The sequence below is a fragment of the Parasteatoda tepidariorum genome, chromosome 6 (assembly GCF_982258835.1).
Source record: "Parasteatoda tepidariorum strain Cologne lab strain chromosome 6, Ptep-v5.0, whole genome shotgun sequence".
Classification (NCBI taxonomy): domain Eukaryota; kingdom Metazoa; phylum Arthropoda; class Arachnida; order Araneae; family Theridiidae; genus Parasteatoda; species Parasteatoda tepidariorum.
In genome coordinates, this window is record NC_141760.1 from 38306069 (window position 1) to 38594426 (window position 288358).

At 28.5% G+C, this 288358-nt stretch overlaps 1 protein-coding gene and 1 long non-coding RNA gene across 6 annotated transcripts; both read left to right on the forward strand.

The window, feature by feature from the left end:
* The first annotated feature begins 35291 nt into the window (after positions 1-35291).
* On the forward strand, positions 35292-217205 carry LOC122269938 (uncharacterized). Of its 5 annotated transcripts, XR_011636430.2 has the most exons (5): positions 35295-36073; positions 87935-88136; positions 90011-90116; positions 152851-152906; positions 216860-217205. It is a non-coding gene; the product is annotated as an uncharacterized LOC122269938 (long non-coding RNA). The 5 variants fall into 5 exon arrangements; XR_006225499.3 differs by lacking the exons at positions 152851-152906; positions 216860-217205 and adding an exon at positions 156327-160129 and having other exon boundaries at positions 35310-36073; XR_006225498.3 differs by lacking the exon at positions 152851-152906 and having other exon boundaries at positions 35311-36073; positions 216860-217203.
* LOC147807787 (uncharacterized) lies at positions 64737-67676 on the forward strand. Its single transcript, XM_087165679.1, has 2 exons — positions 64737-67458; positions 67579-67676. Exon 1 carries the CDS (start codon positions 66044-66046, stop codon positions 67391-67393), a length of 1350 nt encoding a protein of 449 aa, XP_087021805.1. The 5' UTR covers positions 64737-66043; the 3' UTR covers positions 67394-67458; positions 67579-67676.
* Positions 217206-288358: the final 71153 nt, after the last annotated feature.

The window sequence follows — 288358 nt, forward strand, 5'->3', positions numbered from 1 at the left end:
TACGGAAAAATGGAACAATGCATCCAAATGTCAGCAGGCAACTTGAAGAAAGGTGCCAGTACGGGATATGTCCACTGTGGATTGGATGCAACATTCTACACGTCGTATCATACTTTGCACAACATTATCCAGCAGCTGTCGAGGCAATTTATCCCATTCCTCTGTCAGTGCACGGATGAGGGTGTTCTTGTTTGTCGGAGGATAGTTTCGACCAGCAAATTGCCTCCTCAAAGCATCCCAAACATTTTCAATGGGGTTTAGATTTGGAGAACGTGATGGCCATGCGGGGCGTTGAATACCCTCGCTGTCAAGACAATCCTGAGCAGCGAGTGTTCGATGACATGTTGCGTTGTCGTCCATAAAAACAAATTTATCACCGACAGCACCACGGAAAAGACGAACATGAGGAAGTAGAACTTCATCAATGTATCGTTGGCCCGTCATAGTCCCATTCGCAACCACGTGTAGGCGCGTGCGGCCATTGATCCTGATGCCGACCCACACCATGACACTGCATGTCGGATATCGGCCCTTTCCTGGATATTTTCTGGACGATAACCAGTACCACTCTCGCGCCAGATCAGTTGGAGTCTACAATCCGATGACAGACTGAACCTACTCTCATCTGAGAATAGTACGTATGACCAGTCCTGTTCAGTCCGATTGTGATGCTCACGACTCCATTGCAAACGGACGGTACGGTGCTGCCTGGTCAATGGGACTCACAACAGGTATGCGGGGGTATAATCCTCCTCCCCTCAAACATCTGGCAACAGTTTTTCGGGAGATCTGCTTTCATGTGGCAGCAAGAAACTGATTTGCCACCTGCTGAGCTGTGGTGCGCCTGTTCCTTTTTGCTGATAGGACAATGTATCTGTCTTCTGCAGGTGTCGTACTTCTAACACGACCTCCCCCGTGCCGCCTACTACACATTCCAGTAGTTTTAAATGATTTCCACAGCCGTGAAACAACGCTGTGAGCGATGTCGAACTCCCTGGCAACATCTGTTATTTTTCGCCCTTCTTCGATCTTTCTAATAATTCGGCCACGCTTAAAATAATCTAAGTGATATCGGGGACACATGCCGAAAATTTCAAGTTCGTCAACTAAATCTTTCCTGTAAAACTTTGACTTGAAACAACAACTCTCCACACGCGTCAAAACCTTTAAAGCTCTTATCAGCGCTATCACGTGATTAACAGACGTGGGAAAAAAATTTGCATACGCATACCTCTTCTTACTATAACCCGCACTCATTCTAATTTTCTACATTTTGCTTCCTTTCATTTTGTGGTTGCTATGGATGATAGTGTTATCCGTCCTTAGCAATTGTCCAGCAGTGTATATGGTGATTGTTTCATTTTCTACTTAAGGAATCAGTAACTTTCCTTTATTTATTTTGCGTTTTAATGCCTGACTTATTTTTTTATTTATTTCATTTACCGTTGATTTTACACTTGCGGCTTGCACCGACCTCTGTGCTGACGTAAAATATCCTCAGTGGTAGATAGATCAGTCCCCTTGCCGTCAGGCTGATCGTGGGAGGTTCTCGTGGTTTCCTCTCCATGTAAAGCAAATACAGGTTAGTTCCATCTAAATGTTCTCCTCTAAGACAATTTTCTCCCGATACATCAGGAGTTCCCTTGTCTTCTGGATTGGGTTAGAAATTACAAAGCTACGGAGTAAAACATTGTTTGTCGTGAATTCAAAATTTGATCAGAAGTACAACGACGGATATAAAATTACCTAGGATTTTAAAATACTAAAATTGTATGGAAGGACGTTTGAAAATCACAACTACAAACGAAATGGACACACGGTTTCAGATAAATTTTGAAATACTAATTTCTTGACGCACACCGATTCCGATACCCCTCAGTTGATGAATGAGTTTGTAAAAATTAATTAAACATTAAAGAATGTGCTGTAAAATCTGAAATTGAACCACTTACAGCTTTATTTGTATCTTTGACCTTTGCTGAACTTAGCGAAAAGATCATTTTTAAAGCATCTCTCTTGAACAGACTGTTGAAATTTTAAAATGATTTTTAGGATGCGAGGCTAAAATTGCTTCGTATAGTGGATGTTCAAATTTTAGAACCATGCCACCAATGGTTCTTTGGAATAACATTCCGCGACAAGAGCAGACAAAAATACTGAGTGAACGCAAAAAATGAAAGATAAATTTTCAAACAAAAATTATGTTTGAAACCCTTTATTTGTATTATAAATAATTTTATCATAAGTTTAAAAATTTCAGAGTTTAAGCACAAATCTCGCAATTTTAAATTTAACTCTTTATAAATAGTTTCACACAGAAATTCAAGTGATAACTCGAGTTGTTTGATTAGCTATTTCTCTGGTTGGTTTACTTTCTTGCCTAGTTAAAAGTAATAAAACAATTAATTAAGAAAGTAATAAAAAATTTTTACTTACGATATAGTTATTGTTTATTTGGCTTTATAAAACACTTTATGAGGTAGCAATATTTGCGAAAAAGTTTGAATAGGGTTGAAAGTAAATCTTAATCTAATGTGGGTTCAAAAATATAACAGATTTGAGAAAAAATAAAGTGATAAGTCACATTTTTCCTAATGTCATATTTTTACACCTAACTGTAGTACTTGGTATTGTTTACGCGTTTTACTCGTTCCTAGGTTTCTCACTATACTACCTCAAATACATACAAAAGTTTATTGATTGCATGAAAATCAGTGTTTTCTCGGCAGCTGTAACAACTAGTTTTTCTTCTTATCATTTCAAAAACTTCATACCTCAAAAAAGCGTTTTATTAATACCATTTTATTTTGAATAATTGAACAGTTATTTGGAATACATAAACATTATTTTGAGTTTTGGATCAGCATTTAGAATGTATTTTGGATGCTTAAAACATGTAATTTTAAAATTTTATTTTGCTGCTTTTGAAAAGCGTGTAATCTTTTAATTATATCATTGAAGAAAATATCTATTATTCTTGAAATAAAAATCCGAATTTCACTAAAATCCTTAAGTCTGTATCTTCTTATACGTGATCTGAACGAATAGCTTAAATTGTAGTTAAATTTAAAACTAATAATTTCAACTTTCATTCCACCAGGCAAATAAAAATATCTCTGTTCAATGTAAATTGAAGTATATCGTCTAACAATTTAAACAGTGTTAAGAAATAAAATACTTTGAAAAATTTTAAGTTAATAGGAAAAAAAGACTTTTCTTTCATGTAAACAAAAGCAATAGAAAGGACTTTTCATTTCGCACAGAGCTTGTTAAGTTTTCATATCATATCACTACGACCCTGTTCCCATAAGAGCCTTGTTATCTGTTTTCCTCTTCTTTGAACGAGAAGATATCTTAAAAAAGATCTTGAGAAATATTTTGAGTTAGGAATCAATATTTTTCAGACCTATACAAACAAATTTTTTGTTTATTTTGAGTATATTTTTAGTCCTACTGGAAGTATAAAAAGCGTGATTTAATAAATGATGTTGTCATTGGAAAAAACTTAAACTCGCAAGAATTGAAGAGCATGGTTTTATTTTTAGATCACTTTTTACTGAATTTTTCGTACAGCGGACTCTTGACTTGGCATTTTAAATTGTTAATTGATTAAAATTTGTAAATTATGCAATTTTGAAAAAAAAAAATTCTTCATAAAAATATTTAAGTTAAAGACTTTGATCTCTGTGAAAAAAAATCAGTAGAAATGGTAATATTTCAATTTTCGATCCATTTTGTCTCAAAAAAATAATGACGGTTTAAAAAAATATTTAAAAATTAAAACTGCCAGAAATAAGCTGTTAGTTGTGTCCTGCTTGCAAGAAACTATGCTCTTTAAATTTCAAAATTAGTTAAGTTGGCAGCAGATGGCATGACTGAGTGAAAAAAATATGACTCAAAGTTTTCTTTAGCACTTTTTCATCTGAAATATTTACGCAATTACCTAATAAGCTAGAAAAACGAATAAAAAAGGTGAGTAAGCCCCCAACTCCAAGAACTATTATCAGAAAAAGAAAAATCCCACAAGTTGTTCTCTAATGAAAAAACAATCGGGTAAATTTCTTTTATACGAAACAAAAGTCAAGATAAAGACTTATAAATATCTAAAAATGCCAGACTCGAATTTGGAATTTACGTCTCAAATAAGTAAACTGTATGGATTTCTGCTTTAAACTATGTGCTACATTGTTTTTTTTTCTTCTTTGTTTTTTGAATTTAAGTTCCATTCCTAAAACAAATTCACGGTTTCAGGTTGGTTGCCAGTCTAGAGACTTTTAACATGGTTAGAATTAATTTATAACTATTTTTACCATTTATAAGTGAGCATAAGAAATCTTAATTAATTAAGTTAAGAAGTTAATGTTAAACTACAGTCCTTTGAAAATACCTCTTTTCTTCAAATAATTTGAATACCTTCTTTTTATAGATTAGGATTACTTTCACCATAATCAGAGAATCCAATAGATAGATTTCTTAACGGTTGAATAACGTTATCATGAAAAATTCAGGTTAGTGATGGACCTACTCCAGGATGTTTGTTATTCAACTTATGTTCAAGGTTATTTAATTGCAGGAAAGTGTGTGTTTATAGTGAAATTTTTTTCGGATAGTATTTAGTAAAGGTTTACTTTTGTATGGGATTTGAAAGTTTTCTATGAGAAATTAAGACGGGAATTAACCTCAATCTGCGATATTATGATAGGAGGTAAACTCATATTTAAAACAAAAATCATGGTAGCATATACGAGACGTTTTAGAAAAGTAACGATACAATGATGCAAATGTCTTGAAAATTTTTAAAAAAATTAAATGTTTATTACAAATTACTTATTGGTGTATGTCTAATTTTGATACATAGTTGCCATACGCCTTTGATAAAGCATTTAAGTCTGAACACAAGCTTTCGTATTCCCAAGTGATAGAAATTCCCCACTTGATGAAGGAAACATATTCCAAGTTCAGATTTTATCACATCATAGCCGTGTAAGATGTTTTTCTTTCTGGTAAAGGAATAAGTGAAATTCAATATTTGCAAAGTCTGGGCTGTATTTCGGATAATTTAAAATTTTACATTTGAAACGTTTGAGTGGTGTTTGGGTTTGAGGTGCTGTGTGAGGAGGAGTGTTATCATCCAACAAGAAAACTCTGTTTGTCTGGAAACCCCTGCGTTTGTTTACAATTGTATGCTTCTTGCGTACCTTTTTCATGACCCTTTACAAATGTACTTTTTTAAAAGGAGAAATTGTTTCACGGAAAGCACTTTATAACTGGTGGGATTCTGAATTAACGCAGACACTTCAAAGATGTGCTGCACAAAAAAAGTATCACCATAAAAGTAACGAATAACCCCCGAGGGAAAAACGACAAGTCGAAGGTTGCGTCCATGTTGCCAATGGCCTCACAGAAACTTTTCTTTTGCTGCTATCTTAGAAGCATCTTAAATTTCCAAAAAAGCTTCGTATTTTTTAGAAGCTAATCAGAAGAAATTAGTAACTTGAGGTCCGACATTTGTCACCATGACATTTGGTAGCCAAAAACTTAATTCCGAGGCTCTCAATCCTGGGTATCATTGATTTTTTAGATCATCATCTTGACTTTTGTTCATTCTAAACCAAATTTAGCAATTTCTTTTCTCATTACATAGCAAATAGTATCATTTTTGTTTTTTGTCAAATAGTTTTGGGAATGGTTGGGGAACCGGATTTGTTAATTTTTCGAATTTTTAAAACTTTCTTGACGAATATCATAGGTATTAGATAAATATGCATACAATTAATAATACAACGCCCACTGAAGGAGTGATTAAATCAAATGCAATGTAGAGCGTAAAGTTTTTACATGGTCTTTATGAGTTGCTCAAAGGTCTGTAACTTTCACGGAAGTGAAATGGCGTTTGCGAACTCAACCTGGATTTTATCTATTTGATTTCGGAAAAAAGTGCAAGAAGCTTTTCGGTTACTACTGTGGATAGAAATTTTTTTTTCTTCTCTTGGACAAGATCTTAAATAAGACATTTCAGTGGGAGTAAAATGGTAATTTTAAATACATATGACGTAATTGAATGTTTGCGACCATTGAATTTTACTCGTGTCACATACCAAGTATTAAAAGTCAATGAAATAAGTCTGTAAGCATGAACACTCTGCTGGATTTCCCTTAAGAAACAAGGTGATTTTTAAAATTAAATTTCAAAACAAGTTATTAACAGGCTGGCGATTTTGACAAGAAAAACTAGAAAGTAATGTTTTTTGTTGCTTGTTAGACCATTCCAATTGAACTGTTTGGATAGGTCTCTGTTATTTTCATCCTCAGGCTACACTTAGCTGCTACTGATAATGGGGGTTATTTTTAAAACATTGTTTCACAGTTTTACTAGCCATCAGCGACGTCTGTTGTTGAGTCTTGGAACTATTTCTGTTTTTGTGCATACTATCTTATCCATTTCTGCCTTTTCTAATTTTTTTTAATAGATTTCTATATTCATCGTTCATTTAAGAACATCCGGTAGAAAAAAAAATACCGCAGAAGGCATATGAGTTAGAATGCATGGAAGTATAAAGCGGAGATTTTTTAAAATATTTCATATATTTTTGAAATTTCGCTAAATTAATTATTTTAAATTTTCTCTGTACCTTGTTTTAGCGTATGTATTAAATGCTCGAAAATAACCAGATGATGAAAATCTTTTAATGTTGCAAAAGAGAAAAAAATTGTGGGAAGTCTTCAAAAGCAATAAATAAATGTAATAAGTAAGGTGAATACATTATGCAAAGTCTCAACCATGTAATTTTCTTATGCAAGAATATCTTTATCATCACAACATCATGTTAGTTGGTGAAAATGAGTTAAAATACCTATCTAGTCAGGAACACGAATTTGCACATATATTTTTATTGCCAAATGCAATAACCGGGAGGTATAGGCAATAAATAAAACAATCATTAAAAGTAACTACATAGAGTTTTGTTGGAATATTTAAACATTAAACCATTACTGCACTCTTTAAATATGGTTTGTTTAATATCACGTTTATAATTTTAAAATAATATTTCTATTTTTTTATCCTCAAACATGTTTAATCTGAAATGTTATTTTACTATACTGAAGCCTTCTAAATGTTCTTAAATAAATAAAGTTCTTGGCGTAAAAATAAACAAACATTTTAAACATAATTCACATAGGTATTAAATGCGTGCAATTCATTTGAAGAAGAAGCAAACTACGCTTCTTCTAATTTAAAAAGATCAATCAACTAAAAATTCAGATCACTAAAGACCGAAAAAAAAATACGCACACAATCGAACGATTTACATAAATTACCCTTACGTTTCCTAAAAAAAAAATCGATTTTATGAAATAAATTAGATTTTCCTTTCAAGGACTTAAGTCCTTGCTTCTTTGATAGGGTTTCAAAGAGTTAAGTTGTCAATCTCTTTACAAGTATTTACCGTTTTTATGCTTCGTTGGACAAAGCATAGCAGTGATTTCTTTCCACAGTTGGTGATGATTAAATAAAAAAAGTATTTTTATAATTTAAATTTTATCCTCGTCTTATATCCTCGTAGTTTTAAGTTTAAAGACGTAGTTACTTATTCAAAATCAGTTCGTGCACTGAATAATATTTTAATTTTGATCTAAAATATTTCTTTTTCATATTTTGGGCAATGGTACAGTTTTTGAAATGGAAATCACGTATTTATTAAGAAAGTTATTCGTTTTAGAGCTGTAGTTGATTCACAGTTGAAGCTTGTTGCTTAATTTATCTTCATGTTTCCTGTTTTCACATGGTTTTACTGTGCATATTTTATATAAGTAAAAATAGTTTTTTTTAAAAAAAGCAGTTAGATTCAGAAAAAAAAATAGTTTAACTAATTTTCCTTACATTTTTTACGTTAAATGTCTCCTTCATTTGACAAACAGTTTGAGCCATGTGCCTAATGGGGTTTAATAGGATTTCTATTCAATCTCATACTTATTGATAGCAAAGCAGTATGTACAAATTTCGTTGGACTGTCATTTTTATTGACGATATAGTAAATGAAGCTTTTTATGATAGATTATAATTTATTTAATTTTTCATTCCGGAATATTTTAAATCACATTATATACGAGTCATATAATACATATAGAGTTATCGAAATGTTAGTTGATCTTGAAGTAATGAGGCTGTTTTTTTTTATTGAACAGTGATAAAATTTTGGATGACTATAAATACTGCACAAAAGTATCCAAAATTTTGTAATGCAGCATTTCCCATTTTAATAGCATTTCTGAGCTCATTTAAGAATGTATCCAACATCAGTCTTGTTAATTATATTTATCAGCCAAAAATAAATAAAAATAAATAGCTTTGAAGTGATTTTAGACTGATACAAACAAATTCCAAACATTGCTAATGTACTTACGCGTCATCAAGCACATATTTCTCATTGATTTAAGTTAAATATTAATTTTTTTTAAAAATAAAGTTAATAATTTAAGAAACAGTTAAGATTTCTTCCCTTTCTCACCATTTTTTTTATATCAGGAATCGATAAGAGAATTATAAAATTTTTAAGGAATCGATAATTAAAACAGTTTGGTGCCTCCGGGTCCAGTCCTTATAGAGAAGTCTTCTCCAGAACAATCTGCTATTGATAACTGCTTTTCAATTTTTAGTTTTGAGAAATTAAATTTAATTTTGTAAAATTGAATATTTTGCTTGCGAAAGGGTTGTAGGCGATAGTGTGCAAGGAGAAACAAATTCAAGTATAATTACCAAACTGTAATGACATTTCAGGTATATATATATATATATATATATATATATATAATTCAAATTTTCGAATGCCGTAGATGTTAGTTGAAACTGGAAACAGATTTATTACCCATAACGAAATAGTTAGATAAAAGATTTAGTTTTGAGAGTATACAGAAGTTATATTATTTAAGGTGATAGAATATCTTCTAATTAAAAAATATCGTTTATGCTGCATCTAAACATCTAAACGTAAGTAATTCAATATTTGTGAATATTATTGTGCAGGCTCATTTTAATGGACAATGTTGATAGAGAATCTGGGAGTAGACGTAAGAATGATAACCTAACGTGACACTGTTGTTTTAGTAATTAAATTATCCTTCCTCCTTTTTCTCGAATAACGAATACAATTTTGTTGACTTTAATTAAATTCTATACGAACAAAAGGTTTTAGTCAAGATGCAGGGCTTCTAAATTTTTAATATAATTTTATGACCCCAACAGCATCTCAGAATTTATAAGTGATCGTCAATCAATGTCAAGAAAATATGGAGGAAAAGGAATGTGCCTTTGAAAAGACTATATTAAACAAGACAGATTGCTAACCTATTTATTTTTCCTCGGGAGATCCTATCTCATAAAATGTGAATGTGTTCTTAAGAAGTAAAAATTAGTAAGTAGTTATGATTTCCAGTTGCATATTTTAGTATGTTAACTAGGTGTTTTTTTACATTTCTTTTAGATGTGAAGTTTCTTATCTTGAATGTTTCTTATCTTCAATGCTTTAAAAATCGGCAAACGCTATGTCTTTTAGTAATACAAACAGGATTTTATCTATATTGCGTCGAGGCTATTTAAATATTATTTTAATGTAAGAAAGACAAATTTTTAAATAAATTTCTGTGGCTATTTGGCTAACTTTATCACCAAATATTTATTTCTTTTTAAGAAGATGTTGGCAAAAACTATTTTCAATCCAAAAATAATGCATGCTAAAAAATAGACTTTCTGTCAATAATAGTTTGATGCAGATAGAATGTTTTTAGTAAGTATAAAGAAAACTCAGTTGATAGAGCTGGAGGAGGTGAATCAGGTTCGAATCCCAGTGGTGGCTGGTTGGTATGAATTCTGCTCCCGCCTCGCACTGACCACAGTGATGATTTAAAATATCCTCAGTGGTAAGAGGATCATGGGTGAGAATCCCCTTGTCTTCGGGCTAACCAGGGGGGATTTCCCGGTTTTCTTCTCCATGTAACGTAAAGGCAGGTTAGTTCAATCAAAAAATCCTCATTAGAGGCTAGTTTGTCTCAATGCTTGATACAGGGGTTGACTTGTCATCTGAGTTAGGTACAGTATTACAAGACTATGGAGTTTAACAACGATAGTTGTAAGCTCGGAATTGGATCTGCTGTTGAACATCGGTTATAAAATAAAATAGGCTTCGGGATAGTTGATAATGAGAAGAATCAAAAGAAAACATGGTTATCAGAAAAAATCATTTGTAACTGGATGTTCATCTGGTAATCAGGCACTCATTAAGGCAAATGCGTAGAAAAAGAACTTGCAAACGTGATACAAAGGGCATGCGTTTCGTATTAGCTGTTGGTATAGAGTATGGAATTTAAAAGTGACAGTCACCGGTTGAAACTTTTCATGACTATTTGCTTACTTTTACAATAAAATATAAAAGGAAATATTTATCTTAAAATGCATTGTTAACAGCATATAATTGTAGCAATAGTACTTCATGTAAAAAAAATATACATAATTTTCTCCATAAAGTTAAATTATTTTAGAATAAGGATTTTTTTTAACAATTAATGAAAGTAAACTAGGAAAACAAAACGTTGGCCTCTTTTTTTTTTAAAAAAAAGAGCTTTCACCAGGAAATGATCCATCCACCGCGGAACCATCTAAGAATCACCATTCTAGTTGCAATTACAGATTTACGATTCCCTTGTTTGAATCAGGTCTAGTAAAGCAAAAAAATACATAAAATGAGTGTATTAAATGTTTCTTTACCTAACGTCTGGAGAAACTTGCTTCTGCAGGTAAAAAGATGTAAAGTATGGATCAAAATCTCCTGCTTGTAGTTGCTTTAATATTGAAAGTATTTATATTCAAAACGAAACAAAATGGTAACAAATAAAATCTGTGTAAATCATTACAGATTTTATCCGCTTAACAAGAAATTGCGCCTTATGATAGATTAAAATATAATTTCATACTAAATTGCAGCAGTTTTAAGCAATGAAATTTTTTTGCAAAAAAAATTACAGAAATCTCCTACTTTTTTATTTATTTTCTTTTCTATCCATATCTCATACATTTTTGTGTTTCAAAATTATTTATAAAAACGCAATTATTTTAAAGCTCTACTAGAAGCGTTACTTACTTACAAATTATTAAAACGCCCTTCCTTTATTTAAAAGATTTTTATAAACACCGACTTGCGTAAACTCGATTTTATAAAATAAATCCTTACAAAACGTTAAGGTGTTTTTGAGGTCAGTTTGAAGTTGTAATGAGGTATAAAGTTTGATTTTAGGTTCATTTGAGATTGAACTCAAAAATAACTTTAAAAGATCAGCCTTCAAAGATTTATGATAAGGATGTATGGAACTGTTTTATTCACTCTTGAGGTTGATATAAATCCTCCTTAAAGCAACAAGCTTAGAGATGTTGTTTCTTTTTGAGGTGTACCAGGAAATGTTTTCTACACATAAAGTGAATAAGTACATTTGAGTACATTTCATCCGATTTTAGTTAAAACTATCGGGGTATTTAATGAGATAAGGGAAATTCTTATTTATACTTAAACTTCTTTGAGGGTTTATCTAATCAATTATGTTTCATCATACACTTAGGAAGGTTGTTTTCAAGTTGTAAACTAAGCAAAGTCATTTATTTACAACCTCTAAGGTGTAGAATAAAACGCCTTTGATTGTATAAACAAAATTACTTAAGGTGTAAAAAAAACACATTGGAAGTTAATATCTTACAAGCTTCCCCAGGTTGTACGTCTGAGAGGTGTAAAAAATACACCTGAGTATTAAAATGAGGTAATGTTTTGCATCGAAATTACCTCACCATTATACCTTTGTTTCAACCTCATTTACACCTGAAAATCAACCTCATGCATACCTCAGAAACACCCTATTTTTGCAATACATTCATATACATATCCTCCAAAGCAATCAGCACGTTAAAGAGTAATGAATTGAAATAGTTTATCAATCTTTCATTACTTATTAAATCTAATTATTTTGTTTAGTTTATCTCAAGAATACCAAACTATGTAATGAATATTTTATGAATAACTTTCGAATATTTTTATTCCAATGTATCTGTTAAAGCTTTGTGTATGCAGATAGCGTTCCAACCATCTTATTTAAAAAGTAAAACTAGAACAATACTTACATAACTTAACTTACTCAATACTTTATTTTATCAAATAATTGCATACATTTCAAAACAAATAAACATTTTATGATAAAGGCCAACAAATGTAAATCTTTTATTACTCCAACGAAATCCTCTTTACAAACCCATTAAAATGGTCGGATATATTTAAGGCGACAAATTATTACCCTTTAATTTTACAAATGGAGTTAAGAGTTTAATTTTTATCACTCCTTTTCCATAAACATGTAAAACATGTGTAATTAAAGAAGGTAGTAAATATATATCTTCTTCCCACGAGGCAATAAAACGTGGGAAATTTCGCTATTTCTTAAAAGTTTCTACTTCGAAGATAATGAGACTACAAACTGTTACGAAATAAGATGCAATAAAAACTGCGAGAGAAATTCATTTATTTCTCAAGCCATGGAAGGAAATTTGGATACTAAAATCTTACTTCAATTACATCATAGCTGTTATTACCGAAAAGTTCTTATAAAATTTAAGTTATGTAAGAACGTAGAAAATGTTTAATTTTCAATTGAGAGTTTATAATTAAATTGAAATTTCATCTTCTTCTGTTCATTTGCAATAACTGTTTTAAAAACACAGAAATTACATAAATTTAAATCTTTTTATTTACATTTTGGATCCTTCAAAGTTATATTTGAGAGTGAAATATTTACTGCAAACTAATATAAAGTTAAATTCTGTGTCATCTCAATCACCTACATTTATAATATCACTTTTCGATATTAAGTTATTTCAGTATTCATCACCATAATTGGATATCCGCAAGTGACGTCATCATAGGTAAGGCGTGATGTTTGTTGATTCAGAAGCCAATCCGGGTCGACGCTCATTGTTTACTTCTCTTCCGTGTATCAAATTAAATCTGATTTAAATCATAAGGTTGGACATAATCGCTTCACTTCTTATCTATTTGAAAGTACCCAATTGGATACTTGCAACCCAAAAAGAAGATCACAGATACCCAAATATGTGACGTATGAAGTTATGACGTTTTATATGCAAAATGGCGTGTTAGGTTTGAGATATGTTTCTCCACATAAGTAAAAATGTTCATTCAAGTGAAGTTAATTACATACAGCTCCGTCTCGCACAATGAATTTATTGAAATATAATTCTTCCTCATCTACTTTTTAACTTAACTTAGATTCATTATTTGTTTATGTATTTTATTGTAAATCTGATATATTTTTCATTTTGTGAACCTGGCAACTTCGATGCATAATTACTTTGTTTATGTTTTACATGGCTTCATGCCTTGCTTTGTGTTAAGTAAGAAATATATACTGAACGAATTGGTATCTTAGTGAAAGAATCTTTGTGTTAGAATATAAAATGTATCACTTAACTGAAATGATACTTAATGGGCTTGGCTTACTAGAAATGGAATGGAAAGAGCAGTTGTTAACGTAAGCAAATACCACGCTTTAACAACCTATCAGGATCTAGATACCCACACGACCTCCCTTGCTTGTATCCCATTAGAGTAATTTACACATATTAACACTAATAAATCAAATTACAACCATATATATTAAAGACAAAAATAGCCATTACAACGTTCAATATTTATTTTTACATCGATATTCTACACACGTTTTTGCGTATCAAGCTGAAAATATGATTAGTACTGTTCGAGTACTATTAATTTTAATGCTTTACATTCGTCTAACTTTCCTTTGAGTTTTGCCTTGAATAAGTAGTTTTTTCCACACAAACTTTTTATTGACAAGATTTTTTTTATGTCACTAGTAGCTTGAAAATTTCGAAGACGTATAGACAAGAGATATTTTATGTTGAAAACGAGAGATATTTTTGATAAATGATCATAAAATAAGGTAAACTTTACTTATATACTAGCAGCTCTAATTGAGGCTTTCAATCCTAGTTTTCATTTTAGTGACTTTCAATTAAAAATCAGTTATTTTAAACCAATTTCACTTTCTCTATCATCAATCATGTTGACGAAGACTTCGTAATAATTACAAATATTGCTTTTATTAAAGATGGTACGTTAAATATTTGCCAAATTTCATTTGTCTGAAGATAGGTTTTTCTAAATTTAAATCAAGGCAGTAAACCTTTGCATATTGGTTGTTTTATATAGTTTTTGCATAGACTCTTTTTCCCATTTCGTCTCCTTTTACCACCGTCGATGGAATTTGAATTGTTACTAATATTCCCAAAATATTCAAAAACTAAGAAAACAATTTTAAAGTAAATCAAATTTTCTTATTTGCCGATCGGCCTGCGTAAGATTCAGGGTACTGGCGTTGCAGCAGAAAGGTTCTGGATTCAAATATCGGGCAACGCAAGGATGTTCTTTCATTCTCTGTACCATCTGTACTTACTATAGGTCTAACGTCGGCCCACCTAATACGGTGCAATTGAAAGAGAGGCCAACAAATCTACCATTCAGATGCCCGTGTAACAAAAGGTCATTCTCCAAGAGGGCATTGGAAAAAAAAGGTTATGCTTTTGTTTGCCATCCCCTATTGATATCTGAACTATTGCTGAGATATTTTTGCCATTTGGTCTGTAAATGTGGATATCAGAGACACTAATATCGACAATCTTGTAAGTTGAAGATTATTTTTCTTTTTGATTAGCATATAGCACGGCCTCTCTAATTTTTAAATTTCGTAATTATTTTAAATTTAACATGCTACTGCATAGGGTTAGAAAAAAGTATGCTCTTAGGCTTAGAGAGATTTTCATTTTTCCACCTAGTCGGTAATTTTAAACAATGACTTCAAATGTTTAATATAGTAGAGCACAGAAGTTTTGATAAAATGTGTTTTTATAATTTAATTTTCATCGATATAATCAGATTAAGAAAAAAATAATTCATAATTGTTAATGTTGTTAAGCATTTGAATTTTACTCTCTGAGAGTCTCGTTTCCTTTAGAATTTTCAGCTGCAGGCTTTCTAGCTGGAGGAAATATGATTTCCCAGTGCTATTTAATGGGTAAGTAGTTCATAGCTGTATAATTTTAGTTTAACTTTGGCCAAAGACTCAATGGTAAAAGGAAATTATTCTCTCAATCGTACTTTCAGCGCTTGAACGCTAAATTTACTGCAATTGGATTTAGGAATTACAGAATGGTAAGAAATCAATCTAACAGATTAATTCGCATATTTCAATTGTTATGAATTAGGTGAAACTTTAGTGTACTAATTTAAATTTTGATATGATATTATGAGTGATATTAACCCTTTGCACTCGGTCTCCCTCTTCAGTGCCTTTTTTTAATTATCCACCATTCTAAACATTAAAATTTGTATATCTTGCAGGTTAGTAACTTTTTCTTTTGTTATCTCAGGGTATAACATTTAACGCGTATAAATATATATGTCGTGTTACATTCGGTTATCTTGTTACATCCGTACATCCGTATATCAAAAACTAATTGTTAACCATTTAATTTTATTTTTCAATTATAATTTCATGTTTTTTTATGAAATAAATAGGAATTTTTATAATTTAATTCTTTAAAGAGTATATATATTATTACGATATTTCTAATTGCATCAAAACTTATTTCTCTTTTATTGTAGCTTAATTAAGTCAATTTTTAGTTTTATTCAACTATATATTTAACAGTTTTTTACTTATACTTGAAATAGAGATATAAGATTCGATGTATTTCCGTCCCACCATGTTTCTGGAACATCTGTTCGGGAAACGATATTTATTCTTCCGGTCAAACTGTGTGAAAATCTCCAATTAAAAGTTTGAGGATTAACTATGACCAGGATTGGTTAAAATTATTTTAGTCTGATAGGATCTTCACTCATAATCTGAGCTAATCGGGAAGTAAATTTTAAGGGGGTGGATTTTTGAATAATAGTAAAAAGTAATTCCGGGAGTGGAAAATGGTTAGAATACAGTTGAGAGATAGTTAAGTTGTTGAAATCTAAAAGTTGAAAAGATTGTAGATATGGAGTGTATTAATAAAGAACAAATAAGAAGTTAAGAATTTGAATGAATATGAAAGTTAATAAAACATATTTTACGTGATGATCTTGAAAGGTAAAGTAACTAAAGATATTGGAAGATATAGAAAAAAAATTTCTATTTAATTTTGTTGTATATTTTCTCATTAAAAATAATAATTCATTTTTAGTATATGTAACTTGATGTTAATGCCTTTACTTTCCAATTAATTCTTTTAAGATTTAAAACAAAGGTAAGTTAGTTTATAAATTTGTGATTTCTGATCTATGTCTAATCACGTGTGTATTCTTTTATTTTAACCACCTATCCACGGCTACAATACCTGAAATCTTCATCCAAATACAATAAATTTATCAGACCGAGTATTATTGATTCGTTGTGTAATGTAACAAGTACTATAGTCACGAAATTTTACTAATATACTTCAATCGAGTCCTTTATATATTTTGCCAAGTTCTTTGACATTAAAAGAGAATTCAATGGCTGGGACAACTTGAGAGAATGGAGCAAAACAGATGCACTAAGAAGATATTCAATGGGCAGTGCCAGGGCCAAAGAAACAGAGGAAGACCGGCCAAGAGATGGTTAGACGAGGCGGAGAAAGACCTTAAGATTCTAAAAGTTCGAAGCTGTAAACGAAAAGCTAGAGACAGGCGACTTTGGAGAAAAATTGTTAGTGAGGCCATGGTCCAACATATGTGGTAATGCAGGAAGTTAGTTAGTTTTTTTTGATATTAAATGACCTCTCCCTTTATAGTGAAGTTTCTTTCAAAAACTCCTTATTTCGTTGAACTGATTTTGTGTGATTTCTTGGAATGTCATCCTAAAGATGTGTACTGAATAAAAATAGCTACAATCTAATACTGATTCATTGGTATAATGACTTCTGACTGTTAATTGTTTTTCCTAATACTTGAAATTATAAATATAATGTCTGTTTTTTTTTTTTTTAAATTTAATAATATCCCATTGAAGTTATTCTACCAAACTTTTCATCCAAGTGAAATACTTAACTCACATCATATTAATACTACGCTAATTACATGAAATTTTAAAAATTACATTTATTTTTAACAATCAATTGTGTAAAATACAAAAGCAATACATTTTAAAAAATTCTGATACTTCTCAAGCAATTGTGCTTAAAATATTCATTCTATCAAGTAAAAAGCGGTAAATTAGTAAAATTTGATAAAACAGACTTTTTTATGCTTTTCTATCTCAAGTAATATTTGTTCTTTTAATTAAATCATTTTAATAAGCAAAGCTAAAGAAGTTAAACAAAATCTATCCATATATCCTTTGGGTAAAAAATTTACTAAAAGTTTTAAATCTTTGGGCATTTTATCCATGTTTTGAAAAAGAGTAAAAGAATGCATCGTAATTTAATAAAAGTAATTTTCAACAATTCACATTGTTTAACACTGCCATTTGACATTTTTAAGTTATTTCGTTTTATCTTCAGGCACGAAACTACCAAATTATGTTCTAATCAATCACTCAAAACGAAACAGCTGGTCTTTTTGCTTTTGATACTTAACTACATTCAGTTCGAAAAGAAAAAAAAGAATGTAAGAGCTGATGTTTTCTCACAGCGTAAAAAAGAAACTGCATTTTTTTTCAAGCGTTATTATACCTTTCGTGATAATATTTCTAACTACAGAAGTTAAAGTATGCGGGTACAAGGGACAATATAACAAAAAAGAGCAAAATTTCCAGATTTGTATCAGCACGAACAGAATATAAAAGAAACTTGTAAAAATAAATGAAAGAACTGAATCTTTTCGAAAGAAAATATCATTTTGAAAAAGAAAGTAAAAGCGTGAAAAAAACTGGGCATGATTTCTTTTTTGTTCTGGAAAAAAAGAGGAAAAGAAAAAACGTTACTAAATGTTAAGCCTAATAGCAGGTAGTTTTATTTTGCATTGTTTATATTTTTTCAATATTCGCAATCATTATTATTACTAAAATTAGATATCTTTATATTTTTAAGAATAAACATTTGTAAACAAAATGTGTACAAGGGGAGTTATTTTACATTTGTAAACCAAGCCTCACTTATCTGAATCTTTGCTTCATAACAAATTTCCGATTCTTGCAATTCTAGAACGATTTTCATACTTAATTTTTATGTCACATGTTAGCCTATTTGTAATTAGTAATTTTGGCAATTTTTCTCAAAATTGCCAAGTACAACACAAAAGGAACTTTTACCTTACAAACAATTCTCCAAAAATACGGAAATTGTATTTACAAAAGTATATTTATAATCAGGAGATACTTGTAATGCGAAAATAAGTATTAAGGCTATAAGAATTGAAGATTTCATACTTCCTTTGTATTTTTGCATTTTCTTTGTTAAAGGGTGCTACGTTAATATATCCGTATATTTCTTATGTTATAAAGATTAATTTAAGAAAAAACTGTAGCCTGAATGGGAGTTCAAAACATTTCTATCAGTACAATTACGCGTTTAATTATTTTCAAAATAAATTATCTTTTCATTTCAAAGAAGTATTTTCTAAAATCCTTATAATCTTTTTTAAAGCTACAATAAAATTAATGCAAATTATTGCTATAAAAAATAACCGAATTTGGCATTTTGTCAAATTTCAGAAAATGTTTCTTAAAAAAGCACTTAGCATAAAGGGTAAAGGTAATTTTTGTATGAACTAATACTCATAAAATTACATCAACCTACCAACAACAACTCACTCGATCAAGCACTAATTATTTCTTAAGCCTTTTATTTTAACAGTGATCGAAATGTACCGCATTTCTATAAGCTTCATACATGTATATATATATATATATATATATATATATATATATATATATATATATATATATATATATATATATATATATATATATATATATATATATATATATATATATATATGCCGCTTATATAACTGGATTCCGTTTCCATCCTCCAAAAAATATCAAGGAAGCTAGAAATTTTCTAAATACTTTTTCATTGGGGACACAGCTTGATTGTTATTTACGTGTAAAAAAAAGCACTAATTAAGAACGTAATTCTGAGAAGATCGGAAAAATTACATATTTTTCTGTTCAATCCTGTCCCGCATTGGACTGATCGTAAAGACGCGGTTCCCAGTAAAACATCGAAGTCTAGCATCCCTGGCTTCAGTCAGTAAGCGGATGGGTGACCACTTTAATCAGCCTATGAAGGGGCAGATGGTTTGATGTATTGGTCCTCGTTAAACTGTTCTACCGTAAAGTGCTCGACTTCGCGTTCAGTTCTTTGGGCTACCAGAGCCGAGGAGCCATCCCCTCTGCATAGGATCACAATTGTGATGGCATTTCTTCAGATCATCCTCAGGGATGTTTCACAGACAGTCATCAATAGCCCATTGTGCAGCTCTAGTGCGTCTTGAATAAAATGCCTATCTACCACCCTATGTAATCCTTAATGCATTGTGTTTGCATTTTCATTTCTTTTTAATTTAGTGTTTGATGAATTTATTTCATTTTCAAAATGTAGGAAAGGTACATTAAGTTCTTAAAAAAATTTTCTTTCACAAAAGTAAATATTTTAAAATGAAATAGTGTAGTCTAACGATTTGGAAGAATTAAATGTGAAAACACGAAATTTGATTGCTTTATAAATGAAAACGAGGAAAGGTCGGTATGTTCTGAGCACTTTTAATACGACAATGCTCTTCAGAACAATGCACGAAAAAGACAATGTGGCTGGTTCTGACTTAAGGTTTCTGGCTCCCCGGATCCTCAGGAAGAAAGTAATAATTCTCAGAAATCATTGTGCAACAAAATAAAACGAAATTGTTATTGTTTTAAGAACTTACAACACTGTGACATACTTTACAGCACTTCATCGCGACTTGAAAAGGTATAATAATATACAAACAAAACAAACAACGTTTTCTAAGTTTGGACGCTTTATTTATCAATTTAAAAAAAAATCTTATTGTGCCTTTTAAATTTTCTATTTCCTTCCACTCTCTGGTAGAATGTAATGAAAATTCATTGAAATTCGAGAATAACTTCAATTTTGGAAAGAATTTTCTCCTTGAATAACGAGACATATGCGTCTTCGGCGAAGCGTAGTTGCTATATTGTGACATTTTTTTTCTCCACTTTCTTTCAACGAGAACATTTTATTCTTTTTTTCTCTTTGCACGTATCGAATTTCAGTCATGAATATTTTCCATTTTAAGTTCCTTTCTGCTTCCATTTCAGAAACACATTTTCCACTCGGTTGAAGTTTTAACGGGTTCTTTTATTTCAGATATTTACAGAAGGTACATCAAAAAGGAAAGCATATCTCATCTGAAAAAGAACTTTATGGTAGTTATTTATATCTTTTCTTACCGATATCCTTTGTTGTCTTTATTCACTTTTTTTTGTTCTAACAACAACTGATTAATTTAATTGCTTTAGCTATTTAAAAATGAATCTTTTACGCTTTTTAAAATTTCTATGAAAACGTGGTTAAATAACAAAACAGTTAAATAACCATAAACAAGGTTTATATTTAAACTTTAACTGTAAGAAGAACCGTATATTAACTGCTTTCACCTCATACGTTTAAACAACCAGAATTTTATTGCCCAAACTAGACCAGCCCAATGAAGCTATTTAATTCCCTGCTGATGAGTACATTAGTCGAGAGGGATAATCAGTCAATCTCGTGATCATCAGAAGGTTCGAATCCCAGTGTTGACACCACAATATTTCCTCCATTCCCTTTAACAAATGAAAAATTTTCAGTGTCCTGCACTCCATAATTTGTGTTTCTGGCTGTTAAGAATACAATACTCTTATGCACGTATAGATGGCACCACCGTAAAGCTGCTGAACTATATCCAATGTCCATTTAAATTTCTTTCTTACGGTTTTGGAACCATGCTAGTTGTAAAGGATTAAAAAAGCGTAAAAGTAAAAAATGTTTCTTACTCTAAACTTTACGGTTAATCTGATGGACTCATTGTTGCCGGTTGTTTTACCATAGTTTTAAAATAGCAACTCTAACAGTGTAACTCATCAGTGTCTTTTCATTTCAGATATTTTTGGAAGGTGTACTAAAAAGGATAGTGCGGTGTAACTGAAAAGGAATTTCGAGATAATTATATTACGTCTTACCAATATGTTTTACTGCCGATATTTAATTTTTAAATTACTCTCTCCTCATGAAAAAGTAATGTGTCACAAAAAATAAATAATATGTCGCAATTTGGCACAATATTAAGGGCAAATTTTAAGAATATAACTTTTCAATATGCTTTAAAAATTCTTAGAACGATTCTGAAATGAGTCAATTGATTTATCTCAACCAATTTATCTCACATTTCGCGCATTGTCATGCAATTTTATATTCTTTAAAATGATGCAAAGAATTGTTTACCTTACAATTCGAAGAACACACAAAGTGCAATTAACATTAAGGGGTTAAAGGTTTAGACAGCTTTCCTGACCAAAACATTTGGGACGATATTTCCCAGATTGTCCCCATCCTCTACATATCATGGGTCGAAAATCCGTATCCGTCAAAAAAAGCATGTTTTTTCAGATAAAGTGAATTTTTGTGTTTGATTTCGTTACTTAAAATATCGTTTGAACTATATTTAATTAACATATTTGAGATCAACCTTTTGCGTCCTAGAGCGTAAAGATCTGATCATTAGGTCGAAAGTTATTCAAGATGGAGCTTTTTTTATTCCATACATTGTACAATTTCAATTTATTCAAATTATTTAATATAATAGAATTTGAGTATTATAGATTTTTAGTATTATTCACTCGTGCACTTACATGGCAAACAATTGTTTTTGATAAAGTTTTAATTTGTCTTTCAGATTTACTTAATATTTAAGCAGTTTATTTATACGCTGCGCTGTTCAATTACTTATGTAAGTAAAAGTTATTTAACTAAATGATGGAAAAAAACTATGTTTTGGAGACGGGAATTAGGGTTTTGTGTCCTATTAATAGATTTTAATAAGTGGAAATAAGATATTATTTGATACTTTTAGAGCACCATTACTCTAAGTAGAAATTATAAGCAGAATTTAGTCACAAAAACATATTTTCTTTCTATTGAAATAAAATATGTACTTTCAAGATAACAAACTACTTTTACTATTTTTTCTTCTTTCGCTAAGAACATAAAACGATATATATCAACCATAGAAAAGTTTATATGGTCAGATAATATCACCGATTTAATGTATCGTAAAACGTGATGTGATTTCCGGTAAACAACTTCTATATTTAATGTTTAATTTGCTCAGAAATGCGTATTGTCTACCATATTTTTGTTGAACTCTAAATATCTTAGGTCTTTTTATCTGCAAACTAATTATTCGGCTCATTTACTACGGATTGAAAAATGTATATTTTTATACTTTCTTTATTTCTTTACTATTTTTCTGTTATTTATCTGTCTTTATTTGCTTAAAATGATGAAATATTCAATAGAGCTGGATATTGAACGTGTTTTGGTATGATCCGATTTTTTGATTAAATTTAAAATATTTATAAATGTTTAGTAAGATAGGATTTAATATTTCAGATTTATTGACTTTCATTAGCAATTTTAATTTTTAAAATATTGCACAACTTCTGTCTATAAATAGAATACTTAAATTTCTTTCAGAAATAGTATGAAATTGTAGAAATAGTATGAATATATTAAGAAATAGTTTAAATTCATTTCAAATATTCAGTTTCAAAACAAATAAAATATAGGCAAAATAGTTGTAGTATAGTTGCTTGTCCTTAAGGCATGTAGTTCATCTTGATGCTTTCTGTTATCTAATTGACTATGTAGTATTTGATTTTGATTACAAGAAAAGTAAAAAGTGCGTTCGTACTTTTATTTAAGCATAGTTATTTTAAAATATCATTCTTATATCTAACAGTTTAAAAATAAATGTTTAATTACTTGTAACAAAATAAATAAAGGAAAGTCTTACTTTTTCTATTATCAATTATTTACTATAATTCTTCTCCGCAGTTATGTTATGGATTGAAAGCATGTATAACAGAAAAATCTTAAATTTTAAGTTGCCTATTTATATCCAGTTTTAGTATTTTTTTATCAAGAGAAAATCATAACTTAGAAATCAAGAATAACCAAGGAGCAATTTCTAGAACGAAAGAGATAGAGACATATTCTATCTATTGTTTTTGATTATATGTAGTATTTAAAATTTGACATCATTTTCTACGTCTGTTTTTACGTGTAACGCAATTTTTCTCTTCTTCATCTCCATTCATCATTCTTTCATCTATGAATATTTACTGAAAAATTTTATATTTTAAATCATCAATTATAAACACAATCAGCTTTTATGTAATGATCTATGACGATGTGTCTTACACAGGATGTTCAGTAATCATTACCCTTAATCTATAATTTTAGAAAGAAGTGTCAAAAATATAATGAAAAAAGTACAATTAATAGGTGCCGCAAATTAATATTTAAACATGTGAAAACACATTCCAAATTTAACAAAAACTACGGAATGGAAAAAAATGTCAGCACCAGTTTAATTGCTTTTAAAATTGGGTGTGCTATTGATAATCACCCTTCAACTCTTCACTTAAGAAACAGGATTTGTTTATTTTCAGCCCGACTTTGCTCGCTAATAGTAATTCATAATTCAGTAGTAATTAATAAGTAGTAATTCATTTGACCTCTCAAAAGAGCATTTATTTAAATAATAATTTATAACACGAGATCTAACTAGCAAGTGAAAGAAAAAAAACTTTTTGAACAACACAATACCGTCATGCAGAATTGCTTCAGCAACAGGAGAAACTTAAATCATTTGCAGTTGTAATTTAATATTAATTCCTTTCTTTTAAACCTTTTCTCCCTTTTATTTTCCTTTTTAATTTATTTCCATTTTGAGACTTGACAAAATATCACCAAATCATTAAATACCGATAAAGCACAAATTTGGGCATATTATTTCGATGACATTTTTCGACTACAATCAATAGAAAATATCAAACTAACGTTTCTATGTCTATTCATAATTAGTTAATACTAGTGGGCAGCATTTGTTATATTTCCCAGAGGAAATTTTTTCTTCCGCCCAGAAGTGAGCAGCACAAAAACTACAAATTTCGGTCATGGAACCGATGTTGTGTTCGACAACATCAACAGTTGAATCTTGAATGACAACACGTCGTCTACGCATTCTTTCACCACTCCGTCTTTCATAGCTGTCATCAATGCTCTCTTCCAATCTTCAAGCACGCTTCCTTTGATTAAACTTCAAAAGCGTAACAGCACGACTGAGACTCATTTTTCAATGAGTAACCAATAAAAATAATAAAACAAATAAATTCGTGATATAAATCCAAAATCGTCAAATAAATTCGTAATATATAAATTCGTGAAAAAAAGCGATTTCGACGAAATACTAATATAGAGATCTATCGACAAAGACTACTCACTTCTGCCTAACTAAATAGTATGAGATTGCCGCAGCTGATAGGTTGAATTTCGGAAGAGATCACATTTGGTGAGAATGCTCTCTCTGGTTATTTCAGTTTTCGTTTTTAAAGCGGTATATGTTGATCCATTTCAGGTGGATTTGGCATGTGACACTTTTAGCGGCACTCATTGGTCGATTTTCTACTATTGCCATTCGGGGAGTTGTAATGAGGCTTTTTTTGTCGCCGTGTTAGAGAAATGTATCTATAGATGTTACAAGTTGTTAAAAAAAAGAAGTTACATTCAAATTTTCAATTTATTTACTAAACATACACATCATGTAATATCTGCATCTGTATTTACTATCTGTATCTATATGTAATATATATAAAATTTACTACATACCAATTCGATTTTTAAAAATTACTTATTATATTTTAATGTAAAACTTCAAAATGGAATATTTAATTTCACAATTATAATAGTATTTAATTATACAATTTTATGTTTAAATTATCATAAATTATACAATTTTATGTTTAAATTATCATAAATTCTGCAGCATTTTATAAGGTTGAACTTAATTATTTAAATTCGAGGAAATTTTTTCCATAATAAAGCTTTGTTATATATATATAATTCTAAAATATTTACTTATAAAGAATTTGTACAAGCAATGAAATTTTGTAAAAAGTACTACTTTGCACAGCGTTGTTATTATAATTTAAAGAATAATACAGATTTTATAAAAAAAGTTTTTTCATTAATTTACAACTTCTTTAAACTTTATCTGAATCTGATTTTAATGCTTAGAATATTAATTTTAGAAGAATTCACATGAATTTAATTTGTCCGAAATTTTAGAAAATAAAGAAATAAAGCTAATATTTAGAGCTTTCTAATATAATAAATAAAATCTCTTAATTAAATATATATTCGAAAAATTATATGTATGAAATTAAGTAAGAACAAAATTGGAAAATGGAGCTGCAGATAATTAGATGTAATTGTTTTGTTTTGAACAAATTTAATTAGGTTTCTGCAGTATTTTTCAGTTTGGAATCTCAAGATAAGAAAATAACTTTTCATTGCATAATTATCCAGACATAAGTGTTTGAATAAATGAAATATTTAAATGTTAATTAGGATGAGAGTTTTGCAATTCAGTGAGTCAAATCGCGATTGCTTGTATTTAAACATAAAACGTTACAGATTCTAAATTAAATTAAAAAGATTTCTATGTATATAATAAGTATATAACATTTTTAAACGATATTTAGGTTTTTTAAAAAATGTTGAAGGAATTGAGGTGCTATTCCTTTCAAATTAATTTTTATACTTGGTTACTTGATATAAGATTCTGCAAACAAATCAAATACATATTTTAGATTGTAATTGTTAAATTGTGTCAATTCTGTAAAATTAAAATTAAATAATAAAAGTTTATGATTAAAATATTAAACTAGGAAGAAAAACATGCAGAACTTTTACGTTGTTGTTATTTTCTCTTAAAATTTTTAACCCAGTATGTCTATTAATAGAACAAAGACAGGAACGCTCATTTCAAAATTTCCTTCCCTCATTCTCTTTTCTCCATATATTACCATCAGACAGACATCAGAATACTAGAAATTCTTTTCAAAATGGACTGCCATTAAGTATTTCTTTTGTTGAAAAGACAGCCATTTTCTGGAACTTCACGTCGAAAATTCACTTTTATGTGTAAGGGTCATTTTATCTATAATAGGTATACATAACAAGATGCAAGTCAAACAATGCATCTGAGATTGCCTGTAACAGAAACCTTTGACGCGAACAAAAGAACATCTGACAAAAGAGCATATCGAACAAAAAGAAATGATAGTTTTGTTACGCTATTCCAGATGAAAATGATAGGCCTTCGATTTTGTTGAACAGTAATTTTTTCTGTCTGATTTGCTTATATATTTTGTACTGAACGTTACTACTTTCACAATTTCTTTTTAAAGTTCTGAAACAAAAGATGAAATAGTTACTCATGAATTAGTTTGAATTAAATACACAGAGAGAAAATTCTTGTCAAAATTCAGTATATATTTATATATATATATATATATATATATATATATATATATATATATATATATATATATATATATATATATATATATATATATATATATATATATATATATATATATATATATATATATATATATATATATATATATATATATATATATATATATATATATATATATATATATATATATATATATATATATATATATGTTACACATCATTTCGGAAAAAAATATCCGGTTCTTAAACTATACTGTTGAAAAGGTTTCTTTCATATGGTAATGTTTGACCATAAATTCTGGTTTTTAAAGTTATAGTTCTTATTTTATTGCCAGACAGTTAGTAAGAAATACAAAATCGAAAAGTAAATTTACCCGAGAAAGAGTTTTTATATCAGGCTCTAAAATATCATCATAAATTTATCAAATTTTGCTACATGTCCCAAATTTTATCACAAGTTTTATAATGAAAAAAATTATATTGTTAATTTTAACAAAATCATAGCAAAATACTTGCATACAATTTACCGAAATTATTGGTGCTCCCATGGAGCAAGAAAACTGTAAATTTCGCATAATTATAATATATTAGATCATCCTTTTTCTGCAATTAATGTATTATTGCTCCCAAGCTAGTCCATTAATATATTTTTGCTCATAAAATGTACTGAATTAATTTTAAAACAGTTTTCATTGACATGAAATATTTTTAGAATTATTATATTGACGTGTGTGTGAGTGGCCGTAAGGTGAAATTCATCACCTTGGCGAAGTAGAGCTTCTGAGTTATATCCTCCCACATGGAGGAAAATGTAAACACATAGGTATATATATATATGTTATTCTGTTTAGATCTTTTTTTATTATTTGAGGGCCTTCTAAAAGCTTCCATTATCTCATTTTATGTTCATTTTTTAATTGTATCTATGTTCATGCGTTTTTTGCAGTTATTTTGTTCCATGCATGTATGACATGTCATTAGTCACCTCGATCCTTTTACTTTCTAGGTGAGATTGTTATGGTTTTAATTTGGTAAGTTGTTGTTATTTTTGCAAGTTGAGTTATCCTGAGATTAAGTAACTGCATAACTCCGGGTCAAATTACTCGATTTAATCTGTCTGGTGCTATAACCTACCCAAAGTAGCAAAATTATTTTCAATAATGAATCTAAACAAGGAATCACGTGTTCACCTATTAGTACGGTCACCATAAAATAAAATTGTTATAAATGTCAGATGAGGTAATAAAGTGTTAAATAATGCTTAATATTAATTCGACATTGACAAACATATAATTCGAACAAATACATAAAAGGAATATATTTTATGGCCCAAATTCTAGGAAATATTACTCATATTAAAACATATTAAGTGATAATATGTGAAAGCACGCTGCAGAATGTTCTTTGATGAAACTTTTGTTAAAATGTTGTCAAGATATTAAATTGCAATTTTCTTTAAATCCAAGAGCTTTATTTTATAATTTCAATGCATGTTTCATGAAGCTTTTAATAATTATAACGGTATTAAAATGATAATAAGCTACAATAAAATGGAAATTTAGATCCTGCAATTGTAATAAAATTCTGATATAGAACTGAAATTTAAGCATTATGCTTTGGATATTATACTACTACACTGGCGGACAAAATTAAGAGATGGAAGACATTTTCCCAAATATCTCACAAAATACTGAATATAAATAAATGAAATTTGGTATGGATATAGCCTATTCTATGATAATAAAGTATGCAAAACAAAAATGAAAGACAAGACCTATTGCCAATAAATCCAATGTAGTCTGAACTTAAGGATAAACGATGACAATAAAAGTGAGACTTGTACAGTGTGTGTTGCCTCTAGTATGGTGTATGGTCACCCCTGACAGACAGACAGCATGCACAACGAGTATGCATGCTGTTAATAAGGGAGTTAAGGAGGACTTCTGGAAGACCCTCCCATTCTTCCACCAGAGCAATTTTTAACTCCAGAATGGTTCTGTGGGGAGGTTGACGCAGCGCAATAGCTCTCCCAAGAGCATCCCAAGCATGTTCAATTGGATTTGGCTGGCCAATCTATTCTTTGAATATCCTCGCTTTCCAGATACTCATCAACTATGAGAGCCCTGTGTGGTCGCGCATTGACGTCCATAAAAATGAACTCAGGGCCAACAGCGTCCATGAAAAGACGCGCATAGTACCTCATGCCTGTACCTCTGAGCATTCACGGAACCATTGTCAAACACATGGAGTGGTGTGTGGGTATCTTGCATGATCCCTGCCCAAATCATGAATGTGCGAAAATGCTTTCCATCTCTTAATTTTGTCCACCAGTGTATATTACTACTTGTTAAACTACTTCTGAAACAAAAACAATACTGTCTAAACATTACTGCAGTAAAGTTCTTAACTTCTTTTTTTTATAAAAAAATATCTTTATTATTTTTTTTTGTTTAATCAAAAGATAAGAAAACAAGTATTCAAGCAAATATTTTCATTTTATATATATTTCGAATTTTGAAAAGTACTATTCATGGCTCTCTTATAATAATGTATTAACAAAAAAATACTTTTGCTAATATCTACAAAAGTGAACATAATAGTTATAACACAGAAGTTATAAATCAAGAAATGCTCAACATGACATGATCAGCAGTTTAATGTTTAATATTTTATACGATGATACTGTAATTTAAGATACTCTGAATATAATTTTATAAGGTAAAAATAACTATGATTATTTATTTAAACGAAATGGTTTGGTTGAAAGATTTTTTATGCTTGATTAGTTATAAATATTTTGCTGCTCTTAAATTCTGTGGTTAATAAACTGCTTTTTATTTAGATTATTTTTATTCATAAACACATGAGTTATAATCTACAATACTACAACAATATGTAGAGTTAATGATTTTACGAATCTTTATTTAATTCTCAAATTTCCGTTACCTAATTTTATTTTTCGTCTGAATTCGGAATTCTAAGAATCTATGTAGCACAATTTAGTTTTTTTTCTCTCTTTTTTATTAAGGAAAATTATCTTCCTGACCTAGAATTGTGATATTTTATTTTATTGTTGCATTAAGGTGATTACATAGTTTATGCACATAATTACTTTTATTATAGTAATATTTCTATAAATGTAGAATGTATAGAAACAAGCACAAAACTTAAAAAGTATACTTTCTAAGAAAGTTATGCACCATGAAAGATTTTTTTGCTTTCTAATTTACTGTTTTTCTAATTTTCTGATTTTCGCATTTGCCTTATTTTTTGACAAACGTCAGCACTCTCTAACTCTCGTTCTGGGCAACATTTCATTAATACAAAATTTCACGATGATATGATATAGGGTGAACTGTTTTCTTTTCCTACGTTTCCTTAAAGTCAAATTTAAAAAGAAAGTGCTAGTTTGTTGAGTTTACGTAAACTACGTATCACGAGGTAGGGTGCAAACTATTCTTTAAAATATGAGATGTTTAGCTCAAGCTAGTCCTTTAAATGAAACTTTATTTGTTTCTCGTGATTTTTTAAATCGCGGGTCTAATTTCGCTTAATATTCTATAGCTGGCAAATTTACCTTTAACTAGATTTATTTCACGTAACAAGACATGTTATGTCCCTACCTGGAAAAAATTCCATCTTAAAAATACGATAAAAAGTACTTGCCTCCTGATTCTTAAAATCTACTTCACAATAAAATGCTATATCATAAATTTAATGACATCATTTCAGTGATTTTACAGTAAATATTATTGCTTAAAAATTAATGTATATCAGAATTTTTTCCCATAAAACTACACGGTAAAAATAAATTTTACGCTTAAAAAAACTGGTACCTTGAGTGCCAGTCCCTTCAATCGTTATTTGATTCGGAATTTTTTTACAGTGTAGGATTACTTTCATATAAAATTTGTATACGTGCTAATATTGTTTGTGTTATATCGTGTTATAATAAATGAGACGATGGAAATTAAAATACCTCAAAAATTTATCATATCACGATCATGTCATTTATAGCGTGATTCAACGATCATGTTATTTATTACAATGTTGCATGTATGTGTAAGTGTTAGAGCCTATTAAGTGTTTTTCAAAGATTCTTAACTTGTTAATTACTCACTATATTTTGTCAGACAGCACTGAAAATTTTTTTTGTCAAATCTTCCACAATATGGTGAAATTTGCATCGTTTCTGGCTCTATGGGGCACGCCAAAAAGTTTGATAATTTTTATTGAATGGCTTTGGTATTGAATTTGGTATTCTTAACAGTAAAATATGGTTTAATTATTTGGTAAATGTGGAAACATTTGCAAATTTTATAATGAAACCTTAAAAATATTATTTTTCCATTGTATAATCAACTATATATTTTATTTGTCATGAGGGAACTGCGTGGTATTTTTTTTATTATTCAAAACGAAACTTTATACCATTTTATGGGGATAAACGCCAATTTCAAATAATTTATGATGCCCTCTAAAACGCAGTTGGTTTTTCCATCTCGTTTGATAACTTCAGAATACAAGACCAATACTGCTCAAATCACTTTCCGATACAGTAAAAGCACTTGTCTCGACTAGTAGAACATTTAAAAATTCTCAAAAATAACTCCAAGCACTTACGGCAAGTATCGCTTTATATCAATTTGCAATAGCTTAATATTTAGTGCACCGTATTAAATTGTTTTAATTTAACAAAAAGTGAAAAATAACAGGATTGGTGCAAAGCCATTGAGCGTGATTTCAAAAAGCAAAATCGTGAGCTGTATGAAACTTTATTTATTTATTATTTTTTTTATTTTTACTTTGTGTTATTTTAATTTAATAAGATTGTTTTGCTTTTGATTTTGTATCTCCGAAGGAATCATTCATTATGCTGACTAAAAATGTTTATGAAATGCATTTTAGGGTTACTCCCTTTTTTTATTCTTTGAAATAAAAGGATTTCAAGAAATTTTTTTCATTTAACGACCTATTTCGTTTCATTCTGCCTTAACTTCTCCCTCTAATACATATGTACTTTAGTTTTTTGCTATATTGAAACCGAACTTTTAAAGTTAAAAATAATTAATTTTATTTTTGTGTAGTAGGGAGGGGGATAACGTTAAGAAGAGTTAAAATATAAAAAACTGAAGATGGTTTAAAATCGCTTGCATCTGTTCTAATAATAATTGAATAAAATATTTGAGAACTGACTAATAAAAAATGGGAGAGAAATTTTTTGAGAAAATTATTAAAAATTTTTTCCCCCTAAACTTTAATTTAAAATCTTATACATTTCAATTTCTTCTATCTGCGATCAAACTAACTAGGGATTTTTTTGACGATTCACTCTCAGAGTATGTTATTATTAAAAATAAACCAACATCAATAAAAAATGAAATTTCCTCAAAAGTTATTGAAAAAAAGTACAATTTGACAAAAGCACAATTTGACAAAAGTACAATTTGACAAAAGTACAATTGAAAAAAAGTACAATCAATACTTTCAGTTTTTTTTTTTTTTTTTTGCATTTATCAATTTATATTATTTTGTCAAAGGCACCTGCAGAAATTTTTTCAGAAGGAGGAGGAGGAGGAGGGAAATCTAATAAAAAAAAAGAAGAAAAATTTCTAAAAATATGTCTCTTGTCCACATTATATCAAAAATTTAACACAATTTTGTCTAAAATAAGATTAAAATAAAAGTTCTTTGAAAACAGCATCACTTCACCCTATGACAAATTTTAGTTCGGCTAATTTAGTTTACCCAGGATTTGAATTCTGACGTCGAAAGCAATTCCTGCCTCTTTCTGAGTCACGTGAGTTTCGTTTTAAGCTAATTTTAAGTTATGATTTTAAAAATTTCTGGTCAATTATAAACATCCCGAATTGATTTTCAACAGTTTTAAGTTACAGACTATTCAAAATAATCAAAATTACGCAATATCCCTACACATGCAGGTTCTTCATTCACTATAGTCATTTAGAAAATGTTAATAACATTACACTTTATGAAAGCAGTATTTTAGTTAAGTAAGTACCAAGAAGTGTATAATGCAGATATATTTAGCTTTAATAAAATTAATGGTCCAAGTTTGTTGAATAACATAACCCTTTCTACGCATATCTCACCCTTAATAAATATGCCGGCTACCATGGATATTTCGAAAGGATATTCGTAATTTTACTCCCCGAGCAGAAAATTCTAACAGAGAATTTAACCCCTGGAGGCTGAAAGATAGTAGTATCTTTCCGTGAATTACCTGAACAGAGAATATATGCGAGTATAATACATAATATACTGCTCTAAACATTTCTTCTTAGAAATTTACTTCGCATTTAAAGTTCAAACTATTTCCCATTACTTACAAAGTGTCTTACTGTTTCGGTGGGAAAACTTTTAGCGAATGAATATAATGTACTGTATTTAGACGTATTTTAAAACTTGTAATATTTATCTTAAAATATTGATTCTCTGCCTGTTTACATAACTTCTATATTTTGAAATATATTTAGAGGCCGTCATTTCTCCAGTGTTACAAGCATTGTGCATTTTATTAAATTCAAAAATAATTTGCTAAATAATGAAAAAGTAATATTTTATAAGTTAAAACTATTGTTTTACAGAGCTTAATAAATAAATTTTACAACCATGTGACATAGAATCTGAACATTTTCTTCTTAATTTTTTAAAAGTTATGCTTACAGATTCATCTACACGGAGAAAAAAGTCTGGAAAATTACCGCACTGCATAGTAAGCTTTTTTTTTTTTTTTTTTCCAGGTGAAAAGGAGAAATCATAATTCTGGTTAAAAAAAACAAAATATACGGTATTTAAATCATTCATTTAATATTATTTTCGTTCATATGGTATCGGCTTGTCGGAAATACTGGTTTTAGTTTTTACAACCACACGTTTAATAAACAATAAAAAACTGAAAAGTTAATTTAATGGAATAAATGGTTTTTATCCCATGTTTTCAGCATTCATAATGAAATTTCCATGTTTTATCATACATCAAAAAAAGATATATTTTATTTTTAATTTTACCATGGAGATTCGGTGAAAATTACTGAGCCTTTTGGTGCTTTTGGTAAAAGCCTGAATCACGGTAAATGTTACCATATTCTGGTAAATGTGATAATATATTCTCATTTGCGTCGAAAATAATTAAAACAGAAAAATAAAATTTAAAAAAAAATAACATTTTCCATTTTTTTCTTAATTTACGTACTGTTTATTATTAATATCAATAACAGTTTTAACTAAGTTGACTTACATCCCAATTCAATAAGACAATGACTTTTAATAAAACTTTGACAGTTCCAGATATTAAACTAAAAGTGTAAAGATTTTTCAAGAAGGTAGAGTTATAAAGTGGAATTCAGTTGGCTCAGAAGCTAAATATTCTATCAAATATAATCTATGCTTTGTAAAAATTTTCTGCAACAGGATGCAACTTCTTTACAGTTATTCTGTAATTGGAATGTGAACTGAGCAAGCAAGTGCATACGTTCTGCTGTGTGCAAGCAAATCAGCATTAAAACTTTTTAACATATTCTTTGTATGCAACATACTCAAGTTTTGTAGATTGATAACTAACACCCGGAATATTTCTATATGCACAGTCATCATCAATATATAAGCAAGCCACTTGTTCTGAATCAAAATTTTGAGCACCTTCCATAAAGTTAAATGTTGTTTTTCAACACTTCGGCTTATTTGGTCGCATTATGTTAAGTTTGAGCATGGCATAAAACCATTTACTCGGTTAAATTTGCCTCTTACTTTCGCATTAATAAGTGTGTGATATTAAAACTATAATTTTGAAATCAGAACTTTCAGTAAACCTTTATCATATGGACTGAAAATTACAGAATGAATGGTTTAAATATCGAATATTATGTATTTTGATTTTTAACAGTGACATTTTAACAGTATTATTACCTTACAGTACCGTAATTTCGCAAATTTTCTTCCACTGTGTGTTTGTTTCTTTTGGGTTCATAGGGACTAGAGAAGAGATTAACATATGGATAACAGTGTGGTCAGAACGGAACGAGGAATGTATGCGGGCGTTGGTACCGCTGTGAGCAAATTTTCTGTGGCATGTTCTAGCTCTGCAAACTCTCTACACGCTCATTACTTGAGAACTTTTTCAATATTCTGTAAAAACTTTTTAAATAATTTTTTTTTAAAAAAAATGACCTTTTATTTTAGCAGACCTGTGTGATATTCATGATTATTTGCAAGACTCTTAGATACAAAGAAAGTGATTTATTACATTTAAATTCATTGCCAAATTACCTAAATTGAAATATTTATTTCAAAACATATGTAAAATATTAAAGTTTGAAAATAATGGTATTTAAGGAAAATATATATATATATATATATATATATATATATATATATATATATATATATATATATATATATATATATATATATATATATATATATATATATATATATATATATATAAAATTCGTAATCGAAAATAATTGCCTGTGATGAAACAAATGTTAAATCAAAAATCTTTTGTTATGTCTCAATTTCAGTTTTATTTTAAGTAAGGAAAATATTTTCAAGTTTCTGTTTCATACCTGTTATATGAAGCAGGAACTTGAAAATATTTAAAAAGAAATGTTTACAACTCAATAATAACAACACAAGATTGAATAGAAAAATATTTTTTAACCAACTGGTGAGGAAAAAAGAATTATTAATAAGTGTGACACCACCGTCTAAGAGAATAATTCTGTAATACCTGTTGTATTATTGAGTTGTAAACATTACTTTTTAAATTTTGGAAACTTTTCACTGTTTTGCAAAAACATTTTAAGTTACAATTTTAAAAAAAATGGTCTCTTATTTTAGCAAATCTGAATAATATTCATGATTATTTACAAAACACTTAAATGCAAGAAAATTAGTTATTAAATTTAAATTGACTGCACGCAAATTGCCAAAATTAAAATACTTTTCCAAAACTTATCTAAATTATTAAAGTTTGAAAATAATGGTATTTAAGAAAGTATACATTGTATATTATATACAATTCAGAATAGAAAATTATTCTCTGTGACGAAACAAATGTTGCATCAAAAATCTCTTTTGTTGTGTCTTACCTGTCACAATTTCAGTTTTATTTTAAATGTGGAGTATATTTTCGAGTTTCTGTTTCATGCAACAGATATTACAGAAATATTCTCTTAGACAGATGTGACACGTTTATTATCTTTCTTTTTTCCCCACCAGTTGTTCCAAAAATATTTTTCCATTCAATCTTGTGTTGTTACATTATTTGTTTAATGAAATTCTGAAAGGAAACAAGATTATGCCAAAAAAATATCGAAATAAGAGGAGAAAAACATATTTTTGAATTGGGTGTGCTGTTTTAAATTTTCGACAGTGAATGATTACTTATTGACAAAGAATTATTTGCAATTTTGCTGTTACAAGGAAGTTTGTACTATTTTTTTTTCTATTTTGATGTCTAATTTTATTTTTCTTTATTTTATTTTTGTATGTAGATTTATTAAGTAAAATCGTTTTTTTTTACAAAACAAAAGGGGTTTTTCTTGTTATGTGAATTGCACTAAAATCATAGAGTAAGGAAATTCACTCATTTACAACATTTAACCTGTTTACAACATTTTTCTAAGACTAATGAAACTTGAATCTAGAGGAATTAATTTCAAGCAATAATAAGATCAATATGACGGAGGTTTTGTTTCTCCGTCAGTTGCCGCCAATAGTCGTATAGTAGAATTCATGATTGTTCATTTAGGACATTAATTAATGAATTAAATAATTAAGTTTCCAGGAAATATTGTTCAAATCGTTGAATGTAAATTTAGATTTTATTAAGCATAATTGGTGATTTAGACAATGGCCATTTCTTCATCAAAAAATAAGAAATCCCTTAAAGGGATGAAATCAGAATACTCTCTATTGAGAGATCATACAGCCAGAATATCATTTCTGACGGTTAGAAAATTGAGATTGGGGAGGCCCCAAAGGGCTCCCAGCCTCCACAAATTTGAAATTAAAAGTGAATATAATTATTCCCAACGGACGTAGAAAGTATGGGTAGGAGATCCATAATTTGGCGATTTATCATAATATATCATAGCCAAAACAAAGCCAACTAGCATATCAACAAGGGTTTAAAAGAACACTTTGGCGATCACGAGTCGCCAGCAAATTTATGAGAATTATTACAACCATGCAACCGAAACATTTAGCCGTTGGAAATTTAGAATAAAAAGTTATAAATAGACTTTTGTTTTCGATTAGAGGCGACAGTGAATTTATAAGTCTTTATTAGTAATGGAATAAAAAAAAGTTTCCGTTACATTGATCTAGAAGAGAAGAAATAAATATTTATGTTCGTTTAAAAAGATTAAGTTTTTGATTTATTTTAAATGCAATTCTTCTATTAATAAAAATAAGCTTAAGTAATGAAAGATATTTTAAAAGCATAGAAAATAAATATGTAATTCCAATTGTGGCATCACAATCAATAACATCATTTTTTTAAAGATTTTTTTTTTAATGGCGGGCACTTGGAGCTATTGTCCATTGGCCACAAAAAGTGCCAGAACTGCTAATTCTCTTTTCGTTACCCAGTGGGCACCTGCGGCGAAGCCACGGCGGTGGAACAGCGTCGCCCACGTCACACTACCACAACCCGTTTATAGGGCGGGTCACATTCACACACAAAGGAGAAAGGACATAGAACACAGATAAAGGGAAAGAAACATCCATGCCTTGCCCGGGATTCGAACCCAGAACCTTTCTGATGCAAGGACAGTTCCCTGCCCCCTACACAGACTGGTCGGCTTTTTTTAAAGATTATAACGCACTTAAAAATTTTTACATATCCGAGAAACTGCACTGAAAAGAAAGTATTGTCCAAACTACCAAAATACCAATGATAAAATTTACAGTGCTTCTGGCGTTATGTAAAACACCTACTAGCTGCAATCTACTCAATCTACAATCAATTATCTTTCTGATTTTTTAATTGCCATTTTAAAATTTTCAATTGTTAATTAATTTTTAATAAATAGGAGAGATTGAGTATTGTTCTTCCATAATAAATTCAAATAGCCTGTCTCTAGCATGCTTTAAAATATTATGCTACTGGAACAATAAGTTTACGTTTTGAAAGAATAATAATTTTAATTTAAAAAATCGATTATCTAAAGCATTGTATAAGCTTATTGCACTGTTTACAGCATTGGGTGATATTATTATACAATAGTTATTTCTGATTTTGTTTGAAATACCTTCTTTTACCTCACAAGAGTTTATTTTAAAAAATGATAATTATTCTCGTGATTTAAAAAGAGATTTATTTAGAATTTTTTCAAATTTTTATATTAATGTATCGTTATGGTTTTGAAAAATTAAAAACCTAATGAACAATATGTCTTTTTTATATTTTTCAATTAATAAGAAAAATTAGATAGCGAACTAAATATGCACAGCCTTCTTTCATCATTAATAATAACTATATAAATTAGAATTTCTAATTAATTTTTGAATGATATGCTTACTTAAATATATATTTTTTAAGGATTTCCATGTATACTGTATGGAGCGAAAAATTCCGATATACCACACTTTCTACATTAAAAATTATCGTAATATTTTTTGAATCACTCTAATAAATAAATATTATTATAACAATTACAGTAAAAATGGATGACGCAAATAAAGTGCTAGTAATTTTTATATAAATGCATTTAATTATACATTACAGTATATTTAATTATTAATTACAGTATATTTAATTATTAATCACAGTATATTTAATTCAATTATATTCAAATATATTATCCAATTAATTTTAAAAATAAAAAGAATATACCTGATTGCGAAAAATAACCTATAATATCTCACTCAAAATTAAATAAAAAACATTTTGACCAAACACATTATTAGTATCTTAAAATGCATTAAAAGGGATTTTTTTTTTAATTTTGTAAATCAAATTAAAAGTACTTTTCTTTAAAATTAGAATTGTGATTAAGGAAAACTAATACTCAAATTATATAAATTGAAAACAAAAAAAGAAATTAATTAATTGTTTTATAAAATAAATTCTAATTTGTATGTTGTCAGACTATCATTGACGTTTATGAAAGAAATCGAACAGTACAAAAATACATCATAATTAGCGTTATAAAAAGCTTAGTAAATAAGTTAAATTAGTTTAAGTAAGATATGTATTTAAATATTTATAGCTAGAAAACATAAATTTTTAATTCAAATTCAAATGTTTATTAAAAAAAATTTAAAAACAATATTTTGACTGAATCTCCTTCAATCTATTACAAGGTAAATACATTAATTATGAATCGTATTAAAATGTAGGTTACTATAAAATATATATAGTTTAGTTTCTCTATGTATTTATCACTTTGGCTGTATACACAAATACTATACAGCATAACATGACAAAATAAAAAAAAACATAATAACATTAGCTTCTTTTGAAAAGTCATTCTGTAAAAATGTAATTTTAATATATTTTTTAGAATATTTTTTCTTAATTATATAGTGAACAAAGACTATTTAGTATAATTAACATTAAAGAAACTTATCCTTTCATTTCAATGAGAATAAAAATTCATAATATTTGTTCCTTCAAGTTAAAAATAAATAAATTGGAATTTGCTACTCACATAGTTCACATTGTCTGTTTACTGTAATTTGAGACAGATAAAGTCAGTCTTACCGTTATAATTAAATCAGAAATGAAAAAAAAAATATATTCGTTAAAATTTAACTAATCTACATTGATGTTAGATAATGTGCTGTACAGCAAAATATGCAGATCTTTAATAGAATTAAGGATAAAAGATGCAAAGAGTAAAAATTTAGAAAGTTTAAAGAACAGATACAATCTTCACAAAATTGCTAAAAAAAAGTTTTTTTTAGAAAGTATTTCAAAACTATCGAAAATAAAATTTAAGTATAGTGATATATTTCCTAAAAATATTTACAAGAAGTAAGTGGCAAGAAGTAAGATTTACACAAGTAAAAGAAATATAAATATTATAAAAAATATATTGCTTGAAAAAAGTATGTATTTTATGCTTTCTTGTGTTTCTGTATTTTGCGTAGAAGCCAAGAACTATTATTATTATACTTATATCCAAAAGTACTCATATAGAAAAACATGAATCCTTATTTTGTTTCAAAATCTCATATATATATATATATATATATATATATATATATATATATATATATATATATATACACAGTGGTGGACACTTTTTGAAAGTTTCATGTTTTTTCAACTTTGTGTGCTTGTAAAATAGATTAATTTTCACTTAAATACAAACGCTTACAAATCAAATTGAAGGTAATTTAATGTAGAATTTAATAAAAAATATAGTATTACAATATCTATATTACAAAAAAAGTCATGCAACTAATAGTAAGATCTATCTTAGATTTGTATTTTTTTAAAGTGATACTTACGCAATTAATACTTAGTAGGATAACCCTTATTTTTTAAGACAGCTTCACAGCGTCTTTTCATCGAGTGAACGAGTGTTTGGAGTTCAGCTTTCGTAACCACATGGTGCCAAGAATCAATTATATCTTCAATAAGTTGTCTTTTATTGGATGGACGTTTTTTTCGTACAAGAATTTTCAAACGTCGCCACAAAGTTTCAACTGGATTGAGATCAGGGCTGTTTCCTGGTCATGGTAATATATCTATGCCTTCATTTTGAAACCATGCTTTGCATACTTTTGCTGTGTGGCATGGCGCTGAATCCTGCTGAAAAATAAATAGTGCGTTGTTTGGGAAGACATCCTTGATAGAAGGTATCAATTTTGGTTTCAGGACAGTTTCGATGTATTATTTGGCATTCAGGATGCCATCAATCACTTGAATTCGGCCCACACCATCTGCAGACATACATGCCCAAATCTTGACATTTGTTGAGTTTTTTGCAGGATGAAGTGCGTCATCTACTCTACGTCTCACGTATTTTCTACCATCACTACCAAAGAGCGATATTTTACTCTCATCGCTCCAGATTACTTGCTTCCATTGATTTTCTGACCATTTAATGTGTTCTTTTGCCCACTTAACTCGTTTTTCACGTTACTTTTGATTTAAATATGGTTTTTTCCTTGGAATACTAGCTTGTAGTCCAAATCCTGATAACCTTCATCTTATTGTTCTTGAACTTACTGCAATACCGGCTGCATTCATTTCACATCTAATAGCATCTGATGAAATTTTTCTTTCTTGTAGGCATAGCCGTATAATTTTTCTATCGGCAGTAGCACTTGTGCATTTTTTCCGGCCTGATTTGGCTTTATTTTCCACTGATTTCGTTTTCTCATAACGTAAATGGAACTTTTGTTCACCAGAACTTCCCCAACAACGCACCATTTATTTTTCAGCAGGATCCAGCCCCATGCCACACAGCAAAAGTATGCAAAGCATGGTTTCAAAATAAAGGCATGGATATATTACCATGGCCAGGAAACTGCCCTGATCTCAATCCAATTGAAAATTTGTGGCGACGTTTGAAAATTCTTGTACGAAAAAAGCATCCATCCAATAAAAGATAACTTATTGAAGCTATAATTGATTCTTGGCACCATGTGGTTACGAAAGATAAACTCCAAACACTCGTTCACTCGATGAAAAGACGCTGTGAAGCTGTCTGAAAAATAAAGGTTATCCCACTAAGTATTGATTGTGTAAGTATCACTTTAAAAAATTGCAAATCTAAGATAGATCTTAATATTAGTAGCATAGATTTGTTTTAATGTAGATATTGTAATACTGTATTTATTATTAAATTCTGCATTAAATTACCTACAATTTGATATATAAACGTTTGTATTTATGTGAAAATTAATATATTCTACAAGCACACAAAGTTGAAAAACATGAAAGTTTCAAAAAGTGTCCACACTTTTGGCCACCACTATATATATATATATATATATATATATATATATATATATATATATATATATATATATATATATATGTATATATATATATATATATATATATATATATATATATATATATATATATATATATATATATATATATGTATATATATATATATATATATATATATATATATATATATATATATATATATATATATATATGTATATATATATATATATATATATATATATATATATATATATATATATATATATATATATATACATTTGTAGAATCATGTAAAATTTCTATTGTCTGGCACTATATGTGTAACTTAATAAAGCCAATAAAAATATTTTCTTCTTATTTTAACTTTAAGTTTAGCTTGAGGATTCACTTTGTACTGAATTTGGTTTTTAAATTTTTTCTATTTTTTTTCTCTCTCTTTACACCTATCTCCAAGATGAATATTAAAAACTTTTCTTTCGAAGAAAAATCTAGTTTATTTTACTCTTTAAATGTCTGATATGTGTTATTCCAGTTCTAATTGTCATTACCCAGTATTTTCTACATTGATGTTTTTTAAGGTCAAGTGCTACGTCCCGGAATACATTTATCTTGTATTCTGATTCCTAGCGTTTTTCTTAATCGATTGAAATCTTATTTTAAAATATTGAATAAACATTAAATATTAATAAAAAATTAATATCTAACAAATATTTTGAACCTTCATTATTTGACTGTTGACATTCGCCGGTAAAAGTTAAAATTCTACAGATTTTTGTCTTTGAAAGTAACATACATAATTTACATTCAAACATTCCTCTAGAATTTTTAAAAATAATGATAAATGGAAACCAAATATTGAATAGTTTGTATGTAAGAATTGATAATACAAGATCTTCTTCTGTTAAAATGTTTTTAAATAAACTAGTGTTTTAAAGCGTTCTGTTTCAAGTGCCATATAATTTCTGTACCTGAGAAAAATTAGTTTGTATAGAAATAAAACAAATAATGCCATATTTCTTAAGCTACCAAATGGCGCATTTTTTAAACATTTTACTTATTATTGAATTTAAACCAAATATGCTTATTTGTGATAAAAAGGTAATGGCCTGTTAAATATATATTAATTGTCTAGTTCAATTATTAGTTTAATATTTCGTAGAGTTTATTTAGTCCAGTGATATTACTGGTTTTTTAAGCTTTGCAACTTGAATTTAGCTATTTGATTTATCTGATTTATTTTTTGAATAAAAAATGTATGCAAATACTTTTAAATTAATTATATTGTTAATTTCATTCTTTGGTCTTTTTGGGGGTCTATAATCGTTTTCTCTCGTAGGAACAAAGTATGGTGGAAAAAGTACTTTTTCATATGTATATGCTGGCAGAATTAATGAGAAATGATTTTTTTATAAATGGTTAGTTCATTGCATGAATCAATTCTCAAAATTCAATTTCATTATTTTCCAAAGGAGTTAGAAAGTTATATCAACCATTAATTATAGATACAATATAGAGAAATAGCATCGTATTTTATATTTGGCAACTGAAATAAATTATATGATATAAGCATCCCGTTGGTTTATTGAATGGTAGACACAAATTGTATATACTATTCAAAGTGAAAAAAATCTTGATTAATCATATGTTAGAATAATTATCAATTTTTGAATTATTATTACGATTATAAAAGCGGGTAACGTGTATAAGACATCTTCGAAAAATACTGGGTGTCGATGGGAGAACATTAATTATAGTAGTTCGAAAAATGTACTGTCGAAACGTTTGAAGCACCTTGAAATACTATCCATGTGGTATCAAATGGCCATAAGCAATGTTGTCTAACAAAATCAGAAAAACTGCAGTTGTAAATTTGAAGGCAACAACAGTGGATCAAAGATTTGAGAAAATCTTGGAGAATACTTTTATCGAGCAAAATATTTTAATGATTATATATGCTGATGAATTTAAAGAATGTTTTTTTTTCTAATTGGTGTGTTGAGTGTTGCAAGTTATTTTATTTATTTTGTGTGTTGCAACATATTTTGTGTATCATTATTGAAAATAGAGAAAATGTATACTCTTATAATTGTTTCATAAAGTAAAATATAAAAAAAAAAAAAAAAAACTAGAGAAATTTTCTCTGAAAATCCTTATAATGGATATAAATCTAGATGAATTGTATTAATATAATTCCAAAAATAATTGGATAATAAATTCTTACATAATGTCTGAGGCACCCAATAATCATTTTTATTTTTCCATCATCGAGTCCCGTGAACAAAAGCTCGTTAAAGATGCTAAGCGCTATTTAAAAATATATCCATGAAATTAATATCCATTGGGAAAATTTTTATTATTCTAAATTTTTCATGGTATCTCACTCTTTAATAAGATCATCATCATCGTCTACATTAATTTCAACACCATAATCCCAAATGAAGTGATGGAATAATCATAAAAATTCAAGGAAGCATAAATATTATTAAAAATCATCACAAGGTTAGCAGATAATAAGTTTGAAACTTTTGGAAGTTTATTGTTTTCCGGGCAGATTTTTTCCCTTTTATTTTCAGCAGCTTTCATTTTTAACGCTTTACATAATACTAATTTGAAATATTCTTATGATCTTTTCGTGACTAACTTATTTCTAATTATTGTCTTGCCGGTGCTTTTATTATAAATACACTATAAATCGGTCCCATCAGTTTTGATGTTGAAGTAAACTAAATACAGTTTTGAGAACAGATGATAGTTGTCGTACGAAAAATTATATAACATTGACAAAACAGCAACCGTTTGAAAGAGTTAGTGAGAATATGTTCCCAAAAATGTGCTTGTTTTTAAAACGTAATGTTTTTTTAATGAAGCTATGAATTAATTAGAATGAGCATAAAAATATGTGCTGTATGTGTTGTCAGTAAACAAGTTAACAAAAAAATTATAAATAATTAAATAAAATTTTAATAGTGAAAAAGTAAATAAAAAATGCGGCTACACGCAAAGGGAAAATATTAGTTTATCTCAAAACCGAAAATAATTGCAACTACGTACCAAAATATTTTACATGTTATGCATAATAAGGAACGAAAAGAATTTTATGATGTTTTTAAAAACACATATGGAAAGAATTGAAAACAAAATCAGCCCATCGGACGACAAGGGATTAAACCACAAATGAAGCAGTTTTTGCAATACATAACTTAAAATGTTGTGAGTTTTATTAAAGTCTATTCAGGAAATAAAGAAAATAAAACGACAAATGGGTAACTAGTGATCGCATTTTTTTAATTAATCGTCATTATAATCCCCTGCTCTCTTTCGATTGATTAACTCAATGTCGCAACTTTATTTTAAAAATCTCAGGCAGACTTTATAAGACGGAAATTAAGGCATTTATGCAATTCAGAATTTAGAAAAAAACATATTTCTTATAAGTACCTTTAAAAAAATTTTGTATGTTAAAATACTTATACTAATTTTTTTAACGTTCCAATAATTTACTTTGTTATATACTAGAATAACTGTGTATGTAACCTACGATGATTTTTCTGTTATAAATTCGTGTAAGTATAAATGGAGCGTTATTAAGGAAATCAAAATGGGCAAGAATCATGTAATCAGAAAACTTAAAAGCATCTCTTTTAGATTCATTTATTTCATATAAAATGAAGCTGAAATATTAGAGTAGCCTAACTGAAAAAAGAACACTCGTAAACGTAATAGCAAAACAATAGTACTAATTCCAGAATTCATTTAAGCTTACAGGCTTAGACGGGGTGCACTGCATATTACGAGTAACAAATTAACCAACTCGATAAGTTAACGGCAAAAATGTAAATCACATATTCTTCAAAATACATTCGAATGATAACAATAGTGTAAACATTTAATCAAAATAAACTAAGCTAATAGTCAAATCCATAAACATTTATTTCCTTTAAAAATTTTAATTTAATTTATTTATTATTTAAAACTCTTAACATTATTCTAATTTAAGCTCGCTTAATTAAGTGTTTTAAATTTCTTAAAATTGTTGCTTATTTAATTGCTAATTAAACTCCATTAGACTAAAGAATTTTATTAGAAATAAGCTCAAACTTATTTTTTGGAACGATAGCACTCTGAAGGTTCAATTTGCATTATTAAGAGTTGTTAAAAGGTATTGGATTTGTTTTTTGTTTTGACTTTATATAACATACTCTAAATTTAGCGATACATCTTAAGTATACTTATAGTTGTAGAAATCAAGCAAAAAGAAAATAGTTATTAAAACGCATTTAATGAAGAAAAATTTTTATAAAAATTTTATAAATTATCTTCCACGAAATATTATAAGAAAATAAATATATATTTAGATTAAATATTCAGTATGGTTCACTAATTAGTGAAAATCATATTTTAAGCTTTAAAAATATACGTTATTATAATGAAATTGCTTCACATGGTAGCGTTCCTCAATTTAAAACGTAAAAAAAAGTTGCACCAAAGGATAATTTAATGAAATGTTTCCGCACTGTACGTTTTAAAAAGCTTTTAAACTATATTTTATTAAGTTTAGGATCAAAAATGAAACAATATTATTAATTTTTAATGCAATAATGATTCATTAATAATAGTGTAAAGCCATTTTATTTCTTAAAATAATCTGTAAAATGAAAACACAAAATCTTTAATGGTTTAAATATTTTTATTCTTTATTTTCTATTGAAATTCTTTATTAATAAGTCTGATTTATATTTACCTGCAACTTGGGAGGAAAATGGATTGAATTTAGTTTGCGAAAAATATTGCATGAAGAACTTTATAATTACTATTAATGAGATTTTTAATTTTTTTTCTAAGCATTATATGAGAGCAATGTTTATGGGTTATGTTATTAAAGTAAATTTATGCATGAATTAAACTAACATTTATTTCGCTTGAGAATGAGTTCAAAAATTTTTATTTTATTTTAAACTAATAACTGATTTCATATTATGTTTATCTCAGAAGACAATATCAGAAGAGATAATCAGAAGAGATGCAGTAAATATGCATCTTCGTTCAAGAGACGAAAATTATTTAATCTGAACTTAAATATCGATGTGTTTCTTTATTTATGTCTTAGAGTGTTTCTTGAAAATATATATACAAAGTAAAGCATTTGAAGAACACAAATTATTTCATTAGAATTATTTTATTGTGTGCTATAGTCTGACTATGCATTCAGAGGTATTACTACACAACTCGTGGTTCAATTTCAATTTGTAGCTCTAAATGTGGTTCAATTTATTTCAAGGTTAGCATGATTAAACCTAATGGTTATTTGAAGACTCGTCTTGGCATTAGTTAATAATTATGTCTTATTTAAACAAAACATTACACCAAAAATAAATTAACTGTACTTTTAGTAAAAAGCGTGAAATTCATTTAAGAAGTAAATACATTAAGAAAGATGTATGGTCAGAGCAACTAGAATAAAGTAACTATTACCAAGATTTTGGTTTAATTGTAACATCAAAAAGCTTTGTAATATTGCTTGGTACGTGCTTTGTTAATGATTTTGATTAAAATAACTATAAATTATAATTTTGTAAAAATATGATAAAAGTTGGCCAATGTAGTAAAATTTGGTAATTTTACAATAATACGTTAGAGCATGGCATAAAGTGTGACTGAACAATATTTTATTTTCCCTCCACACTATAATTTAAGGGTTGTTGGGCACTTAATGAAATATTAAAAGCTAATAACCAATCCTTAAATAAAGATAATTAACGTTTTTGCTGCAATAAACGCAAGAAATATTTAAAAATTATTTTAAAAAAATATTAATTAAAAAATGTAGCTTGAAAGCGTTGAGAAAATTAATTAAAGAAATATATTTAAGGGTTACAAAGATGTATTGTAAGAAACAATTTTTCTTTCTTAAAATTAATTAATTATTCAAAATTCATTACTTTTTAATATGTTCACATAAACTAAATTAAAATTCCTTTATTCCTGAACACATAAATCAATTTTTTAAAAATTAAACAGTATTTTTCTTAAAAACAAATATGCACCCGATTTTTTTTAAAACTTTAAATGCGATTTAGCAGAAATTTTTGATTAGAATTTGCTTTTAAATTTAGATGATTTTTAAGGTTAAATAGTTATTTTAAAAGTTTAAATGATAATTTAATTTTTTTCATAGTGGAACTCTCCTCCTTTATTGAAATGTAAGTATTACTGCAAAATTTGCATATTAAATTTTACTGTGATACAAAGAATAATTATCTCAAGCAGTTTCACAGCATCTTTCTTTATTGGCGACATGAGACTCATTATCATTAAGAAGAACACATTTGAGAGCGAATAGTTTCGCCAGTTTTATTGCCAAGAGGCAAGAACTCAAGCGTTTATTTCCTTATTTAATTGCGCCATTTAAACGCAGTTATGGTACTCAATGACAAAAAACAAGTTTGTAATCCAAACAATGCATAAGAAATGTGAAATAAATGTTTCCAGCGCGAGGAACTTTAACAAAGAAGCATTTAATAAAAGTACTTTAAGCTTTTTTGTTAGTTTAGAGAATATCTAATGCAAAAGCACAGTTAAATTTATTGCTGCATAAAATATGTGATAGATTTTTTATTTACAACTAAGCATAAAACATATCTTGTTCATCGGAAAATCCAATAACTTTTGTTTATTTTTACTTTTTACATTATTTTTCTTTAAATTAACCTTTTTTTAATCAAAGAATATATTAAACCTCTGAGAAATTAACGAAACATAGATCATTTACTAAATAGGTAGAGACGGGCATACATTTATCCAAAATTTTATTCTTATTTGCCGAAGCTAAGTAAAGTTAGCTAATCCAGAGGAAATTCATAAAAATTATATATATATATATATATATATATATATATATATATATATATATATATATATATATATATATATATATATATATATATATATATATATATATATATATATATATATATATATAATAAATAAATAAATAAATACAAGAAAACATCATGAAAGTTAAGAAAAACAGTAAGTTTCAACAATAGTTTTGTGGATATATTTACTAAACATTTATTTATTTTTTGTTAATTTGTATTATTTTTCCATGTGCAAATCCATTTCGGGTAAATCCATGGTTAAAATTATTTACTAAAAAATTCCTTTACTAAATAATTTCCTTAGTTAATCTATACAATTTTTCCAAGTGCAGATCCATTTCGGGCAAATCCGTGGGCAAGATTGTTTGCTAAAAATTACTTTATTAATTTATACAATTTTTCCATGTGCAACTACTAAATTTTTTCTTTATAATTTTTCCATAAGCAAATCCATTTCGGGCAAATCCGTGTTAAAATTATGTATTAATTTCTTTTTCTTTGATAATTTATATAATTTTTCCATGTGCTAATCCATTTCGTGCAAATCCGTGGCTAAAATTATTTGCAAAACAGGCAATTTATGTTTCTCTTTTCTATTTTATATTTTTTCTTAAATAAACATCTATTTTCGAAAACTATTTATGGTCAATTTTTAAAATTATCCAGTATAATATTATCTTGCGCACATCCATTTCGGGCCCATCCTTGGTAACTAAAAAATCAATGCACAGAATAACAATCACTTCAGCTGTGCAGTAAGAACGGCACTTTAAAACCCTCTATTTACACTCCCAATTTGCGCTTTTGTTTTCATAATTTGTAATCTGGCAATCGTTCTGCGAAAACATTTTTAAATCATTCTTGAAAAATTTCCAGTCCATCATGCCGTCATTTTGTCCCTGCCGTCCATGTAAGTAGATCTCATTTCGCTACTCGCTTTATAGTCCATTTTTTTATACTGTTTTTTCTTTTATTTTATTTTCTGTTTTTACATGTTATTTTTACTTATTTTTACTTTTTGTGTTCTATTTTATTTGTTGTAATTTTTGTAAAAATTTTTTTTGAGTGCTCCTTACACTATTGTATTATAATATTTTGCTTTGGCTTTATTAATACAATATCAGAAAGCACTCTGTTTTGCTGATATAATCGTGTGGGCTGATGAAAAGATTATATCTCTATTTTTTAAATAAAATTTCTTATATTTTTTTTAAAACTGTTGTGTGTTATTTTTTTACTTATTGCTTCCCCCCCCCCTTTTTTTTCATTTGTCTATAATTTTTCTTTGTTTTACCTTCATTTTGAACACACACACACACACACACACATATATATATATATATATATATATATATATGTAGTGTAATTTATAGAAAAAAGTTCTTAATTTTCTAAAACCAACGAGATTTCCCCCCATTATTGCAATTTTCCCAACGAGGCTTGCTTTTGTTACGACAAAAATAGAACTATTTATGAAAAATATAATTAAAACTTTCGTTCACTTTAACTACTGTTCCCCTAAAACACATAGTTTTCAAAATGCCATTTTCTTTTCAAATTTAACTATACTTTATAGTAAATATGAAAAGTTATATAAAGTAAGAAAGATAAAGATAATTTTGGAATTACACTTAAAGATAACAAAAAAGGATGAATTAGGAATGGATATTTAGAAGAACTGTAAAATCATTTGCTTCATCGTTTGTGATGTGCAAAAATTACTTTAGAAAAACAATCGTATTCATAATTTTTAAAATAAATTTTAACTGTTCTCTAGTTTAGAAGGTTAAGAAAATGAGTCTGTCTCATAATTTCAAAAATATAAAATAAACCTAAGTTATTTGTACCAGATAATGCGGTTGTAAAACTAGTTGTATCAAAATTGTAAAAACTATTTCCAAATGTTGGACACCACCAGTAATAGCTAAGAGTAAGCGAAAATCATAAGAGCTTGTTTTATAATATTCTTTTTTTTAAAAAAACAATTATAAAATAATTGATTTTATTTTCAATGGCCGCGAAATCTTTCAATTTTTTCATGGATGAAGGATGCATTTTTATTAGTGAGATTATTCAATAAATAAATCAAAAGTATTGAATTGGGTTTTGATTACTAATAAATTATGACATACTTCATTAAAAACTGGACGAGAATAATTCTGCCGCAGAGTTTCCGAGCATTCATTTTATTTAATTTATAAAGAGGCAGTCTATTTTATCTATTTTTAGAAATGACGGCCCTCCCGTTCATTCATTGGAGTAAAGCACCATCGTTACATCGCACTGTGCTTCATTTTATAAATTTAATCATCTTATGCTTTTTGAATTAACGTTTAACAGTAAAAATTCTTCCCGTTTCATGCTTTCTTCGATATAATTAAAGAAAACGCAAAATGAAATTGTTTATAATGTTGAGGGAGAAGTTTTATGAAAAACTATTATATGTAAGATGACACAAATTTTACATTATTGCTCTACGCCTTGAGGAACTTAATGTAATTGTAACAATTAATATAGTTAACGGAAGTTTTAATATCAATGTATTTAAATAAATTAAGAAACACGAATATTTAAAAATGTAAAAACAGCTGAGAACTGTTTGTTTATTGACCTAGTAGGAATTTTTTTTATACTTAACATCAGATTAAAATATCGTTCAAAAATGAAATTTCTCTCGTTTTTTGTCATTTAACAGTTACCTGCTGTCACTAAACTCTTTAAATATGAGTTAGAGTACAACTAAAAAAATAGAAAATGAAAAGTGAAAATACAAGAAAATCTATTTGAAAGACAATTTAAATGCGAAATAGAAATATTTAGACTTTCATTTTTCCTATGTTGCCAGCATGTCTAGCAAAATCGTTTTTATGTTTCTAGCAAAAAATAATTTAGTGTTAAGAATGTGAAAATATTAAAGAAAATAATATTGTTTACTGTTACTAAAGGCTTAGATTACAAAAAGAAAAACATAGCTTGATATTATATATTTTTTTCAGTGCATTTTTCTTTTATAAGTCATTCATAGAGATTATAATGCGTCATTCATCAATGTCAACAGTATTGAAAAGCGTAAGACATTAGTTTGACAACTATTGATTATTAAAGAGGCTTTGCTTTGATTTCTTCTTTAGAATTAATATTACGTATGATACATATAACTGAATCCTGAACGAAATATTTGTTCTTTTAACGTAATCTGTACACAATCTATAGTAACGTAATAAATAATGTATTCTCATTTAAAAATGATATAAATGAAATCTGAAATGAATTAATCGTATGACATTTATTTGAAATATTATAATTTTGGACATAACATCTGAACATAGATTAAGTATATTCAAGTAAAAACTAAATGGGAAATTATATTTCAAAATGAAAGAGACTATTTTATATCATACAAACTTTTTATCCTCTTATTCTTTATTGTATAAATGATATTATTTACTCGTACTTTTATAACCGTCATTGATCAGCCGACTAGGGCTTACCACTACCAATGTTCAACTTTGTAGCCTTGTAATTTTGGACCCAATCCAGATGATAAGGGGACTCCTGGATCAAGTGTTGGGAGACATTTGCCTTCATGGAGGAGTTTTTAATGGAACTAACCGGTATTTCCGTTGCATGGGGTGGAAAGTTACGAAAACCTCCCATAGTTAGCCTGATGGCAAGGGGACTCTAACCCTATTTCCATCAGCAACTGGGGATATTTTACGCCATCACAGTGGTCAGTACAAGCCGGATGCGGAATTCGTAATGATCAGCCATTGCTGGGATTCGAACCTGGTTCACCTAGCCTTCAGGAGGTAGAGCGAGCGCTCTACCTCCTGAGTCATCACGGCTGTGCTTAAATGATTATTCAGAGTAATCTAATACCTACTAAATATAGAAATCTTTCTGAACTCGGTTGATTTTCCTACTATGGAACTTACTGAATTCTGCTGTAAAGTAATTCAACACTAAGTACGTTTTCCTTTCATCGTTATTTTTTCATCAGGAGAGTAAAACAGTATTAAATGAAAAGTATCTAGGAAACTGAGATACTATAAACTTACTTTTCTAATTGCAATACAGCTTTCCCTGAGTTTGGCTGCATTGTTGAAATTAATTCAGCACTTAGCGCGTTTTCTTTTCATTTTTTCAGGAAAATAATATAGTACTTAATGAAAAGTTTCTAGCAAACTGGGATACTTCGTTACTGGATAAGTTTATGGAATGCCAGTTTTATTATGCTATTTTTGTATGTAGTGCAGTTTTAATTTCTTTTTCAAATAGCAGTCAAAGCTATTTATTTTTATATCAAATGTAGCTAATAATAAGAAAGAGTTGAGATGCATTATGATTGGTTTTGATAAGTTCCTGTTGCCTCAATATCTTTCCACACAGAACTTTAAGTATTAATTTGGAAAACATAAATAAAAAAGTATGTGTTTTATCAATTAAAAATTGAGAGCCTCAAATTTTTCTCGAATTAAATGAAACCGTCCAAAAGGCATTACTATTCTTAAGGTCAGTAATATTATAGTTTTATTATTCTAACGATGGTTTTATTTTTTTGAGTTTAAAACTCTCTCGCTCTCTCTTCAATCTCTCTCTTGCTCTCTCTTTGTGTTAATAATTTTAAAAGATGGTCCTCAACATGCGTGCTCAAGATACTCAAATAAATATTGCCCTATGTAGCAAAATGTTAATTACAAATGCTTACTACGTACATTACAAATGCTTACTAACTGCGTCACAAATGCATCAGCAGAGGCATTTTCAAGGCAGGTTAATTAGTTGTCTGATGCAGCATTTAATGTAATTTAGCGAGAATTTTAATGTATTTTATTGAGAAATTTTATGTCTTAACCGAAGGATTAAAAATGCGAAAAATAATTCCGACCTATTTCATTTTCAATTTAAAAAATAAAAGCGGTGCAAAATTTATTTAATAACTAATACGAATCTCTATACATTTTTATACATAAAACATAATTTTATTACTGAAACAAACAAAAGATAAATTCATCCTCGAAATTATTTAGCAAATCAAAAGATCTTGATATCTGTAGATTCGTATTATTTTAAGGACAAAAATATTTAAGTTGTGGAATTTTTTTCGTATTTACTCATTTTAGGTAACTTTATTTCGGTGAATTTTTTTCGTATTTCCTGTTATTCATTAGAGATAAATATATTAACTAATAAGTAAAAAACTCTTCTGGTTAGGTACTGCTGATTACAAAAGGCTATTTTGTCTGCTGTTGGGTATGAACAATTTATAAGTGATAGAAACGTTTTTATATTTTCAATTTTTCCACTTTTTAAGGAATACTGGAATGCAAAGGATGTAAATGATTTGAAAATATATTTTGAAACGAGTCAGTTTCTACAGGATATTTAAAATATGATTGTAATGTAAAATTGTTTTGCAAATACTTCATAAATATATATTCTACATCTTTTTGGTTGTGGTAAAAGTAAAACACATCAGCTTACAAAGGTTTTTATAATTAAACGTGAGTTAAAGAACTAAATTTGCATGTTTTATTAAAATAATTATTGGCTTTGGAAAGGAATATATATATATAGCAAGAGTATTGATGATTATGAAACACTCGAACTCACAACGGACATGGATATCAAATAACTGAAATAACCAGCAACTTCGTCAGTTATTTTTATCAGCATCAAGAAGCGCTTGGTGCTGGACATCAAAAAATTTTCATAAAAGTTTTTGAATTGTTTTTTATTGTATTATGCAACGCTTGAACTTAGAAGAGCTGGACAGGGAATGATTATAATAAAAACTATGAATTGCATTTTTACATAATTATACAGCAATTGAACATGTTGGAACTGGACCTTGCACGATTGTATCGGAATCTTTAAAAAAATTTAGAAACACTTGAGTAAACAGAAGCAGGGCATTGAATTGCTGTAATAAAACTACGTCCTTTACAGTTTGTTGATCCATGACTAGTAAACATTAAATAACTTAAACTCACTAATGACCTGCTTTGTACTAAAATTTTAATACTTTATTGAACGCTGCATTTTTTTGCTGTATTCCACGAGAAAAAAACCACACAAGATAAAATCATATCATCATTTGAATTAAAAACATAAACAGTCTAAAAATTTGGCCCTAATGCAGTACACGATACTTATTGCCAAAACATTAGCTATGAAATTTAAAGTGCATATAAATCATTCTTTTGAGACAGTAAATCTATACTGAAGCATATGCAGTGTTTATTGATTAACAGTTATCTACACATTGCTTGTCAACTGAAAAGTTTATACAGCATAAGAACATGTACTGATTTTTCGTGATTTACGTTTGCTTTTGAAACAAACTTAACGATAACGATTACGTTTTAAAGAAATATATACAACTACAAAAGATATTTTCATGTCTGTTTCCACTTATTTATTTAAATTACAGCATTTGCAATATAATGTCAAACTTTTTTCATTGTTTATAATTTCGTTTATTTAGGGTGAATTTCGTATTTTCAATAACACTTTTGGAGTAAAATATTATGTTATTATACGTATACATTTTAATGTAAAATATTACATTGTAACTGTTACAGTAACATTTATTTAAGTAATGATGATCTAGTGATTTATCTGTAATTACAGTGTATCAAATTTTTGCTCCATTACATTCTCCAGTAAAAATGGATTTTACGGTAAAAAGTACATGTACTTTGATTGCTGGTACTCTCTACCGTAATTTAATTTGGAATGTGCTACAGTGTAGTGAGAATCTTTGTTTTGAAAGCAACATTATCATATTTTTATCCGCTTTTTTAATTTAAAAACTTTGTGTTATTAAACAAAAAGTTTAAAGCATTATATTTTTAATTAAGTAAACACAGTTCTATTTGGTGTTAACCATAGATAAAGTGACATAAGGAACAATGCCATGCATATATAACGAGAAAATTTTGTATCCATGAATATCAGCACTGAAAATTACAAGAAACTCTCACCAGTTCATTCCAGATAGTAAGTACAAACTACTTGGCTTGATTTTTCTTGAAATTTCTATGTAAACCCTCTATTTAGTGTGAACGCGATCTAATCAATTCAATGCAATCTAAATTTGAAGATCTAATCAATATTATCTGAAAATTCTGTTGACAGGATTTGGAGATTCGTATTAGAGAAAGGTTGCTATCCTTTGACTGGCTCCGTTGGGTCAACTTCGTTTGCAAGCGCTACCAATTGACTGATTAAAGGGTCTTATAAAGTTAGGAAATCGCTATATTGAAAGTGAGATATTTCTCGTTCGAGCAAAGTTCCTGTATGAAAAAATATTTTCTTATCATCCTTCCATTTTCATAACCGTAAGACGTAATATAGTTAATTCTAAAAATGTTTACATTTTTGTGCGAAATCGGTATTTTTTAGCCATGTATACAATGATTGCATACTGGGTTTTAACCGAATTCACAGATAGATAACATCATTAAATACCGACCACTAATGAATGGGCTAATTGCCCAACCATGAAGGTTACACAGTTCTCAAATTTTATGAGTTGTTCAATAAAATGCCATTTTTATAAAATTTATTAAAAATATATTTTTTCCAAAGAGTATTATATGTATCTACCAATAATGGTAGGTGTAGTTTGAAATATTTTTTTTCTGATTTGCACAAGACTTATTCTAATTTGATCAGAAATAAAATAGCTTAAATCATACATAGAATCTTGTTGGCTTAACTAAAGTGAACGGTTTACATCATTGAGTCATTAGCACTTATTTTGATTTTGGTAAACTTCAAAGTCTTATTTTATAAATGTCCTAACTGTAAAATTGATAAATTGAAGTTTCTAGGGAATATTTTATTAAATGACCCATTGATAACAATCTTTCTTATATGTGCCAAAGTTATCCTTTTTCATTTTTTTAAACATTATTTATGCTTGGAATCTATAATAATATCTAGTAATAATAATAATGTTATATATTAGCAAATTCTTTGCTAGTAAAAATATAGTTCAATCATCACAGAACTCTTTTTTTTTTTTTAAGTTTTATAACTTTTCCATCCTATAGAGTTCATAAATAATGCTCCATATCTCTCAATACAAAGTTATAATCTTCTATTATACTTTTAAATTTGCCAATAGATCTTCATGCACTTTTTTTTATTACACAAATTAAATTTGCTTTTCTTATTGTAGACATATTTTAGAAGAAAAATGCTATTTTAAAGCAGTAAACTTGATAACTTTTGCTTGGAGTTTCAAACGAAGCATAATTTGTCTTCATCAGTAAAATTTATTTCACTTTGAAATCTACTCAGACAATGAATCTTTTCTTAGCGTTTTTTAAACTATATTATACATTTTATAACCTAAGCACATCACTTAATTTAAATAAATGACTTTTAACAGCTTTTTTGACTTTCAGAAAAAAAAGCTGTTATGGATAATAATTTAAAGTAATATGTGATAGTGGTTTCTACTCTACTCCTCCGATTAGCGTTAAATTATCTCTATCTTTCGTGCAAAGCGTCAACAATATTTGACTGAAAGAAATTTTTTTACTGATTTTAGATTCGTTTATGTTGAGATTGTCTATGAAAATTAAACATACTATGTATTTTTACTGTTGTATACATTACACTAGGGAAAAATTGTTTCATTTATACAAGTACTTGATCTTATCAAATTCGGGTGTGGGAATCTCAAATTTTAACTTTGTTTTGCTCCCAAAGCTACAGATATTTTTAGATGATTTTTTAAAGCTTATTTTTTTCGATATTTACAAGTTTAAAACCGTGATATATACCAAGAGGTCACGTAAAAGATGCAACAAACTTCTTTGGGAGTTAGTAGGGCATATCATCAGGATTAAAATGAAATAGGAACTTACCCAAAACTGTCGTTGTACGCGGCTTAGGGTGCTTCACTTTTTATGACCTTGTTCAAAAGCACTCGAAAAACACTTCATAATGGGGAAACACTTCTGAGGACGTAAGACAACAATTCCAATCACGGGTTCCTATCTAATTTCAACCCTAATTATGTGCCTTCACTCATCTAAAATTGTGTTGCGACATTTGTGCGACCCCCTGTTAAGCATAAAGTTTTTATACTTGTACACTTCGACAAAAAGTAAACTAAAAATTTTATTAAGAAAAGATGAGAGGGAAAATGATTGCAGATTGGAAATCTGCGAAGCGAAAATGTCAAAGTAACGTTAAAAAATAGCATGCAACAGAAGAAAAAAAATGCCCCAGTGTTATTTTACTTATGGAGGAATTTCTAACATTAAGTGTATATATAGTGACTAAGACTAGATCTTTGATTTGCCCGAAACATTCCAATTCAATATTTTAGAATCTCAAAATATGAATAAAGGATATATATTTTATATCTATTCAGTTTTGGTAATAAAAGATGTTCTAATAAGCGTATCATTAATAATATTATATAAATAAATTCCGTCGATTTATTGAAGTACATTATTGACTTGGAACTAATTTATCACAGACTTCATCACAAATCATAATACTTTAATTTGAACCACATTTTCTCCAATATTAATTTTTATTGAGTATTAATTTAGTTGTCAGTATAAATTTTTTTGCCATTACTGATGTTTCCGTTATCTTTGAGCAAAAGTATCAAGTTCTCTTTTTGACTTACTTTAAAAAATTAAAGTTTTATGGTTTAATTTAGTACACAATTAGGGTTTCAGAAATATTTAAGCAATAGTGGAGGTCAATAAAATGAGTATTATTAAATAAAACGAAATTATTTAGAACCAGTATCTTAAAACAGAGAAAACAGTTTTAAATGTTTTTAAATTAGGTTTAGTCGTTTGCGTCGAACTAGAGCTACACTCATGAGCTATTGGCGACCGTCTAGGATTAAACTTCAATAATCATCCGAGGACAATAGTGAAACATGCCTGTTCTAAGCTATCGATTCTTAGATTGGAGAGCAATGCATGTCAGTAATGGCTTAGCCTCAACAAGTCAACCATGTGTAGCCTTGGTAACATCAGAAATTTAGATCAGAAGATATCTCGGTATCACGAACTGCCACCACATGTCAGATCAGACACACGGATTGATCAAACAAACCTAATTCCAAGGCAGAGTTTGGTAGATACTAAATTTATAAAATTGACAGCAAGTTGCAAATTATAGTAATAGTTATAATTTGGTAGAAAAAAGGCAATTTTTTGTTTACTGATTTATTGTTTCACCGAAGGATTACACAGCATAGTAGTTCAATTTGCTTCGTTTTGAATTAGAAATTCGAGTTTTAATGTTTAAGGAACAAATAATAATGGAACAAATTAAAGAGCAAATGAATTAGAGAAATTCAGCAACTCTTATATAGTTTTTCTTTTTGATTTTTTTTTTTTGCTGTATGAAGTGTTTATCAAAAGTCGCTACCAAAAGTCACTTTTCCATAAATATTTTGTAAACATTATAAGTTAGCCTAAAAATATTTGATTTATCCAATATTTAAAATGAATTAAAATTATAAGATAAAAATGCATGGAGATAATTTTCGTTATTCTGTATCATACACTGAGAAAAAATTTATGGTTATGACTAACAGAATATAATAAAATCTTCCATGTTTCTGGCTCTAAGGGAATACCGAAAACCTCGGTAATATAACCGAAGTTTGGTAATTACTTCGGAAAAATTAACAGCAAAATAACTTTTCATAATATGAGTTAAAATTTGGAAATGAAAAAAATTTGGCAATTTCATCACGGTACAGCTTGACATAAAACAATTTGTTTGACTAATTTTAGGAGAACTTTTTCTCTGTGTAGGAGCTAGACTTCTGAGAGTAGAACCAGCGAGTAGCAACTATTTTCAGGCATGTGGATAAGTAATGACAAGACATTAATTTCATAGGAGCTGCAGGAGCTTCATTGTTGGAGCTACAGAGTTTTGTATCGAGAGCTTTAGTAGTCATTAGGAGCTGGGGACATCCCTATGGGTGTTAAACCATCATCCTATAATTTTGATCTGGTACCCAGCTACTTCCCACTTGCCCCGACAAGCTAACTCTATTCCCAGGTGACGGCTATGATACTTGACTCCAAAAAATCGTTAAGGTATTTCAAAGGCTCTTATGTTATATCTTAGCAGAAATAGAGCAACCTTATTTTATTGTATTTTCTGCAAAAAATCTTTGCAGTAAATTATGTTTTATTTGTTTTTATGAAATGTGGATGACTTATTTTTCGAATGATCGTCGTGAACTAGTAAACTTGAATATTTTTGTTTCGGAAAATTTTATATTTCTATCACGAGCAATAATAAGAAAAAAATATAGTTTATGTAGTAATATAGTAAAAAATATAGTTTTCATAAGTAAAAAATATAGTTTATTAGAATTTCGCTTCTAATTTATTTAAAGATTGTCTGAAAAGTTTCTCTTTGCATTTAGCGGAATAATAAAAAAAAAATAATTGCATACTAACAAATATATATATATATATATATATCCAAGTATTATGATACGGCTAAAAGTTTTGCCTAATATTCTGCAACATCAGATTTGTTATGTCTTAAACTTTATGCTTCGATAGATGAACGGAAAAAATATTCATTAGAAAAAATATACATTACATTAAAATAAAACACTGTGAAAACGGATGCAAAAATGTTCTTCCTTTCTTAAGAATCCGAAATGTTTTTCAAAATAACTAAGAAGTAACAGTCTTCGCCAAGTTTCTTCAATAATATTAGACTTAATGCAGCATACTATGTAACTCAATCCTTTAGGAACAGTGATTCGAACAGGTCATAATAGAGAAGCAACCTCAGCCGGGCGGGCAGTTTTAACCCTGATGATATATCCTAATTCCCCTAGACACAACATTTACTTGCTTATTGTTTGTCACAAAATGCCCCCGCCCCCGTTAAATATAACGTTTTTAAGCTGTGTGTATTTCGACAAGAAGGGACTAAGAATGTCATTTAAGAAAATTATAGTTGGAGAGAGAAATCGATTGCAGATTTGAAATTACTGGTGTGAAAATATCCTAAATACTCTCATGTACACGAAGAAAAATGTTACTCAGTGTTATCATAAATTATTTGCAACTCATAGTTCGTATTCCAATTCAAACATTTTATTACGGAACATTTTATGCATTGCATAAAAAATAGATAATGAGATAGTTTATGATTTGAAAAAGAACAATGAACTTTCTAACGAGTATTCAATTTGTTTCAACTGTTAACCTATTACCTATATTACCTATTTAAGTATAGATTTCCTATTTAAGTATGGTTTCTTATATTTCAAAAATAAAGAATTAACTCTGAAATAGCAGCTCAGAAAAGGGAAGCGTTAATTGTCTAAGCGCGCAGTGGTATAAATGACGGGAAGTTATGCCATCCATCTTAAACTATGGTATTTATATAGGGAATTCCCTTTGGCGTTGTAAATTTGTTTTAGCACACAGACAAAGTTCATAAATCATTCGCATTTCTGTCTAAGAGAAGCGAAGAAACCATTGTTCAACAATTAGAATAGTATTCTTCAGAAGCTTAAGATTGTCAAGAGGAAGACAAAAGTTTTCTTGTTGAATGTTATGACAGAAGACAAAGTTGTCGGCGAACAAACTGATAAATTGCTAACTAAGTCTTTAACAATTAGACCATGAAACACGGTGCTAGATCTTTTAGAAAAGAAGGTTATAAGAAATGGCAAAATTGGAAAAAAATATCTTATTTTTTAAAAGGGGCATGGTTGTTTTTGGGTGAAATTCATCTTATTCTGAAAGGTTAAGTAAAAGATAACGTTAAATTTCATTTAGAAACGAAACCTTTTAAGAGAATACATAATTAGCAAGTCATGAAACGTAATAAATAAGTAAAATAATAAAAATGCTTTCTGAAGATTTTGATTTTAAAGGAAATAGCATAGTATAAAATTAATGTTAAGACTACACGATAAACAAATAAAAAATTAAAAAAAATCTTAATTTTCGTTGTTGTTAATTTACGTCGCACTAGAGCTGCACAATGGGCTATTGGCGATGGTCTGGGAAACATCTCGGAGGTTGATCCGAAGACATGCCATCACAATTTTGATCCTCTGCGGAGGGGATGGCACCCCCACTTCGGTAGCCCGACGACCTGCGCGCGAAGTCGAGCACTTTACGGTAGCACAGTTCAACGAGGACCAATACCGCACACCCTCGGTCCCTACGCATAATGATCCAAGTGGTCACCCACCTGCACACTGACCGCAGCCAGTGATGCTTGACTTCGGTGATCTGCTGATCGGGTCTTAACGATCAGTCCACTGCGGGACCTTAATTTTTAGAAAGAGTAGAGTAAATATTTTTTTGGAAACATAAAAGGAGTCTAATAATTCGATAACCAATTACTGATTTTGAAAAGAGAATCACCGTCCTCTTGACGACAAAATTCAAAAAATTTTTAAGTGTATATTAGAATACGAAGAAAAGTCTAAGGTAAAAATACATTATGAGTAAGTTAATTACAAGATATTTTTAAAATAAATCATTTTCATGGTAATATTCAAAACGTATGGAAAATTACGGATTAATCAAAAAAGAAAAGAAGAAAAAAAATATATTATCACTTTATCAGCTCATAAGAAAAAATTTTGTCTTTTTTCCGAATTCTTTTAATTTTTTTTTAAATAATTTTCTTTATCTCTTTTTTCATTATTCTGTTTTTTCCCCATGATTTCTCTACATTATGAACTTATTTTATGAGTTCTATATACTTGCAGCTCATACGCAATAAATAAAACTCATTGATTTTCTTAATTTTAAAGTTTCTTTGTTCTCTCTGTTTATATATATATATATATATATATACAGGGTGATTCTAAGAAGATGGGAAAAATTTTAGGAAGTGATAGTACACACCCAGACAAACAATTTTTATCAAAGAATGCATGGTCGAAAGCAAAACCCAAAACCGCTAGAGGGCGTCAAAGTTTATGTTCCTATATGAGGCATAAACACACAAAGAACGATGAAGTTAAGTTATAAAAGCAAATTTAATGGCATGTGATTACAATAAGTGTTCAAAACAGTGGCCGGTAGCGGCTATGCTGGTACAACGGCGAAGAAAAGATAGGAGTCAGAATTTTAATAGCGGTAACACCCAAAATTTGATATCGTAATTCTTACATCTTTCGTTGTTATTTAAAATGTATATATTATACAAAACAATAGAGCCCAAAACGATTTTTTTATTTAATTTATTTTACAAGATATTAACAATTAAATTTTAAAGCTCTTTTTAATTAAAAAATAAATATCTAAGGATAGAATGAATGGATTTTAAAAACTTTATATCATTTTACGCGGAAATGATTTAAGTTTTTGATAAAATAATTATAATACAACAAATGTTTAAAAAATTTAATTTTTATTGCAAAATTAAGCTGTAAAATGAAAAACAAAAATGTTGTTAATGTCGTACAAAGTTCAAACAAAACCCTTTTTAAAGTAAATTTTATTCTGAACAAAATGGCTTTTCAAAAAAAAAAATGGATCGCAATTCCATAAAAAGTCAAAGCTATTTTTGCGAAACGCTGCACCGCGGCGCGCTCTGCCACTCCACTCCGCTGATCGCCCAATTGCGCTGTATCAGTTAATTTAGAGGGAATTTAAAAACCTCAACTAAAGTTTCACAAAATAACAAGCATTATATTAAATAATAAACACATAATTTACAATTTTAGGTGAATAATCTTATGAATAATTAGTTATTTATAATTTATTTACATAATTTTTTGAGTTCAAACTTGGAACTAGAAGAATATATTTTACATTTGAGAGTTTCAAAATTTTCAATATTCTTAAAACAAAAGCTTGGATCTTTCGTCAAAATCACACTCTTCATCAGAACAATTCGATGCCACATTTTCGTTATTTTCTAAAATTAACAAAACATTTTAATTATTAGAATTATCAAATTTGAAATTAATATTTTAAATTATTTACAAATTTACGAATAGAATTACTTTTTTCATTAATAACTATTACGGGTATATTTTTCTGAAAAATTGTCCGACGACAAGAATCACATATGAATTGATTTATTAAATTTGAAAATACCGAACTCCAATTTTTTGTCAGAAGCTTAACATTTTTGTAGATCCTTCTATGATTTAATTTGTTCAGCGGGTTGCAGCAATAGTTCACCATTTCTTGATTTTATCTGTAAGTTTATTATTAAATTTCGTGATAAATATACAAATCAAATTCTTAGAATTAATGTATTTCTTAGAAATGTAATTTTATGTTTAAAAAAAACAATACGTATTAATGAAGTTGATATTACTAAGTTAAATAACAATTGAAACTTACCTTATTTGATAATTATTATCCCGTAGATCAGCATTCCGAATTACCTTAACAAACGCTCGTTACAATTCGAGTATAAACATGAAAAAACTCGCAGCGCATGAGGTAATCAGCGCTGACAACAGAGCGAGCAGCGGTGCAGCTCTTCGCGAAAAAAGCTATAACTTTTTATGGAATTGCGATCCATTTTTTTTTCTTCAGAATAAAATTTACTATAAAATGGGCTTTGTTTGGACTTTGTACGACATTAACAACATTTTTGTTTTTCATTTTACAACTTAATTTTACAATAAAAATTAAATTTTTTAAACATTTGTTTTATTATAATCATTTTATCAAAAACTTCAATTCTTTCCACGTAAAATGAGGTACATTTTTTTAAAATCCATTCATTCTATCCTTAGATACTTATTTTTTAGTTAAAAAGAGCTTTAAAATTTAATTGTTAATATCTTGTAAAATAAACTAAATAAATAGAAATTGTTTTGGGCTATTGTTTTGTATAATATATACTTTTTAAAAAACAACAAGAATTGTAAAAATTATGATATCAAATTTTGAGTGTTACCGCTACTAAAATTTGGACTCTTAAGGCGAACTTTCCCTGCAGCGGCCGAAAGCTTGGCGACAAATAACGTAGCGCAGTAACTCGCAATAGGAATGGAGCTTTCTCGTTTGCATGAAAAAACTTTCCAAATGCGCCAGCACCTTTGCGCTTTGTTTTCGACCATGCATTCTTTGATAAAAATTGTTTGTCTGGGTATGTACTATCACTTCCTAAAATTTTTCTCTTCTTTTTAGAATAACCCTGTATATATATATATATATATATATATATATATATATATATATATATATATATATATATATATATATATATATATATATATATATATATATATATATATATATATATATATATATATATATATATATATATATATATATATATATATATATATATATGTAATACAAAAATTAAATACTTTTGTATTAATAAAAGCATTAAAACTTCATTCCTTTTCATTAAATATCTTTAGTAAAGGATAAGGGTAGAAATTCTATTTTGGGACTTCAAGGCTAAAAACATGCCAATGAATAATAATTAGATTAATACTTCAAAAGAGAAGTTATTTTAAGATCTTTCACTTCCATATAAGGAAAGATTAAACGATTTGCTTTGAGTAATAAATAAATTTGATGAGGCGTAAGAATACAGAAAAAACCATATGGCTGGACTTTTTACTCTTTTTAATCATCCTATAAAATGCAGACCGCAAGATTTTGCGTGGCTTTTTGTTGTTTGTTTTGCTGAAATAAAATCCGTCAGCTTAGACGGGATATCTGTTCCCCCTCTCCCGCTTTGGAGAGGGGTTAAACTGCTATTTCACCATCGCAACTTAATAAAAGAAGATTATGCACAACTGGACTCTTCAATCATGTTGTTCTCAATACTAATTTACTAAAAAATCATTAGAAGCCTCGCAGGATGTTTGCTTTGTGCAGGAAACCCCTTAAAAGAAAATTTTTGTGCAATGCTATTGCGAACTATACCTAAACTGAATGCTACTTCGTCAAAAATCTTGGATGAGTTTTTCACCCCCTTGTCAAAGCTTCATTGGATCGGAAGAAATCGCCTAACGCCGTCTGAAGGATTCCTCACCCACCCGGGAGAAAAATTGCTTCATCGGTGATTCTACGGTACCTATTGGAGACAGACCGTTCGCTTTTGCTGAATGACAGCCATGAAAACGTTTGTGTTTACAATGCCTGTTAGTGCCCTCAGAAACAATGAAGTGTGCGATTAGTGTTTTAAAAAGTCCTAATCAAGTGTGCGAAAGTCCTAATCAAGATGTTGTGAGAAAAAAAAAATAAAAAAAAAAAAAAAAAGAAGAAAAGAAAAATGTGCGCGTTTGTTATATGTGCGCGTTTTTTATTCGAAAAATTAGAGGAGCTTTTGCTCCTATGGAAAATTCCTTTATAGGAAAAAGATTTTTTTTTTTCCTCCTTCGAAGTGTGATAAAAGTGCTTATTTTTTTTTTAAGTAACAAAAATGAATCCAGTGAACATCAGTATATTTTTTTTTTCCCTCGATAATGAATAAGTTTTACTTCATATTTTAGTAATCTAATTTTTTTATTTTATTACGAATCTTTGGAAGAGTGAAGTATGAAGTGCATTCTTGTGTTTATATTGTTTTTTTTTATTTTTATGATATAGTTTTTTTATGATATAGTGCATTTATACTGCTTTTAAAATGTTTTTAAAAGAAATAGATGTGGTTCAAACGTCAATTAAAGTAACGAAGGCAAACAAAATTAAGTTATTATTTAAACTTTTGTTTCCAAATGATTTGTCTAGATTAAACCGTAACAAAATTCTTAATTTTTCAGAATTTTCTTTTGAAGCTATCACTAATGAATTTGCAACCAAACTGAAAGAAATTTGTGACACTTTTAATTTTTCGGATTTAATCAAAATTTCAGACATTCTAAATATTTCCAGTGAAGGAAATAAGGAGGAAATTGCCAAGCATATTTTAAATTGTTTATGTGATTTTAATCACTTAAAAAATTCGATCGTAATTGAAAACCCCTCCGAAGATGAGGAGGAAACTATTCAGTTTGAGAGTAAACACACTCAAACTGATTTTGAACCACATTTACCAACTAAAACTTGTGTAAATCAATTTACACAAGTTAATTTAAATTCTATATGTACAAAAATTAGTGTTGATGAAGATATGGTGTCCGATAGTCAAAATTCTAGTAATAATATAAATAGGGAAAATGAAACAAAATTAATAGTTAGTTTTTCAGATATTGAAGCAGTTACCCCTATGTTTAATGGAAATCGCTATGATAACATAAATTCTTGGTTTGAAAATTTTGAAACTCATGCTAATTTATTTAAATTGTCTGATATGCAAAAATTTTTATTTGCAAAAAGATGCATGAAAGGTAACGCATTGACTTTAATTAGAAGTGAAACTCAGTTAAATTCGTATGAAAAATTAAAAAATCTTTTGCTTGAAGAATTTGGACTTAGTTGCAATAGTGCAGAAGTACATGCAATGTTGCAAAAAAGAAAACAAAGGTATAATGAAACTCTTCAAGAATATTTCCTAAAAATGAGAGAAATAGCTACTCAAAGTGATATTGATGACTTAGCTCTAATCACTTATATAATTCAAGGAATACCAGACCAAACAAATAATAAAACAATTCTTTATGGAGCCAGTAATCTTTTTGAATTTAAACAAAAACTTAAACTTTATGAAAAAATTAAAAGTGACTTAGAAAAATATAAATTTCAAGCTAATAAGGGACCATATGTTAGGAAGTTAGAAAACCCGAAATATGACATTAAGTGCTTTAAGTGTAATGCACCAGGACATAAAGCCCCGGCTTGTCCTAAAAATAAAAATGTAACCCCGAATGTGACAAAACCCAAAATACATCATACTACACAGGAGAACCCATTGAATCAATGTAAATATTGCTCAAAGAAAGGACTTTTGAATCAATTTCACATGGGCTCCACGTGTGTAAACAACCCTAGTAATGTGGTTGATGTGAACGTTCAAAATATGACAAGTAATCAATAGCAATTACTAATATCCGGATATATAGTTGAAAACGAGTACGTAAGTGGATATATAGTAGAAAATAGGTACCTAAATGGATATATAGTTGAAAATGAGTACGAAAATGGATATATAGTTGAAAATGAGTACGAAAATGGATATATAGTTGAAAATGAGTACGAAAATGGATATATAGTAGAAAATAGGTACCTAAATAGATATAAAGTGGAAAATGGATATAAAGTGAAAAATGAATACGTAAAGGGACGTCCAAAACAAAATAAAAATGAAAAAGTAAAAGAGATATTATTGAATGTTGATACCGGGTCAACATTAAATGTAATACCAAAAGATTTGGTGTTAAAATTGAATATTCCTATTAAAAAATGTGAGGAATTAAAGGTTACCCAAACGAAAGGACAACTAACACTTAACAAAATTTGTGAGTTTCCCCTTAAATTAGGCAAAATTGTTAAGTCAGTTAAGTTTTTTGTAATTGATACTGATTTACCATATGCTTTACTTGGGTTGCAGGCTTGCAAAGAGTTTTGTTTGTTTATTGATTGTGTCGGGCCAGTTGTTACTCAATTTGGTAAGAGATTGATCACCTCTGCTAATTCTAACAATGACAACTTATCTTTGCACATTAGACAGCAAAATTCTCAAAATGTTAAGGGTAAAAATGTTGGAAAAATAAAAGTTGAAGATGTTTCAGTAAAAGTAAACATTGAAAAAAATAATGTAAAGGGTAACAAAAATAAAAGGAAAAGGACAAATAGGAAAAAGAAAAAATGTCCAAAAATTTCAAATGGTTCGACGATAGATCTAGGTAATGGGTGCACACATTATCAGGTTAATATCGACGAAAAAATAAAAAATGATAGCAAAATAGAAAATGTGGACTTAAAAGAAATTTTAAAAAGTTATGATGATATTTTTGCGAAACACAAACACGACGTAGGAGAAATTCGAATGGAACCGCAAAGAGTCAGGTTAACCTCAGATTTACCTATATCTCTAAGGCCGTACAAAACATCCCCAAAGCAACAACAAGAAATTGATTTACAAATAGAGGAATTGTTAAAAAATAACATTATAAAAGAAAGTTCATCCCCTTATGCTGCCCCAGTAACTTTAGTTTTTAAAAAAGATGAAAATAAAAAGAGTCGTTTATGTATCGACTATAGAAAACTAAATCAAATTACAAAAACAGATTCTGAACCTCTACCTTTAATACAAACTTTAATAGAAAAATTGTCTAATAGTAGTTATTATTCTAAAATAGATTTATCACAGGGATATCATCATGTTCGTATTCATCCTGATGACACTGAGAAATTAGCATTCGCTACTCACAATGGTCTATTTGAATACTTAAGATTACCTTTTGGCTGGAAGAATGCCCCAAGCATTTTTCAACGTACAGTTCGTAGAATTTTAAATAAACATAAAATTAAATTTGCTACAAACTACTTTGATGATATCATTATATTTTCTAATTCTTATGATGAACATTTAACCCATCTTAAAAAGATTTTTGATATTTGTAAACAGGAAAACTTAAAATTAAAACTTTCAAAATGTTCATTTTTGCAAAAACAAATAGAATTTTTAGGATATGAAATTAAAAATGGAATTGTATCACCCGATAACCATAATATCGAAGTGATTAAAAAATTAGTGCCCCCTAAAAATGTAAAATCATTACAAAGATTTCTCGGATCAATAAATGTTTACAATAAATTTATTGATAATTATGCGAGTATTCGACATCCTTTAAATAACTTGTTAAAGAAAGATGTAAAATGGGTGTGGTCAGAAAAATGTCAACAATCTTTTGAACTTTTAAAAAATGCTATTAGTTGTAAACCAATTTTGAAAATTTTTAACCCTAATCATGAATGTCATCTTTTTGTTGATGCATCATTAGTTGGAATTGGATGTGTGCTAAAACAGACAGATGAATGTGGTGTATTGCATCCTGTAGCTTTTCATTCTCGTTCATTAAGGGACTATAAAAAAAACTATGCAATTACAGAACTTGAATGTCTTGCTATTGTAGATTCTTTAAATAAATTCCATCATTACCTTTTTGGACAAAAATTCACCATACATACAGACCATGCTGCTTTAGTTTGGCTAAGAAATGTTAAAAATTTAAAAGGAAGATTATTTAGATGGTCATTATTGTTAAGTATGTATGAATATGATATTAAATACACAAAAGGCTCTGCTAATTTTGAAGCAGATTGGCTGTCGAGAGATGCAACACATTCAATTGTCCAAAGTAATAGTAAAAATAATAATGTTCATGTTTCACATTTATTGAATTTGAGTGAAATAGTGGAAGCTCAAAGGAAAGATAACTTACAAGGTAAATTTATTGATATCAATAATGTTTTGTGTGTACGTAAGAAAAATTTTACTAAAATAGTTGTTCCATTTTCGTTAAGATTAAAACTTCTGCAAAATGCTCATGATAAATTTAATCATCCAGGAGTACAGAAAATGATTAACTTAATAACCCCTGTTTTTTATTGGAACAACATAACTTCAGATATAACAAAATTTTGTAAACATTGTCATACGTGCCAATTAAATAAAAAACCGCGACAAAAAAGATTTGGATTATTACAATCCTTACCCCCTGTTAATCAGTCTTTTGACTTACTAGCAATAGATAGTGTTGGTGGATTGAATTACTATAATTCAACAAAAAAATATTTAACTTTAATTATTGACCACCTTACACGCTACATGTGGGCTTTTGCATCAAAATCCATTAGCTCAGAAACTTATACAAATTTTTTGCATCAAATTTTTCAAAATCAAATCCCTAAATCCTTGTTAAGTGATCGAAACGCTGCTTTTACTTCTTCTCATTTTAAAAAGTTTTTGAAACATAATAAAATTCAACAATTATTGACAACTGCACATCATCCGCAGTCTAATGGCAAGGTTGAACGCCTTGGTCAAACAATAATTACCCGTTTAAAATGTAAAATTAATCAAAAACCTACTAAAACTCCCTGGCCTGTTTTGTTGAAAGATATAGTTAATACTTATAACTTAACTCCCCATTCTGTAACAAAGTTTCCACCTGCATACCTCATGCATGGTAGACTCCCCTACGAAAATCCCTTAAATGAAAAAGTCTATCCACCTGTTGAAGAAGCTAAAAAAATAGCAATTCAAAGAACTAGAGAATATCATGAAAGAAATAAAATTTATTATGATTCTAGATTTTTAGATATAGACTTTGAAAATGATGAATTAGTTCTGTTTGAAAAATTTACTTATCCTAATACGAGGAAGTTGTCACCTCCTTTTAGTGGACCGTATAAAATTCTTCAAAAAATTTCAGAAGTTAATTACAAAATAAATAAAAAGAATAATTTAAGTAAACAAAATTTTGAAATAGTACATGTTTCAAAGCTTAGGAAATATCACAGCCCACAAATGTTAAAATTAAATCATGAATAGTCACCAAAAGAAATTTTTACTTTCTTCAAGGGAAGAAGTAATCCCTATATTTTTGAGAGATCCGAATCGCGTTTTGTGGAGATGTTTACCTCAGCATCAGTTAGGAGTGAGGGCGAAGTTACATGAATTTTTTTTTTCTCAACACAGTGAGAAAAAACTATTTAAACTATTTTTGTTTTATCCAGTCTGAATCTCTCAATTACACAGTGCTTCATGAAATTCTGTTTTCCTCCATTTTAACGGGGAATACAGAATTTCATCAAGTAAAAAACCCCATTAACCATACAGAATCTTAAATTCTGATTAAATGACACTTAGTTGTCCATCTCTTTCACATAAAAATTGTGAATATTTTTTTTTTAACCATACAGAATCGTAAATTCTGATTAAATGACAATTGTTGTCCAGGTCGTTTTGCATAAAAATTTTGTATATTTTTGTGTGAAAAATTTTGAAAAGTTTTTTAGAATAGTTATATAATATGTTTAATTTTTCTTTCTGTTTAGTTCACTAAATAGATAAATTGTATTATTATGTTTTTATTATTGTTGTTGCTGTAAATAATTTTTTTCACATAGTGGAAAAAGGTTATTTATAGTAGGAAAGAGGACAGTCATACCAATATTAAGTTTATGTATTCATAGTATTCTAAATTTTTTTTTGGCTTACCAAAATTTTTTTTGGGGGGGATGTAATACAAAAATTAAATACTTTTGTATTAATAAAAGCATTAAAACTTCATTCCTTTTCATTAAATATCTTTAGTAAAGGATAAGGGTAGAAATTCTATTTTGGGACTTCAAGGCTAAAAACATGCCAATGAATAATAATTAGATTAATACTTCAAAAGAGAAGTTATTTTAAGATCTTTCACTTCCATATAAGGAAAGATTAAACGATTTGCTTTGAGTAATAAATAAATTTGATGAGGCGTAAGAATACAGAAAAAACCATATGGCTGGACTTTTTACTCTTTTTAATCATCCTATAAAATGCAGACCGCAAGATTTTGCGTGGCTTTTTGTTGTTTGTTTTGCTGAAATAAAATCCGTCAGCTTAGACGGGATATCTGTTCCCCCTCTCCCGCTTTGGAGAGGGGTTAAACTGCTATTTCACTATCGCAACTTAATAAAAGAAGATTATGCACAACTGGACTCTTCAATCATGTTGTTCTCAATACTAATTTACTAAAAAATCATTATATATATATATATATATATATATATATATATATATATATATATATATATATATATATATATATATATATATATATATATATATATATATATATAGATATGTCACGGCGAGAGCCCGAAATCGGTGGTTGTTGACTTTCACCGGTGAATGTCGACAAACACCACATACGTCGGTGAAAGATCGAATATTTCATTACATTCTTGTACGTTCGGACCCTCACCGGTGTATGTCGACAATCACAGATATGCTTTGGTGAATGCCCGAAATATTTATTACATTCAATTTGATATAAATTTACTCGTGTATATAATTACATTTATTTGATATTTTAACCCTACATTTATGTTTTTTTAAGGTTAAGTGCCACTGCCCAGTATACCCTACACTGATGTTTTTTTAAGGTTAAGTGCCACTGCCCGGTATACCCTAAACTGATGTTTTTTTAAGGTTAAGGGCCACTGCCCGGTATTCATTTGCCCGGTATACCCTACACTGATGTTTTTTTAAGGTTTAGTGCCACTACCCGGTATACATTTGCCCGGTATACCCTACACTGATGTTTTGTTAAGGTTAAAAGCCATTGCCCGGTATATATTTGCCCGATACTCCAAACACAGATGTTTCTTCTAATCTATCGTCAGTAAGTATTAAAATATAGAATAAATATAAATATATCAAATAATTATATCAAATAAATATAATAATATTAACGAATAAATTGATATAAAATTGGATATAACAAATATTTCGGATATTCACCAAAGCGACTATGTGATTGTTGACATTCACCAGTGAGAGTCAGAATAAAGTGTATTTAGCAAATATTTCGGACATACACCAAGCGACTGCGTGAATGTTGACATTCTCCAGATATCGGTGTTTCACCGTAACATATATATATATATATATATATATATATATATATATATATATATATATATATATATATATATATTATTGAATTTAGTCAAATACAAAAAAAAATGACTTAATAAAGTTAACGTTTCCTAAACAATGAATATTTTTTTCTTCACTAAGTCTAAATAAACTAACTAACTGACTTTTTTTTTATTAACACTAGTACAAACTATACCTTACCTTAAACAATCTTCATTGGTTTTAGTACACGTAACTAACTCTTATCTAATAATGCGAGAGCCAATTTATCATCCATACATGGATGCCCCATCGAGTTTCCTCTTCTATGTTTTCTGCGTTCAAACATATGCTTCTTTCTTCAGAGTATTTCATGTCATAAGAAAAGACATTTTTTCTTCTTCAAAAAACGGGAAAAAAACTGGAATTCAAAAACAGTTTTGCTTTCATTCAGTTGAGTAAAACTTCCCCAAAGAATTTCAACAAGATTTCTTTTCAACTTTCCTCTGCTTCTGATTCAGCAGAGTTTTTAACACAAAAAAAAGAAGGAAAATCAAATGTATGTAGTAAAAAATCGTTAGCAGATATTCTTTTACAGCTTTCAGTATTCTAGAATAAAATAGATCAATCATTTTTAGAAGTTTAACTTTTTCTGTAGGTTTTTTTAAACAAAAAATTGGATTTAATAAAAGTACTTTATTCCAAATTTGAAATCACTCAAGTTAAGCAAATCCTAACTATTTTCAAAAAGTTTTTTTCTGTTTGATTATTTACCATAAATTTGAGTCTTTCGACACATTCACTGTGCTGTGATAGATCAGTCTATACAGCACTGAGACACTAGGAATTAGGGTTTGATCCTCAGTGGAGGCTTAAAGCTCAACCAGCTTCAGATAAAATGGCGTTATTTTGTCTATGAAGTAAATGCAGTTGGTGCGCGATCCTGACGACATCAAAATTTAAATTGAAGTTCAAATTTTGGAGCCTTAATTTCTACGTACACTTACAGCAAAATGGGTTTTGCGGAATTGCGTTTGGACATTGTTTTAGAATGCATGCGTATAAAACAGTTAGAATAGGTACTATGAAATTAGTACATTACACTACGTTGGAAATGTTCTATAAATTAATGAGTTTCATTTATTTTAATTGATATAACCATATCAACTCTATAAATTATATAATTTTAATTATATCAATTCTATAAATTATACTATTTTAATTATACCAATTCTATAAATTATACAATTTTAATTATATTAATTCTATAAATTATATCATTTCAATTATATCAATTCTATGAATTTACCAATTATCAATCATCAATCTAGCAATTTGGAACACATACCTAATGTAACCAAGTGCGAAAATTACACGCTTACCCCAACTTTACTGAAAAAAATTCCGCGTCAAATGGCGGTATAAAGTATGGGCACTTTTGTTCTATCATAAGTAAAATCCATTTTATCATAAAATTATTTTTTACACCAATATATTACACCGTAATATTTATAGTAATCCTTATTTAATTAGAGTGATTCAATGATTTTACGGTAATTATTGCTGTCAAAAATTACAATATATTAGAATTATGTAGTATGGATTAGAGTGATTTCACGGTATAAGAGACCGGAACTTTCTGAAGCCGGTACTGTTTTGCAATCACCTGAAAATAGAAATTGCTTGTTGGAGCAATAGAAAGTCACTGGGAGAGCAACATATTAGCAGTAATCAAAGACAGTTACATTGTTGAATAATCATCAATGCTGCTCCACTGTTAGAAATGTCTCGTGAAGGTAGTTGAACAGCAATTTTTTAAATATTATTTTACTCTATTCAATTAAAACATTCAATTAACCATAAATAAGATGGTATTCAAACTACTAAATGAGAAAAATAACATTTATTAACCGTTTTTACCTAATACGATTGAACAAATAGAATTGTATTGCACTAAATTGGTCCAATAAATAAAGCCACTTATAAATAAAGTTCTAATAAAGCCACTTAGTTCACTGTAGCTGGGTACATGATATACTCGAAAGGGCTAATCAGTCAAACTCATGACCGACAGAACGGGGTCGAGTCCCAGCGTTGGCACCAAATTATTGCTTACAATGCATGAAGTGTTTCCAGTGTACTGCACTCCCCGATTTGTGAACCTGGACTATTGGAATATGATACTCTCATTTACACATGGATGGTTGCTCCCTAAAACTGCTAAATTATCTCAAATCTCCAGTTGAATTTATTTTTTACGGTTTTGAAACCGTGCCAGATATATAAATGGTTCTTATCTATATAATTGTATATAGTTTTGTGTTCATGGTTCATTAACCATACTAATGCTTTCAAAACCATAGCTATAAAAAATGTTCTTTGCTGTATTCTTTAAGGCTTATTCGATGGATAGACTGCTGTCGGTTATTCTACCATAATATTAGTATGAAAATTCTAACTGTGTCTAATGATAGTGAATTTATCCTTATATTCAAACATATTAACAATTTTATTTAATTAAAGCAGAAATGAAGACAAAATAAGAAAATTATTCGTTTACTATCCTTACAATATTTCATAAAATTATACCTCAACCAAAAATTGTACTAAGAAATACGGTAACGGAAATTAAGTAAATATCTTAGTGAATAAATTTTCCGATTCAGAAATTGGGCCATGTCTCTCAAATCTTTAAGCAAAAGCATTAAACGATAAACTGCAGGTGCTTGTGACAAGTATTTATCTCAAACAATTAGATACACGAAGATGAGAAAAGATATCAAAAAGAAAATATCTTTATTAATAATGATCACAGAATGCTGTAAAGAATGGGGGACATTTAAACAATTATAGCGAAAAATCATACCTAAAATGAAATATGGTTTTATTAACTGAACTTATTCTACTTTAATGTTAATTCATTGAAGTATCTATTAAAAATTTAAGGAATCTTTATTACATTATACTCTAACAAATAAATGGATAGTAGTTATTGTTGATATTATTTAAAAGAGAATAATTTATTTAGTGTATAACTTTCAAAATTAGATAAATTTTAAGATTAACTTTTAAGATTAGATAACTTCTAAGAATTAAATGCTTACCTAATGTTAGCAATTTGTTCTTTTAAAAAAAACTAAAATGTTTTGGAAAATTGTTTTAATAGTTGAATGATTTTTGCTGAGTATTGAAGCATATTATTTGGAATGATTAAATTTAGAATGTTTCCCTTATTGCACAAGTGTTATAGAATATATTTGAAAAAAAATATTGTAGTAAAAATCAAATTTCAAAATCTAAACAAAACTGAAGTAAAATAAAATAAAACAACTTACAAATGTTTCATTTGGGAAATTATAAAAGGGCATTTTACAGAAATTAGAAAAAAAAATTGAATGGCTTTTAAAACATTTAAACCTTTCAATAGTTGAGTTTTTCTTTCTTTAATATAGTAATTCACGGGACAAGTGCCTTAAAATGATTTTTCACACAATGTTCTGTTTTCCTATTTCGGTAACAGGTTTTTTTTGGGGGGGAAATGCAGTTAATCAGAAGTTATGTTTTGCCACTTGTCAGATAAACCATTTTGACAAGATTAAGAAACAAAAACTTCCAATATGTACGAAATTGTTCCAAAATACATAAAATGCTTCTATACAAATTGTATTATTACTAAAATAAAAAAAAATTCATTTTAAATTCAATATTCTAACGAGGTATCTATATTCTATATCTATATTCTATATTCTATATCTAAACTAATGAAGTAAAGTCTAAAAAAAGGCAAAGTTTAAAAATGAAACATAATAATTTTGCACATTAACTATAGCGGTATAGTGGTTCATTTATTTGAAGAAATTGATAAATTTACAGTAACATGATTATTCAGAAAACAATTTACATAAAAAAGATGATGCAAGGGAAAACAATATATCAGACTCCGTTGTTTACAAAACAATTGAGATTCTTTGGATCCCGGTACTCGCGGTGCAGTGGAGAAATTTAAGGAAAACAATTTTCAATTTTCTTGATTTAGGGATTCCATTTAATTTCTTCATTTCAATTTGATGCGCAGACTTTGAAGATGCTGCAGTTTCGGGTATCTCATAAACTTCAATCGGATGATGAAAATGATATTCACCCTGTGGCTAAAAAAAATCATTAACGAGAATTTAATATGATCGCACTCTCACTATAATAAATTCTCGATCCAATTAAGGTAAGAAGTTCCGGCATTCAGGTGTCGGTATTTTTTACCGTAAAATCCGTTTTTATCGGAACATGTTATGGGGCCAAAAAATTATCATCTGTTATTTTTACAGTAATAATTACTGTAAAATCACTGAATCAATCTTATTAAACAATATATTACTGAAACAAAGACGGTAAGATTTTTTACGGTACAAAAGGATTTCATGGTGATGCACCTTAAGTACCGGTATTTTATAACGTAGTTTTACCGTATACCGTAGTTTGATCGTGTACCGTTGATAGAACTTTATACCGTAGTTAGCTCATCTCTCGGTTGCAGTTAATTAAAAATTAGAGAAACCCCGAACCTTCTCTATTTCATTTACGGAGAGATTTGACCTTCGTCGCGATAGTCCCCCCAAGAGAGGAAGCTCTGACACCCAGCAAACACGCTCAGTCAAGATCCAACGAAGAACCATCTGTGGCATCTGTAGCATAGGTAGGATTAATATTAAAATTTAAAATCAATTACCGAAAGGTTTCCTGATAACAATGGTTTCTTAAAATTTTGAGTAATCGTAATATAAGTATAACAATCATTTTCACATCACTTGATAAATAAGATTGAGGCGTACAAAGAATTACCTCCATAATTATGGCAGTAGTTCGCTGAGAGTCACAGGATTCAAACTTTCTCACAAAACAGGTTAGCGAGGAGCAGTTCGAGAAGTTGAAACAGGTGGAGTAAAAATGTTAAATGGGCTGAGGTTGAAAATGAAACAGTAAAATATATTGGGATTAAAAACTTGTGTTAAGGTTAAGAGGTAATAAAGTAAAATATCAGAGTATTATAGTCAGTGTTTAAAAGATCTTCAAAAGTGGCCACGCTCAGGTTGGGCAAATCACTGGATAGAGATTTTGTAGTTGGCTTATAAAAGTAAAAATCGATGAAATGTACACTAAATATTAAAACCAGCTGAAGTTTCAGTTAATTAAAGTAAAATCGATGTAAGGAAATCAATGAATTAATTTGAAATAGAAGGGCCAACTCGGGGGAAATAAATGATTGGAACTTTATATATTATTACATTAGTTAATAGAAAGTAGTTGTAGTATGGTATACTACATATTAATTAAAATCATTTGTTAATTCTAATTTCCTTATCTAATCATTCATCTAATTTAATAATCATTGGTTAATTGTTAATTTGTTAATAATGTAATTATGTGACAGCTCGAAGGTAATATGCAAATTTTATTTAATTGTATGGTTTTTAATTTCTTCTTTTTACACTTGTAATTAATCTTATTTATTTGTCAGTATTCAATAATTCCTTGCAATATTTTCATGTAATCTTTAAATTTTAAGCCTCAAGTATATTTTTGTAACCTTGGGAAAGTAATCTTTCTCTGTAATTATGTTCTTCCTTTAAAAGAAGATTCCTCCTTTTGTTGCTTCGCTGACAGCAAGATGTATGTCCAGTCAGCAAACCCCTTTGTTGGATTGAGAAGGAGTGACCTCAAGTCCGTTTTTCCACGTTTCGGCTTGCATCAAATGCAAAGCGCCCCTTTTGATGTTATGATGGCGCCAAGAATGTTCCAGAACATTCCACATAATTCTTTTCCAGGTGTGTCACCTCTTTTGACAACCCTGCTTCATGTTTGGCACGGAGCATAACAATTAACTTCGCCAGTTGGCCAATATTTGCAGCTCTGTGATTTGCCCCTCTGATCCTTCTCCGTCCAACCAATGCGATATTCGTAAAATTATAATTTTTTTGGCGAGGTTTTTCTTGCCTATCTTCATAACGAAGAAACAGTCAGTTGTTGCTTTTTTTCCCTGGGGGGAATACATGTAGTATGGTAAACTACATATTAATTAAAATCATTTGTTAATTATAATTTCATTATCTAATCATTCATCTAATTTAATAATCATTGGTTAATTGTTAATTTGTTAATAATGTAATTATGTGACAGCTTAATGGTAATATGCAAATTTTATTTAATTGTATGGTTTTTAATTTCTTCTTTTTACATTTGTAATTAATCTTATTTATTTGTCAGTATTAAATAATTCCTTGCAATATTTTCATGTAATCTTTAAATTTTAAGCCTCAAGTATATTTTTGTAACCTTGGGAAAGTAATCTTTCTCTGTAATTATGTTCTTCCTTTAAAGGAAGATTCCTCCTTTTGTTGCTTCGCTGACAGCAAGATGTATGTCCAGTCAGCAAACCCCTTTGTTGGATTGAGAAGGAGTGACCCCAAGTCCGTTTTCCCACGTTTCGGCTTACATCAATTGCAAAGCGCCCCTTTTGATCTTACGATGGCGCCAAGAAGGTTCCAGAACATTCCACATAATTCTTTTCCCCCACTGTGTCACCACTTTTGACAACCCTGCTTCATGTTTGGCACGGAGCATAACAATTAACTTCGCCAGTTGGCCAATATTTGCAGCTCTGTGATTTGCCCCTCTGATCCTTCTCCGTCCAACCAATGCGATATTCGTAAAATTTTAATTTTTTTGGCGAGGTTTTTCTCGCCTATCTTCATAACGAAGAAACAGTCAGTTGTTGCTTTTTTCCCTCGTTGAAGTGTTTGTTTGTTTTTCGGCTTAGGCCGAGTTTTCCTTGTTGGCATGTTTGCCAGTATTTTAGTAGTTCAAATTTGTTAAATTTTTAATAAATTCTTGCTTAGCATCCTTCACTATGGGTCTGTTGAGTAATTTTACTGTATAAGTTGTTTTCTCCACCTTTTTTTTCAGCATGTTCCACTGTCGCTCTTACCTGAAATTTTGTACCCACTTCCAATGTACCCCACTATCTTTTTTTTCGGCCTTTACATAATTACTTTCTAAATTGCATTTAATCTTAAGTTGACTTAATGTTAGTCACCCCCTTTTTTTCTCCTTCTTTTACTTAGCCACACCACAGTAGTATATGATAGTTTTGAGTATGATGGTTTTACAAAGTGTTGTAGCACACACACACACACTGTATATATATATATATATATATATATAGCAGCAGTTCGACGACGGTTATAAAATAAAATTATATGCGACAGAACCGCGGTGGATCGGGAGATAAATCGTTCACCTTCCAATGAGGTAAACTGGGTGCGTATCCGATACATTGAAGTGCGTTGAAGACAAACACAATTCACGAATGGTCTGGATGCACTTGGACATTGTTTAAGCATTTTACATTATTGGTGTTTAAAGTCAATTTTGGTGTTAGAGTATTTTATTTAGAGCTTAGATAGATCACATTAAATATTTGAACCTTTTCCCAAATTAATAAAAAATTTAAACAATTTATTTATATTACCACTACTGCTTTAAGGATTTTACAAAACTGTAATGGAAACACATCTACTTAGGAACAGTTTAGTAAACGTCATTTTTTTTTATTTTAGCGCATCTATCTAAAATCATGTAATTTGCTGACATGTTTTTGCACTTTTTAAGACTCCGTTTTCATGACACTTATTTTGATATGTAATAAAATTTTATTTTAAGAAAATATTTGCATAAATGTATTACATTGTACGTATTTAAAAATTAATTAAATTGTCAGTGGTTTCTTAGTATTATTAACATAAGTGCTTTCACTTATAATTGCTAACTTATATATGCATTTTCATGATTTTCAAAGACTTTTAAAATTCCTTAAATGAGTTTTCTATGAAAAAAGATTATTTGCTTTTACAAATTCATACGTTAAATTTTGATTGATTCAATTTGTAAAATTTGCAAACTATATTTTCTAGGGCAGTTTAATATTCATAACAACTAATTTATTTTCCTTTTGTAAATATATTTCCCGATTTTTCTAAACATCTATTATGAACAAATATTAATTTGAAACTATATTAAAATTTGAACATCTTAATTTGCATTGTTTATTTGTGATATATGTTTTTTTTTCTCTTTTAATTTCTAATAACTGATTTTTTTTTCTTCATATTTTAATAATACTTAGCAAACTAGACGATATATTTTTCAATATCAATTATGAAGAAAGGTTATTGATTCTTACATGTATAAAAGCTAAAAAATATTAATTAATTTGATTTACTATAGTGTTCTAAACGAATGGTTTTAAGCATAATTTTTCCTTGTGTATTTATTTTTAAATATCTAATTTATGTTCATTTTAATGAGATTCTCAAAATATTTCACGATTACTTTTTAAACGTCTATTTTTAACAAGGAAAAATCTGAAAAAAAAATGAATTTGTGACATCACCGTAGCTTATCACCTAACACACATGGAAGTATGATTGCTACTTCATTATCCAGTACTTAACACCATGAAAAGAGGACAAAAGAGGATTCATTAGTGAGATGAGGGTAATTCTCTTAATGGCTCTGAAAAGCTCATTAGGTGGTTTTGAGTCTTCTGATAGAAACACAGAAAAGAAATTTTTAGAGGTGAAACGGAAAAGACAAAGTAATTCTTACAACAATCAAGCGAAAATGTCTGGATTGTAGTTAAAATTAAAAGTATTTACCGGACATATTTAGGAGCAAAGCTCACTAGGTACATAAAATGCGTACTAATTAGTTGCTGAAGAAATGTTAAGTTTTGCAGATAAGTTAGATGATGTTATGAATGTTTATTTTACATTTTCGTATATTTTTCACTTTGGATGAAAATAAGTCATCTCAAATGTAATTCGTTCGTCACTTTAAATCCCATGAATATGAACACTCCCTTTTAAATATTATGTTTAAAAATTTGGAGCATTTGGAGAAAAAGTAAAATTTTAAATTCCTGAAACCTTGACATGCTACTACGTTGAACAAAATTATTATATTTCTTTAACTGGATTACTAGTAAAACATTTTAGCATATCCTCATGCCAAAGTGGGGGGCACTACGTCTCCCCAAACTGCTATAGTGAGTCGCCATGCGTAACTATTGGATCTAGTGTTTTATTACATAAATATTCTTTTACACGTAGAAAGTAGCCAAGACCAATTTTGTTATTCAATAATATAAAAATTTATAATTTCAGTAAGATCGCATACTCTTAAAAGTCAATAAAGATATTTTTGCAATACAGTATAAAGTAAGAATCATTAATTTAAAATTCACTAATTCCTAAGAAAAATAGTTTGTAAATCAAACATTCCCGAAGCAAGGAGGGAATATGAAGATGGAATTGAAATAGACTTAAGAGAATTGAAGACAGCAGAAATTATACATTATAAAATTAGAAATTATAGTTTTCAGTGATATAAAAATTAAAATACTATTATCCTTATCACGCAATTAAAAATAAAAATACATGTTACTCGGAAAATTTTTGTTTCTGTGTATGAATATCAGCGGTGAAAATTTCAACAAAATTTTTCCAGCTTATTCAAAATTGTAAACAAACTTCTCGTCATATTCTACTTGGCGTTTATTGATATTCAAATCACGTGAAGGGTTTGCATTGGTATTTTAGGAATTGAAAATAATTCTCAAATAATGTAAAAACAGGTAAGTTTGGTGTAAGATTATTTGGCGTTTCCAGGAAGAGTTCTTTTACACAATTGTTTGGGTTGTTCAGCAATATATTCGGTCAGAAATTTCGCTTGTGATTTTCCTGTATGTTAAAATTCGCACGAAAAAAAACTTATTTTAACATTATGGAGACTGCAGCAAAAATAAATGCATTATGAGTTTTTATTTCGAATGGAAAGGCTGAGAAATAAGAAAAGACCTAATCAATGATTAAAAATAAATGAGGAAGTAAAATACAATTAGTAAAATAACCTTAAATGCAAATGCTTTCGTTGCCTAAGAAGCTTTCTAGCACTCCAGTAAAGAGCATTGTCAGAAAAGACGTAAAATGATACACATCAACAGAGTTGGTGTCTATTCATTGGATCTGCCGAATTACAAAGGGGGAAGACAGAATTTGAAAAGATTCCATGCAATGTAGAGTCCTGTGGTATATTTTAAAGTACCGATATTATTCCTTTTAGAGTGAATGTAAAAAATATTAGTTTGAGCAATCAATATTATTTGTTTAAATAAGCATGTGACTTAAAAGTATCTCTAATTCATGATGATATGAAAACGTATTTATTTGCCACGAAGTTATTTAAATGTTATTGCAAACTCATTTTAAAACTTTGCAGAATTATAAAATTTCACTGCTCTGCAAATAATTGTTTTAATAAATTAACAAGAATTTAACACTGTATCAAAGATAATTGCGATTAAATATTAAAATATGTTATTTAAGAAATATTAAGAATATATTTGTTTAGTTTAATAAATTATGCAACTTTATTGTATTTTTAAGCATTTCAAAGCAGAAGTTATATTTCAGATGTTTATTTGATTATTTTGTTTATAATCAATTATGTGCTTATTTTTATTTTAGTATACGGGAAATATATTTTAATGCACTCTTATTTATTAATTAAAACATTTAATTTATTTTTTCGATTTTGACACTTCAATGTGTATTTTGGAAAAAAAATAACTTATTTAAGAATTTTTTAAGGAAACATTTTATTTGTTTAATAACAAATAAAAAAAAGAACATTGAAGAAACTTGTATGAAAATATCAAGCATTAATGGTGATCAGTGATGGTAAATTAGGAAATAAATATTAATCCTTTGAAACTCAGGAATTTGACTTTTATTTAATTTAATTTTTTAATTTGAACATTTAAATGAAAAAAAGCTTTTTTTGTTATAGTACGTAGGAATGTGACGTAATGACAAAAAGAATTTATATAGAAACAAAAATATGCATTTTAAATATGTCAAATAGAATTGATTTTAGTTGTTTGTGCGTGGGATTCAAATAAACGTAATCATTTTAGCCGTCAATAATATCAAATAAATATAATCAAATTTAGGAAACATATATTTAATAGAAAACGCAAATAGAGACTGCTGTAAACATATTGATTTTGTTAAAAAAATGTATTAAATATAAAAAAATGCACTCATTAAAGTTTCTTATATAACACGAAAATACTTGATATTTTTTAACTTTTCAGGACATATAATTTATTTATGTCCATAAATTTACAATTTCTGTTTCCAGCATATTACCTCTTTATTTATTTTGATTATTTAGCATGCATTTTAACTCAATAATTGTCAAACAGAACAGGAAAAAGCAAAGCACTCCCTGAAAGCAATCTCCTCATATGAAAATAATTGAATGAATGCAGGCAATATAACTCAATGAATCACTTGAAATTTTGAAACAGAAACATTGAAACGTCAACGTCCAAAAATAGAGCAATACGTTTTAAACTAATAGTTTGTTTTTAAAATCTTAAAAACAAAATTTTTAATTCGATGCTTAACAGTGGGCAGTAATATCTTTTTAAAAGCTTGTGAAAAACGCAATCGTGTCATAAAAATCAGATAGAATTTTGGTAAATTATATTACAGACAAGAGAAATATTTACCAATAATATCAAGTTTCTGAAATTCATAAAAAAATCATGGTAGCGGGACCAAGCTAAATCGACATTTTAAATGCATGAAGAGTAATATTATTCATAATGTAGTAAGGAAAGTAATATTATTTTAAATGCATGAAAAGTACTTTATTTACTCATTGAATGCAAATTTAGGTCTATGATCCATTTTTGGAACGTAGGCAGATAAACGGTTAACTTAGGATTCATCGATAATAATATTTCTTAAAATAAAAATAGTTTGTCAATCAAACGCATACCAAATAGCGAATATTAATATGAGTTAGGACTATGAGCAACAAAACCGAAATTTATCGAAGTTTAATTTTATAATTTTTTTTTAAATACAGCTGATGGATTCATGTAAATCTTCCTATGGAAACATAAATACCTATATCGTACAACTAAAACTTTACATGGTCCTATACAATTTAAATGATCAATTTGTCAAATCAATCCGACAAGAAGATTAAATTTAATTGGCGAACAAACTAAACTCAGCGGCGACAGCCCATAGAGGGCCAAGGCCTACTGTGCCCATGTCAATTTTCTTGACCTTGGGCTCTGGGGTGCAGGAGCAGATGTTCCGGTCAGGTGGTCAGCCGAACGCAGAACCCCCAGTGTTTAGTTCCCAAGCATGCTTGGTACTGGTGGTATTTATCGACCCACTGAAGGGATGAAAGGCTGAGTCAACCCTGCCCGAGGATCGAACCAGGGACATGTGGCACGACAGCGCGAAAAACTACCGTTCAGCCACCGGGCATCACTTGGTGAACCGGAAATCACTTGAGTCAACCAATCATTGAAGAGCATTGAGACGTGTTTGCCATTAAATAGGTTACAATCAGTTTGTTAACTGAACTCGATAAGAGGATTGCAATTACTTGGCAAATTATAGGCAAATGATCTTGAAACTTGCTTTCTCATAAGAACTGGGATCGATAGATAAGCCTCGTTAGGCTTCGATGTTTGCCATCTTGGATCGAAAATTGAAAAAAGTTCATATATTGAGAAATAAAACTGATAATTAAGTAAACTCACTCATTGTGCGCAGCTGGGGTCTTCTGCCATTGATTGTATTGTTTCTAACACAAATGAAATCAAAATTTACCTTCATTTTCCAAACTTTAGAGAGCATTCAAAAACGAGAACAGCACATCCTCGAGTAAAATGCATTTGACCTGGTGTAAACTTTGTCAATTAATTGTGTTAAGGGTTTAACTGCACCATTCAAATTATGTACGAACGCTGAGTCGGTATTAACTTGAAATAACACAATTTTTTTTTAAAACTCCAAATCCAGATAAGTATTAAAATACAGTTTTTACAGTACACTAAACTAAAACTTAATGGCACGACAGCCTATAGAGGGCCAAGGCCTACTGAGCTAATCTCAGTTTTCTTGACCTTGGACTCTGGGGTGCGGGAGCAGATGTTCCGGTCAGGTGGTCAGCCGAATGCGGAACTCCCAGTGTTTAGTTCCCAAGCATGCTTGGTACTAATTTATCGACCCATTGAAGGGATGAAAAGCTGAGTCAACTTTGTCCGGGACGAGGATCGAACCAGGGACCTTTGGCACGACAGCGCGAAGCGCTACCGCTCAGCCACCGGCCGTCTTTTACAGTGCACTAATCATATTATTTTTCAAAGTGATTATGGAAATTGGACATTAAAATCATTAACTAATCATTTTTAAATTTGTTTTAATAGTTAAACTTATATTAAGGTTTGTTAGAGAATACAGTGAATTTTTTTATAATTTTTCTGTGCAATTAATTCTGTTAAATTGATAGTTTCACTTGTTACATAGCTCTGTTACTTCTTATATTGATTTGGGTTTCATAATGTGCTAGCTATTTTCGAAATAAATACTAAATTAATAAAAGTTTATTATATAAATCTAGCCATGAATGTAATATTTTTATACAAATTGAAACTAGAATACATTACGTCTAATATTTTAAATTGGTTGGTTAATATTTGTTTGAAATATGAAAATATTCAAAATAAAAAAAGATTGAGATCTTTTAAAAACTTCCTGTTTCTAAGTAGCATAATAAATTTCACTTAAATGCATGATTTTTTTTTTCTTGCATAAAATAGATTTTGATTAATTTGCAAAGATTTATAATATTTTGACGCATAAATGTGTACTAGATTTTTAATATGATTGTGCATATAACTCTCTAAGTTCTGTTTTCGGTTTAGTTATTCATTGATTTAGAATCTTAACTTTTCAGAAAGTAACATGAAAACTAAAGTTTCTAAAGGAAACCAATACTTTCTTTCTTACAAAGTTGGTTGGCTTATTTTTCTTTGCAATGCATTAATGAAAGAAGCAACATTGTTCGACTGCATGAAAATAGAAAAAAAAATCTCAGAATAAATACAATGACTAAATCTAGTTACGAGTTTCAGCAAAAGGTAATTTAAGAGTTAAAAGTGTGCTGAGAATTACTGTGCATTTGATGAAAAAAAAAGGTTTTTAGGTTTTCATACCCCAATAAGCAAGGAGAACTAAATTATTTTTACTGCTTTTAAAAATTTATGCTACTAAATAATTAAAGTTTAAATAAATACAGCTCTAGCAGCAAATCTATGTTACATATTATAAGTTTTTCCTTCAAGATGTCTTATTCATAATGAAACATTTTTCCGCATATGACGTTAAAAAATTATTTTTATAAAAATCAAATATTACATGCGTCAAAATGTGAACAGTGGAAAAGGAACATGCAACCGTATCAATTGGAAAAGCTTTAGAGTTATTACCAGGCACAAGGGAGTAAAATATATGACTTATCAAGTGAATGTGGTACAAGAGTGGTTTTTGACTTAACTTTTCCTCTGCTTTAAATTAAAGTAGTCAGTTTAATTTAGGGCTCATCATAAAAAGATGTCAGAAAATAGTTTATGGCTCTCTTTTTCTTAGTGCAAATCTGTTTTTAGCGAATCTGTAGCGTACTAGAATTTTAATAAACAACAGTTTTATTCTAGGCTTACTTGCACAGTCAATGAAACAATAATAGTTTCGATAGTGAAAATGTTAAAGTCATGTGAAAATATTTTTATAGCCTGGGTAAGGTAATACTCGCGTCACAGCAGATAAAAGTGGCGAAATTTCTGATATAATGCTAATTTAAACCATAGAAATAAGTAAAGTGAAGAGTAATTTAATGACAAATACTACAAACATAAAAACATTAACTGCATATCATATAAGTAAAATGTAAAGTAATTTGTGAAATAAATTTAGTTTGAAGTATTTGGCAAACAAAAATTAACTAAATATTAATAAGTTTAATAGTTAATTTTTTACTCTTACAGCCATACATATTGTTATATACCTGCTTCTTCTTCTTCAGCACGACAGCCCCTTACAGGCTTCGGCTGCCTCAACAACACGTAGCCTCCAACGCCTCCTGTCCAAGGCGACTTTTTTCCAGTAGTTTATCTTCAATAGTTTTAGATCTTTAGCAGTGTCATCTAGCCGTCTAGTTGGAGGTCTTCCTCTAGCCCGAGATCCCGAAGGATTTTTAGTTATATGCCTGCAGCAACTCCATACTCGTATGTTTATTTTTTCTATGTATAGTGAGCAGAATAAAAAAATGGACCACCCTTTGCAACTTTTGATCTAATATCGGAATTTTTACGATCTAGGGCTCATTCTTAAAAATTCGAGGGGTGGCTTCAAGTATGCTAATTAGTTTATGCAGATGATATATTAACGAAATTAAAGAAAAAATCAACTTTTTCTGAATAAATATACCTATTTTATGACGGGTTTCGATTTCTGATCCCTAAAACATAAGGGGCAGCAGGAATATTTTTTATTTCCAATGCAGCAGGCGATACGGACATTATCCTAACGCCGTACGGAGATTAAAATAAAACAAAAATACAAATACAGAAGGAGATGAAATATACAAAATACAAAAACAAAAGCAAAACATCAAACACAAAAATTAATTCAAGAACTTAAATTGAACAAAAGTTCTCTGGCCTCCCAGTATCGGGAGTAGATGCAGTTCTTTGTGAGAACTGAACAGTTGAGAAGATGTCATGCATTCATCGTCGCACCACTGCGGCAGAGGGGGCAGGCAGGATTATCCACTATTTTAAGACGGAAACGATGGTCGTATAAGCAATCGTGCTTGGTAGCAAGACGAAAGGCAGCTACAGCACTGCTTCTTGGGCAATCGGGGAGATTAAAGATGTCATTTCCCCACGATTTTTCTTTTGTTTGTCTTTTAGCAATGATATATGTGTTGTCTTAATTGCATGATTAATCATTAATGAAGTGGACTTATAGCTAACCAAGTTATGATAGCAGGAATATAGTCCCAATAATTTGGTCAGGAGAGCGGTTCAAAGTTTGGACCCCTTAATGTTAATATAACTTCAGGCTTATTTCGCCATATCTCAAGAAACTTTTATGTGAATTCAAAAAATTTTAATACACAATTATAGATTTCATATATCCATGGATAATTTCCAGCAAAAACTAACTTTTAATAAATATTTATTATTTTTTATTCACTTAATTAATATTACTCGAGAAACTTTTGAATTTTAAGGTACATTATTTTTTCATCATTTCAAAGGATATAATTTTACATGGCAATAAGTAATATTTGAGAAAAATCGACCAATTAGTTCCTGAGAAGTAAAAATTTTAAAATACGACTTTTTAAAAAAAAATCGATTTCTCAGGACTTATTCGTCCGATTTCACTTTTAAAATTTTGCCTTCAATAATATTCTTCAAAATGACCTGAAAAAGTATTTACTTCAAAATTTAAATTTTCACGACTAATATTAGATAAAATTTTAAAAAAATGATGAATATTTAAGTTAATTTTAGCATGGAATTATCTTATAATAAAGGCATTTTATAACTGTGTTTAAAATGTTTCAAATTCGCTTAAAAAGTATTCAAAAAGGAAAATTAACATTAAGTGGTTCAAACTTTGGACCATATTTCTCAGATCGCGGCTTCCCCTTATATCACTAATGAACGCGGCTACCCCTTATAAAAGGATCAGAAATCCGAATCGGTTTTGTGTTTAATTCTGTAACTTAAAGCACTAATTAATAAGCATATAACTAGCACTAATTAATAAGCATATAACTAGCACTAATTAATAAGCATGTTTGAGATAACCCCATCGAAACCATAAAAATTGAGTTCTAGAGCATCGGCATCCGATCATTAGATCAAAAGTTATTTAAGGTATTCCTTGTTTTTATTTTGTGCATGGCACATTATTAAATTATTTTGTTTCTTTGAAATTACTCAGTGGTACTAGAAAGTAACTATCAATTTGTTTTACAGCAAAAATTTACTCAATCAATAATAAATGATTAAATGACTAAATGTGTGTGCCATTGGTAATGTAATTTATGTGTCATGGGGTTTTAATTTTTTTATATTCCTTATAGGCCAATTCCTAAGAAGTGAAAACGGAAATAATTATGAGAAATATATCATTATCATGAGAAAGATATAAACTTTTTGTGAAATTTGTGCCTTTTCCCAACATATGAAGTAGGTCCTTTCTTTCAATCTTGATTTAGCTGAGTAAAAAGGAGACTAATGAGAAAAAATATGAATGGTGCGATTTATTCATAAAAATTATTGTTTTCAATGTAATTTTTAATTTCATAAAATGACACTGGATTCACATTTATAGGTCTAATAGTTTAGATTTTATAAGAGGTTTTGATTTAATTACTAGTTAAATATTTCCAATCTGAAAAATGAGATATTACTCCTTTCTTATATTTCTACACTTAATTGAATGAAGCTATAACCAAAGTAACAAAAAAACAAAAGGATATGATATAAGTGAATAAAATATAAGAATAGAAGTTAATAAAGCATTGTTAGAAATTTCTCGGGAAAATGGTAATATAGCAATTTATTTAATTGTTATTTTACCATATTCAAACAAAAACAGGCAAATAATTTAAAAGGAAATGGTAATTAAAATCATATTATAGCCGAGATGACTAATCAGCCAGTCTCATGATCAACAGAGCTAGGGTTCGAGTCCCCGTTGACACAACAATATTTCCTCCATTCCTTACAACACATGAAAACTTTCCAGTGTCCTGCATTCTCCAATGTCCCTTACCTAACGGAAAGCCTAGCATTTATGCACAGGAAACTTTTTTCATGGTTTTGAAACCATGCTAGTTGTAAAAGGTTAAAACGTATTGTTATGTATTTATGGCTTTATAATCATACTAGTTTAGTTGTAAACAGTTTCAAACCTGTAAAGGTAAAAATTACCCTGAACTAAACGTTGCAGTCAATTGTCTGCTGATTATTTTACTCCAAATTTGGAATTGAAATTGTAAACAGCGTGATTATACATTTTACATTAAGATTATACATGACAGTAAACATTCTAAAAAGCTAAGTGTTTATGCGCACTTTGAGTGTCTTTCAATCACAGACCAAAAATTATAATTTTATTAAGTAGCACAAGTTTAGATTTTTTTGCTCATAAATTATTGATTCTTGCAATCTTTATAAATCTATGAATGATTTCTTTATTTAAAACAATTAGATTTTAACATAGAAAGATCAGCTTTTTTCTATCCCGAATCAATTTAACTAGGTCCGTTGAGTATTTGGATGCTGAACTTATTAGGTAAAAACTGGTAATTGTTTGATATATTATATGGTTTAAGTGCAATATACATATTTGAAATTCCGTTGAGTACTTGGATGCTGAACTTATTAGGTAAAAACTGGTAATTGTTTGAAATATTATATGGTTTAAGTGCAATATACATATTTGAAATTTGATCTATTTTGATCTCTTCCTTGAGGTGAGCATTTGCCTCCAGAGCATATATGGCAGCGTTACTTTTAAAAAGTAGCGAGTAAAAGTACAAGTATTTTTAAAAAAAGTAACGAGTAAAAAGTAAAAAGTTCTTATTTTAAAAAGTAACGAGTAAAAAGTACAAGTAAAAGTACAAGTACTAAACAAAAAAGTAACGATTTAAAAATACATTTCTAGGAAATCGAAAATTCAAACTAATCTAAAATTTTATTGAATAATATTCTTATGTTCTTTAATGTTTTTGCAAAATTTTTGTTATTTATTTAATTAGTTTTAATTCTGAAAGTTATGGACATTCATTTATTTTTAAATTCGGAAGAATATTACAATTTTATAATATAATCGTATAATATAATTTTAAAATCAGACATAATTTTAATATCAAACTTCTTATGGATTTGCACGAAAAAGAAATTTTATCTATTGATTTTAATTTTTAGTTTATTATTTTTATTACAAACATAAACAAAGCAAACACGGGGTTTCAGATAGCTTTGTGATCTTTGAGCTAGTGAAAAATAATTGAATGTGCAATATAAGTTGAAACAGAACAGTCTACAGTTTTATTTGTCACAATGGCTAATGCTGAAATCATTTTCCGAACATTTCTGCCCAAGGAATAATTAAAATTTGTAAACGAATTTTAGTATCAGCGGCTAAATTAATACCTTCAAGTTTTCAAGAGTTAAAATAGTAATTATAATAGTTTTCAATAGCACAAATAGTTCTGAAGTTCTTAGAGATTTGACTGGGCGTTGTTCGACAAGGTCGGGCATAAACATAATTTTAGTAAAAAATGTACTAGGTAAAAATGAATTTAGTAAAAAATGTATTAAGACAAAAATGTTCAGAATGCTCAAAAATGTTCACAAAATTAGTGAGTTAAAAAAGAAAATTGAAAAACGTAATAACAAAATCCAAAATTTTTTATTTAAAATGTATTAAATAAATGCATAAAACTCGGAAATGAATGAAAATAACTTGCTAATTAATATTTTTATTCTCGCATTATACGTATTCACGTATAATATTTTTATTCACCTATTTTTATTCAAGTAGTATTTAAACGCGAAGCTAGCTGTGAATGCATATATATTGCACACTGACTTTATAAATTAAAAAAAACGTAAGCATTTTTTTTTAATTTAAATTTTTTTTCTTTTTTTTTTAAAAAAGCCTGCCGAGTTTTAGGAAAAAGTAACGATTTCATTCGACATTTCCGTTACAAATACTTGTACTTTTTCCCCAAAAAAGTAATGAAAGTACAGGTAAAAGTACTAAATTTAAAAAGTAACGAAGTGCAAGTAAAAGTACGTACTTTTTACTTGTACCGGCGGTACAAGTAACGAAAGTAAAAGTACTGCCATATATGCTCCAGAGTGACTTCATTAGGGAGAAGGGTTCAGGAAGAGGTGAAGTATAAAGTTGCTAGTGACTAGTAAGATAATGGTTCATAGGTGCTTTTTACTTTGAATCGAATGAAACCAGGCCTAACTCTGTCGGACAAGTCTATATCATAATATGTTCATATGCTATATCAAAGTCTTGAATTTTCTGAAAAAAGGTCAAAGGTAGCATAATTTGTTATAAGTGTAAGCAGGGGTGTACAACAATGCTACACAGTGATGTATTGTTTCTTATGCAACTTTTACACTAAATCAAATGATGCTAGATTATAGGACATAATAATTATATAGTAATAATTATAAGGATTTTTGAATTCTACTAATTAGGAATTTTGAGGAAGTTGTAAGATTCAAGAATTTTGCTTATTAATTTGCTTGATATTGCTATCTGGAAAAATGAAGTAACGTTTTTTAGCCTATTTAATTAAAAAACGCGTAAGAGAAACAATACTTCATTCGTATGGGTAGTAATTTCAGAGATTGTAATAATTTAGATGGATAGTAATTCAGTCCAACCCTCTCGGTAAATTCAGAACGACAGCTGGAGATCACCCCCCGAGGCTTAGCTTCTATTTAAATATGTATATTCGTATATGACTTTAATCAAAATTTTCAAACATTTTTCAAAATTTCCTTAATTATATTCATGTTGGGTATTGTTAATGCTGAAACGAGGTCAACTAGATGTTATATCAAAGTTTAAAAGTTTTCATTCGTGCAATATCAGTATTATGCTAAATACTTATTCAGCAATATATACTTTGATATAGGATAAAAAAAAATCCTATTTTACACTGAAAGTACAAATGCTTTTTAGAAACGTAACCTTAAACTATGCATTGCGCATTCAGTTATGGACATTAAGACTTTAACTGATTAAAAAAAATTTTTATCTAATTGCCCTCCCAATTACAATTATTAAAAAATATTTTGTATTAAATAGTAAAAGATTTTATTAACTGTGAAAACGATTTACAGACGCATGAAATACCTGCGTACCTTTTATTTTGATATAATTTTTTTAAAAAATTCATAATTTAGAGAAAAATTAAAGATATAAGCTTTAAAATGTTAAAAAAGAAAGTTATCTTTAAAAGTAAAGTTATCTCAGAGCAAATGAATTTTTCGATCCACCTTAATTGCAGTTATCGTTAAGTTGTTTAATTAGCGCAATTTAAAGAAATGGTTTTTGAAGGATGTTCTTCTCAAATAAAGAAATAAAAACACGACTCAGTTATCTACTTTTTTCATAACAGACATGAAAAAAATGGTTATTTCATAATTGAAGAAGGAGATACTTAAAAAAATCTAAAAATATGATGATTATTTCTAAAATAGCTTCTTAGAAACAATTAAATTATTTTTTTTATCAAAGCATTTGAATGTAGAACGAAATATTAAGAATAAATTTGTAACGATATTTTTATAATTGTTTTAAATAGCCCCATTATACAAGAATAAAAATAACTGTGGGCCACATACAACTGATAGTTTAGCCTTGTGAGATACTGCAAGCGAATAGGAATAAAAGTAATTAATTTCAGAAATTTTTATAAGAATGAATAAAAGCATAGTTAACTATTCAATTAGTTTTTTGGAAAAACATTTTTTTATTGCTTTACGAGGTATTATATTGTCTTTTTGTATTTAACTTTAATGGTTATGGATGCTTTTTAAACCTCTTAATTTTATTTTTTAATGAAAAAAGAGAAATACGAAAAAAGCGTGGTTTCATTACTTGGTTAATCTCTAAGGTTTTTCTAAATTAAGGTGCATTTATACATAGGACATTTTCATAATAAATGTCTTTTTTTACTCCTCGTAAAATAATTTTAAATACTGAAACTTCCAATAATAAGACAAAACATTATGAGTTAAAGAAGTCATTATACATTGAATGGAGAAAAATAATTAACTTTATTTCAAGTGTCCTCTAATTTTAAAACAAATAAATAAATAAATGAAGTGGAAATATATTAAGGTAGCTCAATAATTTGATTTTTTAATTTACTTTGCACATATATTATTTTTTGTTGAATTTTCAGATTTTTCGAAATTTTTATAGCCTTATGAAACACGAATTTTTTTACAAAATCATCAAGTTAAAAAAAATTTAAAAAATACGTTGTAAATATAAAAAGTGTGCTTGAGTGCTCAAAAGTGGCGAAACAATTGAAACAATAGATAGTTTATTTTTAACTAGATTTCAACACTAATGATACATGTCTATTTACGTCTAATTAAAAATGAATTCAATGTTGTACATACTCTTAGTTTCATATAATTTTATTGACTGCTAAAGAATATGCATTTTTATGACCATTTTCTGCAATACTATTTTAAAATTAAAAGGTTAATACGGAATAGAAGGAAAAAATATTCTTCCTTAGAAACACCAAAGAAAAAAGAAGGGGAAAGAAATGACCTAGGTGTCATGGACGAACATTGTTTATTGCATTCCAGCTTTCTGGTTTAACATCATCTACTTAACACTAACTCTCCATTTGCTTTGATTAACTTATCAGTGTAGAGAGGGAAACATAGTTAATATGTTTATCTCTGAGGGCTAAGATACAGAGAGCTTACAGTGATGCATTCTGCCGTTTCATATTTTATCTAATGTTCTTTCATGTTCAGTAGACTATATCTAAGACGGAATCAATCTGGGCAAAAGGAAATATCTATTTGTAAATTGAGATTTTTATGCATTAAAACAGTTAACTAATTTAATGAAAAAATTATTTTAGGTAGAATAGTTAAAAAAATTTCGATTTGAGTGTTTGATTCAACTGTTGCAATGTATATATATATATATATATATATATATATATATATATATATATATATATATATATATATATATATATATATATATATATATATATAATTTCTTTTTAACAAGCAAATACAACTTTATTGGGAACAAAAACACATAAATGCAAAGAATATATATTCGTCGTCAAGAGGAAAATCCTGTCAAGGCGACAAAGAAAAGTAATACAATAAGTTTAAAATAGAAATTAAAGAAAAAGAAAAAAAAGGGGGGGTGATATTACAATCATAAATTATTTTACTCATCATAAGACGTCATATATAGTTGAACAGTGTAATAATAGAAAACAAAAAAAATGAGTGAAACTATATAAAAAAATAACAAAGGTAACATAAGAAATTCATTTGGATTGGCAAGACTGGTATAAAAAATCAAATGCTTCCTTTAAAGTGAAAAATAGAGATCTAAATCGTCAATGTTCATCACAAATTGAAATAAAGCACGCTTAAAAGAAGAATATATTTGTATGTTTTGCAACTGAAATGGCAATTTATTATACAATTAGGTGCTAAGTAAAAAAACTGTTTTCGTGAAATTTCTTTTGTAAAGTGGGGATTCTCATATATTTCAGTTGGTCTCCTTTCAGACACATTAGTTTTTAATTTGCATATTAATTTATTGTTGTGTAAATGGAGTAAAATACGAAAAAATACATTATGGCGAAATGGTAATAGGTTAATTCTCGTATATATATTGGTAGTAGTTATACTTGAATTATTTATATTTAGAGAATTAATAATCTTGAAGCATTTATTCTGAACTGAGATTAAAGGAAGTAAATTAGTTTTATATTCACCGCCATACATTATTGCACCATAATTAATTAAAGAATAAAACCAGGAGTAATAGAGTGCTTTCACAAAATTAAAATGAATTTTATTCTTAAGGTGATAAAATTTAACTAAAACAAAACGCAATTTTTTAACTATTTTTTATTTTACTTGTTATATTTTATATTCCTAAAAAGAGATCCGCATTAGAAGTTTTTTTTCTCTTTTTATCGGCAATGCATTTTTCATGTTGCATATTATGTATTACTGTAGAGGAGTATTTCAACAATTATTTCTTAAACATAAAAAAAACCATCGTAATATATTTGAATGTGCTTTGAAAGAAATCTTTTTTTAGTCACAAGTGTCCCCATTTTTCTTATACCTGAAATATTGGGTTGTTCGGTAAGTAATTTCGTTTTTTGGAGGGAAAATGAAAGAAAATTTTCGTATAATGAATAAATATTTTATTAAATTATATTTTGACCATTCTGGTCCAACACCTTTTGCCACCTTTCAGGTAGTATCATGATTCCACGCTCATAAAATCTTTGGTCTCTACTGGCAAAAAACTGATTCAGGTGATTTTTGACCTCTTCATTTGAAGTAAAGATTTTACAGTTCAAAACAATTTGTAGTGACCGGAACAAATAATAATCCGAAGGCAACAGATCTGGAGAATATGGTGGGTGTTGCAGTTTATCCCATTAAGGATGTAAAAGCTTTTGGCGAGTGATCAAACTTGTATGAGGTCTCGCCACTATGCCTTTTCTATTGATTAATTCTGGCCTTTTCTGTTGTATTGCATCATTCAGTTTGTCCAACTGACGACAGTAGACTTCCAAATTAATTATTGTGTTATACGGTAAAAGCTCAAAAACAAAGCATCACCTTTTTTGATGGATATTGGCTTTCGAAATGCTTTGAGCTGGTTCATCTTTTTTGCTCCATGATCTCTTGCATTTTACACTGTTATAGACAACCCATTATTCGTCCTCAGTAATGATGCACTTCAAAAATGGATCATTTTCGTGACGTTTGAGAAGCAAACCACAGACGTCAACGCGACGACATAAATTTCTCTCCGTGAGAACATGGGTAACCCATATATCGAGCTTCGAGGTTGAACCCAGGATTTCAAGTAGTCATAAACAATTGAATTCAATAAATTCAACCTCTCCCCGATCTCACGTGTTGTTATTTGCCGATTTGCATCAACTAATGCCTTTATTGTGTCTTTATCAGTTTCAGCGGGCCTTCAAGATTGTGGTGCATCTTTGACACCAAAATTGCCGGATCGAAATTTTGCAAACCAATTCTGGCACTGGCGTACTGTCAACACATCTTCTCCGCACACATCGGTTAATTTCTTTCTGGAGATAACAGCATTTTTACATTTTCTATTGTGAAGAAGTAAAATATGACGAAAATGGTGCTTATTGCTCTCCATATTTAAAAGGGCACCAACCAAAAACTATACTGATTATAATTTATTGAACTTTTCCACACACAAGCCTTGCTATATCAGCTCTCAAAACATATAATGATAATGCGGCTTAAGTGCAAAGTTGAGTTCTGAAAAATACAATTAAATCCTCTGTCGTAAAAACGAAATCACTTTCCAAACAACCCGATACAATTGATCATCAATCGAGAATTGATATTATTCAATCGGATCACTTTCTTTAGATGACCATAAGACTGTTCTTAAAATTATATAACAAAAAAATATGTTTTGATTTTTTTGTGATACTAATTTTATGACAGTTTCTAATACATTTTCTTTGCTTATTATTAACATAATTTAAAACAGTTGCTGTGTTGTCGGCTAAGCTCTCCCATCATCATTTAAGAATAACACAACACCAAATAATTCATATTGATAAGTTAAGTAACTTGCCAAGATGCAAAATTTTTATTAATGTAGAAATAAAATATAAAAATTCATGTAAGATCTCTTTCTTTAACTTTCTGCTTTTTTTGAAGATTTTAAATTTTTCTCTCGAAACGGATTCCCGTTTTATGTAGTGCAAGTATTAAAGTTTGTTTATCAAGCTTTGAATGTTAAGGTACTATTTATTATCTAAAAGTGATTGTCATTTAGACTTTAAAAGAACATGATGTATATAAAAAAAACTTCAAGAAATGTCTTTTCAGTTTCAGTCTCACCCTTTCTTAAAACAATAAAACAACTCGAATATAATAAAAAAATTTACCTCTTCTATCTTCCAATTAAATTAACACCTAAGAGATTATGAAATTTAATTAATGTCAGTAAATACATTTAAAATGACCGTTCGATATGTATTAGATAGAAGACAGTATTTATATTTTGATACTGATACCAAAAAGGGATTATTTGAACTTGAATTAAATAAAAAATATATTTAAGAAAAGGCAAGAATTTATGTAGGGATTGTCTGGAAATTTTGTTTAATTGATGAACATTAAAAAATTTAAATATATTTATTAGTGTTTATACCTATATTTTAAATTTGTCTAACTTTTTCCAACTTAAATATTTTGTTTTATTTTATGTTAGAGAATTATTTCCAAATTAGTTCAATTATTTATACAAATGTTTAGAAATAATGTTTCTGGATTAGGTAAGGTTTGAAAAGCACTTATAAAATCTAAATTTAATTAACAAGAAAATATTATTTATTTTATGCCGCTAAATTACATTAAGTACCCATTTGTTTTTATACTATATTTTAAAACATGAGGGATACAACTTAATTATGAAAGTCGACATCATGCTAGATTTACATATACATAATGAATTCACATTTTAAGTGAAAGTGGGCACTTGCCTTTACTTACATTGCATCTTTTAGAGTTTTTTTAAAGCGTTAATTCACACGTCTAAGAATGTTATTTTTGAATTAAACTTCTTTCTCCCAATGTCAGTCGTAAATATTTAAATGCACAAAACCTTTTAATAACGTATGTATGACTTTAAAATTTTACTTTAAGAAAGTCTGGAAATCTGAAAATATTAATATTTCTTAGATAGTAGCTTTCTATGCATTGGAAAATTAATAATGTGAGAAATGTATTTCATTATTTTGCTATGTTTTTAAGAAATTAATAAGATTACTATATAAAAAGAGAAATAAAACGAAGTTTCTTTTTATATCGATTAGTAGTATAAACTAGTTGAGTAGTTTTCTCACAGAACTAAAAAGATATTAAGTAGTTTTTGGAAAGCTTTCAAACTTTCAAAATACTTCTGAGTAAAAATAAATATATTTTTTTGCTTTTAAATTTTGACGCATTTTTAATAGAAGTTCAGAAAAATTATGTTTCACAAGATGAATTAATTACTTCAATCGAAGTTCTGATATTGTAAATACCAAGATTAAAAAGATGTAAGTTACGAAAAATTTTAAAATATGTTTTTTTCTCTTCTATATGGAATTTTTTCGAGAGTTTCGAAAAAACTTAATAAGATAAATATAAAAACAGTTGTTGTGAGAAATAGATGGGCATAAACCATAGAAAAGACTCAAATCTGTTCCTCGCTACTATAATAGAAACTGAAATAGATTACATTAGATTTTGGTTTTTTCAGTATTGAAAAAATTACAATGCGAAAATTCCAAATCAAATTACAGTACAAAGCACCGGAACTTCGGGAGCATCATCCGTTATAATCTCTCTTACCGTAAAATATGATACCATAATTTTTGTAGTAATATAAATTGTATTCGAGTCATTATTAATTTCAAGGTAATTATTACTCCAAAAACTATTGTATATCAGATTTCTATCCTGCAACATGTTTTGTTAAAATAGGATTTTACGGTAAGAAGTAACGGCACCCAAAATCTGTAACTTTTTACCGTAATTTTATCGGGGATTTGTTAATAGTGTAATATTTAACGCAAAGTGCAATAAAAATAAAACCAAGTTTTGAATTATTAAATATGTTTACTCAATAAAATATTTCCAAGCATATTTTTTTAAAAACAAGAGATTTTTTTTGAAAAAAATCCGACAATGAATTTACCTTTGAAGTTCGATAAATTTATTTCAAAAGAAATATGTGTTATATGTGTTTCATATCAAAAATATTAACTTATTTCCTGATAGAAATGTCGAATATTTCATATAAACTTTGACTTAAAACAACAATACAAATGAGCTACAGAGAATTTCCTCGGTATATTACTTTTTTGCAATGACACTAGTAATAAAACTTAGTGAGTCTTAAAAAGTGTTTGTATTAATTTTCGTTGAGGGAACAGTATCAATTTTGCTTTTACAATAAATAAAAACGCATATAAAGCACGCATACCTTAATAAATATATAAATTAGCATAGCCTTATTAAAAAAAGCCTTTTTTTAATTGAAACTGTTTTCGAATTAGCTTTCTAATTTGGAAACTACACGCAGCTTAATTTTATCGTAATGAGATATTGCGAAAAAACAGAATAGGAAAGTATTCAGAAAAAAGACAATAATGCAAAGTTCTTAAATCCCTCGATACCTTTAACTGGCATTAATTTACCTATCGAACACTTGTTTGACGTAAGTACCTAATTAACTAGGGATCAAAAATATGTCCCTAATTAAATTTCCGTCAGTTTTGGTTATATGACTTACATGTATTTTTTTACTGTTCAACATTTATAATAAAAGCCTATACCTGTCTTGGAATTCCGATTTAATATATTCCAGCTTTAGAAAGAGCTCTCTTTTTGTTTACATTTTATTGATTGACTATTTTTATTAGTTTATATCCAATTTTGTGCTAAATCTCATTTACACAGTTCTGTGATCAACTGAAGAAAAACTCTTAATAAGAAATCTTTTTTTTATTTAGCTTTACTACTTTATCTGGATATTATTTGTAAATCTCTAAAATGCTTTTTCTAGGGAACTTAATTTATTTCTGATGAATAAATAGTTCAATCTAAAAAATGAATTTGAGTTTAGTGTTTAATTAACAAACATATTATATCTTAGAAATGATTATTTATTAAAATAATTTATAAGCGATTGTGTGAGTGCGTAATATGGTGTTATGGAATTTTTTAGTAATTTAGGATTAAAATATATTTATCTTTAAATGAATGTTATGTAAAAAATTAAGGTCAAAATGATTTCGATTATTTTCAACACACAAGAGGATCTATTTTTTAATCTCTGTAGTTTATTATCATTTCTCTATTTAAATTCTCTGCGCCAGACAAATAAACGAATAAAAATTCACATAACATTGAAAAATATTTTTCCTTCAATGTTTAAGTGAAGAAAAAATCTCAGATAATATATTTACTTCCTTGTAATTGAAGTGTTTTATACTGCCCTTTGGATATATTGAATCTATGTAATATATTAAAAAAAATATAACAAAAAATGTTCAGCAACAGTTTTTTTTTATGCACCAATATAAATTATTATTTTAGCCTTACTAGTTTTACCTCTAACCCTCAGAGGAAAGAAAAAAAAAGAGATATCATATAGAAATATAATTAATTTATGTAATAATGTAATACTTATGTAATACTTTAAACTGCTTAACATTATAAAATAAGTTACCTAGAAAATATCTCAGTAACGTATAGGATGTTCTTTATTATCTGTCCTTATTACAATTTTTTGACTCTTTGTCAACAATGAAGCTCAAACTCAAAGTTGTGAAAAACCCGAGAAATGTTGAGTAAAACCCACGGAATGCAATAAATCACAAATAAGGAAGATGGTTCTGGAGATATCAAAATTTGCTTGATTATCAGAGATTATTTAGTTTCTTTCACGCTTTAGTAACGATAATGTGAATACCTTATTAATTATAACAACGATTTAATACAGCAAGGGTAGATAGTTGCAAAACACCCTGCGCGTTCAGATGTATATTCATAGCATCGTACTATTCATAGCAAAACAATTAGAATTCTATTAAATTATTAATTGCAATTTTAATTAGTAAGTATTTAGCAATGGCAGTCATTTCATCATTTTGAAAATAAAATTATTTAAAAGTCTCAAACGTTCCTTTTTAAACTTTATATCAAATGTTAATGCAAGAATATTTTTAACACGTAACTGCAAATAAATTTAAGTATTTTATTTACACCATTTAAGATGATTCAAGATACTGGTATTAATTTATTATTGCGAAATAATGTGCATTCACCATTTCCTAAAAAAATCTCTAAATACGGATTTCTAATATTCTTTACCATCTAAATAGAAGGCATTATTACAGACGTAGAATCAAAAACGTAAACTGAGAAAAAAGAATGGTCGAAAATGCCAGAAGTTTTAGAAGTGCTAAAATGTTTTGGGAACCAGAATTTTAGTTAAACTGTTGCCACATGAACGGAAAAATTACCAAATGGTGGTTTAAATATACAGTACATTTTGGTTGTTTTAACCAGAATTATGTTTATTTATGTATTTATTTTTTTAACAGAAATGTTATTACGACAGCTTGAAAAAAAAATCTTACAAAACTACTGTACTCTTTTGTGATGACAGTTTTGATAAAAAAATGAACCTAAAGCCAATAATACCTGAATTCTGATTAATAAAATCAAAATACACGGTATTTAATCGATGCATTTAATAATTTTTTTGCTCTTATCATAAGAGTTTCCCCAAAGATTATTGGTTTCAAAGTTATAGTTCTTATTACCATTCATTTAATAAAAATATGGAAAAAAAGATAAATTTACCAAATAAATGATTTTTATTACATGCTCTAAGACATTAAGAAATCGCCAAATTTTACAACATTTGTCAAATTTTCTCACGTATTATAAAACCATATTTTATTGTTAATTTTACGAATATCATTTCCAAAGAGCTTCGCTAAAAATTACGGATACTTTTAGTGTTTCCTTTATGCCGGAAACACGGTAAATTTTACAATATTCTTATTGTTCTGATTGTCCTTTTTTCAGTAAAACATTCTGGTTAATTTAACTGAATTATTTTCTTCATGTAGCATCTTATATTTGCAGAAAACTAAATTTATCACCATAAATAACTACCATAGTATTTAAAATACTAATTGTAATTTATCTTCTATGTATATCTTAAATGCGCAGTTTAATGTGCAGTTTTTTAGTTGTTTCAAATAAAATTTGAGATACTTAATTAACTTCATCATTGTGACATTGAATGCATTTATAGTTTAAATAAAATTTCATTTCAAATATTTCATTTTATGTAACATCATACAAGAAGACAAAGTTATGGAAGGCTGAGCAATTGCATAGTTCATTACATTTATAGTTAACTGACAGTATAATCACCAACAACTCACATAATCTATAAAATAGTTATAGTTCAAATCATTATTCTCTCTTAAGATCATTAATGATCCAATAAGCTACCAAATGCGTTTGATACATAATTAGAATTATCGTAACTAAGTCAAATATATTAAATTTGCAGATTTACATGATTGATTTTTTAAAACAGATTATTTATTTATGCTCATTTTCTTATTTAATTTATTATTTTATGCTCATTGAATTTATGTCCCTAAATACTTTTTGTATTTTGTATTCGTTGAAATTGTACTAGTCTAAATTATTTCATCGTATTTTAATGATAGGCTTAGACTTATATTTATAAAAAATAATTTGAAAGACATATATTTGTAAAAGTTTTTTTTTTATCTTATGAATTTACGATAAGACTATGCAGAAAATAAATATTGTTTACATAAATAAATTTTAAATTTATTTAAATATTCTTAAGATTAATGAGATAACTGAAGAACTTTTATATTAAGGTTATGCTTTACGTTAGAAAAACTAATTTTCTATTTTTAAAAAGTAGTTTTTTTATCACGTTTCCTTCAGCCAAAAGTTATTATTGTCATTAAAGAAAGTATTGTTATAAGAAAAATTTACATTTAAATTGCTAAATTTCTAATCAATATAAAAAAAAACTGGATGAGTTAAATTGAAAAAATAAAAATTTAAATACTGATTCTTGTATTTATACGTTTCTCTCAGTACTGGATGCAGCACTGCTTAAAATATTTTTTAACATAAAATACACTTTTTCCGTTAAATTCTATACATTTATTTGCACAAATTTATTTATTTAATTACAGTGGTACGACGATTTCCCTGAAAAACTTACGTACATTAGACTTTTACTCCGTACATTTTTACGGTAAATGTATACGGTAAGATTGGACTTTATTGTAAAAAGTATCAGCTCTTTGAGTTCCTTTTATTATTTACCGTAATTTATTACGGGATTTTTTACACTAGCTCTTTATTCGAAGTATAGCATATTTTTTTCAATATTTGTTTTGTCTGAAAAGTATATTGCTATTAATTTTACTATTAAACTAAAAATAATAAGTTCAAGTAGATTACTCAAATTCATGTCGAACAATGTTTGGAACTTCAAACACTTAAATTAAAATTCATTTAATTCAAACATAGATTAAAGATTTCTTGGAGTTAAAGAGATTTGAGAGTTTGAGAGAATTTAAAAGAGGAATTGAATTGAGAATTTGAGAGAAGAGAATTGAGAATTTGAGAGAGAAGAATTGAGAATTTGAGAGAAGAAATTTGACAATTGTAATTCTTTATTTGCAGCTTCTTCTTATATGTTGCAGCTTCTTTATTGTTTTGGACATTAGTACCATAATTGATCATTAGCTTCAGGCACTGTTGACCATTAGATATATATATATATATATATATATATATATATATATATATATATATATATATATATATATATATAGAAACAAATTACAATAACTGACTATCAGGAATTAAAACTTTCTATTATAGGTTTAAAAGAAAATGTTTGTTTGTTAATAAATAAATATTGGTAATTTGACAATGATATTAGGCAGTTGCTACATACTTGCGCAATTTCTTTTTCTTTTCTCGAAGAAATTGCCCGTTGAATAAGCTGATAATTTTATACTTATTCTAAATTTTGCCCGAAGAAATTTTTTGGGCTCAAAATGAAAAAAAAATTAACCAACTATAAAAATATTTCTAAAAAATAAGTGCAAGTGGCACACATATTTTCTCTTTTAATTATGTGTATTACAAGCCAGAGTATTTTCTTCGGTTGCTTATTGAATAAATGAAACCGATTACAATTTGTGCATTATATTTTTTTCCATCGTTTTTAATGCCAACTAGAAGTTAAAGCAACTGAAGCTGAATATTCGAGAAAGCGAACTTAGTGATCTATCTTTTGCACTTCATTCTTCGGGCCATAGAGAGTTTAACATAATGTTTTAAATTTGAAAGTATTTGTATTTTTATTTTTTGAAAACAATTAATTAAATAACGTTGCAACAGACAAAACAAAATAATAATTTTTTCTCTAGAGATTTACTATTAGCAATTCTTTCCGATATACACTGTAATGCCGAAATTCTATGGGATCTATACATGAATATAAATATTAAATTAGGAGTATTACATTTATTTTAAGCAATTAAAATTACTTGATTTGATACTCGAGCTGTAATAGAGCATATCAATTTTTTGTGGTTTCTTATTACACTTAGACAAAAGTAGCATGGCAGCTATTAACTTTTCCGAATTGAGTCAGGATGATACGTCTTTTGTCTGACAAGAGAGCCCCATAATAGTAAAAGAACAACTTAACTCAAAACCTCTCGGATAAGTGGCAGTATCTACCATATCTGGGGCCAAATACACAAATTTGATATATATATATATATATATATATATATATATATATATATATATATATATATATATATCTGAAGGGGAATCAATTTTTTTCTGGATACCTGAACCCATCGTACTAGTCAGCGATCAACTACAAGACTTTCGATTCCACATATTATAAAAGCTCGTATATCGCATGTACGAAATTCGGACTCATAAGATCGGAGTTCGATTCTCTAACTACTATGCCACATCGGTCCACATAAATATTTTTGAAGAGTTCAGTAAATGTTTCGTTTCAGAAAAATGTGCATTTTCTTTCAAGTGGAACGTTTTGGTGAGCTTTTTCAATTTTACTTCAGATTGTCATGTATTTTAGGCTATAAGTATGATTAGGCTATAAGGATGAGTATATTTAGAACTATAAGTAGAGTATATTTAATTTGATAGCAATAAAATAAAATTGTATTAATGGATTGATTTTTCGTTGTATGAGCATAAGCATAACAATCTTATGTCCTGGTTTAATTATTTATCATTTCTTTTGATTAAAAAAACAAACATCGGATTAGTTTTTTTTCTATTTTTTTTCTTATATTTATTCAAATTACAATTAATTAGCATTTCATTGGTTCACTAATTAACTAATTTTATTGAAGACATACTTTGAAGACACGTGGACTTATGCTCTTTCACTGAACCTTTCAAATAATGACAACAGTAACAATGTTGTATTTCATATTTTTTGAAATTAGCTTGGATTAAAATTAAAGGTATTAATATAAATTATATATTTTTGCTCGTTTAAATTAGTATTAGTAATTTTACGCCGCGAGAGTTAGACAAAATACTTTCATACGGATTTATTTATTAAGAGCGTAAAAATTGCCTACAATAAAATTTTAGAAACAAATGCAATCATAAGCATGATTGCAATGTAATGTAAAATTTTTCTTAAAAAACATGTTGTTCAGAAGTTTATGATGTACTTTCAGTAATTTGCTAATTCGTGATAAAAATTCTAGTTTAATTACAGCCTGTATATTAATGGCATTTCTAGTAAAAATATTGCTCATTAATTGGTAAGATATTTAATAAATAAATGGCACTACTGAATAAGAAATTAAAATTTAATTAACTACTTTTAGTGCTAGTTGAAAAAACAAATACTTTTTGAGAGGAAGGCAGCAAACAATAAATTTCTATTGTGCTTTGTTTTTTAAATTTTTTTAATTGATATGCAAAATTTACGTAATTTTGGGGACACGCCGTAAATAGGGGTCGTAGGGAACAGGTCGTAGGGATATGCACTGCATACAATCAACTTACCCATCGGGATGACACGACAGAAATCTGGTTAATTGTTAGCAAAAAATGTTTTCCTTTGCATATTTTTTTTTCGCTAAATGCATGTGCTTTGAACTTCCTATTTAAGCAATATAGCACTCTCAACGAAAAGTAGATTAGAACATAATGTTAAAACATTTTTATTACTTAATTCAAGTCAAGAAAATATATCCGATAAAGCTTTTGAACGATAGTTTACGAAATTCTAAGTTTTCAAACAACAGTTTTCCTTTAATATTTCTTTAATGTTAAATACCAACAACAAGAATGGAATAGCGCTGAATTGCATTTTCAAGTGTTATACTTTGTTTTATACCACATACTAATGTGAATACAATATGTATCCACAAATATATGAAATAGTGAGAGAGAAAAAATTGAATCAGTTATATCGGTATTTATTTTACTATAATGAGCATAAATTATTCTTAAAGTGGATTAATGCTAACAATAAATATATTTTAAGTCAATACATTAGCTTCTGCAGAGTCTTCTAAAACATGAGTTTACAATTACAAATGCAAAAGAATAAGTTTCTGTTAATTTTAAATTTAGTGTTTATGGCTCGAAACATCTAAGGTATAGAACAATGGAAAAGATAAATTTATCTTTGCGAAAACTTGATTTAATGACGCATATATTACTCAATAATTTTATTTTAATATTTTCATATTTCCTATTATAGCGTATAAAAGTTTCTTAAATCAGATTACAATAATATAAATAAAGGATTTCGGAAAACAGATATGAAATTAATTTTTGATGCAAATACTTCCTAGAAAGATTCAATTACTTGAAAAATGAATCATATTTTATCCCTTTTAGTTCAAACAAGTATACTTGAGCAGCATCTGCATTGAAATTTCTTGATATAATTTTCAAAAATACATATTTAAATTTTATGAAAGAGATAATTTCTCTTAGCATAGCCCCAAATTTGCAAAATAAGGGAGTTAAAAACCACAGATTCTATTGTCTTTAAGAATTACCAGGAGATCAAATAAAAATATTTATGACTTTAAGATGAAAAATTTAAACTCGGGAAATAAAGTTTCGCAAAAGTTTATAATTATATTTTAAAATACATAATTCTTTTTATCTAAATTAGAGTTTCATTATACATGGTTATTCAATGACTAAATTATTAACTTGTTAGAATTAATAGCAGCTTCAAACTAAAGCAATGAACAAATAATCAGGGATAAAGTGAAAAGTCATTCGATAATGTAAGAAAATAATAATTATGATTTTGAGATTCTTCAGTAATTTTAACGAGGTGCTGTTGCTTAGAAACAATATAAATTTAAAAATGAAAATAGTTTGAAAGCCTGAAGAACGTATTCCGTATTTAAATATATTTGAGATATGTTGTAGTCAAATATAATAAATCGTTTTTAAGCAGTTTTTTGTAAAAAAATATAATAATTTTGGGGACTTCAATGTAAATACTGTTGCAAAATCTTCATGGTTCCAAAAGCAAACTGTATTTTTCTACAAACAGTATATCTGTAGTTTTTTTTGTTAATTTTTTTACGTAACTTTTATATTTACGATAATTAGAAAAAATATTTTTTTATCATAACAGCTACTTTATCCTGCAGCTATTATAATAAATGCCTGTGATAAAATCTAGATGTTTGTGATATTAGTTTTATTCACGTGAAAAAAATATTTAATTAACGTGGAATGTTGTGCTAAAAATTACACAAAGATAAATCTTTTGGGCAAAACCTTTACCAAGTCATATTTTATATATAAAGATATATAAATAAAATAATGCCATATGAAAAGAATTATTATGTTCCACACATAAAAGAAAATTATGATCAAAAGCATTTCATCAAAAAATTGCATTACTGAATAATAAATTATAATTTTACTTTTTAAGTAACTAATATTGAGGTTATTTCAAAAATGAAAGTTAGAATCATGAGGAGAGGAAATTTGGAAATATTTCGAAAGGAATGATTTTACGCTGTTGGAATTTTCATTCTAACATTATAGTAAAATAACCGGTAACAACATAAGCGACAATAACCTGTCCTTCCAATTTACCGTAAAATTTACGTAAAGGAACATTTTTTTAGCTTAACGGCTTTAAAACTGTTTACAGCTAGTATGGTTAAAAAACTATGAATACAAAACTATGCGGGTTTTTAACCATTTACAACCAACATGGTTTCAAAACGTGAAAAAGGAATATTACTGGATACTTGGAGATAGTTTACCCCTTTTATAGTACTGTTATCTGTGCGGGAAGGAGAATATCATATTCTAATAATTCAAGATCACAAGCTGGGGAGTGCTGGAGACTGAAAACTCTTCATTTGTTAAAGGGAATTTAAGAAATATTCTGGTTTCAACGTTGGGACTCGAACCCCTGTTCTTTTGAAAAAGAGATTGTAAGATTATCCTTCTCGGTTATGATATGTACTTAGCTGCAAATAACTAGGTGACTTCATTAGGTGGACCATTTGGCGGGATAAAATTCTGATTGTTTAATTGAATTGCGGAAATTTTTTCTTCACGACCCATATATATGAGACAATGATATGATATATGAACTTTCCGACTGCAGTGGACATGATTTGAATTTGGAATGTTTCATTGAATTTTTTAAGTATACTTTATTAAATTTTCATTAATAAATTAAAAATATTTTCCCCAAAATTTGCAATTGTTTTTTAAAGAGCGGAAGTTTCATTATAACACATAAAGGAAATACAGTAATGACTTTATATGTTACTTTAAATAAAGTTAGGCTTAACGGAAAAAAATTACTTGGTCACTCTAGGAGCATGCATGCGTGGGGGCTGACTTTCCCCTCTTTTTGCTGCTCCTGAAGAATTTAATAGAATTTTGAAATGGTTTTAAGGTAAACAAAACTGATATTGAATTTCATACAGTAGCATTTTCGAAATATTAAATTAAAACTTATAAAAATGTTACAGTAAAATGTTTACTATTTTATGTTTAGCACATATAATTTTTTTGATATAACTTAAGATTTTTCTCATGCGATCTAGATTTGTTTTAAATATTTAATAAACAGATATGTAATCGAAAGACTAAAAATCTTTTGGTGTTAAATTAAAGAATAAGCTATGTCAGAGAAATGTATTTTTATTTATATTTTATTGCTTTGTTTCTAAACGCTTCTGTTATAAATGTTATTCTTGCTAAGATAATAATGCTAAGATAATTTATGCTAAGATAATAAAAAATTCGTTTAATGTGAAATGCGTGCAGATAAGATTTTTCTTCAAGTTGTTTGTTAAGCATTATGTTACACGTTTAGCGCTGTTTTTTATGTTTGAAACAAATAAAATATCTGAAACAATTATTTTTATTTAAAACCAAATTCATGTATTTTCTAATATTTATTTTTCGAAGTTTCAAATAACTAACATTCTGTGAAATGTTATAAAAATGTCATTTTCTATTAAATCATATTTTATTTATTTAACACAATAACCATAATTGATAAATCACAACGAGTGAAATGTAGCAAAAATTTGAAATATTTAAAATTTGAAATATTTAAAATTTGAAAAAGTTAAAAATATCTAAACTTATTGCTTCTACAAAATAAAAGAAATTTTGAATATTTAAATAAGGTTAAACAAATACAAATGTTGTCGAAATAAATGGAATTGAAAAATAATAAGATTTGGAACATTAACACAGATAATTAAATTAAATATTTATCTTGAAACCGAACATAAATATTTAAATAAGAATATGAAAAATTATTAACTCGACAGAAAAGACAAATCAGTTCTTATATTCATGGCAATACAGTAAATATATTAAAGGAAATTTTCACCCATACATTAAAGAATGTTGAATTGAAAACATGTTTGAAATCACAGAAATGTTAATCAAAAATATCGCTCAATTAAATATGCCAATGTAAATACTTAATTAATTAATCACTCAAATTAATCATTTTTTTCTTGTAAATGACAAAATCTGTCCAGAGTTTTTAAAGCAAGTAATTTAATTATTCATTTCAGCAAGCAATAAGTTATTACTTTTTTTCAAGTAGTAACTTTTCTAAATCTTTCGATAATATAGATGCATCAAAAATGTTTACTTGTGACAAATTATTCAGACAAGGTTTTTAACTCTGATAAATATTTTAATTACTTGCTGTTAAGAAGTGGAATTGATTAGTAGAAATTGGTGTTTTTAGAATGATTTATTAAATGAATGATGGTTGGATTCAAATGATGGTTTGGAAGGTAGGATTTACTTTAAAGTAAAATGATATTTTTAAAAAAAATATGAAGCATATATGTCAAACATAAATGTACAAGGAAATTAGAAACTGATTTTTTTATATTATCTATACATTAAATACTTATGCATAAGCATAAAATAACTGTATATATGCATATTTAAGAATTTAGGGAGCTCAAATTTTAACTATTTTTCATTCAAAATAAAAGTATGTCTGAATTTTTTTATTTATCTGAAATGAAAATGATCCAAAAAATGCTTTTTTCTTAGGTTAATCAAATTTAGTCCATCTTTTGGCTAAAGGTTTGTCATATCATTGTTATAAAAATATTTCAATGCATTCGAAATCATTTATAATAGTTTCTTTTAATGCAATAATACGTATTTAAAAGGTTATTTTGAATGGTACAGGCATATTTTATAATAGTTTATTTCAATTTATAGCAGAAATAATTTATAAGTTCTTAATATTGCAAAAAATGAATAGCAAATTGATAATTATTTATTATATTCAATTTAAACATCATGGAAATATAATCAATTTATCCAATTCATTTTCTTTGATATTGATTTTTATCAGATTTAAATAAAAGTTCTTTACGAAAGATCTTTAGATCAAAATATTTGTTATGCAATTTACTATTAGTTTACATTTTCTGCCTTTTGTTCAAAAAAAGAAAAGAAAAACGAATAAAAATATATATTAAAAAATTCCACATAGCAATGTTTATTTGATATAAAAGCTCATGAAACTTCTTCTCAAAGTTTCAATAATTAATTTGCTTGCATTTCATGAGAAAAATACATCAATTAATTTCAAAATGTGACTAGCTTAATTTATATATTTTTAATAATTTATATAGAGCTTAATATTACTGCAAATATTATTTACTTGCAATTAGTATTATTTGCATTAAAGTTAAGACGTTTTGAGTGCTTCCAAGCACATGTAAAAAGCTTAAGACTGCATGAAAATACAATAATGCAGAGTCATTTTGTATGTTTCAAATGATAACGCTATAAATATCATGCAATTGTTACTGAAGTAGAAAAAAATACTGAAATGAATACTACTTATTTAGAAATACAGATTGTTTACACTATGGACTTAAGTGAGAAGAGTTAGAATGATTTATATAATATATTTTTACCCTTTAAGGAGAACTGAAGACAAGAAAATTTTTTTTGAATCATTGTTTATTATGTAGACTTTATTTTAAAGAAGCATAATGAATTAGTTAGTTAGAAATTTAAAGGAAAAAACATAGTTCTAACTCAAGAAGGCTTTTAATATTGGAAATATAGTTTAGTGAAATGAAATAAATTGTAGAAAAGAGTTTCTAATGAAATTTTAATTAGAAAAATAACAATAAATAGTAATATCAGGATAAGCTTTTAAGAGCCATTAAATTCCATGTTTTTCAATTTTAAGTAATCCAACAAGCAATATTCTGACAAATAATCACTCTTTCAATTTTCAGTAATTTTGGATTTAATATTATTTTGTTTGTATTTATACATGCTACACTAAAACTATATTTAGTTTAAATAAAAAAGTTAACACATGAAGAAAAATTTAAAAAAAAAATGCTTTTAAAACAAAATGTTTTTAAAGCAAAATGAGTTTTATTAATCTTTCTACTTTGTATACTTGTCTAAAACTGTTGCTACCTGAATTCACACTTGTAAAATACAAAGCAAAATTTAACTTTGACAAAAATAAATATGTTCATAAATCAGTGCCCATTACTTCTATTAAAATGTATAGTGAGCGCCCAATTGATTACTTTAAAACAATCACAACTGAAAATAATGTGAGTTGTAAGAGAAATCAAGCAATTGACGTTTATTGTGCTAAAAATCTCGTAAGAAAATTACTGAAATTAAAGCTGCCTTATTAAAGAACTCCAATTTTGTCATGGAATATTAGGAAAAAAAAGAATGATAAAATATTGACAAATGAAATTAAAATATTTTAAAACGATTTAGAAAAATTTAACAAGAATGGGAATAAATAAACTCTTTTATAAAAAAGAATAAAATATCTCATAATTTTTCACTTCACGATCTAATTTTAAGATGTTTATTTTTTTAATAATTATAAATAATGTTCTTTTGAAACTACTCAGAATCAAATGAAAGAAATGAATGTTAATATGCACCTTGATATTATATAATGAACCCTGACTATGAGTATTTTTTTAATATATTCGCTTTGAATGTTTTAATTATTGGTGGGTACTGTAAATTTAGTAGGAGAGATTATGTGAACCAAAGTTGACATATATGAAATATAATACTACTGAAAAGTTGCTGCAGGTTTGAAAAAAGAAAATCTGAAACTGTTCTAACAAATCAATAATTTCAGCAAAGTACTAAGTTCCAAATAATGAAAATGAAAACAATTTAATTTTTCACTTTGAAAATACTTTTTGTAAGTGATTCTTAAATTTTAATTTTATTAGGTATTGCTTATATAGTAGGAGAAATTCTTTATGAGAGATAATCCCCCCCCCCACCGAGATTGGCTAAGGATAAATAAATTGGCACAAATAAATAAACAAAATTTAAAAAAAATAAAGAAAAAATCTTAACTTATTTTATCAATTTTCATAATTTTAAAACTAAGTCAAATTGTTAATATGTTTCTCCTATATATGCTTCAATATTTTAACTGTGGGAAATAGTCTATCTTGATCAATCAATTGTCTTTCTTGCTTTTTTTTAGATGTTTTTGCAGCTCGTACTATTCTGCAATACTTTTTAATGACTATTTAAACGATTTTTTTACTCTTGCGTGACTCGAGGCCATATGCCGTGTATGCGCGAATTGCTTGGTCTCTTACATTGTAGTAGAGTTGTTGCCACACGACGTGGCAAGTACTCAGCATATAGGCTCTCAAGACGGGGTCAGCACAACTTAGTACTTATTGCTTATTCCATTTTATTTTATATTGGACTGTTTTATAGAAGGAAAATAATTTTAACCAATGTAAAAGTTGTAGTTATTTTTATGGTTATTTCTGCTTATAAGGAATATTTTACTGCTAAAGACTACGGTCTGTTGTACGAAACGTTCGGCATATGTGTGACGTCCAAAACTTAAAATAAAAATACACAGCTACAAATCCAAAATATGTATCTCTTTATGAAGCATGACTTCTGAAAAAACATGCTTGGAAAAATTGGGTAGAGGTTGAGCAAAATTAAATGTGTAAATTGGTGTCACGTTTAAATTGGTAATATAAATTAATTCATTTTTTATGCATTACAGCAACTCTATTACCACAAACTGCTGTCAAAAAAACTTTAACTCTGCATAAAATAAATTATTTTCAAATCATGAGCAACAATTAAATACGACTGTGTGTTAAAATTGCCCGATACATAGAATATGCAGCACAGAGCATGATCCACATAGTAAACTTTAATTATTTTTAGCGATAATATGTTTTATTATATTCACAAGACCTTGTTGCTTATATTAATTCAATCAAAATATTGTTTTAAAGATATAGGCGCGATTTAACATCAAGAGAGTTGTCAAAGACCGACCATCTAGATTCCGAAGTTTTCTCGTGTTATGCACAATTATTATTATCACTTCTATTATTATTATCATTTTTATTATTATTATATTTGTCCTTCTGCTATATAAAAAAATCTTCTGAATTTTATTAGGAATACCTACCATTGAGGAAAACATGTTAATGATCATATTGTAAAGATAATATATTGACTGTTGATCTCATTTATTCGAGAAATATAGGTGGAATTTAAGGTTGGATATTTCGTTAAAAAATTTCATTGTGAAAAATAACTCTAATGTTTACCTATATTTTCTTTATTTACACAATCCTGCAGAATTCATGACTTTAATTTTTAATTTTACGCATCATGGAAACATTTATAATGTATTCAATAGTTGTGAAACTTTTTAAATATTGTATACAATTATTTTATTATTAGTCTGAATTATAAGAGTTCATATATCTACTTATATTCCATATGCGTTTTATACCTCCATAATCTTAAACATGGGCCTTTGAGCAATAAATTCAAATTAGTTAATTCGAAACACTATTTAAGGCTATAACAAATTTCGGGAGCTAAATTTATACATAACAAAGAGCTTTAATTCAAGCATTTCTCGGAAAAATCCCTCCATCCTTTAGCTTTTAGAGCGACTACTATACAAACTTTTGGGGCAGAGAATAAAGTTACGAGTTCTGTTTCTAAATTACTAAGGTAATTTAAATATTTATTTTGCCTTCAACGGGTGGAATTTAGTTTGTTAACTAAAGTTTAGATTTATTAAATTCATTTGAACATGTTGTAACAATTTATATGAGTATTGATAAAATGATTGCATAGTTAAATAGAAATAGATGTTCGCATTTAATTAAGAATTTGCAAACATATGAATTCGACATTAATTTACATATTTTCTTGTGAATAAATAGAGACAGTAGTTATTACAAAAGAACAGAAATGAATGCGGGATTATGAGTGCAATAATATTGTTGCAGAAGTAGGACAAAATCAGCAGCCTACAATAATAAAATTAATACACTTATCTCATGTCTCTCCAGAAGTTCGTGAAATTTGTACAGTGGGTGACAGAAGAAATTTTAGCAACCGATCCTAAAAATCATTCAAGAATTTTGATTAGATTAATCAGGAAAGATGTCCGAATTTTTTTACCAATTTAGAGCAGTCATTGATACAAATTAAGTTGCGGGCAATTCTGCTTTATAAAATATTTTAAAGCTAATATCAGTGATGTTTGCTAGCTTATAACTTTCATCAATAAAAACAGAAATTTATGACATTTAAACTCAATGATATTCGTTGCATAAATGAACTATGTCAGCAAAAAAAGAAAAAAAGTTGTTTCTGCGCTATCTGAAAGAGCATATTTATTTTGTTCAGAGTTATGATGTAATGATTGCGAATTTAAATTTCAAGGTATGTTCACGATTATCATATGATAACATTTAATTAAATAATTTGCAAATATGCGAATTATATATTAATTTAAATTTTCTCTTAGTCTCATAATAGTTGCTTCTTATCAATAAATGGAGATAGTAATTGTTACATAAGAACAGCAACGATAGAGAAATTATAAATGCAATATTATTATTGCAGATACATTGTACAATCTCTAATCTGAAATACTAAAATTGATATATTGTGTATGTCTCTTTGAGCCAGTTAGAGATGGCTTCCTGAAATTTGGACAGTGAGTAAAAAGGACTACTTTAGTTACTGATCTTATGATAACTCAAAAATTTTCTATTATTATAAAAATTTTGATTATAATAAAAATTTTAAAAACTTTCTAACGTTTGAAAAATAGAATTTTTTGATTGGTTTGGAACAGCTATTGATATAAAGTGAATTACAGATGATTCTGCTGTATCATATTACAAAGATAACATAAATGAGCTTCTAGTCTTTAATAAATAGTTAATTTATTGCACGTTCTTTAATATTTAGTTATTTTTAATTCGTTATGTCATCCGAACTCAATGATTATAGTAAACGTGGGGGCATAAGTAGTAAACCTCAACAAACAAGCATTTTCAAAGCTATATGAAACCACGCGTTTAGTATATTTATAGTTATGACTTAAAAAGATGTATATATGAAATTGAGTACTACAATATATATATATATATATATATATATATATATATATATATATATATATATATATATATATATATATATATATATATATATATATATATATATATATATATATATATGTATCCTAGCCATTAATTTTCTATATAAATATATTTATCATTAATTTCAAAAAAACAATTTTATATTAATCAAAAAACTTCTTTTACCTAAGCTTTTCATTATATTAATTATAATTATATACTGTTCTGAATATGTTGTTCTTTTCAGTTGCTATTATTTTTGCATTTTTCAATAATTGTGCGTTGTGCAATAAATGGAAATATGATTTTAATTATGTGCTTGTGTATTTTTTAATGGCAAAATTGTCACTGTCCTGTTTATAATTAAGAAACATCAAATAACACCAAAAATATTGATTTTTTAAATGTAATTTTAAATACTTAAGTTGCTTAATATAATACATATTTTCTAGAATTACAAAATAAATAGTCTCATTGAAGTTTTGCATGCTGTTCTGATGTTCGCTCGCTTAAAATAGACAAATAAATAGACAAATAAAAATATTTTTTTCGTAAGTACACTTACAGGAGAATCTGCTAAAACGCAAATTTTTTTTATTTCACTATTAACTCCAAAGATGTTCCCTGCAGGACAATATGTACATTATTATTCAAAAAAATGTTGGATCACCCTACAATTTTCACTTAATTGTAAACATTTTTGGGATTATATTTTATTTCTATGCCGGTATTAATTTTCCTCTTTATCCAGCAGTAATTCGAATAAAAGTACACTTATTTCATCCCGAGTTTTTTTTTTTTATTTCGATTGAAAATCATTGTCATTCAATTTTACAAAAGTTTCGAAGAAAATGTTTGTATCGAATACACGATCCTCAATATGCATGCAAAGCAATTTTTTTATTGTTATACTTGCATATGAGAACTTTTGAGCTTATTACAAATCATGCTTTATAAGTCCTATTTAAGTTCAAGAACAGATTGCTCAAATTAGAGAAAAATATTACAAAAAGACGTCTATTGCAACGTGGAGGTAGATAGTTCGAATCCTACCATGTCCCAGGCTGTATGTGTGTGGTACCTTTCTCTATCTTGGGCGATATGCATATTGATTTGACGAGGCTACATTAGCCGAGCTTTTTAATGAGCACACAAGCCTGCATGTGTGTGCGTAACAATAAATAAATAAGTATAAATAAATAGATGCTTCTTAGGTTAAAGTAGGATTAGAATCTGCTACCTATACGCTTCGATTTTAGGATGTTGGGGCAGCCCTGATGTAGTAATTATATCTATCCTAAGTAGTATTTATTTCAAAACAATTAAGCTACTGAATTGAACATTCGTACAATGCGCAAATACATACTTTTAATTTTAAATATTGGTAGATATTAACTAACAGCTTACATATCAAAAGAAAAAAAACTCTAGCACGAAAAACAAAGTTTGCTATACTGTTGAGGTTACTGACTTAAGCTAAAAATTACCTAATTTTGCCACATTTACTACCAAACAGCAGGGTAATAAAAACCATATATTATTGTTATATCAAATAAAAAGTCAGTACCAAAATACTTTGGTAAAAATTACCTGGTTTTTTGGTGCTCCCATGGAACCAGAAATGCGGTCCATATTCTGGTCTAACAATTAAAAAGAATTAACAACAAGCAAATGAAGTGCAATTATTTATATTGTGTTATCATCTTGATTGGATTTATCTAGTTATAGAACTGTGATAAACTTTAAAAAAATCACTTTAATGGTATGTAAGGAGTACGTGCATGTAAAAGTTTACTTTTAAAAAGAATAATCACTATAATTACATAATCTTCGTGAATAATGTCATATTGTCACATTGTGCGCATGCGAAATGTGTTCATCAATAAAGATATCACTAGACAGTATTTGTATATTGTTGTTCTGGAATATTCTCTAACAGTACTATATATTTGTTTGAATTATTATGCCAATTAAATCGCAATGAATCTCAAATCTAATGTATTCGTAAAAAGAGCATTTTATTAATGCAAAAAGTTGAAATTCACAAAGACTATACAAACTACAATTTTTAGACATGATATGACAAGATAATACAAGATTTAGACATGATAATAAAAGATTTATTCATAATATTAATAATTATACATAATTATACATTGTCATAACTCTACAAGAAATTATCCGATTGACATGAAATTTGAATATGATGTACATTATTTTGTACTTAAACGATGGTAAAAGAATAATGGCGCAGAAATGAATATAAAGCTTAAAGTAGGATATGGAACAAAAAAAAGGCTTTATTTGACATATAGTGGCGTTACACATGATTGCCTGAAGAAGCGTAAGTACAACTGGCAGATATTCCCTGGTATGGGATATGCCCTTCCCTTACTGTAATTGTTGCTTGCTATCGTCTCTCCATGCTAAGCACTAGATTATCCAGGAGTTCTTGGGGTAAACGCCTCCATTCCTCCTATAAAGCATCTTTCAGCTGATGGGTGTTACCAGGAGGATACTGTCGTGTCGCAAGACGTCTCCCTAATGCATCCCACACATGCTCTATGGGATTTAGATCTGGAGAGTAAGATCGCCAATCCATTCGTGTGATATCTTCACTTTCCAGTAGCTCTTGAACATTAGCAGTACGGTGTGGCTGGGCATTGTCATCCATAAAAATGAAGTCTGGTTCAATGTCCCCTCGGAACAGACTGCAGTAGCGGTCTCCAGTTACAGAACCTCGGTCGAAGATCTGAAGCTCAGTCTGCCCATTCAACATAATGCCACCCCAGACGACAACTCCAGGACCACCGTAACGATCTCATTCCGTGATGTTATTGGGATGAAATCGAGCTCCAACCTCTCTCCAGATCAACTGACGTTGAGAATCGCTTGTAGCACTAAAACGACTCTCATCTGTGAAGAGGACGCGACTCCATTGATGAGGTCTCCAGGTTTGAGGTTCTCTGCACCACTCTAAACGGTGCCGCCGATGGCTAACTTTTAAAGGTATGCAGCGTTCAGGACGTCTAGCAAATAAGCCACCTTTGTGGAGGCGTCTGGCCACTGTAAATCTTGAGACTTGTCGTCCTGTGGCTGAGCACAGTTGCTGAGATATGGCGCTCGCTAACTGAAAACGGTTTCTTTTCGTCTGGAGGACAATGTAACGGTCATCTCTTGGCGTTGTTTTCCTTGGACGGCCACCACCAACTTTCCGAGCAGCTGTACCAGTAGTTTTAAGGTTATTCCAAGCACGAGAAACAACACTTTTGTTGATCCCGAACTCTTCGGCGACACTGGACACATTACGCCCCTCCTCAAGCTTCCCAATCATTCTTCCTCGAGTAAAGTCGTCTAAATGATTTCTTGAAGACATGTTTCACAAAACAAATCGCTTGCACATGCAGCGACTGTCTTTAACTACGGTACTCTTCATCTTTTTATCACAGCTTTGACCTGCGCGCGCCGACCCACAATGTTTAAGTACACTTACATCACCCACGACGTTTTATTTCTAAAATTTGCATGCAAATAATCTTTCTACTGAATTACGTGCATATTATATTGATATTTCATGGCTATCTTATACTTTGTTGGGGAGCTGTGACCAAAAAACCACTTGCTGCTTAAGTTTTGCGCACCAGTGTATTACTTCCAGGTACATTTACGTATGTTTTTAAATGCCGTGCCAAAAATAATGCTTATAGGTTACAGGGATGTTTCTTTTTGTCAGTCTATTATCTCTTTAAAGAACAGTTATTCTCGCTGAGTATCTCTATTTCTTTCTCTCTATAATTTCTTCTGTTTCTATTTAAAAAATATGAAACCATAATTAGTTGTAAAAAAGGAATTGAAAAAACTTTCATAAAGGTTTTAAGTTTTCAAATTGATGATATCAATCACAATTTTCACAAACACATTTAAACAATGTGTTCAAAAAAAACTTTTTATAGAATATTGCATCTATTATTTTTGCCTAAACCTGTTAGAGACAAAAAGAAGAAAAAGCTAGATTCACAAGCAAGCACACGTTAAGTTAAACGTAAATAATACCATGATGAGACTATTCATACATGAAAAAGATGGTTCAAAGAATCTATAGTTTTTCAAAAGATTAAATGATTTTATAAGCTGAGATGATGGGTGTTATTATTTATAGGAATGCCGCTTTCCTTTCACTTTATTGGAAAAAAAAGAAATTTTTGAAACATTTCCAGATGGAAGCATTTTTGTTTCAGTATACATGGCATCAAAGATTGCATTGCTGAAAGTCAACCATTTTTTAGAGCCATTCTTGCGTCTAACGATCACATCAAATTTTTACCATCAGCTGAGATTTATAGCGATCAATTTCAGCATCTCGGAAAACAATGGCACCGAATTTCAATATTTCAATGGATCTTTTTTTACGGGATGATACCGATCACATCTCGTATTTTCTCTGAGAGTTTTCAATATTCTAATAACTTTCCATCAATGTAAAAATTTATGTTTCAAATAAAAAAGGTGTGTTTAGAAAACACTTGAATAGATTTATCGAGCCAAAAGGGCATTTTTCAAACGAGATTAAAATAACATTGAAGGTTTACGAAATGAATAATATATGTATTTTTAAATCAGTATGCCAAAAGCTTTTTGTTTTAATTTGTAATATTTTTATAAAGTTTTCCATATACAAGACAGATGTCCCAGCAATATTATTGACCTTAAGTAAAGAATTAATAATTAGAGATCATTTTTTCCTGTTCCATAAGATTTTTTTAACGCATCTCAGGTGCTAATTTAAAATCTGTAGACAGTTTCTCGTTCAAAGTTACAGTTTTACAAGTCAGAAGTTTTGATCTTATTTACAAGTTATCTTATATCCAAGTAACAAGTTCATATCTTATTTACAAGTTATCTTATATCCAAGTTACTAGTTTATATCTTATTTTTGTCAATATGTACAAAATTAAAAACGCTATAGATTACTGATGTTAGCGTAATTGTTGCGGCAAACTTCAAGAGTAACTATGGCATATCCAATATTCCCTATAGTTTGAATAGAAGAGCCGTACAAGGTAATAACTCTTTAATGTTAATATTACTTTTTGCATATTACGATATATGTCAAAAACTTTTTTAGGCGAATTAAAAAATATTATTGACATTAAGTAAAGAATTAATAATTAGGGATCATTTTTTCCTGTTCCATACGATTTTTTTAACGCATCTCAGGTGCTTATTTCAAATCTGTTGATAGTTTCTCGTTCAAAGTTACAGTTTTACAAGTCAAAAGTTTTGATCTTATTTACAAGTTATCTTATATCCAAGTAACAAGTTCATATCTTATTTACAAGTTATCTTATATCCAAGTTACTAGTTTATATCTTATTTTTGTCAATATGTACAAAATTAAAAAAGTTATAGATTACTGATGTTAGCGTAATTGTTGCGGCAAACTTCAAGAGTAACTATGGCATATCCAATATTCCCTATAGTTTGGATGGAAGAGCCTTACAAAGTAATAACTCTTTAATGTTAATATTACTTTTTGCATATTACGATATATCTCAAAAACTTTTTTAGGCGAATTAAAAAATACCTTACAATTCCTACTTTTCTCGACTAATATTAAATATCATAATAAAAATAAATAAATACTAAAGTGTCATTGTGTTAAAAACTTTTCGATTCGCTTGAAAATTTTTAGAGATATTTTGCAGTATGTTAAAAAAGGACCTACACTTTAGACCGTTCTCCCGAGAAAATTATTGAGAACATAATTCCCTGAACTTTTACACCCTAAAACTTTTCTTCGAAGAAAGTACGTTTTTGTGTATGAATATTTCAAATATAGTCTACTCTAATTGATTGGCATTTTTAATGTCCCCTTTTTAAACCATTAATATTATTTCCTAAAACGTGAACACCCGATTATTCAATAAAAAAATTATTTAGGATTGTCTGCTTCTTATTGTGCACATTGTACAAAGAACTGTTAGATATAATTGGTTCTTCGAAAGGAAAGATACATGCGAATCAAAGTAAGAAACAAGTGAAATATTTAACATACTAAACCAAAATTAATAAAATATAGCTCAATATCTTAATAAAACATATTTTATTGGTCGAGCATTTTTTCTGAATAATAAGAATAACACGATTAGTAAGTAAACCTTTTATCGATCCACTGTTTTTTTTTCCTGTTTCTCTTGCATTTAATAAAATAGCTAAACATTAATGAGTTACCAAAGTTATTGTTGGTTTCTAGAAATTTCAAAAATGGCTGTTCTAATTAATATACAAAGTGTCTTTGACAAGATTATTGAAGAAATGTCAGGAAAGAAAAGTATTTTGGTTGCAGGAATTTATTCGTTAGTTAGGTAACTGGAAGTTAATTTCATACCCCGGTCACTGAGTCAATTAATGATCTTCAATCAGTGTCAAGAAAATGTGTTTGGATAGAAACGTCTGTTTTAAAAAGATGAATGTACACATATTTTATTAAAAAATGAGAAGAAATGTCAAAATGTCCAATCCGGGTATTTTAACAACATGCATTCACCTTCCTAATTAGTTATAATTTGAAAAACTTTCGCATTTTCTATATGTTTACATAAATAATCCCTTTTAATTTATCCAAAGTCATAAAGAGACAAAATGGGTCCATTTCCGACTTTTACTGTATATAATAATCATAGTTATACACAATTATGATTTGTAAATATTTGTATTGATTTACTTGTTAAATTTTCCGTGTTACTGAAAACCTCCTTAAACTTGATAGGGTAAAGAAAAGTATGTGAATGGAAATTTCAATTACCCCGGGAGGACCCGTGTCTCCTGAATGAAAGTTGAGACTCAAGAGGCCATCAATATACTGTAATATATTTCTGGGGAAAATTATTAAATAACAATTTATTTATTATTTTATCATATTTAAACAAAACAGTCGAATAACCATTAATAAAATGGTAATCAACTGCTGACTTTGAGAAAAACCTTTTATTTACTGTTTTCATCCAATACGATTAAGCAACCAGAATTTTATGGCACCTACTATGTCCACCTAATAAAGCCACTTAGTTCCTTGGCACGGCGTTCCGATTGTAGTGGAGAGGGCTAATCCACCAGTCTCATACCAATAAAACTGGGGTTCGATCCCGGCGTCTACATCACAAAATTCCCTCCCATTCCTTTCAACACAGGAACAGTTTCCTGTGTCCTGCCCTCTCCAATGCCCATTACTGAATGAAAAGCCTAGTTCTAATCTCCAGTTAAATTTATATTTCGCTTTCGAAACTTTGTTAGCTGTAAATAATAAAAAAAAAATCCTTTTAGTTTGGTATCCACGATTTAATAACAATACTAACTGTAAACGGTCTCAAAACCGTAAAGGTTACAAATATTCTTTACTGTAAATTTTACGGTAAAATGGATAGGAAAACTGCTGTCGGTAATTTTACCATAACTTTAGAAAGAAAATTCTATCAGTGTACGCTGTTGTAATCTTTTGTAAAAATCTAAAATTTTTAAGTCTCAGACGTTGAATATTTATTGCATAACTATTTAAAGCTTTTTACCAATCGTTTTTGTAATAAAATTCAATAAAACATGAACATGATAATATTTTCTTCTATGATTTTTTATAAATAAATTATATTATACCTGTAGTAATTGTATTAATGCAGCCATGAATACATACATAATATTTGCTTGCATTTTGTTTTCTCGGTGATAATAATTACATGCAAAAATTATATGTTCTATGGGGATAAACTACTAAGCTCAAAGCGTTTTAGTTCAATAATTCTCGATTTCTTGATTAAAACTACCTTTTGAGGAAGCTTTTAGTTCTTAATTTGGTGATTCCAGACAAAAGCTGTTTAATATCGGAGCTTGAAGTTCATGATTCAAGTATGGATTGAAGACACGTTTGCTGAATTTGATAATTAATTTTTGTCAAAGCAAGGCCTTTGATTTCCATACACAGTTGGGTTACGTCTTCAGTACACGGTTAATAGATCACGTTTAATAAATTTTTTCTGTTAGATAGAAATGCAGCTCTTGAACTTATTGCAACAAAAATTTCATGAACACTGTAAAAACAAGTAGAAATTTAGTTTAGAAGAAAGAAAAAAATTTTAGAAAATTAGATAAATAGAAATTTAGAAAATTAGATAAAAAAGTCTCTTGAGGGAAGGAGAAATGCAAAAATTCCTTTTAATTATTCAAAAAAGGCAGATAAGGAAGGAAAACAAGGCTACTAATAAAAAAGGTATGAAAAAATGTCTTGTTTTTTATGAATCAGAACTTATTCACTGATAGAATTTTCATTCTAAAATAATGCTAAGATAACTAAATAAATGGCAGCTATCTGTCCTTCCAATTAACCGTAAAGTTTACGATAAAGGATATTTTTTAACCTTTGCAGATTTTCAGCCATTTACAACTTGCAAGGTTTCAAAACAGTAAAAAAGTAATTTAACAGGACATTGGAGATAGCTCAGCAGTTTTATGGTGCTGCCTTCCATGTGTATGAACGAATATTGTATCCTTATAGCCCAGGTTCACAAATTGTGTACTGTTGGACACTGGAAACTTATTATGACCCGAACGGAATATTGTGGTATCACCACTGAAACTCGAACATATGTTCTGTCGATCATGAGATTGACAAATTTGCCCTCTCTGCTATAATAGGTACTGATAGGTTAAGTGAGTTCGGCTATAATAGGTTAAGTGAACCTTGTTGGTGCGACAAAATTCTGGTTGCTTAACCGTATTAGGTGAAGTCAGTTAAACGGTTTTTCTCATAGTTAACTGTCTGAAGTCCATCTTATTAATGTTTATTTAACTGTTTTGTTTGAATATAGTAAAATAACAATAAATTGTTAATGGAAAACTTGCTTCTTAATGGAAAACTAAATATAATTCTAATTATTCATAAAAACAATGAAAATAGTGGAATAGGAATTATAAATAATAGTAGCAAGTTCTAAATAACGAAAGTACTATGGTCTAAATAAAACAATAAAACAATTTAATATGTATTAGGCTGAGTAGAATGATACTTTATACAATACATTTATACTTTTCGTAACAAAATTATACAAAGTATTCAAATAGCTACAGTCATATGTGAAAGTAACACATTATACTTTGTATAAACATAACACATTTAGTTTTCTCCTTTGTCCTCGACTTATGTTTCCTTTGGGGGATTATTATTGCTTACTCATGTGAGTCTTAAGACGCGTTCTCGTTAAAAGAATTGTAGGTGACTACACAATCCATGAATGATTACATGAAGCCCTCTATCCAATTGTTATCAATGTATTATTTATATAAAGATAAAGCGATGGGATAGTTTCATTTATGGTAAGTTGTTTGGATTTCTTATAGTGTATCACAGCGATTCTCAACCTGTGGGGCGCGCCCCCCTAGGGGGGCGCGAGCACACCAGAGGAGTGGCGCGAGAATATTCAAGAGAAAATATTATTTAAAAAAAATTGATTAACTGGATGAAATGAAAACGCACATTTACATAGAAAACAAAATACATTTTGACATATTTAATAACTTATTAAAGTGAAACAACTTATTAAATCAAAATTTAAGGTGGGGAGCCAAGGGTGGCTGGGCCTTAAGGATTCTTTTATAATTTTCTGATTAAGTCTGTGTATCTGAATTTTTTCTGTAACATCTTACACCTATCTCTAATATATATCACGTATACTTTTAATTGTAAAATAAAATTATAGTACAATTTTAAAATTTTAGCTTCTGCACCTAAGGTTTCGCAAAGGTTCCAAAGGTGAGCCATGTTTTGAAATCACTTTCTCACTTACTCAAATTATCTTTAGAAAAAACACTTGGACTGGCAAACTTCTTTTAAAATGGCACTTTAAGTGTCTTGCTGGTAGGAACAAGTTTCCCGACTTTAAAAAAGATATTTGTTTTCAGAGTGTATAATTTGTTTATTGATTTTACTTTGATAGTTCTTGTGTGAAGTCACTAGCGATTCTTTTGAGTTCACTCATTAGAATTAATCAAGAATTATTGAGTTAATTTTTTCAGAAGGATTAGCCAACAAGTAAGAGTTAAATAACCATACTAGAGTTAACTAACTAAACCAATAACTAATCTAAAAATACCCAAATTTGCAAGAAAATACCAGAATCGACCACAAAAACACTCATAACTACCACAAAAATAAAAAAAATACCTGAAAAAGGACTTCAAAATGCAAACAAAACAAAAAACTTGAAACAAAATATCGCAAAGTCTACTAAAGTGCAGAGATCGTCCAAATATTATAAAAATTAAAAAAATACCAAAGTTCCACATTTGCTTAAAATGAAATAAATCAATTGGCATTTAATTCAAGCATTCCTTTTTGAGAAATAATATGCTACGTAATGATTTATAATTAACTCTTTTATAGATTTCACGTTTGCTTCCGAAGGTAGCCCGAGTGTCGCGCCACTTGGGAACATACATAAGGTCTCTCTTACCATTTGCACGACATAAAACTATTAATCTGATAGATTAATTCGAATTAAAGTAATGTGGTTAAAGAAAAGGAAATAAACTTTCAGAAAACATATTATAACTCAAAGTTCTAAGAATTTAAACACATTTTCCTCTCACCTGGAAATTAGAACGACAACTGCAAATAATTAAATCACTTCATACAATGGAGGTCATTCAAGTATACATCTTCCAATTCAGCCTCGTACACCTCAGATACAAGATTTACAATGCAGAAGGGTCATCTTATGATTCAAAATAAATTTCATTTTACTGGGGGGGGGGCTACGTTAGGAGCACTGGCCACCTTTGGCTTCCCCACCTTACTTAATCAAACATACTAAATTTTTAAAAAAAAATTTTAATTTTTAGTGACTTCCTTGGGTCTGTCCTGCAGAGCAAAGTTTTTTGAGGTGACGCTTAATATTAGAAATAGCCACTCTCAGTCCTGTTTCTATATTTAGCCGTGATCTATATTTTGTCTTCAAAGAAGCCACAGCAGAAAATCCAGTTTCACAAAGGTAGGATATTGAAAACGGTAATAGAATGCGAAATGCCCTTTGTTTCAGTGCAGAAAAATCCTCCTGCCAAAATTCAAATAGTGATTTATTTCTAAATTGCATTTCAGTTTCGCCACTTGTCGTGAAGTCTATGAATTTTTCTTCCTCATCAATTGAGAGTCCTTCGGGAGTCTTATGAAATGGATTCCTAACCCAGTCATAACTTGCTAGCAGTTTGTCATGAGCAGGAAAATGTTTTTTAAAATTCTTTGCCAGCATGGCTAAATGATTTTCAATGGTTACAAAAGTAACTTTTATATATTCTTCTTCAGCCTTATAAGTTTTAGTACAATTATCCACATTTGCAAACATTGTTAGGTTTTTTCGCTTTAAATTTCTGCCCCACAATTCTAATTTTCTACAAAAAGCATTAACTTCATCACTCGTATCCAACATATGTGTATTTGCTCCTTGGAGTTTAAGATTCAAGTTATTTAATTCCTCGAATATGACGACCAAGTATCTCAATTTCATCACAAATAAACAATAGTGTAAATTCTCGGTTTCCGGTCTGTTATCTTCTAAGAAAATGACGATTTCTTCTCTTAATTCATGAGCACGTTGAAAAAATTTCTTACGTGATATGATAAACATCTTGCCTCACATTTAAATAGTAACTCTGAATGTACTGAACCCATGTCATTACAAAGAGCAGAAAAGATTCTCGATCTCAGGGTTCTCATTTTTATATAATTTGAAATGGTTACAACCGCAGTTAATACAATATTTAAACCAGGACGTATTTCTTTCAAACCCAAAGCTTTTCTGTGGATCATGCAATGTGTCCAGACGCATTGAGGTGATTTTTGTTTTACTAGTGCTTGTATACTTTCGAACCTTCCGGATATTGAACAAGCATATTCCGATGCATATTCTAGTGCATATTCCGATGCAATTTTCGCATTCTGTGTTTGCATCATTGATAACATCATTTAAAATAGCAAATAATGCTAGCACTGTTTTGAGTTCTATTGATTTGCAGAAAAAGTAGTTCTACTACTGACATATTATCACAAAATCAAAATAGGCAATGAAATGAGCATCTTTATTAATATCTCTTGCTTCAAAGTTTATTGAAAACATTTTGTCACGCAACATCGAGAAAAGCTGACACTACATTCTCAGCTGTATCACCAATTTGACGAGCAACAGTATCATTTGAAAGAGGTATGGACTGTAATTGCTTTGAAAAATTAACTCCAAACATAGTTTCTACAATCTCAATTGCTGCTGATTTTTACTTTACTTTTGTTTTGGTAGTTAGTTAAAAATAATTTAAAGACAGAATTCGAAATACTCAACATACATTATTGTTGTATACATTTTACTGCAAGTGGGGGGCGCGATGAAAATTATGATTGAAAACTGGGCCGCGAATACTGAAAGGTTGAGAAACGCTGGTGTATCACATTAAAAAATCTTCGCTAAGATTAAGCTGTAAATAATTATTGTGCATTTGCTTGTACTGGTTTTGAGTGAAGTAATTTTCAAAGATCGTAATTATTAAATGAACGCATTTTAAACATAACATATTTTAACTATACAAAATTCATATTTAAGAGTAAATTAAAAAAAGAAGTTTGCACGTAATTCTAAAGCTCATTAAACGCTAAACTTACTCTCACTGAGTTTATTGATAAAAATCAAATAAATAAATAGCTGTAATTACTGTAGAACATTTGCTTTTACTAGTTTTGAGAGAAATAATTTCCAAAGACTATCATAATTATTATATGAATGCATTTTAAACATGACATATTTCAACTATAGAAAATATCATATTAACGATTAAATTAAAAAGGGAGGTTACCTAATGCTTATTAAACGCTTAACTTATTTTCGTTGAGTTTATCAATAAAAATCAAATAAATACATATTGAATTAACTTCCGTCTCTTCTTAAAGAATTAGCCAGGTTCTTTTACTTTTTAAATCAAGTTTTTTTTTCCAAGCTGTCGCAAAATTCAATTCGATAATTTTGTATTTCTTCATTAAGCTTATTTCTAAACTCTACGTGATTATGAAGATTTCAAATTGTTTATAAATTTTGAAGTTTTCTACATCACTCATAATGTGAATAATATTTTAAATTAACCCCTCCTATGTGTTAATAAACAGCAAACTTATTCATTTTCATTCCATTCTACAGATATAATCGAATTTGATTCAAAGTTTTTAATTCTTTTTTATAATGCCATGACCATTTATTAAAAAAATTTGTTATGATGCTTCTTTTTCAAATATTATTTTAAGTATTTTGAATTTTCATTGCTGCTTCTTTTGAATGTTAACGTTTCAAATACATTTATTGCTGCCGTATTCAAACTGCCGTTTACTCAACTTGTGTTTCAAATTGAAGCGATTTCATTTGCTTGTAATTAGGATTGAAATGTTAAAATTGCCTATCATTTTTTGCTTGTGCATAGCTTCCAGACCTAAAAAAGACTGATTATGAATTCTTAATTTTGATTTTATATTTATTATTAGTGTGAAGTTATTGGTAACATTGGTTTTTAAATTGTACGAATATTCAAAATTTATAACCAAAATTTTTTTTTCGTGTTATCAAAAGTAAAATTATTTATTATACATGTTGTCAGCGAAAAAAATTTAAATATATACTAAATGAACATTGTTTAAGAAAATCAATTGATGCTATTGATACATTTAATTATTGCAAAAATATTCAATTTATAAAGGTGCGTTCAACTAGGTAATACTAGGTAAAATTAGGCAAATATAAACTTTATAATGCCCGAAGAATCCTAAACAAATAAGGTATATCTTATTATTTCCGTTATTCTTTTCTTCTTCATCATCTTTTCGTACTATTAGCTATTTTTATAGGTTATTGCAATTTCACATCAATATTAGTTTATTACAATTTTACTTCTTTAGTATGTAATAAAATCAATACAAGAATTGGGAAATCGTAATTAATGTAATATAGAATAACCCAATGCCATCAAGAGTTATTAATCTAACATAAATTGAAGATAAATTTTATTTTATGGAATCTCTCGATTCCACTGTTAAATACATCTCAGGTATGGATCCAACTACTTAATTAACTTCATTCAATAAAAGACCAAATCAAAAATAAATATATTCCAAGCGGATAATCTAATTAATCATTTCAATAAGCATGCATTGCTTCTGCTTAATTAAAAGCCATCTTCTACTCATTTCGATGTTGAGCGATGCAGGATACATCTTTTCCGCAACTATTTAAGGGATTTGGTTAAAAAAGTAGTCAGAAAATAGAAAAGGCTATTGCGAGTGTCACGAAGCAGTTATTTATATGAAATATAAATTGATAATAAAAAAATTGATAATATATTAATATTTTTTAAAAAGAAATTGCGCTGAAGAACGTAAAATTTTATAGTTGAATCTGGTAAAGATTCAACATTGTGAAATTGTGAAGCATTAAGAAAAATATAAAGTGGAGCGTCAAATTAAATAATTTAAAAAATAAGTTGTTACAAATTTAACAATTGGAAGCAGAAATAACTGTCCCTTATCCACTTAGTATGGTAACGTTTAAAATTACAATGACATATTAATATTAAAAATCGAAATTAGAAACATTTCTCAGAAAAAAGAATTCTTTAAGTTTAAGAGAACTATAAGAAGACAACATGAACTATTTAAAACCAATATTAGAAAAATAAGAAAAATCTAATAATAAAAATCATTTTAACAGTTCTGCAGTTTTTTCTTCCTGTTTTTCTCCTTCTTGATTTAAGTTATACACAGTAAAACATTCCGGACCAAATAACGGTTAAAAAGTACCGGAACTTGGTATTTTGGGTATATCATCCATGAAATCCATTTTGCAGTAAAATCCATTTTCAAAGTAAAATATTATGCTGTAAAAATTACAATATTATTGTTAAAATTATGGTTTGATTGGTTGACTATTGATGGTCTCCTTTATTTTTTACATGTTTGTTTTGCTACCAATGTGAATATCAAAATTGCTACATTTTTAAAAAAAATAAATTTTTCTTTCATATTGGCATACCATATTTAATATAGTTTAGAATTTAAATTGTAATTTCATACACATAGCTATAACACTAACTACGTTTTAAAAATTAAATTAGTATTTCAAATCTGCGAAGCATATTTACTATATTTTAAAAATTGAGTTAGTATATAATTTAAATTTTCGTTCTTTAAAAAATTGGAAATAAGTGTTTTACTCCTTTTTTGTTGTAATAAATTTATATTCCTAAGTTTCAATTTGATAAAATATTTTTTTATTCAGAATTTGGAGCTTCTTAATATCATTTTCATAAATTTCATTCATAAATAAATGTAATATTTTATTGTATTTATCTTGCAATTGTGTATTTTTCATATTAAGATATCTGCAACTTATTTTATTTTAAACATCATGTATTTATCTATATTATTAATGCTGGATTAAAGCAAAATATTGTGAGCCATGTTTAACCAATTATAATATTCTTAATATCACCTATTATAATATTTTTAATACCCACACCAATCTCCTTGACAATATTTACATTATTATTTTCATAAAACAATGATTGTTACTTCTTACAGTTTTTTAAATGAGGTACATAGCCTATGAATCATATCCCAGTTTTCGAAAAATTAAAAATGATAGTGAAAAAGAAGTTCGCCAAAGATTTAAGTATCTATGAATTACATTTTTATTATGATAAAAGATCAAACAAACCTGTATTCCTGGATTTTTGATAACTTTTTTTTAACAAAATTTCGTTATTTTCTTAAAAAAAAATCTTGTTAAAAAGCTGCTTGATGATTCTTTGAAATATAGGGTCGCTATCTTAAAACAATTATAAATATTTAAATATTTGCAGAAAGACTAAGAAAAAAGGGATAAGTATGCTGCTACTTTCTTAGTTTCGCATTGTATGCTTTGCAACTTTCCTCAGTAAGCTTTAAAATGTTTTTTTCTTATGATTAAAAAACTTTTTTTTTTCTTTGAAAACGATAAGAATGATAAATAGTTTGGTACAAAAAAATATAAAGTTTAAAAAATGTATCTAGAAGCTTGAAAAAAATGTAATTTCACGATAAGCTTGCCATTTATCATTTTTTGTTTTAAAGTGATACTTCCTTCCTCTTAAATAAAAAAAGAAAACTAAGATTTCGTTGTGCAGCCTTTTTTTCTACTTTTATAGTGACGTTATAAAGGGCAAGAGCTGCAGAACTGCAAAACTTGTCGATGTGACAACTTACATTTTAAGCTCGAAACATATTTATTTTATTTTTTGCAAGTAATCTTCGAAGTTCATAATTTTAATCAATAATTAATCGCGATATATTTAATTTTTCTCTTGAGCTTAGGAAAAAAACTGCTTACGTTTACACTATCTTTTTTTTCACTGAACAAAAATGTGATGAAGAACGAAGCTCATGAAAAAAAAATAGACTGTTAACTACAATGCAGTTTTATTTCATATTAAGAAATTTTAATATTTATGCACATTTAAATTTACTTTTTTATGAACAAAATATTTAGTTTCATTTACTCTTATTAGTGTCGTTTATTCAATTCAGTGTTTTTTATTCCATTTATTGTTAATAGTTAATGAATATGTCGTAGACATGCTTAGAAAATTTTATTGTCTTTTATTGAAATGCTTTAAGAATTAAAGTACATACATATTCGACTTATAAAAATTACCAAAATGGATTTTTAAGTAAAAAAAGATAAAATCTTAATCATTTAAAAATATAAAATTACATTCGTGAAACATAATAACTAATTTTTTTTAAATATTAATAATATTTTAAAATCTTAATCATTTAAAAAAATAAAATTACATTCGTGAAACATAATAACTAATTTTTTTTTAAATATTAATAATATTTTAAAGTTATTCAATATAAAAATTTAAATGAAATTCTGATATACCTTAATTGTTTCTTTCTCCACTAAAACATTAAAAAGCAAATTTTTTTAAAATGTTGCTAATTCATGAAACAAATTAATAAAATTTCAAAACTGTTTAATTGTGGTACATTTTAAAACGCAAAATTTATCGTATGATAATCTTTTTTGAAATATTCTATAGAAATTAGAGAAATTTGAGTAAAAAATGTGTTTTATTCTTTTAAAAGAAATCTACTTACATTAAATACTTTTAACTCTTTAAAAGTACATAATTTTTGAGTAGTTACTTAGATACAAAATTCTTTATAAGGATAAAAATGCATTTAAAAAGTCATATATAGCTTACTGATACTGTTATTAATAATCACTAGTTCTAAAGCTACGGTTTTAATTAAGATAAAAAAGTCGGCTTCGGTATTATTTGTCATTTAATCATACAACGAAAAGAATATAATAAAGATCATATGAAGATATTCTAAAAAACATCAAATACAAATTAATATTATAAAAATTATTAAATAAAAACTTTTGTTTTTCGTGATTTTGATCAGTGTTCTCTTTTATAGAACGGAAAAGCCTGTATTTTTCACTATTATTAATTTTAAGGTAATGCCAAAATTGTATAATTTCTCTTCCATATTTCTTCTCTCCAATTATCCAATATTTAGAACTGCTTGAAATTTGAATAGAAATATTGCTGCTTGTTTAATTTTAACACTAGTAAGACTGGACATCAATGTACATCTGGAAGGACGGAAGGTGCAATTTGACCTTATCTTGATATTTTGACATTACATGTCATATTTTAATTGATATTATAAGGTATAATAATTACGCTCCTATGAGGTTAATAAACAAATATAATTGAATAAACACTTAATAGGATCATATTATGAAAAGTCATGAAAATTCAGAGCTTTTAGTTAATTACTATTGAAATTATTGAAAAACAAATAATGAAAAGAGCCAAAGTGGATTAATTTTCTTCTGGCGATAATTTACTTAAAAAACGCATAAAAATAGCTTGAAATTCTCTTTCATCATTTTCTAAAAGAAATATTAAAATTAAAATTTTAATTTTAGAAATTTTTATTTCGTTTTATGTAATACTAATCACAGAAACTAAAGAAGGCAAATTAAAGTGTAAATATCTTTATTTACATTAAGTCAAAAAGTATTTTTGAAACATTAGCTATTTAAAAAAGAAAATAAAACTAATTTTTTAAGTTTTAACTTATTTTTAAGAAGAACTATACTTACAGAAGAGTTTTAAGTTTTTGCATTAGTTTCGACACAAAAGTATAATGTATTTTTTAACCCCTTTTATGTCTGCTTTTCTTTCGAATTTTTGACCCATTTTTTTTATTGCTGAAAATTAATATATGTTTCTTCCTAAATTCATAAATGCAAAATATTTTTTTCAGAAATCAGGTTTTTCTCGACCTACTAGTGGTGTCTTACGAGATTTCCAGTTTAATACACAATGATCCACGAATTTCCAGTTTTCCTTACAATGCATCCATGATTTATCTTAAATAAAAAGCAAAAAAAAAAGTGAAAGCATGTTTATTAACTTTAAGGTGCTTAAGATAAATATATGCATAAAATAATTACTAAAATAAGGTAAAAAAATATTATGGAAAATAATTTTGGGCATCAGAGCGTGAAAAACACATTTATTTCAAAATTACCATAACTATTTCAGCATACAACGGTAACACTAATAAAAGCGAAACTGCATGAAGTGCGAAAAGATTTTGATTTCAATTCAGGGCGGGAAAATATGAAGAAAGTGGGACATGGAGAAAAGTGGGTCACATCTCTTAGCAATATTCAGAAATACGAAAATAATCAAAGGATTTAAAGAGACGTGCAGCGACAAATTTAATTTCAATGATGCAATTTTTCTCTTCGTCGTATGTCATGCGACGCCTACCCTATGGCAGAAATACGTCAAACGTGTGCGACGCTGACGGAAAAGGGGTTAAAGACGTTTTAGAAATATATTCTAGTCTTTAAATTGCAATTAAATTTTAGTGAAACTTAAATACGACCGTGTTATACGTTATAAAAACATAACAATAAAATCTTTATTTTTGCACATATTTTAGCTTTACTAAACTTTTCTAGGGATGAACTTAAGCATGTTTTGTGTATCTGAGTGTATTTGAACCTAGTTCAAATTTATTGCCTATAACCATCAACAATGATGTATGTAGAGAGTTAAGAAAAGTTACTGTAATGGGAATTTTATGCATTTCAAATGTATCCCAAGTGTGAAATCATTTAAAAGGACAAAGTTTTGAAACTGCCACAGTTTTTCAAAGCTAAGGTTTATACGATAAGACCTGAATAACGGCCTTCTAAGAAGTGTGTCCACTTTTCTATAAATAAATGAAACTGTAGTTTAACACCATCCCTTTTTTAATAGATTTTGTACTGCAAAATGTACTGTTGTATGCTTTTTTCTTGATGTGATTAGGGTTTTTTTCCTGATAAATCCGAGAATCTGATATTAATCTTTTTACTAAACTCATACAGAAATAAAATCCCAAACGCATTACGATATTTTTTGGCTATATTTTTGCTATAAATATGATTAGATACTTGCTTAGATAGTATTGTCAAGAAAAATGAAACTATTTTTTGGAGCTAAACAAATATGCATTTTTTCTAAGTCCTTTAATTAATCTCTTTCTGTAATTGTTATTTTTAATTTTAATTAAAATTTATTAATTAGATTAACTTTCAAAAATATACATTTCTCCGAAAGAATGAGAAAGCACTTCAAACATTTTTTTTGTATCACATGTTTGAAAGGATTCTGAATAAAATTGTTGCAATTTTTTTTTTAAATTTCTACCTTTAAAGCTATGAAACTTTGTATTTTGTTAATTAGATAATGTAGCATAGCATAAAATGTTTTCTGTATATTTCATATTTAAGGTGCTTAATTATTAAACAAAAATAAATCATGGTTTTCAGATTTATATACTTCAATCATATTAGCTAAATTGAAATAATTTATAATTATAATTTAAAGTGCTTTGCATTATAGTGTATAATTATAAATTAAAGTGGGTAAATAATTTTCAAAATTGCTTTGTTTATTAAAAGGATTCTAAGTAATATTTTTGAAAAATTTTTTATAAAAATTTGATGATTAAGGTGATAAAGTTTTGTACTTTATTAATTTGATAATGCAGAATAATACAAAATGTTTTCTGGATATTTCATATTGAAGGCGCTTAATCATTAAATGAAAGAAAATCATAATTTTCTGATAAGTCAATTATATTTGCTAATTTGAAATATCTTATAAATATTATTTAATGTTTTTTGCTCAAAAGAATAATGTACAAAAGGATATATAAAATATATCCATAGAAAGTTTTACAATATTTTTTCTAGTTTCTCGTTTCAGTACTTTTCAGAAACGTCTCAAAATATCAAAGCACTTGGAGGCACTAATGTTTCAGTAATATCTCATGTCAGTATAGTGCATTATACGTACAAGTTTCCTATCTTAAACAGAATTGTCTTTAGAGTATAAAAGCTTCAGGCATAGCATATCGATCAGTCTCTGCTTTACTATTCATCATTTTTAGCCGAATGCTTCTTATCAAATGCATTTTCCGCTTTCTAGCTTACAAAAACATATCGCTCAAAAATCTTATATAAATACATTTTTTTTAAATGGAAGTGTATTTTTTGAAGAAAATATTCCAATTCTGAATTGAAAATTCTAAGCCAGCTTAAGCAGCTTTTATTGAGTTTAACTGAATATTTGTGAAAATAAAATATTTGGACTGGAAATTGAATGCTTAGTGTTCCAGCAAAAGCGTGGAAAGAAGTTTTTATTGTTATAGTTGAAGGTCATGTCAGAAATGTTTAAACTCATATTTTGTACCGATGTTTCCTTCTATCTCAATAATGATTAATGCTTCCGTCATATTTATACAAATTACTTGTTCATTCTAGGATATATGTTCTGTTAACTGTTTGTTTGTCTACATGCATATTTTTTGTCCGTTTACAATAATCTCATTAATAGTGGATTTTATAAAATTAATTTCTTGAGAAATCTTCACACATTATGAATTTTTCGATATTACATTGTTTTTCTTGGATACACAGCTTTATTTCCCTCTACTTTGATGCCAATTTGACTTTGATGATTTCTCTTACTCTTGACTACTTGATGTCAACTTTGATCGCTTTGACTTTGATGTCCTTTTACCACCGTCATAAATACTCAGTTTTGATTCTAAAATGCCTCTGGTGAATGTGGTATAATTTTTCATTACATAGTGTTTTTAGAAATAATTTAAAGCATTTATTCTAGAATATCAGAGTGCGTATTATAATTCTAGAAAGAAACAAATAATTATAAGGAGTGTTTGACTGGAGATTATAACACCAAAAAAAAAACAATACACTATGCAAAACTATACCATATATTTGTAATATTATTTGATTGATTAAGCTACACAAAAGAAAGTAATTGAAGCATATCCTTTTACATACTTATTAGACAACTTTTTTTTTAATTTGGAGTTGAATATGGAGCTTAATATGCTTTAGAAGAAATTTTTTTTACTATTATGTATTCTTTTATGTGACCAAATTACAGTTTCAAAACTAACTATTTAAGCATTTTTTATACCGATGATGGTCGTTTTAATTCAGTATATTTAATAAATAAAATATTTTATAGAAACTTTTTGTAGCCAAAAATTCTAAAAAAATGAGAGATGAAATATAATATATTCCAATGTCAAAATATTGCTTGAAAATACTAAAAATGCAATTCTGTTTGAAAATAGAAATTGGAAATTACATAAATTATACTCACGAGTAATATAGTGCTTTTGATTAGAGAGGGGCTTAGCCTAAGAAATAATTTCCAAATGAGTTAAATTTTCTATCATCAGCAAAACTATTTCCTGCCATTCTTCTTATCTAAATGAAATACTAATGTGATTATATGAACAAATAATAATGAAGCTGAAATTCACATTCTCAGAAAATAGAGCTTTCACTTTTGATGATTATGCAATCCTTGAGCTCTTTTTCGTTTTTTTTTATTATTATTATCATTTTGTAATAAAATCTAGTGGTTTATTAGAAGCGTGAACGCCTTGTCGATGTGACGAAAATGTGGTATGTGACGAAATAACTATAACTATGTGACGAAAACGTTTCTTTGACTCGATATCTCAACTCGTAGTGCATTTTGGGCGAATGACTTAATAACTAGAATGTCGAAACTAGAATGAAGACAGGAAGATTGAAAATTTGGTGACGATGTACGTTGAACGGTGATCAAGGCGTTGGCCTCGTGTCAGAAGGATCAATGGTTTGAATCCCGCTTTTAGCATTGTTGTATACTGTTTCTGTGTTCTATCTGTTATTCTAGTGTTGTTTGGTGACATAAATCCTCCTTTATAAAGGCCACGAAAAAATTATAATTAAAAGAGTTCGACACATTTGGCACCAAGACTTTCTTCTTTGGAAAGAAGTAGAATAACGAAATATTTCTTTACTTTTTGATAAAATTTGTTTCTTTTAAAAAGTAACGATAGTTATTTTGTTACTTTGACGACATTTTTGTTCTGAGTATATACCAGGAAAAGGTTTGGTTTCAAAAATGAAGAAACTTTCCTGATATAAAAGTATCCATTTTTACAGTGTAGATTATTTTAATTTAACCTATTTAAAGCTTTAGTCTTAAATAGGGGCTTTACAAGTATAAATACCTTACTCTAAATATTCTTGACTTTAATTCAAGTGTTCTGTAATTATTCGATTCATATTGGTGATAACTCTGTTCGAATTCATGAAGAACTTTTTTTCCAGGTCCTTACATCCTTTTTCCTTATTTAACGCTGAAATGGGTATCGTCAAAGGAACATTCTCTGCCATGTCAGAAAGCATACAAAAAGCAACTTAATAAGCTGCCTTTTTTTCCGACTTATCCTTCTTTTGAATATTTCATAAAGGGGACACTCGCGCATAAAATCATTTAGGCAGATTTTTTTTAACGTGCTGATTATTTGACCAAAAGCATTCGCTTTTTTGTGATTGGATACATTTTAATTTATAATTGCCATTCAGATGAAAACTTGAATCATCTGAATATTAAATGAAACTTCACCTAACATAGAACGGAATATTAATATAAGAATTCCACCAACATTCGTAGTTTTTATTTTTTTTACCTGCATCCATTGTTCTAAAATTCATTGTTCAATTGAACTTATTTTTTTTATAAATAGCGTATTTTTAAAAAAGATAAATTTGCTCGTCTCAAGTGCGCTAAAATAAATTATTTTGTTTTAAGACAAGGGGGATTTGGCACAAAATTAAAGTTTTTAAATTAAATATTTCTCCAAATGTGCACTGAGAAAAAAGTGCACATTTGTATACTACAACCAGTATATGCCAAAAGTTATCGAGTTTATGGCTCTAGGGGAACAACAAAATGCTCGTTAGTTTTATCAGAAGCTGTTGACTGATGACTTTGATTACAAAATATGGGTTTATATGTCATAAATTTGGCAAGTGTAGTAGCATTTGGTAGTTTTAAGATGATATCTTAAGTGATCGTGATTGGCATAAAAACAATAAATTATATTGAACTTCATTTTTCTTATTGTACATCTTACTGAATGTGCGGCAATGAGGACTATGATTTTTTTAAACCAGGATTATGTGGAAACCCGTTGTCATATGAAAGGAAAATGTCGAAATGTATATATATATATATTCCTTTTTTTTATCAGAATTGTCATTCTTAAACATTACCGTAATTTTAGAAATTTGTTTTTCTCTGTATGCCCTTGAAATATTAGCTTCTGCATTCATGGGCACTATTGTTTTTATTTAAATAAAAAAATAAATAATGTAAATCATTACAACATCAGCCTATTGTTCGCCAGATTTGGTTAAGCAACGGATTAATAGAAGGGAAAACAATTTCAACAAAGTCTGATTTGGAGTAAAACAATTATTAAAACAATTTCAATACATTTTATTTTATCTTATAAATTTCTTTTTTCTTAAGGAAAATGACTTCCCTGAAAGTATAACTATCTGATTATTTGATATAAATATAGAAAATGATTTTCAATGAAAAGGTCATAATAACTGCTCTTTTCAAGGAAAAATAATGACATCCGAATGCCATTCAAAAGGAAACTATGATAATTTATCTTCAACTGTATTCTGGGACACGATGTTCAAATCCTAATTCAAATGCCGCCAAAATAATGCGAACACAACAAGGTTCAATTGTTCTGAAGAACTAAAGAAAAGCTCGTTAATGGAGTATATTGAAGAGGAATAATAGTGATCCGCTTGCCTGCTAACATTTTATTGTCGTAACGTAGACTAAGGAAATATATTACTGCATTAGCAAATCAAATAGGAAACGAAAATATGAATGTCGCACACAACATACTAATCATTTTAATATAACGTTAAGGCATTTATAAATAAATATAAATCCAATTTATTAGCAAATTTAATGTATTATTGCTTTATTATAGGTATTTAAATTACACTAGTGATTTAAAATTACTTTTGACGCTTGCTTGATTTGATTTACATTGACAATTAGCATTTGACCCAAATGAGAGTTCTTCTTTTTTTTATATATTTTTTTCTGACGCTCTAATTACAAACAGAAATGTATTTTAGTACTTTTTAATTGAGAAATAGTTACTTAAAAAAGCAATTGCTAACAATCGAACATGTAGCAATTAAAAAAAACAGTGTTAGCTTATAAGAATTATATTTGAAGTAAAATATAAAATCCATAAAAGTAGTTTGATTTTTTTTCTCATATTTAAAACTTTATCAATTGAATAAATATTTAATTTCTATTATACTCAAATATCGAGATTTACAAACATTAAAGCTTTTCGAAGTGGACACGTAAAAGGATTTTCAACATTTACCAGAGTTAATGGCTTTGAGTTGAGAATATTCGGGATTTTTTCAGTTTGATTGCCTGACTGGAATGTGAAAAGCTACTCTTTAAGTTAAGTTTTATGAATTTTTAATTTGACGCTTAGGTGATTATTTAGCTCGTTTAAATACGCGTGTATGTATGAAATTATTCTAATAAAAATGTAATCATCTTCTAATGAGGTCGCAAGCTCGTTTCTTGTATAGGATTCCCTACTTACACTCTTTTAATGAAACTTCATGTACAGTTGACTAGATTTATCGTAGTACTTTCTCTAACGTTTAAGAATACAAAAAATGCAAATTTAAATTGCGAAATTATATTAATGATGACGCATGATTTCTGATAAAGTGGTTTAATCTGTTTTTTTGTAATCTTCAATTTTAATGAAATTCGGAATATTCGACTATTTTTAAGGTTGCAGATTATAAAAATAAAAATAAATTGAGAGGGCAAAGTGATATTTGAGGTGTTCCAATGTTTGTCAGGCTGATATTGAGAAGGTTAACATGATTTCATGACAAGTAAATAGTTGGTGTTCGATTTTTAAAGTATTGAAAACTATGCAAAAATTCTGCAGCAAATTATGGTAAAAAGTACTGGCACTCAGAGTGCCGATACTTTTATCGTAAACTCTGTTTTAACCAAAACATGTTGCGGAACAAAAAAAAATGTAAAACGTAATTTTTTCCGGTAATTATTACCATTGAATAACACAATCACTCTCATTAATTAAATACTTCTGTAAAAATTACGGTACAGTATTTTACAATGAAAATGAATTTTATGATAAAATGAATTTTACGGATGACGCACCCAAAGGGCCCGTACTTTATACCCCGTAATTTGATGCGAAATGTTTTACAGTGTAGTTAAATATCATTGCGGAGAAAAATATTATGATATTAAATGTTCTATTTTTAAAACTAATAAAGTTACAGGGTTAAATCAAGATTAAACAATTTGGAAACAGCAATTTACTGCTTGTCAGAAATATTTCAAAAAATAAAACTTTATATATTTCGGTTGCTTGAATTGATATTCTTTTGAAGAAAGCATTAAAAACTCTGTAAAATAAAATTTTCGCATTATATGTTAGAGATCTTCCTTAGTTAGTTGCATCTTAATTCTTCTTTATGAATGAAAGGTATCAAAAATTAAACGTTTCAGTGGGTTATGTAGTTTATACACAGTATTTGAAAACCAATTCGATACTTTTCAAAGTGTATACTTGACTTAAGTAGAGGTTTCTAATAATTTGCCTTAGGGCAATCGGCAGCTTTGAAACTCTGCCAACTTATTGGTTTGTGGTACCGTATAGTATTTTCGGCTACTTGGATCTGATTGTTCCATTCCCTTTAAGGACTTGCCTTATTATTTCTCTCAATTGATAAACCTCATACAGTGATTAACAAATAGAAAGTAATCTTCAATCAATCGAGTATAATTTCGCGAGACTCAGTTAATATAAAATATTTTAGTGGAACATTACTTCACACAAAATTGAATATTTATATCTAAAATAGCTATAGACAAAATGAGAATAGATAAGAGTAATTTTAATCATATTTGAGTCATACTTAAATTGCAAGTAATCATTCAATTATATTAAAATTGTCATATCCGAATCCTATTCGTCTAATGAAAATTTGAACCATGACATTGAAACTTAAATTAGATGTATGCTTGTTTCTTATTTTAATTCAAACAAACCTTTAATAATCTATATCCATTTAAGCTAATATGCCTTTAGTTATGTGATTTAATTAATATTTGATATACCAGCATTAATATATTAATATTCAATGCACTATAACAATTAAGTACATGCTAGGCAACATGAGATTTTCACAATATTTATGTACTTTAACTTATTTATTCCAAAGACTAAAAACACAATATTTTTACAATCTATGAAGTAGAAAAGGATTTTAAAAGGAAGCTAAATTAAAACAAGCTAAATATATATATATATATATATATATATATATATATATATATATATATATATATATATATATATATATATATATATATATATGTATATATATATATATATATATATATATATATATATATATATATATATATATATAAAGTTCAAAATGAAGAATAAAACAAAGAAAAATAATAGACATATGAAAAAAAGGGGTGGGAAATAATAAGTAAAAAAAATAACAAACAACATTTTATTTAAAAAAAAAAAATGGATTGTTAATAAAAAAAACCGGAAAAAAAGCCGGAAAAAAAAGATATAATCTTTTCTTCAGTCCACACGATTTTATTAATGTTTTTAATGTTTTTTCTTTTTATTTTATTTTATGATCTGTTTTTACATGTTATTTTTACTTTTTATGATGTATTTTTATGTAGTTATTTTATAAAAAAATTTTTTTTTGAGTGCTCCTCACACTATTGTATTAATAAATTTTGCTTTGGCTTTATTGATACAATATCAGAAAGCACTCTGTTTTGCGGATATAATCGTGTGGGCTGAAGAAAAGATTATATCTTTTTTTTCCGGCTTTTTTTCCGTTTTTTTTTATTAACAATCCATTTTTTTTTTTAAATAAAATGTTGTTTGTTATTTTTTTTACTTATTATTTCCCACCCCCTTTATTTCATATGTCTATTATTTTTCTTTGTTTTATTCTTCATTTTGAACTTATCTAATGAGTGCTGTTTACTTGCAGCTTAAGCGCAATAAATGATACTTATTGTTTTTCTTAACTTTCTTAGTGTTCTCTTGTATTTATTTATATATATATATACATATATATATATATATATATATATATATATATATATATATATATATATATATATATATATATATATATATATATATATATATATATATATATATATATATATATATATATATATATATATATATATATATATATATATATATATATATATATATAATTTATATCCTTTGTATAATTTATTTATATTCCTGACATTATTGATACAGAACTCAGAAAAATATTATTTTCATTACTAGCAATAATATATTATTGTATCTTTTGTAGATTTTATTAGCGCAGTGCCATATTTTCTATAGACAAGCATAAACTTTGTATAGACTTCGTTTTGCATATTTTAATTTTTATTTCTGCATCAATTTAATATAGTTTCAAGATCTAGGCATTTATTTTATGGGCATTTTATTTTTAAATTTAGCAAAACAAGTTCGTAATTTTTTTCTGACCTGTTTCGTAATAAGATCAAAAATGTATGTTTGTATATAAGTATGTCTTATTCAGTTTCTATTAAAAATAGAAACTTTTGAAAAGTTCGAAACCGAGCAAATTTTGTAAGAGAAATAAGATTTCTAAAGTGTGTGATGAATGATATAAGCCTTTTTGAAAAACAAATTGAAGATAAGAAACTTCGCAAATTGTATTGAGTTTTCCTTCCTTCCGGCTCGAAACAAATTGAAATTTTTATTTGAAAACTCAATAACTCTCAATAGAAACAATATTATAAGTATCCAATTTACAAAAGACAATTGGAGTAAAAAAACAATATAATATAGTGTTTGAAAGTTATGTTTAATATTTTCCTAAGAACACAATATTTTTACAATCTATGAAGTAGAAAAGGATTTTAAAGAAAGCTAAATTAACGCATGCACGCTTTATTATATATATATATATATATATATATATATATATATATATATATATATATATATATATATATATATATATATATATATATATATATATATATATATATATATATATATAATATATTCATATATATAATATTTTCATATATATAATTTGTATACTTTGTATAATTTATTTATATTCCTGACATTATTTACACAAATAAGAGAAATTAACATAAAAAATAACATTTAAGACGTGCGTTTTATGAATGCTTTCATGATAAATATGCTTTTTATTAATTGCTTTCAGTTATTTAAACTAATCATAGATTAAATAATTTCGAATTATAAACAGCAACAGTTTTTGATTCTTTCTAAAATAAATATTTCAAAACATCGCACTGAAAATTTTAACTAAAATTGCTATATAGTTATATGAAGATAAATTTACTTACAGATAAATAATAACATTTATTTTGCAAAAATAAAATAACTGATTAAATTTAAATTGAACACTTAAACATTTGAAAATATTTACATTAAGGAAACAAAATATTTTAACTTTTTTTTGTTCTTCCATAAAAGTATCTTTAAATAAAAGAATGTCATAAGTAAATTTTCATTCGTATACTACATGTTCCAGAGATTTGACCGAATGTGTATTTGTTTTAACCGTAGTACTTGAACAAATATTCATTAACTAATGAACGATTAGCAGACAATGACATACATGGATGATAAGAATAAAAAAATTAAAAAAACCGCCAAAAGTTAATACAACTCACTCAGTCTTGAAATCTAGAATTTTCTCTAGTTAAAATTTAACATGGTTTTTCGAAGCTCGCCAAGGGAAATAAAAAAAAGTCATAGGTAAAGTGACTCACACTTGAAGCCAAGCTATAATTTCAAACTATGTATATTATCTTACCCATACAGAGCTATTTAGGCTTTTGAATGGATAAATAACTAAAATATTCAAAAATCCTTATTTTTTTTATTTTAAAAATCACCAATTTGGTCGTATTTTTTCAGCTATATGAGAATTATCAAAATCAGTACATTCTTATTCCTTTTTTTCTGTAGATTCTTATAATCTCTGATAATACAGCACTTTTTTTAAAGTTTTAATGTATTTATAGATCAAAATCACGTATATTTAAACTTTAATATTCAAAGATTAGAACACAAAAAAAGTTACTAAAATTGTGGCTTCTCTCCATATTGACGTTTTGCTCCACTTTGAGAATAAAGAAAGGCGATGTCTAAAAACAAGCTAAACTTAAAACTCAACAGTAATGAGCAACTGTTACCTACTCAGAGCTTTTTTGAAACGAGTATATTATTCGTAAATAAGCATCATTTCATATGACTATAGAACCTTCAAAACACTGTCTTAAATTAACAATATCTCAGCATAACACTAATAGTTTCAGATTGTTTTTTTTTTTACCTAAAAATTTCATATTTTAAAACAGCTCACCTCCAAAAAACGTGCTAACTTTTAAATAAAAGCAGCGTCATCAGGTATATTACAAAATTTAATGACTGGTATTGTAATTAGAATCAAGTAATATACAAAAAAAAATTTATACTGTAAAAATAAATTACGTTTAATTAAATATATAACATCGTCATACTTGTTTCCAAGATTTGTAATTATGTCGAAAGTTAGATTTCAGAAACTATTAGAGTAATTTTACTCTTAAAATAAATTAAATCATAAGTTCTAGAAAAAATTCACAAATTAGAACTGCTTGTTTCGGGATTTCGGACTGCTTAATGGTTAAATATTTTATTTTTTTCGCTTCGCTTCCATTATATTGCATTCAAATTAAACTTTTTTTCCAAACATTCAGAAATCCAAACGCATTAGATATAAAATAACATTAGCATATAAATTACAAAAAAACTTAGAATAGCGTATAAAAAATAATGTAATGATGTGAAAGCTTTGTCATGTTCTTATTTTCTTTCCTTTTTTTCAGAAAATTATTATATATTTTTGAAATGACAATAAAGCGTATAACTATTTTTAAAAAGTCAACAAATGAAAGTAAATTGAATCTCGAAAATACCAAAAAATTATGCGATACCAAAATAGAAAACAGAAAAGAATTATTTTTGTGATACGTTTACTTGATGTTAAAAATCGGCTAACCAGAACAAACATTATGTGAAGGAAAAATTTAAAAAAAATAAATGTTTCTCAAACAGAGGCAAAAACTAACAAAAAATTGTAAAGCGCAACGAAAACGAAATAGCAAATTCAACTTTTCTTTCGAAACATAAAAAGCTAATTTACCAAATGTATTCAGGTTTATCCTTTTTGAAAATAGAATAACTATAAATCAAATTTTTTTAACTCATTTTTTGTGACTTCGTGAGCACCATGATTTATAAAATAACATTTTATGAATGGATTTCGACATAATTTCATTTTTACATGTCTTTTTTTAATAAACATTTTCTGCATCTTTTGCTGATACGTTACAAATTAGCGACATACCATTTTAACAGGAAATTATTCCTCAAAAGAAAAAAAAAGAACATCTTTCTTTTTTTTCAGTAGAGCAAAAAACTTTAAGTTTTAAATTAAATTTATTTATGTTTAGTTAAAAGCTAGTAATTTTGTCAAATGTATTTGATACATTAGAAATGTGTTTGATATATTATTTTCCATCTCTACCATTAATTGCAAGAGTAAGAACTTGATAGGAAATAATCTAAAACAAGAATGTATACATATGGAAACAAATTATGCGATTTGTAGTGGTATTTATTTATAAAATAGGGAAAACAAGAAATGCATGCCTTTATTTTTCCGAGACTGACTAAATTTCGTTTCGATTACATATTGTGAAAGCAGTTTCCTTTTTAATTATTTTCCGCCGCCGGGATTTTGTAACAGATTTCAAGATTGATTAAGAAAACTGCCAGTGGAGGCAATACCGGACAATGGTACTAAACCAGCAGTGCGAGCCATTTTGAACTCTGTCGGGTTACTACGTTGGCTAATCTGGCTGTAATAAATGATAATTCATGTGCCTTGGTAAATAGGATAAAAAAATCACATTAATAAAAGCACGAACGATGTATTTGCCCGGTGTTCCCTACACTGATATTTTTAGAGCTAATTGCCCTTACCCAGGGCACATTTAGAAGTTATTTCTCATAATCAGATATTTAGCTCTAATAAATATTTATATTAAGCTTAGAGTCACTGTCATATTTTTAAGCTTGCCTGATGCACGTCGCATTGAAGTTTTTATTTATTTATTTATATTTAAAGTTAAGAGCCTTGCTGTTTTATTAGCTGGTTCCCTATTTTTCCTGTACATTACTGTTTTGTGCGAAGAACTGACGTTCAGGTAGCCATTAAATAAATAATAAATAATTATTTGGTATTGATAATCGGTAATTTCTGTTAATGCTCAAACTGTTTTTTTTTTCAATTTGAATTGCGTGTTGTCACGTCACATTTACACTTAGTGTTATGTGACAATATAATACCTAATTTTACTTAATGCTTTAATTTTTCTTTAAACGTTATTCCTCTTTTCAATTTAGCAATGTTTTCTTAACTTTCTTGTTGACCTTTCTCATGGTCATTGCGGTCATCGCACTTCCTGTGGGGAAAGTCAACCAACCCCTCTATTCCCGCCTTTCTTTTTCTTCTTTTAATTTTAGGGGGGCTAACTAACCAATCTCTTTCCTTTAAACTTCAAACTCTCCGCCTCTTTAAATTTAATTGGCCATAATTTTTCTGGTCCTATACCAGGTAAAGAATTTTTTAAGTCACTTTGAATGCATTCTCTCTCTCGAGCCTTCGGGCAAGTTACATTTTTTCTCCGAGATGCAGACTTCGGTCCGTATCAAGGGAGTTTATGTTTTACATCTTTTTCTCAGCCAGCCTATAATTTAAATTAAATCTGTGAAATTAATTTCTGTAATTTTAATAGCTTAATTTTTACCCGTAGTTTTTTTTTTATATTAAAGACCCTCTCGAATTTAAGCTTTCTAGCTATGAATATCTTTTCTATAGTTAAATTTCTCGTTTTATTTATTTTAATCTTATGCATGACACCTCCTATTTCTTTATTCTCTTGTCATCCATTTCTAATAAATGGCATTCCTAATGTTAATTGTGCTATCCTATTTTCCACTAAATATAATGTGAGTTGTTTTGAAATAAATGCTCACGGTCGTTAAAATTTATGTGTTCATCTCTTCATTTGCTGTTCTCGTCAAATTCTACTGTATGTGGTGGGTGATTTTGTAATTCTGTTTTGGGCATGCCTTCCTTTTTTACATTGGAAACATCAGCTTATTCCATTTATCTTAAATGTTAAATTGTATCTGGATATAGCATGACTTTATCGTTTTTATCTTTAATATCCAACTTATTTTAGTTTCGCCCTTTTTCCAAATTTGGTGATACCAATTTCACCCATTTTGTTCAAACCTCACACTCTGTGCCCTTTGAACCTATTGGGTTATTGTTATACCACGATAGCATTGTACTACCACTTTCATTAACGATCACATTCCCCTTAATTTAATTTAATCACCCTTTTATATATTTCGGCCTTAATTTGTTTTATCATGACATTTCAATCATTTACCTATTTTTAATCATGACTATATCCAGAGATACATCCAATTATGCAGCCCAGCCATTTTAATAATTATACATAAATAACTTTACTTTGTTCGCACCAATTCAATTTTTTTTAATTTAACTGTTACACACATACACACACACACACACACACACACACACACACACACACATATATATATATATATATATATATATATATATATATATATATATATATATATATATATATATATATATATATATATATATATATATATATATATATGCAAAAAATGCTTGTTTAAAGGTTGTTCAGTTAGTATAGATTTTACGTTTTTAAAAAGTTCAGTGACTGTAATATGATAGGATTACAAACCTTTTGATGTGAAACAAAATATAGAAGTTTTGATAGAAAAATAAGCAACACCTCACATAAAATAGAAGTAGATGTAAATATTTTTAAAAGTATGAATCAATCAAAAATGGTCAATACGATAGATATAAAATAATACTAAAATTTCACCATGTGGAAACATTGTGGAGCGAAAACTATAAAAATTTGGGAATTCTCTAAATATTTCCTAATACATTTTTTACAACATATATCTAAACAAATTGAATTAAAATCACCTTCAAAAGAGTTTTCTTCTTGTATCCTGATATATTTGTTCTTGTTTCAATGCAAAAATGATTGATTTCGTCACATTCATAGCTTTAAACAGAAACAATAAAACTTTATAGAAATTTAAAAACAGCAATCGATATTTACTGTTTAGACATCAGAGATTTCAATGACGCTAATGTTCTGCTAAGCTATGCTAGAAGACCATAAAATAATCTATTTTCTTGATTCTAAAATCAGATAAAAGAACAATGTCATTTTAAAACTATTATGTATAATTTTTTTTTACAGGAAGCATTAGATAATAATTATTTCAGAGAACAAAATACTTGAAAAGGATATTTATAGATGATTAAATTGCATTTTTACTACAATCTTATACATAACTGATCCATAAAATTTAAAGTATACTTTATGTTTGAATTTCTCTTACTGGTTATCATGGTTTTGATTTATATCCTTTTGTACAGTAATAAATAAAAATTTTCGTATTGAAATGTGATTTGAATTATATGTTTCTGGATGTGGTTTTTAATCATGTTGTCCGAAACTTTTTATAAATTTCCGTAATAACAAATATTTATGTCTTGCTTTTTTTATATTTTATAGGAGAATCTATTACTTTGTGACAAAAATCTGTTGATGCTTTCCATTTTAGCTTTTTTCTCTGAATGCAAAACTGGTCTAAATAAATCTGTTTTATTGTCATGCTTTGCAGCGAAATAAAATATAATCTGATTTTAAAATACGCAAGTTTTTGGAAAATTACATTTTTTCTTTGATAATAATAAAAGATAATCTAAGCATTTTACTTTAAATTTTTAAATAATAAATATTTTAATCCCTAAGGGTAGCAAAAAAACATTTATGTAAATAAAATCTATTATTACTGATTTTACTAAGTTTATGTAAATTTATTTTTTATTACTTTTCTTTTTCTTTTTATTATCTATGCAGTTTTTTCCTGAAAAAAATTTGATTCTTCTTCCGTTTTTCTATTAATGTTAGTCAAAAATGATTATTCAAAGGAAATTTGTTTTCTTTTCAAAATAGAGTTTTTTCCTTATTTTAATTTCTATTGGAGGCTTTGTATAAACCACTTCAGTTTATCAAATTCAGTAAATTATTGAAGATGTTGTTTCATATTGATTATAAAAAAATGCTATTTTTATAAATTCATTCTACTTAAAAATTTCTATCTTAATTAAATATAACACAATTCTCTTGATATCTTTTGTTCGTGAAAATCAAAGCAATAAAAATAATTCTTTTGAAGAAAAGGATTATAAAGAAGTAGTAAAAAAGAGAAAAATGATGTCAATTCCAAAAGTTTATGCTTAGAAAATCAGTTTAAGACATATTGAATTATTTTAAGAACAAGAAAGATTTTTTAAATAAGTTTCTGAAGTTCAGATATTTTTACGGAACATGTAGTATTATGGGGAATTTTTTTTAATAAACTGTTTCAATAATTTTTTTTATGTTTACTGTACAAGTAAAAAGTTTTTCCAAAAAAATTAACATACTTACCGATTATTAAAATAGTTTTATGACTTTTTGAATAATCTTTTTTTTATATAAAATATTTTTATATATGTTTTAATAATAATTGTTTGTGAGAGTATAGTAATAATAGTTTTTAGTAAGAATAATCTAATATGTTTCTGTGTTCATCAAATATTTTGCGTTTTTAATTATTATAAAGTATAAATGTTTTTTACTTATTTCAGTAATAACTTTCCAAAATGTTCCTCATTGGTTTTAAGAATCGGGTGAAGAAATATACGTAAGATTTTTATTTCTTTTTCAATATAGATATTTATAACAAAATTCGGGAAGCAATTTATGTATAACATATTTTTTTATATCATAATGGATCTGCATATAATATAGTCAACCGAAACTCATAATCACATAGTAAAACCATCAATATGCAAAGAAGTAGCAATCAGCATTTGTTAATATTCACATAAAAAGTCACATCGGTATTCAACTGAGAATTATTTTTTCAACCTTCGTTAAATAACATTTATAAATGATATTTGTTTATTTTTACTGTTTAATATTGCTCTATGTTATTATTATGTTTTTTCATTTAAATTTAGAAAGTAAACTAGAAGTTTTTTAGAAGTTCCTTTAGAAGTTCCTTAATTATATTATAAAGCAATATGCTAAAACAACACATTTTACTATATTGCTTTATTATACAACTTCTTATGGCAAAACTACGATTTGTTTATAGAGAAGAAATTTTTATATAGTGAATAAATACTAAATGTTATTTGCTTTCATAAATTTTATCTTAGATTCGAACCCAGTTCACTTCATCAGAAAACGTGCACTCTATCCCCTGAGTCACCACGGCGCTGCTTTGATAAGTTGTAAATCAAACTGTTCATAATAGATCTCTTATTTGCAAGGAAACAATCTTGCAAAGTAACATATTAAATTAGATTTGTATTTACCGAAAAACTATATTTAAACAGCCCATATTAAAGAAGCAATAGAGCGAACAAATTGGGAATTTTTATTTTTTTAACTTTTTGAAAAGATCGAAGATCTTAAAAATGATTTAATGTTAAAATATGTGAGACAAATTTTCTAAAAATACACAAATTTGTCCAAAAGTGATCAAAGAATGTCTTTAAATGAGATTTGCTTTTACCGAAACACAATATTTCCACAGTATACATTAAGGAAGCAATAGAGTGGGCACTTTGCGATTTTTTTTAAAATTTTCTTACAAGAGCGAATATCTTGAAACTTGGTTTAATATAAAAATATGCACCTCAAATTTTCTGAAAATGCCCATATTTGTTCAAAGAGCTTAAAGAATGTCTTGAAATGAAATTTGTTTCAACAAAACATATTTCTAAAGTCAATATTAAAAGAGCAATAGAGCGGGGTTTTTTGTGAATTTTTAAAAAAATTTTGAAATGAGCGAATCTCTGAAAACAATATGCTAAATTGTCCGAACGTAATTTGTCCAAAATTCTCCAAGAATGTCTTTAAATAAGATTTTTTTACCAAAATATTATATTTTCCCAGTTCATATTAAAGGAACAACAGAGCTGACAATTTGCGATTTTTTTTAAAATTTTTTAAAAAGAGTGAATCTCTTAAAACTAGTTACAGTTTAAAATATGTGTGTCAAATTTTTTGAAAATACCCATATTTGTCCAAAAGTGCTCAAATAATGTCATTAAATGAGATTTGTCTTTACCAAAACATGATATTTCCACAGTATACATTAAAGAAGCAATAGAGAGGACAATTTGGGATTTTTTTAACATTTTCTTATAAGAGCGAATCTCTTAAAACGGGTTTCATATAAAAATATGTACGTCAAACTTCTAAAAATGCCCATATTTCTCCAAAGTGCTCAAATAATGTCTTTAAATGAGATTCGTTTCACCAAAACATATTTCCACAGCAATAAAGGGGACATTTGATGAATTTTTTTAAATTTTTTGAAAAGAACGAATCTCTTTAAATTGGTTTCAGTTAAAAATATGTGAGTCAAAATTTCTGAAAATACCCATATTTGTCCAAAATTGCTGACAGAATGTCTTTAAATTATATTTTTTTAAACCAAAATAAGATATTTCCCCAGTCCATATTAAAAAAGCGATATAGCGGACAGTTTGTGAATTTTTTTGAATTTTTTTAGCATAGCGAATCTCTTAAAACTCTTTTCAGTTTAAAATATGTGAGTTAAATTTTCTGAAAACACCCATATTTGTCCAAAAGTACTCAAAGACTGTCTTTGAATGAGATTTTTTTTACCAAAATATGATATTTGCCCTGCCCATATTAAACAAACAACAGAGGGGACAGTTTGTGATTTTTCAAAAAAAAATTTTGAAGGAAACGAAACTTTTGAAATTGATTTCAGTTCAAAATATGTGAGTAAAATTTTCTGAAAATTCCCATATTTCTCCACAAGTGCTCAAAAAATGTCTTTAAATGAGATTTTTTTTTATCAAAACATGATATTTCCACAGTCCATATTAAAGAAGCAATAGAGGGAACATTTTAAGTATTTTTTCAAATTTTTTTGTAAAAGCGAAACTCTTGAAACTGGTTTCATGCCTAAACATATGCGTAAAATTTTTCTGAAAATGCCTATATTTGTCAAAAAGTGCTCAAAGAATACTTTTAAAAGAGATTTTATTTTATAAAAACATGATTTGACCACAGTCCATATTAAAGAAGCAATAGAGCGGACACTTTGCGAATTTTTTTAAATTTATTTTAAAAGAGTGCAATTTTCAAAACTGGTTTCATGCTAAAATGTGTGCGACAATGTGTTCTGGGTTCGAATCCTGGGCAAGGCATGGATGTTTCTTTCTCTCTATCTGTGTTCGATGTCCATTCTCCTTTCCGCCCTATAAGCGGGTTGTGGTAGTGTGACGTGGGCGACGCTGCTCCACCGCCGTGGCTTCGCCACAGGTGCCCACTGGGTAACGAAAAGAGAGTTAGCAGTTCTGGCACTTTCTGTGGCCAATGGACAATAGATCCAAGTGCCCACCATTAAAAGAAAAAAAAATCAAAAAATTCCCATATTTGTCCAAAAGTGCTCAATAAATGTCTTCAAATGAGATTTATTTTTTACCAAAGCATGTTATTTCCACAGTATACTTTAAAGAAGGAATAGCGCGGGCGCTTTGTGAATTTTTAACTTTTTTTTAATAACAGAGAATCTCTGAAATCTAGTTTCACGTCAAACTTATTAAAAATATCATTAACTATTAAAAATGTCAATAATTTTTTTCCTCCGAAATATGATATTTCCCCAGTCCATATTAAAGAAAAAAAAGTAGCTTCCACCATACTTTAATTAGTAACACTAAAATCTATAAAAACAGTAATACATTAAAAATTTCAGTGCAGTAAGCAGAGAATCAGTAAAGTACATAAGAATCAGTAAAGTGACTTTTGTGATACAGTATGAAGCAAGAATCGTCTGTTTAGGATATATATATACAATGTTTTTTTTAAAAATAATATTAGTTTGTAAACCAAACATACGCGTAGTACAGAGAATATGAATTTAAATTAGGCTCAACAATACCGAAACAGATAGACGGTAAGTATTATAAAATAATTTAAAACTGTTCATCTATAATTAAAAACTAAAATGTAATTAGCCTTACTACACAACTAAAGAGCTGCATGCATATTTAACGGCAAACTTTTGTTTCAGTAGACATTGTGTAGCGGCAGCGATAGCTCTCTCTAAATCTTACTGGATGCAAACTGTTCACAAAATCTTTGGGTGTTGATGTTTGTGCTTTTAGAAGCCAAAAAAGAAGAAGAAAAAAATAGTTCATTTATTGAGTGAATCTTTTTTCCACTAAGTTAAATCTTTTCCCTCTCTGGGTATTTAGATACTAACTACACTCTTTAAATTTTATATAAAAGCTCAATTTGTGATTAATTGAAAATTAAGTGTTCCTTTTACCCAATTTTTTGAGTAGTTCACAGTCAAATTTGAAGAGACATTACACAACAATTTTAACAATGTGGCTCCATGTGCCCGCAGTTCTGTTGAACAACTGTGAAGCTCAAAAATGGTTATTAGATCTTAGTACTTTACTTAGTACTTACTTTAGTTTTAAGAAAATCCACTAAATTGTTTCAAGTGACCAAAAAAAAAAAGTTGCTAATATGAATCACCTTGGAGATGTTACAAAAGCAGTGCTTAGAAGATAGTGAAAAATACATAAAAAATATTTATTTTTCCTAATAGTTTACGCTTTTACTCTCAGTAAAACAAAAACAACAGTATGCAGTTTGCTCTGGGTCGAAGGTTACGACGGCGAAACTGCACGAATTAGTCTTTTAATTACTAACCAACCCACTGTATATCCAGATATGGCCTTTTGGACTGTGACAAACAAAAATGGTTTTTTTTTCTATCTAGGGAAAAATATACAAATTACGAGGTCATATTGGAGATAAAAAGTTTACTTGCAGATCTCGAGAATTTGTTCTAAAAGAATGACATCAAAATATTGGAATGAATAAATCGCTCATAAAGGAGATTATGTTGATAAACAAAATCAAATTTTTTTATCTATTTTTTTGTAAAAAAAACATATTTGAAAAAAATATGTTAAAAAAAATATTAGTAATAAAATAAATGCTTTCAAAATATGTAAAAAATATATCAGTAGTGAGACTGGGGTCTTATAGTCGATATGGTTTGTTCATCTTATTTTTCTTATTAAATTTTGGAGGTTAGAAGAATTGGATAAGAATTTTATCTAGCATTTATTTCTAAAGCTGAACTCCCGATACTTAATTGAAATTGGATACTATCAATAATATAATCCCTAATTTGCCTATAAATGTAAGCTTTAATCAAGTTTCAAATCTTTTACTTTTTTAAAAATAAAACGGAAATGTTAAAAGAAAAATATTTCAAAAGACATCCAATTTTCACATTTGTTCAAACATACTTAAAAGTAAATTTCTTAAAGTCAACATGCCGATGATCAAAAACTATCGAAAAATTATCTTCTTTTGGCTTGCCAAATGAGTAAATCAATAAAAAAAAATATTTTCATAGAAAGGATTTAGATATCTTTGATTTAAAAATAATGAGAAGCTGAACACACTTGATTAACATTGACACGAAAAAGGAAACACAGAAGTAAAATATGTGATTTTGAGATTGCAAGAGTCTAACAATATTGATTTTGATCTCAACTTTTTACATCTAAAGTTCATTATTCCTATAAAAAATTTGGAACCAGATTCTAATTTTAGTATAACCAATAAAGTTCCTTTTTCGTTTCTTAGATTCTTTTAATGTCACTTCTTTTATTTAAATGTAACAAAGCAATTCGAGTAGACAGTCTTAAAAAAAGGAAGTATTGGATTTCTTTAGAAAACTATAATTTCATGCTACTTTTCGATAATCTAATTTTTTGAGTCTCTGAAAATCTAGATTCAAGAAGTTTATTGCTTAACAATTGCATGTAATGGAGAGTATGGGACTTCGGAACATTTTGCGTTGGTGATTAGGTTGAGAACGTAAAAGAATAGAAAAGTACTGAAATATTTTTTACTAGATATACAAATAATGAATTATATTACTATAGTGAATAAATATTACACTAGTGAATTATATTTGTAATATACTGAACTATCTTGTACCAAATGTTACAAAGTTTAAAGATTAATGACTCAAAATATTAACCTTAAATATGCTAAATAATTAATGCCAACTGTTATTGTTAATTAATATTGCTAAGTTATGAAAAACAATGCAAAAAATGTATTTTCACAGGATAAATATACCATTTTTTTTATACAATTTTGAAATTCTGTCAACAGAAATACAGGGTGAGAGAATAAGTAAGTCCAGAAATATGATTCTAACAGTTTAGTCAAGAGAGCGTTGGAAAATTTGATAGTTAACTAAATTTTGCTTTTTTTTCATATTCTGTTACATCACGTGTAATTTTAAGCGAATTAAAAAGATTGGGATCATATTTTTAAGGCTTATTTATCTAAAGGCATTGCCATGTAACGAAATCATTAGTAATTTCTTATTATTTTATGAAGTGATGTGCGAAAAATATTGAAAAGTTTGAATTTATAGGAAATAACATACATCTTAAAATCATTTTAAGCAGTGCACTTTAAAAGTCAAAGTGCAAACTTTGAATGAAATTGGTTATATAGCTTCTGAGTTACAACAGTTTGAAGAAAAATAGCATATTTGAATTTTCCTTTTTCCTTATATTTCGATAAAAAAATCATTATTGTGGACACAGATGTGTTGTTTCCCTTTCAAAGTTTCCGATACAAGATAAGTTAAAAACAAAGTTGTTATTAAGTAATCCAAAACTTTGACCTCTATTATGGCTAACCAATTGCGTTCGTATTTCGATATTATGTTTTCCTCCCATATTCTGATGATTGAATTTTTACTGATATAGATAAAGGGTATGTTTATACAGATAAAATAAGTAGTTCCATATTTTTAAATAAATTAATCGTAGGCTTAAACTTGTTCGCATATTTAAGATAAACCATTCAAATCATTATAATTAACCTTTCTGACATGAAATTCTAACATTTAATAGCATAACATTTTGTATAGTATACGTTATCCAGATTTATTCCTCATCGTCGCATCGCACAGTAAAAAATTTTTTCATCCGTTTAGCATTATACATTATTGCGATTAATACAGATTTTTCTAACGATTTCAAAGATAAAATCTATGTATTTTGCCAGCTTACAGCTCATGAAAAATGAGTTTCATTCGGAATTTATGGCTCACATTTATTTTTTATTTATCTTCCGTTTCCTACATTAGGTTAGAAAAAACACGCATATTCAAGACTTGTGGATTTGGTGCAACTTAAAAAAGTATTTTGAAGAGCATGTAAAACGCCCATCTCTTCTGTTGATTCTCAAACTATTAAGGGTTGAATCTATTAAATTAAATCCTATATTGGATGACAATTCATCAAGAATATTACAATTTGATGGAAATTTTACATAGTACGGATGAATAAAAATATGTATTGAAAACTTTTATTTTCGTAATTATTAACGTGTTTTTCTTCATTTTGATAAATCTATTATAAATGTAAAGTCACCGGAAAGGTAAAAAAATTCCGGTATTATACTAAGGGAAAATTCAGTGCTGTATTTTTTAGTAGGGCAAAACAAAAGTAATTTTTGTGCTGTGGTTTTATTTCATAAAAAAAATAATTAAAATAAGATGCGTCATTAATAACAATTTATGAGAATTGCAATTATGTTTGTGATGAATATCAACCTTATTGAAATTGTTTTGCCAATGTTATAAATTTAAATATATGTCAAATCAGCTAAAAAAATATTTGGAAAATTTAAATATTCGATTGAAGATTTTTATTTTATACCCAAGTGTATAACGATTTGTTTTTGCGATCTATTTAAAATTTTCCCATTTTGTAATCAGCAGTAAAAATAATTTTAAAATACATAAGAAGATGAAAATATTTTGAGTCTTACATTAATAATATAATTTTCTGAATCTTTTTTCCAAAAATATATTTTAAAAATGACATGGCGTAATTCATGTAACATTTAAGTTCTCAAAAGAAAATTATTTGCAAAAAAAAAAGGTTCAAATGTAAAATTCAACAAACTATTTTATTTCTTTAAACTGAAGTTATAACTTCGGAAAAAAGATATCATAACCACTTTAATGGTGGAGAAGATATTCTTATTCGTTTTAAAGGAGTGAAAGAAAACTTTAAGGTTTTGTTTAAATATCTAATTATATATATATATTTTTTTTTGCATTCAGATATTTCGAATTTATAACTTAAATATAGTTTCTCTCATTCTTCTCATAAAGTTAACACCGCGTAATTAGCAATTAAGGGCTTAAATGGCCACTTTGTTATTTGAGTCTCATTTTTGCTAAGAGATTTTTTAAAAAGAGGTTCGTAAATAATATTAAATTACTATTCCCCATTTCTAAGTGAATAATTTTTTTTAAAAAATGAGTCCTAATTAAGAGAAGTTTCTTTCTTATTTATTTTTTAAATGACGCAAGTTTTAGAATTAGTGTTCATCATCTGAGATAAAGAGAAATAATAGTTAGAAGATAATTTCTTGTGATTTAAGCCCTTTTAATTACTTTACTTACGCTTATCTTATAAAAATCCACAGAAAAATAAATTATTTTAACTTCAAAGAAGCTTTTTTCCATAAATCTTTTAGCATGGTGGCAATGATTTTATTTCATTCTTGACATTAGTTTCTTACAATTGAGAAATCTCTGCCAAACTAAGAACATCAAAATATGATCGAAAATTATTCAGCACATTTCTTACTTACTCTTCGTATTTTGGATTTCATAGTCGCTCAAGAACGCGTTGCGGAAAGTTATACACCGAAGAGCTATTACATTATGACCACTCTCCATCTATAACAATGGGCTCGCCCAGGTTTTCATGCTTTCTCGCCCAGGAACAATGTTTTCATGGGGCACATTAGGTCCCATAATCCTCATAGAAAAAGCCCAGACGTCTGTAAGCTACTTCATAGTTGCAGACCAGGTTCACCCATTCATGGCAACAGTTTTTCCTGCGGGGGATGGTGTTTACCAACAGGATAATGCACCATGTCATAAGGGTCGAATTGTTGAGGAACATTCCAGTGACTTTAAAGTCATGTCTTGACCCCCAAATTCGCCTGACCTTAATCCAATAGAACATTTGTGGTCCTACTTGGAAAATCAAATTCATGCTACCACGCCACCCCCTCGCAATGTGAGGGAATTGCAGGACCAGTTGGTGAGCGCTTGGTGCCAGATACCTCAAACTACCTATCAGCACCTTGTGGAATCAATGCCACGGCGAGTGCTAGCAGTTTAGAGGGCTAAAGGTGGTCCTACTGGCTATTATCAGGGGGGTCATGATGTAATTGCTCTTCGGTGTATATATAAAATTAAAAAAAAACATGCCCTTTTTTAATCAGTTGTTATTCTACTTAAGAAATGAACGTTATTTGAATAAATTTCATAATGAATTGGATTAAATATTGAGGCCAGGTAGGTAGGTAAGTAGGTATTTTATTAACGTTGCACTAGAGATGCACAATGGGCTATTGGCGGTGGTCTGAGAAACATCCCTGAGGATGATCCGAGGACCTGCCGTCGCAGTTTTGATAATCTGCAGAGGTGACTGCTGCCCTGTTTTGTTAGCCAAACGACCTACACACGAAGTCGAGCACCTTAAGGTAGAACACTTTAACGAGGACCGATACAGCGCACCATAGATCCCTACGCCAGGCTGATCAAAGTGATCACCTACCCGCACCCAGACCGTAGCCAGTGATTCTTGACTTCGGTATTCTACTGGGAACCGCGTCTTTGCGATCAATCCACAGTGGGGCAAATATTGAGGGCAAGAGTTATAGTTTGGCGGTATTGCAAAATAACACTTGAACTAAACAGATTGTTATATTTAAACTAAATATACAGATAACGGTTGAACGAAAATAATCTTAGAGGGCTATTGCCTCCATTTCCTAAGTATTTTTCTATAGGAATATTTTAATCAAACAAAGCATATAGCTTTTTTCCCAGGGTTAGTACACATCTTCATTTCAATGCGAGTAATAGCTAAGAAAATCAGTAATGAACTTACGTAGGCTTTTCTCTGGCTCCTTTAAGTGAAAATTTGTTCCTTATAGTTACTTAGAGTGTGTTTGTTTTTATTTACTTTGCAATTTAAGGTATGAGTAATTGATATTCATTATTTAAATAAATGATTCCTTTTGCAGATTGCCTAATCCTTATTTTGAAGTTTATAAATCCAAACCAGCCTAAACATAAAAAATATTGCTTATTCTGGGTTAAAAGTTTTTGTATTTCATTGTGAGATTTTACTAATGAGTTTGCATATTTTAGTTAGATGTATCTCTGCCCCATCTAAGTTGAAATTCTGTTAGAAAATTTCTGATTGTTCTTTTTTTATTTAATTTATTTCGCAACTTTTACTAAATAAAAAATCTCGTTTACGTAATTCCTGTTAAAGATACACTTCACAAATTGTCAAATCTATACTTTCAGAATTTACTTCGATTTTTTTTATAGTTCCGAATTCCTATTCATACTTCCGACCATATCTATAACTTAGTTTATCCATGGTTAGTACACTTGAATATCAGTAGAGAAAAACTGCTTACCCCTATTTTTTACCAGAATGACGCCAATATCGCCAACTGTGGCATTTGTTTTGGCATTTGTTAACTAAGTTTTGACACATTAATGACGAAGACAACCAGTTCTTCCTGAAAGTTCAAATGCACGTGGGAAAAAACGGTTCCGACAAAACCGGTTCCTAATGGTAACGTGGGCATGACGAGAAGAAACGATTCATATCCTCGCGTTTACAATAGAAAATCTAAGACGATTATAATTTAGAAGATGACTGCAATACTAATGAAGAAGTATTGATTGGGGTGGAATTATGAATACAAAAAGTATTCCTGTCAAACGCGATTTAAATTTTTTTTCCAACATAAAGTAATAGTAAATGTACTTTTTAAGTTTAAAATTTTTAGGGGGAGTAAATAACTATTTATGAAAGGCAGTATTTTTTTATTTTATGAATTAAAGGGAATTTCGGGACATTTAAATTTGCTTTTCTTAGAATTTAGTTTTTCCGCCTGATTGTCAGATTGCTTTTCGGGAGATAATATAAAATATTTATTACTGAAATAGTGCATTTTTGTCAGATTTCGCGCTCTTATAGAATAAAAATCCGGTACTTGGAAAAATTTTTTAGGGTGTATATTTTTCATTTTTCATTAAATTTGTTCACTGTTCACAATTTTAAGTAAAAAAAAGTATTCCCATTTGCGCTTGAGTTAAAGATTTCTTAAGAAAAAATATCTGAATCATGTGGTATGGATAAAACTGACTTAGTGAAGCAGTTTTGGGTAAGGAAAAGAATCTAAATTCCGTGTCATTTAGTTTTACTTCAGGCGAAATGGATATTATACATCAAATGGATAAAGTGAAATAAAATAGGAAGTGCGTTAAATTACTCTTACCTAGGAGATTCGGAAGTAATGATTTTTATTCAAATATTCTCCCTTCTTTTCCACCTATTTTTTTGCAATTCAATTCTTTCTAAATTTATTTTCGGTTATTTAGAAAACTTTAAGAAAAATCTAAAGTTTTCCAGGTTTTTGAAGAAGAAAAAAATTATTTAAATTATAGATTTCTTTTAAAACTGTTCCATTTCTTATGTATTATTATTATTAATTGTCTTTTTTGGTGAACTTAATATAGATTGAGCAAGCCTCGTTTTTTAAGTTCATTACATCATAACAAAGATTTACTGTATTCAGTGTCATAGGTTGTTGCTCAAATAAAACTCATGGTAATCAAAATTTACAGTAATTAAGTATTTTTTTTGGTACACACACTTCTCGAGTGGGGCATAGCCTATCAACAACCACTATAACTATATTAAGGGGTCCTAAAGTTTTTGCAGCTTAAAATAATTAGACTATATTTTACAGATTGCAAATGTTCTCTAGATTTTGAGGTACAAAAAATCTAATCTGTCCATCAAAAAGTAGGCTTACTCATTGAAAGTGCATTTTTGTGCCAGATTTTTTAACGTGAAATATCGTTCGCATTAATAAGTATAGATTAGGTTTGGCTCTCGAACAACTAAATTTAAGTTCTACGCAAGTTCTACGCAAGTATTGTTAAAATTACCAGAACACGTCCAAAATTTTCCATGTTACATGCTTAATGGGAACATCGAAACGCTTGGTAATTTTCGCTTAAGCTTCTATGTAATGATTTCAATCAAAATAACCATAAATTATGGTACAATATCTGACAAAATTTGCTAAATATAGTAAAAATTTGCTAATTTTATCATGATATCTTTGAACATGGAATGAAAACAATTTATTCGTTTAAATTTAACTTCAGGTCATGTAATTTTTACTAAATGTGTGATAGCCAGCAATGTGTTTATCAGAGCTTCCGGTAAACCATTACCATATCAATCAAAAAAATTATCAAATGAATGGTTCAAAATACCGAATATTTTTGTTGTGCTTACCAGAATTATGTCTTTTCTTACCAGAAATGCCTTACCGTACAGTACGGTAATTCTACCAGATTTTTTCTGAGCAATATTTGAAAATCTGTTGATTACTGAAAAACATTTATATAGTTTCAATGACCTTTAAAGCCTAATAAAATTGTAATTTATAATGGAAATAAAATTACCTTGTCACACAAGAATTCTTAAGTAATAAGCAACATCCCAATAAGAACAATGTTTTATTCTTTATTTATTAACTTTTATTGCATAGATTACCTGTAAGAATGAAAGAACCAAATAAAATTCAATTACGGGATAGCTTCTCAAACAAAGGTTTTTATAAAAATTTGAATATAATAAGATTTAATTTCTTCTTCCAAGAGTTAGTGAAAAATTTCTTAGTTTTTTAAGTAAGTTTGCTTTAGAGTTAGTTATAATTTATTTAAAAACTATTAATCTAATACTATGTAATTGAGAGAAATCTTCGATTTCTCTCACATTTCATGAAATTAAACAATTAAATTGAAAATAAAAAAAAAAATTAAAAAAAATGCGTTGACAGAAAGATTCAGAGTTCAAAAGCTGACAGCTATTTAGTACTTCAAAATGTAATATTCGAGGAAATTCTGGAAATGAATTTTAAATATGGAATACATTCGCTTAAATTTATGATAAAGTTTAAAGGAAATGCTGAAAATGTTCAAAGAATACTGCGGATCAAAGTGAAATGCCATTTCGAGAATGAAAGTAGAAATGTTGACCTTTTTAGAGAAAATTCTGAAAACCTTTTTCAAAAATCTGTTTTAAAAGTTATTCATTCCAACTATTAGCTTACATTTACTTGTATATTTCTAAAATTTCCAAATGGAGAATGAATTAAATAAAGTCTCTAAAGAACATTAAGTCTCTAAATCAACATTATTACACTGTCAAAACTTCCCTATAAAATTACGGTAAAAAATACCAGCTGTAGGGATACCAGTCATTTTACAGTAAAATCCATTTTTATTGCAAAACTTCGGAAAAATCTGATATACAGTTATTTTTACTATAATATTTGTTGTTGAATTGTAATTAAATTAATGTCGAAGTATGACATTTTAAGGTATAAATGGATTTTTCAGATGCTGCGTGAGGTTGACAGTACTTTTAACCAAAATTTGATTTGGGAATTTTTTACTCAGTATTATAAAGAAAATTATTTTCTATATTTAAGACAAAAAAATGAATGCTCCTCTGAATACGACAGATTTTAAATAGACAAAGAAAAGTCTCAGCAATAAAAATTATCTTTTCTCTGCTATTTCTAATAACAGTGGTTTTTAAATAAATACGCATAGTAAAAGATTCCAGATCAAAGTACGGTAAAAAGTACCGGCACTCATTGTGTCGGTACTTTTTACGGTGAAATCCATTTTTACTGAAACATGTTACGGAACAAAAAATCTGATATACTGTAATTTTTATAGAAATAATTACCGTAATATCACTCTAATTAAGTAATAATTGTAAAATTCACGGTAATGTACATATTTTATGGTAAAAATGGATTTTATATATGATGCATTTGAAGTACCAGTATTTAATACCTTTGTTTGATCCGGAATTTTTTTAAAGTGCAACACATTTTTCCAGAATCTTTTGGAAATGGTAACAAATATAAATACTATAATATTAAAACTCTAATTATAATGAATGCAACAACTCAGTCATATTTTTTAATTTCAACTTTCATCCACGAAGTGATGCTATAACCTTTCCGTGGACCGGGATAGCCTGGTTGGTAGGGCGCTGAAACCATGTCAGAGAGTTTGTGGGTTCAAACCCCGCCGGCCGTAGACTCCCCGTATAGTAAAGTGTCTGATGCACGTTAAATCTGTCGAGTCGCAAAAGTCCTCCATATTACCATAACAAATCAATACCTCTGGGGGTACTGGAATGGAGATCGATCGTTCTCTGATTCAGGTCAAAATTACGATCTGTGGATGAATGAGTGAATGTATGAGTGGATCCGCCCGCCCTATAAACGGGTGTGGCGTATGGTGGGGCAGAAGTCTAATTCTTGGCCATAGATGGCACCACTCAAAAACAAGAAACGCACACTCTGCCTTAAATTTGCTCGGTTTCACCAATCAGACTTGCCCGTGTGACAAGTTGCATTAGAAACAACAACAACAATAACCGTTTCGTAGTTAATAATTTAGCCAGAGATATCCAGATAATACTTTATGTATTGAAGTTTCAGGAGTTTTTAAAAAAATAACTTAGATAAAAATATCGATCTTACTCACGCTTAAATCTTTCAACATGTACTTTAAATTTTATTGTAATATTTTGCTCACTTTCAGCTGAGTTTGAAGTTTAAAAAATAAATAATCTCAAATGATTTAAGCTTTTTTTCCCTACTAACTATATGTAACTAAAAAGGGATATAAAATCAGATCACGTATTTGTAAGTATTACTGTTCCCCTTATTCTGTAAAGAAGCTTACAACTAGGATTACTTCCACTATCACGCCTAACATTGCAAAAGGGTTAAAGGATTTGGATTACAGCGAACATTTGAAGCAACTATTTACGGATCTTTCAAGGATGAGTTAAGAATCAAAATAGAACAGATTGAGCTATTTAACACTTAATCTTCAAAATTGACAAAAATGATAAGTTATGTGTTTAGTTTTATTATAATTTTGCATTCATGTACTTTCGGTAATACATTCAAATATTTAGAAGCATATTTGAGTTCATAAATATTTTCTACAGAAATATTTTTTTTTCAAATTTAACTGCTATTTATTCTTTTTTGTGCTAGGTAAATATACTTTATTCATTCTCAGAGGCTTCTTACATGTGAGTGAGTTTTACATATGTATTTTTTTTTCAAATTGTTTCACTTGCAATATGTAAGTAAATACTGAGATTATTTGTAATTGTTCCATATTAATCAATATACGGAACAATAACTTATAAATACGGAATATACGGAATCAATATACGGAACAAAATATAGTCGATATAGTCGATACGGAACAAAATATAGTCGAGTATGATTCTTATAGTCGAATATACAAGTCAATATACGAAACAAAAATTTATAAATTGAAATTAATATTGTAACTTGAAAAAAAAAGAATTTTTTTTTCTTCAGTTATTAGAACTGCATGAAAAGATTGCAGACCCCTCATATTAAGTTGGCTTTAATAATAAAATGAAGATTTTATCGATGTGTCTGTCTGCGAGTCTCTCTTATAACACCAGAATCGTTTATGCTAGCATTCTGAAGTTTAAACAGAGTTCGTGTTCCCGATCCTAAGATCGCTCGAAAATAATAATTTGAACGTTTGAGGGAAACTTTGCAAAAAGGAAATTCTTTAATTGGTCTAAAATCAGCCAGTGATAAGAAACAGCATATGATTACGTATTTTAATACATTTTAAAGATAACATTAATGATGTTATCTCTCTAATAGCTCTCATTTAAAAGAAGTTTATTGTGCATTCCTCAATACTTAATTCATTTTTTTTATTTGTTACGTTAGATCAACTGAATGATGAACATGAATGTAATTGCATACGTAGACTACGCCAGAAAGTTTAGTGTTTCTGAAACTATCTAAAAACACGCTTTGATTGTTCTAAAGCATAATTTTGTTTATAATTATGCTTTAAAAGGTATTTTAATAAAACTTAATAAATCAAAGTCAATGGTATTTAAAAGAATAAATAAAGTGCAAAAAACAAAAAAAGTAATGGAGAAATATTTTAATTCGCTTGTACGAATCGTTTAAAATTGCCTCACTATTGACGCCACACTAATAATATCAATAATATGCACTAATTGAAAAAATAAGTTATTTAATAAAATGCAAAAATAATCGATAAACGGTGCATAGAAGAAATGGACATTTCACCAAACAAATATTGAAATCAATGATGTTTAATTAATTTTGGTAATAGTTACGAATTGAAGTTAAAAGATAAGCTATGTTTTAAAATCTAAAAAGCAACATTAATGGAGAAATAGTTCTAATTCATTGAGGAAAAGCTAAAAATCGTCAAAGACGTTATGCTTAATTAAATTAGGTAATGGTTAATAATTGAAATTAAAAAAAAATCTACGTACTCTAAAGCAAAAATAATGGAGAAATAACACTAATTCGCTTGGGAAAGACGTAATAAATCGACATGCTGCTATTGGCGCCAATGACGCTTAGTTTTGATAATCGGTACTACTGTGATATGGTAATTGGTGCAATTTCAGCCGGTACCAAATATACTAATATAGGTACAATCAGTATAGTTGGACCTATTAAAATTTAATCAAAACTGTTCAGATTTGATAAGGATACCAAGGGATGTGGCTTTTTGACGGCCATGGGATGTTATAAGAGCTGCAAAAAACTGTGTGTTTGTGATAAATTTTGACAAACATGAGTTCATTTGCGGCGTGGTGTGATCTAGTGGTATAATTTGGTGGTATAAACCTGGTGGTATGATCCAGTTTACTCACATGAAGTCAGGCATTTTTAGGGAATCTGCATAAAAGTAATGAATGTTATAAATATATTGCTTACCTGAATATTCAATCATCCCTAATTTAAAGGCATTTATCTGCAACATTTATTAATGGGATACCTGTAAGTGACGTAGTGAGGGTATCTCGATCCTGGTTGGCTGTTGAAACGTTAACAATTGTTAAGTACATTCTATTTCTTGTAAGGCGAGCCATGCAAGTGGCAATTTTCTCAAGTGAGGCATTTTATATTCATACACAGATACATGGCCTTTTGCATGGACATTTTATTTGAAAATTCAGCAAGCAGGGTTATGAAACTGTTGGTGAATAAAGTAATGGCTCATAAGAAAATCCATAAAATTTAAGGCATAAAACAAAGGTACGAAAAAAATCAGTGGTAAATACCGTTTTTGCAATAAAAAACAAGTTTTCTCCATAAAAACCTACGAATAAAATTCGCAATCATAGTAGTTTTCTACCATGGCATAACAAGTTTTTTATGTAAAAATTAAGAAGAATATCCATAGTCGCACCGGTATTTTGACATATAAAATTAACTTTTCTCTGTAAAATATTCTAAGTAGAACTGTATTTGCAATGGTATTTCGCAAAATAAGGACAAGTTTTCTCCATAAAAATTACTAAGAATATCCGTTGTCAGAATGGTTTTTTATCAAACCAAAAAGTTTTTTTCTGTAAATGATACGCAGAAAATTCGTAGTCACGAAAGGGTTTAAACATACAAAACAAACTTTAACCCGTAAAGTCTGCAAGCACAATTTGCTTCTTACCTTATAGGAACTCGCTTTATCTGTGAAAGTTACGAAGAAAATGTGAGCTCAGGTAAGGATATTTTATGTCAGTTCTGCGGTCTTAGTACCAGGGGAGCAGAATTGAAAAGCCTAGCTACTGCTGTGATTCAAACCTGGATCCTTTGTTTAAAAATCCGATTTTCGAAATAATATTTTAATGTAAAAATGTTTAAAACTATAGTGGCAAACCCTTTTAAAAAACAAGCGCCGAAGCCTTTGTATTTAAAGAAAGAATATAATCTGGAAGAGTATCAATTTGACAAGGAAGTTGAATCGTAGCTTTATTTATATGAAGTTCAATACAATAAAATAATTGTTAAAAAGTAAAAGAAAGTATCGAAAATAACTATTAAATGATTTGAGAAAAGGTAAAGTTATTGTGCGGAAAGTAAACAGCATGGCATAAACTAGAATTTGAATTGATGATTTCAATCCTTTTATAATTTGTGTAAGCGACAGTAAAAACAGTTTTGACAAACAAATATGCATAGGAAAGCCAACGAAAGATTAAAAAAACGCAAAGACAACGAAAGATGAAGAAAAGCCAACGACGAAGTTTAGTGTAGGCTTTATTCAAAACTCATTTAAATAACATAACTTTCATCAACTTTTAAATTGTGATTTTTAATACAACTATAATATTTTATTTTCACAGAGCTGTATTATTAAAATATAGTGTTATCTTTAATATGTTTTTTCATATAACTAAGCAAATATACATTCATTTTTTTCTATATGTAACTATTCATCATTAAATTAAGCAACATTCAAATTTTATGTATTACAACTTCATGAGTTCTCAGATTTAGAACACACGTTTTTTATTGTTAACTTCCGAAACTTTCTGAATGTCATTTGATTTCTTTAAATCTACGTAGCATTTATCAGTTATAATATTTTAACTTCTACTGTATAAAATATGTTAAATCATTTATATTTTTATCAATTCTTAATGGTTTTACTTCTCTTAACGATCTAAGTTAGCTTATTCAAATTTACTTCTGTCAAATGAAGTTCTAGAGACTGTCAAATCTTTATTTCAATAAGAAAACTATTTATTCCAATGGAATAGTTTATTTTTTAGACTATAATGAACTCTGACAAAATTGTGTCATACAGTTAACGATAAAAACCATCAAAGATATTTTTATAAGTTTTCCGTGTCTGAAATTTTCAGAAATTTTGGAACAGAGTAAAACTATCCGTTGTCGAAATTACTTTTGGCATAAATAACTTCAGAATTCTAGCTTTAAAAAACGTAAAGCTCCTTTATATGTACCATTATCCTGAGGTTGTCAAAGTAAATGTTCTTTTTCGTGAACTTCCTGAGTCTTAAAGCATCGGTTAAAATATATCAAATAACGTATGTCTGCCAATTTTATTCTTTAGTAGTTTTGACAACTTTTGGAGATTTTTTTTGAGCCTCCAAATATTCTTTCCCTCAGACTTGTCCAATCTATATCAAAATCTATGAAATGCAGCAGCTCATAGTAAATAACGTAGGTAATTTGTATATTTTTGAAGACCTGTTAAATGTTAACGACTTGTTTTTGTCAATGTTTTTTTCTGGTTTTAAAACTTTAAATATAGTAGACAAATAAAATTGGTCAGTATAATTTTTCTTATATTGCTATGGATTTAAGAAAGAATATTTGATGTTAAATAGAATTTTCATGACGTGCTCATTTTACGAAATTTATATTTATTAATTACTCCTGATAAAGAATATTTCGTTTCTTGAAGTGTAACCTTATACAGTTTTTTTTATAAAAATCAGCTGCACATTTAGTTTTTAATTAATTATGCACATTTTAGATGCATGTTTTAGTTATACTTCTGAGAAATAGTACAAGTCATGGAAAATATTGAAGAACTTTTTCACACATACTTCATTGAAGATATGAAGACAATTTTGTCTTGCATTTTTGCAATAGAAAGCAAAATGCTTCATAGAAATATGCTTCAAATTCTAATTTGTACAAATGCAAATATTAAGGCGAAAGTGTTCATTGATTTCGATTATTTGTCGTTATTTTGCAATAATGTAATTAAAACTATCGAGAACATAGTATTGCAGAATCACATAAAAATTCACTGATTAACATCGATGATGTTGTTTATTTTGCAACGTGATACTTTTTTTTACTTTTTATGATACTTAGAAAATACGTTTTGATTAATACGTAATTTTACGCAGCTTGTCACACATTTTTACTGTGCTGATCTTTACGTATAAAAGATTTGTTGAGCTGAAAGATCTCCTATTTAAATTCCTATTACGAATCACAAAAAAAATAATATCATATTGCTCGTACAGCTAAATCTTGTAAATAGTGTAATGCAGTGTTTTCAATTGTTTCAAAACACTGCATTTGATGACACGAAATACTTTATTTTGTTGAAACTAATTACTTTTATTACATTACTCTGACTGTCAAACAAGTTTTATGTATGAACCGAAAATGTTTATGTGAATCACATGAGCAATCCATCCCTAACACTCAATCATAAACTCCAATTTAACAAAACTGCGAATTAATAAAAATGCATAAACTCTAATGTAATAAAACTCTAACTAACAACGAAGTAGAAGAAACAACCAAGTTTAAACTCAAATGCAACCGAACTCTCACTTATAATCACACATAAGCTTCAACCTAAGCAATAAACAAAGTAGATTTACCTAAATAAACAACATCAAATAACAGTATTAAGTAATATAATTAATTTCAGGAATGTACCGAAATTAATTTCTTGCAAAAATAAATAACTTTATTAAAAGAAGTAATCTTAAGAACAGGACAAAAAGTGAAGAATTTAAATGACAGAATTTTTTTTCTCAAAATTAATCTAGGTTTTTTATAATTATTTTCAATGTAATGAATATATATCTGATGAATATAATGAATGATATATATATATATATATATATATATATATATATATATATATATATATATATATATATATATATATATATATATATATATATATATATATATATATATATATAAAGAGAGAGAGAGATTAATGCGTAGTGTACGTCTATTTTCTCTTTTTGGCACGAAATTTTTCAGTACTAATGGCATACATTAATATAAACTTTAATAATGTAAAACTAGATAATTATTTTCCTTAAGGAAATTATACAAATTCTAAGAAAAACCTGCAGTTTCACTTTTCAAGAGATTGTTGTAATATTCTTTGAAGGTATCTAAAGTTAATAAATCAAAATTCAAATCATGCAACGTATCTAACACTGTTGCAGAATCTTCTGCATCTTTTTTTCTCCCTTTACATTTGTGATCATAGATTGCGTGATACGTTTTAGGCAATCAATCATGTGCTTTTTTTGAAATACTTTGATTGCAGTTTTTTTTATGTCAAACTCAATACCAGAAGCAGTTTCCGGGAATTGAAGCTTAAATATTCACAAAAGAAGAAAAAATTTCGCAAAATATATAGAATTAATTTGATATAATGACATGTTTGTTTTGATTGGCATTATTATTTCTTTCTAATTTTACATATCGTAGTAAGTATTTGTTTCATAACGTATTTACATGGAATTAGTTTCTTAATTTCTGTTTATTATAGTTTTTATAATTATCTTTGGAAGCTATGTAACAAAAATTTTATTGATTAAGTGAAATATCTAAATATATTGAATATTTCTTGAAAAAATGGTCAAAACATAATTTGATTTTCATTTTTGTTTGATTTTCATGCACTACCAATGCATATTAGTACAATATTTAATGTAATACTTATTACAATATTTAATAATTATAATTTTTCAGCGTTTTCAGAACCATTATTTTATCTCTTGTTAAGTGATTTAAAAATAGAGGCATTGAAAAGAATGTTCCAAAACTTACGTTTTTTGAATTTAAAATAACACATAAGAGAATCAGGTGTACTTTATACTATAAGAAAACCAAAGCAATGTGAATGAAGCTCAATTAAAGGTAAGAAAATGCACTGTAAGAATTCCGGAATGAAATTACAGTATGAAATACCGGCACTTTGAATGCTTCATCCGTAAAATCCATTTTTAACGTAAATACTATACCGTAATTTTTACATGAATATTTTAAATTAGACTTATACAGTGATTTTATGGTAATTATTACTGCAAAAATTACGATAGATCAGATTTTTTTTCCGCAACATGTTTCGGTAAAAATGGATTTTACAGTAAAATGTACCGGAACTTTTTACCGTAATTAGAATCGAAATTTATTTACAGTGTCGGCATATAAAAAATTTAGTTCCATAAGCAAGCACCTCCCCTAGTGTCTTGACTCAAAATGATAGTAAGAAAAAATGGAGTAACACAATATTATTTCTCATTACATGAATTCTAAAAATCGCTAGAATCAATTTATGTTTAAACAAGAAAATAATGGAGAATAACGTGTTTACCTTTCTTATACATTTTTACTTCATTGTGATTAATTTCCAACTATTGTTTATCGGAAATCGTTTTTAGTTTTACTCCTGTTTCTAAATTATTCACTCAATCTCCGTAAAAAATAGCTGTCTTAAGCAGATTAGTTTACAGTGTCTCTAAAAAAATGTTCTCTGAGTAATTTTCTCGATGAAGCTCTCTTTTACTTTAAATCTATCGCTGTTAATCGTAAATTTCCATCTAATAAAAATCAATTACGCAATCTAACAGACTTTCTAATTAGAACTGTAGCAATTTGGTTGTTTTACTTAATTATCCAAAAGTCTGTCCCCAGTTTGCTGATATTTTGATTAAAATTGAGTTTAAATTCGATTCTCCGCATGTAAACAAACTGAATTTTACCAACCCTGAGGTATCTATTACTGATATTAATAGCTGGAGTATTTATACCATTTCTTGTAGGCGCGATCTTGTGTATGTTGGGTATGCTAAACGTACACTTAAATTTCAGCTTAAGGAACGTAAAAAAAATGCTCCGAAATTGCAATATTAAATGATCTTTTGATATTTCATCGTCCTGTGTTGTTAGAATTCAACTAAAAGGCTTACATTTTCTTCCGGTTAAATCAATTAACAATGTTACCCACCTACCAACCTTGACACGTGGAAATTATTCCATGTTTTGAAAATTTCTAATGATTGAATTAATAATTTCTAGTATCCATTTATTTTCCAGTGTTTGGAAATTTATGTAATTTAATTTCTATTTGTTCCTTTCCTCTGCCGGATAGATATTTTTTTTCCTTATTGAGAAGTGTTTCTTTAGTTACTTTTCTATTGCCAATTTGTGTTCAGAAACAAAGGTAGGATCTTGCTTATAAAACTGAACTCACATACTTTAATTAACATTAATTTCACAATTCTTATTTCTGTATTATGAAAATAGCAAATCGTTCCTTTCCATTCCACTTTTTTTTCATTCCTTAAAAAAAAATAACGGAACACTGGAAAAAGTATTTGAATTTAGTGCAATTTTATTTTATTAAAGATTCTTTTATATAAGACTCTGATTCTGGCACCTCAAATTTAATTGCCTAAAAAGGTGCCGATATTTTCCTTTTCCCCCTTTTTAAATGTACAGTAGATGTTCTTAGATGTTATTAACAGCCATTTTGAAAAAGAGTAAAATTAATCTGAATAATTTAAAATTTAATGAGAATTTCAAATTAGTTATGGTTAAAAAAAGCTAAATTTTCAAAGTTGGTTGTTTTTTTTTTCCAAAATAGCAGTCAAATCTGAAAAATCTTTTCCATAACTTTTATTTGCTTGAATTAAAAGAAATTAAACGATTATTATCTTAATTTAAAAAAGTATACTTTTTTAATTTGAAATATAAATTTTGCATCAATTGTGTTTTTTTCCACAAAAATTTTAAATTGACTGATATTTACAAGGATATACACAGTAAGAAAATGCAAAGACAACATTACTAATTATAATAATAAATATTAATGTCATTTTTCAATTTTATTCCATAAAATCATCGAATAATTACTTTCAGACTGTCAATATTTTGACTAAGTAAATACATTTTTGTCTTAGTTTACTTATTAAATATTTACTTTCTTCATATTATGGAAGTCCTAAAATTGAGTTTTAATTTAAATATCTGCCTTCAGTATTTATCTTTAAAATCATCGATAAATTTATTAAATAAACTACTTTTTAATTACTTAAATGATTTTAACTTTTTATCAGGATTCCATAAATAAAGTAAAATGCATATTCTGAGTTTAAATTCGTATTTCGATATTTTTCTCAAATTAATTATTCTATAGATCATAAAGATAAGATAAATCGTAAACCAAATATTTTGTTTCAGAACATAATATTAAAGATGTTCTTATTAAAATCTCATAGCTTGAATTCTATAAAAGAGAAAGCTTTAAAAACATTCTGGTTTTAAAATAAATACTTATTGTTCTAAAAAAAATGATTCGAATAATTATTCTGTTAAGAATAAATAGATTTTCGAATAAATAATGTTTTCGTTTGTAAGCAAATTTTTTCTACCCACAAAATATAATTGCTATAAAATTTTTCTTAAGAAAATGCCTCAGCTTGAAATAATTTATTTTCAAAAAAGAAACACATTTGCTTTGTGGATAATATTGCCAGATTTAAGATTTCATATTTTATAAGCTGGGAGTATATTTATTTTGTTTGAAAGAGGGAAATTAAAGAGCTACATGATAATTTAATGCTGTCTAAACTTGCAATTCATGCAAGTTTAGAAATGCAATTCATGTTATAAATTAAAATACGGTAAAAATAGATTTTACTGTAAAATGAATTGTACGAATGCTGTATTAAGGGTGCCAGTTTTTTTTACCGGAATTTGATCCGAATTTTTTTAAAGTGTAATACACATTTTGAAAATGTTCGAAGGCAATAAATAAATACTTGTCAGCGGATAATATATTTTTAACTGGACTTGCTACTTATGTAGGTACCATATATGCTAATGGCGTATTGCCGTATTATATTTACTTGTAATGGCGTATAGCCGTATTATCTTTACTTGTTAAGATCATTTATAGACTTATTTCCTAAGATAATTTAATACTCGTATATTCATTTTATGAATCAAACCATCTTAACACTACAAAATTGTCCTTGTAATTCGATCTCCATTTTAATAATAATGAGAGTTTCATTGGCATACAGTGGAGGAGGGGCAACACGAAAAGCAAAAACTGTGTCACGTTAAACTCATTTAATATTTTCTTCTAGGCAGGGGAATAATGAACCACTGAGAAAATTGCTTGAGTCTTTTCAGGAAGAAAAGTGAACAACATGATGCATTGTTAAATTTTACATTATGAAAATTTTTTTTAAACATATGAAATTGTACCTGTTTGCTTTATTTCATAGATGTATAGTATTAGATTTAAAGGTTTTTTTGTATAGGTTTTTTTTCTTCGGTTGGAAAATAAACCACCAATTTGTGACCTTATTTTAAAATTGTGATTGAAAAGAGCAATTATCTTGGTACAAGAAAATTAGTTGAACCCCATGAAATTGAGAGAGCAGCGTTTTCCAGATTGTCCACATCCACGTCAGTGTTTCCAACCAAAGGAACTAAGTAACTAAAATGAAACCATGTAAAACTCCTCCCCACTCATGATGAGGCATTAAGAGTGTACAGATACTTCGGTTAGATATTTGGTATTATACAACTTTTCTTTTACACTTGAGTCAAAACTGTATGAATTAAACATGAAGCATTAACATGATCTGTTCTTTTACTCTATGAATAATAAAATAAAAATATAGATACTTTGGTCATATTGTAAGTTTTAAAATACTCTAATGTTGGCTTGATGGCTAATATAATTTGAAAATAATCTTTTTAAAAGGTGGCTGGTTAAATGAAACACATATTAATTAGTTCATGTTAGAGTATAACTCTGCAGCATCATCATTAATCTTGTGACAATGAAGTAATGTTTACAGAAATGAGAAAATGGGCAAAAAAGTTTTAAAAAAATTACGTATTCAATGCACAGTGAGAAATAAGATTAATTATTTAATCATTACTCTTTTCTATTCTAATCTGTTTTAAAAGTCGACACATAATATGAAAGAAAGAGAAAGAAAAAAAGGTAGTAATTAACGAGGCTTGAGTTCAGCTTATTTTTCGTTCTTGTTTTTTGGACAGAAACTTTCTTAAAAAAAGTGTTTTGAAATATCTAGAGAAATTAATTACTTAAATACTTTAAGAATGTTATAACAGTAAAAAAACACTTCTCAATCTTATAAAAAAATTTAAAAATAAAGAATATGTAATTCCTTCAAAAAGTTTTTTTAAATGTTTGTCCTTGCATAAAAGATATTCGAGATATTAATTTCATGATTTAAACTTTATTGTAATTAATTGTAATCTGAGAATTAATTATAAAGTTGCTCATTTGCTTAAATTTATTTGCATGCTAACTTAATTAATTTCGTGACTGAATCGGAAACGTGTTTATGGCAATCGCGATAACTTAAGATTTGCTTCAGTACTTTCCCGTAGGTTAGGAGAAATCCAATTACGATATGAAAACATTGTTTTATTTGCTTCTTTATGACAGTTCAATGATGTCAATATTTATATTCACAAGTATTTTATTGAAGATATTTAATGATAACAAAAAAATTAATTTAAAATAATCTTCACACGTTTCAATAAATCGCTTGTTTTTTGTTTGGCATTCTATACTAAAAAAAAAAAAAAAAAAAAAAAAAAAAACTGTACCGATTTATAATTTGTATTTAAAATTATTTCGGCACCTTCTTACAAAAATTGTCAATGTTTTTGAGTTTAATTAGGTTTTTTTTGGGATTTTCACGCTCATTTGAGGTTTATTTCAATTTAACTTCAAAAAAGGATCTTAAAAACCAATCTCTTAGGATTTACGATGATGTATAAAGCTCCTTAATTCATTCTTCAGATTAATCCTTTGATTTCCTCTAATTTTAATTCAAAGTATTGCTGAGCTATATATTAAGTTGATATTATGAGATGTAAATACGGTTGAAATTGAGGTTTATTCATAAGGCAGTTTTTGTATACAAAATAACCTAATTTTCTGCCTAAAATTTTTTTCGCTTATGCCAACCTTAAAAACTCCTTATATTGTTACTTTATTACATTTTTTCACATTGTTTGAACATGCTATACTAATAAATTTAAAAAAAAACACTGTAGCGACTTATAATTTATTTGAAAAATATGCAAAATTATATTTTACTGCTAGGCTCACTTCTTAAAAAAATTAGCGCTGTCATTGAGTTTGATTTGAGATTGATTTCAAAACTAAATGAATGTTAGGGGAACCTAAATTTTTACAAACCTTAAAAACACCTTATTTTTTAAAAGGATAAATTTTTCTGTTTCAGGCTTCTTATTTCACTATTCAAGAAGCTGTGTATAAATTTATTTTACTAGCTAACATTTTGCATTTCGTAAGCATGTTTATGAAATACATAACTGAATACGAATGTTTCCAAAAGTTTTAAAAGCATTTATAGTATTGTATTTCTTCATCTTAGACTCAGAAAAGTGATTTTCGGCTTAGTACTTAACTGATTAATCAGTAAAGAGGAATTGCAATTAGGAGAAATAAATTTCACACAACAAAATGATATGAAGAAAAAAAAATTCCCTCAATTTAATGGAATCTCGTCTTTTATCTGAGCCGATTCAGTCAGCAAGTCACTGACTTCTAAAAGCGTATAACTGTGACAATATGGCATTCTGCTGTAAAACATGACTAGAATAATCGATTTACCACATTTACGCATCGATCGTTTATCTGAGCTGACCCAGTCAGAAAGTAACCAAATTCTATACGCAGGTATCAGTAACAATAGGCACATTCTGATGCAAACCCTGACTAGAATCATTTTTTGCCATATTTATGCATCTATCGTTTGTTCATCTTAAAACTTCATGAATGTGCCATAGGATGAGTGACAGATTTGTTAAAACGATATAGAACGAAAAAAATTAATACGTTCTAAGAAATCATCAGAAAAAGAAAAAAAAGTCACGAAGTAAAATTGTGATTTAATGTTGAAAAATTAACATCAACCATTAATCTAAGCGAATTTGACGCAACAATAATAGGGTGTCTGTAATATTTTAATATGCAATAGATTTACTACACCGACTTTCCATTTATTTTCTCTTAAACATGATGTTTTGTAGAAAACGCTACTCAATAGATTTCTAATGTCATTATGTAATCAAAATTACATAATTAAATAAAAACATTTTAGATCTAATTTAAAGTGTTTTCCGAAGCATTTAATTTGAGACACATATTACGATTCTTTTTTGACATTTATCATTTAACGAATTATGAATCACATAATAATATATTTTATACAATGAAAAATATGAACTTATTTAATGTCCTTACTTTATAATATACAAGGAGTGATCAAATGAAAAGGTACGAAACGACGTAAAATCGTAACAGTTAAATATTTGAATGTTCCGCCATGGGAGAACGTAACGAGAGATCTCGGGATGCAATTGGAGTCTCTGACTGGGATCGAAGCATGCGCGGGCTGCCGCATGCGCAGGAGAGAGCAGAGACTCATATCAAAAGTGGCGTCCAAATGATGCGGCAGTCCGTATGAGAAACAGAAACTCGAGCACAGAAAAACCATTTACGATTATGCGTACTGTGAGACACTCCAACGTCTATGCAGGTCCATCAAGAACAAAAGACCGGGGCTGCTCACGGAGGATGTGGTTCTGCTCCTTGATAACGCACGTCCACGCGTCTCCAGAGTCACACACATGGAGCTGGCCAATTCAAGTGGGAGACGTTGGACCATCCATCCTACAGTCCGGACATGTCGCCCTGCGATTTCCATGTGTTTTGTCCACTGAAGAAACGCTTGAAAGGGAAGCGCTTTAACTCGGACGACGTACTCAAGGATGCTGTGAAGGACTTGGTCTCATCACGGCCACAGGAATTCTGGGAACAAGGAATCCTGCAGCTTGTTCATCAGTGAGATCGTTGTGCTCAGGCCTATGATGTATATTTTGAATAAAGTCTGCATTGGTACCCACCGTGTCGTTTCGTACCTTTTCATTTGATCACCCCTTGTATGTATAAATCGAAGGGTTTTCAGAAGCACTCAAGTTTAACAAAAATACGCGATACTTTCTCGACGTATACAGTTTAACGATTGCTAAAGTTAATTCCTTGTACATGTCTTAAACATACACTATTTCATACTATAAAAAATATTAACTTGTCTTTTTATTATGCAATCGATAGAATAACTAATAATATCTAATCGATAGAATACTTGTCTTTTTATTATAAACATGAATAATATCCATTGATCACTAACACTTCGACCCATGTATCTCTATGCTTTGATATACTAGTTTTTACCTCTTTTCTTAGTGCTTTATCAGTTATATTACTTGACAAATGTCAACTGTGACTGGTCTGCTTTGTACATTAAATGTACATAAATATACTAAACATAGGTCAAATCAAGTTGGCTGATATTTATGTTTTTCTATAGATAACATAATATAAAGACAAGTTTATATATTTTATAGTATACAATATTGTACGTGTAAGACATGCACGTGGGATTAACTTTAATAGTCGTTAAACTGTATATGTCGAGAAAATATCGCATATTTTTGTTCAACTTGAGTGTTTCTGAAAGCACTTTAATTTATGCATATATTATGATTTAAAGACATTACATAAAATTATATTTTCCCTAGTATGTGTATATGTGCATGTACATGCATTTATTTATTTATATAAAACTATAGTATATGAGTTACACTAATGGGTTAATTAAATATATACATTTATAGCAGGTAATAGACTTCATTACAGAATTGGAAAACATATCCTGGCAATTCAAGTCCATATCACATATATTCAGTAGTATTTCATAATTAATACCAACAAAAAAGAATTATGATGTAAAGACATAAGATAAAATTATATTTTCCACAGTATATGTATATGCACATGAACATGTCTTTTTCTATATATGGGTCATTCTCACGAAAACTGTCATTTTTCAGTTCATAAAATCCTGAAAAAGTAAACTGAATAAAAAGCTCTGAAACTTTTTATATTAATAGAAATATGTAATGGCATTATAAAGAAAGTATATATCCTATAAAATATACTTAACATTTAAATTAATTAATTTTTTAAATAATTAATTTATAATTAATTAATTTATAATAATTAATTTAATAAATTAATTAATTAATTTAAAAATTAATTTATTAATTTTTTAATTTATTTTTCAAATTAATTAATAAGTAAATTAATTATTTTCACTACTTAAAAAGTGAGGGAATGACACTAATAGTGAGGGAATGATATTTTATTTTAATACATGCTTTTATCTAAGTTACATCTACCTAAATTTTGAAAATGATAACAGACTAAGTATATCTAATATTTATTATAATTTAGTCTTATATATTTAATAGTTTTTACAGGTTTGGGAAATAAAATTGGCTGACACGATTGAACAAAAAAATATTTAATAATATACTCATCTTGAATCATTCCCTCACTTCAGCGTCATTCCCTCACTTTATACACTAGTGAGGGAATGAAGAATTCAATAAAATTTAAAAATAATACTTAGGCCTAATTAATTTCTGAAGTCAATCACATATTATTATATTCATACAAGAAAGCAACATATAATTATCCACTTTCTCAATGAAGTTGTATTTTATTTTACTCTAAAAAATGACATGAGGGAATGACAAATGTAAAAAATTTTGCCTGGTTTGATTCATTCAAATTTATTCCACAGCAAAGCTTCTTTAAGTTGAAGATGGAAACATACTGCAATTTTGTTCTATGATGCCAGTTGTTAACTTCTGAGGTTTTTATTAAAATATTTTTATTCTAAGAAGATTGCAGGTGATAAGAACATTGTTGTGAGGGAATGACGCGAAGCACTGGGGACAAAGTTTAAAATAGTGCTGTGTTAATATTTTTTATCAGAAATTAAATTTAAAATTGATTTTCTGAATTTTATTTCAGTATTCTGAAATAAAAAACCCGAATTTGTGAAAAAAAAAATTATTTCAGAAACAATTTAAAAAAAGAAAAAAATTGTTACTGAAATAAAAATTTTTTTTTTACAAATTCGTGTTTTTTATTTCAGAATACTAAAATATAGAATTCAGAAAATCAATTTTAAATTTAATTTCTGATAAAAATATTAACACAGCACTATTTTAAACTTTGTCCCCAGTGTTTCGCGTCATTCCCTCACAACAATGTTCTTATCACCTGCAATCTTCTTAGAATAAAAATATTTTAATAAAAACTTCAGAAGTTAACAACTGGCATCATAGAACAAAATTGCAGTATGTTTCCATCCTCAACTTAAAGAAGCCTTGCTGTGGAATAAATTTGAATGAATCAAACCAGGTAAAATTTTTTACATTTGTCATTCCCTCATGTCATTTTTTAGAGTAAAATAAAATACAACTTCATCGAGAAAGAGGATAATTATATGTTGCTTTCTTGTATGGATCTAATTGTATGTGATTGACTTCAGAAATTAATTAGGCCTAACTGTTATTTCTAAATTTTATTGAATTCGTCATTCCCTCACTAGTGTATAAAGTGAGGGAATGACGCTGAAGTGAGGGAATGATTCAAGATGAGCATATTATTAAATTTTTTTTTGTTCAATCGTGCCAGCCAATTTTATTTCCCAAACCTGTAAGAACTATTAAATATATAAGAGTAAATTATAATAAATATTAGATATACTTAGTATGTTATCATTTTCAAACTTTAGGTAGATGTAACTTTGATAGAAACATGTATTAAAATAAAATATCATTCCCTCACTATTAGTGTCATTCCCTCACTTTTTAAGTAGTGAAAATAATTAATTTACTTATTAATTAATTTGAAAAATAAATTAAAAAATTAATAAATTAATTTTTAAATTAATTAATTAATTTATTAAATTAATTAATTTATTAAATTAATTAATTAATTATTAATTATTATAAATTAATTAATTATAAATTAATTATTTAAAAAATTAATTAATTTAAATGTTAAGTATATTTTATAGGATATATACTTTCTTTATAATGCCATTACATATTTCTATTAATATAAAAAGTTTCAGAGCTTTTTATTCAGTTTACTTTTTCAGGATTTTATGAACTGAAAAATGACAGTTTTCGTGAGAATGACCCATATATAGAAAAAGACATGTTCATGTGCATATACATATACTGTGGAAAATATAATTTTATCTTATGTCTTTACATCATAATATATGTATGGATTAAAGTGCTTTCAGAAGCATTCAAGTTGAACAAAATTACGCGATACTTTCTCGATTTATACAGTTTAACAGTTACTAAAGTTAATTCCTTGTACTTGTCTCACACGTACTATATTTTATACTATAAAAAAAATATAAACTTGTCTTTATATTATATTATCTATAGAAAAACATAAATTTCAGCTAACTTGACATGACCTATATTTAGTACATTACGGACTTTTATATTTGATGTACAAAGCAGACCAGTCATAGTTGACATGTGTCAAATAATATAACTGATAAGGCACTAAGAAAAGAGGTATAAACTAGTAGATCAAAGTATAGAGATACATGGATCGAAGTGTTAGTGATAAATGGATACTGTGGTAAATTCTATTAGGTAGCTTGCAATGTAAACCATTATCATATTCTTTTATACCATTTTTTTTTAAAAAATTACTTTCTCATTTTTCAGAATTTTTATCGAATAAATATATTCAAATTTAATAAACAAAATTAGTGCGTTTTGAAGATCAAAGCCCAGTATAAAAATAGTGTATTCACAGTAAAAACATTTTCAGAGAAAACAATTCTTCATGATATATTATATATTCTCCATCAAGTAATAAAACCAAAAAATAATAATATGGATTTTTCATGCATTCAAAGTACGTATGTTATAAACAAAGTATATACTTTTGTATCTGTTCGTATATATTGAAATAATTTTCTTTTTTAAAAATGAAATATGTTTGTATAACTATTAAGTATTAAGACAAATATATAGACACTTAAATGAAGTTATTTAAACGTATAATAACCCATATTTTTAATTTATTGCAATTAAATAGACGTAACAAAAGTACATTTACTGTCACATATTAATAAAATTTCAGAAGATTAATATTTAAAAATGTCACGCTTTAAATTATGAAAAGTTTAAAAAAAATTATGAATAATATTTAAATACAAATTCTAAGTATTGCGTTTTTGAAAAATTCTAAATTAATGTTAAATAATTACTTTTAAGAAACACATATAAATATATACTTAAAATAGTTGACCAACATTTCAATTGTTTTGGTGATGTAAATATACGTATGCTTTAATGTAAAAAGTATATTTGTTTCAATTTTTCTTTTTAAATCAATGAGTAAAATTAATAAACATGAAATATTTGGATAAAGCATACATCACAATAACAACCAATATTTGCTCTGTAATTTTCCTTTGTTCCTATTCATTATATAATAAAATTTAGAATACTTGTTTTGTACTTGATTGTTGGGATATGTTTTCTAATTCTATAATAAAACCCATCATCTACTACAAATGTACATGTTTAATATACATATACATATATACATATATAATTAATATATATATATATATATATATATATATATATATATATATATATATATATATATATATATATATATATATATATATATATATATATATATATATATATATATATATATATATATATATATATATATATATATATATATATATATATATATATATATATAACAAAACTAAACTCTAGACCAAAGATAAAAAGAATACTATTTCTTAATCCTAACAATATTTCTTTAAAACTTTTATTACTACTCTGCTTTTTCAGAGTATGTAAAGTAAAAAAAAAATATGCTGTTATTACATTTGCAGTTATCCCAAATAACGAATATCGGAAATCTTAATCATACCAAGTATTTACGGATGTGTCCTTCAGAATAGGCAGGGGAATGTGTGAGATTCCATTATTCTGCTTTCATGAAAATTCTATTTCTGTTATTTCATTTTCTATGTCCTGACAGCTGTTTCTTTCATCTTTGTTTTGCTTAGCTGTTTACCCTTCCCCGGGTATTATCATATTGCATTTATTCTGCCTGTATTATTCTATAGCGATGGCACAGGAAATTGAATTTCTTGCCATTAGGATCTTCTAGGATCATTGGATATTGTTTGATATCCTGGGAATCGTTTTTGAATTGGTCGTATAGTGATAACTGTTGTAGTGGAAAGAGCTGAATGGACACACTTATTCTAAGCTTTACTATTGATTGCATTGTGCTAATAGTAAGACTTGCACTGAGAAAAAAAAACGTGTCATTAAAATTAATAGAATATGATAAAATTTACAAAGCTTCTGTCTCTATGCGAGCAACAGGCAGCTCGTTTATTTTTACCAAAGCATGATTTTAGTAAAATCAGTAATAAAATATTGTTTTATATTGCGTTATAAAATTTTGTAAATGGCGGTTAACTTTATCATGATAGCTTAGAGATAGGTTTTAAACCATTCATTCAGTTAAATTTGCTTTAAAATTTTTTATTTGTTTCTAACTGTGTGGTAATTAGAAACATAATTCTATAAACATAAATTTAAAGTAAAACCATTACCATATCGGTGGAGAATTACCAGATGAATGGCTTAAATATCATATATTTTGGATTTTTCTTACCAGAGACATATAATATTTTCAACCAAAAATTTCATTACCATACGGTACGATAATTTTACCGGAATTTTTTATCCCTGGGGGATACATATGAGGAATTTTGAAAAGCGCTTGGGAGCCATCTTCATATTTAAATATCGGTGAAAGTAAAAAAAAAAAGTAATAGCTCCGTTAAGGCCAATAATTGATCAAAATGTTAAAGGAGTCTACATTTTCAAGACCTATAGCAATATGAATTCATTTATACCTATTTTATGAATGAGTCATGTACAACATTTAGGGTATGGTATTCTATGCAATTCTGATTAATATATAACCCCCTGCCTTATATGCTTTTAACTGGTACATTTTTACAAAAATTAGATTTAAAATGTTATTGAAAAAATCTGTAGCTTGGAGGAAAAAATCTGTTACAGATTTTAAATCAGTGACGCGACAATATCCAAGATTCTTTAAAAACATAATGGAGCAGAAAAAAACAATTTAAAATAGTTCTCCAATGTTATCAAAGACAGTGCAATAAACTCATCACAAGACATCATAATATCTTATAGGCAAAAGGAACTGATGTATTACAATCCATAGATTATTCTTCAGTTTTTTCTTCTTTTTAAAATAATAATTGGTATGTCTAGTTAGCCAGCTTTTACCTCCCAATTACACTGCTTAAGGCACAAGTAAAGGCATTTTTATCAAATACTTTAAAAAGTTTCCGTATTAGAAACTTTGTACTATATGTTACCATACGAAAAAATATTGCTCCTGGTTATAAGTTAAAACATATTTTGGAGAAGTTTCCTCACTTACTACAAAACAATAAAGTTTACAAGTCAATATAATGTATATTAACGTTGATATATGGAATCTAGTAATTTCATAAAGTGCCTAAAATTGGCTGGCAAAGTATGCATGATTAATATTTTTCACATTACTTAGATATTCGAAATATTCACATCAAGTATTAAAATAGTTTTGAAGTGCGGTGACAAATGTTGCACTTATTAGATAATGTTTACAGAATTTGTGCAATTTGATGCGAAAACTAGACACATTCTGAGGACAAAAATAGCAGTTCCCTTCAAATTAATATAAAATCATTTTTATCGATACAAAGGCTATGCTGATATTTAGGCTTTATAAGTCACTGTTGATCTGATGCTCAGCAGAAAATATTGCTTTCTATTATTCAATTTATCAGCTTCATCTTTAATAAACTTTGAAACTACTTTTTTTTGACTTAAAGAAGATAAGCAAGACGTTTTTCTATGCAGTATGTTGCTAATTTGCTCAGAATTTTTTGGTTATTTATTTATTTACTTTTTAATTTTTAAATTTCTGCCTTTTTTAAGACTTTTGGCAGTAAGGATTTTTAAAGCATAAATTATTATATTACATATTAATCTATTAGTTGCTATTTTCAATTTTTTCATTAATGCTATTTTCAAAATAAACATTGATCATTCGTAAAGGAAACTCTTAGTTCGAGAGACTAAATATTTTTTTTTGAAAAGAAATGCTGCAATTAAAATGAATAAATATCTCACAAATTTTTCTCTAACAGTAATAAATACTAAAAGTAATATCTTCCACTTAACGGTATATGCTTTAATGATTAAGAATACCGAGCCAGTAATAAAAGAAAATTATGTAAAACTACTTGAATTAATCTCTATTTCCTTTAAAGTATAAAGCTTAAATCTTGGAAATCAGATTATAACTGTAACAGTGCAATAAAAATTCCTATGAAATTGAATCGTATCATGCTGAATAGAGGAGAATGATATATACTTATCGCATCTCATTAAAAACTGATATATTTATGCTAGATAAATGTTTTGTGCAAAATGCTAAAGATTAAATTTCGTTTTCATTTAAAATGTTATGCATTTTTAATAGAATAAATCAGTTTTGAAAGAAATATAGTAGCATAAAGTTTTGAAATGATGATAAATGTTTTAATTTTCCTAATTAGTTCGTTTATATGAATGAGAACTGAAAATTTTCTTTTGAGATAGTGCACACACTTTTTGTGAAATGCTTTCGAATTATTATCAACTGTAGAAATATGTTTTATAAAAGTGTATACTTTACGTCAGCAAAAATCTGAAATTTTGAAGATGCATTACTAATTGGTGTCTCAAAGAAAGATGAATAGTATTAAAAATTAATTAAACAGAAAAGGAAAGATATTAAAATGTACGGTTGCATTCTACGTAGAAAAAGAGTATGCTGCTTTTCACTAAGTATAAAAATTAGTTACAAAAGTTGCTATTGGACGTGCTGCTAACTGATAAAATTATAATTCAATATTTTATATTGCTTCCATTCAAATACCTGTATTGGTTTTCATTAATTTTGTTCTTAGTTCATCCAAATCAGCAGCTCCATCTACGAGTAAAGAGAATTCCAACTTATTTTAATATTTCATAATTTTTTTCTGTTCTTTGTTCCTTAAGCAGAACGTGGCCCTCAAATCTCTTTCCATTTTACGTCAGTTTATTACTCAAATAATCAATTTGTAATCAATTTGTAATAATCAATTTGTTGCTTTTTTTTTACCAGAGAACAACTCAAAAATAAATATTAACACTAGAACCACCAGAGCGGTTATTTTGACGGCAAATCAACCAAATTATTATACCATTTAACTTTACTTTCGTGACTTTTCCTAACTTTTAAAGATCTTCAAAGCATTAGTAAATTGTACTGGGGGTTTATCTAGAACGGTTGTAGCAATAAAAATAAATCACCTTTGATGTGACTGTATTACTTGGATATAACACACTATTTCTTCGTCATTGCTTATCTCTATTTTATTTATGCCGAAATAGATTGATACAGGACACGTTTTTTTTTCATAAATGAAATTTCTATCCTTTGCTACTCTTCAACTCCTCGTAATCTTTTATGTAATTGCTATTTTTTTCTATTCAGTTCACTTCGAAATATCATCTCGCAATCGGCTTGGGTGTAACTAGCTTGCCCAACCGTACGAGAAAGGGTCATACATTGAGAAAAATTCCAATTTGTATTTTATTGCAGAGAAAACAAATAAAATGCAATGAACAGTCGTTAAAAATTTATACAGCACATGGAGAAAAAAATATTTTCAAGTTTGGATTGAACTTCTGGTTGCCTGTGGAACTCAAGGCGATCAGTTTCATATGTATATACGAAAAAACGGCGGAAGTAGCTTATGAAACATGCCATTATATTCTTTTGTAGGAATGAAATGCCCGAATGGATATCTTTTACATCTTAAAAACTTGTAAACTCCTTATGGGCAATGGAAATTTCAAACTTTGTTATTGAATCAATATGGCGAAATTACAGAGAAATCCAATTAGCAAAGCTACAACTGCCATGCACTTTTTTTAATAAAATAATCCAGAAATATCTGATCAAAAAGGCTCTTATCAAGGTTTACCGGAAAAAAAGTCTGAATTTTGAGTACATAACTATGGAAGTCTTAACGTATTTTATAATCCTAAGTATCTCCCTGAAAAAGTCATTTTTTTAAATGCGTATGCTTTTTATATGGATTGTTTTTTATGTGGAGTGGATGTTTTCCATCAAATAAGCTGATTGTTAACGACACGAACGATTTCTAGAATTCAGCTAATTTTCTGGAATTCTTTTAGAGTATGTGACTCTACATTTATCGAAATGCCTTTATTTTGAGCTTTTTCAATGAATTGAGATTGCTACATTTTCCTACAACTCCCACTCCCCACTTTTTTTTCTGAAACTACTGGTAACAAACGCCGTCAATGTTCTTTTTGTCAACTCGTTATTGCTATAACCTCTTTGTGAAAAACGATTAAAAAAACTTTTCGCTTATAACTTTTTATTAATGTGCTTATATTTCCAAGTGATTAGACAATGGTATGTAATTATCTTATGATGCTATTATATTTCCGAAAAGTAAAAGAAAATAAATTTTTTTAAATGTTAAAATTCTTACTATATTAAAAATACTGCAGAATGTTAAAATTAGTAACAATGACCTTTTCATACTTTCTATAATGATATTTAAATTATAAATCAAATATTTATGCTCAATTTCTTACACGGTCAAAGTGACCTCAGCAGTCACTTTATTGAAGGTAAAAATATCGGTCATTCAAGTGTTAAGAACTAAATTTACTTTATTTAAATACTTATTAAAAATAATAAGCTTCATTTAGAAAGTTAAGCGAATAAGTAAAAAATAGTAATGGATATAATAACATTTAAAATAAAACGTGCATTAATTGACAAATATCTAATATATTTATATATCAAAATGTGTAAAGAAAAGCATTAAAGTATTTGTAACATTTTTTTAAAATCTTAATTTCGTTGTAACGCTCAAAATAATTAGAATAAAAAATCTACTTTAATTAAATGAGGATTACACTTGTCATTTACTGATCTCCTTCTTTAAGAAAATTTTGTTTTTAATATAATAGCGGAAGTGCTTAACAATATAAAATACTTAATTATAAAATAATATCTTTCTTTAAACAAGAAAAAAAGAGATCTTTAAGGTAGCATGGCTGCAATTGCTTACTGATTTTTTCGAATGTTTAAAACTGCTAAATGTTTTTTTTTTGTTTCTTTACTGTATTATTTCAAGGTTGTAAGTTTAAATTTGTTTTTCAAATTAGATTTTATTAATAACGCGACATTTAAAATGTAATGAAAAATTACGAAGAGTAGAAGAAAAAAATATCTGTAACAGTTTTGTGAAGAATATTGCTTTATGACTTTTTCCGGGTCTGTTTACTGAATATCTGGTTAAATCTGATCAAATTATATATATATATATATATATATATATATATATATATATATATATATATATTAGATTTATATTTCTAAAAGCAAAATTAAAGATTTGTTGCAATACACACAATTAATTTGATACCCAACTTTCTATATTCTCCTAGGATTACTACGTGTTACTGCTGACATGAAGAAAAAAAATTCATAATTATGTAAATTATTCAATTTGAATTTTGTTTCGAATCATACTTACCACAAGGACAAAAATTTTTGTTTAAACTTAATTAGAAAAAAATTTAAACCAAAAATCAAGTTTATGAAAATAAAGTAAAACATAGTTATATAAAATGCAATACTAGAATACATAATGGGAGAAATGTAGATGCAGGACCTGTTTTGAACATTATTCGTACATATTTATGTACGCATAAGTTAACATTATTCAAACAATTTTCCTTTAATTATTTTCTTATTTAGTTTATATTTAATGTCATTGCTGATCAGATTTTTTTTCAGAAAAAATCAAAATATTCACGTTATGCATTTCATTCCTTAAATTTTATATGTTTATGCAGAAATTCCAATTCTTTGGCATAAATGCAAACAATTATTTTAAATTGGAATTTCAGTTTTTTTTCGTATTTTATTACAAACACAATATGTCTAGAAATTCATTAATAGTTGTTTCAAAATTGAAAAACAAAATTGGTATTCATTGAAATTGTCCGAATTTACTCGCATTTTTATTTGCTTTAAATACTTCTTCTAAGAAGAGCTAAGAAAGATTATTAAACATCAAACCATTCCTATTTCTATGTATTTACTACTTCTTCTTTTCAAATTGTTGCAGGAAAAGTCATTAAAAATAAGTTTCTTCATTTTATTTAAACAAAATACAAATGAATTACAATGAGGCATTAAAATAAAATAAATGTTTCTTATCACTTTATAAATTTTATTACTATTCTTAAATACTATTATATTTGCATTAACCATTTTGGTCAATTCCAATTATTATTATTTTTTATCATTATCGAAACTGAATGATATAGATTCATGCTAGAAAAATGAATGTTAAACATTTTGTCGAAACCTGAATAAGCAAAATTCAAGTTTCAATATGAATTACTGTTGCAAAAAGAACATTGAATTCAAGTACGCGTATTTTATATATGAATTTGCTTATTAATGTTTATTATATGCATATTTTAAAGTAGCTTTTATATGCATATTTAAAAACTATGGGGTCTAGTGTTTTAGATTTTAGTTGTTTACCCCAACATAAAACAAATAGTTAAATTTATTAATTAATAAATTAATGGCTGCCATATTTGTTAATAAATTATGATATTCTCTCAAAGCATTTGAAAAATGACCCATTTTTTTGATAAAATTTAAAAGGATCTTTTAGTTTAAAATAAAATGTTAAGTTTGAAATCTAGTAATTACTAATTAATCTACTAAACAGTTATTTACTTTTTTTTGTATAGAGATCAATATCTTTTTTTTTTAATTTTAAATTAGATAACAATAAATATATTATTTGTTACATTGTGAAAAAAATGAATTGTTAGCGATGAGTCGAAAATTCTTTTTAGTCGTACTCAAAATTTGAAGGGGAAAAAAACGATTGGTTTAGCTGATTTATTTGATTTTAAACATAAAAATAAAGTAAAAAAAGTTATCTTAAATGGAAGGTAAACAAAAAATATCTTTAAGTAATGTTTTCAAGCTGGACAGCCTCCAGAGACTAAACAAACAACTTTATCTGTGAAGATATTGAAGTGATATGGAATTTTCTTCGATTTGTTCAAGACTTATAAGTTCAATACATACATTGATGACTCCAGAGACTCGGTGAAAAGAGAGTAAAAGTTGAGATTGGGATCACTGATTTCACTCAAAAGAGATTTTTGGTGAGACACCAAAAAATTGACGATATTTCTGAATTAATGTTTCATTCTCGGAAAGAGCTCACCAATTAAATGAAGGAGATAATGAGCTTAATCTTCAAATTATTGGAGTCATATTCCAGAAATTGTTTAATTAATATCATGATAAAAGTTAAAATCATTAAAATTTATCTACTAGTTTACCAGTAAATGCAAAAGTAATCTGTAAAAACTATCTGCACTGAGAAAAATGCATGGTCAAACGTTCCTGACTATAGTGAATGGTGTAAGTAATGTATATTTTAATTTTATTTGCCTTAATTATAGTTCTTTTTACCAGAATTATCGTCACCGTATTGTACGAAAATTTTACCAGGTATTTTTTCACTGTGTACTAATTTATAAAATGTATCTTTTCCAAACAAGATACACATCATTCAGTTTTTTTTTACATAAATGATAAGAATAATTTGCAACAATTTCTAATTAAATAATAACTCTCAAAGATTCAAAAATGTATTACTCATAATTGGTCACAACTCATGTTCTAATCAATTTTGCATTTAATAGACAAACAGCATAGCAGACAGTTGATAGATGAGGTCTATCCTGTTTCGTGGATAGTATAACTTTTAACTTAAATATCTAGCATTATTTATTATTCGAAAGAACGAAAACGAAAATTATGTAGTATGAAAAGGAAAATTCAAAGGCTTTCTTTTATTCTATAATTCGAAAAATATTCTTGCATATCGAAACATATTACGGAATCTTTTTCTGTATCCGAGGTAAATGTGAAGCTAAACAGCGTTGTAGTTGCTCATTATTCAGTGTCATGTGTAATCAAACATAACAGTGCCAAAATACATATAAGAAAATTATTATTTTACTTAAATAGGTAATAATTTGGAAATAAGTTAATTCAATAAATTACAATACATTAATTTAAGAGATCTTTTGGAGAAAAAAATTAGCAGATGTTTTCTTTTTTTTAGAAAACATATTAATTATTGTAGGCATTACTTATGACTCGTTAATACATACAAAAATTACTTTACAGGGCATAACAATATAATGGCAATATAATGGCAATACAATCGCAAATGCTTTTTTCAAAAACCCATTAAAAAATTGTTCAAGCAGTAACACAAAAAATAACCTAGAAAAAAATACAACCTGAGAGATAGTGAGTCGGGATGCTAAGAGAACTAAGTAAGATTTTATCACAACCAATTCAGGAAAAAACTGTTACCAAACGACAAGTTAGATGAAAAATAGATCTCTATTTTTGAAGTGGTCATGAGTCATATGTGAAAGAGATATCTACATATTGGGTGAAGTGGAGTGGCACAGCAGATCTTTGAAGATGCGTAAAATGCCAAGAGAAGTATGGGATAAGTGGATCGCTGCTCGCATCTCAAAATTTCCATCAGTTTTTGGATCTATCTCAAATGATATCCACCAGAAATTAAACATGTTTCAAGATTTGGCAGACATTTAAAATGAAAAACGCATAACGTGGGGAAGCTTGCACCCCTTTTTATATGCTTAATATTTCATCACGCTGATGCAGTGTAGCTCATCTCAAGTATGGAGAGCCATTGGAAGAGAAGAAAAGTTGAAATTTTCGTTTGTTCTGGTTCTCGGTCGATGCTTGAATGCTTGCTCAGAGCATTTTTTACATATATAGGGTGTTTCAATTGTACATTTTCCACAAACATATTTCTTCGAATTATTATTACTATAATTATAATAATTATTTCTATATTTTTAATAATTATTCTTATAATTACAAGAATAAATAATTCTTATAGTTATTCTTATAATTATAAGAATATATAATTCTCATAATTATTCTTATAATTATAAGAATATATAATTCTTATAATTATCAGAATATATAATTCTTATAATTATCAGAATATATAATTCTTATAATTATCAGAATATATAATTCTTATAATTATCAGAATATATAATTCTTATAATTATAAGTATATATAATAAGAATATGATTATAAGAATATAATTCTTATAATTATTCTTATAATTATAAGAATATATAATTCTTTTAATTATTCTTATAATTATAAGAATATACAAGAATTATAATTATAATTATTCTTATGATTAATATTATTTCTTCTAAGAACTTGTGCTGTATTGATTGTTTCGACATTTTTTGGGGCGAAAACCAACAGTTAGCTAGAAGTAAAGCTATCAAAATAAAATATGAGCTACTTACCAAAACATTTCGCTTTTGGCACTTTTTCTTACACAAAAATGACAATCTAAAAATTTAGGTACTTTCCTGAAATTTGAATTCACAGTTAATCTGATTGAACTAACTACGCAACAATCTTTGCAGAAATGTGCAACTAATCGAATGCAATGCGTTGAACACGCATTACATTGTAATTTCTAATCCGATAACTTTATAAGGCAATAAATTGCTCTCTCGGTTAAATGGCCAGTCGTGATAGAAATAGGTTTACGAAAAGTATTATTCGAAACAAACAGAATACAAATAAATAATAATAATAGAATATTAACTGTATATAATTGTTAGAAAAAGTAATGAATTCAAATGTGCAAAAACGATCAGATGACAAGCGCATTTTCGATGCAAAAGTTCCTAAACGGTCATTTGACCTGCTATGGTATGTTTAGTGTCAATATTACAATATTTTTTTCTACTTTCGAAACAGACAAAGAAGAAGACATGTTCCGAGTCACTGACAAACTCACACGAGTCGATTAAAGAAGCTGACAAACAAGTTCAAGCTGAAAATTTCAATGCGGCTCTCCTAAAAGGGGAAATAGTGTACTAGTCACCCGATGTCACTGGTATTAGGATTCATTTTAGATAAGAAAATTGTTTAAATTATGTTACATTAATAAGTTTTCAGAAAAAGTAGCACACAATTTTAAACAGACTAAACCAGACACATTATAGTAGTTCGCACATAAATCCCGGAATTGGGGTATACTAAGGTAAAGAGCAACGCTAATTAAATTCAGTCTCAATATTTAGAGTCGTAAGTAAAACTACATTAACATTTCATCATCTTGTACACTTTTTGCAATGAATAATTAGACGAAAGGTACAAAATCTGAAACTTCTTGCTTAGGAATTTTGCGTAAACGTGAATTAACTCATGGTCGCAAGATGGGGATTTTTAATATCCATAAAGTATACTAAGCATTTAACATGCAGTTAACACTGCCAATTGATATAAAATAGTTTATATTCGTTAGAAAAAGTGCCGGCATATAAAAACCACTTTCTTCTTTCTCAAAGTATAAAAAATATTTAGTGAATTTAGTGAAAATTCGTAAATTAATTTTGAAAATAACTACCATAACTACCATATACACTCAAAACCTGATTCCTACTATTTAAATTTGTGTAATTTGTGCAATATTTTATAATTTGTGCAATATTTACGCATATAAATTTGAATAAATTAATATTATTTAGTATTTGAACACATGCATTTGAATAATAAAATGTTCCTTAACATTTGAACAAACATCTTCATAACCGTGAACACCTTTTATATATTTTATTCTGTGTGAGCTACCAAGAAGAAAATCATAAAAAAATGAAGCGCAAACAAGTAATCGTTCTGTTCCTAAAGAAGCAGTTGGAGCTTTAACTGCTAAAGAGTTTAGAACTATTCGAGTTCAAAGAGAGTAAGAAGATTTTGTGTGGGGTTAAATGCTCTGGAAAAATAGGTTAATGTCGATTACTAGATTACTATTATTTCGAAAAACAAGTTTTTGCTGTTTAGAGTGACATTACTTTGTTTTCGGAACATCCCATTTGCAACACTCTATTTGAGCTTACAAGATTCAATGGGAAGAAACGTTTAGATTTGGTAATTCAGGTATAAAGAACATACTTTAAAAAGTTTTGTGTTTTGATGATTATGATGCAGTAAAATGCTTTTAAATATTTAATTCAATAGTTTAATTTTTTATGATTATAAAAGACACCTATAAATGTTTCATCATATATCATTTAATTGTCTTATCGTTTATTTATTTATTTACAAATTTTTGTCGTGAAACATTGTTTTACGCAAGTTACTAGTCACTGCTTTTATAAAAGTAAAACATCAAAACAAAAATATATATAACCTAATAACATTAAAAAATTATAAGATTTTGTGCGGAGTTACATGCTCCGGAAAAAATAGGCAAATGCCGATTGTTATTTTTTCGGAAAACGGACTGTTAAGAGTGACATCACCTTTTTTTCCGAAGATACCATTTTCAACACTTCATTTATGTTTACAGCATTCAATGAGAAGAAACGTTTATGCTTGGTAATTCAAGAAAAAATAACATACTTAAAATTTTTTTTAGCCAAAATGCATTAAAATGCTTTGAAATAGTCACTTTAATAGTCCAATTTTTTTCTGATTAAAAAGAAAATTGATTGCTGTATTAGCATACAACATTAGATTATCTTTTGTTTTCTTAATTATTCATAAGTTTTTTTAGTAAGAAATTACTTTACGCGTGCTATTAGCTCGCTTTTTGTATAAAAACTAAACATCATCAAGAAATTATAATATTTTTTTTGTACATTTGATTTTAACTTTATCTCCGGAAAAGTTTTAGATCAAATTTCATTTAGTAACTAGGATTTGCATATTTTGATTAATAAAAATTGAGAATTTCAGCAATGTACTTACTTATTTACTTAGTATTTATTTATTTATTAACTTATTTATTTATTTATTTTTACTTTTGTTAAATATTTATTTTGCTTCAGCTTAATTTTCGCAGGTGTTTTTGGCGATCTGCTTGGTCCTCTTACAAAATCACCTAGTACAACATATAGACTTTAATGGTGGTAATGCCTAATGCACAGTATAGCTGTTTTTAAAAATTCTAACGTGTAAAAAATGCATGTTTAAAAAATATATTGGTGAAATTTTAATTTCAATTGGACAATAAAATAGTATAGTTAAAATATTTACATGAAAACAAGAAAAAATATATGTGAAATCAGCACTTCCAAATACACTGCGTAGTTGTCTACTGATCTTTTTTTTTTGGAGAAACTTTTTTTATTTTATTTTTGAAGTGGGGGACACATTGATTACCAACTCAAAACCCTCATGGAAAATCTGATATATAGCTGGTTCTGATTAAATACAAGTCCTGTCAAATCTGGAACAATCTTTTAAAAAGTTTGCTTTTTGATAGTCATATAAATCTTGCAAATATCTTGCTTTGCTAAAGTTACTCGTTTCAGTGAAATTCAGCATCAATGCTTCCAGTCTAAAAAAAAGAATATGGTCAAAACTATCAGAATATGCTAAAATTTACCGTATTTTTAGCTTCTACCCTCTCTTCTTCCTAACGCCAAAACAGATTTCGTTACCTTCCATTTATGCTAATTCAAAATTTCATTAAAAAAAATCCAGCAACCTTTTCACTTTTATTGCCAGCTCTACTATTGGTAAAGAACTTGCAATCTTATTCCAATTGCAAAGAAATTTATTATGCTCTTACACCCAATTCATATGTGAACTGAAGAAAGGCATCTGAAAGCAGTCTTCTGCCATCACAATCAAGAAAACAGGCTTCTCAACTTTACACCATTCCTAATATTGAGAACCCAACATTACATTGATTAGCGAAAAATAACCATATGACGAAAAGAGGTGCCTGAATTCTGACCTGACTGGATGTTATATTCGTCCGGCAATGCTTGCCTGACAGCAGGCTAAATGAAGCAGAGGTGAAAAATCAGGTTTTCATTTATCTTCTGACGTTACGAGACAGATATCAGATGTCGTGTAAAACGTGTCGAGTCAGATGTCGTGTAAACAAGTAAAAGATGTCGAGGTTGTTAAGACTAGATACTATCCCTGATTTTGGGTGGTGTGAACTAGTGCTGAGGTAATAACTAAACTTAAAAAAATGCGTAACGAAATAACAGTAATAGTATAACAAAACTTAAATTAAAATAAAAGTAACAATATAACACCTCTATTTTAAAAGAATTTTTACTAATTGCCATTCAAACTTTTCTTTTCAACAATTTCAAATTTAGTTCATTTTACCTCAACACAAATTAAATTTTGCATCGATAATTTTTTTTTAAAGTTTTGCTTATATAATAATTTCATGAATAAAAATTGCTTTTTCTCTTAAAAATTAATGGTATTTCCATGGGAGCCAACTTTACTTCAACTATGGATAAACTTTGCATAATTTACTGTTTTATTAAGAAAAGCAACAGTACAATGAAATTAATCACATTTTTTATGTTGCCGATACATAGATGGCATTATAATTATTCAGATAGTTTAAATCAGTTTTAAACTAATAAAGTTGATATTACAGAGAACATTTTAGATAAACATGTGGTACTGGGCCACGAACCCACAATCTTTGCATGTGATAAACGTAAAGACCTTAAATTTAAGGTGCTCAATTTGCAAATCAATTTCAGTTGTTTCCGTATCAAAGTGATTCAGATATATTATTATTTCTCCAGTTATTAGATTTAAACGAATTTGAAGTGATAAATCCAACTTTACATTGGAAATTGAAGATCTAAAATTAAACACATTAGTAATAATTTTCAAATTATTACTTCTCAATTAATAATTTTTATTTTAAATTAATTACTTTTAATTTAAATTAAAATTAAATTTGCTTCAATTTAGATTAGGTTTGCTTTTGCTTCATTGATATTTACACGCACTTAGGTTAAACCATAACCGACACTTTTATTCATTTATGACGCACCGTCTTCATTCCTGATGGTTGCTGATGCTGTAGCATTAGTGTATGGCGATTTGGAAAGAAATCTGTTGCGGTATAATTTCAGACTATGCTCAAAATGTTCTACTTATTTTGTGCACTCAAGTTCCAGTTGATAGTGTAGAATCCATCCGACAGCAACTTGGCCTACAGCTTTCAAGAATGATTTAAAATATTTTCGTAACAAGATTACTAGATTGCAAAATATGAAAACAGGAGCTCAAATTGAGATAAAAGCGTAACTAGAGGAGTTTTGTTTTAAAGTGCGTTCTTACTGCATTACTGAGGTGCGTTTGATTTGTTAGTTACCAAGGATGGGCCCGAAAATGGATGTGCTCAAGGTAATATTATACTGGATAATTTAAAGAAGTTGACTATAAATAATTTCAGAAAATAAATATTTATTTAAGAAAAAAATATAAAATAGAAAAGAGAAAGAGACATGAATTTCTGTTTTACACATAATTTTAGCCACGTATTTGCCCGAAATGGATTTGTACATTGAAAAATTATATAAATTAACAAAGGAATTTTTTAGTAAATAATTTTGAATGCGGATTTGCTTGAAATGGATTTGCACATGGAAAAATTATATAAATTAACAAAGAAAGTTTTATTAAATAATTTTGGCCACGTAATTACCCGAAATGGATTTGCACATGGGAAAACTATATAAATTAACAAAGAAAAATTTAAGTAAATATATCTACAATAACATACGATTAACTGAATGATTTTATATAGAATTTTATTACTTTAATTGGGTATCCATTGTTTTTTATCAAATTTCTAAAGAGTTTATCGACTTGTCTTTTGGATAAATAAATATTACTACATATTCCTTCAATTTTATTAATTTATTAATTTATTATTAGTTTTCTTTTTCCCTCTTTTTTCATTAGTCTGTAATTTTCCTTTGTTTTATCTTTATTTTGAACTTATATATATATATATATATATATATATATATATATATATATATATATATATATATATATATATATATATATATATATATATATATATATATATATATATATATATATATATATATATATATATATATATTTGAAAATGGATTAATTAGTGCATTCATGCAAAAATAATAATTTTATATCATTTTTCCTGAAATAAAGATATCCCCGTAGGAAGAAGAAAAGGAAAGAAAAATAAGTATGGAGAAAAGAGAATTCTTCTAATGATACCTATAAAGCGTAAGATAATTTGCTGCACATTGACTTAAGATCTGGGAAATATTCTATATTTAGGTATCCAAGTACAAAAGATTGATAGCGATAGTGAGAGATATACTTTTATTTAAGTAAATATGAAACCAGCTATATAATTATGAAGTAAGTGTATATAGTGAGAACGTAAAACAAACTTGCATAAGAAAAATTTATTAATTATCTTAATGCATTTCTTAGTTTAGTTCATATATTACTTTAAAGGTGTTATTTTTTTAGGTTTTTCAGAGGAATACAGTATAGAGAAACTTATATAAAATCCGATTTATGTTTTTAGCCAAAGGATAGATTTAAAGAATATTAATTAGCATTTAATTTTCAAAGACAAGTTTAATATAAATTAATAATAATTGCATTCAGATATTGTGAAACATCCTCAAAACATGTAAGCTCTCATCATTTTCAATATAATAGATCAGGACGAAAGTGGGCTGTTAAATTATAATTAACAATTATTTTCAGAAAAGAAAAAATGGAAAAAATTCAAAGAATAAAAATTTCCAATACCTCATTACTGAATTTACTTAAATCAAAGCGTTTACTTCATTTTGTGCTTCAGAACTTGAAATGGATCTTATATAATAAATGCTGCAAAAATGTCCTTTAAGGTAATTAAGGTAATTACTGTAATTCAGGGAGGCGTACTTTCTACCGTTACGTAACAAAAACTCTGACGTACCATAATTTTTGCAGCAATAATTACAAGAAACAACTGAATTATTCTAACTATATGAATATTACTGCAAAATATCCTGTGTAATATTTTACAGAAAAAATGGATTTTACGGATGTTGCGCCCAAACTACCGGTATCTCATGCCGCAATTTGATCCAGAATTTTTACATTGTACATGATAACAACTGTTATTTTAGAAAATATGAAATGTATATATTAATCGATGATTTTATATTTTATTCATTTTATTCTTCAAATTAATTACATATAAATAAGTATGAATACTTTATATTTCAATTAAATATATTTATTCTCATCATATCTTAGATTCAATACGTACCTTTATATAAAAAGTTCCTTAAAAAAATTGTTTAATATTAAATACTAAAAAGAATTAGATATTCGTTTTCCGATGGATTAAAAACAAATAATTATTGAAATTATATATATATGCGTTATCATTATAATTATGGTGTTAAAGTAGTTTTTAATGCTTCTCGTTAATTAAGAACAATTCAAAATTCTTTTACTACTTCAACTAGGAGTTTTAAGCTTTTCCAATGTGAAAAAATTTTTATGAATATTAGAAATATATATTCTTATATTTGGCTGTTTTTTCTCAGAATTTTGCTTCAATTGTAAACTGAACCTTTTGCAAACATTCTAATATCTGATGGAATTTCTTCTCTCAAACGCTAAGCTTTAAAATTAAAAGTGAGAAAAACTTTACTTATTCATGTTCTTTACGGTGTAAAAAACCATGTATCAAATTACACGTAGTGATACTTTTTATCGTAAAATCCATCTTTGATGGAACATGATACGGAACTAAAAATCTGATGTGCCATAAATTTAATTACAATAAAATTAATTAATAAAATAAATGTAATAATTACAATAAAATTACAGAATCATTCTTATTAACTAATAATCATTGTAAAAATTACGGTATATTATTTTACAGATGATGCACCTGAGGTGGTACTTTATACAGTAATTTTTACAGTATACTCTCAAGGTGACAAAGAGCAAACCTCTATTTTTATATAGCAGTTATGCATGACTTGAAATAAAAATATAGCTTTAAAATTTGTAATCCTTTGGAATTATTTTAATTTTATCAATATTCTTTTTAAATTGTTATTCATTTTTAAATTGTTACACATTTTAATAATATTCTTTTTAAATTGTTATTGCTTACTAAGTATCATTTCTGTGAGCATAATTTTAAACCTATTTTTATCTGCTACATACAATTTCTCTCATTTTAATATTAACTTACATACCAATAAGTTATTCAATAATTCCGAAACTCTTTACCCTAAAATTTACAATTTGGGTGTAGATAAATACTTGTCATAAACATCTGCGATTTATCGGCTAACTCTTCCTAGAAAGACTTGAGACATTTAGTTTCTAAGCGAATTTTCAATACGTTAAGCTCTTAGTAAAATATTTCATTCAATGACCTGCAGTCTTTCACCAAGTCTTTATTTTAGCTATATCTATGTTCTGTTAGTAAATTGTTTAACTTTCCATTAAGCATTTAACTAACCTCATATGATTAAATGGTTTCAGGCTTAAATTTTGTATACTTCTATGCTTGAAGGAATAAATTGATCCTTTAAATATTCCTGTTTCCATCTCTTTAAATTGAGAAACGTTAAACATATAAAGTTTTAAGTTATGGAATATTTATTAAAGCTCCAAGAGATGAATTATCAGCTTAATATAACGATAATAAACTATTAGTTGGTCTGAACCATAATCCTCATTCACATATCTATACGACATATAAGTATGCAATATTTTTTTCTTTAGAATTTTTTTTTAAAATAATTAGTAAGATAAATAAGTAGAGCCCTGTAAATTATGCTGAAATATTTTTAAACCATGCCATCAAGATGCTGTTGGTCTAGGAAATAACTAAAAAAGGAGAAGATTAATTTGAAAGAAAATTACACTTTCCTTTCTTGTTTTAATTCACCTTTTCTTTTAGTACAATGAATGTTTTAAATAAGTATATTTAAGTCAAGAGAGTATAAGCTAGTCTAGATGGTAAAGTAGAATATAAGATGGTGAGTCCAGATGGTTCCTTTAAACTAAGTCTGTGTTTTGTAATAATGGTTCCGTAGCAGGATACAGATCTCTTATTGTCAACTGATTAAGGCAGCACGGGGCACAATTGAATTGCCATGAAGTAATAGAACTTAGTCACAGATTGTCTCTGAATTCTAGAATACTGTTCAATCTTCTATTCTTCTTTTCGATTTTATTTAAGTTGAAGCCATTTTTCAACTAATTAATATTTTAGAACATGCATGCAATAAAATCAAATTAGGAACGATTTTATAGATGTCGCTCCAGATCAGGGAATTCGACTGTTTGGCATAAAACTCAGTTTTAATTCTAATTTTGATTGGATGGTATGATGAAAAAAATATTATTCATTTTCAAAATAATTAACACATTTAGATCATTACGTATTTTTAAAATAGTTAATTATCTTTCGTTAATTTATGTGTTCACAAGTGCTCATAAAGTTTTTTCATTAAAACTCGGGGTAAAGAAGATCGGTCATTTAAGGTTCTTCAACCGAAAAAACTTGGGATCCTCTGACATTGAAATATCTTTGAATTCTCAGTCATCATCAGTGCTGCAGTTAATCATTTATTTTAGATCACAAATCCAAACGGCTTTCATGAAGTTTGAAGCCGACTACTGTGAAGGTAGAATAGTAGCCGAGATGCGTATGAACAGATCCTATATTGGATAAGACGCTTGGCGATTGTGGTTGGAATTGGCGATGATAACACGTAAATGTTGTGGGGGAACGAAATTATATTATCCATAATCGCAATTCAATATTCATTTTCTTGACGAACAGTTAACAAATGAAGACAAATAAAGTAAAATAAAGTTCATAAATTGAAAAAAGTTTATGCTGGTGTTTTTCGTTAAAATTTCATTCTTTTCAGAAGTATTGAAGAAATTAATATAAAGTATTTTTTTCCTTCTAGCTCTTTTAGAAATTAGTTAAAATTACATAGGTTTTTCAAGAATATATTTCTTTTCACTTTATGTAAAAACTATTCATATAAGTTGCGTTATTCTGTAAGCCCAGGTTGTTTATCTGGAAGTTAATTTATATGAATGCAGTGATTAAACTGTAAAAGTAACTCATTAATTTGTCTTTGTCGGGAGTAAAAAGCATTTAATTGTTAGAGTCACTTTACATATACACTGTATTTATGCTCCAAACACTAATAGAAAAACACTGGAAAAAATAGGAAATAAAATAACTAGATAGAAGGGATCAGAAAAATGTACTGGAAAAAAGCCCCTCAATGAGATTAAAAGTTACCTTCGTTGAATCCAAATTTAATGCAATTAAATAATTATTTAAAGACTAAATATTTTTTTTAAAAAAAATAATTATAAGATACAAAGTTTGATGTTCATAGAATTTTTTTAAATTTGTATATTTTTGAGCCGCCATGCCAAAACAATGCCGATGGTGACAAAATTATGAATCCTTAACCTCCACGACCCCCCTCTTCCACAGTGGAATGTTGCGACACAACTTCACTTTAATAAGTATTTTTAATTGTAAATACGATTAAATAATGTATGTAATGGTGTTGTCATAAATAATGCATCGATTAAGTTATCTCTCAGATAATTAATCTTCTTATGATTTTAATCTTCACATTTATATTATAATTAATAAAATTCTTTTCCGCTGCTCTATGGTTGAACATTTTCCAGAGTGCTCTTTTTTTTATTTATCTTCAAGCCAACACAGTTCAATTTAAAATCGAGTTTGACTGGAAAATTGAAGCGGTACGTGCGCAATGTTGACTGCGTTGCCGCCGACCATTGCTGGTTCCAAAACTGTGAAGCTTTGACCATTATGACCTTCTTGGTTGACATAATTAGCTGTTGCGGGCATGAATAGATTGATGAAATTTAATTTATACCCTAACACTGCTAATTAAAGTAAGGTAAAACGTTACGAAACTTTTGGTAAATGTGGTATCTTTTATCTAAACTATAGGAATAAAAATCATTTCATCGGCTACATTTACATTTTAATTTTATATTTTTTACAAAATATATAGTAATAAAAACTATAATTTTGATAACCAAAATGTATGGTAAACCGTTTCCATTTGAACAAAAGAACTGCCAAATTAATGGTTTATATACCATAGATTTTGGTTTTTATTACAAGGATTATGTTTGTTTGCTTTTTCAAAAATGTCATTACCGTACAGAACGAGAACGTTTTTCCCCGTGTATAAATTTCACATTTTTGAAATCTCATATTATAAGTAAATTTTGAAAAAGTTTTCACTCAAAGTTACAAATTTAACTTGTTTTATTATGAAAATGTGAACAAAATTTTTCTGTGAGTACATATTCTGTGTTTTAAATTAGTTGAAGAATGGATTCAAGTTTTATCTGTAATGAAAGAAAATTTAAGATTTCATTTTGTTTTCAAATTTTAATTTTGCTGTTAGCCTAAATCAGTGGGAATAATCAGCCATTGAAAAAAATAGTCTGAAGCTCGTTAAATATTATTTATATATTTTCCATTCATGAGCAAAGTTCAGGTTTAAAAAGAAAATAAGACTTTCATTTATTAAACTCTTTCCGAATTGTTAAAAAAACTCATCCCCCTTAATCCACTAAAAAAATATAATGCATAAGAACAACAACAGAAGTATTACAAACATTTTTTCAGCTGCGTTATCCATTACAAATTCAAAAGTCTAGACAAGCGAATTTAGTTTGAATGCATGAGCAATTAAATTAAAATTATACCAAAAATAACCGGTTAGTTAAACTGAAATAGTTTTATCTCAAAATATTGTTTATCTTCAGACTCCGTTTGTTTATTGATACGATTGTAAAGACATATTTTTAGAAACATTTTATCAGGTATTCTTTAAAAAAATATTTTCAACACATTTTATTACCAAAATATTATTACATTTTATTACAGAATATTTTTAGCATTCAATGTAAAGCATTTTTTCGACTTTTAAATACAATGTTTCACCAAATTTCAGAATCACATTCATCATTTTATTCAAAATTTAAAGGTAAAAGCACTTTATTTGTTTTAAAGCTACATTAAATTATTTTTGTTAGTGCCTCATGTTAGTTAGTATTCTTTACATTTCCACTTCTCATATCATTTTTATTGGTTCTTCTAAGAAATAAACAAAAATAAAGGAGAGCTTGTATCCCAATTATTTATACTAAGAGTATTGAATATTCTTTTACCGTGTTCCATCGAGGAACTTCATTTTTTGCTGATGATTCACATCAATAGAGGATAGATACATTTCATTCACTTACTTTCTGTTTCGTTACTTATTCTATGATGTTTTTTTGTTTTTGAAAAATAGAATAAAATTATGCTTTTATGTGTCAGTTCCATAGACTTGAAATAGAAGAAGAATAAGTAACGAAGATAGAATTCCATAGACTTGTTTCTTACATTATACATTACAAATGTTTATACATTTTTAGCATGATTTAAATAACCGTATTTACAAGCTAACGACTACAAAATTATCTCAATACATATTTCCCTTTCCCACTCAGGTTATGAATCTTTTATTCCTCAAATTTACGACAGCAAATATTCATTTTGCTTATAATTACGATAAACAAAGTCATAAATAAAGAGTTTCTGACTGATTGTTGTTCTTAACAATACACTGTAAATAAATACTGAAAACTAACTGTGAAATGCACTGGAATTAAGTGCTTTCTTACCGTTAAATTTTTTTCAGTAGTTTTCGCAGTTATATTTGCTGAATTGCGGTGATTTAGTAATTTTTGCTGTAAAAATGACGGCATGATGGTTATATTTTGATTTGTAAAAATTTTACTGCAATTTTTGAGGATTCTTTACGGTGATTGGAATTTTTAAAAAAGTATCACATTTATTTGTGTATTTTTTATTTTAATACTTTTCTAACAATGTAAAGTGGCGAAATTCTAGCAAAACGCATTGTCAAAAAATCTCATTTTAAAAACATTGCATTTAATTATCTTTTTGATAGTTGTGTAAAAAAAGAAGAAATTTTTTTTAGAACTTTGGTTCGCATAAGTATGTATGTAAATAATTGTCAGTAATTCTGAAAAAAATTTTATTTTAATAGAAAGGATATGTTCAAACTTTATTATCTACTGTCAAACGTTTATCATAAGCCGTAAACATTTTCTGCAAACTTTTGAAGTAAAAATCAATGTAAGACATTTGTTTCTACTGTACCATTTCATTTTTACTGTATATTTCACCATAACATTTTGTCTAGATACGCATCACAATGGATAGACCCATGGTGACCAACTTCTTATTGACCGTGATATCCGGAAATGGTTATCAGATAACATTTATCTGCTTTGAAAATTGTTATTGTGGTTTACTGTTCTTGTATTGCGGTATTTACCAGTTTTTTGCAGTGATTTACTCTAGAAATAATTAAATCATTCATTTTATTATTCTAGAAAGTATCTTTTCTAGAAATACTAAGTTTTCGAAAAAATAAAGTTTCGCTGATTTTTACCATATCACTTGAGACAGAATGCTCAAATTTTGCGATATTAATTTATGCTGTGAATATAAGTCTTTTATTCTTACAAAACTAAACATTAATTCTTACGAAAGCATGGAAAACAGAAATTCAACTTATTAAACCGCACTGTTAGAAATGTATTTAAACACAATTTGTTTAAATGTTATTTTACAATAATAATCAAACCGTCAAATAACTACAAATAAGATGGTATTCAAACTGTTATCAGTATGAAAAACTGTTTATTAACTGATTTTAATAAATGCGGTTAAACAACCAGAATTTTATTGCTCCAAGTAGACCCGCCTAATAAAGCCACTTAGCTCCCTGCCGCCGGGTTCATGTTGCAGCCGTGAGGGCTAATCTAGCAATCTCATTGCTGAGAGAACAGGGTTCTAGTCCCAGCTTTGACATCAAAATATTTTCTTTGTTCCCTTTAACAGCACAAGAGATTTTCACTGTACTTCCCCAATTTGCGACCCTGGACTAACGATACATTCTCTCACTCATAAATGACAGAACCATAAAGATGCTCAACACAAAAAATTAGTATTTCCGATCAATGCGATAGGTGAAACAATCAGATAATTTAATTAAACCACATTCGATGGTTCATTTGAACAAACACAACTCTACCACAATCTAACTCTAATGTCCAATACCTATCGAATAGCCTTACTCCAATATCAAGTTAAATTTCTTCTTTTTATGGTTTTAAAAACCGTGCTTGTTGTAAATAGGAAGAAAAAAAGCTGTATAGTTTTTTATTCGTGATTTTTAAATCGTACTAGTTGTAAACGGTCTCAAAATCCTATAGGTAAAATGTGTTATTTACCATAACCTTTCCGGTAAATCGGATGAATCGACTGCTGCTGGTTATTTTACGGTAATTTTAGAATAACATTTCTAACAACGAGCAAACTTTTTCAAATTCATTAACTAATTCTAAATGCACCAAACTATTTTGCTGAGAGAAGAAAATGCTATCTTGTTGAGGTGGAAAGTAATTTCAAAATTATAGTTATCAAAATTAGAGTTACAACTTTGAAACACAATTAACAAAATGGTACATAATAGTTCCAGAATTATGAGCAAAACTTACTTTGTCGGCGTCGTTTCTCATACTTTTGGCGTTTTTGTACTCTTATAGCCAGAGTCGCATGCCATGCGACGAAGAGAAAAATTGAATCATTGAAATTGAATTAGTCGTTACTTACGCGTCTCTGTAATTCCCGTGGTCATTTTTATATTTTTGAATATTGTTAAGAGAGGGCTCAACCAGTCATACTTTCTTCACAATTTTCGCAGTGAAATTTCCCGCCTTGAATTGAAATCAAAACCATTTTGTATTTTCTGTAATTTCGTTTTCATTAGTTCAACCGTTTCAATTTTTGTGGTATTTTCTGCTCTCTTATGTCCAAGACAGTTTGTAAAGCTGCTTTAACGTTAAGGTTAAGGCTGAAGGATTATTTTCCAAAATATTTCTTGCTAATTTTATTAATTATTTTATGCAAGCATTTATCTTAAACACATCCTTATTGCGATAGAGTTAATAAATATGTAGTCACAATGTTTTTTGTTTCCTTTCAAAAAAAAACAACAACAAACTAGGGAGCACTGCAGGGAAAACAAGTAGGATCAATAGACGATACATCGCATATTTCACCACCAATCGGTCAAACAAAAAACTGACTGCTGACAAAAATATTTTGGAATTTAGCATAGAGCATATAATAATTTTCAGCAAAAAAAAAAAACTTTTTTGGGGTCGGAAATTAGAAAAAAATTCAACAGAGAAGAGGATAAAATACAAGCGATAAGCAAATTTGCATTTTACTAGCTTTAGAAAAAGAAAACTTATAGTATGCTAACCCGTATACCATGTAATGAATCAAGTTGATATAGTTAAAAATTGAAAAAAAGTTTCTAAGAGTGTAGTTAAAATATGGCTTGGTACAAACTCTGTCTATCTTAATTATCCAAAAAATCTTAAATCCAAATCTAAAATGGCGAAAAAATCCGAATCCAAAAAGAAAAGAAGAGGTCAGAAAAATCCAAAATAGCGAAAAATTGAAATACGACATTCCTTTTAACTTAAGATTAGAACATAACGATTATTATGTTGCTCATTATTTTTAAAGAAGAAAGCTTGTAGTATTCAAGTTTATAATTCGTCTATCGTATGATAGGTCAAGATACCAATTAATAGTTAAAAGTTAAAAGATAAAAGTTTACGATAAAGTAGTCGAAATGTTGCTATTTGTGATAGTTTTATTCTTCTTGATCTCGTGGAAGAAAATCTTCAAAGTAGAGGATAAGAATTAAAAACAAAGATATTATTTTTTTCACATTGATTTTAACAATATTTAGTTGACTAGTTTCGAAATTTATGCAGATGTGACAAATATAAATCATTAGGGATTCGATTTCATGGTGAATTTTCAAATTATTTTTGTCAGGTTTTTTTAATGCAAAACTTTTACATTATTAACAAATACATTATATTGTAATGTACAGTGTGCAGTTTAAAAACAAATAGATTACACTCAATACATCTGGGTCCCGCAGTGGACTGATCGTTAAGACACGATTCCCAGCAGATCACCGAAGTCAAGCATCACTGGCTGCGGTCAGAGTGCGGGTGGGTGGCCACTTGGATCAGTTTGCGTAGGGACCGAGGGTGTGCGGAATTGGTCCTCGTTAAACTGTGCTACCGTAAAGTACTCGACTTCGCGTGCAGGTCGTTGGGCTAACGAAGCGGGGGTGCCATCCCCTCTGCAGAGAATGAAAATTGTGATGGCATGTCATCGGATCATCCTCAGGGATGTTTCCCAGACCGTCGCCAATAGCCCATTGAGCAGCTCTAGTGCGACGTAAAATGAACTTCAACTACTCAATACCTCTGGATCTAATAATTCAATTTTTAAGTTTTAGGACTTAATCTTAATTTCTTAAAAATATGATTTTTTAAAAATTGAATTCCTCAGGAACTATTTGACAGATTTCGTTCAATTTTTGTATTTTTCTATGGGAAATTACGTTCTATAAAATGATGTAAGAAATTGCATACTTTGCAAATAAAAATTTTTCCGATTATTAAATAAAAAAATACTAAAAGATATATTTGCATGGGATTATCTTTAGATGATCAAATTTTTTAATTCGCTACAGAATCTTTTCAATTTACTTAAAAAGTGCACGAGATAAAAGAAATGTGCACCATGATAAAATAACATTAGGAGGTTCACAATTTTGAACAGTTCTATTGACCGAACTATTAAAATCACATTTCCCAGATGGCGTCTGCCCCTATAACTTGGGGGTCAAAATAGGCATGTTTTATTAGATAAAGTACGTTTTTTTGTCTGATTTCGTAACTTAAAACATGGTCTGCACTAATTAGTAAACATATTTGAAGTCACCCTCTGGAACCATTAAGATTGATTCCTAAAACGTGAAAATCCAATCAGCAAATCTAGTTAAAAAAATTATTTAGGATGGTCTGTTCCATATTTTGCGCACATAAGTAGATGAATTCGAAAAAAATATCATGACGTTTCATCATCAAAAACTGTCTTAACTATAGGTGTTTTAGAAAATTTCCCCAAAGTTAGCTTAAAATAAATTGCACTCTATCCGTTCTGAATGCGAATTTTAAAAATGGGTAAATCTGTGCATGACTTGCAACAGAAAAATAATCTTTAATTCTATTATTAAAGGAGTAAATATCATGTTGCCACAAAGCAAGCTTTATATAGCAAAGCAAGCAAATATTAAGAAAGATAATATTTTGTATAAAAATGATAAGAAAATATTAGCCGTTGTTTCATTATGCTTGAATGCTTAAATAATCGCATGCATACTATTTATAAGAAGATAAACAATTAAAAAAATTGTATAAATAAATAAAAAAATCATGAAATAATGGTTGAAACAAACACTCCTTTGTCAACTGAAAAAGCTTCCAAACTTATAAGTGGATTCTCAAAAACAATATAAGAGAATTTTATAATTAAAAATTGTTCCATGTACAAAGCTTTACAGGATTAACATAGAACTCTTATTTCCTTCAGTTTAAATTTTTTGAAACCTAAATATATCGTTCTTACTTTACAATCTAATAAGATACACCACTAAAAAGTTGAAACTTGCTTCTGAAATACCAAAACAACCGCTGTTTGAAAATGATGCTATTTATAAGCAAAAGAAACTGAATTGAAGTACTTTCATTCGAGTTTTAGTAATAAGAAAAAGGAATTTGGGAGGTTCTACTACGAAGTTTTATAAAACTTTCGTTGATTTCTCTTTAAGAAAACTTTTAAAAAAGACATGGGAGCAAATAAAAACTAAAAGTGATCTAAAAGAAGAAAAAAATCACAAATATTTAGATTTATTATGGTGTTTTTTTTTCTTTTGAAGATGAATGTAAGAAATAATTTATGAAAACATAACTTTGGCCATCTCTTTTAGAATTTCATTACTTATACCATTACTATTCACTGTTTCCAAAAATACTTCGCTGAAACAAATCCAAATTACATGTATTCATATCTTTCTAGTTTCAGTATATACCAAACAAAAAAGATTTTTTTTAATAGATTAGCTGCAATAGTTTTACTTGTTTTTAGAATTCACACGACTTTTAAGGATTGATTTAATTTTATTTCAAAGCTTTATAATAGTTTTATTATAATAATAATTATTTGATTATTAAAATAATGGCTTTTCAATGGTTTGTATTTTTATTTTAGCTATATACTCCGTTCTGTTTACAAAGGTTCGCAGATATTTTTGATCTGACTGTTGTCAGTGTTTATTCAAAGCTTTATAATATCTTTTAATAAGGATTTAGTTTTATTTTAACTGCACCAAAAATAGCTTTTTGTCAGAGAATTTTTTTTTTTAATTTTTAATGAAATACTATTTTAAAAATGTATAAATTAGTCCCTAAGATCCGTAAAACAGAAGTTTAAAATAAAGCACACCGCAAATGTTGATGAGAAATGAAAAAATATGGTTTTAACTCTCAAATGCTTGGATAGAAATATGAATTAGAGACTTATTCATTTATTTTCTAATAATTACTTTCAACAAATCTTAGCTTTTAAAATATCGTTATTTTAATATTTGTTTCCTAACGTTTTGTTTGTTTTACAGATGTTGTAACCACAGCATTTTTTTACATAAATTTAAAATTCATTTTCATTAATCACGAAACATACTATTAAGTTTCGAAATTAATTAACTAACAGCAATCTGCAGTATAAAATACTTAGAGACTTAATTTTATTTGATTTTATCCAGACTTGTGAGAGATATTTACATGCATTTAAAATATAATTTTAATTCTGAAATATAATTAAGATAATTAGATTTGAGAAGACAATAATATGCTCTGTCGTATTTACTGCTCAACTTGGCCCCTGAAAAGTGATTATAGCTTGATAAGTGATATCTGGTCTCGCAGCTAAAGGAGCCATCTGCCAGAAGACTTTACACACCTTGGTATTTGCGGAGGATATCACCTTAATTGTTAGATTCAGAAAATTTGTCAGGGATGCAATTAATTTATTAGAAGCTGTGACATGTATGTTAAACCTAAAATTAAACGGTGATAAAAAATCCAAGGATACTTCCCACAATGCACCTAATCCTCACCCACGTGCTGTGAAGAATCACACCTTTGAAAAAGTTTCACAGTTCAATTATCTTGGACTTACCCTCACTGAATTACCACCATTACTTAGATTTGACCATCAAGATAAAAACAGGCTCGCTCGTTACATCCTATAAATGCTATCATGGCCACAAAAGCCTGCTAAAACTTTGATTTATAATTTAAAAAAAATAATAATATCAGCTATAAAACACTAACTCGATTTATTCTGCTTTATGGGAGTGAATGCTGGGTAATAATCAAATTACACGAAAATAAATTTTGACCTTAGAATGGAAAATATTAAGAAAAAGATTTGATGCAGTCCAGAGAACAGTAGCTGGGGATCCTTGAGAAACTTTGAAATTTAACAAGTACAGCAACCTAATATTGTTAAAGTTATGAAAAGCAATAGATTACGATGTCTTGGGCATCTATTTTCGATCTGATAATATAGACCCAGTAAAATGACTCACATTTACTAATCCCATGGGAAACATGAGGAAGACCACCAATTAGGTGTGGCTTGATTCGGTTGAGAAAGAATTTAATATCGTAAATAAGGGAATCAAGACGAGACTGCTGTAGATGGAACAAAATGGCAAAAATTACTTGGGATCAGCCATGGCCAGCAGCTAGCTGTAGTGTCTTAAGGAGTCGACTTATGGAGTAGGTAGGGTACAACTTTAACTATAATGCTAAAACTGACCTTTTTCGATGTACCTTTTCTCAGCATCTAAACAAGCTATTGCTACAGTTTTTTTTCACAGAATATTTACATAAACATTTTTACTTTGTGATAACTGTTAATATATATCTTTGGCAGAAACTATTTTTTAAAAATTATGAACTGAGAACTGTAAATGTTTTTAAAAAGTTTCATCAAAAATCTTTCATGACTCAAAAGGTATTCCTGTTGACGCTAAAACATTATCACAGCATACAACTGATGTAATCTCAAATATCCTCCCAAAATTTTCAAGCTATATTATTGGTGGTTTCTTAGAAAATGTACATCAAATACGGTCATATTTAGCATTTTTGATATAAGCTCTAATGACCCTACCGACTTCACTTAAAGGAGGAAAAAAAAGAGTAAAACAACAATTATGCTCAAATACTAATTTATTGAATTTAGTTAACTATTAAAAATCTAAAAGGAAGTCCACTCGAATGACGGAGAGAATTATATGTGATTAAAAAGAAAAGATCGATTAACTATTTAAGAATATAGAAAAGAGTTGGAAAAAATTAGATAGGTTGATTAAACTGGAATCCGGCATTTTCGTCTAGATTACAAAAATCACGCAAAACTATTTATAAATAGTTGCCATATGTTATTTAAAAATGAATGAAACTTTAAAAAATGGTATTATAAAACTTATGGTGATGCAGAGGAGAATTATTAAAGTTTTATATGTGATTTCTTTATCTGATCATTTAATCTAATTATTTGAAAAAGATCGATGAAAGTTTGGATATACTATAATAATTAGTTTTAATAGAAATTCTGAGTTGAAAATTCATAAACTATCCTATAAATTTATCAACAATGCGTGTAAATTATTCTTAAACTGAAGTTAAACACTAAAAATATCAATTTTAAACATAAAAACATAGTTATTTTGCGTTATTTTAATATTTAGTTAAACATTTCTTCGATACATATCACACAATTTACAGTGCGAATAATCTCTTTTTTACAAAACAAATCGACTACATAAAAATGATCTACTCTTCTATATATTTATTAAAAAATATTAACTGAATATAGTGAATAAATTGAGCTATGGAAAATTATGTCTTTTCTTATACCACAGACATTTCAAAGAAAATCAAAGATTTCAGCCAAAATATTTTAGTGGCAATAAGTTAAACATATAAACAAGTCAATAAAGTTGTACATTTGCTGAAATTTCTTATCTAGATTTTGTTACCCTAAGCATAAGGTATTTAGATATGGTTCGGTCATAAATGTTTTACTGTAGAGTTTATAGCAGTCTTCTGATGTGGAATGCATAGTCTGCTATATTTATACTCCAGTAAAAATATAAGGCTGTGCCATAACTTTACAAATTTTTTGACTTTAGATAATTCAGACTCTTGTTCGAATTTCAACTATATATGTAAATTTAAGGTAATAATAGATAGAACTGTTACAAAGCAAGCAAATAACACAGAGGAGAAAAATACTCAACATTATTTATTTTAAAAACAGTTTGCATACTTAAATTTATGTCAGCTTTCATTCTAATTTTTAAACACGTTGTAAGCAAAAAATTTCAGAACGATCTTAAAAGGAAATATTTGTTAAAAAATTACGATTAATGCAATTATTTAATAGAACTAAAATAAAATCAACTCTAGGGAGTTATTTTCTCTTGTGGAATTCTAATTCTGTTGCGATATTGACTGCATAAATTTTTATAATGTTTATTTTATTGTTTTCTAGTTGAATACTAGTTCTTTGGGATGAAAAAAGTGCATCATCAATAAAGAGGGAATGATCTCAACTCTACGAAACCATGCACAAAACAGAGACTTGGTACCGGCACAGTTAATTAAGATAAAATAATTCCGATTTCTTCTATTTATTATATATGCTGTTATTTTCAAAGGTTTACAATATTGGACTGAGCAAATCACGTTTTTAGTAGTTCATCCCAACAAAATAAATGCTAACTGCATTCAGTATCATTTTGCATTATTCTATATTTCAACTCCTGATTGTCATAAATTACAGTAATCAACAATTTTTATAGCACTTTTCCTTTTCAGTGGGTTGTAAAAACCCCATTTCCACCATACCTACAATAAATGTCTTAGTATATATAGTATTTATTAAACTGTTAGTATATATATATATATATATATATATATATATATATATATATATATATATATATATATATATATATATATATATATATATATATATATATATATATATATATATATATGTAGTATACATAGTATTTAATAAAAATACCATTCAACACAATACCAATAGTATCATTTTCATCAATAATAATATTGCGTTTTTTTAAAACTATTTCTGAAGCTAATGATGATTAATTAAATGTGGTATTAAATATTACTGATACTGTTGTTTTAGGGATTGTGGTAATTAGAACATAGTATAAAAGTATAGGTTCATAATTTAAATAGAGCTATAATAGGTTTACAACCGTATAATAGCCTAATATCGCACAAAAATGCAGAGCTTTTATATTTTGTTATTTTTGTATATATACCGGTGTGAATTCATATTGTTAAATCAGCCATTATATGAATTAGAAAATCAACTCACAGAAGGAAAAAGCCTTACATAGATTTATAGTACATGCAGTATTTAATTTATGATATTTAGAATTTGCGACAATTTTCCAATTTTTTTAATTATAATTTCAATTTTATGTTGTTTTTTCTTGCATGTATACATCTTATTATTGCAAGTATACACTAAATTAATCACTAGTCCGTTCAATGGATTTGTATTAGGTATATGCACTCGCACATACACGTATACATACATCTATACATAAATAAATTCATGCGTACATACAATTAGGCATACATACATTCATACACACGTATAAATACTCGGTTTTCCTATTTAGATGACTGTGAACGTGAATTTTCTACCAGGAAACACATTTTTTTAATAAAACACATTTTTTATTTTTGTTATTAACATTAAGTAGATAACTACTTTTGTTTATCTTCTGCTTATACAGTATTTGGAGAAAAAGAGGCATCTCTAAGTACATTTTTTAAGAGAAAAAGCTTTTTTTAAATTCGATTTTTGTTTGAGGTTTAATGAAAACAGAGCGTTTTTTTCTGATGCTGCAAAAAAAAATCCTACATTTTCTTCTATGTGTTGGCAACTAATAATTGTAAGATCAAGCGAGTGAGCAGTCGTAAGCATGAATGACAAAATACATTTATTTACAAATTTCAGACTGAAAGTTCGCTTTTAAAGTGGACTCTTATTAATTACCATTTTAAGAATGGCTTCCTCATTAAATAAAAAATATAGTAAAAATATTGATTTACACTTAAATTTCATGTGGTGCAAAACATACCAAACATGATTCAATAAAAAAGTTTTTAGTTTGGATACCAATGACAAAAGGAAATAACACTTAATTTTTACTCAAAATGATATGAAATGTATAATAATTCATTATAAGAAAGGAATAAATATCTTTTTTCCTTCAATATTTTGAATTCAAGCAATATTTAACAATATTTACTGCAATATGATTTATTACAGTTGTTCGAGAATACATTTCAAAATTAACTTTTTCCCTGATACTAATTTCTTTGATTTCAATGCATTTGTTATTTCGTACATTTGTTTTCTATTCTTATCCCTTACAAAAACATACATCTAGATTTATTGGTTTTGAGTTCAACGATGTTATGAAATCATTATTTCTGAATTTAATTTTCCTAAGTAAACAATTCATATATGCATATGGCCAATTTATTGTCTATTCACGAAAGTTAAATGAAGTGTAGCGTGGAATGAAAACGCTTATGTTTATAAATAAAGTAAGACTAATTTTCGACAAAATTCGATACTTTTTTATTGTAAACTCATCCGTTACAATAGTCAGAAAATCTGTTTATTCATGGTTAAGGAAATTATATTTTTTTTCACTACAACTAACTTATTAACTAAACAATATTTACCACGCTTATCTTATTGTGTTCCCATTTGATTGCCTTTTCCATGAATAGCGAAAAGTGATCGCATATAGATTTATTGGTCTTGATGCCAATAATACTAGGAAAATAGTTCTTCTAAACATTAAAAATAAAATGCGAAGAATTTTAAGTATAGAAGTTGTTAAATTTGAAGAGGAAAATGCATTGATCACAAGCTTTTATAAAACGCATGAAAATTTCTTATTTTCTGAAATGGAGTTGCATTTCTATCGGAAATCGAAATTTAATCTCATTGAGTTCTTGCAAATATCGAAACTGCAAATACCGTAAGCATCAATCTGAAAATCGAGGAGAAATGTGTTCTGAAAGAATCAGGCTGATTTCTTCTGAAAAAGATATCAAAATATATATTTTAACAGATTGTTTAAATACTTCGACAGATTGAATATTTATTGATTATACGAGTATAGTAAAATTGATATATATATGTATATATGTAAGTAATACAAAAATTATAAATACTTTTGTATTAATAAAGGAATTAAAACTCTTTCGATTTCATAAAATGTCTTTGTTTAAGAGTAAGAGTAGAGATATTCTATTTTTGGAATTCAAGGCTGAAATCATACCATTGAATTATAATTAGATTTGTATTTCAATGGAGGAGTTATTTTTAGAATCTTGTCCGTCTTTCACTTCCATATTAGGAAGCATTAAATGATTTTCCATAATGCGTAGAGTTACAAAGGTATGTACGACTGGAACCTGTTTACATCAAAATCTCTAAGTATTTAATGGGAGACTGATGGTTTTCGCATGTCTCTTGCTGATTAGCGCGTTCCAATAAACATCTGCCGGAACCAATCGGAGTTTCGTCCACACCCCCTCCCTTGTGGAGTAGGGATGTGAACTGTTATAACCACCAGCCTAACTTTAAATAAACTTTTTTATAACGTATCATGGCTTTTGACTGCATTATTAAAGCTGAATACAACAATGATAACAGGCAAGTAGCCCTGTTATTATATATATATATATATATATATATATATATATATATATATATATATATATATATATATATATATATATATATATATATATATATATCAGTTTTACTGTACATTAAATAAATAGAATATAAATATTATTTGGAAAGTAGTGAATGTTCTGTTTCTGAAAAGTTATCAAGCGTTACTGAAATGTCTTATGTATAATAATTAGATTTTATACAATTACTCTATTATGTATAAATCACTCTATTATGTATAATAAAAGATTTTTAAGACCTCAAAGTGTTTTTAATTTACGAGTCCTTAATAACACTAACCTTAATGATTATTTTCTTGCAATATTCAGATTTATCTCATATATTTTATAAATGTTATAACAAGCTAAGCAACTAAACAGATTATTAGAGCGAATAAATATCTAACTTTTACAGATTTTTAAGTTGACGACTTGATTTGGGGTGGTTTTTAAGGTTAAACTAAGAAAATAAGGGAAGTCAACCATTTTTTGAGTGGAAAATGTATAAGTTTTTTGTAAATTGAATTTTGATTAAGATATTAAGATGATGTACTTGTTTATAATGACACAAAATATATGCACATTGAGAATATGATTAATAGTTAAGTGAAGATCTTTTTTTTTCATGTTTCCTAATTATTTTTTTACATCTCTTTTCTGTTCAACTAGTAATTCTATATTATATATTTATTAAATTTTATGCAATATTTTCTCACTGAAGTATTTTTACCTTACACAGTATTCTTGATATTAATAAAAATATGGAAAACAAAGGAAATATAAACACACGACTCCCACAGAAACCTTTGGGACTTATAAGGGTATAAATTTACCTTACTTTTTCTATCACCCATTCTTCTAAAACTTATTCTGCATCGAAACATTGATACAAGTGTTGTAATACAAGTGTCCATAAATGACGTTTCAAGCCTGGTAAGTAATGAAAATGGATGCCTATTTTTGGAGCTTCAAACATGCCAACTGTTATTTCACTCTGCTTCTCTTTGAAGTTAACGGCTTTTTTTAATCATTATTTTTATTTACACACAATTTTTAATTTTCAATTTTCTTTTATTACCATACAGATAGAAAAATCCAAAACTGAAAAATAAGTTTAACCTAAAAATGGTTTCTACACCATACAGTAAGAAATCACGATAAGAATAAAAAAATTTCAAATTTTATCACTTTTAGCAAATTTTATCACAAGCTATCGAATTATATGTTTTTTGTTAATTTTTCCATAACAAAACCGAGCGTTTTGGTTATTTCATAGAGCCACAAACACTGTACTTATACCATATTCTGGTAGTTAGGGTCCTAATTTGTTTCTCAGTGTATGATGATAATAATAATAATACTATACTTACTGTTTTAAATCAGTCGTTGATTCTTCGATGTAATTATACTTTTTCGTAATTATAAGGTTTGTCATTAGAGATTAGTTTCAAAAGTAATGTTAATGTTAGAAAAAACTTAATGTCTACCTAGAACATTGTAGATTTACGAAAAAATATCTTCAATCTTATTGATTTTGAAACTTTTTTACTAGTTAAAATAATATTTTATTAAATTATGCCTATTCCAATGCTCTAACTTTGCTTAAAAAGAATTTGGTGATTTTTTTTAATATTCAAATGGAAAACTTTATGAAAGACGTAGACACATCAGATATCAAAATAAAACTCTGCGTAAGGAATTGAAATATGAAATCAATAAGAACCTTTGAGATACCTTATACCTGTCAAAATTTTGTTTTCATTTTAAATATAGAAAAACTAACTTATACTTTATTCTTTAGGCACTTTAAAGAAATTCTTTTTTCGAATATTCTTTATCTAGTACATAAAATCGAGGAATGAATGAGCATATATCAGGAAGAATATGCGCCTATTTCAGACAAGGTTGTTATTTTTAAAATTAGTATCGAAATTATGTCTTTAAATATATGAACGATAGAAAGATGTTGGACAAAAATAAAATAAAAACTGATTTAGTAATGACTACGAAAATAGCACTGTTTTTTTTTCTTACTGTTATATTTTTCTTTTTTTTATACGTACGTTCAATAAGATAAGAAATTCTCGTTGCTACTGCTGATAAAATTTCCAAAAATCAGATCATGAATTTTGACTTAAATATCTGAATACTATATTTAGATTTAGCAGTTTTTACCCTTTTGGCCTTATTATCAAAAATATTTGATCATTTCAGCCGTATGATTGAATCCTCTAACTCAGTGCATTGAGAAAGTATGTTTGGAAGACCAGAATATGGTAAAATTGTTTCGTGTTTCCGGCTCCAAGCGGAATTTTGAAAATCTTTGGCAATAACTTTGCCAAAATTAACAATAAAGTATGGTTTTAAAATCTGTTATAAAATTTGGAAAACATGGTAAAAGTTTGTAATTTTATCATGATACCTTAGAGCATGGTCTAAAAATATATTAATCACTTTAGTTCACTTTTCAGTTCTGTATTTTTACTAAATGACTTTAAGATATTTACCTCCTTACTTACACTTTAAGATATTTACCTCCAACAAATGTCTTTGGTAATTTTTAATCATGGGAGATTTAATGTTTAATGTATACATCATTTGTGCCAAGCTAATAAAAATCCTTTTTTCTTAAATCTAATATCCAGGTTAATTTAAAAGATATAATTTATTAACATAAAATACATGTACTTAAGTGTGACACCTTCATAATGCAATCTGAATAACTAATATTAGAATGTTTTTTCAGGGTTATAAAATTAAGAATTTTTTGGCACGGAAACAGCAATTGAGAATACAGAACACAACATTAGATATAGCAAAAAATGGAAGAGCATTTTAAATAGTAATAAGGAAATTATTTCATCAACATTCATACAAAACTTAAAATATTTATATAATTAAGTAGCTCGAAGTAAGTGTCGCAGGAACAAGTTTCTTAAAAATGATTAAGTTATAAATTGTGGATTTGCATTGCTGCCATGTGCCCTATGAGAACTTCGGTGTAAAATCTCTACAAATTCCACGTTGAATTACGTTACCAAATGAGTGTTCAAATATACTTTAAAGGATGTAGTTAAATATAAATACAAAAAGGATTATCTTACACTAAGATCACGCTTATTCACACCATTCGTAAATTATTTTTAATTTCAAATTTTAATGCAGTAAGGATATTGTTAGTATTTTTTTTCATTCGATAACAAAGTGGAATGATTTTTTTGTTTTCTTGCACGCTGCTCAACATCTATAGAAAAAAAGTTAGTCGTTAGAAAATCTATATAAATTTTTAGTTGTGTTAGATTAATATTTTTTTTTCAATTTTAAATTGCTGTAAATTATATTAGATAATTTTGTAATAAATTTTTTAGATCAACCTTTGTTTTTTTAAGTCTAATTCAAACTTGCCTTGACATTCTCTTTACTATATATCTATATATTATTTACACACTAATATTTAAAAAAAAAATTAATGAGTAAACTAACTGTTCTTCCTTTTAAGTGTATCATAAAAATCAAACACTTACTAGAATCATATCACTTTTATCTATATTTGTTTCTCTTTTTTTATTCTTTGAAATCAGCTAAGTTATTTTTAAAGGAACATGCATTAAACGAAGGAAGTCTTTATATCAATTAACTCTATCCCGAAATCATGGTACAAACTTTAAGGGTAGTTACTAGACATTCTAACAATCATTTATTGTATAGGAGAGTATGGGTAACGATAGTAGCGTGATTAGACGCAAACAGGGACGCTAAAAGAAAAGATAAATGTAGTAATTTGTTGGTTACGTTGCCGGTAGAGTACGGTAGATGTCTAGAGCCCGTTCAACTTGATGCATTTTAGTAAAGTAAAGCGGCATTCGCAATTGTACTGACATCTACTATGGAAGACTTTACGTATGCCGAAAAAGCATATATGCATTGCATGTACGGCCGCGCAAATGATAATGGTAGAGCTGCGTTACGAATGTATCACGCGCAGTTTCCTGGTCGATGATTCCCGGATCACAGAATTTGTCAGCCATTGCAACGTGAACTTCGTGAAACAGATTCATTCCGCGTCACCAGATTTGAGCTGTACGCAGTCTAAGCCTAGAGGAAAGCATCTTGAGCGTTGTGGATAATAGACCCGAGTCAAGTACAACAGCTGTTGTTCATCTCGTAGGTGTGAGACATCAGACCGCTTGTAGAGTGTTCGAAAATCGCTCACACCCCTTCCATTTTCAGCGAGTTTGAATCCGGCAGATTATTCTCTAAGGAATTTAATTACGGCGACCCAGGAAAATATGCCCATACGCCAAATGTGATGCCTCGTCGTCGATTTGAAATCCAGCTCGGCACGAGGACCAAGCAATATGCGGACACCGGGCAAGTCCCCGAGTCACGCAAGAATTGGAGCACCATAGTCTTGATCGAGAGCAAAGGATGCCCGACTGGTCCAAAACCTGAAGAGCGGCAGTGCCAAACCCTCCGCAGACGGAGCCAAAGTTGGGTCGACAGCACGAAAACCGCCACCACCCCGCGATCCATGAACGGCCCTAAGCCTGGAAGGTCTCAAACCCTTTACTTTATTTACAAAAACACACAAAAGTATTAAATCAAAATATTACAAAGCAAAAAAATCAAAATCGCAGCAGATTGAGAGTCGCCTGATCTGGCTTACAAAATGGCATCATTGCCCTAGCCCCAATAGTCGATGGTTTTCTTGAGTCTCTGAATTGCTCTTATCTGCGACTTGCAGTTTCTGCTTAAAGCACTATGGTCGGTTCTCAGGTTGGAGCCGTACATTTTATTCATCTCGTGACAATTCACGCACTTGAGTTTGCTTTTGCATGATGGCCTGCTTCGTCACATTTTGAGCACATTTCTGTGTGGCCGGAGTCTTTTGCCATGTGTCCGAGCCTGTTGCAATTATAGCATCGGAGCGGTCTTAGATATTCCTTGGTACGGTAGCACTTCCATCCCGCTTAGACTCCTTCTTTTTCGAGCGTCTCCTTAAAGCTCTTTGCCTTCATTGCAATGACCCAGTGGACACCTTTTTTGGCTTTGATTGGAAATTCGACTTCAAAGTCGCCGTCATGAATGTCGTAATTATTTGCACCCAGGCATCTAGGGAGGCTTTCTTTGGTGGTCCCCTCTGGTAGCTCGAAAATTATGATACTCGGCTTTCGCCTTTTGGGCACTTCACAGAGCATTCACTTGTCAAGGTCTGCTGCTATTTTCTCTTTCAAGACTGCTACGTCTTGTCGGGTCTCTAATTCGACCATTAATTCGCCTTTTTGCGTTTTCTTAAGCTCTTTGACCTTCAGTTCAATTTCGTTGGTATTTATTTTTTACTTCAAAGCCTCTTCCATTACCTCTGGAGTTTAGTTCTCCTTTGACTTGATCATTAAGACATGCCTCTTAGCGTTTTCAGAGTGATGTGCCTCACGACCCATTCTAATTGCTTCGGCAAATGTTTTCTCCTTCTTCCTTCGATTGCTCTGCTCAATCATTTCCGTCAGCGCTCTTTTGGCCTCGATTTGGGCACCCTTAGTGTACAAAAGAAGTTCGTTTTGATTTGACATATTTTGGACGAACTCTTGAGTGACACTCATTATTTTTAAGACTGCAGCCGCTTTGAGGGATTTCCCTTTTAATTCAGTCAGAGTCCTACTCATTTTCTGTACTAGGCATTGCGCCGTTGTCGACCACTGTTTCTGTTTTTCTTCAAAAGATGACTCGAAACCCTCAGGCGGGCCAAAATCGTCTTCATCCGAGCTCTCGCTCATTTCCTCAATCAATCGGCTCTATTCTTTAACTTTCGCCTTCTTGTCCACCGTCCCCTCTGTCTGCGTTGACCGTCCAAGGACGTTACTCCCTCGCCCCACGAAGAGGTGCAGAGCAGGAAATAATGCTGATTCGATATTATTTGGTGGACCGTTTAAGAGTTCGACGCGAGGAATAGACTCTAGGCCTTGTTCCACCGCGAGTATTCAAACAGAAATACTTTATTAGCTTCTTTTCGAACTCTAAGGGACGCGAGGGAGACTATCCTCTAAGCTTGAACTTCAGCCAGTGAGGGATACCGCAAAGTGTGCCGCAGACGAACTTAATATCTATTTACATAGCTATTTATGTTTACATGCAAAGGTGTCGGTAATGCGCACAATTATCATGTGTGCGCAATCAAGAATTCACATGATACGCGACCACATGCGTATCAACAACAATTGTGTGTGAATGTGTGGGCAAGTAATGACAACTACTTTCTGATTGGCCTATATTTACTACTCAGCCGACCGGCCTGAGTAGGGATTGGGAAACTGCCCTTACATTAGAAAGGTTCCGGGTTCGAATCCCAAGCAAGACATGCATGTTCTTTCCTTCTCTGTACAATCTGTCCTTAATGTGGGAGCAACGTTGGCTCACCTAATATGGTGTCCCCGAAAGAGTGGCCCACAAGTCTGCCCTTCAGATGTCTGTATGATGCCCAGGTGGGTCATTCTAAAAGGTGAGTATTAAAAAAAATATTTACTACTGATGCGACTTAATTGCGAAAGTCAAATTATTTTTCTGGAACAGGTGTTACCAGAACTACTGCAGGATGTTCTGATCGCCTTTCATAACCGCATGTGGTTTCCGCATGATGGGCGCAGGCCACCTTCAGCATTGATGCGTGCCCTTACCTGAATGCCACGTTTGGGAAGCGAAGGATGGGGCCAAGTGAGCCAGTTCCTTGGCCACCCCGATCTTCCGATTTATCAAGCCTCGGTTTCTTTTTATGAGAACATCTGGAGAATCTTGTTTAAGCTACTCTACTTGACTCAGATGATGATCTTGTTGCTCGAATATCCGTAGCTGCTGCCAGTGGCGTAGCTAGGTAACTAAGGGCCCTGGGGCAAATTAAAAAATGGGGCCCCACTGCTTTTTATCAAACTGATTAGGTTTTATCAAATAAAAATATGAAATATACAAATACTTTAAAAATGCTAAGCTACAAAAGCTCTTTTTTGTGCACTGCAGGGAGGTAATAAAAATATTAAACAATAACAACATAAATTACAATTAATACTTGGTGTAGGTTTGGCTAATAAAACGAAATAGAGATGATTCAAGGGTTTATTATATAAAGGTTGGGCCTACCAACTGACTAAATAATAATTATATTTACAATTTTTTCCTAGCTTTAGTTTTCACAAAAGTATCAATGACTTCGTTTAAATCCAGGCTTGATGCGGTTTTGTTTTCAATTGCTATTAACGATAAATGTCGGAGTCGAGTTTGGCCCATATTATTTCTTAAATAATTTTTTATTATTTTTAATTTGCTAAATGACCTTTCAGCTGCTGCAGAAGTGACAGGAATTGTAAAGAATAATAACATTGCTGTAAATACTTCCGTTAGGTCGCATTCTAGCACTCCATATTTGCTCATTATTTCCTTACATAATTGGTGAACAGTCCATGCTTGAGTTAGTTGAGGTAAAACTAGGTGGTAAATATTAATAAATTGAAGTGAAAAACTGGGCCCTATTATATCTGAATATTTTTCTTTGGAATTCGTCACACTTTTGTAATAAAGTTGCTTCATCAACATGTAATAAATATGTTGGTGTTAGAAAATCGAATATATGACAGACTGCACTCATACCAATAAAACGTGTATCTAATTGAGATATTACTGTGTCTAGTACATTATTGAAAATCTCAATTTTAAATATTTTTTCTCGTTTAGGAAATCGGTGATCAGCAGCTAATTCATCAAAATGTTTTTTAACTTTTCTTTGCCTTTTTTCTTGAAAATGGGTATCAATACCATATTTTCTTGCAGTTTCACTGGCTTTGCTCTTGAATAATTCGAAATCATTTCTATAAATTTGCAACTTTGCTTTGGTCTCTGCTAAAACTTTACTAGCCTCGCCCAAATTGATGACGCATTTTTGTAAAGTTTTGGATGCATAATTGATGTCGTTCAATACACTGTGCATGAATTCGCAAAGCAACACGAACTCGAAATTTAGCATTTTTGTTTTAATACTCTCTGCTTCACTACGCTCATCTTTATTAGGATTCTTTAGAACTATTTCTGATAAAGCTTTGATAATATCAAAATAACGAAGTTTTATTGCAGATATCGTATTGACCCTACTGGACCATCTAGTCGGATTTAGTTTTTTTAGAGTGGTGTCCGATTCGCCAATGAATTTTGACAGTAGATCCCAACGTTTGATGCTGTTTCCGAAAAAGTTATACAAATCTTGCAACGTTGCGAAAAAAATCTGTATTTCCACACAACTGCTAACGGCATCATTTATCACCAAATTTAAATTATGAGTGGCACAATGTACGTACTCTGCGTTAGGCTGGATATCCTTAATGTTTTTGTACACCATTATACACACCACTCATCACACTGGCGCCATCATAGCCTTGCCCCACACATTTTTTTAAATCAATATTTTTGTCGATAAATAATGTTGTCACTTGGTTGACTAAATCTACTGCGCCATGTTTGATGGCTGCATAAAAGCCTAGAAACACTTCTTTTACTTCTATATCAATTGGCCGTCCATTTTCCGATCTGGTTATTACTGCATATACCTCACAACAATGCTTAGCTGATCTACCTTCGATATATCCTGTGTCGTATTCATTATGATGGCAAAAAACGGTGACGCTCTAATTTGTTCTAGTAGATGGGTTTCGAGTTTGGTTCCCAAGCTCTCAATCATTTCATTTCGAATTGTTGCACTCAGATATCTTGTAGATCCTAAAAACATTAAAAAAAAACACAATTTCTAAAAAGTCCTGATATTAAACAGTTAGTAATTATAAACAAAATAAAAAGATAAAAAAACTTAGAAATAATTATTATTACCTTTGGGCATATCCAAAACTTGCCGCAAAATGTAATCATATCGGGCGACAAGCTCTACAAAGGACAGAAAATTTCCGTGGTATCCTTTCTGACTTAAGTCTTCTTGATGTCCTCTCACAGCCAAAGAACTCTTTGCGAGGGTAAGTATGATATCGAATAACCTTTGAAGAACCATTTTCCACAATGATGCTTATTTTCGAATTTCATTTTCAAGTTCCTTGTCGATAGTATTAGTATCGTTTTTTCCTCCAAAATTCCTACACAGCACATGCTTCCGAATGGCCACTCGAACAACTGTGTTGTTTAATTCTTTCTGATAAATGCTTCCAATCTCGAATTCCCGTACACCAAACATTATTCCTTTGTGAAGCAAATAACCAGCAGGGTTGACAATAGGCAGCGTCTAGTATTTTGGAATAACACAACCAAAAACAATTAACTGGCCCATATTTAGAACACGAAACGTAGTACGATTTTGAAAAACACCTATTGTTCTGGTTGATGTCTGTTGGAAAAGGTCCTGAAGGCTGTAAAGGCCCCATATCAAGAATTTGACGTTTTTCGTTATCACTTAATATCTTCTTCGTGAAGTTTCCCAAGTCATAAGAAAATTTGTCGTACACATTTTCGAAAAATGTAGAGGTCTGTGGTTCCTCCAAACCCTCCGCTCTTATGTGTGTCATGCAAACATCATCCACGTTCACATGACCGGCTGCCGAGGTATCTTAAACTGCAATAATTGTCGAATCTTCTTCAGTAGGCTTCTCAACCAACACTGCAGTTACCACATTATTTGAGTCACTATCAATAGAAATATTTTGGCTAGATGTACTTGCAGAAGGCTGACTAAAAAACTTGTCAATTTTTGTTTACTACCTACTCTTTCTTGGCGTTGTTTGCGTTTAAATGCACCACTGGGTTTCTTCTTCTTATCCATAATTTTAGTTTTCTAATTTATTTAAACAATACAATATTAGATTGTGCTCGAGTAGGTAGGTACTCATTGTTCACTGACGACGTTAAAAGTAAAATAAAAGGAAAGAGAAACACAAAGCTACGCAACAAGTGTCGTTGGGGAATCCCCGGAAAACAATTATCGCCGTTAGTGTTACCACATTTAACGGTGGAAACTGTAATGGTTGGCAACTGTTAGGTGATCTTTTAAGACGCACTTGGCGCATTTTGTCATCCCGTCGGAGGGATGCGAGAGAGAGAAAGGTAGATGTATGTTTGATACAATCGGGAGAGGGTCTCCTTGGTCTTCTAAGAGCTGGAAGCTCTTACTGGAAAACAATGCCTATTTCTTTTGTTTTTAAATAAAGTTAAGTTTTATTGTTTTAAAAATCTGGTCTGCTTATTTATTGGAAAGGAAAGGCATTACAGAGACCATGAACGATCTCCTGCCCACGGACCTGAATTAATGTACCTACTGCAGGTGACTTGCCTTTTATCACAATATTTCGCGTTATACAATGAGCTGTAGCCGAAATCTATAGATTTGACACAATTTATTGACTTAACAGAGATCAATATGAGTGGTAAAATCAAATAAAATTGAACCACTATATTGACCAGTACAAAAAAGTTTATTGACAGTAGCTTACTTACTCCTGATGCAGCTTTAATTTTTTAACCGTTCTCGAAAAAAAAATCTTAATTCGAATTCACAATAAAGCGCACATCGATGAATAATAAAACGCACATATCACTATCTGTTAAATTGACAACTCTGCCAACCTACAGAAAGAATTTAGGGGAATTCCCTAGACAGGGCCGGCTTATGCATGTCGCGGCCTCTAGGCAATGCTCGTCTCGGCCCTCCTCCCCCTACCGTCTTCTAACTTCCTAATATATTTTTTCGCTAACACAACACTTTATTCATAATTACGCTGCTTTTTACTACATAGGTGTATTATCACATTATTCAATAAAAATATTGAATCAAACGAAAAGAATATAAGTAATTAATATATGCATTTAAAAAAAATCATACAATAAGCTTAAATATTAACTCAACTTTCACTCAATATTAAAATTCACTTTTTTTGTTACAAAATCGTTCAAGACATCCTGAAAGTTAACCTTTTCCAATACATCCAGTACTGCCAACCTTATTTTTTCATACTCTTTGGTAGCTTGGCCATAGAATATGGTAGGTACCTATGGTAGGTACCAGAACAGTAAGTGTGCATTCACAACGTAGAATTTTGCGCGTTTTTCAAGCGTGTTGTGTTAAAAAAGCTGCTCTTCCTGCATTGTCATCTGATTAGTCGGCGTTAAAATTACCGCGATAAAATTGCTTGCGATTATATTACTGCGTTATATATGAACTAACTACCATAATATTAATATCTAATTTGGAATGCGTTCGGAAATGTACTAAAATAGCATCGATGTAATGTACAGAGCAAGACAATCGTCATTGAAATTTCGAATTAAATTTTTACTGTTTAAGAAACATTGTCAATTTTTTTCTCTGTAGCACAGGGCCCCTGAACGAGGCGGGGCCCCTAGGCAGTTGCCTACAGTACCTAATGGATAAAACGGCCCTTGTCCCTAGGCATAACTTTTGAATTTCTCTCAACTGAGTTATCATGATTAAAGTGGGGTTGCAACCTGTCATATTTATTTTGAAAATGGGAGAAATTTCCAAAAGTTCAGTTCGATTGAGATTTCTGGCAAGGATTCGAGGGCCCCCTGAGCTTGAGGGCCCCGGGGCACTGCCCCGCCTAGCCCCTTGGTAGCTACGCCACTGGCTGCTGCACGTGTGAGTGAAATACCTGGCATCTTTGAAGGTGTACGCCAATCTCTCCTTCGATGCTGTCAAGCATGTACCGCTACTGGTGGACGCAATTTTGAACAGTTATTATAGACATTAATCTTGTCAACGACGCATTCAATAAAGACTTTGCCTTTCCTTTCGTGTCATTTTTTTGTGTGTTTTTGCGCCTCATCGCGTCATTTGCGCCCATACAATCCTGTACAATAAACGATTTTTGCTATGTCTTGTACTTACCTTTAAAGTTTATAGCGTGAATTCGGGACCATCTTGTAGAATCAACACTTTTAGAAGTCAGTGAGAGATATTTAACAAAATACCAATCATAAAATTATTTAATCTTAAAATAGTGCATAATAAAATATAGATCGCTCGTAGATGGTTTCTTAGCGATTATAAAGGCTAAACTAACCATAGAGTATGTTCTATAGAATCCGTGTTTAAAACTCATTTTCAGATTTAATTTTGAAAAAAAGAAATGCTGAAAAGTATACACATTTGGAGCCACAAATTAATATTCAAGCAAAGGAAAAGCAAAATCGTTAGCAAATTCAGACAGTTCACAATAGAAAAAGATGTGATTTAAAGAAATGGGTTTGATTACGAGAGGAAGCAGAAAGGGGTTAAGACAGTTAACAGAGATACTTTCATAGCAATTTTGTCAAAATTCTTTACTATATAGTGTATGTAGTTTCTATATAAAATTTAAATATGATTTCCGGTCGTGTGAGATATATTTTAATTGTAGGAGGGATATTTATAACAGTAAAATTAATAAAATCGCTTAGGAAAATTTTTTTTATTATGTAAATCTTATTATAATGAACATGGCCACATTCCAAATTTATGAAATAAAGAAAAGAAAGTTCCTCAAAGGAATCAAGAGAATCATTCTACTTCTTTTATCATCATGTAAAGATATAAATTCAACGGTTGGGACTGAGAGGCCGAAGCACCCTAGTCTCCACGCCAATAATTCGAAACTACAGTGAGTGAATTGTTCCCAACTGGCAGTTAGGAGCGCGGGAAATAATCCATGGTCGGCGATTTATCGAAAGATAACACAGCCAAAAGTAAAGCCAACCCCTCAAAATCAATTTTAAATTTAAAAATAATTTGGCTAAAGCTAATCGCCAAAAAGACTACAAGAATTAGTTTAACCATGTAACTGAAACTTTTATGTAGTAAGAAATAATAAATAATAAATAAAGCGTTATAATTAGATTTTGTTTTTGATTTTGTCCCGACAATGAATCCATAAGTTTTACATTTGTATTCAAATAAAAAGTTAGCCGTTACATTCATTGATTGTTTAAAAAAAAGACTAAAATATTTATATTAGTTTTTGATAAAATGTAATAAAAATTAAATATTTGGTTTAACTTAATTAAAATTCAATTAAGAATGATACAAAAAATAAGTTTCAGAAATTAAAGAAATTTTCAAAACTGGGAAATATGTATTGCCTATTGTGGCATCACATGAACCTTCAAGTTTCAACTTCAAATTAAACTTTTTTAGATGTTTAATGCATCCATCTTCCTTCTCTGTATTGGGTAACATTTTGATAAGGTTTTTTTTCCTCACTTAAATTGATATTTGTGACCCTGACTGCGCGGGACTTTTCGTATCCATTTTTGACAATAATTCTTAAAATACATGCTAAGGGTTGCCTTTATTGAACACTATTTCGCAAGTTTCAAACATTTAATATTTATTTCATCGATCATATCGAATTCTAAGTAAGGCAAGCCTTTGTCCGAATGAAATTCAAAATGAAACAATAATTCTCAAAATACATGCTAAGGGTTGCTTCTATTGAACACTATTTCTCAAGTTTCAAGCGTTTAATATTTATTTCATTGATCATATCATATTCTAAGTAAGGCAAGTCTTTGTTCGATTGAAATGCTAAATTTCTCTGTAACAATTTACAATATTGCATATTTTTTTCCTAGCGTTTTACTATTCCTTTAATTTCACAAAAAATTAAAATAATCACTCTACACAATATGCTCAAAACTGTTTAACTAGTTTAAACTTTAAGTTTTTTTAAAGAAATATAAACTTAAGAATAGCGCAGTTTCAATATATATTTTTTTAGTTCATTGACTTCATACGTGAAGAAAAGATAATAACCAATAGATCATAAAGCGTGAGAATTATTTGAACTTTCTGAAATACATAGTATCAGAAATTAAAGAAAGTTTCAAGTTCTAACTATAATTTTTAAGTTCTATGTACTTATTTTAATCCAGTTTACTAAATTTATCAAATGATAAACAACACAAACATTAGTTAGAATAAAATGATAAATTTTTCTATAACCATTTACAATAACACATCCTTTTTCAATAGTTTTCACTAAACATTTAATTTCTCAGAAAATCATTATAATTGCTGTGTATATTATTCTTAAGACTGTTCTAGAAATTGAAACTTTAAGTTTTAAAACAAATATAAACTTAAGAATTGCGCAGTTTGAATAAATATATTTTTTAGTTCATTGACTTTATACACAAAAGAAAGATAATAATCAATAGATCATAAAACATGAGCATTATTTGAACTTTCTAAGATGCATAGTATCGGATATCAATGAATACAGAAAAGGCCATCGCCCTTTATTTCTTTCCGATAACGGCAATTTGCGCAAATGGTTTTTACGTCGCAGAGAAATATTAATCCTGATTTAAGATTGAATAAATCTTTAAGCAATATCTTTAGACCGTAACTAATAAATGTTATTTAACACCTTTCTTAATAATATTTTCATTGTAAAATGATTATCTATTAAACATCTTCTATTGCTCTTTTAATTTAGCCAATTAATTTCTCAGTGTAAATGATCCAGTAAATAAAATAAGTTTTGTATATATTACTCACTGACCAATTGTTATTTAAATATTTTAAATTATTTGTAGATTCATTATAAGTGTTACTCTATGTGAAAACTGATAGTAATTTTAAACGTATTTGAGACGTTTAAAATAAATAAACTGCTAAATAAGTTTTGTTCTTAAAATAATCAGTGTTTAGCTATAATTGCTCGACTTCTTACTAATTGTTTGCCTTAGCAGTACAAATTAATTGAATAATTTGGAAGTAAAAAAAATTCTGAAGTCATGTATAGTTAGTTGTTAAAAATAATAGTTAATAATTTAAATTTAGAAGCGTTGGTGCATATGGAATGTTTGCAAACATTAAGATTACTAAGGCAGCTTCACTTCCTGTTAACTAATCCTCATGGTGACTGCTCAGATATCTTCATATTTCTCTCATTATTTTTTTCTTGAGAAAATATTATTTTTTATAAAATATATTATTATTTTAATTATACTTTAAAACATAAAAAGAAGAATCATTTCCCGAATTTCGAAACTAATCAAATGTACTGGAAAATAATGCAAGTTTAGTAATTTGGAAATAAATGTGAAGTAATATTATTATTTAACAATTTATAACGATTACCTTATGTTGTGCAACATTTTAAATTGGTACCGGTTCTCCTATCTCTTGAAACTTTTGAACCTTTAAAAATTTTTTATATACATGTTATTATTCATATCTGGAAACATCTAACGTTTTCTTTAAATTGCCTAATCTTTGTTGCCAATTCTTTTGTTATTTTTGACCTTATGTTTAGCAAGAGCTTAAAAAATGAAGACCTCGAGAGAGAGAGAGAAATATTTGACATCAATGCATATATAATAATTACTTAAAGCAAATTTAAAGTGAAAAAAAAATTTCAAAAATAAACCCCTTAAAATTGTAATAACCTTAGAACAAATTAAAATTTCGAAAAAGAAAACTCACGTTTATTTTATAGCTGTAAATGGCTCCTTCAGCACATCAAAGTTGCATTTCAGAAAGCAGTAAATCAACCAATATGATTTTTTTAAACTACAAGTTTAGCAGTTAATAATTCTCAAGCTAACAAATGAATCTTAATTTCTTTTAATATGTCCAACACTATGTACATTTTTTCTACGTAAATAATTTCCTATTTTTAAGTTTTATAGATTTTTCGTTCGTATCCAAGCAAAATGTAATGCAAGGAATATAAGGTGAGGAAAAAAAAACATAAATATAGCTCTTGAAATTGCGAAAACTTTAAAACAAAAGGGAATTTTAAAAGTAAATAAATAAAACTGAGCAAAGTTCCTGTTAAGTTCATATACAAAAATATCCTTCTAAGCATGTCAAGTAGTTGCATTCCAGTCCCGCGTTGAGCAACTAGCATGCATTTTTTTTCTACTCATTTGACTGTTACTAATTTTCTATCTGATTATTAAATGATTTTTTATATTCTTCCATTGTATTTTCTTTACATTTCTCAACTCACCTTCATAATTTAAAGTATCAAATTCTAACAATTTCGGGCAACAAAATTAAACCCTAATGTTAAATTGAACCCCCAAAGCGGCGGTATCACTTACAATTTTTTGATATGGAAAGAAACTGTTGTGCAATATCATTCACTTAATTTCTTTTAGTTGTAGTAAGTAAATTCAATTAAACAAATAAAGTATAAAAAACACTATAAAGTCATAATTAAATTGCCACTTTTTGAATAAAGCGAGAATAACAATATGTCTAAAAGTAATTTGAATTTTTTAAATGTGTTTCGGACATAATAAGATAAAAAAATATATAAAGTTAAATTATAAGATATACTTGTCAATGAAATATTTTCGTTTTGATTAATATACTGTATAAAACTACACTGAAGAGCCAAAAAAAATGGTACAGATATGAGTATGCAAATGAAGGGGTATGGAGAAAATCAAAGTACAGCGCTGCTATCGGCAACGCGTATATAAGACAACGAGTGTCTAGCACAGTTCTTAGATCGGTTACTGCTGCTACAATGCCAGGTTATACAGGTTTAAGTGAGTTAGAACGTGGTGTTATAGTCGCCGCACGGGAGATGGGACATAGCATCTCCGAGATAGCAATGAAATTTGGATTTTCACGTACGACCATTTCACGAGTATATCGTGAGTATCGGAAATCCACCAAATTCCCCAAACATGAACATTACTGAACATATTTGGGATGCCTTCCAACGTGATTTTCAGAAGATATCCCCACCCCCTCTTACTCCCACTGGCTTATGGACAGCCTTGCAGGATTCATGGAGCCAATTATCTCCAGCACTACTTCACACATTGATCGAATCCATGCCACGTCGTGTTGCGGCATTTCTGCGTGCTCGCGAGGGCCCTACACGATATTAGGCAGGTATACTAGTTTTTTTGGCTCTTCAGTATATTTTCGATGTTAGGATTGAAAAGAAATGGACGAATTAGAATATTTAAGTTCAGTTGTGATGTGGCTTGCTTTTAATTAAAGCTGATATTTTGTACAAGATAATTTTGAATGGTGTCCAGGCTTGTCACCATAGGCAGTTATTAATTATATACTTTATAAACAAAATTATCTTTCTGTTAATGGGGAAAGAACAATGATGAACGAGAAGCAACAGTGGCAGTTACTAAGCAGAGACTTCTAGTTTTTTTTAGCATTTTTTTAAGTTTTAAAATCAATAAATACATTTTAGGATATTACTTTTTGTTAACGTGATAATAATAAAAGTACTTTGTTAAATTATGTACAAACTATCTAACATTTTTCATTAATAGTACTACAATAGTATTTTTCATTAATAATACTATCATCATAATTTTCATTCATTATTTTTTCAGCAATACAAGAAATAGTTTGGTTAGGGTTGAATTGTAAATTTATTGGGAGAGAAACATGTGCAACCTACGACCTCTCGACTATACAAACAAAGACATACCAAAAAAGGTATTGTTGGGGAATTGTTAATATAAAGCAAAAATCAAAATATAGTGTATTTTTGAAGTATCTTTAAATAAGGTGTAGCAGTTAAAAATCAATTTCTAACATTTATAATAAAGATTTCTTTTATTATAAAAAGTACCTTTCCTTTGATTATCATACCTTTTCAACAAAACATATCTATAGATAATTTCAAGCTTCGTTCTGCTTAAAACTAGTTCAACGTCATCTTAAAAGTGAAAAATATCGTCAGATCTATGTGGAAAAGATTGTAAATAAATTTTTGTAAGTAATTGTAAGTAAATTCAAAGGTCTTTGTGTAAAATTATTACTTGTAGCTCAATGAAATTCCTTAGAGTGTATTAAAGTCGACGTGACTTAAATCTTTAAGCTAAAGTGCAAAAGAGTTCTTTACTTCCATCATTCAGAAACGTTAGGTATCTAATAACTCGGAATTATTATATAGAATAATTAGATAGAATTATAACATAGAACCATTATATAGAATTATTTAGAACTATTATATAGAATTTTAATATTCAGAAATTTTAAAAGCCAGAATTATTCAGTAGCTCTAAAAATATATGATTTCATAGCAAAACCAACTACACAGAAATTCAGATTTGTAACTTCATATTTACCACCGCCTCATCGTCCCCAATATTCTGATTGATCCATTGAATAATGTTGGTTCTCTTCAATAGACTAATTCAAACCTCGGTGACAAAGTAGTAGAAAATATGAATTTATTAAACTTTCGTTAAACTTACTTATTATTTATTAAGCTTAACTAAATCTTTTTAACCATCTTTCGTTTCTTAAGCAGTACCATGCCATTCTTGCTCTTAGAATGATATATTTTCAGAATTTATAAATCAGGTCAATAATTAAACTCTTAAAATACATTAATGAAAAATTTTGGAAATTCTATAAAACTATGGTCTTCCCGAATTTGAAATTAAAGTAATGAAGTCAGTTGTTGAGTCCTGATCTCTTGATCTGATGTTGGTTGACTGCTTTAGTATGGCATATAAGTCCTTGTCAAGTTGTAAGAAAGATAGCACAAATTAAAAATAGGCAGCTCAATGAATGAAGTCACGGCTGGGTTCTAAACCACTAATTCCCCCTTTCAGGAAGTTTAATGGTATGTTCGGTAACCACGGGAATGTAAAATGCGAATATCACTTTGGCATAGATTGACTGTTTCAACTTAAATACATTTTGGCTGATTTAGAAACTTGCTGAAATTCCTGAGTACCAGAACGAAAATTTAAGCAAACGTAGTGAATCAGTGTTAACGGTATACAATAAAAATTATTAGGTAAAAAAAGTGTGAAATCTGATTGTGGAAACCTTCATAAATATATTTTTATCGCATCAATAAAAAATTTTTGGGCTTATAACATTAAGATGAAGTTGTAAAAAATGGTGAAAAGTATATAAAATTCTATTTAAAACAGAGGCTAAAAAGGTGAAGTGAACTTAACTAAAAAACTTTGTGCAATAGTTATGTGCATCAATAATAGGTAAGTACAATAGGCTCTCTAACAAGAAGATATATTTTTTAAATAAAAAAATTCTTTTCAGATTCAAAAAGCACAAAAAGCCACTATTCCACATTCTCTTTGAAAATGACAAATACGCTGAAAAGAAAAAACTGCCTCAATCTGTCACCGACAATAACTACAGCAACACTCCAGAAAACGCTTCATCTCAAGATACAGAACTGAAAAATTTTTAAGGTTGAAAGTGAAAAAGCAGATAACATCATCAATAATTCCACAAATTCTCCATCATCAGAAGAAGAACCAATAATCATTGTTTGGAATGAAACAAAAGAAATATTCTACAATTATATTCCCCCATGAAAGACAGCAGAAGAAGCAAATCAGAAAACAGAAGAAGAAAAAGCAAACAATAATTACAGCTCCAGTCTTGAATGAACTCCATCCTAGGATATTGAAGTGAAAAGTCTTAAAGGTAAAAATTAAATATCAGATACCAACATTAATAGTTTCACGCATTTTCCATCAGAAGAAGAACCAATAATCATTGACTGGGATAAAATTAAAGAACGATTCTACAAGCTGATTCCCCTCAAAAAAATAATAGATGGCGAAATTCAAGAATCAGAAGAAGAAAAAACAAATAGTAACTACAGTTACAGTCTTCGATTAACTCCTTCCGAATATACTGAAGTGGACAATATTAACGTCAAAAATGAAACATCAGATACTACCATTAATAGTTCCACGGTTCGAACAAAAACATCAAACGTAAGTCAGAATAGTTCCAAATATAGAGATGCCATATACAGAGATTTTGGATCCACTGAAAACCTTAGTTTCTACTTCGAAATCATTTCCAAAGCAAGACAGGCAGATAAGGAATTAGAAAAGAAGAAAAGAGAAACTCCATCAAGGCTACCTGCTCCATCAGTCCTAGTCGAAGAAAGGAAATCCACCCAAATAATAAGTGAAATAAAATATGAAACGAAAAAATCTTTGTGACGAAAGATGAAATTTTTTGCAAAATATTTTCAATCCCAGACTAAACAAAATCAATGATTGCAAGCAAAGTCAGAGTATTGTAATATTGTTGTTTATGCTGTTATGTGTTTAGATTTAAAAACTAGGTATGCACAAGAACAAGATTTGTATGAAGATCACAGAGATGAAACCCGTATGGATAAAAAAAGTGTCATGGAAAGGCGTTAAAGAAGAAAGAGAAGATTGAAGATATCTTAGATGGGAAGTTGTTACGTTGAGTTAAGCTCTTTTAAAAAGAATTCAGAGAAAATTCTATTTCTAACAACTTTTTTTGTCTTGCAGAGTGAATTAATGTGTAGACTAGCAGCATTCTGTTTTGACTAAATTTTTTACCCAGCATTATGACTGTTTGGAATAATGGGAATCAAAATCATACTGTAAATCAATAATTCTTTTTGATCAAAATTATCTAGAAGTTTTAATTAAGCTCTCGCGAAAAATTTTTACACAGTTAAAATTAAAAAAAGAAGAAAAAAAAACAACTTTTTAACAGTTGACGTTTAATGGTATCTTTAAATATATATATGGTCAATTCCATGACAGCTTAAAAATCTTTAAATTTATTTCATAGGTAATTATTATCTAGATGTTTTTATCTATCAGGTAGATTTGCACCTGACTTTTAAATGTATTCAAATAGCAGAATTGTATTAGAATAATAGAATTAGGTTTTTTTACCTATGGTATCATTTATATAATAAATGGTTAAGTTATAGTCATTAAGTTATAGTCATTATAGTTATATAATGGTTGGGTAAGCTCAAGTTATGGCTCAAGAGATGCGTGAAAAAGTAGTGTACCATGTAATGGAATATTGGAATGAATTTTATATCTTATCTCAAATAAATGGGAATAATTTTAATACTCCTGCTTCTAACTGTATTGAAATGTTCCGAACCCATACTTACAGTGTTTTGTGTCATTTAAAGTAGTTGATGATTACTATTAGTTTGGTGAAGTGAAGTATTAGTAGAATTTTTATGGACTGAAGATGGTGATTAACACTAGTTGAAAAATGGTCATTTTAAGCAATTAACATTCTTCCAATTGTTTTATTGTCCAGAGTGTGAAGATAAACAGATGTAGTGAAGAATCAAATTTGATATATACCAAACAATTATTTATTTTTGATAATTATGCGGAGCTTTAAAGTAAAGATTAAACTTAATTTTTAATATAAATATATATTATAAATTTATACATTTGGGGAAATGGAGGGAGTGGTTGCAAGGTGAAGCCCCACAGGAAACCTCCACCCACCAAGGAATCAAAGACGCGAGTGTCATGTATACTTTGGAATAGTTTTCACCAAGGAAACTTTATATATCTATAAATTGGCTATTGATTGATTAAATTTATTGAGAAAGCTCTTTTTCTTAGGTTTACGTGTTCAAAAATGTGTTGGTAGAGGAGATAGCGTGAGAAATAATTGAAAATTTTAATGAAGTCAAAACATCAGTAACCATTTATCTGTTTCTGAATTCCATGCTATTATGTTAGGCAGATATCGAGGGAATCTCTAAAAATTGATTTTATTCCGCACTCAATTCAAGGTTTTGTCATGAAAAGATTACCGAATATATATCAATAATTTTTATTTATTGAAAACTGAAATCATTTATTAATAATAAATTAATACATTAGTTAGGATTCAGTTAAGATTAAATTAAGGAATAATTTAATTTTTAAATGTTAGTAAATTTGTTATACAGGTTATTTGTTATACAGCAGGAAAATACTTTATATGAATCATAAAATAATATATTTAACAACTTATTTCTGAATAAACGAAGTGTAATTTTATATCGATGTATTTCATTTACTTGTGAAAATAAAACCGATTTCGATCCCATTTTTTTTCTGGGGAGATGTATAAACAATTGTGCCTACCCTGCTAGGTGCATTTCATGCACAAAAGTGACAGTATGAAAAGGCTCTGTTAAAGATTCCCTTGATACTTATCACCAATAGTCCAAAAACTGAAAATAAAAGAGGTACAACTAAATTGTTTGTCACTGAGAGCATGTTTTGAGATTTTTGATTTTTTTTTCATTCAGCTGTCATTTGATTTTGTCTACTACACACGAAAATAAAAGAATAATTATTATTGAACTACTATTTACCTTTTCATTCAAATTTTTTGATTTTGTATAAGTGAAACAAATGAATAAAATTTAAACAAAAACTGAAGTCAAGTATGGTTGATCTATGCATTTACAAAATAGTTCTCTTTAAAAGTTACTTCTTTATGTGCTTGGCTTGAACTAAAAGTCATTCATTTCATTTTTAAAAGAATTGTTTTATTTTTATTTTTGTTTGACATCATTTTGTATTATTCTTGTATAATGAAAAAAAGGAGGCTAATATAAAAATACCAATTTTGAGATTCCCTTAATGAGAACCTTTTTTACTTCCGTAAGAATTGACCCATCAGTTTCATATGGCTCATAAAATAGCTCTGATACACATTTAAAAATTAAGTGAATAAATAACCCACAGAATACTTTCTATCCAATAATTGTGCACTCTGAAACCTATAGCGTAATACCTACCCAAATTTATTGACATTTCAATTGTTTTAAATTGTGTGTCATTTCAAGTTTATACTGAATCGAGCATCAACACACTTTAAAGGGTATGGTTAAATCCAAACTGCAATAATTTAATTAGCTTACAACAATATTAGATAAATTTACTCTATTGGAGAATTATTTCTTAAAATATGGGGTATGCTTCACAACCGCCAGATGTCATGGGTAGTTTCTTTACAATTCGAGTTGAAAGTTTGTTTTCATCTCACACGATGCTGGACATTCTGTAAAAGCAGTTGTAAACATTGTATGTTTTGGATGTATAATTAAGAACCTTTGCGTAAATCTGTTAGTTGTACTAAATAATTTGATAACATTTAATTTCCATCCGAAAATTTCCATTCTTTTTGAGCTTGTTAAACCTAGTTCGAATTCTGATTAATATTATCTCTATGCAGGGCGTTTGTTTTTTAAAAAATAATTTTATTTTAAGAAATATTGCTATACACATCCTAAATTATAATTTTTCGCTTACGTATTATTCTAAAATGAAATCTGTGGACTTTTATGTGCATCATATCTTACTCTACTTTTAAATTTAAGTGTTTCCAAAAAACAAAATTGGTGGAGGTTTCTTTACATCATGCAATGTAAAAGAACATCCTTGCTTCTTGGAGTTGTGGAGCATCCTGATACAAAATTTATGTATGACATTTCATTACAGCACATTGGTGCAAAGCAGTTGCCGATTTTTTCATCGTATTTTACATTCGGAAATTTAAATCTATAGATAGGCTTCCCCACTATGCAATAGCGATGATTAAAGTTACGAAGCCAAATGTGACACAAATTTTCTCAAAAAAGAACTTTGTTGGATTCGTATTTTCTGCCTAGAATATATCAGGAACTTATAGAAACATTTCAGTGAAACTTTTAGTGTATATTAATATCATAAACAAGGACAACTATTTTTTTTAACCAAAAATTGTGTAATAAAATACCAAGGTTAAAGTAAGCAGATTCTCTTATACACTTATAACTTTATTTACTATTTTTTCTCGGAGAACGATTGAAAATATTTTCCAATTCATGAAACTAATTATTACATTATAGATGCCCGATAAGGAATTAAAGACATTTAAAAATACCATTGAATTTAGAGACTGGGAAAATCAAATACGATTTGACAAATTAATAAAGACATAACAATTTGGGCCCTAGTGTTTGAAATATGAGAATTTTAAAATACCTAAACTATGTAAAACTTATTTCGTGTAATTTTGGATCCAGATTTTAAAAATGAAATATTAAACTTTAATTTAATTTTTATTCATAATTGAAAAAAAAGACCAATATCATATTTAATTTTCCACTGTATTTATAAAAAAATGAATTTTATTTTGCGATAAAAATAATCGGCCAAAATGTTTTTACAATAAGAAATAAATCGAAAATTTGATATTTATTTTTATTTATTTATTTCTAAGTTGAAGTTAAATCAATAATCCTTGGGATTGAGTTTAAGAAAGAAAAGAAGTTTTTTTTTTCAAAGACCAAATAATTCTAAAAAAGTATTAAGAGCACTTCTTTTTCCTAATTCAAAGTTTTCTGATGTTCTAAGAATAGAAAATTGTTCTACAAGGTTTCTAATTAACATTTACATCACAAAAGATGGTGAAAATACCGATAAAAAAACTTAACTGTAACATGGAGCTCTCATGGTATTGGTTTTCTTTTAAATCTTACAACTTTCTGCTTTTGGAAAAAAGTAATACGTGCCATTTTCTAATCTTCACAGTACTGATCAAAAGATTTTGTGATTTTTTTCTTAAATTTGTACAACGTTTCTTTCTTCCTTTTTCATGCAACAAAGACTCATAAGCAAAAGAACTCGAAGCTAAAGAAAGTATTGGTTTTCTTTAGAGTTTATACAGTTTTCATGTTGCCATTTTAAGACAAATTTTACTAGAAAGACCCAATAAAAAGATCTTTGCTATATTACATTATGAATATAGAAAGATATAAAGACTTTTATTTGTTTAGCAGCCATGTTTTATTTTTAAACTTAACGTGTAAAAATAAAATAGAAAAGAGAGAATATTAATAATTATGTCCTTGAGCATTAGTTGCACTTAAAAAATACTGAAACAGAAATAATTATTAAAAAATGGACATAAGAGCACAGATATAAAAGCAAGCGCTTTAGTGCTTGATATTATCTACTGTTAACTTACTTTCATTTCCATTTTGTTTCCGTTTTTAATTCGGTTTTCTAATTTCGTGTGCTCAGGGCGTTGCTCTTTGAGCCAATTTTTCTGATTTCAGCAGTAATAATAATTTAGCGCCTGTTAAAAATCCATGCAAAACGAGCAAATTGTGATTTTTTTTAAAAATGACTATTAATTTTCGAAAATTATTATAATTGTATAATTAATTATCAAACTTATAATTAGAAACTTTAAATTATCCATTATAATATTATTACCTTATCAAATTTATAGAAGATGATGAAATATGCTTATTATCAATAGTTTGAATACTATACTTAAGTATTTCTTGCACTTTAAAGTCTTTTTTTTTTTAAATATGAAAACCGTAAACGAGTAGCTGCTTGACAGCAATAGTTGTGAACTATGGGGCACTGTATTTAAATTGAAATAAATGACTAAAATAAATAAGTGAGTAAATTATCTATGGAAATGAACTGCTACTCTGTTAGAATTTTCCGTTTACTTAAACGGAAAATTCTGATAGATTATTTTGCCATTATCTTAAATGGCATAATAACCGGAGGCAGTTTGTCCACATCCAACTATGCGTAAAATTAAGGATAAAGAAGTTATTTTTAACCTTTTTGGGGGGTTTTAAAACCATTTACTACTAATATGGTTACACATTTAGTATGGTTTCAGAACCGTAAAAAAATTTAACTGCAGATTGGTTCAACTCTTTTTGATAGGTAATGAACATTAGAGTTAGGTCATAATGTTTCAGCCATATTTCATAAAATAAGCCATGGGATGTGCTTCAATTAGTTTATCTGGTTGTTTCACCTATCCTAAGAGACAGAAAATACTAGACTTTTATGCTTTAAGCAGCTTTTTGGTGCTGCCATCTATGCGTGAATGAGAGCATCATATTTTAATAATTCAAGGGCACAAATTGTGATCTGAGGATACTGGAAATTTTTCGTGGGTTAAAGGGAATGGAGGAAATTTGTTAGTGTCAATGCTAGGACTCGAACTCTAATTCTGTCGGTCATGAGATTTACAGATCAGTCTTCTCGGCTCTAAGATCTACTCATCTGTTAGGAACAAAGTAGTTTCATTGGGGGGGGGGACTAGTTTGTGAGATAAAATTCGAGTAGTTTAACCATATTAAGTGAAAGCAGTTAATAAACGAATTTTATCACAGTTTACGATTAGTATACCATTTTATTTTTGGTCATTTGACTGATTTGTTTGGAAGATAACAATTAAATAAAATGTTATTTTGCCATTTCTTTCTGAGAAAATTCAAACAGTGTAGCATAAAATATATAAAGAATAACAACAACAACAAAAAAAATTTTTTTTTCGATTAATGGTTTTAATGCCTCTAGTCTATATAGATATTCCTTTTTTTTCCAAATATTATCAATATGCATCGCTTCATGCATCTGGTAAAAACTGCTATGACTTCATATACATTCCAGAACAATAATAAATCACAATTCATGGTCATGCGATGCACTTTATTCTAACCTGATGCGAAAATAAGTGGATAAAATTATTTGAATTCGATGTATGGATGTGTTTAGCTATCAATGTATCTCAGCATAACGAATCACTGGTAATATTAATGTCGTATATGAAGAAGATTTTGTTCAGCATAATGATGATTTATTTAGTTTAAAAATGGAACAAATAAATTATTTTCGAATAAGTCGTTTCCCCGTAGAGGATAAAGTAATTTAGTTGTTTAAAGTATGCTGATGAAACATAACTTAGCCCAAACGCACAGTATTTTTTTATTATAATATGACAACTTTCAAAAAAGAAGTTTGAAAGATAAAAAAGCAATATACAACAGAACCACGATTATCTGAAATAATTGGAATTGTACTTTCTCCTAATAATCAAAATATTTGGATTCATTTCTTTCAATTAACTCCAAACGTACTAAACTGTATTTCCTTTGGTGGAGAAATAACAATCCAAAAGAAGAAAAAAAAGCTCTAAAAATATTTCCAACTGTCTACTTTGTACATTTATTAACAACTACAATAAATCGTGCTTACACAACATTCTAGAAAAATATATTTATAAGTTATTGGAAATATACTGCAATCAAATTCTTTTCCAAAAGATATATTTAGCTTTCTAAAATATAATTGCCCCAATTATTCTTTGGTATTATTAGCGTAATAAAAAATATCTATTTTTGTGAATTGCCTTCATTTGATTTATTGCCTAGGTTACACAAAAAAATAGGGTAGAAAACCTAAATAATCGATTTGTGGTGATTTAGAAAGGTAGTTTTTTTCCCCTCTTTTTTATAGTTACATTTGAAAACCTCTAATTTAAAACGATAGTTCAAATCCTCTTTAACTGAAAACTAAGTGCACCTGGTACAATTTACATTTTATATTATAGTGTAATTACATTATTTGGAGGAAAGCCTTTCAAAATGAATTATTTACATAGCACTTTTCGAATTGATAAAGAACACAAACAAAATAATTTACATAATTCCTTTTATAATATTTCAGTTTCATTATTATTGTAAACAATACTTAGACGATATTTAATTACTTTATTTATAAACATTAATTCTCTATTACATTGAAGTTTGAAATTAGGAGAAATTTCAGATTGCATTTGAAACTTACATTTTATAATTGAATGTAGTTACATTACTTGGTAAAATCATGTAAAACGAATGATATACCACTTCTCGAAGAACACAGACAAGAGAATTTACGTAACTCCTTTTATAATACTTTTTATAATACTGATTATTAATCTAAGCAATACTTAGCATATATTTTAATTACTTTATTGGGCCGATTATCCCTAGAACTACAGAATATATTTTAATGAAATTAGTTATAAAACCAGCATGAAATTAAGCACATGAAAGATTGAATCTTTTAAAAAAAAAAAGAAAGAAAAAGAATGATAGTGCGTCACACCCTAACACCCACGTGGGTCGAGAAATATAGAACAGTAGTGACAAACCGTCCCCGCTTACAGGTATACAAGCTTTACATCGTGTTTTATGCTGAATAAATTCTTTAATTCCTTAACGATCGGATAATTTTCAAGAAAACGGTCATAAAAGTGCCTATTTTTTTGTCTTTTGTATTTGTATTACGTATTAGATTAGTTTTGACATCCGGTTTAAAATAAACTATCTACAATTAACTTAAACATATCATGGTACTGCCATCTAGTGCGTGAAATGAGAAATAAAATGTATTCCGGGAAAAAGAACTGAATTAGTTTTATTCTAATTGCCGCGTTACTACTGAACACTCCATCCCGTCAATATCACGGGAGCGAGAAAAAGAGGGCGAAGCCTCAGCCCGTCATTTTCACGGGAGCGAGAAGGAAGGGGTTAAACTGTTCTTTTTAGTTGAAGAGCTCTTATGGCAAATTATTCCTCTTGTTTATTATATTTCATTTTATATTCGGTGTTGAACAGCCGACCTAATTCTGAGTTTATGACTATGAATGTTCAATTCAATTGTCTTGTAATTTTGAGCCCAATTCAAAAGAATCAATCATTGATACACACTAGACTTCGTAGAGAACTTATTGATGGTACTAACAGGCATTTGCGTTACATGGAGATGAAAGCTATGAAAATTTCCCATGTTTAGCCCGACAAAAAGTGAACTTTAAACCATGATCCGTCTACCATTAGGGATATTTTTACGTCAGCACTGCGGTCGCTCCTATTAGCCACCGCTGGGTTTCGAACCTAAGTCTCATCTGGAGACTATCGTAACTCCCACTTGTTTATTAACGTTGTTCTCCGGACCTGGTTGCTTAACGGAAGGGAATTACTTATACTATTCATGGTTTTAAACATATTCTTTCAAGTTCTTACCTGGGGATCTGAATAGCAGATCGATTCGGTGAATGAGTTCGATCTCCGGCTTAGATTTGTTCCTATATAGGTGGTGTTCCTATATAGAACACATAAATGGAAACTGGAGTAACTGTATCCCTTGAAATTGGAAAAAAAGATTGCAAGATCTCACCTTTATTGCTGGCATTTATCACTGAGGGTCCAAAGACGAAGAGTAATGGCTGGAAGTCTGCTCATGGTCAGACTATTAAAAAAATCACGTTCGTAATGGTTGATTTCCTTGAAATTAGAGGAGCTGTGGTGTCACAGGATATAGAATATTCACTTCACAATTAGGTGACACAAGTTCGAATCACAGTGGCTGCTGGTTATTACGAATTTTTTCCCCAGTTTGCACTGAACACAGTGCTGACATAAAAATTGTATTTGGTAGACGGTGTCCCTGCTGTTAGGGTAACACTGAAGAATTGTCGTGTTTTTTCCCTCCATGTAAACAAATGTAGGTTAGTTCAAATAAATGTCCTCCGTGAAGGCTAATTTTTCCCAATGAGTGATCCAGGAGTTCCCTTATTTTCTGGATTGGATACAAAAGTAAAAGCTAGGTAGTAGGAAACTGTTCATCGTTAGTTGTAAGATCAGAATTGGGTCTGCTGATCAACGCTGGCTATATCTATCTATCTATCTATCTATATATATATATATATATATATATATATATATATATATATAAGAAGGGATTAGAGTGATAACACATAGCCAATCACAGAAGACTTCTGGTTAGTAAGTAACGCACAAAACAGCCAATCAAAATTGAGAACGCATGTGTGGGAAAAGGTAAAAAATTTTAATAATGGTGTCTGCATGAATGTCACAACTAAATTTACCAGCTAAACCTTTTTGAGATTTTTATTTTGTATTGAATGTAGGAAATATATTGAACAGAGTTTACTTTAAAATACTTATATCTTTTATAAAAAAAGGGATCACCGTGAATTTGTTAGGTGATATCAATAGCGTCATATAGCTGAACATAATTTAGCAGCACAAAATTACCTGGAAAATAATCGTAATGCTATCAATACGCTACAGCGTAATGCGGGTTGAAGAAACGTTGAAGAGTCAAGACGTTTAAATGAAAATGAATAAAATGGAAAAGAAATTGATAAAAATGTTGTATATAAGGAGGTTTTGTAAATAATTTATAATTTTATCATTGTTTTTCCTTACATATAATTGATTTTTACTTACTTTCAAAATATCGTTCAGCCAGAAATATTAATTAACAGTTCATATTTGTTTGAGATATTTCTTAAATAATGCATAAAAATGCAAATCATAGATACGCAAGATGATGTGAAAAGAAAAATCAATGAAAAATGTACATAGCTAGGTTTTGTGAATATTCAGAGATTCTCTTTGTCTGATTGAAACTAAAATATTTTGTCAGTTGACAGTATTGAAGTTAATTGGGCAATTACTTCTAATGGTTTTTGCTTTTTAAATATTACTCAGCATCAACTTATTAATATTACATGTTTTAATTTGTTTGTCATATTTAAAAAAATATTTTTATTAGGTTTTAATTGTTTTCAGTTTAAAATTTTAAGTACTGGGGGGGGGAGATGAATCACCATATAGGGAGCGTCCGGCATCCTATAAGATCAACAATGATTTGAGTTAGGGATAAAAATATACTTGAGAGTGCCCCTTGGCGAAATTGGCGACTTATGTTTGGCGCCATTCCTTTAGCGCGGAACACCGTGGTAACAGGAATGGCTGCCAATATATAATGATATTTAAATAAAACAATGGAAAATTTCAACAAAACATCGGCCAAAACTTTATAGAATTGCAATGAACCCGATATGAACAAAATTAATAAACCCAATAAAATACATTTTGAATCGAAAGAAAAATTAATGGAGTAAGCACAGAAAGAAAAGGAAAAGAAAAACAACTCATTTCTTCGTTAAGCTTGAATATCCTCAAATTTAGGTGCACCGAATTCTCTAATAGCAGTTAGATACAGTCTAAATTTATCATGAATAGAATCTGTGTACCTCTATCGCCACATAAATTCGGCGAAATACGAATCGAAAATGTCGTCTGTGATACCGAACTGGCGATGACATTTTTTTCTAAAGTCCCTTTTTATGACTGCCCAGATACCTTCAATCTTATTGACCCGAAGCAAAAGTAACCTTTCTAGCCGGTATCCAACGTAGAACTAGCGGACTTCTGAAATTACATATACAGTGGAATATTTAAAAATAACGATAAAATCTAAATCAATCAGAATCACGATTGGGTTTCAACATCTCCCAGCTTGGTGATCAACCGCGATCACAACTTAGCGAGAATCAAGGGGCACCCTCAAATATAGTCTACCCGAGTTAGGCTCTGCCACGCGTGCTTTGGATACGGAGATTAATCTCCGGCTAATGCCCTATAGTGATATGTTAAATAATACTGCTTCCTCTCTTTATATAAATTTATAATATTGTTTGTATTAAAATTGCTATATATAAGTTTATAATGCTGATAATAAGGACCTCTGACAATTTACAGTCCTATCATATTCTCTCTAAGTGATGTTGTTGCAGAAAAATTGCCAGCTATATATATATATATATATATATATAAAACATAGGAATTCAGGTAGTAATTTTCAGGTTTTTTCTTCAAAAAAGATTTTAAAAAAATTAAATTTCTAAGCATATTTTAATTGCATATTGTAACCTGGGCAATAATTCATAATTATCTAGTCAAATTATAAATGCTTTACTGTTGCTTAGTGAAATATTTTATAACTACTATTATCGATTTTGAGTTATCACTGAAAAAATGAACTTTTTTTTGTTGCTACAAAGGGTATTTTTTATTGAAAACTATTTCCCAACTTAAGATTTTCAGAATTTTTTTTTGTAAATCATTCCTCAGTATGAGAAGTGTCAAAAAATTTTCAATTTAAGAATACATTTATATATTAGATTATGCAATCAGTTCTATTAATTTATGCTTCTTATTCTGTCATCTATATTTATATATTTTTTCTTTAACATATAGGTGTAATTCTGTTGTATAAAACAAACAAAAACTAGATCTCTCCATTAAAAATAAATACTAATTAATTATCCATAGAAATCTTCCTTTACAAAGTATAACACAAAAATCCTTCTTTAAATGTCAATATTATCAGTCTTATCAGTTTTATGAAATAATTAATTTCCAGTGCAAGTTTTTTGTTTCGTTTACTTTTATTACATATTTTTAGCTTTATTCATCGATATACTATTCACATAAATATTCTTTTGTAAAGATAATTTTTTTTTAGATTTCTCAAACTTATTTATTATGCTATGAATTTGAAAGCTACGGATTTTCAAAGTGCCGTATGGTAATCTCAAATTTAAAATTATTTTTCAAATAATTGTATTTTCCTTAAATTTGCATTTAGGTAATTATAAGATTTTTAGAATAATAGTCCTTCTTTCCTTATTCAATGTTATTACAAATTCATTTCTTATCATACATTCAAAGATCAATTAATTAAAATTAAAAGCAAGCAATGTTGAATTTTGATTTTGGAAATGCCATAAAGTAATGTTTTCCCCATTCCTAGATGCATTTCTTAGAAAATTCTTTTTCATGAACTATTTTTTCGTAGTAGAAATGCAATTTTTCATAAAAGTAACTGCTGTGATGAAAGTTTCTGGATTGAATATTAGGAAATGATTTTTGGAAAATCATTTATTATTTCTATCGGAGCAGATGGAGGAAAGTACTTTTAGAAGTTTCTAAAGGTAGAAACATTCTGCATGCATTGGTTTGCTTATTTTTGTTGCATTACTTTTAAAACATAAAAATCATTGATGAAAATGGAATTAAACTTGGTCAAAAACTATTTTAAGGGAGTTTCGAAGGAAAAAAAGACCAATGCACTGAAGTTATCTTACTTAAAAGAAGTAAAAGGGAAAAAAAAACTTTTTTTTTCAATATTATTTGGCTTTAATTTGTTTTTTATTGATTGTTAAAAGTTAACTCATATTCTAGCGAAACAAAGTTAAAAGAAAATGAATTATCTTTTAAAATAACTAAATATGTTTTCAGTTTATTAAAAGTAACAAGTAAGCTGCAAAATATTACGGATCAAATTACAGCAAAAAGTACCGGCACTCAAGGTACTTTTGAATGTGAAATATATTTTCTCAGGAACATGTCATTAACTTGACGAAAAATCTAATATACCGTTATTTTTGCAGTAGTAATTACTGTAAAATCCCTGAATCACTCCAATTAAATAAACATTATTATAAAAATTATGGAATAATGTTTTACGGTGAAATTGAAACCCAAAGTACCGGTACTTTGATCCAGAAAATAATTTGATCCAGAATTTTTTACAATGTATATCATGTATTGTTCAAAAATTATCATCAAAAAATAAATGAAAATAACTAACTTTATTGTGCGATTTAATAAGTTAAATAACTCAAACACTCGAATAAAACAAATATTACTGTAAAATTTAAGGTATAATCTTTTATGTATAATATTTAACGGTAGATTGTAAGTTACAGGAGATGCACTCACATTGCAGGTACTTAATACCGTAATATGATTCGGACTTTTTCACATTGTGTGTATCTTAATATTTAAAGATGTCTTAATATTTAAAGATGAATAATCTGTCTTAATATTTAAAGATGAATATATCTTAAGATGAATGCTTCATCTTAAAATGCACAAATTGTGGATATTATAATAAGCAGCAAATTTTTAACTATCCTTAAAATTTCACCACATTTTCTTAGAACTTATTATTTATTCTTTGTGAATCAACACATTATTTCCAATTTTAAACAGAGCATTATGTTCAAAAGATGTATAGAGCTACCTGTCAAAATTAACATCTGTGTTGAACACGAGCTTTATTCCAGAAATTTTCGATTATCCATTTCAGATAGAAAACCTATAAGGAAGCAGCTGTAGTCTTATCGAATAACGGTTATTCATTCATTGTTTGCCGAGTGAAAGGCTGTCTTTACGCGGAAACATTTACTTGCTGGTACGTGATTTACGCTTGCACGTATTGCAATGATCCAGGAAATAATGAGAATCTTCAGAATGAAAATTTTATAAGCTCACACAAGCATCGATATTTCTCTGCTATTCATTTGTTAGAAATGCATTTATGGGTATCTTTTTGGGATAAAATTTCTTTTCCAAATAATTTCAATTAATATTAGATATCTCTATTGAATTTTATGTCTATTTAAAAATTAATATAATTTAATAATGGTTTTATTTTATTTTATTTTGTTTTGTTTTGTTTTGTTTTGTTTTGTTTTGCTTTGTTTTGTTTTGTTTTGTTTTGTTTTGTTTTGTTTTGTTTTGTTTTGTTTTGTTTTGTTTTGTTTTGTTTTGTTTTGTTTTGTTTTGTTTTGTTTTGTTTTGTTTTGTTTTGTTTTGTTTTGTTTCGTTTCAGTTTATTTTATTTTATTTTATTTTATTACCGTCATTGAGCAGCAGCAATTTTATGGGTTTACGACTACTAATGTTCAACTCTGTAGCCTTGTAGTTTTGAACCCAATCCAGACGACAATGGAACTCCTGGATCGAGTACTCCTGGATTGCCTTCGTAGAGGACCTTTTGATGGAGCTAACCGGCATTTGCGTTACATGGACAGAAAGACAACGTGGATCTCTCACGGTTAGTCTGACGACAAGGGGACTCAAACCCATGATCCGTCTACCACTGAGGATATTTCACGTCAGCATTGTGGTCGGCGCAAACCGGATGCGGAATTCGTATCGACTGGGATTCGACCCCAGTTCACCGCATTGGAAGGTGAACGTCCTATTCCCTGAGCCCTCGCGGCTCATTTAATAATAGTTATAATGCTAAGCAAAAACAAGTGAAACATAAATAACAATGAAATCTCGTATTAGGTTCGTGTTGTGATGAAGAATCCGTGATTACGCAATAACCACAATCTAATTGAGAAATAATATCTAATTTTATTTCAGAACTAACTTATAAATATACATATATCTGGCCTCCCACTTTTTTGAACGGAGGCAAAAGCAGTGAAATGTATATGAAAATGTGGCATGAAGGAAAATAATAAATTCAAAGTTTGCGGTCGTTCGAAAGGAGCCAAGAAAATTGGCAGGTTCTAATGCAGCTAAATGGCGATGTTTTCAGCTATCGGCAACTCAAATTGGCGATTAATTTTGAATTTTAAATAGGAGTGGAATTAATTAATAGGGATAGAATTATTAGGAACAAATTGGAAGCTTAAAATATGATGGATGAGAAATGATCTATAGATGTATTCGGTAAAATAAGTTGAAAGAATAAATGAGAAATGAAATCGACAAGGTCATATTCGAATTAAATGCAAATGGGACTAAAAAAAGAAATATTTCAAATGAAATTAGATTGAAAGGAATAAATATATCTAAATATTATTCCAATACAACATCAACGAAAATGACCAGAAGTATTTAGTATAATTTATATTATTCGTATCAGTCACATAAAATATATCCGAATCACAAAATAGAAACACAAAGCAACTCTTGCAATAGTTTTGTTTACATAAATTGTAAACATCTTTGATATAATTGTACAATATTCAAGCATTCAGGAATTGCAATAGTTAAGGAAATATTTTAAAATTTTCGATGAGAGAATGCCATTAACCTGCAAGTTTATTAAAATTTCACTGATTAAAATTTCACTATAAATGTATTTAGGGAAACTTTAAAAAAAATCTTATTCAATTAGTTACAACAAATATCGGACCGAATAATTACATAAATATATTTTGCTTGGGGTATATTAAAGCAATATCAGAAAGCACAAATTTTTTGCGGATATAATCGTGCAGGTTAGAAAAGAGATTATATGCTATCGTTCTTTCGTTGCTACTCTTTTTAATTAAATTTTTGAATTTTTTTAAGAAATCGAAAAATTCATAGAAATCTTTTTAAGCAATATATATATATATATATATATATATATATATATATATATATATATATATATATATATATATATATATATATATATATATATATATATATATATATATATATATATATATATATATATATATATATATATATATATATAGGGGTGGACAAAATAATGGAAACACTTCTTTACTAATATATTTTTTTTCATTTTTCTCCAGAAATACTTAGTAACATATTTTACAACTTCAGAAGTGCTTAGATCATGCGATTTTTCATACACATTAATGAAGATTAAAGCTTTTTATAGGTTTGAGGGAACGACAATAAATTATTAATGGACAATAATATTTCATGAACACATTATGACGAAAAAATGCAGCAGTAGATGTTTAACTTGTGACAGTTATTTTGGTTATGTCATGCAATAATTACGAAAATTTTCTTAAGAGAAACTTAATTAATTGTGGAAATATGTACTTAAAAAAATTTTTTTTTGTCCTATGGTTTGTTTCCTGTAACTTTAAAAATATTCAAGAAATTAAATAAAATCTATTGATATTTAGTTAGAGTTATTTAAAATAAATTGCAAACTTTTTGCTTTGAAATTTGAGAAAAATTTGCTTAAAACTGCGGAAGATATTAGAAATTGAACAAGTTCCTTGATACTGCGTATGGGTAGGAAAAATTAAAAAAAAAAATCTTAATTTTATAGTGAATCGTATTTCACGACTAATGGAAAAATCCGATTTGAATATCTTAAAAGTTTAAAAAGTGTCCAACAATTTTCAAAGTAGTTTTCGTACTTTTTAGGAGAAAACTGAAAATGATTAGGAATTTTCTACAAGTATTATTCTGTATCATAAGACAGAATTTTAAGACAAATGATTATACCTTACAGTAAATGTTCATAAACCTACATATGACTTAATAAAGAAAGAAAACGTTTAAAAAAAGATAATTTTTATGGGGGATTTACTTACTTAAAAGATATGTATAGAGCAGAATTGTTTAGATTTATTATTAAATTAAGTTAACTTGCTTAACTTTTCTGTTCCTCATAATTTTTTGCGATAAAATGTCCTATTCTTAAGTTTTCATTTTAACTATTTCCTTTAAAGGCAAGTTTAATTGAATTTACATTTAACAACAATAAAGAGTCAAATTCAATTAACTTTCATAGAAAATATTAAAACTTCTACAGTTAAAAAAATAATTAACTGTGGAAAATGTAGCTCCGGAGAAAAAAATCCCTACTAATAGCTATGTAGAATGGCATTTGGAATTAAGTTCTTTACTCAAAATTCACTTTAATACCACGCTTTTAGAGCCAAATTTTTTGCGCTAAAATGCATTCATTAAAGTAAAGTTTTTTGCAGATTTAAGTAAATACTCAGTGAATAGTTAATCCCAATAGATAATTAGAATACTTTATTTAAAAAGAGTTTTATAAGAAAATTAAATGTTTTTATTTTTATCTATTTTTTCTCTTTTTTTGACTAAAGGAAAACATTAAAATATTAGTGTTTTTTTCTTTACTGATTATAATTTACATGTTTCAGGAAACTTTGGTTGAAAATCAGTCTAAAAAATATAGCATTGCATTACTTCATTGATTTTCTTTTTCAAAATTCAAATTACCGAAAAAAAACTTGTCATCTCATTTTGATTCTTCCACCGAATTTATTATTGAAACTCGAATAATTATCGAATGGTTTTTAAGTATTTTTGAACCGTACTTCAGAAACCGTAAATGAGTACAACAAAAAGCATTTGGCATCGTAAATCAGTATATTAATGGGGGTAAGTAGTCAAGTATTAAACCGTATTCGTTTTCGAGGACTGAAATCAACTTACCTTTTATTATGTTGCTAATTTTTATATTTCTGAACTCAAATTGAGGGAGTGATTTGAAGAGGAATTGATTACTGCCGCACCAACCATAGTGCTGACCAGAGTCAGTGCAACAACGAAACTCTCTCACGTATATAAACGTGAGAGAATTTCGTTGTTCGAGACATCACGGATGAGAATCCGTATCGCTCAGCCATCAATGGAATTCACATCTGGTCCACCTCAATGAGAGGTGATTGCTCTACCCCCCTAAGCCACCACGGCTCCATCTACTAAACTGTTGAGTCTTAGAGTACCGGCCAGGTGGCCGAGTGGTTAGCGTGTCTGACTGCGCAGCCTACCGCCGCGGGTTCGAATCCCGTTCTGGGCATGGATGTTTCTCTCTCTGTGTTGTCTTCTGTTGTGTGGATGAGTGAATGTGGCCCACCCTATGAACGGGTTTGTGGCAGTATGGCGTGGGTAACGTTGCTCGCCTCCGTGACTTTGGTTCACAGGTGCCCACTGAGTAACGTTAAATGAGTAACAATTCCGGCATCTTCGATGGCGAAGAACGAAAAGTTCAGTGCCTGCCGTTATTAAAAAAAAATGAAACTCTACAATATATGTTGTTGCTTTCCTCTCTGTCTAACGGAGTCAGACAAGATCCACGAGTTTGTTGACTTGAAAGGAAATCGAAGACTGGGAGAGTATTGCTAAAGAGATCCTCCTTAGAGAGTCCCATGCAATCCAATAGGAGCTCAGAAGAAGCCTGATGAATTTAGCACTTGGTGCAAGTGACGAAGGTTTTCCTGCCCTCGTTGAAAGTGAGGCACTTGATGTGACTGCTAGCAAGCCATGATAGAACAGTCCGGGTACCTCTGTCACACGGGAGGTCAAGGGATAAACCCGGTTTTGATCCCTTGTACCAATTATGGGTTGGGGTGTTTCTCACTCCTCCGAAATATTTGATTTTTCCAGAGAGTATAACTCCAAAAAAGTAAGTGTGGAAGAGGGAGTTGTTGTAATCCTGCAACCCTCCTTAGCAAGAATATCGACCATTTCATTCCCGTGGAGATTCACATGGGAAGGTACCCATTGCAAATAAACATCATGATTAAGTGAAATGAGCTTTAATTTAAGCAGGGTAGAGGTGCTGATCCTGTCACCCACAAGAGGCCAATTACTAAGATGGTGGAGAGAACTACGGCTGTCAGACAAGATCCATAGGTCACCATAATCCTCTTCGGATAGAATAGCATCTAGTCCCAGGTCTTTTGCAATCAATTCACTTCTGAAGACGGAGCAGTGATTAGGATTACGATGAGAAAGAGTTAAATTAGTTTGAGGGGTTTCGATATAAATGCAACTGCCAGCAAGATTGTCAATTTTACTTTCGTCAGTAAAAATTTTAATGGCATTGTTAGGAATGTGACTCAGGTTTTCAAAGGTCAGTCGACTAAGATGTTCAAGGATGTAGTCTTTCTTGTTAACATGAGTACTTAAGTTAAAGTGAACCCTGGGGAGTCCCTTTGCTGGATTTAAGCAGCATTGCAGCTGGATTTAAGCAACTACAATATATAAACTATTTATACTTATCTAACATAGTCTCTTTTTCTTCCATCAGCATGACAGCCTAGTATAGACCAGAACCGTTCTACTAGTCGTCTCTATCTGGCCCGATCAGACTTGATTTCTCAATTTATACTTGACTACTTACAATTTACAGATTCCCATGGTTTTGAGATTTTTATCCAAGGAATCAATTCATCTGGTGTTTGGTCTCCCCCTTTTTTGGTTGCCTTTAAGCTCTAAGTCAGCTTCTTAATTGGGGCACCATCCTCTTTTCTATAGATGTGATTCAACCATCTTATTACACAGGATTTAATAACTAAAATTATGTTCGGTTGCTTAAGTTTTCTGTATTATTCAAAATTGATTTGAAACTGCCAAACACTGCTTTCTTTAACAGCTCCGAAGTTGGCTTTGAATATTTTTCTTTCAAATATTAGTAGTACATTTTCCTTAGTTTATTTTCCTCAATCGCTACCATAAAGTGATGCTGGTTTAATACGAATGTTATATAAATTTATTTTAGTTTTAATGGAAACGAGCTTCGATTTACGTTGGTTTCTTAAATCAAAATAACACCCATTAGATATCATCTTCCTGTAATCATTTTCTGTTTTGATATCATTATTAACATTAGCAGTTGTCCTTAGGTATTTGAACTGACTGACACCTTCAAATGAATAAACATTAGTCAAGAGAGTTAAAGCCTCAAAATTTCGATTACTGACTGTCATAAATTTGGTCTTATCCTGATAAATAGATTAACCAAATATTTCAGCAAAAGCATGAAGCCTGGTAAAAGCCTCTCAAACAGACTGTTTCGTACGTCCTATTAAATCAATATCCTCTGCATAAGCCAATATTTGAACAGACGTTCGGTTAATTGTACCCCTGTATTTACATTGGCATCTCTAATTGCTTTTTCCAATGCAATGCCAAATGGCATGCAAGAGAGGGCACCTCCTTATTTGAAACCTCTCTGCGTGTAAAGATGGTTTGATAGTCAGAGAAAAATTTTATTTTACATTTGACATCGTTAAGGGTCATTTCTACTAGATTAACTAGTTTATATGGAATTCTAAAGGCAATCATTTCAAGAAGTCCCTCTCTTATGATGGAGACGTAAGCTGTTTTAAAATCGATAAAAAATGGTATGCAACAAGATTATATATCTTGGTTTTTTGAAGGATTTATCTCAGAAATCTAAGATTGTTATATAGTTAAAATACAATGATAATCATTCTTCAATCAACACTGTGAAAATTTCCAAATCAAAATACTATATGATCTACCGGCACTTTGGGTGCATCATTTAAAATCATTTTTTACCATAAAATATTATACCATAATTTTTACGGTAATACATATTTAATTAGAATGATTCAGTGATTTTACCGTAATTATTATTGTAAAAACTATATCAGATTTTTGTCTGATATACCGTGGTGAACATGGAATTCACGGTTAAAAGTATCGGAACACTGAGTGTAGGTGTTTCTTACCGTAGTTTTATCCCTAATTGTTGACAGCGGAGTGGAAACCTGCATTTTTTTTAAAAATCAACCGGTGCAATTATTCTTTGATTTAGAACAAAAAATGCTGATTCACTCATTTTTCAGGATAGAAACTATTATTTTTAAAGCATTTAAACCTTATAACGACCTCATTTTGATTTATTTCTATTATTATGCTAAATACGTTTTGAAAAAGTGCCTCATTATGTTATGGTTGCTGTCAACAACAAAATCTTCCTATCAATTCTGTTAACATTTAAGAAAAACTATTTATAGTTTTCATGAATGCAAATTAGTAGTGAGAAAATATTTCGTTCTGACAAGTATCTTTAGAACTGCAAAATGTACTGACACTCATGTAAATGTAAAATGTACATTTTGCCGTACTAGAACATGTCACGGAACAAAAAATCTGATCCGCTGTTATTTGCACAGTAATACTTACCGTAAAATCACTGAATCTATTGTATCACATTCTAATAGAGTATATATTACAGTAAAAATTATGGTATAATATTTTACGGTAAAAAAAAATTTTACGCTAAACTGGACTTAACGGATGATGCACCCCAAAGATCGGTACTTAATACTGTTATTTTTTACATTGCGTTGGAAAAATAACTCCCGCAGTTTTTTTATGCGAAAATAATTTTCTTTTACATCTGGCAAATGTCGTTAAATATTTTTCTCTTAGTGCAAGAAAAAAATTACATAAAATACTGAACAGAAACTCCAAACAAAGTAAACGTTCTGAATTATGAAACTTGTGTCCAAGCCTTCGTTTTCAAACAGTTAATATTACATGCACTCTTCTCATTTTCTTCATCCAACTAAATAAAAAAAATATGTCGTGTGATTTTTCTTTTTCTTTCTTTCTTTTTTTTAAATTGTGTAATCTTTTGACGTACATATAACTAAAATGAGTCATAAAACAAACTACTTTGTTGCAAGGATTACTATTCTGTTTCATACTACAGGAACATGACAGCTTGGATTGCTATAAGTGTGGTAATGTACGATTTGTGGGATTACAGAGAGGGCTCGAAATAGACATTTGTAGAAATTCCGTTAAATGAGAAAGCTATCATTCTGCCCGCATCGTGGTGTTCTTTTGTAATCTAGGTTTCATCCAAACAATTCAGACAAAGAGATTTAAGTTTCAGAGTTTTAAAACTTTTTATGGTCTGGAAAACATTTACTTCGTAGAAAAATGTTCCTGTTTCTTAAAAAAACAGTTTTATAACGAAATATATAATTTAAACAATAGTTAAGTTAAATTTAAATTCCTCGTTTTAAATTATCAAATATCAAATACGTTTTTTTCTTTTATATCATTTACATCAAGCGTTTCTTGCCAATTGATCTAAAATTTGATGCATTTAATTTACAAGTACCTTTTTAGTTTAGGAAATGGTATACATAATTTGATAATAATTTAATGATTGAAGCAGTTGAAGGAGGGCATTATTAGTAGAATATTTATTCTAAAGGTGATGATTAACATTAATTAAAGAAAAACTGATTGTTCGTGGGAAACAGTGCTCAAAGAAATATGTTGACGAACCATTGTAGAAAATTATTATTATTCATTTCCTCAATTATTCTGTTGTTGTTGTTGTTTCTCATCCCCACTGGTCTAGCGGAGCTAGACCAGATCCATGAATCCATTCACCCTCAGGAAATCAAAAAAAAAAAAACCGGGTGTGCGGAATTTTTTCCTTTTCAAAATCCACACAGCTGAGGAGGTGGGCCGAGCTGGCTGCACTGGAGAAACATTTGTTGCAGGTGGGATAGATCTTTCGCTGTTGTTCATACCTCATGCACTTTATGTGACCACTGATGAATCTAGTGAACGCGGTCTGAACGCCTTTATCACCTTTGATGGTCAAAGCATGATTCGGCTGATCCCCAAAATACCAGATATGTACTGGGGGAATATTCCAGACTAGCTGGACACCTTGCTTTCTAATGGAGTGAATTTCCGAGGATGTGAATGTGGTGTAGTAGAAATTAAATTTTACAGCGATAGTGATAAACACAAATTAACAGAATGCATTTAACACACCGGACTACCCTATAAAGATAAAACCAAACGATTAAATTCACTTATCTTATTAAACATGCCGACAACACATAACGATGATGAAGTTTTGGATAGATCAGCAAGGAATCAAACAAGGAGCTAACTTTAACCAAACCTTTGATGAAATCAACATTCTAAAATCAATTCCAAACAAAAAAGATAATACAAAAAAGCATGTTATCTTCAAAGCTACATTTCAATTAGCTCAACATCTATTGAATATGAACTATATATATGTTGGTCTCAATAAATGTTATATAAGAAAAAGGATAACCTTACTGCGCTGCAGATTCTGGCAGATCATAGGCCATCATCAGGAAAATTGCACCAATCAAATTTCCTGTGGGTCATGTGGAGGAAATCATTCAGCAGACAGCTGTACAAGTCAAACACCTTTATGCATCAACTGCATGGAATCAAATTCGCGCAGAAAAACGAACTTCAACTATGAACACATGTCAGCGGATCCAGCATGTCCAAGTTACCTTAGAGCTTTAGATAGTCTTAAAAAGCAACAGCAACTTAACCAGCAGAAAATTTTCTCAAATCAACAGTCTAGGTGCTAAACTCAATTAATAAAACACTTTTCATCATAAAAACAAAAAAAGAAGGAAAAAAGTCCGAAGTTTAAAAGTCTACAGACTAAGTACTTTTTTATTTTTAGGCAAATACTACCTTCTTTATTTATTAAGTTTATTTTTCTTAATTTCTTCTTCTAAAGCTAGTATTCGTATTTGTTTTCTTTAGTTAAACTAGCCTTCTCTTTAATTTAAATAGTCTTCTCTTAAATTCTTTTTTTTTAAATATATAGACATATATATATTTATATATTTTTTTAATTTTTCTTTTATTTTCACTTTATATCTTCCACTCTTTTTGTTTTCATATTCTGACTTATATTCATAGTCTACTCATACGCTTATAACAATTCCTCATATCTTTAAACATACTTCTTATTTCCTTAACCCTCCTTTTAATTTTTCACTTCTTTCGTTAATTTTTTGTTTAAATTTTTTTTCAAACTTTTTAGCGCCCCTACTCTGGAGTGCTCATAGGTTTAAAATAAAAATAAAAAAAACATAAATACCAAATAAATTTTCTTTTATTAACGTTCTTACTTTTATGACAATAATGCAAAACGACTACAATAATAGTCTAAAAAAATTCACAATTTCGACAAATTTGGATAATTTAAAAGTTCTACAGATAAATTTACAAAGGAGTAAATCTGCAATGCTTACTCTCCAAAATACAGCTGCTGAGCTGGAAATTGATGCAGTCTGTTTTCAAGAACCCTATTGTCCTAAAGGTAATATTATAGGTTTTCCACTATCATGGAAACTATTTCACTCAAAGAATAACAAGAGAGGTATTTTTATTGTGAATAAATCAATCAACCCTCAACAATTGATCTCTTTAGAACATTCTGTCGCTATATCTCTACAACCCAACGATAATCCTAAATCGCCAGCGCTCGTATCTTTTTATAACTCACCTTTTGATAGTGATATTAATTTAATAAGTGACTTAACACAACATATATTAAAATTCTCGATTGATGCAAATTTATTAATCTGCGGTGATTTCAACGCCCATCACGTGTTCTGGGGCTACAAAAATGCAGATGTAAGGGGTGAGGCGCTCATGGATTTCATTACTTCGAATAATCTTAAGATCTTAAACAATCCTAATGCACCTCCTACTTTTGTTACCTCTCAGACTTCTTCATTCCCAGACCTCAGTCTGAAAATAGTCTTGATATACTAAATTACTATAACTGGTCTGTTTTAGACATTGAATCAAATTCAGATCACAAATATATTATGATACAGCTAAATGATTCTTTCACCTTCTCTTCTTTTATAAGATTTAAAACCAAATTTGGTAATCATCGAAAATTTAAAAAACAATTTTCAAAATTTCCTCCATACCTATATTTTAAACTAGATAATATAAATGACGCACCTGCATTAAACACCTTCACAGATGATCTAATTGAAAAAATCTTCATGTCTTGCAAAAGCACTTATAAAACTAAATCCTTTAATAAAATAAATAATCCCACTTGGTGGAATTCCAAATCATCAATTTTACAGAAAGAACTTCACGCGTTTAGAAAACGATATGAAAGATCTACATCAGCTGATGAACATCAAAAATATAAATCAATCTTCAATTTAAAAAGAGCCCAATATAAGAAACAAATCATAAAGGCAAAATTTGACAGTTGGAAAATGCTTTGCTAAAACTCCTGTAACACCTTTGGTGCTCACTACAAAACGACATTTCGTAATAAACATCCCTCGATAAAAACAGATATCTACAATACAAACTCCCCACTAGATGAGGCGAAACTAATACTAGAAAATCTTTTCCCTGACACAAACTTATTACCAATAGACAATTTTCATTATTCCAATCTCACTCTAGACCCACCGTTTAATCAAACTGAACTCACAAACTTAATTAAATCCCTAAACAACAAGAAAGCTCTAGGAATTGATGATATTGATTACATAATCGTCAAAAATCTTTTTTACTTTTTTGGTAATTTCTTAACAAAATTTTTTTAGTAAATGCTTAACCTTACGTGTATTCCCTGATCATTTCAAAAAAGGCCTTGTGCTTTTATTTCTCAAAACAGGCAAGGATCCTAAACAACTTGCATCATATTACGCTTTTACCTTGCTTAGGAAGATTCTTGGAAAAACTTCTTACAAAGAGAATCAACTTTCATTTGGAAAAGAATAACATCTTATCACATACTCAATTTGGATTCCGCTACGGTAAATTAATAAATCACGCTTTGAATAATTTCTTAGAGAATTTAAACAAATTAAAACAAAAATACAAGCATGTAGCGGTGGTTTCGCTGGACATAAAAAGTGCCTTTGATAATATTCAGTATAATCTAATCTATAAGAAGCTTTCAAAATCCAATATGCCAATAAATTTATGCCACATCATTGAAAACATCAACACAAATAGAACAGCTATTCTCTCAACCAAACAAGGTTACACATTTAAGCAAATTTACAAAGGTTGTCCACAAGGATCATGCTTTGGACCAACAGCCTGGAATTAAGTTATTAATAATCTTCTTATTACTCTTAACAACAGTCATATAATACAGGCATTTGCTGTTGATATAATAGTTCTTACCTGTGCGAGCTCGAGGTAAGATCTAGAAAATACAACAAACAGCGCACTTAATACATTTCATGATTGGTTGATTAATAATAAACTAACGCTTTCAATAGAAAAGTCAGTTTTCACACACTTCAAGAAATCTAACAGAGGCCCCATCTTTAAAATTAACGGACAAAAAGTAGCACAAAAAACCATTTCAGATATCTCGGCGTAATTTTGGATAAAAATCTAAACTGGGGTCCCCATATTGAAATCCTTAAAAACAAATCCAATAACCTCTTAAGCTCTTTAGCAAAAATAAATACAAAAACTTGGGGCATCAATCCCACCGCAAGAAATTTTATATTCAAGACAGTCATGCTCCCTTCCCTCTCTCATGGATCCTGTGTTTCGGCAAGAAATATGTCCCCAAGAATTATGAGAGCACTTGAAGCAATCCAACGGAAATTTCTATTAAATATCTCCAGATCCTACCATTCAACTTCCACAGCCGCACACCAAGTTCTATGTGGTATCCCCCCTCTTTATAAACAGATTGAATTGATCTCCAGTCTGGCATCTCTTACTCAACTTAAAAAGGACATAATACATGATAATATAACATATTGTTACAATGATTTTGATACTAAGCAACCAATCCCCGCCTTTCATCCTTCAAACTTCTTAAAGAATGTAATAAATCTTAAAGAAAACAATAATTATAATCATCTAAATATGCAGAATTACTTTACAGATGGCTCTAAAATGGAGATAGGTACAGGCTTTGCATTTTACAACATAAATTTCTCAAAAAATTTCACTCTTAGCAAAAATAATTCCATCTTCCAAGCAGAATTACTAGCCATTCTTGAATGCATTCTTCATATTGAAAAACAAAATGATTTTAACAATACTCAACAATATACTATTTGGTCTGATTCGAAATCGGCTCTTTTCTCATTGAAAAATTTTTGTACTAATAATAAACCATCGATCAAAATCCAAACAATTTTATCTAGCAGTAATCTACAACTTTCATGGATTAAAGCTCATCAAAACAGACAAGGTAATGAACAAGCAGATGCCCTCGCCAAATTATCCATGACTAATAAACGAAACTATTTCTATCCGCATCCTATTTCTTTTCTCAGGAAACAATTCAAGACTTCAATCAATAAAGGCTGGCAAATATATAGGGATAACAATGACAAAGGCCGAAGACTTTATAACATTATTCCCAAAATAAACTACTTTAAATCCATACCTACAAAGCAAGAAATATGGTTCCATGGTCCCTTCCCTACATATTTAAAATTCCTAAACATAGCTGACACTGATCAATGTACATGCGGCCAACTGGGCACTCCAGAGCACTATCTTACTGAATGTGTTTACACTGCCTCTTGTCATACCCGTCCGCAGAATCAATCTAACCTTTACAAATGGCAGAAAAACTTCCTAACTAACAAGACATTAAATACTAAACTTAAAAACACAATGCATTTTTTATCCATTATTGATAAATTAATAAAATTTTAATGTTAACCTCTTTAAGATTATGAACTGCCTACTGAAAAAAAAAAATTTGTCTTACATAAAAAATATTTATATTCATGTATTTAAAATATTTATTCTGTCTAACATGATACATTATATTTATGTACACTTTCTTTATTATTTTTATTTTTATTTCTCTTTTTAAATTTTTATGTATATAACAAAATTCATTTTTTTATTGTTCATGTTCTTTTTACTTCATTTATTGTTTCAGTCATTGTTTTTTCTTTTAAACAAATGCGTTGCACTTCATTGTGTTCTGCAAGACTTTCAACGTTGCTCACTAAATTTTATTGTAAAAATTTTTGTATGTACTATGTAATATACAATTTTTTATAATAAATTCCTACTGATCAGGCCAGCTCATCTGGTTGTGGCGAGATGGACTGGTAGTCAGACGTGGACTATACGGGTAAGGGCTTTGCAAACCTAGGTACGTGTCCACGTCTGGAGGAAAGGAAAGACTATTAATGTCTGCATAACCAATGCATGATATTTTCTGGACATACACTCTAAAAGCTTTAAGAATCGACATCTACATGAATTTGAGCAGTTATTAGTGCCAAAAGCGATATAAAATATTAATGTATAGTTACTAATTCATTGTTCAATGTGTTTAATACAGTAAGGATTAACCATCCGCAAAATTAAAATGTCATGCATTTTTATTGAATGAAATTATGTGCAAGACGGGCAATTCATGCTTCTTTCACTTTTCTATTTATTTTATTTTTTTCTTAAATAAAAGTTCATTTTCGGAAATTATTAATTACCAACTTCTTTTAAATTATGCAGTATAATATTACCGTGAGCACATCCATTTTCGGGCCCATCCTTGGTAATTAACGAATCAAACGTATTTCAGTACTGCACTAAGAACGCACTATAAAACAAAACTCCTCTATTTACGCTTTTAACTCAATTTGAGCTTCTGTTTTCAGATTTTGTAATCCGGCAATCGTGTTACGAAAATATTTTAAATCATTTTTGGAAAATTTCCCGTTGATGCAAGTTCATTTGAATTTGCTACTCGCTTTATAGATTTAATTTTATGTTTTGTTCTGTTTTTTTCTTTACATTTTCTTTTCTTTTCTTACGTGATATTTTTTTTAATGTGTTCTATTTTATTTGTTTCACAATTTTCTTTAGTGCTCCTCACACTATGGTATTGATTTATTTTGCTTCGGCCATATTGATATAATATAAGAAAGCACTCCTTTTTGTGGATATAATCGTGTGAGCTGATGAAAATATTACATTCTTTATTTTCTTGATTTTTATTATAATTTTTTTCGTAGTTTTTTATTTTAATTTTTTTTCTTTTCATTATTATTTTTATTTTTTCCTTTTTCCACTGTTCTGTAATTTTTCCATTTTTTCTCTACATTTTGTATTCGTATTTAAGATTTTGTATTTCGGATATAACATAGTTAAAGAATTTATATTATTAGTATTTTTTAATTCCCTATGAGAGTCGCATTAAAACGCTTATTTTAAAAGAAATTAAATAATTGAATGTATATTGACTTATTTCTATTTTTTATTTTAAATTTAAGGATCTTTATATTTAACAATTAGTTATGTGATTCTAACTTTTCTTACTGTGAATAGTTTAGTTTTTATAACTGATAATGTGTCTTGACAATTATTTTAATCTTTAAAATATTACAATGTATGTGATTTTAAATTAGAAATTTATAAAATAATCGTATTTTACTTTGACTATGGCTCCCTTTTTTATTAGCTAAAACCTCGCTTTACTAACTATCGTTGGCTCCTTTAATCGTATTTCTTTAAGTAGTGTAGACTGCATGTACTCAATAACCTTTCGGACAAGACTTGCATTTTTAATATACATAAAATTTTTTACTATAAATATATATGAAACACAAGAAGGACACATTTTTTTCTGTATGAAACTCTACACCATTGAAACATTTATTGAATGAAGAGCATTTTTTTATTTTCTCATATAAACCAAAGCATTCTAGCAACAGGTCTATTCAGGGGTTCAAGGAGGTTAAGATTTTACAATATTGTGTCCAATAACATGATTTTGGCAATGCGGCCAGTATTGCGTACCAGCCATTTTGATTTCTCATACAGGTTGGTACACCTCGATTTGAAGTTGAGTGGGCTTCAAGCCGCGATAGGGTTTTAAATGCTATACTACACAATACTACCAATCATGTGCTTATGATTGAAAGAGATATGAGATAAGAGATCGGGATCTATTGTAACTGTTTTATATTCTATAAGACTGCAGGAAGTAACATTACAAGATTTATGTTAAAGTTGAGGCTGCATTTATAGGTCTTAAAAAGTATTAGGAAACATCTTTGCGAGGTGTCCTCTTGTCTGTTTTGCAAGATATTTCCAATTATAGGTTTCGGAACGTCATAATTAAGGAACGACGGAGCATTCTCAATATCCTGGCGTATTTAGTTGTACAATAGGCACATTCTCATTATGACATATGAGTAAATGAAAATGCCCATTTCTCCGCAAGAAAAAATTACCATTTAACAAACCACTAATAATTAAATCTCGCTTAATACAGAAAAACTCTTATTAAATTAGAATTTTGGCAGATGTCATACGACTCTTACATGTAGAATGAAGCTAAGGAAATGACATGGGAGAGTCCTGTTACTTCAAAGTTGGAACTAAATTTTCACTGTCTGTTAGCTGTGGAATTGTTTTTTTTTTATTTGAAAAAGCACTCTCTTTATAAGGCATGTTACCTGGATGATTTTGATTCAAGATATGTATGGTGAAAATTTTAAAATTGGAATTAAGGACCTTATTCCATTTGCAACTCTAGTTAGTCTATGGATAAGAAGAATATTAAGAAATTACGGTCTTAATAATATTAATAAATTTGGATTTATTTATTAATAAATGATAATAAGTGCCTTTGTTTTCTTTAATTAATATATTTTTTATAATAGCAAATTTTATTTCTATGGAACATTTATGTTTCATTCTCAATACAATGGGCATCAAATCTTCTACTTAAACTTCAGAATAGTTTTGCGAAATTTTTTCAATAATCTTTAAGTATTCAGTTATAATGGTCCGTAAATGGAAATCGATATTCACTACACAATTTCATTTTCTTAACTCTTTTCCAAAAATTTTGAAACAAAACAGAATGAACTCAATACGTTAACTAAAATCAAATTAGCTAAATTTTCAGCTACACTCTAAATACATTTTTCACTACTTTACATAATTTAGTTTAGCAAGTATGTTCTAGTTCGTTAAAATTGATACAATGCATAATATTGCTAAGATGAGCATGTACAACTTTTAATAACATAGAAAATTTCATACAATATTTTCTTAGATTGAAGAGGCATCATATCAATTGTTTTTCCTGCATTTAAGTAATTCCAGCTCAGAATTATTTTGAATTTAATTGAGTTCAGAATTATGATCTTTATATAATAATGCACACTATTAAACTAGACTCAAATTCCAAAATCAAACTTTAACCCTTATTTGCATATGCACATGCTCTCTGAATCAGATTATAGAATAATATACTAAGCTTGTGTCGTTATTTGCCAAAAGGCATTGGTAACACCCGCGGCATTTAATAGCAGACGATTAATTCCTCTTCGGTGTAGAATTGTCAGTGTTCTCTAAAGGGCCGTAACACACAAAATAATATCTGATGTGTATTTAGATCAATTTTCCTGCAGTGCTAACTACAGTGAAGTACAACTTTAATTAAGTCAATGGAAGAACATTGGATAAGCAGAACTTACTCCAAAATTTAAAAATATTTTTTATTTTATTATTTGTATATAAATATCGTTTATTATTATGCCTCTTTCATTTTTAAATAAACTAATGATATTTCAGTTCGTGGAAAATTTATAAGTTTCCCAGTAAAAAGGTGCTATTACCGAAATATAATATGAAATATCACACAACCTAACGCTTTTAAGCTTCTTTTGTTATCATACATCCTAAAATATTCTTCTGCTTGATTACGGTATGATCAACGAAAAGTGATTCATTTGCTGACTGTAGAAATAAAATTATGCTTGCGAAACGAACATGACAGTAATAACACATGTCTATACGTAAATAGTCCTCGTTAGAACTACAACGACCAATATTTTTACCAATCAAGAACAATCATTGATGTTAAAATGACCACAATAAGAAAACTGGAATAAATATTTGGATTTTAATTCAAATATCATTAATAAAAAATCAAATAAAGTAAATTTTGTTAATTTCAACTTTCTGTAGTTTTAAGCAATATTTTTCTTTCGTGAAAATTTACTTTTATTTTCGAAGAGAAAAACAGTTCTATCGTTTTAAATATAAGCACATAATTTGAAATAAAAGTTCTATATGTATATTTCTTAACGTTTTTTTACAAATAAGCTTTTGTCAGAACGAACCATAAATGCCAGTTTGGTTTGGCAGATATAAGATTGACAGCGTTTATTATTTGCTGTTTAAGAAAGTCAGGAATGCATACATGTTGCTTTATTGCTAAAAAAATATGGCAACCGCAATTCGTTGATAAAATTTAAAATAAAAGTTTTTTGAAAAATTGAAAAAATCATATATTTATATTTGCGATGCATATAGAGGGTGTTAAAATATGAATCGTCCTTTTTCCCTAGAAGCAACTAGTGTTGCGCACAATTGTCTTATTTAATGAATACACCACAATCGGCGAGGTAAAGAAAAACTTTAGACCATTTTTTTTTTAAGCAGGATTTTAGGTTATCAATTGCGTTGAACTTTCCGCATATAGTACGCAGAGGACAGAATTTTTTTTTTAAAGTTTGTATCAATTTATAATAATACACTGCTAGAATTTCCATTTTGAAATCATGGTAAAATAATCGGCAGCAGTCTGTCCATCCAATTAACCATAAAGATTATTATAAAGAAGATTTTTTACCTTTACGGTTTTAAAACCATTTGCAACTAGTGTGGTTATACTCAATAAGTACAAAACTATACGTTTTAGTAACCCTTTACAACCAGCATGGTTTCAAAAGTGTTAGAAAAGTTTAACAGGAATCTGGTGATAACAGTTTTATAGTGCTGCCATCTATGCGTGAATGAGAGTATCACATTCTAATAGACCATGGTGTAACGTATTAAGCTATGTAAATAAATGTTCTGTTTCTTATAAGAAAAACTTTTATTCGCAAACAACACAAACAGTAACAAATGTGAAGTACCCGTAACGAGATAGTTGAAATCTTATAAAACAAACTAGAAAAACGCGTATCGGGTTATAAAAAAACTCAAATTCCAAAAAAAAAAAAATCCAAAAAGCCAACAACTCTGTTGTTTTAAAAGTGTTTCATTTGGTCTTAAAAATTATCGCTTGATTTTTTTTTATTCATCTCCTTATGTGTTTATTTTATTTTATTCATGCTTTTGCTATCCAATTATTTTTAAATTTTTTTGGACTTTATTATGGGGACAAATCAGAGAGTGCATGATATTGGAATCTCCTCATGTGTTGAAGAGAATGGAGAAAATATTGTGGTGTCAACGCTGAACTTGAACCCTCGTTCAGTTGATTGACGGATTTGCCATCTGGACTATAATATGTACATATCAGCAAGGAGCTAAGCTTTATTAAATTGGCCTTATTGGTACCTTAAAATGTTGGGCGTTTAACCACATTTGTTTAAAACAGTGAATGAACGGTTTTTCTCACAGTCAACAGTTTGAATACCATTTTATTTATGGATATTTGACGGTTTTGTTTGTATATGTTAAAATAGCAATCAATTCTTATTTAACCATTTTTTCTTAGAAATTTCCAACTGTGTGCTTTTTGTATTCTTTGTAAGTACTTTTGATGAAAAGTACGGTTTGTAGCTTAGAAATAGATGGGAATTCTTTGAGATTATGCCATTTCATTGCAACAAATTAAACTCATTTTTGTCATATAGGGTACTCAAAGGTCTGTTATCTAAGAGTTTTATAAGATCTATGTTAACTCATGATTTTGAAACTTGGTCCAAGTCTACGTATGATGAAAACATGACTGGTTACTTTGAAAGAATGATTATAAGATAAATTCATAACTGACACGGCTACGAAGACTAAAAATGGAACATTATCACTCACTTAATAAACCTTACATCATTAATTTCACCAAACAGCAATGAATAAAATCGGCAGGTCACGTTCTTAGAATGGACGAAGACCACATTACAAACACACAAAAGTTTTGTTTGCTCGACCAGCTGGCACACTGGGAAACGCCAGACTAAATCTAAGATGGAAGAAGTCTTGAATAAGTCTCGGGGACAAAGAATTAGAAAATATTAGCTGCAAGATGACTGGCTTGGAATACGCTCTTTGAGAAAGTAAAGGCCAACCTTGGGTTTTTGAGTTTTTTTGAGAAAGGAAATACAATCTTCAGGTATTTAAACCAACTAAGTTAAGCTACATATTGAGAAAATTATGCCACCTAAGGATGGATTACTTGATCTGTGGTATTTTCAGTAGGTTTTGAAGAATGGGTCTATAGAGTTTTAAAGTACCTTTTTCTTAACCCATTAAACGCCGCCATATAAACCGTTGATAAAAAATTGGAATTTTGGTATGTTTTAAGGTGTAATAGACATTTCTAATCATATGAGCTTTAAATTTTTAAAAAAAATTTAATTGGTTAAAAGATATAATAGGGTCCCAAAATATGAGACTTGGCGTTTAATGGGACTAACATAGCTCACTTACACACTACGCTGGAAGTTAAACGTTTAGTTTCATTACTTGTATATATTTTGATAAAAATCGCCAAATCTATTTTAATGGGATCAATAAAGTTAAATTTGAAATAAACATGCTTGAACGAAGAAGCAAAATAGTTCATAAATATTTTTACCAGTTTTATTATTATTCTTCAAATTTGCCTGTTCTACATTTTTGTATGAAACAAAATTGTAAACTTTTTGTGGAGCATTGCTTTACATTTTTCACAACACAAAGGAGTGTTCTGTTTGAACAACTTATATTTTGACTGCTTACCAGCCCGTGTAATTAAGTGATTAACTCCATCAAATCGAACGTTGGTATTTACTTGCCCATGTGGTCCAAGTCCATTAGGCAAAGTCTCCGGTCCGTCCCATGACTACACCGCGAAGAAATGTTAATTTCGACATCTGTACGTTAACCTCACGATGAACCCTTCATGCTGTTACCACAGCCATGTTAAGAATGTTGGTAAAAAAGGGCCACCACCACTTTTTACAATTTATTTTTGGTCTGTAAGAACTGAAATCGGTCAAGAATATCAACACCACCCATGTTCTGATTATATGAGGCAACTATTCCAGGTTGAGGTAAATCAGTTTTCTTCCTGGACTTTTGGCACCAACGTTTTACACGTCCTATTGGTTCAATTCCCTCAAAATTTGATGCCAGGAATACAATTTTATTGTCTCTCCATTTTACAACACTAACACTCTTTGTCGTAACCCAGACATAATACTACAAGCGCGTAAAACTGCATTTATGACCTGAGAATTTATCAGTATCTAATGTTTTCATATAATCAATGCTTGCTGCACAGTTAAAAACCTGCGAGCAACTTTTAAAAAGTTCCTTAGAAAAAAAGAACCACACTCACCGAACGATTAGATCAAAATAGTGAGAACTTTTTTTATTTTTTATCTTTCAGTTTGAAACATTCTATGTGACAGAATGGATAATGGGAGGGGTCACAATGAGCAATTCAACACCTGCATTGATAATATTTGACCTTCAACAACAAAAGAGAGGGTACTAAGTATGATGAAAAAGAATCCATAAATATTTGCCTTTGTGTAAATGTGTTGAGGATGGTGTTAGTCACAAAATGCCAAGTCTCCCATTTTGGGACCTCTTTAAATAAACAACTGTAAAATCGGTCTAAATCAATTTTTTTAAATTTTGTTTGCAACTATATGAAGACAGAACAATTGTTTTGTATATTCAATATTTTTAAATTTCTCGACTTGAAAAATTATTTTTTTTCTGAAATTATTTTCATTTGAAGTAAAAAAAGCGATTTTGATTACATTTAGGCAATTTCTAAACAAACAATTTACATTTCGAACCTTCTGTGAAAACTTCTAATAAAACTAAAAACTTTCAACAGTCGATAAAAAAATATAAAAAATATGCATGTGAATTACTCAGCGAGAAAAAAATTCTTAAACAAAGGTTCCCAAAATGGGAGACTTGGTGCTTAATGGGTTTCAAGCATCTGATAGGGAAAGCAGGAATAACATTTTCATTATTCGTCTCTAAATATTACTACTTTAGAAAGTATAATATCACTAATATGTTACTCTGAATGTAATTTTGTAATGTATTATATAGCAAATTTTTAATTCAATAAAAAAATAATGTATTTCATCCAAGAAACACACCAAAATAGAGTAATAATTGTTTTCCGAAAAATAAATTATAATTTGTAAAAAAAAACTGTAATCGTACTATGAAATGGAACAATGTTTTCAATTCAAAACTTTTCTTGCATTAATTTTTTTTAAACTAACATAAAATGAAGAAAGTGAAAAAAAATAGAAAACAAATGAAAATATTATAGTGCAATTGCATAGGATTACACAAAAGATTATTCAAAGTTCCGTTGTAACTTTAAAAGTAATTGGATTTTAGATACATAGCATGTATCTCCATAAATCTGCATAGAATTAAAATATAGACAAATATAATACTGCGAACGCTGTTGCTAAACAACGAATCGTAAATTAGGTTCTAGTCTGCCCACACATAAGAGAATTATTGTACTTAAAGATGCTTTGGAAATAAAACCTTCCATACACTCGTAAGATTAAATTCTGTTTTTTGTGCATCTCGCAAGGAAAAATGTTCCATCGAGTAAGGAAAAGCAGTTTTATAATTTTGCTGTTAAAAAAAAATGTTTTCTGTATTCTTAAAGGTCTTATTTATTTTATATTATGGTGCAAAAAATACATAAAACCCAGTATCATAAACATAGAATTTTATTTTAAAAGCATTTGTTTCGATTGTTCATTTGTTTACAAATAAATAACTTTTCTTTTTCAGTTAATTTGAAGTTGTTTAATATTTAATATAGTTCAATAATTTAGCATAAATCAGTATTAATGTGCTTTTTTTGAATAAATTTTTTTATAACTTTAGTACAGATTGCAAAATAAAATAAAAATTTTGAACTTTAACTTTTTTTTAAAAAAAATATTTTGAACATAAATTTACGTTCTTAAGATTGCGCAAATTATTAAAACATTTTAGTCCTAATCTAAAATATTTGGAAAAAAATTTAAAATCAAAGAGATATTAGGTCTCTAAACATTTAAAATTCTGAGGATTAAAACTCAACATAATCATTTCTTACAAAAAAGAACGTTTCAGATAAGTTTAGATTTTTTTTTACTTCAATGGAAAGCGTCTACTAAAATTTATTGAGAAAATTTGATACACTTGCTATCCAGGAGAAAAAGATAGATGTTATAAAAAAGTTGTCCTCTGATAATGCGTTAATACATTCCCTGAAGATGATTATTACCGTTAATAGAACCGAAGAGTAATAAAGATAGATCTAGAATGCGTTTCAGGAATCAATAATCAATTTATTGATTCTGAATGAGTGATTTATTCCAACAGGAGTTTCTGAGGCATATGTGTCTTATAATGGGATTAACTAATAGCCACAGCTCTTAATGAGGACAAATAACATCTTCGTCAACCTTAATCAATATATTGCTAGATAAAAGTTTCTTCCAAGCTTTGCAAAAATTTCAATTTGTCACTTTTTCCTGTAACTTTAAAATTCAAAGCAACTGTAAAATGTAATAAATGAAAATAAAGAAAGAACAGAGGCAGAACTTACTGAGAAAAAACAGTATAGTTAAAACTCTCAAAATATGGTAAAATTTAACATGCTTCTTACTTTATGTAATCAAGAAAAAGCTTGGTAATTTTTACCGATTAATATTAATTTCGGTAAAATTAACAATAAATATGGTTTTAAAATACGTGATAAAATTTGGAATTTTGTGGTAAAAATTGGTAACCTTAAAGCATGACATGAAAATCATTTTTTCAGTAAAATTTGCTTTCAAGTTTTATATTTTTGCTAAAAGTGTGGTATTAAGAACTATAAACCTGAATTAGGGTAAATCATTACGTTTTTTTACGACAAAAATACTAAATGAATAGTTTAAGTACCGAATATTTTAATTTTTATTACCAGAATCATGTGTTTTTACTGGAAACCTCATTACCGTACAGTATGGTATTTTTACTCGAATATTTTACCCAGTGTAAATATTTAGGCATACAGAACAAAAACAAAGACATTAGAAACAAAGCAAAAGGATTAGTCATAATAGACTAGTTAATTTTTTTTTCTTTTGTGTCTATTTTTCTCAGTTTTATTTATGTATTTTTACGTTAAAATTAAAATTGCTCTATTCTGTTATTACTTCGCACTAAGTGGGTTACCTTAGTTTCTTTAGAGCTTTGTTTCGTCCCGTTTTTTTTCCAGAAAATTGAGAAACATTACTGATAATAGGCAAGCATTTCTGTAAGATAATTTACGTGCAGGAGTTATAATTACGTTATTCCTAAACATAAGTAAAATGAAGAATAATACATGGATATTGAAGAAAAATCACACAAGAGAACGAAATTCGAAAAACTCGTTGCATAAAGTTATATGCTTTTAAAATTAATGTTATTGCATCCGCTAAACCTAATGAATACAAAAGCAGATTTTCTGATGAATCGTAACATTCTCTTTTGATTGCTAATAGTGCAATCAATAGTAGTTTTATTCAACCAAAATTACTTGAATCTTCCCTAGGATCAAAATAACTTTGGTCCTGATTGGGCCAATATTCATGATCCTTAGCTCAATAATGGTGCAAAGGGTAGTTATTTTTCCGATATTGGCCCTGTTTAGAATATTCAGATTCCCCCTTTATTTTACAGTCACTTTACAGCCAATATCGGTCCGATATAGAATTGTCAACTTCACCCGATATTTTATATCCATTATTTAGCCAATATAGGTTCTATGTTGGTCAATGTAGCCCCTATGTAGGCCATTCTAGGACCAATATTTTGAAATATTGACATCCCGATATTGGTCCCCCGGTGTATGTTTTGATAGTGCCCATATTGAGCCAATTTTTAGCTAAACTGGGGTCAGGGTAAATTTGTTGCAAGAGTTTCTTAGATATGTCACCGCTTAATTAAAAAAAGTCAACGTTTCATCTTTACATCTAGACACATTCATTTACAATTCATTTTCATACATTATGTTCCAAATTTTGTTATCCAGCCCAATAGGGCATGTGACATCCGTAGATTTATATTACGGAGCATTCTTCAGATGTAGCTTGAAGCTCTGTACACCTTTAAAGCACATCTTTACGACTGTGAATTTCCCATCGAGCAATCCAGGGATACTATCGGGGTTGCTTCAATTGAAAGCTTCCTTTGCTCATCGCAATCTATATAGTTTCTTATATTGATGGGACACAGATGCGAATTTCGAAACTTTAGTTATCCCATGATGACCCCTGTAGGGGCGGGTCGTGGTTAAACTATGCTTTGAATCATTCCCAATTAAATGACCATTTATGTATGGCAGCATTTTGCTTGGAAATCGCAAAAATGACTAACAATTACTTTTAAAGTAATTTCCTTCTAAATAAAAAAAGAAGCTTAGTTTTGATTATTTTTTTAGATTGTGTGGCTTATTTCGAATATACTAAATCGTTGCAAGTAATATTGTGCATACTGAATTGTTAAGGAAACTCCAATGTATTTGTCGCTATAATTGATGGGTGGTTATAAAAGGGTCGTGCTTAACGTTAGATATATACCTAAATGAAAATTTAAAATTGTTGCTATCAAGAAAAAATAAGGAATTAAAAAAAATATTTTTAATATTATTTTCATATATATAGTAATTTAATATTATGGATATAATAATTTAATATTATTTTTTACATTATAGCATTATTTTTAATAATATAATATTATTTTGTTAAACTTTGGGACTTTATTGTTATTATTTCAACATTTTGACAGTCTCTCGAACTAAACTTTGCAGTATCTATAAAATTATTTTAAAAGGAACACTTGAAAGGGTACTATGATTTAAACTGAAATATAATTTTTTCATTTTGTACTATCGATCATTATTTGAAATTTAGAAATCTGCTTTTGCCAATCTGATCTGATGCATTTTGGTATTACTTGTTATAAATAGTTACTAAAAATTACAAAGACATTAAATAATTAGCATATCTCAAGAATGCCTAAACCATAAAAATTCCTTTTCGTTAGTTAATACCAAAAATATATGTACATATATATTTGTCCTCTTTAAAATCTTATTTAAGTTCCAATGTACAAATATAAAACTAACTTTCAGTAGGGGAGAACTACCATATCATCAGTCGGGGAGCAGTTTTCGCAGTTGGCGGTAAAATACCGCAAACCAACAGACTGCCACCCCCCCCCCAAAAAAAAAATTTTAAACAAGAAACTAAAAGCAAGTCAATCAAGTTGAATCTTACATTCTGATATCCCTAAAATCGCGGTAGAATTGCATATATTTGAAAAAAAGAAAACTTGATTATTTATATGGTAGTCAAGGGACACTGGTATGAGTAATAAATTAGTTTAGAAATCAAAATGGGAGACAAAAAAAACTGAGATCGAAATATTTAAAATTACAGATGAGATGAAAACATTTTCGATAAAAATTAAACCAAACTAATCAATTGGGAATACAGACAAGCATACAATTATGTTTCAAGTTATATATGAGAAAAGTAATTCCAATATTTGATAAAAATTAGTAAATGTGGAAAAATTTGATAATTTAATGATGATATATTACAGCGTGTCCTAGGAGCTACTTATTCGGTTATATTTACTTTCTATAAGTAATAAATTCTGTAATTTTGAAAACCCGAAATTTCGGAAAAGCTATTAACATATGAATGATTTTATTACCAGATTTCGCTTTTATTACCAGAATTGTTATTATTTTTTCTACCAAAAAATGCTTACCATGCAATACGACAATTTTATAGGACTTTTTTCTCTGTTTAGATTAACCTTAGATAGATTAACCTTATTAAGTTATAGGATATTGCCTTCCCTATATTCTTTTGAATAACAAACAAATTTGCTCCCTCATACAACTTTAAAACACTTAAAAATTTTAATTTCAAATTTTATTTTAGAATTAAACTGCAAATTAGTAGCTGTTTGAATTAAACAGTCCTCAATCAAAACAGTTTCAAAAAATTACATTATTTCTTTTTTTAAATCAAGCTTCCTCTTATGTGTATTGCAATTTCCTGTGCAGCACTTTTTCCAACAAGAATAGGTAAGTTAATCTTTCAAAGAAAAATTCTTACACAGACATTTTTTTTTCCTTTTTTGTTTCTCGAAAACTTTAAAACACTTTGAACTTTTCTTCCATAATAAAAACAATTCTATTTATAGGATTAAAAAAAGCCATATCGCTTAAACTTCTAAAGTTCCGTTAGTAACTTTAGAATGACATGCCAGCATAACTATTTTACTCTCCTAAAGCTTTAATAAATATATATATTTTCATATTATTTGAATAGAGATTTATATAGTAACATTTGAAAAAGTTTCATATTCTTTAATTTGACTTCCAAACATGTTAACTATTTTTCTTCTATCTTAATTAAACAAATTGTGTACATAATTGTTTTTTTTCTGTATGAAATACGAATAACGTAAATAAATTTTAGCAAATAAGCTTAATTTTTTATAGTGTTTGAAATCGTGCTGACAGCAAGCATTTTCCGAAGCCTCTAAAATAATAAACTAAGAATATAATAAATCATTCAATAAATTTAAATAACTACTTAATTATATCATACAACTATACCTTACGTAACTATTATTTTGGGCCATTTTTTTAAAATTTATCGTCAACCTAACCTTTGTTTGGAGAACGTATTTGAAGTATTCACTATTCGCAGACTCCAATTTATACAAATATGATTTCGACAATTAATTTTGAGAATAGGAAAGTATTGAAACAATACTTTGGTAAGATAATATATTCAATAATCAATTAATGCTGTACTATTGACATAGATGGCATGTATGTCGTTATTTAATGCCCACAGGTGATTATTAGTCCTTCAGATCGTTTATACAATGACAAGCAAATTATTTTGATTTACCATTTAGATTTATATTGAAGTGCATTATCCATTTTCATGTCGCTTAAATTAAACTTTGAGATAGATCAAGAAATCAATATTTTCGTTGTTTTATTTCACCGATAAGAATCAGGAACAAAATTTATTTGAATTAAATGGATCGTATTGACTGCTTGCATAAATTTTATATTTAGCTAGAACTCTTAAAAAGTTTAGTAGAATTTATTCCAATTTATTTTATACCATGGAATAATAGTTCGACACAGCTTTTAGTTAATTACATTATGAATTATATGAGAATTATGTTAGAATAATTGTGTAAAAGTGTTCGTGAATACATCGTATAAATCACCACAAAATAGTTTCACAGCATTTACTGGAAGTTATTTATGAAGTTTTGTAAAAAACAGAAATTTTTTTAAAAAAAATGTCCAATAAATTATATAGATTTATCATAGATCCAGCGCAGTTTTGCAGACGTAAGAATATATGTTTTTACATATACACCAAACAGCCATTACATTATGACCACCCTCCATCTATTACAATGGGCTCGCCCAGGTTTTCATGGTTTCTCGCCCAGGAACAATGTTTTCATGGGACACATTAGGACCCATAATCCTCATGGAACAATCCCTGACGTCTGGTCTGTAAGCTATTTGAACATAGTTGCAGACCAGGTTCACCCATTCATGGCAACAGTTTTTCCTGAGGGGTATGGTGTTTACCAACAGAGTAATGCACCATGTCATAAAGGTCGAATCGTCGAGGAACATTCCAGTGACTTTCAAGTCACGTCTTGGCCACCAAATTCACCTGACCTTAATCCAATAGAGCATTTGTGGTCCTTCTTGGAAAACCAAATTCGTGCTGCCACGCTACCCCCTCGCAACGTGAAGGAATTGCAGGACCAGTTGGTGAGCGCTTGGTACCAGATACCTCAGTCTACCTTGTGGAATCAATGCCACGGCGGGGGCTAGCACTGCGGGTTTTGAGGGCTAAAGGTGGTCCTACATGATATTAGTAGGGTGGTCATAATATAATGGCTCTTCGGTGTATATTCTCGTAAGAATATATATGTTTTTAAAAATATTAGTTTTTACAAATACTCAAACTATATTTAACTAAACTTGAAAGTTTTTTCCTGAAGTGCATCATATTTTGAACTTAAGATTACATCAAGTTGTTTCGACAAAAAACATTATAATACAATAAATATGGCAGGAATAATTAAACTGCGAACTTGTTCATTAAATAAATCCCAAAATAAAATATTGTTGTAATAGAAAACTAGTTCAAGGAATGCGGACACTGATTAAATCAAAAATAACTTTTTGCTCCCTAAAAATAACTTTGTATCTTATGCTATTTTTTGCTGTAAATCGGAGAAAACGTAAAATTTTTATCGAAGATTAATTGGAAGAGAAAAGAGTTTTAATAAATAAATATTTTCAACAAATATAACCAGCGTATGGTTTTCCTTACAATTCCAGCAAGAAAATGATTTATGGAAACTCATTCCTACTTTTTATCTCGTGATTATGTTTATTTTTAATTTTACTATTTTGTTTGCTCCTCCGATTCAATACAACTGAATGATTTTAGTAGCTCTAAATAATCATTTTTCTAATTTCCATAATTCTTTTCCAAAATAAGTGTGGGAAACACACACTTGTTTAAACATTTGTGTGAAAAATAACATTTGTTCATTATTATGAACAGAGGAAATGTGAAATCTAGTTTCTATTTTTAAGCATAATTTTTAATTTGTATTAGTTCTCAAACATCGTGCTTAATGCAGCATTTAAAACATTGGTACTTATTTTTAAAATAAGTGCTTATAAATTATTATTATTTTTTAATGTATGAATAAAATTCTAACGTAAAATAAATTTAGAAAAAATACATTTTTAAGCTATTAAATGATAGTCTTATATTTCGCTTTATGCAACTGCTCAATAGATTTTAATTTCAAATCATTCATTTTTCTAAATATGCAAAACATCTCAAAATATAAAAAAGTATGATACCGTCCAAAATGTGGAAATGATCACAGTTCTCCATCACAAATATTTTTTAAAGGTACGAAAATATGTTCATGGAATGGAATTAATTAAACAGTTCAAATCAGAGCCTTTAAAGCGAATTCAGAGTCAAGCAAAGAATTAAAGTAAAGGTTTAATCGCAGACTATCAAATTTTTAGGAGCATGCGGTAGTTCCAATATTTCTTTAATCACATTGGAAAAAATGCTGTATAAATTTCTGGAACTGTATAGTTGAAATATATGATTTCATTTTTTTGGGTAATCGATGGTTTACGCAGCAGGTTGTCACCTAGGAGAGTTGAAGATGAATTTAGTACTATGAGTGTTTAAAATAGAAGAGGTTGGAGTTTAGTGACCAGGTGTCATAAATCTCACACAAGTGCAGAAATAATAAGCTAAACAATGTTCACATTCTTCTTTTTTTTCTTCTTATTTTTATAAATTTGACATTCTACATACTTTATTACATAGTTTATTTCTTCATAATTTTCAATAACCTATTTGCTTTTTTATGATACAGAATTAGTTCAATAAAGAGGGGTCATTTGATGATACTTCAAAGATCGAAGTCTAACTTACAGAAGATAATAGATTACAGAAATATTTTTTCTTACAAATTTAAATGTACTAATTTACATATGTAAAAAAATAAGAGAAAATACGAAATTTAAAAGCACCTGCTTCTCCTTCTAAATATACAAAAAAAACTGATTTATAATAACTTTTTACGAACTGACTGGATATGAGGGAAGTAATGAAAAATAGAACTCTGATATGTAAATATACGTTACAAGTATATCTACAAAAGATACGATTTTTCCTAAATTCCGATTGCGTGACACTACTTTTTTGAAGCGTGTTATTCTTTTATGTAAGAACAACTACATAACACTGCAGGAAATATGCTCATAAATTTCTATGTAATAAAAGTAATTTATACAACACCACTTCAATTTCTTTTTTCAATGTATAATTGATTGAAATTTATTGTACCACGTGTACATTTAACTTTTCTATTATTGCATCTCAATTTTAGATTCAACGAAACTTATATCTTGGGTGTGTCTAAGCAACAGAAAAAAAACTATAAAACATGAAGTAGTTTTATTTTAATTCAGATTTATGAGCAATTTGTTAGAGAGCACGCAAATCAACGTTCATAAATGTAGAAGCTTTTAGAGTAATTTGTGAACATTGAATCGAGATATTAAATCAAAAACATTTCAGCACGTATATTTTACATTTGTGACTAACAGATATATTTTTAAACAAATAATGGAACTATCTTTTTCTTGAGATTATTAGTGCTCGATTTCATTAACAAATAAAAATTAATTTTAAAACATTACATTATAAGACAAACAAGTATTTTTGTATATGTATAAAATGTTTAAATAAAGGAATTATTGTTTTACTTCTTAATAATTTCTATGAGATTTATAAGCTCTATTTATTTCTAATTTATTCTTTTGAAGTATTGGAAATTTTTTGCAATGGTAAAATAGTTCGTAATGAGTAAGAAGCAAAATATTCTTATTTTAATGAACATATACGAAAATACGTTTCGATCCTCTCATAAGAACAGATCAAATCTAAACACATACCAAAAATAAGCATTCTTTCAATTAAAAATGTTTTTTACATTTTCAAAGGCTCTTAAAATTATTTATCTTTTATGCATTAAATCTTAGGTAGTAAAAATAATATTATAATTGGAATTATGTTCTAAAACAACGTTATACGTATATTTTTCGTATCATGTGGAAATAAAATTTTAAATGTTAAAGTCTTATATTGCTCAGCGCAATCAAATAAGGTGAATATATATATATATATATATATATATATATATATATATATATATATATATATATATATATATATATATATATATATATATATATATATATATATATATATATATATATATATATTTAAGGTTAATGCGAAGTTTTATTTTCCGTTTAAATTTTAAATTCCTACATTTTTTAGTAATTTCCCCAAAAATATCGAGATATTTACTTTATAATTTTGAAGATATTAGTTCATGCATTTTTTCATATTCATCAATAAAGTTTAAAACTTTCAGACGATTGTGGGATCGACAATCATCTGAAAGTTTTAAACTTTAACGATTTTAACAATAAATTGACAATAAATTATAACCGAAAAATAGTGTTTTCGAACACCATTTTTCAGAAAAGATAGGAATAGACTTATATGGTCAACTGTCATGGAGATATGGACATTAAAAAAAATTTGCAATTTGTTTTCTAACTGTTGAAATATACAGTGATATAAAACCAAATTTGTGGAGTAATTCTCAGTTAAAAACCAAAATATAATTTTAAGGTTTAAAAACTTCGCAAAATACTAGCTTTTAAAGCATATTGCGCATGCGCGGAACAGGAGAATATCGTCGCATAAGAGCATACTGCACTAGCGAACAAAGCATTTGTTTATTTTTTTTCTTCATCATTTTGTTGAGGATCATGCATGGTAATTTAGGAAAAACTCGATTCGAATATCTAGAAATATTTTTTGCAAATTTCTAAATAGTTTTCTATAAATTTATATTGACAACTCTAAATGAAAAACGATGCTACACAAATTTACGGCGGAATAATAAAGGATGTTCCACAATTGAAACACCGACAGTATAAGAGAATATCCCCTATTAAATTATATTTTCTTTCCACAGGTTTTCTTTCCTTATACCGTCACATCTTGCTGACTGACTGATTATTATAGGGTAATGCCATTTGTTATTAAATTTTGTGTTAGATTTGAAAATTAGATTTATGGAAAAACTCGTACCATTTAGAACTTTTTCTGAAAAAAAGTACAATAACTACTTAGAAAATTGCTGGAATTTTTAAAATGTTCAAATCGAACTTTCTTTCACTTATCAAATAAGATTTGCAGCAACAATATGAAGAAAATAATTCTCATTTTTTTCAGTGCATTTACAGTATGAAAGGGCCATTTTAAATAATTATATCTAGCAAAATCTTAACTAATTTTTAATAAAGTAATAGCATTTTTTATAAAGTAAAATTTTCTCCAAATACTTCGTTTAACTTTACTGGATATTTTAACAGTTATAAAAAAATTGCAAAGCAAAAAATATGAAATATATAACATAATATATAATGGTTAAGCATATAAATAAATATATCTATAAATATATATTTAAGCTAGGCTTACGAATTTTTTTCGCAAGTATTACATGGAATAACAGAAGTAAAGCGCATGAGTTATATGCTTATTGCTATATTTTCTAACTTATATTAACATATTATTATATTTAAAAGTTCTTTTTTGAAATTCTTTTTATTAACCTCCTAATAAAAACCTTAAATAACGATATAATATATATTTAATTAAATATATTTATATTTGAAAAAAAAAATACTGCCTTCAGATATAAAATCATATCTTCAATGTCATTAACTGTAACTGACATATTTCAAGGCTATCTTTTATCAAAAGCGATATGCTGTAATTTATCTTTCATGAATGAACGCTTCATAAAGTTCAATTTTTCCGCCTCCTACTCTCAAACATATGTGTCTTTTTATAGAATCTCACAATTTCAGGAAATAAAAATTCAGTTAGTCTTTCTTAGCTTTAATCAAGAATTTTGTAGACATTTCTGCTTTCAACTAGCTTGACAGAAAGTTTGCTAAGAAACAAAACGAAATATAAAAATGATATAGCTGTTATGAAAAGTGACAAATAAAAAATACAAAGAGAAAAAGAAAACTATTTGATTCAAAGTGCAATAAAAAGAGCGAAACAATAGATGGTTAAAGATACTAGTTAAATTTAAAAAAGAAGTTTCTAAGCTCTTAACACTTTCAGAAATAAAACTCTCACTTATGACGATTCAGCAATCATTGAGCAGCATTTTGTTAGTTTTGAGAATCGTTTCGTAACGAAGTCTCGTGATTTAATTGTTTTCTCTCAAAGCATCATCGTAGTGCATGTAGTTAAATGGAATGACGGAACCAGAAGAAAGACTAGACAATCGAAAATAAAACGATAAATTATGCAGACCGGACTGTATGGTGATTATGAAATTGGCCTTGTGTCGGGAAGATCTGGGATTTAAATCCCGATTCGTACATGGTTGTAATTTATCTCATTCTGTTAGTGCTTGTTATGCTGAACTACCTATATAGTGCCCATGTCAAAGTGGTTATTAGAGAAGTTTGATGCATTAGGTACTAAGAAGTTTTTTTTTTTTTTTTTTTTTTTTTTTTTTTTTTGACAATTTTGCATACGAAATGTGATGATCCCTATTTCGCTACTTTGACGAAATGTTGGCTCGGAACATATATTAGGAAACGGTTACATCTAATGCGACGAAAGTTTTGTTATATTTGAGAATCCGTTTGTTTTTGCAGTAGCTGAGCCTCTATATTTATTCTATACTATTGAAATATAGGGAAAACTGATTCGTTATTTAAGAAAACTATCAGATTAAACTTTGAGAATCTTGCTTACAGAGTATACGTTTGAAGTATCAAGTTTTAAATCTTATTTTGGATACCTATGTGATGAACTTTAAGCGCAATGGGTTTTCGTAATCTTTTAAAAATTATTTATCATTTTTTACTTTTTGAAAAAGGTTGAAAATTTAGTGTAATTATATTTTGATTTATAAATCATTGATTTTCTAAAAATGCTTATTGACTGCATAATATACGG

Excerpts from the sequence above, each read along its gene's own strand:
- LOC147807787 (XM_087165679.1), top strand. The coding sequence starts at position 66,044 with ATGTTTTTAAAAGAAATAGATGTGGTTCAAACGTCAATTAAAGTAACG.